General features: G+C 40.2%; 2 protein-coding genes and 1 long non-coding RNA gene across 4 annotated transcripts; 2 read left to right on the top strand and 1 right to left on the bottom strand.

The window, feature by feature from the left end:
• Positions 1 to 41,749: 41,749 nt before the first annotated feature.
• On the bottom strand, positions 41,750 to 158,856 carry shoc1 (shortage in chiasmata 1). The gene is made up of 16 exons (XM_072591310.1): positions 158,752 to 158,856; positions 151,909 to 151,998; positions 149,564 to 149,693; positions 138,083 to 138,173; positions 136,521 to 136,717; positions 133,765 to 134,041; positions 111,331 to 111,433; positions 106,484 to 106,637; positions 77,644 to 77,773; positions 62,464 to 62,558; positions 61,859 to 62,101; positions 58,259 to 58,573; positions 50,465 to 50,584; positions 49,640 to 49,813; positions 44,899 to 45,006; positions 41,750 to 41,940 (listed from the first exon to the last, which is right to left on the bottom strand). The coding sequence occupies exons 2-16, from the start codon at positions 151,954 to 151,956 to the stop codon at positions 41,750 to 41,752; spliced, it is 2,376 nt and encodes a 791-aa protein (XP_072447411.1). The 5' UTR covers positions 151,957 to 151,998; positions 158,752 to 158,856.
• A 669-nt stretch (positions 158,857 to 159,525) lies between these two features.
• On the top strand, positions 159,526 to 175,538 carry LOC140493504 (uncharacterized). Its single transcript, XR_011963696.1, has 3 exons — positions 159,526 to 159,781; positions 171,432 to 171,589; positions 175,183 to 175,538. It is a non-coding gene; the product is annotated as an uncharacterized lncRNA (long non-coding RNA).
• Positions 175,539 to 188,471: 12,933 nt separating this feature from the next.
• ugcg (UDP-glucose ceramide glucosyltransferase) lies at positions 188,472 to 228,250 on the top strand. Of its 2 annotated transcripts, none has more exons than XM_072588101.1 (9): positions 188,472 to 188,704; positions 208,645 to 208,786; positions 210,527 to 210,629; positions 213,070 to 213,171; positions 213,877 to 213,989; positions 217,050 to 217,228; positions 218,368 to 218,454; positions 221,829 to 222,018; positions 225,227 to 228,250. In XM_072588101.1, the coding sequence occupies exons 1-9, from the start codon at positions 188,607 to 188,609 to the stop codon at positions 225,395 to 225,397; spliced, it is 1,185 nt and encodes a 394-aa protein (XP_072444202.1). In that variant the 5' UTR covers positions 188,472 to 188,606; the 3' UTR covers positions 225,398 to 228,250. The 2 variants fall into 2 exon arrangements, with proteins under 2 accessions (XP_072444202.1, XP_072444203.1); XM_072588102.1 differs by having other exon boundaries at positions 225,264 to 225,371.
• Positions 228,251 to 257,314: the final 29,064 nt, after the last annotated feature.

Here is a 257,314-nt window from a genome sequence, read left to right as displayed (position 1 = left end):
ACTCCCCTCCTGTTTTTTTCCTGTTGCATCCAGGCAGTGCTTTAAGTTTAACTGTTCAATTGTTCAAATTAGAATCTCCTTCAATGTGTTAAGGGTGGAAGGTGAAGCTAAGGCTAAATAAAAAGATGTCTGCCGTGACATGTAGACTTTAAAAATAAGACTTTTAAGACTGAACTGTGAAAAATAAAGTTCTGTTGCAACAGAATAGAATGCGTCAGATCATATTTAAAAAGAACAAAACAGTAGTGTCAGGAGGTTTTAATTTTACACTTCTGACCAGCACTGACTTCCTTGTATGAGTCATGCTATGCATCTGCATTGATATCAGCAAACAAAAGAAACCAATCACATGATCATGCAAAGGCATGACAAATATTGTTCAGCTTGTCTAAATGCAAGGATGATATTTGCATTTCACTCAGTTACTATTTTCCTAACTACAGATTACTATTTCTCACATACTTGGATAGATTTGATATTTTTAAATCCACCTTCTGTGAAATACACTTATTTCTCAGTGCAAAAGCATCTTTCTGTAGCTATTTACACTAAACCTTATCCATCCTTTCATCGTCATTCTTTAACATCTTCATCTAATCAAGACAGTCAAGTTGTCTTTCCAAATCTCGAACCAGTTTCAATAGCTGTATGGAGTGCAATCGAGGGAAATACAACTATATCAGAGGTAACTTGTATCAGAGATCCTATCTCTAATTCTAACTCTTTTAAAATGCTGCAAGCCATTTTCATGTGCAAATGTTGCTCCTTCTGGGAGGGTGCGTTTATTTTAAGAGCTAGCTGTAGTTTTTGTTCTGATGGGGAGTGGAAATAAGGTTAGTTTAACTGTAGCATCCTAGCTGCAGCTCAGCATGTATTGCTCTTAATGAGTATATCACACTGCAGCTATTTTGCATGCTGCAATATCACAAAACTGAACTGAATGGCTTATTCATTTCTTAGGCCGTGTAAGGAAGAAATATAATTAGGATTCCAGGGTAACTCCTTGCTGCTTTCCAAATGGTATAAATACTGTTACTGTATACTTGAGCCACTAAATCAAGAAGCCAGAAACTCTTCATCTGACGGATTGCCTAACCGGTTTTCCTGCACTCCTCAGGCCTAAACTGTGAGTTCAGAAGCAAAGTGCAGTAGATATAGAGCTACATCATTTTTTGTCCAGACAGGATCCATGCGTTCAGTTACTGGGCATCTGAGCTGTGGGTTTGGCCTTGAATCTGCAAATATTTAATCAGAGACGAATAATAGATGTGCGTGGGTCTAATGTTTGTGAAATTGTTGATGCATTCAGTGGCCAAAGACATCAGTGATAGGATAAGAAAACTTGCCTCCCTCTTTTTGGTTTTAGGGTAGTCACAGAAGTATTACGATAAATGGGTCTGGGTGGGTTTCTCTTTGGTGTGGACTAGTTGGGCCGAAGGGCCTGTTTCCACACTGTAGGGAATCTAATCTAATCTTAAAAAGATTGCTGGTACACTTTGCCAATCAGTGCTGTCTAAATAGGATATCCTGTAGAGTTAAGATGGAGTTTACAATGTACTGTATCTCCAACCTTTTTTTTGTGGTCAGCCAGTCATTACAACCATAGTCCAATGACTCTTCATCACAGCGTGCCTAACACTGCTAGAACCATACATCCATTGTCACTTTTCCCTTTCAGTTTTTTTGTCGACAACGTAGTCTCACTATTTCAATGTTATATAGGCAATGAAAGGCATTGAATCTAACATAATAGTGCTCTGAAATTATAATGGTAGGGGATTTTAACTTTCCACACATAGATTGAAACTTACCAAAGTGTTAAGAGCTTGGATGGAGAGAAATTAAAGACTGTATAAGAAAATATTCAGTATGTGGCTGTACTTACTGGAGAGAGTGCAAAACTGGACTTTCTCTTGGAAAATAAGGCAGGGCAAGTCTGGAGGTGTCAGTGGGGGAGTACTTTGGGGCAAGTGATCATAACTCTATCAGACTTAAAATAGCTATGGAAAAGAATAGACATGATCTAGAAGTTAAAGTTATCAGTTGGAGTAAGGTCAATTTTGATGGTATTAGGAGCTTTCAAAAGCTGATTTGGGGCAGATTATTTCCAAGTAGAGGGCCGAATGTAAATTGGGAGGTGTTCAAAAATGAGATGACGAGAGTTTAGAGAAAGTATAATCCTGTTGGTGTGTGTAGGACAAGGCTGATAGGTGTAAGGAATGCTGGATGACTAGAAAAATGGACGTGCTTTGGACAATAAAAAGAAGGCGGCGTATATCAAGTGTAGATAGCTGGGATTGTGAATCCCTAAAGATGTATAAAGGCAGTAAGACTATACTTAAGAGGGAAATCAGGAGGGCAAAAGAGGGACATGAGAGATTTGACATAAAGGCTTAAGATGAATCCGAAGACATTCTACAAATACATTAAGGACAAAACAGGGAGCGATTAGGGTCCCTTAGACGTCCTCATTGATTTTTATGTATGGAACCACAGGAGATGGGTGTTACACTAAGCAAGTATTCAGCATCAGTGTTTACTGGGAGAAGGTCATGGAAGCTAGGGTATTTGAAGGAATAAATAGCTATGTCTTAAAAAGTATCCATATAACAGAAAAGGAAGTGCAGGAGGTCTTAAAACACAAAGGTAAATAAATCACTGGGACCTGATCAAGAACTCTGTGGGAAGCTAGGGAAAAGATTGCTGGGACCTTTGCTGAGATGTTTGTATCATCAATAACACAGGAGAGGTGCCAGAACACTGGAGGGTGTCTAACGTGGTGTCATTATATAAAAAAGTGGTAATGAAAAGCCAGGGAACTATCAGCCATTGAGGCTGACATCGGTGTTAGGTAAGTTTTTGGTGAGGATTCTGAGGGATAGGATTTACATAGATTTGGAAAGGCAAGAACTGATTAGAGGTAGTCAACATGGCTTTTTGTGTGTGGGAAATCACATCTCACTAACTTGATTTGAGTTTTTTGATGAGTTGGTAAGATTAAAGACAGAACAGTAGACATTGTCTTGCTGAAGTCCATATAGACATTCGACAAGGTTCCTTATGTTAGACTGGCTAGCAATGGAATCCATGGAGAGTTAGCCAATTGGATATAAAATTGGCCTGAAGGTAGAGGAGGGGTAGTAGATGGTTATTTTTGCAGACTAAAGGCCTGTGACAACAATCATGCTCGGTCCATTGCTTTTTGTCATTTGTATAAATGATTTGGATGTGAATGTAGCAGGTATGGTCAGTAAGTTTACAAAACTGGTGTAATGGACAGTGAAAAAGGTTATCTTAGAGGACAAAGTGAGCTTGATCAGATGGGCCAATAGACCAAGGAGTGATGGATGGAGTTTAATTTAAATAAATGTGAAGTGTTGCATTTTGGAACGGCAAACCAGGACAGGACTTATACACTTAATGGTAGGACCCTGGGGAGTGTTGCAGAACAAAAAAAAGTCCTAGGGGTGCAGGTGCATAATTCTTGAAAATCACAGGTAGACAGGGTGGTAAGGGTGTTTGCCTTCATTGATCAGTGTGTTGATTGTAAAAGTTTGGATGTCATGTTGCAGCTATTCATAATATTGGTTAGGGCACTTTTGAAATATGGTGTTCAAATCTGGTCTTCCTCCTGAAGAAAATATATGATTAAACTTGAAATGGTTCAGAAAAGATTTAGAAGAAAAGACAAGGCTGTCACTAGGATTGAAGAGTTTGAGCCATAGGGAGAGGTAGAATAGACTGGGTTTTTTTTCCTCTGGAGCATCGGAGGCTGAGGGGTGACCTTATATAGGTTTATAAAATCATGAGGGGCATGGATCTGGTGAACAGCCAAGATCTTTTTCTCAGGGTAGGGAAGTCCAAAACTAAAGAGCATAGGTTTAGGGTGATACGGGAAAGATTTAAAAAAGACATAAGGGGCAACTTTTCACACAGAGGGAGGTGTCTATATGGAATGAACTACCAAAGAAAGTGGTGGAGGTGGGTACAATTACAACATTTTAAAAGGCAGCTGGGTGTGTAAATGTATAGGAGAAAGTGAGGACTGCAGATGCTGGAGATCAGAGCTGAAAATGTGTTGCTGGAAAAGCACAGCAGGTCAGGCAGCATCCAAGGAGCAGGAGAATCGACGTTTTGGGCATGAGCCCTTCTTCAGGAATTCCTGAAGAAGGGCTCATGCCCGAAACGTCGATTCTCCTGCTCCTTGGATGCTGCCTGACCTGCTGCGCTTTTCCAGCAACACATTTTCACTGTGTAAATGTATAGGAAGGGTTTAGAGGGATCTGGGTCAGGTGCTGGCAAATGGAACTAGATAATTTCAGATATCTGGTCTGCACAGACAAGCTGGACCAAAGGGTCTGTTTCTGTGCTGTATAACTCTATGAATGATGCCACACTATAATCCCAATACAAAAATGCTGGAAACATCCAGCAGATTCAGCATGATCTGTGAACAGAAATAGATTAATGTTTTGGTTTGACCCCACTTGAAAGTATTCTGATAAGTGATCAATCTGAAATCTCAACCATATATTCCTTGCTGTACAGATTATGCCTGACCTGTTGAGTGTTTACTACATTATATTTAAAATCTCCAGCCTTGATAGTATTTTGCAAATTCTCAAGTAAATTATATCTCTTCCTAGGCAAAAACAAAATATATTCAAAATAATAGCAAATTAGCTTGATGGTGCATTGGGTGTGTAGTTTTGTGATCTGAAAGAATCAGAGCCAAGTTTGTAATTTTCAAGCAATCCCTTTGATTGATATTCTTAACAATATCTTTAACCTTGCAGGATATCCTACTTATATAGAAACTGGGTAATAAGGAAAGTTGTTTTGAATGAAATTTTCTTTCAATATTAAAATGCCGAAAGAAAACTACATTTGGAATGAGCTTTATAGGGAAAGTGTACCTACTCAATGGCTAAGGAACAATAGCAGCAATAATTCATAAATGTTAAAATTCCTTGTGACCATTGCTGCGTATTTTATTTGCACAACTTCAAAATGGTAAAGCAGAAAGTTAAACTGGATCTCCGACGAATACCATGAATGTCAATGATAATTAAAATAATTCAGCATTCGTATGAATGACAATCTAATATTTTAATGCTTAATACACAATAGAATACATTGGGCTAGTTAGATCTGTTAGTATTTAACTTCATACAGTATAACTATTGAGGAAAAAAGAATTTTGAAGAAAAACTGAACAACACTCAAACTGTTTCAAAAGAATACGAGGCGGGTCTGCCCATCAATTCTTCCAGGAACCTTTTCGTAGGCGAGTCGTCGTTTCTTTGCTTCTGGTAAAATTTCGTATCTTGGTTCTAATAATTGAATAAAGCAAGGTTATGAAAAGATGCTGGGGCTCTGAAATTATGCTTAAACTATTTAAAGATTTAGTTACCTCTGTAGTTGGGTGTTATTCCAATGAAATTTTAAAATAGTACTGCGATTAAAAATAATTCCATATAGTGTAACAGAAGATCTGAGCATTTTGGAAGAAGCTGCCTTTCTAAGTAACATGTTTGCAAGGGAGTGCAATAAATGGGTACGCAAGATATGCAATGCTATAATGCAATATTGTTTAACACATTTCATTCAATCTTGTGTCAAAATGAACACTTTGTGCAGGACAGTATAGAAAGCCCTAATACTTTACTATGTGCAAGGAAATTGAGAGACTGGCCTGTTCATGTTCCTAGTCATTACTCTCAATTCCATATTTTTTGTTATCTCATGTGAATACTAAAAGAACTCAAATCACTTTCCTCTTGATTGTGATCATGTTGATAAAAAAGCAATCAGGAGAATTTTACATTTGAGTTGCAAGTGGATCACATCAGCTATTTTTATTGGTAAATGGAAGCACATTCCATTTGTTATACTGCTCCCTCTGCTACCCATTTGATGGGGGAGGTGTAAATAAGGTTTGTTCAATAATAGCTACCTGCAGCTGGGCACGTGCTAATCTTATTCAGTGCAATACACAACAGGCAGAATTTTTTAAAAATATCATTCACGGTATGTAGGCATTTATTATTCAGAGGACAGTTAGGAGTCAACCATGTACGCTAGACTAGGTAAGGATAGCAGGTGATGTTTCCCCTCCCTCCTAAATGATTTTTAAGACTATCAACAGTGGTTGCATTGTTACCATTATTGAAAGATTTTTTTCCCCCAAGTCTTAATGTCCAATATAAAGTTGGAAATAAGACAGTAAAATCAATACTTTGCAATCAACATGATTACATTTACTTGAACAGACTAACTCAATGGCCACTACATACTGAGGTTTTGATCAGAACTTTAAATGAAGTATATATCTTGACTAGTTTTTTCCAGCAGTAATATATATACCTTGAGTAAATACAGTCAGTGGAACCTTCCTGCATGTAATGTGTTGACCAACAAGACAACTTACTCAACATGACTTCTGTGTCTGTTTGTCTTTTTCTTAAATACATTTTATTCATAAAATTTATAAACATAGATTACAGCACCATTCAAAGTTAAGTTTGAATATAAATCAAAACAAACCAGTGTCTTCCAATTCTGTATATTTTGAGTTTGTATGACATGGTTATGGGCAATGCTGAATAACTGGAACTTAAAAATGTGTTGCTGGAAAAGCACAGCAGGTCAGGCAGCATCAAAGGAGCAGGAGAATCGACGTTTTGGGAATGAGCCCTCCTTCAGGAAACTGGAAGACCAACAAGCTACAGGGAGACTGAAGCGTGTGTTTTTCATCAAGTTTGTGATCTTCCAGCCTGTGGAGCAGAGTCCTGTGTTTGTGGAGCTGTTCAAGATGAACATTGACAAAAAGCACTACCTTTGTTTTAAACTTACTTTGCAAAGGCACATTCCAAATGTGTGTGGAAAATAGTCTTTTACCTACCAGCTACCTTGAGCAGGTTTTGAGATTTGTGGCTCAGATTGAGGTTCTGGATACAAGTTTGCTCACTGAGATTTTCAGAAATGTTGTCACCATACTAGGTAACATCATCAGTGAGCTTCCAGTGAAGCACTGGTGTTATGTCCTAATTTCTATTTAAGCGTCTAGATTTCCTTGGGTTGGTGATGTCATTTTCTGTGTCCATATCATTTCCTGTTCTTTTCCTCAGAGGGTGGTAGATGGGGTCCAAGTCAATGTGTTTGTTGTTAGAGTTCCGGTTGGAATGCCATGCTTCTAGGAATTCTCATGTGTATCTCTGTTTGGCGTGTCCTAGGATAGATGTGTTGTCCCAGTCAAAGTGGTGTCCTTCCTCAACTGTACATAAGGATACTGTACATAAGCGATAGTGGGTCATGTCTTTTTGTGGCCAGTTGATGTACATGTATCCTCGTGGTTAGTTTTCTGCCTGATTGTCCAATGTAGTGTTTGTTACAGTTCTTGCAAGGTATTTTGTAAATGATGTTCGTTTTATTTGTTGTCTGTATAGGGTCTTATAAATTCATTAGCTGCTATTATAGTGTGTTAGTAGGTTTCTGGGCTACCATGATGCCAAGAGTAGTCTGGCAGTCATTTCCAAGATGTCTTTGATGTAGGAGAGAATGGCTAGGGCTTCTGGGTGCGTTTTGTCTGCTTGTTTGGATTTGTTGCTGAGAAATCAATGGACTGTGTTCATTGGGTACCTATTCTTTTTGAATACGCTGTATAGGTGATTTTCCTATGCTCTTCTTAATTCCTCTGTGCTGCAGTGTGGGGTGGCTCATTGTTCTCATGCAGCTTCGTTTGTGGGTGTTGGGATGATTGCTTCTGTAGTTCAGTATTTGGTCTGTATACATTGTTTTGCTGTAAATGCTGGTTTCAAGTTCTCCATTGACTGTTTGCTCTACTGTGACATCTAGGAATGGCAGTTTGTTCTTGTTTTCCTCCTCCTTTGTGAATTTTATGCCAGTAAGGATACTATTAATGGCCTTGAAGGTTTCCTCTAATTTGTTTCATTTAGTAATGACAAAGGTGTCATCCACGTAGTGGACCCAAAGTTTGGGTTGGATGGTTGGCAGAGCTTTTTGTTCAAGTCTCTGCATTACTGCCTCTGCTAAAAACCCTGATATTGGAGAATCCCGTGGATGTTCTGTTGGTTCGTCTGTAGGTTTTGTTATTGAAAGTGAAGTGGGTGGTAAGGCATAGGTCCACTCACTTGATGGTATCCTTTGCTGATGAAGTTGGACGTGTTTGGTGCATGTGTCTTTGGTTCTTCTAATAGTGTAGTCAGTGTTTCTTTGGCCAGGTTGCTGTTGATGGATGTGAACAGGGCTGTTATGTCAAAGGAGACCATTATTTCATCCTCTTCTATCTTGTTAGATAGAAGAGGATGAAATAATGGTCTCCTTTGAAGTAATAGCCCAGTTCACATTTCGGAAATGACTGCCAGACCACTCAGACCTCTTGGCATTATGGTAGCCCACACTAAAACAGCAGCTAATGAACTTAAAGGGCCCTATATAGACAACAAGCAAAACACATGTCATTTACAAAATACCTTGCAAGAACTGTGACAAATAGGCAGAAAACTAGCCACAAAAAGACATGACCTACTATCACTAGTATCCTTACATACAGATTAGGAAGGACACCACTTTGAATGGGACAACACATCCATCCTAGGACAAGCCAAACAGATGCACACAAGGTATCCTAGAAGCATGGCATTTCAACTGGAAGTCTATCAACAAACACATTGATTTGGACCCCATCTACTGCCTTCTGAGGAAAAGAACAGGAAATGACATCATTAACATAGGAAATGACATCACCAACTTAAGGAAACCTAAACACACAAATTGAAAGCAGGACATAACACCAGTGCTTCACTGGAGGTTCACTAATGATGCTACCTAGTACAGTGATGAAATGTCTGAAAATGAACCTTCCAGCTCAGCGAGCAAACTTACATCCAGAGCTAGCCTGAGGTTAACATGCAGAGGCAAAGAGACTCAAGATATGTAGGAAGGATCTGAAATCGAGGGCCTTCTCACCACCAGTTAAGTTATATTTTAATGCTTATTTGCAGGTAATGTGGCATTTTACCAAAATTTTAATGACAACAATGATTTTCTAACAAGACCTACAATCTCTTTTTCCTGTAAGTCTTTGATTGAAATTGCAGATCACCATGTCAGACTAATAATCCAAAGTTGTCTTTTATGTAAATGTATGCCTACAGGACAGTGATATGAGCTGAATGGAACATTCTATGGTTACAAGGCCAGAAACTTCTTTCACAACACCAGCAACAGGTAGAACCTGATCATGTAGTGGAACTTGGTGCTTATTTTTCTGAGTGTCTACGCACAACTTGATGTTGCCAGACACAAATGTGGTCATTAGGATGAGGGATACGTTGAGTGCATTTTCTCCCAACGTTACCTGGAGTTTTGTTCTTCATGTTTTTGTGGATGTGATCCATTTTCAATCTCTCTATAAAGCGAAAAATGGTTTGGGTGACTGCCAGGAGTCAGATTTCAGCTAGATGGACACAGCAACATCAACTGAAATCCTCACCTGATGATGCGGTTCTGACCTACCATGGAGAGGAGATATTACTCACTCCCATTGGCCCAGTTTTGTTTTACCATGTCTATGTGCTCATCCTAGATATTAGCACATGCCTAACCCCTTTGAACTAATCTCCAAGAAGCTTCAGGTAATCTGACCAGACACTTAAGCAGGCAAAGGATCAATCAACCTTTGTGTTATTGAATTATACCTGCCAAATAAATTATGTACCACACGTTCTCATGGGGAACAAAAGAAACTTGGGAAGTGTAGCTGCTGGATTTATAACTTGGAGATCCTAACCTGCAAAGTTAGAATTCTGAAAAATTACTGCACAGCAATGTGGCTTAACCCTATGTTCAGAAACACTCTCTACTACAGTAGTAATCCATCTAATTTGTTCACAAAACAGCTTTGTGACCTCTCTGATGCAACATTTGAAATGCAAATATATATTTGCAAAGCACGGATACCACTGTTCACAAGAACAGAAGTAGTCAGTTCAACCTGTCAAGCTTGCCTCATTTTTCAATACAATTGTGATTGATCAAACACTGCCATGTCTTTTACTCAGCCCATCCCCATAATCCTCTATACCATCAGTAATCAGAAATCTGTCAACCTCCACCTTGAATCAAAGACTGAACTTCCTCAGTCTTCTTTGGTAGAGAATTAAGAAGGTTCACAACTATCAGAGGAAACGAATTCTCATCTCAGAGCTGTGTTCTCTGGCTTCAGTCTCCCCAAACAGGGGAAATACCTTTTCTGTAGCAAACCTGTTTATCTCTTTAAATATTTTATAGATTTCGTTGAGACCACCACTCATTCTTCATAACTCTGGAGAACACAGGCTCAGTTTACACAATATCTCTCCATAGGTCAGTCTCACCATCCTGGGAAAGCCACAATTAGGTGTGACATTAAAATCTATGGAATGAATCAAAAGCTAACCTACTGAGAAGCTCAGTAGTTTTACTTAAGAACTGCAGTGCTCTGTCATGATAATGATTTTAAAAAATGGATTATTTATTTTCACATTCCTTATTTTAATACCTACATACTTCTTCAGTTCCATGAGAATGGAAGGCATTAGAAGATTTATCTATCCTGAGACTAATTAGTCTCTCCATTACCATTTATTTTTATTGTGAATAAAATAAGTTCCCCCCCTTGATTTATTTTTAGTTCTCCTTTAACCACTGGTATTTTAACTTCTCCCTCTACTGTAAAAACTGATGCAAAGTATTTGTTTAATAACTAGTCATCTTAAACATCATGACCTATCTCTGAGGTCACATTTCCCTCAGCTACGCCCTGACTTTTGATATATTAAATATATTCATAAGCACCTGTACTATATAAGTAGATTTATACAGCTCTATCCATGTTCATATCACAGATAATTATCCAGTAGCCTTATTCATGGAAAGTCAAATGGTTCACTGTTTCATAAGAGGAAAACTATACCATGTAACACAGTACATAACACTTTTTTACAGAAGCGTTATGTGTCCTTTTAGGTATCTTAATTTTTCAAAATAAATACTCAGGGTACATGGAGATTAGACTGACTTTTTAAATATTGAGAGTCAAAAATACTTACTAATCCTTAAGTAAATGTAAACTCAACTAAGAGAGGATTTAACTGTCATTTATTTCAGCCTGAAGAACTTTGCAGGTTATTGCCACTTTCTGTCTTGTGTTGAAAGCTGGCAGCATACCCTGTCTCTTTAAAGAAGTCACGGTTAACTGTGAAGGAGAGTTTTTCCCTTCCATTCTCCTGACATTTTAAAAATGGAAGACCTCTCATGAAGCGTCATGAGTTACTCATGCTCCCACTACCTCCCTGGAGGGCTGTCTTGACCTCCTACACCATGGACTCCAATGCAGCCTGCCAAACCTATGGGCCTGCTCTCTGCTCTGGTACACCATGTTCCTTCCTCCAGGTCCACCAATCTTCTCCAAGTAGCCTCAACTACAGCCAAAATGAAATAAGATTTTCAATCTGGCTTTAAGCAAAGCCTGCAAAGTTTAGGTGGTGATAAACTGACATCGGGTCATAGAGCTGTACAACATGGAAACAGACCCTTCAGTCCAACACGTCCATGCAAACCAGATATCCCAACCCAATCTAGTCCCACCTGCCAGCACCCAGCCCATAGCCCTTCAAACCCTTCCTATTCATGTACCTTTTAAATGTTGCAATTGTACTAGCCCCCACCACTTGCTCTGGCAGCCCATTCCACACACACACACCACCCCCTCTGCATGGAAAAGGTTGCCCCCTTAGGTCTCTTTTATATCATTCCCCTCTCACCCTAAACCTATGCCCTCTAGTTCTGGACTCCCCCACCCTAGGGAAAAGACCTTTGTTATTTATCCTCTCCATGACCCTCATGATTTTATAAACGTCTATAAGGTCACCCCTCCGCCTCCGATGCGCCAGTGCTATCCTATTCAACCTCTCCCTATAGCTCAAATCCTCCAACCCTGGCAGCGTCCTTAGAATCTTTTTCTGAAGCACTTCACATTTCACACAACATTTTTCCCATAGGAAGGAGACCAGAATTGCATGCAATATTCCAAAAGCGACCTTAACCAATGTCCTATACAGCCCCAGCATGACCTCCCAATTCCTGTACTCATAACTCTGACCAATAAAGGAAAGCATACCAAATGCCTTCTTCACTATCCTATCTACCTGCGACTCTACTTTCAAGGAGTTATGAACCTGCACTCCAAGGTCTCTTTGTTCAGCAACACTCCGCAGGACATTACCATTAAGTGTACAAGTCCTGCTAAAATTTGCTTTCCTAAAATGCAGCACCTCGCATTTATCTGGATTAAACTCCATCTGCCACTCCTCAGCACATTGGCTCATCTGATCAAGATCCTTTGTAATCTGAGGTAACCTTCTTCGCTGTCCCCTACACCTCCAATTTTGGTGTCATCTGCAAACTTACTATACCTCAAGCTCACATCCAAATCATGAACTTGAGCTCTTGCTGAGGGATGCAGCTGATTAGCAGCAAGTTCAATGCTGCACACCAAATGAGCATTCATGCATTTCTGGTCATGTTCAACAATCATCTTAAGTTCCTTATATGAATTTTTCAAAGCAATCCTAAGTAAAACACTGAAGGCCTGGCCTTTGATAGCTTTGGAGGTGATTCTGAGCTATGATTACATTGTGATGGATTTGCTGAGGTTTAGTAATGTGAGGGAGGTCTTTTAGTTTGTGTCGTCATTGTGAAAGGGGAAGTTAAGGGTTTGACCAAGCAATGGAAGAGGAACCTGAGGCTTGGTTGAATTAGAGGGGAGTAAATGTGGAGCCTTGTTTATGAATCATTATATGCATGTCAGCAAGCTGAGGGTTATGGGCCTGGCAGTGCTGGTTGTTTTGTTTCCAAGAGATGGCTGCAAACACTGAACTGTTTTGTGATTGGTTCCTGCAACAGCCCAAATCTGCCTATCCCAGTTATGTTGAATTGGCAGTCTGAAGACTTATTTAGGGAGATTGTTATAGCCTCAATCGACTGAGGATAAATGACAGAAAATGGGCAAAATTAAATTGCAATATAAGGACACACATTCAATAGGATAGATAATTTTACCTTCAAAGTCAACATCAAGGTTACCAACTGTCATATAAGGAATTAAATGCAGTACTTACCTGGTGAAGTTGCTGAATAGGTATAAAATGTTGCTGTATCAGGTAAATATTCTTCTATACATGATGCAGGTGAACTTCTCCACTCATTCACTTTAGTCTCGGTACATTGCCTCTTGTTTCCTTTTCTCTGAAAAAATTCATAATTGAAGGTTTGCCCTTCTACAATTCCATTGCAAAAATCAGTTGTTTTAGAAGGAAAATAGGTTCTGTTACAAATTTCAGACTTGTCTGTATCCAAATACTCAATCTCTGAGTTATAAACTGAAAAATTAGGATTAACATACAGCATTCGTTCATGATTTTCTCCAATAGCTTTATTATGTTGGTGACAGAATGGTTCATTCAGTTGGTAAAATGAATCATCCAAATGTTTTCCAGATAAGACTGGGTAAGCTTGATAAGGAGACATGTGGTGATGATTCTTGACATTCTGCATTGCTGTAATGTTACTGGCCTCATCTTTCAACCCATAATGAAGTACACTAATGTCATGCCGAGGAACGAAGCCATACTGTGCACTGCTGCTTGATTTTACACCCAGCCTTTCTTTTGCTTTTTTTGGATACTTATGTTCTGCAGTGTATATGTGCTCACTCATGGAAAACTTGTCCAGAGAAGACATTGTGCTCTTTTCAAAATAAATGTCAGGTTCCCCAAGATCTGAATTTTTCTTTAAGACTAGATGACTCGGTTGATCAAATAATTTATGTTCTACTTGATGAGAATTTACAAATGGGACAGCACATCCAGAGCCTGTTCTGCCCTGACACTGCACTTCAACACTGTAATCCGAACTTTCAAAATTGTGAGGTAGACCATTTTTCTTATAATCTGTCATTTGCTTCACTTTTGAATGCAAGTGATTCTTCAACTGATAGCAAGGTGAAAGGATAGCAGCCCTGGATTGAAAAATTGGTCTGAAATTCTGAATTTGAGTCTTGGAGAACACATTCCCAGTCTCCCATAGATCCCTTGGTTCACAAGTATTAATCATTTCCAAACCTTCTGATTCTTCAGGTCTCTCTGAGTGAACATTCTTTAGTATATCATAACCTGAGTGAAGCTGATGGTCAACCATTCCAGACATAGATGGTGTAAAACTTAACACAACTTTGTTAGAAGGTGATTCCTTTTGTGATTTTCTTGATTCTTGTGATGAGCCAAGCCTGTGCAATGCAGTGATCTCACTGAAAAGCTAGATCAACAGTTTTCATTACAAATGTACAAGTGAGCGTCAAGAAAAATAACATATAAATGAGCATCAAGAAAAATGAATATCTTAAATTACAAAATTGATCTGAATGGTGATTCCAATGATTTGTGTAGTTTTCTTTAAATGTTCCCTTGGCATTTCCTTTATAGTACAGTGCTTTTTTTTAGCAATTAAAATCACAAAGAAAAGTAAAAAAAAATTGCTATCACAGCTTATGTAATTCACAATGTTCTGATTTCATTTTTTTATTTCTTCACAGGATTTGGCTGTCACTGGCAAGGCCAGCAATGATCTCCCATCCCAGTACAACTGAAAGGTTTACTGGGCTATTTCAGAGGGCTGCTAAGATAATACTGTGGCCCATGAGTCACATATAGGCCAGGCCTGATAAAAATTTTCCCTCCTACATTATATGGATTAAGTGGCTACATTTTTAAGGAATGCTGATAATTTCAGCTCTACTGATATTAATTTTTTTTAATGAAAGATTTGTTTAATGAACTGAAAAAAATCCCAAGGTGGGGATTTTCATTTCCAGATAACTAATCCAGATATCTGAATGAATTGACCAGAATTATAACCATGATGCTAATGTTTCCCTTATCATTTATTTTGGGATGATTTTCTGTCAAACAGAAAATGAAGGTGTAGTTAAAAGGCTACCATGGATGATATTAACACAAGTTACTATATTCCAACACCATTTAATGTATCAGAAAAATACTTCAAATGGAAATAACATAAACATAAATTTTACCATTTATTAAGGGTACAATACTTAATTTATATAAAATTTCAAATTGTCACTGGTGCCGCCACTGGTGTTGCAAAACTCACAATATTAGGTTTAAAAATGCATTTTCAGATTAAAAGAAATATGGTCAAGATATTTTCCCTGTTACTTTGTTCAATAGTTTTTAGAACACTGGCAATAATTTTTTGGAGGTCTTGACTTTAGTAGTTATCTATTTGGAGGCTACTTTGGAAAGGCTTGAAATTTTTGAAAGGTAATCTCATAAGAAAAAGAAGCAGGTGTATGCCATGTAGCCCCTTTAGATTGTTCTGCCATTCAATAAGATCATGGCTGATCTGACTTTGGCCTCAACTCCACTTTGCTGCCTGTTCCCCTTGACTTCCATAGAGTGAAAATTGAGTACAACCCAGTCTTGAATATATTCAATGGCTAAGCTGCTACTGCTCTCTGAGGTTGTGAATTCCAAAGATTAAAATCAAAATATTGTAGATGATGGAGATCTGAAATAAAAACGGAAACTACCTGATGAGCTTAGCAGGTTTGGCAACATCATTTAACATTTTGAGTCCGATCTGACTTTTCCTCAGAACTTAAGGGAGCTGGATAATGTCATTTTTTAAATTTGTTGACCAAGGGGAGGAGGAGTGAGTGTAACAGATAGGTAGGGTGCTCAGAGGTAAAGACAAAGAGAGTGCTAATAGTAGTAGAAGTTAAAAATCACACAACACCAGGTTATAGTCCAACAGGTTTATTTGGAAGCACTAGCTTTCGAAGCGCTGCTCCTTCAACAGGTAGTTGTGGAGTTTTAAGATCATGCTCACAGAATTTATAGCCAAAGAAGTACCTTTCCTTGTTCCTTCGGTTTCTGCACTTCTCTCTCTGCCTTTACAGCCCTCACAAAATCAATTTCTTTGACTACATTTTTGCCAACCCCTCCAAGTACTTTTTAGTTTTTCCACTCTGAGTCTATTTTTTTCTAAAACTTCTGTTTTGGGATGCTTTTCTACATTTAAATACATTATATAAAGTCAAGTTATTGCTGCTTAGTCAATTCTATGCAAAGATTATAAGCGCATAATTAAAGACAGATTCAATACCTGCCAAGATCCCTGGAGTAGAGAGGTCACATGAGATAGAAAGGTTGATGGGGTGACAGTGAAAATAGCTTAAGGAATTTATATGGTTATGTTTAGAGAGAACATATGGGCAATACATTGAGGATGAAGAGAGCAAAGGGATCTGATAGTGGTTGGAACCAAAGATGAGAAGAGATTTAATGCTTCAAATAATTTTTAAAACGAACAAATTAGAAAAAGGAAAAAAATTAGCTATCTTTCTCTCTATCTAATTCCTTGAGTATTTCATTCTTCCTCTGCTTCATCAATGTTAGAGATTAGAATTCCTGTGTAACACATGTAAACCATGAGTATTGGTCTTTCCTATTAATGCGCAGGTGATAATCAATTCAACTGGCATTTTTTGGTAACAAGTAATATTAAATGAAGAATGACACAGCACTAAACCATTGTTCTGACATTATTAGATCTCAAATCTGTACAATATGGTTTATTTTATTATATCCTTCACAATATGGGCGGCACCGTGGCACAGTGGTTACCACTGCTGCCTCACAGCACCAGAGACCTGGGTTCAATTCCTGTCTCAGGCAATTGTCTGTGTGGAGTTTGCACATTCTCCCTGTGTCTGCGTGGGTTTCCTCTGGGTGCTCCGGTTTCCTCCCACAGTCCAAACATGTGCAGGTTAGGTGAACTGGCCATGCTAAATTGCCTGTAGTGTTAGGTGAAGGGGTAAATGTAGGGGAATGGGTCTGGGTGGGTTGCTCTTCGGCGGGTCGGTGTGGACTTGTTGGGCTGAAGATCCTGTTTCCACACTGTAAGTAATCTAATCTAATATTTATCTGACTAATTAGCATATCAGTAGGTTATTTAAATCTAAATAATGTCTTACCTTCAGAGCTTTTCCTGGAACCTCAGGAAGGATTTCCTGCAATTCATTAAAAGTCGCTGACAGAAGCCACTCCATTGATGGAGATCTTCTGAGCATTAACTGGGCAACCAATGAATTTAAACTGGGAAAATCAAGTAGCTGCTTTTCATCCTAGAATAAAATAAATGTGTTTCAGACATATATGATAAATCAAATGATTCACAAACATAAATTACGTACCAAATGCTCATATGCAAAATCAAAATACAACACTTGTAGATACTTATTTGTGATTCAAGAGCAAGCATGTCCTGAGAGCTAAAGTAATCAAGGAATATGGGGAAAGGCAGGATATCGAATTAATGTAAAAGATCAACCATCATTGAATAGCACAGCAACATGAAAGAGACTGAATGGCTTGCTGCTGCTCCTATTTCTTACATTCTTATGAAGGTACATGGGCTTTCAAAAGGCATTTGTTAAAATACAAAGTCAAAAAGTGTGGTGCTGTAAAAGCACAGGTGGTCAGACAGCAACCGAGGAGCAGGAGAGTTAATGCTTCAAGCACAAGCTCTTCATGACATTCCTGATGAAGAGCCTATGCTGGTCCTCAGATGCTGCCTGACTGGCTGTGCCTTTCCAGCACCACACTTTTTGACTCTGATCTCCAGCATCTGCGGTCCTCACTTTCTCCCATTTATTCAGCCATGGCAGTTAAGGGCAATGGCAGGGTGGACATGAAACTTGCTAAGAAGCAGAAAATAGAGGTAGATGTCTTTGTCCACTTGCAGCTCATTGAGGATGAATAATAGCAAGAGGATTGTAAATGAAAGTTCCATTTTGCTGCTGTATCATCACACAAACAAGTTAATGGAAATTCTAGGTTATTATAAATTTTCAGCACTGATAGACAAATATACCTCCCTCTTCCCCACAACCTGTTTGAAAGGAGTGTGTATACTCCATTAATATTTTCCCCAGACAATGGACATGGGATTGTCCAAAATGAGGTTAGCATTTGATGCATTTGTGTTTCTTTATTTTTTGGATTTCTTGGTTTCTCTCAGTTAAATGCAATTTACAAAATGTTCAGTAAAATTGAAAAGATTAACCAGTGACAAATAGTGTAAGCTTTCTTTGTGACAATAGTTAAATTAATATTGGTATTAATTACCAATTGGTGGATTTTCAGATGAGCAAAGAGCCACTTTCACAGGAAGGAGTAAACATGCATCTTCTACTGGCTATCCAGTGTGATGAAAATTGTAAAAAGTGGTATAAACAAGTATAAAGATATAAGCATCACAAACAAGTGGTAAATTTGAAGTACATCAATAATGATTGCCCCCAGATGCCTACAATAAAACTATATAATATGATTGAACGATAATGCAAAATATGAACCTCAGTTGGAAGAGTAGAAAGCCAAGATCTGTCAAGCCATGTGAATGGATCCTGATTGCTTGAAAGCAAAGTGATATCTGCTATTTGGCGAACTACTTGCGTTGTCTCTGTAATTCCTGGTGCAAGTACAACCTAAAAGTATGGTGAGGACAAAACTGTTATAATTATAAATAACTGTATTAAACATTTTTAGGTCTGTTTTTGAATGCTTTGGAATTAATTACTGCAGATTGTCAAATTATTGAGGCACACAACTTACATTTAAATATGATTTGGAGATGCCGGTGTTGGACTGGTGTGTACAAAGTTAAAAATCACACAACACCAGGTTATAGTCCAACAGGTTGAATTGGAAGCACACTAGCTTTCGGAGCAATGAAGGAGTGTCGCTCCGAAAGCTAGTGTGCTTCCAATTAAACCTGTTGGACTATAACCTGGTGTTGTGTGATTTTTAACTTTATATTTAAATATTTATGATACAATGGGAAAAACTGATTACAACATGTGAATTCACATTTTTTCTATTGAACAAGTGAAAGAAGATTGCCTGCAATATAAACCCTTTTATATTGTTGTAATTTCTAATTTTGGCATGATTTGGTACAGCAAAAAGTGCTGAAAATTCCACTTGAGTTCAGAGGACTTGGTTGAAACAATTAATAATTGTGAGAGATATTTATCTTGCTGTCACAGTTAGTTGTCCTTTTCACCCACACTTAATTTTGATTATTGTTCTGTTTTATAGTGCAAATGTACTATATTTCTCAGCTTGCCTGAAGTAAGAAGGCAAATTCTAATTGGCCTCTGAAACAGCTGGTGATTTGGGTGGCATATGTCCTCAAATTGGTATTTGCATTTGAGTGCCAACCTGCTGAACGGAGCTGAGCACAGGTTGAATTTGTAAAACCAGTTAGTTACTGGAACAGTTTTTTTTAAGTTAGATTCCCTACAGTCTTAATAAAACCCTTCAGCCTAACAAGTCCACCCCAACCTTCCGAAGAGTAACCCACCCAGACCCATTCCTCTACCCTATACTTACCCCTGACTAATGCACCTAACACATGAGCAATTTAGCATGACCAATTCATCTGACCTGCACATCTTTGGATTGTGGGAGGAAACCCGAGCAATTAGAGAAAATCCATGCAGACACAGGGAGAACATGCAAACTCCACACAGGCAAGGCACCTGAGGTGGGAAGTGAACCCGGATCCCTAAGTCTCTGAGGCAGCAGTGCTGACTGCTGAGCCACTGCGTCACCCCATTCTCACAGTTGACACACACTCCATTCAGTGGCACTTGAGTTCAGACAGTAAATTTAAACAGAGCTCAGCAATTGCTGACTTTTTGAGAAGCTGTTAAAAATATAAAAATTGCAGTGTTGTAATATCTTAATGCTTACAAAGCTAGATGTACGAGAAATAAAAGTGTGACATTTGGTTTCTTCTTTCACCAACTGGCTATTAGGAATATAACACCAGAAGCTTCCTGTTACTGGAAAACCTAGATCCACAGAGTAAAATGTAAGACAGCAGACAAAAATGATTTTAAATTAACAATCCACTTTCCAGAAATAGATTGGTAGCCTCCCATCCCACCCCATCTAACCCTGTCCTACCTCCGTTTTTACTAGAAATTGGTGGGTCAAAGAGAGTCGAATGTTGACATTGTGTGTCTAAGTTATGGACTGCAGCTCACCACACCTTCTCAAAGGCAGTTAGGGATAGGCAATAAATGCTGGCTCAGCTCACATCCTGTGAGTGAATTAAAAAACTACCACTCATCACAAACTAATCCATTTTTATGTGGCCAACCTTATATCATCACTGATTCTTGTAATACAATCTTTTGATGATCCACCCTAATTCCCCAGATGCGTTTCCCATTCATTCACCCTAAGTCAATTTGTTTATCCATGGAAACCCTGGAAAATTAGTGATAGTGCCAGTGTACCAGTTTTCTCAAGTTTCTGTAGCTCTCCTTCCAAAGACTTAGTGAACAAAGGCAATAATCTGTGAGGACCTTTTCACAGTATTTGATGCAATTGCTTTTGTTGCTGTAGCAAGCTTTTAAAAAGTAAGATTCCTAAACTATCTCAATGAAATAAAACAGACATAAATTTGAGGTATGTTTACCAATGAGAACAAATTATCATAAATTAATTGCTGGAACTATATTAGGAAAGTAAGTTCCCAGTTCAAATAAAGATACATCCTTAAAGGAAAAATTATGTTTATAATTAGTTACCTTACTTGGTGTAACCCTACCAGTTGGTCATCTAGCACTTTACAATGTTCTGCTTTTTAAAAAAAAATTTACAAGAGTAAATAAAAATTCACTATTGATCATTATCTGTATTTGTACCTTTACTTCAATTTTCTCTGATTTCATCACAAAAGGCACTAAAGCTGCATAGATCAAGGAAAGACTGTGAAAAATCTTTTCATTAAAACAATATCTGAAAAAGAAACAGGACAGGACAAATTAGTGCAAAAATTCAAGTAACTCTGTAGGTGTTATGACGATGTGGGTGTACTTTGAGAGCTAAAAGCAGCAGAAGTACTGGACACAGAACCAAGTGTTCTCAATAAGGCAACAATGTAACACTTGCTGAAACAACTCTATTAGCTCGGCGCTTGGAGACAAAAAAAATTCAAATTCAGCCAATCAATTTAAACTATACCCCGAAAAATATCAAACTCCAATCCAGTTTGAATTTAGTATATTTGACAATCTTAAAAGCCAACTGTTACGACACAGGATAAACTCTCCTGCTTAATTTAAAACCAGCAACACAGAAAAGATTTATCCCGTGCAGTAATCTGTAAACATTTGAGTGGCCATGGACTATTTAAAGTAAAAATAAAGAAATAAATTTGTTAAAGTATAACAGGGAATGGTTAACTAACAACCGTTTACCATTCCTTACTCTAACTTATGTTACCTTCCCTTTATAATACTGTCCGATAAAATTCCCAATTAATATTTACAAAACCACACTTCTTGTCTCAAAACCAGGCAGCTTTCGTTCTTCTATTTGGATCTTCTTAAGTCTTTTCTTTTTCTTAGGAATTTCTTTGTCACAGGTTACTGATTGAAAAGGTACCTTTTTAAGAGATCTATTTTTCAGGCAGTCTGTTTACGTGCTGGGCCTGTCAGTTCTCCTCTCAATTGTTCAATTTTTCCCAGTCATGTACCCCCAAAGCATTGGATTGTGTCATTGGATTTTAAGATTGTCAATATACTCAATTCAAACTGGATTGGAGTTTGATAATTTTTGGGGTATAATTTAAATCGATTGCCAAATTCCAGGCAACAAGGTAATCGAGGTTTTGAGCAAATGTTACATTGTTGCCTTATTGAGAACATTTGGTGCTGTGTCTGGTGCTTCTGCTGCTTTTAACTCTCTTAAAGTACACCCACATCTTCATAACATAGGTTACTTCGTAAGTTTTTCTGATATGGGAAGCTGGAAGAGCGATTTTTAGATTAGATTCCCTACAGTATGGAAACAGGCCATTTGGCCCAGCAAGTCCACACCAATCCTCTGATGAGAAAGACGCATTCCCCTCCCTTATATTTAACTCTGACTAATGCACCTAACAATGGGCAATTTAGCATGGCTAATTCACCTGGCCTGCACATCTTTGGATTGTGGGAGGAAACTGGAACACCTGAAGTAAACCTGCGCAGTCATGGGGAGAATGTGCAAACTCCACACAGACAGTCTCCCAAGGCATGAATCGAACCCAAGTCCCTGGCACTGTGAGGTAGCAGTGCGAACCACTGAGGCCAATAAATAATTCCATTATATAATTATGGCAAGCATTTTGGAACAACTTCATGCTGCAAAAAGTGCACAATCTTGCTATTGTCGTAACCAAATGTTAAAAATTAAAATTCGTTCTAAAATAAGTGCTTCTTTTCCTGATTTTGAGAATATTGCCATTTGTGTGGAAAACAAATGGATAACAGTCAACTTGGTGAACTACTATGTTTACTTACTGTGTGTTTAGGCTTTCTTTAGGATAAAAAATAAGCCAGCAACAGCTGTACTGTAGTGCCAGTGTTGTTAATCTTTGAACAATAAAATCTGATGCTTTTTCAGTAGTTAGCTCCTTGATATCCTAATAAGTATGAAAAAAATTACTACTTGATCATTATTTTAATGCAAAGGAGCTACACATTTTATTTACATTCCACAACTTATTGTGCCTCCTGATTTAGCGTTGTCTGGAAACTTGGATATATTGTACAACTCTTTAACCACATTCAACACAATACTTTCTGTCTCATGCTTCACAACCAATTGCGACTCAAGTCTGAAGATTTCTTCCAATTCCAATCATTTCTTATTCTACAACTCTTAGAACCAAAACTTTATCGAGTGCCTCTTGGACATCCATATAGACAACATCCTGAGATAAGTCTAACCCTTCATTCTGCACGTGTTAAAATCTTCTGACATTCCATACTTGATTATAGTTGTGGGGTAGCCGCTAGAAACAACCTGTGTTGCTGAACAAAGAGACCTTGGAGTACAGGTTCATAGCTCCTTGAAAGTGGAGTCACAGGTAGATAGGATAGTGAAGAAGGCATTTGGTATGCTTTCTTTTATTGGTCAGAGTATTGAGTACAGGAGTTGGGAGGTCATGTTGCGGCTGTACAGGACATTGGTTGGGCCACTTGAAATATTGCATGCAATTCTGGTCTCCTTCCTATCGGAAAGATGTTGTGAAACTTGAAAGGGTTCAGAACAGATTTACAAGGATGTTGCCAGGGTTGGAGGATTTGAGCTATAGGGAGAGGCTGAACAGGCTGGGGCTATTTTCCCTGGAGTGTTGGAGGCTGAGGGGTGACCTTATAGAGATTTACAAAATTATGAGGGGCATGGATAGGATAAATAGACAACGTCTTTTCCCTGGGGTCGGGGAGTCCAGAACTAGAGGGCATAGGTTTAGGGTGAGAGGGGAAAGATATAAAAGAGACCTAAGGGGCAACTTTTTCATGCAGAGGGTGGCACATGTATGGAATAAGCTGCCAGAGGAAGTGGTGGGGGCTGGTACAATTGCAACATTTAAGAGGCATTTGGATGGGTATATGAATAGGAAGGGTTTGGAGGGATATGGGCTGGGTGCTGGCAGGTGGGAATAGATTGTGTTGGGATATCTGGTCGGCAAGGGCAGGTTGGACCGAAGGGTCTGTTTCCATGCTGTACATCTCTATGACTCTAAATCTGTAGTTTAATGGTTTTTCTTCCTCATGTTTCATAAATAATGGATTGGCATTCACTTTCAAAAAAAATCTATAGGTGTGTTGTCGGTTTGTAGTACATTATTATTGTTTGGAAACTTGATTTCTAAAGTAGAATTAATGAGTTTTGGTTCTGGTTCTGTGATTGTGCCTTTTTTAAAGTTTAGAAATTCCTTTTATAGCATTGGTTCAAAACGGCTGTTCCAAGAAAGCATATGATATAGCTAAATAACTAGCAAACCACCTGGTTAGATATTGTAAGCTTTTATAATTTACAGAAACAGAGGTCAGAAATCAGAAGGCAGTTCAATATAAAAGTAAAAATACATTCCAGCAGCCATGCTGTTCAAAAGCTTAAAGCAATCAAAATCAGGGAAAAGTCAGTGAATTACTGTCTGCACATCCAAAGGAAAGATGGAGAGAATCACATGTGATGAATATGCAGAAAGTCATCAAAAGGAAATACTTGTGAACTCACCAGTTGAGTCAGAAATTTTAATGTGAACATTGGAGTGATTCTTCAGTGGAGTTGGCTATGAATGGTTCTTTGTTCCTCTGGTATTTCATCACTTTTATGAAAACTGATGCAGAAGAATGAATTATCTATCCTGAGCTGAGAGTGTAGAGTCTGTAAAATTCCTGACTGCACAAATTTAACCCGGGAAGAAGTGCTCAGGAAGTCTGGAATCATGATGGGTGACCTTTTAAAGAATTTGGAACTGTTGGTTCCCGATGCAGCTTGGATGAACACTGGCATAGTGCACCAGCACTTTGTTGAAAATGACGACTCATGCCAACTAATGGCCCCCACCTCCCTCCAAGGCCTCCAGGCCAACTTATGATCCTCTAGTTAAAGCAACAGCCATTTCTAGTCCCTAAGTCAACTGAGGGTCTGAAATAACTCGACAGAGGCTATCACCAAGTCACACTTTATTTCCTATATATAGCACTTGACACTGGTTCTCTGATAATTTCTCAAAGAACAGAATCTCTGACACTCCTATTTATATCTTTCAGCCAGGGCTCCCTGATTGGACTAGATTAACAGCCCAATCAGGGAACTCATATTATACGAGGTCCATCTGGTTGACCTCGTGATGATCACTACATCCCACCTAAGGAGACATAGGCCTGTTCTTTTTCTTGTAACCTATCCTGAGGCATTTTTGCACTGGGTCCAGTTCTTCCACGTCAGTGTCATATACGGGCAGCATATACCAGACCATAGCCTGCCTCTTGTGCCCATAGCAACTTTGAAGAAATTCATCCTCTTCTTCAGGCAATAAAGGATTGCAGCTGCAACATCTGCCATGTCCATATCAGACTTTGAGATTTGTTTGACACTAGACAGAGGGGAAGAACCTGAGGGTTCCAACAGCCTTTCTGGGGCTGGGTATGTTTTGCTCCTGCCCTGTTTTGAATTTGCAGCTTCCATGTTGTTCACATGCTTGTTTAGGATTGCCTCACCTACTCGAATTTTGTACATCATAGAACAAGACTTTGTGTTGACCATACAGAGCCATTTTGTGGTTTCGGTACTAAACTTCATCCCCTGAAGTAAACTGTCTCTCCGGCTTAGAGGAGTTTTGTGTTCTGCATTTGCTTTCCTAATGCCATTTCACCCCCTCCTCCGCCCGGAGATCTTGGAAGTTCAGAATTAATATGTTGCAGAGTTGTCTCTCCATTAGCTACTCTGCTGGCGCTATCACTGTAGTTGCATGAAGGGTGGTTTGATAATTAAATAGAAACTAGGACTGTTAGGTATTGAATGAAGCTTTGGACTATTTTTTTAAGGCTGCCTTCAAAGTTTGGACTGCTTTTTCTGCCAGACTACTGGATGATGGAAGGCATGGAGCTGTCCTTATATACCAAAGCCATTTCACTTTAGGAAATACCTGAATTCCCCTGCTGGTAAATGATGGCTGGTTATCTGTGACCAACACTTCAGGGAGCACATATATTGCAAAATATGTTTACAGCTTTTCTATCGTTGTCCCTTTATTTGATGAATGAACTCTAAGCATGTCCTGCTACTTTGACTGGGCATCCACAGTGACTAAGATTGTTGAGCCCATGAAAGGACCTGCATAGTCATCATGTAACTGAGTCCAGGGTCTATCCAGCCATTCCCACCAATTGGAGGAGAGCTGCTGGCGATAATTTTTGTCCTTGTTGGCACTTTGGCCACTGTCCCACCAATGCAGTTATTTCTGCATCCAATCCTAGCCACCAGACATAGGTTCTCTCCAACATCTTCGTTCTGGAAATCCCTGGATGGCCCTGGTGGAGTTCAGGGTAAAAACAATGACTGCAGATGCTGGAAACCAGAGTTTAGATTAGAGTGGTGCTGGAAAAGCACAGCAGTTCAGGCAGCATCCGAGGAGCAGTAAAATCAACGTTCTGGGCAAAAGCCCTTCATCAGGAATACAGGCAGGGTGCCTGAAGGGTGGATAGATAAATGAGAGGAGGGTGGGGGTGGAGAGAAAGTAGCATAGAGTACAATAGGTGAGTGGGGGAGGGGATGAAGGTGATAGGTCAGGGAGGAGGGTGGGGTGGATAGGTGAAAAGGAAGATAGGCAGGTAAGACAAGTCATGGGGACAGTGCTGAGCTGGAAGTTTGGAGCTGGGGTGAGGTGGGGGAAGGGGAAATGAGGAAACTGGTGAAGTCCACATTGATGCGCTGGGGTTGAAGTGTTCCGAAGTGGAAGATGAGGCGTTCTTCCTCCAGGCGTCGGGTGGTGAAGGAGGCCCAAGACCTCCATGTTGTTGGCTGAGTGGGAGGGGGAGTTGAAATGTTGGGCCACAGGGCAGTGTGGTTGATTGGTGCGGGTGTCCCAGAGATGTTCCCTAAAGTGCTCTGCTAGTAGGAGTCCAGTCTCCCCAATGTAGAGGAGTCTGCATCGGGAGCAACGGATACAATAAATGATATTGGTGGATGTGCAGGTAAAACTTTGATGGATGTTTCCTCATTTCCCCTTCACCCACTTCACCCCAGGTCCAAACTTCTAGCTCAGCACTGTCCCCATGACTTGTCTTACCTGCCTATCTTCTTTTCCATCTATCCACTCTACCCTCCTCCCTGATCTATCACCTTCATCCCCTCACCTATTGTACTCTATGCTACTTTTTCCCCACCCGCACCCTCCTCTCATTTATCTTTCCACCCTTCAGGCACTCTGCCTGTATTCCTGATGAAGGGCTTTTGCCCGAAAAGTCGATTTTAATGCTCCTCGGATGCTGCCTGAACTGCTGTGTTTTTCCAGCACCACTCTAATCTAAACCCTGGTGGAGTTCAGCCAGTATCTGGCAGTGACCTTTGCTTGGGACAATCACTCTTGCTCCCCATAAACAATATGCCATCCTTCATTGGGATCTGGTCTGTCTGGATCCAAAATGGTTTCAATTCTGGTTGTGACAGCCGTTTGGTTTCCACCATCACCACCAACTGATTTTTGTGTGTGAAGTCAGATATTGTCAGCTGTGACTGTCAGTGTTTCCATAAAATTTAAAATCATTAGGGACTCTTCAAGTGGCAGTACCAACAGTAATATGTCTGCCAGTGGGAGGCGGCTCTTCAAAGAATGTTGTTGCATATTTTATTACTTCTTTTGTATTCCTGCTTTTTTTTAACATAGCTCTTTCAGTTTACAGAACGTCTGTTTTATCTCGACTTAGGAAAATCAATTCCTTCATGTCATTAAGCTAAATGATAGCTTTGTTCTAAAATTGGTTTATTTAATGTTGACAAGTGATATAATTTTTCTTCTTACCTGGATTATTATAGCAGTGCGTTCATCAACTGTAATAATGGCATAGTGATCTGCACCTCCAAATGAGCCTAGCATTTCGTTAGTGGTTCTCTCCAAAAGAGCTATATTGTACCTACAGTATGAAACAATTATACTAATAACAGATCTTTATATCCGGGTAACTTTATGTTACTGATTACAGACATTTGGATGTGATATGTTAGATTTCAAATTCCAAAGCTACTGCATATGTCACTGCCAAATATTAGTGCTTGTAGCCTCTTGCCATTGATGTAGGATTGGTATGGTGTGGGCATATATGAAACTTTACTTTGAAACAGACCAATTTTACGCTGACTTTAGTATCAACATTTGACCATGTTATAACAGTTCCCAAGGAGAGATCAGAGTGGTGCTGGAAAAGCACAGCAGGTCAGGCAGCATCCGAGGAGCAGGAAAATCGACATTTCCAGCAAAAGCCCTTCATCAGGAATGAAGGCAGGGAGCCTCCAGAGTGGAGAGATAAATGGGGGGGGGGGGGGGGGGGGGCTGGGGAGAAGGTAGCACAGAGTACAATAGGTGAATGGGGGTGGGGATGGAGGTGATAGGTCAGAGGGGAGGGTGGAGCTGATAGGTGAGAAGGGAGATTGGCAGGTAGGACAGGTCAGGAGGACAGTGCTAAGCTGGTAGGTTGGAACTGAGGTAAGGTGGGAGGAGGGGAAATGAGGAAACTGGTGAAGTCCACATTGATGCCCCGGGGTTGAAGTGTTCTGAGGCGGAAGTTGAGGCATTCTGATGAAGAGCTTTTACCCGAAATGTCGATTTTCCTGCTCTTCGGATGCTGCCTGACCTGGTGTGCTTTTCCAGCACCACTCTGATAAGACAACAGACAATAGACAATAGGTGCAGGAGGAGGCCATTCAGCCCTTCGAGCCTGCACCGCCATTCAATATGATCATGGCTGATCATTCTTAATCAGTATCCTCTTCCTGCCTTATCTCCATAACCCTTGATTCCACTATCTTTGAGAGCTCTATCCAACTCTTTCTTAAATGAATCCAGAGACTGGGCCTCCAGTGCCCTCTGGGGCAGAGCATTCCACACAGCCACCACTCTCTGGGTGAAGAAGTTTCTCCTCATCTCTGTCCTAAATGGTCTACCCTGTATTTTTAAGCTGTGTCCTCTGGTTCAGCACTCTCCCATCAGCGGAAACATGTTTCCTGCTGCCAGAGTGTCCAATCCTTTCATAATCTTATATGTCTCAATCAGATTCCCTCTCAGTCTTCTAAACTCAAGGGTATACAAGCCCAGTCGCTTCAGTCTTTCAGTGTAAGAGTTTCAGATCTAAACTCTGTTTCCAGCATCTGCAGTCCTCACTTTTGCCTAGTTTCTCAAGGAACCAGGAGAGGCAACTGAGGCACTCTTCACCTGTCCTTTTATCAAAGATATGGATAAAGCAATGTGAAATTGTAAGGATGTCCAGACTTAAGCCAGACAGTAAATAAATAATCCACACAAATTGTCAATACACGTAATTACATTTCTCTTGATTATTGCTAAAAACCCAAGAACATACTAATTTTCTCAGCGTCTGAAACAGCATCATTTACAATAAAATGATCAATACTACTGTAATATTTCTGATTATTCAGAAGGAATCATTAACCAAAACTAACATTCTTTGTTTTCTTTCTTTATTTAAATTAGGATGCTAAACAATTAAATTCGTAGAAATATCAGGTAATTAGATAAAACAATATCCCCATGATAGTTCTTGCACACCACTCCAGTGGCTGACCATTGAGACGAATACAAGAGACAGGAGCAGAAATAGGCCATACAGCTCCTCGGGCCTGTTCCAGCAGTCAATAAACTACAGCTGATCAGCTGTTTCAACTAAACTTTCCTGCCATATCCTCACATCCCACGATTCTTTCAGTTCCAGATAATTCATAAATCTTAGTCTTAAATATGGTCAATAACAGAGCAGCGCAGCTCTCTACAGTAGATATATTTGGAGACTCACAGCCCTCTGAATATATAAATTATTCACACTTTACGCATAAAAAACTGGCCCTGGGGACAATGATCTCTAATTCTAGACTCTTCAATCAGTGAAACAGCCTCTCAGTATCTACTTCACCTAAAACTTTGAGAAATTTTGATGACATGATTCCGCTCTCCCATCCCCTTGCGCTCCAACACCCCTGCCCATGCACCCAGTCTTATAAACCTGAGAAAATGTAGGCTCATGCTACTCAATCTCTCCTTGTAGGTCATTCCACTCATTCCAGGAATTAATCTTGTGAACCTATATGCGCTCTAATGCAATCTTATCCTTCATTGGGTAAGGTGATCAAAGCTGTACACAATGCTCAAGGTATAGTTGAATTGAATTGAATTGAATTTATTGTCATGTGTACCAAGGCACAGTGAAAAGCTTTGTCTTGCGAGCAATACAGGCAGATCATATTTTAAAGTCGCATAGATAGTAAATAATAGGTAAACAGCGGCAAAAACAAAAACACAAGTACAGACAAATGTTAAGAGTTTGTGAGTCCATTCAGTATTCTAACAGTATGGTAGAAACTGTTGCGAAACCGGCTTGTGCGTGTGTTCAGGCTTCTGTACCTTCTCCCCAATGGTAGAGATTGTAGAAAAACATTGCCAGGGTGGGATGGATCTTTGAGAATGCTGGCAGTCTTTCCTTGACAGCAGGCCTGGTGGATGGATTCTATAGATGGGAGGTTGGCCTTTGTGATTATCCGGGCCGAGTTCACCACTTAATTATTTTCTTGGATTGTAAGAATAGAAAAGCTGAACATTTTTTTTTAAAAACTGAGAAACTAATAAACAATGATATTCAGAGGCATTTGGAAGTCCCTTAACAAAAATCATAGATTTAACAGGCATAGCAATCAATTAGGAAGGTAAATGAGATGTTGACATGTATTGCTAGCACAATAACCGTCTCCAATCTTGAATGGTACAGTTGCCATTTCAGGTAATGATACAGAATGCTCTTGATGGCGCACCTATAAAAGTTTAGATCAGAGTGGTACTGGAAAAGCACAGAAGGTCAGGCAGCATCCGAGGAGCAGGAAAATTGACGTTTCAGGCAAAAGCCCTCCATCAGGATTCCTGATGAAGGGCTTTTGCCTGAAACATTGATTTTCCTGCTCCTCGGATGCTGCCTGACCTGCTGTGCTTTTCCAGCACCACTCTGATCTAAACTCTGGTTTCCAGCATCTGCAGTCCTCAAGGGTATTCACTGTCATGCCAAATTTCTCAGCTGCCTCAGGAAGAAGTGACGTTGTTGGGCCTTTGTAACCAGTGCATGCACATGAAGAGTCCAAGAAAGCTTGTTGTGGATGACCACTCCCAGGAGCTTGACAGTCTCCACTCATTCCATCTCTGGGCTGTTAATGTGTAGGGGGGCATGAGTAACATCCTGCTGATAGTCAATAATGAGTTCCTTGGTATTGCTGGCATTGAGAGCAGATTGTTCTCAGTGCACCATTTTTCCAGGTCTTCCACCTCCCATCTGTAGTCTGTTTCATTGCCATCTGAGATTCAACCGACTATGGTGGTGTCATCAGCGAACTTGTAAATGGCATTAGTCTGATATTTGGCGACACAGTCATGGGTATATAGTGAGTACAGTATGCAACTCTGGGTTGCTCCAGTGTTGAGTGTTAGTGACGATGGGGCTTTCAACAAAGCCCCATACAATTGCAGGAAGGCTTCCTTACTTTTATTCTCCAATGCGCTAGCAATACATGTCAACATCTCATTTACCTTCCTAATTGATTGCTATTCCTGTTAAATCTATGATTTTTGTTAAGGGACTTCCAAATGCCTCTGAATATCATTGTTTATTAGTTTCTCAGTTTTTAAAAAAATGTTCAGCTTTTCTATTCTTACAATCCAAGAAAATAATGAACACTTCTCCACAATATACTACCTTCCTGTACAGTCCCTTAACAATCCTTTTTTTTTAATAGCCTCCTTCCATCTCTCTCACAGCTTACTTTCCCACCCAGCTTTGTGTTGGTGTCAAATGTTGATATATTACACTCAGTCCCCAAAACTAAGTCATCAATCAGATTATAAATAGTTGAGCCCCAACTATTGATTATTAAAGTGCATCTCCAGTTACATCCAATCATTCAGAAAATTATTTGTTTATTCCCATTTGGTTTTCTCTCTAAAAACAAACCTATGTGCCCTATTCTTTTATATTAATCTCTGGTGTGGCCCTTAACTAAATGCCGTTTGAAAGCACAAGTATAATAAATCTATTGGTCCCCTTTATACTCATTAACCATGCAAGTTGGCCCCTTAAAAATCACTAATGCACTTGACAAACATGAAAGGCTTTCTTAAAATCATCTTATGGTTTTCCAAGCGAACTGTCATCTTGTCCCTGTAAATAGCTTCTAGCATTTCCCTATTATGGATGTCAGGTTAACTGGCCTATGGTTTCTAACTTCCTCCTTTATTGAACAGCTGAATTACATTTCTAGTCACCAATTCATAAAGACTGTTCTAGAATCTAGGAAATTCTGGAAGATCAAAATCATTGCGGGGACAAAAAAATACTAAGTGCTACCTTGATTCTAGAAGTTGAAGCATAGTTGGAATATTCAACAAGCCTTCAGACATCAAAAAAATGTATGGAATCTCCAGCTCCATCAACAGAAACTCAGACTTAATTGTTAGCATATCTCCTGAAGAATAAAAAGCAACTGTTACTCAAACCATTTCTTTTGACAAAACTGGCACTATCGTCTCAGTTGGAGATGCATCTATAAGTACTGAAAATACTAAATACACCTGAAGGTAGCAAAACAGAATCAGGAATCTTGATTTTAAACCTTGCAAAAGCCAACTACTTGCACAGAGTTAAAAAAAATGGGCCTAATTTTTCAGATCAATGGCCTTTTGTCAGCTGGAAAAAGTTACTATACTTTAAAGGAATACAGAGGTGGTGAAAGGGGCAACAGGAAAGGACAAAAAGAGAGGATTCTAATATTGTGGAGGATCAGTGGGATCAAATGCAAAGGCAAAAACTGGAATATAAATGAAGGAGGTAAGGAAATAAATGGAGGAAATAAATGAGAAAAGCAGAATCATTACCAACAATTGCCTACCAAAATAAAGACAAGAAAAACAAAAGACAAAAAAATGGGGATTGTTCATGTATTAATACAAAAGTAGTTTCTAAATTATTTATCATAGTCTTAAAACACTTTCTCTGCCTTGCCGATAGGAGGGGCAATGAACTGTAGTTAAGTGATATGGCAATTTCAAAATTTTTAAAATGATTCCAGATTCCAGGAACTGTCTGGATACAATTTAGGCCACTGAGCTGAAAACACAATAAATTTTCTCCCTCAGGAGAACAGAACTCATTTACTGACAGCAGTAAGGGTGAAATTTCTATAACCACTCATTTCAATAAGTAATCTTGATTTATAAAAATATGTACATATAGCATAGAAATCTAATAAATTTGAATTTGAAACAGATCAAATCAATACAAAATTGGTTTAATACAAGTTCAAGCAAACATATAAATCAATTTTATTTCATACTTGGAATAATAATAATAATGTTCAGATATTATTACCTGTTTCTGAACCTTTTGGAAGTCTGATTTTAAATATCATATAATTTATATTATGCTGTGTGCAGAGTTCAGCCCAGCACGAATTCTCCATGTAATCGTATTCGACCACCAAAGAGAACTCAATCCAAGGGAAATCCGCTCCAATGTGATGACTGTAGACAACCAAACTTTTATGTCTTTCCAGGCTAGTATTGGATGATGATGAAAATCACAAAATGACAAAACAGCATGAATGAGCAATGTGAAGTTACACATTTATTGCCATTGTCACAGACAAACTTATAGTGGAACTGGGTTTGAGACTTTTATAGATATCTGCATTACTAATAGCTCTAATCAACTTAGAATCATAAGCAATATTTAGCTACTGTAAAGATCCTTACTTTATAATCATATTTGTATTATGAACCTGATTATCTAAATCTTTGGGGGGAAAATATCCTCCAGATGCAGAATAACATAATGCCTCTATAAGCACAAATTCTAATTAGCTTCTAATCCCAAAATAACTTATTCAAAATTATATACTTTTCCAGGTTTTTTTTTAAACTTTTGCTTGAACACAAATTGGTGTATCTGAATTCTTTGCTTGCATTGTCCTGTAAGGCAGAGCTAAGAGAACTCTACCCACTTGAAATGAAGGAATCCACGGGTGTGAGCTGTCAACTTCAAATGAAATGAAACCACTACAAATCCATCCCTGAATAAGTGGCATCATATAAGTATATTTTCTGATTGGCACTGATTTCATACAAACACTTCACAAATATTCAATCGTATTTTTGATACTTTTTTTTCCAAAGTTATTCCCATGAATTGCTTTGAAATATCTGTTCAGCATTTGTCAGGGAATAGCACTAAGCAGGATATATACCCCAAAATTTCATCTGCAATGAAAGGATAACACCATGGGAAGATTGTACTTATTCCATTATTTATTTTAATCCATTTGCATTTAATTTTGTTTAGTGTTGACTTTGATAGATTAGATTTTTGTTTGTGGGGGAAGGGGCAGAGTATGATTCACAGAGGAGGGAAACCTGAACCCAGCGGAGTCTTTGAACTCAGTGCTGAGTATGGGAGTCACAAACTGATTGAACAGATGTAGATGCTCTTCAAGGATAAATAAGATCTATTTACATATCATGACGTGAATCTATTGATCTTTAAACAAGAAGGCAACAGAATTAATGAGAATTTAAAAAGAAACTCCGCTGGGCAGCTTTGTCAAACAGGGTGCTTGTTGTGGATTAAAAAAAAACTTTAGCATCTGTTAGTACAGTTTTGTTGAAGGTCTTTGCGGACAGTTCCTAGGGTTGGTATTATTATTATTATTATTATTATTAATAATAATAATAATGTCATCATGAATGCTTGGTTGAGTTTCAAAAGCTACAATTATCCCCTTAGGCTGTCCCAAATGCATTTGATTGATATTTTAAAGAGGCTATTAAAGGATATTTGATAAAGGTTATATTTCGAGTGGGGTTTGGATAGAAAATTCTTTGTCTTTATAAAAGATTAACCAGTTGAGGACATTTAAAACTGTGAATGGGTTCATCAATGGGAGTCTTGTTATCAAATGCACGGAATTGAGAACTATATTGTCTCTATATTTATTTTGTCAATTTCCACTTGGGCCTAAAGTCTGCCTGTGTTGGATTCTAGATGACTTCTCACAATGGTTAGGAGAGGGCAAGGGGGAGGTGGTTTAAAGGCGGGCAGGAGATGAGAGGACTGAGGGCTAGAGAGTCTAAAAGCTTTTAAAACAACTAGGAGGATATCTCAGAGAAGTGAGGTTGACCTTCTAACCAACCCACCTCAGTTCTTACCTGCCCCAGTGGATGTCTACAACCTACTCCTCTGAAACAAACATTGAGTTTAATAAGTCCTTTAAATTGAAGGAGGTCAGCTAAATTAGGAAATATCCCAACTCAACAAAATTCAACCTACATTTATGGAATCATGTGATTACACACTGCTTACAACAATCTTTGGTAATTTTCTTATGTATTACTGTATAAGTTGAGAAACAAAAGTTTAAAGTTTGACTTTACCAACCAGTTTAAAACTTCCTGCCGACTTAAAGTCACATTTTTCTTTGGATAAGCTGCAGCTGGACTGAAATCTACAAAATATAAATGTGACACATTTAGAGATGAGCAAACACATTAGCACTGAGAGACATCAGACTGAACTTTGAAAAATTTTGGGTTCTTCACAGAATATTTTCATAGAATAGTGAGTTATCATATCCAATTCTCTGCTGCTCACTTCATTACTTATACAACTCCTCTACAAAGCATGATGGTTTCCTTGTGTTCACTATCACCAAGGGTGCTTACTGTTATTGGGACCTTCTAGGATTCCCGCTGTAGGTGCCCAGCTGTGCACCAGGGTAAACACTGCCAACTATGAATAGCCCTTTGGAGTTTCCACAGTGGTAGGAAAATGCAAAAAGAAAAGCTTCTGAGGACATTTTAATAAGATATTCAGAAGCTACTGTGAATGGCTGAAGTTTTTTTAATATCTAAATTTAGAAGCATAAAAAAACTATATGCATTAAGGGAGGCTTTTCTTTTAACATTTCAAGAGTTAATTGTGATTTATTTTTTCCAATTGGACTTTTTTTGTAAATGAGCTTTTTGGAGGCCTTCAGTGAATGGCTGAAGTTTTTAATTCTAAATTTAAAAGTTTAAACCAATCTATACGTATTTTAAAGGGAACAACAGGGTGTGACTGTAAGTGAGGCAGGTAGGGGGATTCTGAGTTCAAGAGTGGAGGAGCCTCAGCCCTTGACATTGTCCAACAGGTCTGAGATTTTTGCTCCCTGTATGGATGAGGAAAAGGGCTGTGGACAGGATGAGCCAGCTGACCATGGCACCATGGTGCATTCAAGAGTGGGGAGCAAAAAGACAGTTAGTTGTTATGGGAATTCTATAATTAGGGCGACAGATAGTATCCTTTGTGAGCTGGATTGAGAGTCCTGCATAGTGTGTTGCCTGCCCAGTCCCCGACTGGCTTGAAAGGATATTGGAGTGGGAGGGAGAGGATCCAGTTGTTGTAGTCCACGTTGGCACAAACAACATAGCCAAGACTAGGAAGGACGACCTGTTAGGGGAGAATCAAGCAGTCAGAAGGAAATTGTAGAACAGGCCCACGAGGGTCATAATCTCCGGATTACTGCCCGAGTCACGTGCTAATTGATATAGGGGTAAGAAAATTAGGGAAGTAAAAACATGGTTAAGAGATTGTTGTGGGAAAGAGCGATTCCATTTCATGGGACATTGGTATCAGTTTTGGAACCGGGGCGATCTGTACCGATGGGATGGTCTCCATCTGAATTGATTGGGAACCAGTGTTCTACCGAAAAGGATAAATAGGGTGGTCACTAGGGTAGAATTAAAGGGGGTCAATTTAGAACATAAATGAGGAGACATTTCTTCAGCCAGAGAGTGGTGGGCCGGTGGAAGTCATTGCCACGGAGCACAGTGGAGGCCGGGATGTTAAATGTCTTCAAGGCAGAGATTGATAAATTCCTAATCTCACAAGGAATAAAGGGCTATGGGTGGAGTGCTGGTAAGTGACATTAAAATGCCTACCAGCCATGATTGAATTGCGGATTGGATTCGATGGGCCGAATGCCCTTACTTCTACTCCTATGTCTTATGGTGTTATGGTAATTTTTTTAACATTGCAAGAGTTGTTTTTTTGAAAAGCTGATCAGTTTTTTAAAATAAGGAGCTGTGTTTTTGTTTCAGGGAGTCCTATATGTGGTTGGCTCTGGAGAAGATTTTTTTCTTTGAGAAAATTATTGAAGAGGTATCGTTTTAATTCAGCTAAGTGGTTATTTTATTTAACACCTATATGTTTGACTTTTTTGCATTTTAACATTACTTTCTGTACGTAATGAAATCTACTCTATTTTGTATATGAGGTATTATTGAAAGTTCCTTTTCTCAGGCTTAATGTTATTAAGGGCCTATAAGAGGTACAGAGTGAGATGGATAGTAAATTTAGAGAAGTGGTAACACAGCAAGTTAGTAAGTTGGTGAATGACAGCAAAATTGGTGGCACAGAAAACCTTGAAGAAGATTTTCTAAGAATACAAAAGAATCTTGATCAAATGGGTCAATGGACTGGAAAAATGGCAGATGTAGTTCAATCTGACAAATGAGAGGTTCTGCATTTTATACAACAAACAAGCGTATATAATAAATGGTAGGGCCTTGGGTAGCATTGTAGAACAGAGGGACCAAGGGGTTCAGGCAGATAGTTCTTTAAAGTCACATTTAGACAGGGTGGTTAAAAAGGCATCTAGCATGCTTGCCTTCATTGCACAGTCCTTTGAGTATAGGAGTTGGAATGCCGTGTTGAGGATGTACAGGACATTGGTGAGGCCTCTTCTGGAATACTGTGTCCGAATCTAGTCACCCGGTTGAGGAAGAATGTTATTAAACTGGAGAGGGTTCAGAAGAGATTTACCAGAATGTTGCTGGGTATGGAAGGTTGGGGTTATAAAGTAAGACTGGTAGGGTGGGATCTTTTTCATTGGAATGTAGAAGGTTGAGAGGTGAACGTATAGATGTTTATAAAATAATGAAGGGCATAGATAGGGTTAATGGTAGTTGTTTTTTTCCAAGGATGGGGGATTTCAAGACAAGGGGCACATTTTTAAGGTGAGAGGAGAGAGACTTTAAAAAGACATAAGGGGCAAAGTTTTTACGCAGAGGATGGTTCATGTGTAGAATGAACTTCCTGAGAAAGTGGCAGATGCGGGTACAATTACAACATTTAAAAGATAGATACAGGAATAGGAAAGGTTTGAAGGATATGGGCCAGGAGCAGGCAGGTGAGACTAGCTTAGTTTGGGATTATGTTCAGCATGAACTGGTTAGACCGAAGGGTTTGTTTCCATTCTGTATGACTCTATGATTCTAAAGGTGTAAACTTTGGACAAAGTTCAACACCTAATGCATCCTAGACAATTGCTTTTTCAGTCCCCTCAGGTGTTGAGGTGATGCGCAACCTATTTAGCAATGTACTTATTCATGGAAGGGACAATGTGGGTACAACTACAATATTTAGAAGGCATTTGGTTAAGTACATGAATAGGAAAGTTTGGGGGGTTATGGGCCGGGATCAAGCAGGTGGGACTACCTTAGATTGGGATTATGTTCGCCAGACACTGGTTGGGCCAAAGGGTCTGTTTCTGTGCTATATGATTCTATGACTCTATATAGGTGGCAAGCATGACACTTCATTTGACATAGAAGAATATAAGCATCATGGCAGCTTCTAAGGTTTCTTATACAGATTTCAAGATGTGGAACTGATGATCACAGATCATAAATGCATGTACATTGACCAAATGGAACCATTTTCTATTGATTAAGTGATGTATGATGTAGTGCTCTCAATGTGACCTATGTAGAGTCTATAGTGCCTTCACTTGGAAGAAGTCAGCTATGTTCGCAAAACCTACTGACCGGGCTGCATCACTGACCTCATCACAAGGAACCAAGATTGTGAGTTGAGGATTTAGAAATTTCATGAAAATCCCCAGTGGATCCTTGGAAACAGCCAGTTGCATAAAAATTCAGCGCAGCTTTCAGTTTGAAAGCTACAGAGCCCTTCAACTGACATGCCCTGCTCCTGCAGGTGACACAGTTCTGTGACTGAATCCCAGGACCCATTCAGTGGCAGCAATGCGCCTCACTCATCTGGGGGAAAGTACATTGAGGCCCCATGATGGTTCCTTCAGCTGTGACCTCATGTGGAGTCCATTTAATATCTGAAGGTTGCTGTTGGTCCTGGTCTTGCTGACAAATTTGTTCCTCCTCAATTTATCTGCATTGTGCAGCAGTCACAATAACAATAATATTGTTGTGACTGGATCCATTGGTCACAAATCCAATAAATCTACAAGAGAAATATCAGAACTAAACAGTTATTTAGGAATGTGACAACAATCAGCACACACAAATGAGAATTCAGCATACAGTGTGACAATGGAAACCTGGGTCATAGTATGCCTTCACTTGCACCTTTGACAAACTAGACCTTATTCCAATATATGAGGTACAAGCCATGTTGTGTAAATAACATAGGTGCGGTAGGGTTACTGAGACCTGGTCCTCCTCACCACCACCACCATCCTCACCTCTAACATCACCCAAGAAACATAACATTGCATATAATAGCATGTTGTAATTTAATTACAAGTCAGTATGAGGGAGAAACAGTGGTGCAGCCTATGAGACATTGGAATGTATTTTGAAATTGTGATTTGCAGATGACCATTTATAAATCACCTCTGATGACTTCAGCTCCACAGAGATTACTATAATTAATCTGTAATGTTCAATGACATGGTTGAAGTAGCTTGACTGAACAGGGCCCATTCCCCTGTAATGACAAGAACCCCTGACCCTGAATGTGGTTGAAGCACATTCGGCATGTTTGGCACATACGACATGGGTTGTAAGTGTGAGATTGATGTCGCATGCTGCTGAATACAGCAACATGTCAGCTCTATATTGTTGTAAAATCATTACTGACAAACATGGCAGGTTTCCTGACTTTGTATCTGTGCTAAAAGGGAAAGCAAAATAGAACTACAATGGATCTGTAAGGTCTGAAATAGGGAGCAGTGTGCAAAAGGCAATGCAAGGCAGAGATGCTGCGAGCATCCAAGTAGGTATGAAGTGAGTGAATACTAAAACAGCAAAATAACTGCCGTGAGATGCACCCTGTTCTGTTGCATGAGATGGGTGCTAACCCTACATGTAAAGTGGCCTGACAGCAGCATTGCAATGAAAAGTAAATTGCAAGTGGTGAGCTGAATTATATGTGAATTGGACATGTTCCATGATGATCTGGTGAGACTAGTACACTTCCAGTTAAAATCTGGGCAATGAGGAGGGGAATTGCAGGCAGTCATGTTGTAGCTGTACAATCATGTTGCAGCTGCACCTACTAATTTCTCTCCACTGCCTGGGAGAAATAGCAAACTGCATATAACTGAGGTGAGAACAGGTAACACTCGGATGTTAATGCATGTAAATAGGCCCCTCACTGTTCACTATCAAGATTAAAAGCAGTTAAAATCTTGTGTTGAAAAATCAGTTTCATTTCCTTGAAGTCAAGAATCTCAATTTTCTCAACTGATTCACTATTACCCACATCATTTAGGGGCTGAGAAGATTCTGCTCATTACATTTTTCTGAGGACTGCCGCTAATTTGCACCTCATGGAATGTCGCACTTTACAGAAATTATAAGATGCACATCACTGAATAGAACAGGATTTTTTCAGAACAGATGTTCATTTTCTGAAAACTATTCATCGATTGCAGAGTAGCCTGGTTATCATTCTGATAAAAATCCTGCTAACTCGTCCAAAGTTTCGTCATTCAGCTTCCCTGGTTTCCTATGCTTGCTCTTCCCAAACTAGAGTTTAGTCCTAGGTTTAATTGTGATCTAAAAATAAGATTTGGTAGCACACAGGTCAAATCAATGCTGAGCTACCCATTTTCTTATAGCGGCTGTTTGATTAGTACATCCTTTGGGCATTGAATTTGAAACTAACCCAAAATGTTTTGAAGACTTCCTGTTGGTCAGAAGGTCTGTAAATAAAGAATACAAATTTATGATCTTTGTCAAAAGCAGGAGAGATGAGAATTTCTTTTATGCACTAAAATAAAAAGAACTGAAATTCACTGCTTGAAAGGGTAATGGAAGCAGATTCATCCTTAACTTTCAAAAGGGAGTTGGATAAATCTGTGAAAATTTGTGTAAAAATTCAGGTTTATAGGAAAAGAATTTAATATATCTTTCAAGGAGTCAGCATAGACAAGACAGACTGAAAAGTTGACTTCTAAGATATAGGATTCCAAAAGGTTTCCATAAGTAAACATTATTTATACATGAATAAAACTTCAGTAATAATCTAATAGACCAAACCCATGTCTCACCTTTTACCTTGGTGAGGCTGTTTATAAGTGTACCTCTAACACAATCTGAATCCATCCTGATGATGATTAATACCTATTCAAGAAAAGTTAAATTTAAATTGGTTCTGTACTTCAAATAATTTCAGGTGTATCACAAAAATACTTTTAGTAAAATAAAAATTGTTGTCGTGAAAGAAAACTTTTCCTAATTTGAAGGCGCAGCCAGTAATAGTTTTTATATTTAATCCAACTATGCACAAATCAAAATGTAGCTGCAACTTAATACATTTATTGCCATTAATTGCATTAACATTCTCAACCGAAAGTCGAAACTCTACAAATGACACTGGCTATAAATGGATGGATTTTAATTTCATCTAAAAGCAGATATTGCTTCAGCTCCAATCTTCTTAATTCCTGATGTTATAATGATTAGTGTATGCCTAGGTGAAATTATTAATATTGAGTGACATGTCATATGCTTTTACGCATTTCTGTACAATATTTGAGCAGTGTTTATGTAAAAGTTGCCTCACTACTATTTATATTGAAAGACATATTTGCATAACTTACATTCAGAATAAATAAATAATGAAGAAATAATGCAAAGCTGTTCTAACTTACTATAATTTATAATAAAGCATAGTGTCTAAAATGGTTCAAACCTTCTGTTCCCTTATGTGAGTATTTTGTATCCACATTAAAATCTGATCCTCAAGTTCAGTTACTTTGGGATTGCTTTCTTGTTTACTCTGACTGACATACTGAACAATTCGAAGCTTTTTCCAAACATCATCTAAACATGAACCCAAAGTGGTTACATAAATATCCTTGGTTTTGAATAAGTATGCTAAAAATGGAATAAGTAAAGTTATTAGAAAGAAGAAGACTTTTGAAAAATCAACAGCATGATCTTTTACAAAACATCTAAGTTTTAAAGACGAGTAAGATATAAAACAAAAACACAACTCTCCAACATTTACAACTGTTTGTTTAAAATTATTAACATTTCAAAAAATTTTGAAAAACAATATTTTGTATTCAAGTCAATTTGCAGAAAATAACAAGAATATTATTGCTTTTTGATGGGAAATTTTGAAATAGGGCATAAATTATAAATATTGTAAACTCATTGAGAATAAAGCTCTTATTTATATGACAAAACATAAGATTCCAAGAATGGCAAATATACTTGATTTTTATGCGAACAGACTATGTGAGCACATTTTTTTTAAAGAGTCCACTTTTGTAATACACATAGATACATAGAACAATGCAGCACAGGAACAGGCCCTTTGATTCATCACATCTGTGCTAAACATAATGTCATTATAAATGAATCTCACCTGCTTGCAGATTTTCTGTATCCCTGTATTCCCTGTCTGCTCATGTGTCTCTATAAATGCCTCTTACACTTTGATAACATATCTGCTACTACCACCTCCCCAAACAGCATGTTCCAGGCAGCTACCATCCTATGTGTAAAAAGTTTGCCTCACACATCTCCTTTAAACTTGCCCCTCTCACCTTAAACCTATGGCCCCTAGTATTTGACATTTTCGCCCTGGGAAAAAGACTCCAACTATCCAAACAATCCATGCCTCTCATAATTTTATATACCTCTTTCAGGTCGCTCTTCAGCCTCCGATGCTCTAGTGAAAACAATCCATGTTTGTCAAACCTCTTCTCTTAAGTAATACACTCCAATCCAGGCATCATCCTTGTAAAACTTTTTTGCACTCTCTCCAAAGCCTCTACATCCTTCCTAAAGTGTGGCAACCAGAATTGCATACAATACTCCAAATATGGTCACACTAGAGTGTTATACCGATGCATCATGACTTGCCAACTTTTCCACTCAGTGTGTGGACTGATAGAGGCAAGCATGCCGTCTGCCTTCTTTCCTACCTTATCCATGTATGTTACCACTTTCAGGGAGATGTAGATTTGGACCCCAAGATGCCTCAGTATATCAATGCTCTTAAGGGTCCTGTAATTTAGTCTATACTTCCCTCTTGCATTTGACCTCCCAAAATGCATCATCACCTCACACTTGTCTGGATTAAACTCCATTGTCTGCCCAACTTTCCAGTTGATCTATATCCTGTTGTATTCTTTGATAACCTTTCTCCACCAATTATTGTGTCATCCGAAAATTTCCTAATCAGACCACCTACATTTTCATTCATATCATTTATATATATTACAAAGAACAGAGGTTGCAGCACTGATCCTTGTAGAACACCAGTGGTCAGACCTCCAGTCAGAAAAACACCCCTCCTCAACTTTCAATCTTCTGGGCCAACATACCATGAGGAACCTTGTCAAATGCTTTAGAAAAGTCCACGTTGACAACATCCATTGCTGTAGCCACGGTGGCACAGTGGTTAGCACTGCTGCCTCACAGCGCCAGAGACCCAGGTTCAATTCCCGCCTCAGGCGACTGACTGTGTGGAGTTTGCACGTTCTCCCCGTGTCTGCGTGGGTTTCCTCCGGGTGCTCCGGTTTCCTCCCACAGTCCAAAGATGTGCAGGTCAGGTGAATTGGTCATGCTAAATTGCCTGTAGTGTTAGGTAAGGGGTAGATATAGGGGTATGGGTGGGTTACGCTTCGGTGGGGCGGTGTGGACTTGTTGGGCCGAAGGGCCTGTTTCCACACTGTAAGTAATCTAAACTCAATCAAATTTGGAGACAAGACCTCTCCGGCATAGGGCCATTCTGACCATCCGAATAAGTCTATTTTTTTCTAAAAGCAAGTAAAATCCTGTTACTAAGAATCTTCTCCAATACTTTCCCGACCACTGATGTTAATCTCACTGGTCTATAATTTTCTTTTTCCTTCTTAAATAAAAGAACAACATTGACTATTTCCTGTCTAAAGACGATATAAAAATCTTTGACAAAGCCCCATTAATCTCCCCTCGTGCCTCCTTCAGTATCCTGGGGTAGGTCCCATCAGGCGTGAGAATTTATGTAACTTAATGTTTTTCTCGACACCCAACCTTTCCTCCTTCTTAATATTGACACGCCGTAGAATATCAACTGACCTTTCTGTAATCTTGCTTTCTCCTTGGTGAATACTGATGCGAAATAATCATTAAGGACCTTACCCACTTTCTCAGGTGCCATGCATAAATTCCCTCCATTGTCCATGATTGGGCCTACCCTTTCCCTAGTTACCCTCTTGCATCTAATATACATATAAAATGTTGGGATTATTCTTAATCATACTTTCCAAGATATTTCATAGCCCCCTCTAGCCTTCTCAGTTTCTTGTTTAAGTTCTTTTCTGCTTCCTTAATACTCCTCAAGGGCCTTGTTTATTTCTTAAACCTTTCAGAGGAATAAAACATTCTTACAGACAAAGCATTGTAGAAAACATGAAAAGTTACCAGCTGAAATGGAAATTAGCATTCAGGAAGGTTCTTTTCTCTCAGTCATTGACAGGATAGCTAGTTGGAATATTTTGAAACAAACAATGGTCACCTTCCTTCTCTTAAAGTGTACTTGTTTATGGCTATTTCACATTAATGGATGCTGGTGAAAGTTAAGTGAGCCCCCACCCTGCCCCAACCCTGTTAAAATACCAGCCAGTGTTTTATAATATCTAACTAATTTAAATTTCTTTAGTTATTTATAGCTTAATCAGTTTGCTCATGATAAAAACAAATTAAAACTTGAAAAAATATACATTCATACATGCTAGTCTTCTTCACAACTTTTTTTTGCAGAATTAATTATTCTTGTCTTAATTTATATTTTTAATCTTGACCTAGTTACAGAAACCCATTTGTTGTTGTTCTTCATACCTATAGCAGTATCAAGGTCACACATCAACAGAAGATCTCGAATCGTCACCAATAGATGAAGCAGCGCTGCGTGCTTGTATAATTGAATTTCAATTTCATCATGCTTGCCTACAAAAAAAGAGAGAGCTATTTTATGTATTATAAGGTCTAATATTTAGATTTTGGATTGAACACCATTCCTTGCATTTTACATGTTTCCAGATTATATGTTGCCCGGTCTAACGTATCCTCTCGAAACAACAAATGCTGGAGATCACAACAGGTCAGGCAGCATCCATGGAGAGACAGCATTTGCTGCTTTCAATACAGATTCCAGCATCTGCAATAACATGTTTCTACTAATGTATCCTCGTATAATTTGACTGAAATTTTGTGATACAACTTTAAAAGATTTAGTACTGTCTTTGAATTTTAGTATATAACTATTATTGCATTGAGACTTATTAATACCTGCAAAGCTAGCAAACACACATGCTACAACAACATTTCAGCTAGCAGTAAGGAAAACAGAGCTTTGCAAACATGCTGTCTTGACCATAGGTCAGAACAATGAAGTACTGTGGTCATTTTTAATTTGTAATTTCAAAATGTGTTATTTAAAAGAGGATCATGCATCCTGAAATGGCTGTGGGTATAAACTAAGTGTCTGACCGGATAGTGAGATCAATGTCAAAAAAATTTCAAACAGATGGACTGTGATTTATTTTTGTGAGTTTAGATGAATGGTGTGCAGGAGGGGAAGGAATCGCATGGAAATCTATTAAATTCTAACAGGACTCCACAGGGTAAATGCAGAAAAAATGTTCCCAATAACCAGAGAGCTTGCAACCAGGGATAACATTATAAGGATATGAGGCAGACCATTTAGTACTAAGATTAGGAGATAATTCTTCACCCAGAGAGTGGTGAGTCTGTGAAATTCTCTGCCACGGAAAGCAGTTGAGGCCAAAACATTAAATATTTTCAAGAAGAAGATGGATATAGTTTATAGGGTTAAGGAGATCAAAGGATATGGCGAGAAATGGGGTACTGAGTTGGATGAAGGACTTTTGCCCAAAACGTTGATTTTCCTGCTCCTCAGATGCTGCCTGACCTGCTGTCCTTTTCCAGCACCACTCTAATCTTGACTCTGATCTCCAGCATCTGCAATACTCACTTTCGTCTACTGAGTTGGATGATCAGCCATTATCATATTGAATGGTGGTGCAGGCTCAACAGGCTAAATGGTCTATTCTTGCTCCTATTTCTTACATTTTTATATCTCATGACTACAAAGCTAATGAGGGGCTGGTGAACTGCTGATCAATGATAAGCCATTCCTGCTGATTGTATCCCAAACTGCAGACACATTTTATGTTTTCCCTTTGAAGATTACACAGGATAAGCATTAAAATGTTGGTGTCAACTCTACTGGAGTGTACTTGTGGGACTGAACACTCCCTTGTGTACTACTCTGTGTTCAAACATTAGCATACTGTGAAGATTACAGTCAGAGAACTATTCCTTAGTTATCCCTGTGTTGCAGGTAAAGGAAGTCTCTTGCTCTGAGTGCTGCAGACCAGTTAAATAGGACACAAGACAACAAAAGGATACTCTGTCACCCTCAATCCTGAAATTCAAACACAATTGAAAGGAATCAGAATTACAGAATCTCAACCAATCTGCAAAATTAAGGATTGTGAAGCCGACTGTTCAACAATCATGTCAATTCTACTCGTAATCCCAACTGTAACAGTCACAATTATCTGGTCTTTGTGCAGTACTCACCACAACTCCTAAAGCACCCCTTCAAATCTGCAATTTCTACCAACTAGGATATAGGCAGCAGATGCACGTGAGCATCACCATCTGCAAGTTACCCTCCAATCCACATACCTACCTGACTTGGAACTATATTGCCATTCCTTCACTGTCACTGGGTCAAAATCTCAGATCTACCTTCCTAAAATACTGTGGCTATCCAAACTCAAGTTTCATGAAGGCAGGTTACCACCACTTTCTCAAGGCAAAATGTAATTCGGCAACAAATGCTGGCCTACCTAATGATGCCCAGATCCCATGAATTGAATAAATTAAAGTGCATATCTTATACTAAGTTAAATCACAGTTCTCTTAAGGGATAATCTGTAACCTTAATTTTATTTTTTCAACATTCATACAGTTATTAAATGTAATTGCTGGTGATATTTAAGCTATCCTCATGACATTAATTTTGATAGCCCAAAATAAAATATACCAAAGGGAAAGACACTGACCCAGGAAAGGTGGTCACCTTTTATAAAGTAAACCATTTGAATTTTAAACAAAAGACCTATAATTCTCAAGTAAAATAAACATGTAGCTACTGTTACTACTTAGAATATATTATAAAAATAAATGGAAATTAACTGTCAAATAACTTTGGAAGGATGACTGACTTTCGCAGATCATCCTCTGAACTGACTACTGTGGAAATCTAGGTTATTCAAACAATTCTATCTAGATTAGAGTGGTGCTGGATAAGCACAGCAGTTCAGGCAGCATCCAAGGAGCAGGTTTTATCTGGCTGACTTCATAATGTTTGGCCAATTATTGAGGGAAAGTTTTACTAATTTATTCAGAGAAGGACTGTTAACTGTACACCAGGATAGTCAGTAAACTGAACAGAAAGGCAACTTGCTAATCTGATAGTGCCCAATGTTCAAGAAATACTTAATGCAAAGCAATTGTATAGTTATTCATATGTAGAAACCAAATTTCAAAATTTCAAGAAATTATCAATGTTTTGTGGTGTTAGACATGTATGGTTCACTTATGAATATATCTCATCGCATACTCCTGACTTACCAATATTTTACCAATAGAGATGATAATCAAAAATACCCTTGAATTGGTTTAATTCCCTTAACTACTCAAGTATTATGTCTGGGAAAGTAACTAATGTAGTTGTGGTCATTAATTCCACACATCCTCTTTGTTAATTGCGTCCTCTTTCAACATACAATGGTGTTTTCCCATAATGAACGAAATATGGTATAACAGAAAATTTAGAATAATGTTTTACACATGGGTGTTTGGAATGGGGATTCTTTGAGAATTAACTTTTAGGAAGACTGCAGTGTAATGCATTAAGCTAATTAACCTTTAAAAATCGCTTCTGAAATGCTGTTGAACCTGGAAATTAAACTTCATAAATGGTATTTAATGCCAGTGGGGGATCTTTGTGGAAAGTTTCTTTTGGGAAGCCAGTTAAGTAGTGTGACAGGCTCTATCCAGGATCAAGGATAATTGGAGTTGAAGTCATGTACCTTCAATAGCTGCCAGCTAATTATTTACCTAGTTTTATCTGTCCAATGTTTTTCTGTGTTTGTATGAGATTTTCATCCCAGTACTGGAATCTTCATGACTTCTTAACATTCTTTAAGTTGCTAATTGTTAGTGTTAATTAATTTGAAATCCCAGACAGATACTCCATATTGTTAGCTCCTGGGTGAGGCAAGATGAATCAGCTGTCTTTCTTTATTCACCTGTTTCCTTGGTTGGTCACAAAGGTTAATTTAAAAAGGATCCTTACCTTTTGGGTGCCTCTCTCCTAGCCCAAGTGAATTTATATTTTTAAAGAAATCAAACTCACCAGGCTTATTCAGTTAACAGACTGAGTTTACTGGTTACTAAATATTAAAATAATTAATAATGCAACACATTTCATATTGATTAAGAATGGGAAGTGAGTCCAAAAGAAAGATAAAAGTGGAAAGACATATAGTAAGTCTCTCTTCATTTTGTGAAGAGAACATAGTGGAGTATTAATAGTTGAACAATTGATTTGGGGATTTTTGGCTTTTGCAGGTTAGTTGAAATTTCACTGTTCTGTTTCCTTCAGACCAGAGCTTGGTTGAGCAAGACAGTTCCTTTTGTCCTGTTTCCTTCTGACTGGTCTACTGGCTAATTGGCTTCTAGCATTCAGAACAAGAGAATCCTTTTACCTGTAATGCAAGGGTAACTAGTTGGACGTTCTTTGATTGTGACTTTCATAGCTCTCAAATGCTGGAATCCAGACCAGTACACATAGGTGTCTCAGGTCAGGATCACATCTTTTTTCAATAGCATACTTTCTTCCACAAGCACATACAGACCAGTAGTACTTGGTTTTTAACCCCTTCTTAATTGTACATTCCTGAAAGGGTAAAACAAAAACAAAATCTTCAACAAGTACCTTTCTGTTGATAGTGGGTGAGCTGGCAAGCCCCTTCACTATCTCATCCTGTTACATCTTGCTTTCTCTCACTCTGTTTAAAGTTTCTCTGACATTCTATTGGTGTGACGTTCCATGGATCCTACACAGGATTTTGGCAGACAGCACTGAATTTACATCTGCAGTCTTTTATTTGCCTCTTTGAATATATATATTATTTGCAAATAAAGGTTAAAATGTCCATAGTACTTCAGCTTTCTGATCTGTTGTCATTACAACATATTTTTAGATAAATGAATGAATGGCTGGTTTCTTCTTGGGAATAAAACACTTTGTTTGGAAGGGGAGTGCATTTTTTATTGAATCCAAATACAGGCATGTATTTATTTTAAAACTTATGACATACTACGTCATTCAAGATGCATAATTGAAAGCAATGCATTACAAAACATCAACAATTACAAGACACAATAGGTTTTTCTTATTTATTTATTTATTTATTGCCTTGGATAAATCTTTGGTAGCTTTACATATTTTTTTTACTGGAGAGAAAGGAATAAGACTGACCTTGTTTAGCACTATCACTCACTACCTTTTCTTGATGCTTTAGGAAAAACCTAGTGTGGTCAAAAGAAAGTGTAGTAAATGTTTCTGCAGATATATGAATAGCAAAGCCCTTCAACTGTTTGAGAACAGGGATTGCTGTGGACTCCAACAAATAGTATGCTTGACGCTGGCTTTCTGCAAACAGAAAAAAAGATTACTAGTGTACAAAATTATGAAATCAAATTGATTAATGCCGTTTTATCCTATAAAATTTATTCTATTCATGAATCCAAAATAATGTTTCACAATGATCTATTATCTTTTTAAACTGAATCCTTTGCATTCAAATACATATTTTACATAAACATTGTACATTTTAATTGACATGATATTTGTGACAGGAAGCATACTGATGATCTGTGATTTTCAGCAACTGACATTTGACTACAAATTATGGCTGCGGCTCAAATGACAGTCATTTCCAAGTTACACTGGCAGCTACATCCATACAAAGTAACTCAGCAGTAAAACAAATCACAGAGCTATTTTTTTTGTCAAGAGACAACAAATGGAAATACCCACTTTTTTTCCTAAATTGTAAACTATTTCCACAATAATAGATAAAGGTAAATTCACCTTTGTCTCAACTGAGAGAGAAAACTGATGGTGGTTCAGCCTAATGGTCAGCACACCTCAGGTCAGGAGAGAGGTTAAGAACAGTCTTTCATGATAACCTCAGACAGTGCAGAAATTAAACCCATGCTGTTGGTGTCACTCTGCATCGCAAACAAACTGTCCATCAACTGAGCTAAGTGACCCCCTAAAGGTCAAAGAAAATTTGAATACCTGATGCTTCAATATTTATTAAAGTTCTGTTTTGATCTTGTTGGTCATTTTCCTGCACGGAAACTATTTTTGGCATTTCCAATTTACTGCTCACTTCAATTTTGGTAATACTTTCATCGACTGAAATATAAAAACAAGACATTTAACGACTGACATTTCTAAAAATTAATAAATCTTATCAATGACAAATTGGAAAGAGAAACTGCAAAAACAAAAACATGACACAAGATGCTGAAATGTCCAATTTTAATACAAAAAATTTCTAAAAGAATTTAAATTTTGATACCATGGAGGAGGTGGCAACAAAAAAAAAACCTGCAGATGCTGGAATCCAAGGTAGACAAGCAGGAGAATAGAAGAACACAGCAATCCAGGCAGCATCAGGTGGGGGAGAAGTCAATGTTTCAAGTGTAACTTTTCTTCAGGACTCGGGATGGATGTAAGGAGTGAAGCAGATAAAGGGGATGGGTGGGGGAGGATTTGGGTGGGGAGCGTGGTGAGGTAGGGACAAGTGAACACAGGTAGAGGATACAACCTGGTTGGTAGATGAAAGGAATGAATCCAGTTGGTAGCTAGAAGGAAGAGTCAATCAGAGGAATGGAAGGGAGGGAGTAGGCCTGGAAAGGGATTTGGGGGTGGGGGTGGGAAAGGAAGTTATTTGAAGTTGGAGAACTCAATGTACGCCCACCCCCAGCCATGGAGGAGGTGGCAGTCTAGTGCTATCACTAGATTATTAATCCAGAAACTCAGTTAATGTTCTGAGGACCTGGTATGAATTCAAACACTGCAGGAATTTGAATTCATTTTTTAATAAATCTGGAATTAAGAATCTACTGAGGACCAAGAAATCATTGTCAGAAAAACCCATCTGGCTCACTAACACCCTTTAGGGAAGAAAATCTGCTATTGTCACCTGGTATGCCTTACATATGATTCCAGACCCACAGCATTGTGGTTAACTTGTAATTGCCCTCTGAAATGGCATAGCAAGCCATTCAGTTATAGCAATTGCCTCAAATAAAGAAATGAAACCAGACGGACTACCTGGCATTGACTCAGGCACTGGAGAAGACAATGCCAGAAACAGTCTTATCAACCCTGTAAAGTCCTCATTACTAACATCTGCAGCTGTGCCAAAATTGGGAGAACTGTCTCACTCAGAATCGTACCTTACAGACACTGTCCCAGACACCACCAACATCATCCCTGGATATGTCCTGTCCCTCCAGCAGATAGACTTGGCAGAGGTGGTGGCACAGTAGTGTACAGTCAGGAGAGAGTTGCCTTGGTGTCCTCAACATTGACTCTGGATCCCTTGAAGTCTTGTGGCTTTAGTTTAAACATGGGCAAAGAAACATCCTGCTGATTACCAAATATGTCCTCCCTCAACTGATGAATCAGTACTCCTCCATATTGAAAAACAGATGGAGGAAGTGCTGAGGTTTGTAAAGATGGAAATGTACTCTGGGTGGGGGACTTCACCACCAAGAGTGGCTCAGCAGTAACACAACTGATCGAGCTGGTCAGATCCTAAAGAGATCTGGGTCTTGATGTGAAAACCCACCTGATTTACTGATGCCCTTCTGGCTGACACATGGCTCCAGACCTAGAGTAATGTGGTTGACTCTAAAGCTATTCACAACAATTATTGATTGCGCAACAATTGCTAGACTTGCTAGTAATGTGACACCATGAAAGAATTAAAACAACTTTTGACGACCTATTCATACTCAATTATATGTGCTGCTAGATTGGGTCAGCTCATAGCTTGACATATCCGTACTCAACCACTACCATCAAACCAGGAGATCAAACATGGTTCAAAGGAGAGTGCAGGAGGGCATAACAGGAGCAGCACCACGCAGGCCTAAAAATGAGGTGTCACTCTGGTGAAGCTACTAAACAACCTACAGCGCATGGACTGCAGTGGTTCAAGAAGGCAGCTCACTATCTCATTCTCAAGGAAAATTGTGGATTGGCAATAAATGCTGACCAGCCAGAGACACTCATATGCCATGACTGAATAAAATACAACACAGCTTATAGTCCATATAAGCTATAAAAAACAAGTTTAGGACCTAGGCATCTGAAAGAATTGTCCCCAAGTGTGCAGCACATAAAATTGAGTATGAATAGGTGGTCAAAAGTTGTTTTAATTCTTTCATGGTGTCATATTACTAGCAAGTCTAGCAATTGTTGCGCAATCAATAATTGTTGTGAATAGCTTTAGAGTCAACCACATTACTCTAGGTCTGGAGCCATGTGTCAGCCAGAAGGGCATCAGTAAATCAGGTGGGTTTTCACATCAATAACTTCATGATCACTATAACTGAAAGTAGTTTTCAATTCCAAAATTATTAATTGAATCTAAATTTCAACAGCTGTCATGGTGGATTCAAACCCATGTCCCTTAGAGCATTAGCCTGGGCCTCTGGATTACTAATCCAGTGACATTACAACTGCACAACTATTTCCCATGTGTGGAAAGTGCAGAGATGTCTAAGAATGTTAGAGCTGGCAGAAGTTAGAGGTAAAGGAGGTGTTAAGCAAAACTCTTTAGTGCAAAAAATTTCTTCTCACCCGGAGTGTAGTGAATGTCTGGAATGCTCCATCACAGAGTTGTAAAGGCTTGATTGCTGAAACTATTTAAAGACGAGGTTGATAGATTTTTGAAATGTTGTGGACATTGGACTGATACCAGTGAATATATTAACTAAGAGCTCATTTATATTGATAATGCTTTGGGAGTTTGTGGATAATTGCTAAAGTTGAAGACTGAATGAAGTTGAATGAACAGATTGGAAGGAAAACCCAATTTATAAGCAGAACATCTTGCCTTCATGTTAATTTTAAGGTGATGCAAATGAGGTGATAAACAGTGAGAAGTGCTGGTGTTCCAGAGCTAGCAGAGTGTGCAGTTAATGAAGAATGAACAGATGCATGACAGAGGGCCATGTCTCTTTCCACATCAAAGACCTATGTGCCATTTGATGTCTCAAATACATGCAGGATCTTCATAAATATTCATAATGGCTATTTTTAACTACTTTTCATGGGATGTGCACATTGCTAGCAAAGCCAACATTTACTGAACATCCCTAACTGCCCTTGAGAATACAATGGTAAGCCACTTCTTTGCTAAAGTGCTATTAGCAAGCAAATATCAAGATTGCTACCTATTGTCAATAAAGGAATAGCAATATATTTCCAAGTCAGAACAGTTGGTAATTTGAGGGGGAACTTGGAAAAAAATCTTAATGTGTTGTTGCAAATTCATCTGGTTGATGGTACACAATCATTTCTCATGTGCGAATGTATACAATGTCAATTGAATGGGCGGCTTTGTGGCTCTTAAAGTTGCACCCTTCCAGGCAAGTGAAGGGTATTCCATTCCAGTTGTGAAGAGAGACTCCTCTTTGAAGCATTCATCCTGTTTCCCTCCACAGATGAGACCTGGTCTGCTTAGTATTTCCAGATTTTTTTAATTTCTGATTTCCAACATTCCCAGTATTTTGCTTTTGTATTCCATATACGTTAGATTTTATGGCTGGTGATAAGGCTTTCGGAACCTAGGAGTTGAATTTATTTCCAGAGTACTCATCCCTTGACCTGATCTTGCAGCTATACTATTTATAAGTCATCCGGTTAATTTGATTTGGATTGATTTATTACTGTTGTGTGTACCAACGTACAGCAAGAAATATTTATCTTACCTGCTTTACAGGCACATCACATTGTACAAGTGCATCAGGGTAACAGAACAGAATGCGGATACATTGTTACTGCTGCTGAGAAGGTGCAGAGAGGGAGACATTAACACTAAGCTTCTAGATAACTCCCAGGATATTGATGATCCTATTGAACATCAGGGTAGTCAGACCTCCTCTTTTTGGAGATGATGATTTTCTGACACTTGCACGTTAGGAATCCTACTTGCCATGAAGCACCCAGGATTCCAGATTCAAAATGGTAACTTTGTTTCTCTCTCTACAGGCATTGCCAAACCTTTCTCCAGTATTCTCAGTGTTTTTTTCCTGAGGAATTCCTGCTGAGATTATTTACATTCAACAACCACCATCATCTTCCTATTTGCTAGGTATTGCTTCAGTTATTGGATAGCTTTCACTGAGACTCATTTCACTTAATTTCTCAATTTCACAAGAGTGCCTTGATGCCACACTTGGTCAAATGGTGCCTAGAAGTCAAGGGGTCAAATATTAGAAATCTTGTCCATGTTTGGACTAAGGATGTAATGTGAATGTTTCTGACGGAATTCAAACTGAGCAAGGATCATGTTATTGGCAACTGGCACACATATGGTATCCTCATACAGCCAATAATGCTCAATAAAATTGTTGTGCAATTGTTGGTGCTGCTATATATGGCCCAAAACGTTCAGTCTACAGATCATCAGAAACTGGACAGAGAACCTAACGTGCATATTCAGAATCCTCAGAAGTCCTGACACATTAACTTTCATAGGAATTATCCATAAAATGTGAACTCCTAATGGGCAATTCCCATGTTTCTCTGAACCCTTTGTTAAAGTACCTGAGTGTGATTCAAACAGTTCTATGCTATTTTATGATAATTATCCAGAAAATGTTACAGAGAAAAAACCTGGTCTAACCCCGGAATAATTCCAGAACTGACCTCTAATCATTCACAAGCTCTCCTCTTGAGTCCCTGAATGTACTCCTGTCAACTCAATGTGATTAATTCTCTGACCAGATCTGACAACCTAATTTGATCCTCCTGATTATCCCCTCACCTGACTCCTACTGACCACCTTCATCCTCAACCATCTGACTACTCCACTGACCAAACCTGACTAGCACCCTTAAGGAACCGGCTACCTCCATTAGCCAATCCAATTACCCCAACACGTTTACCAATTTATCCAACATAAAGCTAGGAAAGTGATTGGTGGGCAAGTTGCTGAGATCGGAGTCAAGATTAGAGTGGTGCTAATCTCCAGCATCTGTAGTACTCACTTTCACCTTTTTACCTTGCTGAGATATTTGTATCATCAATAGTCACAGGTGACATGCCGGAAGACTTGAGGTTGGCTAATGCGGTGCCATTATTTATGAAAGGTGGTAAGGACAAGCAAGGGAATTATAGACCAGTGAGCCTGACAGCGATGTTGGGTAAGTTATTGGAGGGAATCTTGAGGGACAGGACTTACATAAAGACTGATTAGAGATAGTCAACATGGCTTTGTGCATGGGAAATCATGTCTCACTAACTTGATTGAGTTCTTTGAAGAAGTAACTGAAGAGGATTGATGAGGGCAGAATGATGGACTTGATCTATATAGACTTCAGTAAGGCATTCGACAAGGTTCCCCATTGGAGACGAATTAGCAAGCTTAGATCACATGGAATACAGGAAGAACTAGCCATTTGGGTACAGAATTGGCGCAAAGGTAGAAAACAGAGGGTGGTGGTGGATGGCTGCTTTTCAGACTGGAGGCCTATGACCAGTGGTGTGCCACAAGATCACTGCTGGGTCCACTGCTATTCATCATTTAATAAATGATTTAGATATGAACATTGAAGGTACAGTTAGTAAGTTTTCAGATGACACCAGAATTGGAGGTGTAGTGGACAGCTAAGAAGGTTACCTCAGAGTACAACAGGATCTTGATCAGATGGGCCAATGGGCCGAGGAGTGACAGATGGAGTTTAATTTAGATATATGTTAGGTGCTGCATTTTGGAAAGGCAAATCAGGGTAGGGCATACACACTTAATGGTAAGGTCCTGGGGAGTGTTGCTGAACAAAGAGATCTTGGAGTGCAGGTCCATTGTTCCTTGAAAGTGGAGTCATGGGTGGATAGGATAGTGAAGAAGGCGCTTGGTATGCTTTCCTTTATTGGTCACAGCATTAAGTATAGCAGTTGGGAGGTCATAGTGCTGCTGTACAGAACATTGATTAGGCCACTTTTGGAACATTGTGTGCAATTCTGGTCTCCCTCCTATAGGGAGGATAATGTGAAATTTGAAAGAGTTCAGAAAAGATTTGCAAGGATGTTGCCAGGGTTGGAAGTTTTGAGCTATAAGCTGAATAGGCTGGGGCTGTTTTCCCGGGAGTGTCAGAGGCTGAGGGGTGACCTTATAGAGGCTTATCAAATCACGATGGGCATGCATAGGGTAAATAGACAAGGTCTTTTCCCTGGGATAGCACAGTGCAGAACTAGAGGGTATAGGTTTAGGGTGAGAGGGGAAATATTTAAAAGGGATCTAAGGGGCAACTTTTTCATGCAAAGTGTGGTGCGTGTGTGGAATGAGCTTCCAGGGGAAATCGTGGAGGCTAGTACAATTATAACATTTAAAAGGCATCTGAGTGGGTGTATGAATAGGATGGGTTTAGAGGCATATGGGCCAAGTGCTGGCAAAGGGGACTACATTAGCTAAGGATATCTAGTCAGCATGGACGAGTTGGACCGAAGGGTCTGTTTCCGTGGTGAACATCTCCATGATTCTATCTAACCTAACACCTATCACACCTAACTTTCATCCTAACAACACTATTGTACTCAAGTACCCCCACTGCCTATGTGCCATGATTCTCCACATGCCAATCTATTCACCCACTCCCTCTGCCACCTTACCAACCTGTCATCCAACCATTTACTACCCTATTCACGTATCAATTTATCTTTTCATTTCAATCGCCCATCCCACTTACTCAACTCTTCTACGTACCTGAATATTCTACACTCCACCCATTCATTCATTGAACCAATATTAATTCATTTATTATTTCATTAACAGTCACCCATTCATTGAGATTCACTCATTGGCTAACATTCATGTTGGACTTTTAAACTTAAAAAACAGCTAGTGCTTAAAATGTGGATGTGGCTTGTTATCTCGTAAATCTATTACGATCTGAAGGAACATTCTGAGCAGTGCTACGCATTTCTTAGCAAGCCTGATCTGAAAGACCTGGCAAGAAATGTGGAGCAATGTTGACACTGAGAAATAGTTGAGTGAAGCAGCAATCCAACAAAGATTTCCACTCCTTGTAAAGTCTGGGCTCATTTTCCAGGTGAACCATAGCTCCAAATATGTCCTTATTACGATACCCGATGAGCGATTGCATAAATGTTACTTGAGAGATAGTAAGACCTACAGAACAATGATAGTACTTTGTTCAGACTCTTTTACCTTTCTGCATCATTGAGTGATGATAACAATAACATTAGTAGTTGAAAGTCAGATCATGAAAAGATTTCACTACACTCATATAGATGTACCTAACTTCCCCTTAGAACTACCAAAACAGCACAGTTATCACATAGCAATGGGTCATCAACTCAACAGACTAAACAGCCTACAGAATCCCACTGACTGCTCAAATTTTCCAACCTTTCATGACAAAGCTCATTACTGTAACCACGGAAAATGCTATTTTGTCTGGCACCTCAAGTGAAAGACTAATGAAAGACTTGAGTGCCACATTAGGAGACTAATCTATAGAATATTCCTGTAAAGAATTTCCTTCAAAAAATGTTCAGTACTCTTGAAGTAAGTTCCAGATTAGTTTCTTTATTTGGAGCTGGACTTTAATAGTTTGGTAAATTATTACGACCGCGACTAACAGGAAAATAAAAATCCCTGCTGGCAACTATTCCAAAATAAAAACTAAATTCAACTTAATTTTTCAACTGTGGCCAGTTACATGTAAAATCAATGCAACACTATTCACTATACTTTGACTTCAGTGCTTAAATTGTAGAATTAACTACTTATTTATTAAAATGGAAGAAAACCAAACACAAAATTACCAGGATATGTCGGATTTTCATTGTCACTTTTTGTCTGACAATCAGGTGCTGAAACCTGCTTGGACCGAAGCATAATGAAGTTGCTGAGAGGATCACTGTCATCTTGGTAAGCTTTCATCATGGTGTTGTAGCCATCCACAGAATCAATGGAGGCCTTGTGGGAAATGGTCGGTAAATTTTGTGATTGTAAAGTTAATGTTTTATATCCGATACTTATGCTTTCATGTGTACTGGAATATGTTGCCTCTTTGTTTTCAGGGTACATTTCAATAGAAACTTTAGTTGCATTAATTAACGCAGTATTATCTGTACATTCTGTGGAACAAAGTAGGAGATATTTGTTACTGCTGCAGCTTTTAAATTTAACAGTTCAACTTAAAATGTACAGCATCTAAATTTATAATTTACCCTTACTATAAGATGTTTGAGTTATTTAACAATAGCTCCAATAGGAGCAGTATGATGGTTCAGTGGTTCGCACTGCTGCCTCACAGCATGAGAGTTCAATTCTACCCTCAGGCAACTGTCTGTGTGGAGTTTGCACATTCATCCCATGTCTTCATGGGTTTCCTCCAGGGGCTCCGGATTCCTCCCTCTTTCGAAAGATAAGCTGGTTAGATGGATTGGCCATGCTAAATTGCAATCAGGTTAAGTGGTTAAGTGTAGGTTAAGTGGATTAGGTCTCGAAAAGGGTAAGGGAGGGGAAGGTAGGTTTTGGTCTGGGTGGCATGCTCTTTGGAGGGCTGTCGCAGACTCAATGAGCCAAATTACTTGTTTCCACACTGTAGGGATTCTATGATTCTATGGAATGTCAGTGTTGATTTAGATACATTTAGACTACAAACTCAGTATTTGAGCAACAGTTTCAGTTTCTCATCAGTTCTCAATTCATGCAATTTAACTACAGAGTTAAGAATCTACCTGACCTGAGATGAGACAGCAAATCATGGTCATTCCTTAATTTCAAATTTGAGTTTGCATTTACTCCATTACTGAAGGGCCCACTTTATGCTGATGTTCCAATAGTTGTTAACATTTGAAACGTTGTTAACATTTCAAGCTTGATCACATTTACTCAAGATGTAAATAATAAAAGCACTTGATCAACACCCTCCACCCGATCAATATATATTCTTTAAAGCAATGAAAAGCTTACAACCCCTTCCCATGCTGAATATAGTTTCTACATGTTAAAATGCACCATTACAACTATTTTAATATGGTTGGTGGAGTACTTGTGTTACTGATTCCTCAAGTGTGGGTTTGACTTACCCGGCAGATACGACATAACTTATGTTTCAAGATAATTTTATACAACAACAATATACAGTGGAACACATATCACTTCAGCTGTAGAAACCATAACAGTCTAGGCAGCTAAGAACAGAAAGAGTCCTTGAGGAATATTGGAAGAGTAGGACAAGTCTTAAACGAGGAATCAAACGGGCTAAAAGGGGTCATGAAATAGCTTTAGCGAGCAGAATTAAGGAGAATCCCAAAGCATTTTATTCTTATATAAGAAGCAAGCAGGTAACTAGAGAAAGGATTGGTCCACTAAAGGATAATGAAGGAAGGCTGTGTGTCGAACCTGAGAGAATGGGTGAGATTCTGAATGACTACTTTGCATCAGTGTTCACTGAGGAGAGGAACATGATGAATCTTGAGATTAGAGATAGAAGCTTGATTAGTCTGGATCACATTGACATAAGTAGGGAAGATGTGTTGGGTAGGCTAGAGGTTATTAAGGTGAGTAAATCCCCTGGATCGGATGGGATCTCTCCCAGGTTGCTGAGGGAGGCGAGAGAGGAAATAGCTGGGGTCCTGACAGATATCTTTGTGGCATCCTTAAATGTAGGTGAAGTGCCGGAGGACTGGAAGGTTGCTCATGTTGTCCCCCTATACAAGAAAGGAAGTAGGGATATTCCGGGTAACTACAGACCAGTGAGCTTGACATCGATAGTGGGAAAGTTGCTGGAGTGGGTAATAAGGGATAAGATCTATTTATATTTTGAAAAGGATGGGCTTATCAGTGATAGGCAACATGGTTTGTTGGGGGAGATCATGCCTTACCAACTTAATAGAGTTTTTTGAGGAAGTGACCAAGTTGATAGATGAAGGAAGGGCTGTTGACGTCACATACATGGATTTTAATAAGGGGTTTGATAAGGTTCTCCACAGTAGACTAATGGAGAAAGTGAAGTCATATGGTGTGCAGGGTGTTCTGTCTAGGTGGATAAAGAACTGGTTGAGCAACAGGAGACAGAGAATAGTAGTTGAAGGGAGTTTCTTGAAATGGAGAAAGGTGACCAGTGGTGTTCCACAGGGGTCAGTGTTGGGGCTACAGTTGTTTGTGATATACATAAATGATCTGGAAGAGGGCAATGTTGGTATGATCAGCAAGTGTGCAGATGACACAAAGATTGGTGGAGCAGCAGAAAGCATAAGGGACTGCCAAAGAATACAGGAGGATATAGATAGACTGGAGAGTTGGGCAGAAAAGTGGCAGATGGAGTTCAATCCAGACAAATGTGAGGTGATGCATTTAGGCAAGGCTAATTCTAGAGTGAATTATACAATGAACAGAAGAGCCTTGGGAAAAGTTGATGGGCAGAGAGATCTGGGAGTGCAGGTCCATTGTACCCTGAAGGTTGCTGCACAGGTGGATAGAGTGGTGAGGAAGACATATAGCATGCTTGCCTTCATTGGACGGGGTATTGAGTATAAGAGCTGGCAAGTCATGTTAAAATTGTACAAGACATTCATTCGGCCACATTTCGAATACTGTGTACAGTTCTGGGTGCCACATTACCAAAAGGATGTGGACACTTTGGAGAGGGTGCAGAGAAGCTTTACTAGGATGTTGAAAATGTGTTGCTGGAAAAGCGCAGCAGGTCAGGCAGCATCCAAGGAGCAGGAGAATCGACGTTTCGGGCATGAGCCTTTCTTCAGGAATGAGGAGAGTGTGCCTGGTACGGAAGGTGTTAGCTATGAAGAAAGGTTGAATAGGTTAGGTTTGTTTTCATTAGAAAAAAGGAGATTGAGGGGGGACCTGATTGAGGTTTACAAAATCATGAAGGGTATAGACAGCATGGATAGAGACAACTTTTTTCCCAGGGTGAAAGATTCAATAACGAGAGGTCATGCTTTCAAGGTGAGAGGTGGAAAGTTTAAGGGGGATACATGCCGCAAGGACTTCACACAGAGGGTTGTGGGCGTCTAGAATGCATTACCAGCAGAGGTGGTACAGGCAGGCACGGTAGATTCATTTAAGATGCGTCTGGACAGATGCATGAGTAGGTGGGGAGCAGAGGGATACAGTTTCTTAGGAATTGGGCGACAGGTTTAGACAGTAGATTTGGATCGGCTCAGGTTTGAAAGGCCGAAGGGCATGTTCCTGTCTGTCAACTTTCTTTGTTCAGTATAGTTTAATGTGTAAAGTTGCTGGATTCAATAAATCCAAGCAATGACAAATCAAGTAAAATGATCTTAAGACATAACAGAAGTTTTACTAAAATGCTACATTAATGCAGTTCTTTCTTATTTCACCAAATTCAATGTGTATATTTCCAATGATCTAAGGAATATAATGAATTAACGTACTCTCCAGCTGAACCATGGGGACTGGTGAAAATTCTTCCAATTTTGCAGTCAGCATTTCTTTTACTTCATCATGGCCCAAGTGCAGTTGTTCCACTATGTCTCTCAGAATTGAAGTTACTTTCATATATTCTCCCCATAAACTTTTCACTGGAGTGGTCATTAGGTCCTCAGGAGAGACATTTAGCAGCTCAATCAGCTCAGAGACTGGTTTATGCTGGAAAGCATTTTTCTGTATTTGAGGTTCTACAAGAACAAAAGAATTATTGGTATCACATTTATGAAGGAAAAAGGATCAATAACAAAGTATTTCATAAAAGAATGCAACTTATGGTTTCAGTCAAATTGGATTTTTTAGGGAATTCTTTTGTTTCCCAGTTTCAGAAAACTGAATTTCCTTAAATTTGCACATTGTTAGTTTCAAAGTGCCTCACACCTCTTAAGTACCTTAGGAGGTTATTCTATATTAAAGGTGTTATATTCATTTCCGCTCACTATTGTTCTTGTTTGTCCAAATCATATACTTTAAAAATGGCAAGTATTCTCAAATTTGAATGTTAATGTATCATATAACAATGCATCAATAAATATTAATTTTTAAACTTCACCTCCCAACCTCAGGGATGAAACAGATCCGTAGAAACTTTCTGACTGCCATATCCGAAATTCCAGGAAATCTTTGGCTGCTCCTGATAGAACTGTACTGTAAAGAAAATAAGTATGCTTTTGTCTAGGTAGTGTCTTGATAGTTCTTGAGTTGTTATTTTATTCACATTTGGAGAAGAATGAACATATAACAGATAGTCAGTTTGGCTTTATTCAGGGGTGGTCTTGTCTCACAAATCCGATTCAGTTTTTGGAGGAAGAGATGAACGTGATTGATGAGGATATGGCAATGGATTTGTCTAAATGGACTTTATCAGCACATTCGATAAGGTCCTTCATAGTACGCTGGTCTAAAAGATTAAGGTGCATGGAATCCATGGTGAGTTGCTAAGTTGGATACAAAGTTAGCTTGGTCATAGAAGACAGGATATTTTTCTGACTGGAGGTCTGTGACCACTGGTGTTCTGCAAGGATCAGTGCTGGAACCTCTGCTGTTTGTAATATACATAAATAATTTGAATGAAAATGTAGATGGTCTGATTAGGAAGTTTGCAGAGAACATAAAAATTGGAGGAGTTGTGGATAGTGAAGAAAGTTATCAAAGAATACAGCAGGATACAGATCAGTTGAAAAGTTGGGCAGAGAAATGGCAAATGGAGTTTAATTCAGACAACAGTGAGGTGATGGATTTGGGAGGTCAAATGCGAGAGGAAAGTATACAGTAAATGGCAGACCCTTAGGAGCATTGATATACAGAGGGATCTTGTGATCCAAGTCCATATCTCCCTGAAAGTGGCAATTTTTTTTGGTAAATATTTTTATTGAAATAAAGATTTTTGTGTTTTCTTTTTACAATATACAAAATTAATACAAAATAGTGTATCCACTTTACAATATAGTAACAACACCAATATAAAATGAAGAAAACTAACTACTAATCTACTCTACAGACTACCACAACACAAAGTAAAATATAAGAAAGAAGACTCTATATTAAAAAAAAACACAGTATCATACATTACTAACAATCACCAAGAGAAAATAAATAAATAAATGTATACAAACACATTCAAAATAAAGTTATATCAAATCATAACAATACCCGTATTTATATGGGATTCTTCCTGCTGGGGGCCCCCGAACCAACCAACATTGTCCTCAAAGCAAAGGCCCTAAACTGTATGGCCGATACATCTGCATTGGTGTAGTTCAAAAAGGGCCGCCATGTTCTATAAAATAATTCAGTTTTTTAGTGCGACATATTCGTAAGGAAGTCCACGGGGATATATTCCATAACTCTCCTGTGCCAATTCGAAAAAACTGGGGAAATTTCGGATACCCAACTTATTAAAATGCTCTTCCTCGCACAAAAGGAAAGGAGTGAATAGCTTCTTCCCATTCGCATCTAGAGAAGGGAAGTTTGGAAAACCCAAAAGAGGAGACACTGGGTCCAACCCAATCTCCATTCCCAAAATCTTTGCCAAGGCATTCGCTATGCTGTCCCAATATCTACGAATCTTATGGCATGTCCACAAACAATTAGTGAGAGTAACAACTTCTATTTTACATTTAGGGCACATTGGGGATGCTCCTGCCTTGAACTTTGCAAGTTGCTCTGGTGCCATATGAGCCCTATGAAGTATCTATGGATAGCCTGAGTTCTATTACAGATAGAGATCTTCCTAGCATTTTCCCAGATATCCTCCCACATCTCCAAGTAGATTTCCATCCCTAATTCTTGATTGCAGGTTTTACATAACCGTTCCATGTCCTTCGGTACCTTATTACCTAGGAAGTGGTACAGAGTACTGACCGAGGGCGCACCCCTCGGCCGAAGCACTCTTCTTTCCATATCTAATTGTATGGATTAGTCATCAATGTGGTCTTTTTTTGTATGAAATCTCATACTTGAAAATATCGAGAAAGGTCCTTGCTGGGCAAACCGAACATCTAACGCAACTGTTTGAAGGACATCATGACCTCCCCATCGAACAGATCTCCCAAACAGGAGGTACCTCTGGGCTCCCAAATTTTAAATCCAGCATCAGTCAGCCCTGGCTGAAATCCCAACATTCTCACTATTGAGGTAAAAGGGGAGATTTTTTTGTAAATTACCCTCAACCTGTCATGTCATCCTCCAAGTTTTGATTGTATTTAATACAATTGGATTTTTACAATGATCTGCAATAACTCTCACCTTATCCATAAATAGTAGATTGATGAGGGGACATTTTGCTTGGGCGGCCTCAATATCCAACCAGATTGATTGTGGATCACAGGAGACCCAATCAGCCACATATGATAACAGAGTACTTAGTTGGTACCTCCTGAAGTCCGGAAAATTCAAACCTCCCCTTACTTGTGGGAGCTGCAACTTAACTAATTTAATAAGGGGCCATCTATGACTCCAAATAAAGGAGCTGAGCCAACCATAGAGCTTAGGCAGCACCTCTCTCGGCAACATCAAGGGGAGCATTCTCATAGGGCATGATAGGCGAGGTAGAATATTCATCTTGACCAAAGTTATTCTTCCTAACCAGGATAATCGGGAGATCTTCCCAGCATTGGAGGTCCTGCCTTATTTTCTCTATAAAGTGTGTATAATTAGCTTTATATAGCTGACCAAATATCAGGGTAATAAAAATACCTAAATAAAGAAACCCTCCCAGTGCCCACCGAAAGGGGAAAAGAGATCCATCTGGAAAATTGGATATGCTGGTAAAACCTCCTAGCAGCATAGCCTCTGATTTCATAAAATTAATTTAGCAACCTGAGAACATACCAAATAAGTTAACCACTTGAATTAAGCATGGCACAGATGTCAATGGGTCATTTAAGAAAAGAAGGATGTCGTTAACATAGAGAGTGATTTTATGCTTACCCGATCCTACCTCCAGGGCCGTTATATTAGGGTCAGTTTGTATAGCTTCCAATAGCAGCTCAATCACTAGCGTAAATAGTAGTGGTGAGAGAGGGCATCCTTGACAACAACCTCTGCCAACACTAAAGCTATCTGATCTTACGCCGTTGGTAATCACTGATGCTTTTGGGTCATTATATAATACTGCAACCCGTTTAGTAAAGACCTCTCCAATACCAAACCATTCCAAAGTATAAAAGAGATATGGCCATTCTACCCAATCAAATGCCTTCTCTGCATCTAGAGAAATGACTAATCCCGGTATCGTTCCCTGCTGGCAGACTTGTACCATGTTTAACACTCTTCTAATGTTATAAGTTGACCTGCGACCCTTATTAAACCCCATCTGATCTTTTATAATGAATGGTAAAACCCTCTCCAATCTTAATGACAACATTTTAAAGTCCACATTCAATAAGGATATAGGTCTGTATGAAGTACAGTCATCTGGGGCTTTTCCTTTCTGAAGAATGAGAGCGATATTTGCTTCTCTCAGAGAAGACGGGAGGCTAACCTGACTGTGTGAATAATTATACATATCTATGAGTGGTCTGGCCAATTCGTCTATGAATTCTTTATAGAACTTAGCCTGGAATCTGTCTTGTCCAGGCGCTTTACCACTCTGGAGCTGCCTCATCGCCTCCTGGACTTCCTGGGTTATCAGGAGGGTGTTCAAAAGTGACAACTGCTCCGAGTTTAGGCCCGAGAGGACCAGGTTTTTAAAAAAAGACTCCATCTTCCTCGTTCTATCCTCACAGCCCTCCGACTTGTACAATTTGAAATAGAACTTTCTAAAGGCTGCATTGATCTTTTTAGGATCACAAGTCAAGGTACCAGCACCCTCCCTAATAGATGTAATGGATTGGGGAGCATTTTTCTTTCTAGCAAGGTATGCTAGGTATCTGTCCAGCTTATCGCCGTATTCAAATAATCTCTGCTTCGCAAATAGTATCTCCCTCTTTGCTGTTTGAGTAAGTGCGGTATTCAAAGTTGCCCTGAGAGCTGTAATCCGCTGTAGTCTAGTAATGGATGGCCTATTGGCATACGCTGTCTCAGCTGCCTAATGGCGAGCCTCAAGCAGACGCTGTTGTTCTCCCTTTTGTCTTTTCTGGGTTGCAGAATATGAGATAATCAAGTCACACGCATACGCTTTAGCAGTCTCCCACACACCGATGGGTTACTGGCTGTGCCTGAACTGATATTCCAGAAAGTTTTAAATTCTTGTGAGAAATATTCTATGAACTTACTATCCTTCAATAGGAAAGGGTCCATACACCAGTGTCGGGAACCCAACTTGTCATCTCTAGTCTTAACCTCCATATACACTGCTGTTATATTACCTATTTTACAAAACAATATCGAATTCAGAAAGGTCGAGGGAACAAAAAAAAATATTGATTCTAGTATGACACGTGTGGGTTGGAGTAAAAAGTAAAATCTCTACCCTCAGAGTGAAGACACTTCCACACATCTACCAGTCCCAACACCCTAATCAGATCACCCAGCTGCCTAGATCGCAGAGATATACCCGTGGAGCTCCTAGGTATCCTGTCCTCTTCAGGGTCAATAATACAATTAAGATCTCCCCCTATAATTGTGTGACGCACCCCAAGAGCCATCAACTTGGAGAACGCATCTGTTACAAATTTAAAGGGATGTGCCAGGAGACAATAAACATTCAAAACCCCGTATTCCTCTCCATATATTAGGGCTTTAAGTAATATAGGAGAAAGTGAGGACTGCAGATGCTGGAGATCAGAGCTGAAAATGTGTTGCTGGAAAAGCGCAGCAGGTCAGGCAGCATCCAAGGAGCAGGAGAATTGATGTTTCGGGCACAAGCCCTTCTTCAGGAATGAGGAAAGTGGCTGTGGTAGCGAGTCTGTTTGAAAATGTGGCTGAAGAGCTTCTGGGCAGAGGAGGTGACCTGGGGTGTGCAGTGAGAGAGAGACTCACTGAAATCCTTGTAGAGGGAGGAAGAGAGCTTCTTCAAGGAAGGCATCCTTGTAAGCGGATTCGCAGTAGGGTAAAATCTTCTAGGAGAAAGTGAGGACTGCAGATGCTGGAGATCAGAGCTGAAAATGTGTTGCTGGAAAAGCACAGCAGGTCAGGCAGCATCCAAGGAGCAGGAGAAACGACATTTCGGGCATGAGCCCTTCTTCAGGAATGAGGAAAGTCTTTCCTCATTCCTGAAGAAGGGCTCATGCCCGAAACGTCGTTTCTCCTGCTCCTTGGATGCTGCCTGACCTGCTGCGCTTTTCCAGCAACACATTTTCAGCTTTAAGTAATATATACTGTCTAGACTCAACTTTCATCTGGCTTAGCATTTGGAAGGGAAGATTCTTCTGGATAGGAATGACCACTCCCCTGCTTTTTGAACTAAAAGCTGAAAAGAACACCTGGCCAAATCCACCCTGCTGCAGCTTTGAATGCTCCTTACCAAGTAGATGTGTCTCCTGTAGAAGAGCTACATCAACCCTCTCTTTTTTATGATTTGATAATATCTTTTTCCTTTTAATTGATGAGTGGCTCCCCTTGACATTCCAGGTGCACCATTTAAACAAGTGACTAGCCATGATTGTTCAAGCAAGTCTGAGACCCTCCCAGGAGGAAGAATCCCACTCAAAGGGCATTGATTAGAGACCATAAACAATTCACATATAAAAACAACCTTTAAAACAACTAAATCAAAACAGCTAAGAACTACTCCTAAAAAAAACATAAGACATAATTAAAAGGAGACATTCCCCCTTGTCCACAGGAGGTACACCTACCTTCCAGTAATCCCACCATAACACCTCCCAACTAGAGCCATGCTCTCGGCCCAGACATTACAAAGTAAGATAAACAAATGCCAATATCTTATAATACGAGAGTTAAAAGTGGGCAACCAAACCAATCCCTTCATATTATTACCTAGGCACTCTTAACAAAATAGCAACATAAAATAAACTATATAAAATTACAATTCCAGCAAATATTAAGGAACAAAAAACAACCCAGAAACATTCCCCAACAATCAGATAAACCGAGCGAGTTATAGATAAGAGTCAGAAGAAAGAACCCCGTCCCCTGAGGAAGGATGGAGAAGAGAAACGGGGAAAGAGGAGGAGAAAAAACAAAAGGGGGCAAAATAAAGTAATTTTCCATATAGTTCAAGTTCATCAGTCTATTTGAGAGCATCCAAAAATTCTTTTTCTTTTTCTGGCAATCCGAAGTTATACCCAGATGCTCCATGACTGAAGCGCAGTGTTGCCGGGTATCGCATGGAATGTTGAATATTTAAATCCGTCAGATGCTTCTTTACCTCGTCAAACACCTTCCTCTTGCGAACCACAACCAGAGAGAAATCCTGGAACAGCATTATTTTGGATCCCTTGTATACCATGACTTGGGGATCCTTCCCCAATACTCTGGAGGCCTCCAGCAGCATTTGTTTTTCCTTGTCGAGTAGGACCGGGGGCGCTAGTCCGACCCGGGCCTGTGCACAGTAACCCGGTGGGCCTGCTCAACCCACACCCGGCCCAGCTCAGACTCCAGCTTCAACAGCTGTGAGAGCCATTGCTCCAAAAAAATCAACAAGCTGGCCTTCCTCCTCCCATTCAGGAAGGCCCAGCAACCGAATATTTTTCCGACGACCTAGATTTTCGAGGTCATCGATATGTTCTTCTGAGGCTCGGGCTCAGCGGTACAGAGCCCAGACCTGTCCCACAGAGGATTCAGCAGTGGTCTCAGAGGCCACGGCACGTTGGTCCGCCCCTCCAACATGCTGCTTGAATTTCTTGATCTCTCGGTCATGCTTCTGGCAGCATGACCGAAATCAACTCCCACCTGGACCAGGTCTCTTCAATCGATGTGTCAATCTTCTCTCGGAGCTTAACAAAGTCCAAGATCAGGTTCGCCTCAGCAGATAAGTCCCCCAGGGTGGCCGCAGATGCCTCTGTTGTTGCGGGGGTGGGAGAGAAGTCCATGCCTGTTGCGAACTTGGTGAACCTTTACCTTTGGTCATTTTAAAATGTACCAAACTGCTAAACTTTGATGCAGAATAGCCAAAGCTGCTGGGAAAAGGTTATTTTAAGTAGTTTAGAAAGTGAGGGAAGGGTAGGCCATTTTGCCTGGGTCCTGTGCAGAGATCAGCAGATTCTGACCTAGTAGGTTGCCGCCATGTTGAATCTCTGAAAGTGGCAATTTAAGTGGTTAAGGTGGCAAAGAAAGCATATGGCATGCTTGCCTTCATCAGTGCAGGTACTGAGAATAAAAGTTGACAAGTCACGTTGCATCTGTAACAAGACATTAGTCAGGCCACATTTAGAATATTATGTGCAGTTCTGGTTGCCATACTATGGGAAGGATGTGGAGGCTTTGGAAAGAGTGGAAAAGAAGTTTACTAGAATGTTACCTGGATTGCAGTGTGTTAGCTATAAGGAAAGGTTGGATATGGTGGACAGTCAGTCTTTTTCCCAAGGTGGAAATGTCAAATACTAGGGAGCATTGGTTTAAGGTGAGGGGGGAAATTTTAATGGAGGTATGTGAAGAAAGTTTTTTTTTGTTTACACAGAGGGTGGTAGGTTTCTGAAACACACTGGTAGTAGCAGATTCATTACCAAAGTTTAAGACGCATTTCAACAGACACATGAACAGGCAGGGAATAGAGGGATACTGACCATGTGCAGGCAGATGGAATTAGTTTAGAATGGTGTTATGGTCAACACAGACATGGTGGGCTGAAGGGCCTGTTCCTCTGCTGTACTATGAATTATGCCAAATAATACTGTACAAATGGATACAAGTGTGATCACACCAGTTGTCAAAAAAATCCACAATTAACTATTAAAATATTTGTCAGAAAGCTTTTGTTATTAGAAATCTAGTCAATGTAGCATTGTCCATGAGTAAGAAAACAAATCTGCATTCCCTGACTGCAGTTCAGCCTCCACAAAAAATAGGCTAGGTACATCATTGCAGTCAGGCAGTAAGGGAAGAAAAAAATCATCTGGCTGCTTAAAAAAACCCCTCGAATGCTAACTTCAATCCCTCTCACTGCACAAATCCAGGTTCACGCCAAGTGATAAATTTAATCTTTCATTGGAGGAGAATGCGCCAAGATCCTCAATAGCATAAAGATGACAAAACATAAAAGGGTAGAATTTCACTTTATTTACTTGGGTAATGAACTGGCAGTGTGGATCTTATACCTTTCACAGAACCTGCCTGATTTTCATTGAAGTGAATCAAACCTTTCGAGTTTAGCATTTCAGAGCTGTGCATTGACCATTCCATAAAAGATAAACTAGATATCACTGACACTGTCGAAAGTCGTACTGAAGTCCTACATATCTTTAACCAAGAGGTATGTAGCCAGGCAAGCTCCAACAAGAATGAAGTACAATCATTGGGATGCAATGCATCTCCCTAACAGATGACAGTGCATCCAGGATAGCAAAATCAGTGACACAATAAATGGATTTCCTTGAGTAGGAACTCTTTCTCGATTGTTATTGATGTGTTGTACTTCTTAGCATTAGAATGAGTTCTCCATCCATATTTGGATATTGTGATTTTGAAGTACTGCTCCACAGGGCATTGATAATATCTTTATTTAAATACAGCTCAGAAAAATGGAAAGGCACATGCTAAAGTGGTGAATAGGCAAACTAAATTTGATTGTCATTCAAAGCACATTGCTAAAAGTTATTTTTCAGGTCAATATCTTAAATGAGTCTTCAAGTAATTTGATCAATCAAACATGGTTGTTCAGGTTTGTTGACCATAATCGACTCCTCTGATACAGGCACTTCAGGTTACACTTTTAAGTTAACACAAAGGTAAACTGACACACAACTTGCATGGCAGCTGCAGCCAGTATAAGTTAAAACTTCTTCATAGGGTGCCCGCGTTCTCCTTTCTACATTGGTAGCTCCCACCTCTAATAGTGAAGCTGCCAATTTCTCACAACTTGGGGCTTGAGGAACCTACCTGCAATCATTAATTGCATAACAGACATGAACCATGGCCACTAATTGACTTGCTGGTTTTAAGTCAAAAAATGTGGTGCTGAAAAAGTACAGCAGGTCAGGCAGATTGTGAGGAATAATGGAGTCGACATTTTGGGCATAAGCCCTTCATCAAGAATGTGGGGCCGGGTGGAAGGGGGTCTGAGAGTTAACTAGGAAGGGGGTGGGGCTGGAGGGAAGGTAGCTTGGAAGACAATAGGTAGATGCAGGTGGGGTGGTGGTGATAAGTCAGAGGGGAGGGTGGAGCAGATAGGTAGGAAGGAAGAAGGACAGGTGGGATAGTTAAAAAGAGTGATGCCAGGTTGGAGGGCTGGATCTGGAATGAGGTGGGTAGAGGGGAGATGAGGAAGCTGGTGAAATCGATGTTGATGCCGTGTAATGGAGGGTACCAATGTGGAAGATGAGGCGTTCTTCCTCCAGGCATCTGGTGGCGAGGTTTTGGCGGTGGAGGACTTGCATATCCTTGGCGAAGTGGGAAGGGGAGTTAAAGTGGTCAGCCACAGAGCTGTGGGGTTGTTTGGTGTATATCCCAGAGATGTTCTCTGAAACGTTCCATGAGTTGGCGCCCTGTCTCCCTAATGTAGAGACCACATTGAGAGTAATGAACACAGTAGATGAGGTGTTTAGATGTGCAGAAAAATCTCTGCCAGATGTGGAAAGATCCTTTGGGGCCTTGGATGGTGGTGATGGGGGAGGTGTGGGTGCAGGTTTTAACCTCTTGCAATGGTAAGGGAAAGTGCCGGGAGTGGAGGGTGGGTTGGTGGGGGATGTGGACCTAACAAGGGAGTCACAGAGGGAATGGTCTCTGTGGAATGCTAATAGGGGTGGGGAGGGAAATATATCTCTGGTGGTGGGGTCTGACTGTAGGTGGTAGAAATGGCAGAGGATGTTGCGTTGTATCTGGAGATTGGTTGAGTGGCAGGTGAGGACCAGGGGAGTTCTACCCTTGTTGCAGTTGGGGGTTGGGGTTCAAGGGCAGAGGTGCGGGAAGTGAAGGAGATGCGCTGGAGGGGATTGTTGATCGCATGGGAGGGGAAACTGCGGTTTTTGAAGTAGACCATCTCTGATGTTCTGAAGTGGAATTGCTCTTCCTGGGAGCAGATACGACAGAGGCGGCGGAATTGGGAGTAAGGGATAGCATTTTTACAGGACAGGGGGTGGGAAGAGGTGTAGTCCAAGTAGCTATGGGTGTCTGTGGGTTTGAAATAGATGTCTGTGTTGAGTCAGTCACTGGAAATGGAGATGAGGAGCTCCAGGAAGGGGAGGGAGGTGTACAAGATGGTCCAGGTGGAATTGAGGTCAGAGTGGAAGGTGTTTGTGAAATTAATGAACTGTTCAACCTCCTCATGGGAGCATGAGGTAGCACCATACAGTCATCAATGTAGCGGAGGAAAACGTGGGGAATAGTGCCGGTGTAACTATGGAAGATGATCTGTCCACATATCCGACAAAAAGGCAGGCATTGCTGGGGCCCACACAGGTGCCCATGGCTACCCCTTTGGTCTTAAGGAAATGGGAGGATTCAAAAGAGAAATTGTTGAGGGTGAGGACCAGTTCAGCCAATCGAATGATTGAGTTGGTGGAGGGATACTCACTGGGTCGGCAGGAGAGGAAGATCGAATTCCAGGAGCAGCAATTACTGTTTCATATGCTGTTGCATTGTTTTGGAACTTTGGAAAAAAAAGGCAAAACAACACCAGTTTTAAAAGGGAGAAGGACAGACAAAGGAAGCGCATGGTGAGGACAGTGCAGGAGAGAGAGAGAGAAAGAGAGAAAACCTGCACAGTTACTGCCTTTGCTGTTTTGAATTCATGGATCTCTGGGCATTGGAGTGCATCTGGGAAAATTATCAAACAATGAATTTCACAACTAATCTTGGAGGAATCTGTTTGGGCGAAGTTCACAACACAGAATCAGATAAGTTAATCGCTGTTTTAAGTGTGTCCAATAGAAAGGCTGCAATAGTGAGTAGTGTGGGTTCTTTCTTGATTATGTGTTTTTGGAGAAATGCCTCTTGATTAAACTTAAAATATAAGCCGTAACTATTAATTTAACCTGGGGCAGTGTTTTGTAGAGGAATAAGACTGTGATATTTTCTGGTCTGTAGATTGTGAAGGAGCAAAAATTGCCTTTAGTACACTGATATGTACTTCTTGTCAGATGTGGGAGTTTAGAGAGAGTTTAAGGGTTATTGCGGATTATATCTGCCATAAATGCTGTTGGATGCGAATCTTATCGGATCGAATGGATTGGTTGGAGCGACAGTTAGAAGCAATGAGGAATTTGCAACAGCAACAGTATGTGACGGATGGCAGTTATAGGAAGGGGGGAAAGTCTCAGGTACAGTCATATAGATGGGTTAACTCCAGGAAGGATAAGAGAGATAGGCACGTGGGACAGGAGTCTTTTGTGGATATACCCATTTCAAACAGGTATGCTGTTTTGGAAAATGTAGATTACTTTATATGATTAGATTATTTACAGTGTAGAAACAGGCTCTTCAGCCCAACAAGTCCACACTAACCTGCCAAAGCGCAACCCACCCAGACCCATTACCCTACATTTACCCCCTCACCGAACACTACGGGCAATTTAGCATGGCCAATTCACCTGATCTGCACATTTTTGGACTGTGGGAGGAAACCGGAGCACGCAGAGGAAACCCACGCAGACACGGGGAGAATGTGCAAACTCCACACAGTCGCCTGAGGCAGGAATTGAACCCGGGTCTCTAGCACTGTGAAGCAGCAGTGCTAACTGTGCCACCGTACCACCCATGTAGGAGGTGATGGACTCTCAGGGGAACGTACCATGAGATTGGTATTGAGACTGGTGGGACCCAGGGCGATAGTGAGGAAAGAGATCAATCTGAGACTGGTACAGTTGAGAACAGAAGCGAGTCAAACAGTCAGGGCAGGCAGGGTCAAGGTAGGACTAATAAATTAAACTACATTTATTTCAATGCAAGGGGCCTAATAGGGAAGGCAGATGGACTCAGGGCATGGTTAGGAACATGGGACTGGGATATCATCGCAATTACAGAAACATGGCTCAGGGATGGGCAGGACTGGCAGATTAATGTTCCAGGATACAAATGCTAGAGGAAGGATAGAAAGGGAGGCAAGAGAGGAGGGGGAGTAGCATTCTTGATAAGGAATATTCCCGGAAATACATCCAGGGAGGTTATTTGGGTGGAACTGAGAAATAACAAAGGGATGATCACCTTATTGGGATTGTATTATAGACCCCCCAATAGTCAGAAGGAAATTGAGAAACAAACTTGTAAGGAGATCTCAGCTATCTGTAACAATAATAGGGTGGTTATGGTAGGGGATTTTAACTTACCAAATATAGACAGGGACTGCCATAGTGTTAAAGGTTTAGATGGAGAGGAATTTCTTCAATGTGTACAAAACAATTTTCTGATTCAGCATGTGGATGTACCTACTAGAGAAGGTGCAAAACTTGACCTACTCTTGGGAAATAAGGCAGGGCAGGTGACTGAGGTGTCAGTGGGGGAGCACTTTGGGGCCAGCGACCATAATTCTATTCATTTTAAAATAGTGATGGAAAAGGATAGACCAGATCTAAAAGTTGAAGTTCTAAATTGGAGAAAGGCCAATTTTGACAGTATTAGGCAAGAACTTTCGAAAGTTGATTGGGGGCAGATGTTCGCAGGTAAAGGGTCGGCTGAAAAATGGAAAGCCTTCAGAAATGAGATAACAAGAATCCAGAAAAAGTATATTCCTGTCAGGGTGAAAGGAAAGGCTGGTAGGTATAGGGAATGATGGATGACTCAAGAAATTGAGGGTTTGGTTAAGAAAAAGAAGGAAGCATATGTAAGGTATAGACAAGATAGATCAAGTGAATCCTTAGAAGAGTATAAAGGCAGTAGGAGTATACTTAAGAGGGAAATCAGGAGGGCAAAAAGGGGACATGAGATAGCTTTGGCAAATAGAATTAAAGAGAATCCAAAGGGTTTTTACAAATATGTTAAGGACAAAAGGGTAACTAGGGAGAAAATAAGGTCCCTTAAAAATCAGCAAAGGCAGCCTTTGTGTGGGGCCACAGAAAATGGGGGAGATACTAAATGAATATTTTGCATCAGTATTCACTGTGGAAAAGGATATGGAAGGTATAAATTGCAGGGAAATAGATGGTGACATCTTGAAAAATGTCCAGATTACAGAGGAAGAAATGCTGGATGTCTTGAAACGGTTAAAGGTGGATAAATCCCCAGGACCTGATCAGGTGTACCCAAGAACTCTGTGGGAAGCTAGAGAAGTGATTGCTGAGCCTCTTGCTGAGATATTTGTATCATCGATAGTTACAGGTGAGGTGCCAGAAGACTGGAGATTGGCTAACGTGGTGCCATTGTTTAAGAAGGGCGGTAAGGTCAAGCCAGGGAACTATAGACCAGTGAGCCTGACCTCGGTGGTGGGCACGTTGTTGGAGGGAATCCTGAGGGACAGGATGTACATGTAATTGGAAAGGCAAGGACTGATTAGGGATAGTCAACATGGCTTTATGTGTGGGAAATCATGTCTCATAAACTTGTTTAAGTTTTTTGAAGAAGTAACAAAGAGGATTGATGAGGGCAGAGCAGTAGATGTGATCTGGATGGACCTCAGTAAGGCATTCGACAAGGCTCCCCATGGGAGATTGATTAGCAAGGCTAGATCTCATGGAATACAGGGAGAATTAGTCATTTGGATACAGAACTGGCTCAAAGGTAGAAGACAGAGGGTGGTGATGAGGGTTGTTTTTCAGACTGGAGGCCTGTGACCAGTGGAGTGCCACAAGGATCGGTGCTGGGTCCTCTACTTTTTGCCATTTATATAAACGATTTGGATGCGAGCATAAGAGGTACAGTTAGTAAGTTTGCAGATGACACCAAAATTGCAGGTGTAGTGGACAGCAAAGAGGGTTACCTCAGATTACAACAGGAACTGGACCAGATGGGCCAATGGGCTGAGAAGTGGCAGATGGAGTTTAATTCAGATAAATGCGAGGTGCTGCATTTTGGGAAAGCAAATCTTAGCAGGACTTATACACTTAATGGTAAGGTCCTCAGGAGTGTTGCTGAACAAAGAGATCTTGGAGTGCAGGTTCATAGCTCCTTGAAAGTAGAGTCACAAATAGATAGAATAGTGAAGAAGGCATTTGGGATGCTTTCCTTTATTGGTCAGAGTATTGAGTACAGGAGTTGGGATGTCATGTTGTGGCTGTACAGAACATTGATTAGGCCACTGTTGGAATATTGCGTGCAATTCTGGTCTCCTTCCCATCGAAAAAATGTTGTGAAACTTGAAAGGGTTCAGAAAAGACTTACAAGGATATTGCCAGGGTTGGAGGATTTGAGCTATAGGGAGAGGCTGAACAGGCTGGGGCTGTTTTCCCTCGAGCATTGGAGGCTGATGGGTGACCTTAAAGAGGTTTACAAAGTTATGAGGGGCATGGATAGGGTAAATAGGCAAAGTCTTTTCTTTGGAATCAGGGATTCCAGAACTAGAGAGCATAGGCTTAGGGTGAGAGGGGAAAGATATAAAAGAGACCTAAGGGGCAACTTTTTCACGCAGAGGGTGGTACGTGTATGAAATGAGCTGCCAGATGAAGTGATGGAGGCTAGTACAATTGCAACATTTAAGAGGCATTTGGATGGGTATATGAACAGGAAGGGTTTGGAGGGATATGGGCCGGGTGCTGGCAGGTGGGACTAGATTGAGTTGGGATATCTGGTTGACATGGACGGATTGGACTGAAGGGTCTGTTTCCATGATGTAAATTTCTATGACTCTATGACTCTAAATGGAGGCTTGGAGGCATTCGCCAAGGCAGTTGGACGTGTACAGGGACTGGATGGTGAAGATGAGACTCCAAAGGATCCTTCCACATCTGGCAGAGATTTGGGTTGTCACTTGCTCAAACAAAAGTCAAGTGGATGAGAACGTAAACAGAGATAAAGCTCAAAGTGAATCTGTAGATGTATGGTCAACATAAAGGATTTTTTTTAAAACAGGAACATGGTCCCCGGATGCTGGGACTTTAGAAATACCCCATATGCATTTGAAAAATTGATGATTCAACCTAGTCTGTAAATTAAAATTAAGAGTTTCAATGAAAATACTGGCATTAAAATGTTGAAATGTTTATTGCAATTTAGTTGTGAAAACTTTTAATATGCTTCAATGAAAAAGTGCTGGTTCAGAACATTATGTGGGATTAGCAGTTGAAAAATACTTTATACCTACTTTAACTTCTGTGGAGAAAGTTCCTCTGTATGGAGTTCTTTGGTTGATAAACTTATTTCCATACAATCTGATGAATATGGAGGAGTCAATGGAGTTTCTATTTCCGTGTTTTTGAAAAATTCACAGCAAACTGAAAATATAATTAATGTCGATTCAGTCACTTATTTGTAACTTAAATGGTATTATCTATTTTGTCAATACAGTTAATAAGTATTCTTCCCTCTTCAACTCCTGAATTGATGGCTGATGCTGAGGTATGATCCCACAAACAATTACACTATTTTGGTGCTTCACCCAGTTGTCAATTCTTTGCATATAAGCCTGCACCATGAGCACTGACAATCTACAGGGGAGACCATTACTGCAAAACTTTGGGCTGTCCCTACCCAAAATCACTATGCAAACACATCTCCAGCTCAGTTCAGAATCCAGAACAGCATTTGAACAACATACCCACAATTTGAATATCATGTTGAAGTTAATAACTCTAAATAAAATATTAAAGTTACTTAAAGGTCTAGATTTGTTCATTATCAAATTAATAATAAACTACTGTAAGATAACTGATACTGTAAGGTGCACTACAGGTATTGAGTAAAACAAAGATTCATCCCTGAAGTTCCACAGAACTGAAATTTAAAATAAAAATACATTCCGGTGTTAGAAGGAAAGGGAATCTTTTTGGCTGTGTGTAAATGTAACTTCAAAGTTAGGGACTAAGCAACAGGATACAGACTGAAATTGGAAGTCTTGTAATAGAGAAAAAGTATCAGAAAGCCTTGTTGTCAGAACAGCTGGGATCACTGATTAACAGACATAACAGTCATGAAGGCTGTTAGAGTTTGCAAAGTCTTGGTCATAAAATAAGCATTCATAAAAGCAACAGAACTCTGCCAATCAGGTTCTGCCAACTCCATCTTTGCATCAAGTCTAACCATGTGATTGTTAATTGTTTTAATTCAGCTATTGAAGTTTGGTCCCATAACTGAACTCGACTAATGTAGAATTTGAGATTTAAAGCCACACTTTTCTTCACCACTAATGTAATGCAAAGGGGAGAGACACAGGGAGAAAAAGAAAGAGAAAAAAGCACATATGATTTGAGCAATTTTTATAGCAATAACACAATGGCATATATAGATCTATTTTGGGCAACAGTTTAAAGCAATCAATTCCACAAAACAGATGGTACAGTAAATAACATATGGGCCCAAATCTTCTGACTTAGGTCAGAATCCCTATTCCTGACCAAGATTAGACAAAGGGTCCTTATTTACCTTCTCAGAAATATTCTAGATGGACCTTTAATGTTACATCAGATTGAACTTTTTAAATACAGCAATATCTGCCATGTTCTAATAAATAATCGCAGTTTAAAAGTTCCAAACCATAAATGAGCTAGTGAGAAAAGGTAAGTGTGTCAGGTCAGTGGGTGAGTGAGTAAGGTGGAAAATGAGTAGACCAGTGGGTAGAGTGGTATGGTAAAATTTCATGATGTATATTGTCATTATCTGAAAACATGGATAAGTGGACAAAACCAAGTATAGCTTTAAGTTTGAATTATACTTTTACATTGTGTGAGTTAGGAAGGGAAGAATTTAATTTTAGATTCATTTTTGCATTCTGCAAATGGAGGTGGAAAGTCTGAAGTTTAGTTTACATGCTTTTATTAATTGGAGACAAAAGCTATGGTGCTGATTTTTAAACTGAATTGACAGTAATTAGCATTGTAGATCAGACGGGTGTTAGGGATTGCTTGTGGGATCATCATTTATCCAGTGATGCTCCACTGAAAGGTGTTCTCGTGATGGCTATAGTGAAGTGCAAGTCAGTTTAAAATAATACCATATTATCCACAGCTCTCACAAGAAAATCAGATTATTACAGCAGCAGCAGTAGCTGCAGTCCTGTCCAATCCCAGATTATTGTCGCAGATATTCCTCCATTTTGTTAATCTTTCTCCGTGGCCATCTGGAAGAGGACTTCAAGTACATTTCACTTTCTTCAAATGCTACTCGAAAATAATCCCCAATTGGGAGAAGCAAACAATTCACTCTTTTGCCAGCTTTCTGCATTTAATAACTTTGAAATTGTTCGATTTATGCTCTTCTAAACCATTCCCATACTTGTGACCGTTCCAAATGCAGTACTGTAAATATCTACTGCAGTGCTAAGGAATTGATATAACACAAATTCTTTTTAATCTGGGGGATTATAGCAGCTAAATTTTCATTGGTCTAATAAATATAGGAACTCATGATGGTCACTTTGATCAATCACTGTAAAGCCCTGTACTCCTTTACCAAAATGTTTTTTGCTGTTCCTTTATTCATGGGACGAGAGTAGCTGAATTTTATTTAGCCTAATCTACTCAGGAGGTCATGGTGATCATTTTAGGGTATCACACTCCATATCAGAAAGCCACAGAAGGGCCTCACACAAAATATGCCAAACACACAGACACAGGCACACACATTTATACTAGATTGAGATGATTACTTCAGTGCCTTAGTAAAAGAGAGACAAGAAAAAAGTACTGTGGTCTAAAAATAAGATGTCCTATGACACAGGTAGTCGGAGACATCAGTTTGGGGAGACAGACATCCACAATTTCAACAAGTGTGAAAGTTTCTTTCAGAGAGAAAAAGGCCTGTAGCAGCACCAGTGTAGTTTAGCAGTCTCCAGAACAGTCACAGCAGAACAAAAGAAGTCCTGCATGGTTTAAATGTTAGTAAGGGAAAAGCTGCAGACACAAAAGGCTTTGCTGAGGAGTTTAAGGAACTCATTTAAGAAATGTGAGCTGTATTAACATTTTGCTTAAGGGTCTTTACATATTGACTAAAACAAAGCAGAGTGAAACAGATGTTTGCTTACAAGAAACCAAATGCAAACATGTTAACTGAAGAAGGACTTTGAAGTGGAAACAGGGAGAACTTTCATGGAGGTTTAAGTATCCATAAAGTTGCTGTTTAGGGTAAAAGGATTGACTTTTTATTTTTGAATGTGCAATAAAACAGTTCCAATTTGTCCTTCTATACTGTAATAATTTGTGTGTCTTTTTTACTTTCCTATGTAATAAATTTTGATATTCACTTTGATAGAAGACAGCATGAATATATATTCATCCTCCTAAACTTGTAATCCTTCCTGCCCTCTGTGCTTCCTAATGACTCAGTGGATACACCTTAATACTTCTTCTGCTGACACTTCTGTACTAACTGCTCCTTGATCCATTTCTATCACATTCAATCTCTCATTTTGCCTCATCACAGGAACAAATAGTTCACATATAGTTCAGGCACAAGAACATCCTACAAAGAAAAGTCCTGGAGATAGACAGAGGAGATCACGACCACTTATGTGGGAAAAGACCTCCACAGACAACCAGACCAATGTGCTTCTTATCAACAGTGCTAACTCATCCTTAACTTATAAAAGCTTTTAGCCTCTAACACAACTAATTCCATATCTGCTGTTATGAAGACACTAGTGAGGCCCAGTGAACCTCCTAGCAGAGTACAGTGCTGGAGTTCTTCAATTCCACCTCCATTTCTAAAGAGGAAACTATTGAACACTCAAAGTATGAACCAGCAAGACTTTCACCTGAACCCTCTACGAACTTAGAGACTTTCAGCTCTAAATTAGATTTGGGACCACAATCTGGTGAACTCCTCACTGGTATATCTCTGCAGCTGATCAAGGAAGAAGCACTTCAAATCTACATTTGGTCCTCACTTCCAAATAATTGATATGTGTTGTGAACAGCTGGTACCCAGCTATAGATCTTTGTGATACTCCACTAGTCACAGACTATCAATGTGATAGTCATACTGTTATTCATACTGTTTTATGACCAATTCTCAATAAGACTATATCAATTAGTTGAAAAACCAAAAATTACAGATGCTGGAAATCAGAAACAAAAATAGAAATTGCTCGAAAAACTCAGCAAGTCTGGCAGCATGTGTGGAGAGAAAGCAGAATTAACATTTCAGGTCCAGTAACGATTCTTCAGAATAGAGTGACAACAAAAGTAATGACAGTGAACAAGGAAAGAGATTAGGACAGAAATCCTGTCGGAGACAGGAGTAAAACTTCAAGGGAAGCATACCTTGAAGAGCTGTGGCAGTGAATTAAAAATTGAACAAAAAAAAACCCCAAAAGAATTGGATGCTAGAAATCAGAAACAAAAACTGCTCTGAAGAAGGGTCACTGGACCCAAAATGTTAATTCTGCTTTCTCTCTGCAGATGCTGCCACACCTACTAGGCTTTCCAGCATTTTCAGTTTTCATTTCAACTAGTTGTGAAGTGCAATTTTTCCTTTTGTATGTAATAAACTTTGGTATTTTCAGTTAAAAATACATTGGCAGCCTCCTGTGTATATGTTCGGTGACTGATGACCATGATAAACAAATTACAAAAATAAAACTTCAAGCCAGTAATACTACCAGCTGGAACAGTGGAGAAAGGGGTAAGGTGCCAGGCAAGACGGGAATAAGATCACATGTAAGTTGGTGACATTGTAGATTGACAGGTGAGCCAAGGGGCAAATAGATGAGGAGTATACTGGCAGGTTGGTAGAGGGATACAGGTGGCAATTAAATGATTGAGAGGATACAAGGAGTCGGGTTATCAGGATTGTCAAATGGTGGGTGGATGGGTTGGCTGCTGGGGAGATTAGGTGTCTGGGGGTGTTCGGAGGAAAAGGCGATTGTCTGTTTATAGTGAGCAAGAAGTTCAAGCAGGTTTTGATTCCTCAATTAATTGACTACTTAACTAATTTTTAATTCCTCTATTTTTTCATGGCTAATTATTCAGGAAGTAAGCTGGAACCCTCTGAAGTCGATAATTCCAACTCCAAATCAATATTAGGGACTTTTATAGACAGTCCCAGAAGCCAAGTAATTACCGAGCAGACGGTTAAATTGTCTGGATAACTACTGCATAGCTAGTGCAGCAGGGCCTTTGAGAAGTCCTGATATGCAGTTTTTAGCATATTCTCTGTTTCTAATATCCATAGACCAGAAATTGAGGGCCATTATGAATTTAATGCAAAAGCACTGTACTATTTTTTCCATCAACTTTAAAATTGTGAGAAGGACAAAACAGGTTGCTCATTTGCTTTTATCAATTTTTCACTGCAGAAAAATCAACTTAATCTTCCTCTTTTAACTTATACTCTATTCCTTAGCAATGTAACCTCATAGACACATAGATGTTTACAGGCCAAAAGATTAAGGGGAGTTGAGGATTATCAGATCAGACTGAAAAGGTCATTTGGACCTTTGTGTACACTGGCCAACAAAGATCTGACTACACAAATCCCATTTTTTCTAGCTCTTGCCCCTTAGCCCTGGAGGTTATGGCAATGCAGGTGAAAAAAATCCAAATATTGCCTCAATGTTTGAGTTTCTGACTCAACCACTTGTTCAGGTAGTGAGATCTACGGTCCCCAACACCCTTTGGGTGAAAAGATTTCTCCTCAGTTCTCCTTGTAGCCTTCTATATCTTATCTAAAAATTATGTCCCATGGTTATTGACCCCTCTCCTGATGGAAAAGGTGCCTTCCTATCCACTGTATCCATAACCCTCATAACCTTACAAACTTCTTTCAGGTCCCTTCTCAATTTTTGCTACTCCAAGGAAAACAACCCCAGGCTATGCAATCATTCCTCACAGCCCAGACCTTCCAGCTAAGCTGCATCCAGGTAAATCTCCATTACAACTCTTCAGGACAATCATATCCTTCCTATGATGTGACGATCAATAATGCATGCTGTACTCCAGTGTGGCCTAATAGCATTTTATACAATTCCAGAATAACCTCTCTGCTCTTCTATTCTCTGCCTCAGCTAATTAATGCAAGTATCCACCTTATCTATTTGCCCATCTACCTTTCAGGATCTATGGATGTGCATAGCAATGATCTTGATCTTCAGTACTTTCCAGGATCTTATCATTTACAGCTTAATCCCTTGACTGTTAGCCCTCTCTTACACTTCTTCAGGTTGAATTCTATTTGCTGCTACACTGCCCACCTGATCAGTCTATTGATATCCATCTACAATTTATGGCTCTCCTCTCACCATCTACCATCTTATAGATATCCATTTCATTCATTCATAAACTTCTTGATCAAAACAAACATTTGTGCCAAATCATTACTGTACAACACAAACAACAAGGGCCCCAGCACCAGGTCATGCAGAACCCCACTGGAAACACACTTCTAAACATACAAACATTTCTTTAACATCACAATGTGCCTTCTGTTTCTCTGCCAATTTTGGATCTAACATGTCACTTTGCATGGGGTCCTATGGGTTCCTACATACTTGACGAGTCTACCTTATCCAAAGCTTTGCTAAAGATCATGTCGATCAAATCAAATGCACTATCCTGATCAATAGTACTAGTTACCTCCTCAAAAAATTAAATCAAATTTGTCAAACATGACTTTGACTTAACAAATTCATGTCTCTCCAATGAAAATATAATCTTGTCTCTCTGAATTCTTTCGAATAATTTCCCCATCACCGAGGCTAGTCTGACTGTTGTGTAATTTCCTGTTTTATCCTTTCCTTTCTACTATAATAATGAGACGAGGTTATCCACCCATTTCTTCAGAATAGGCAAACACTAAGCTGATTATAATTCATCCACAATATCTCAGAATCTGAGATGTCCTAGATGTTCCTCCTATTGCAGCAGAGTAGCTTCAAATGAAATATAGCAGAAACTTTGATAGCTGAGCAGGAGCAGCTGCAAGGAACTTCTTGACTAAGATTTTGATTTTGATCAACATGTTATATTAAACTCCCTAATTTGGCACTTTGCTCTCATATTATTTATTTTGCATTTATCTGCATTGAACAATATCTGCCACCTACTGGTCATTTGGCCCTCACAACTCAAGCATTTTGCTATGTGTGATTGGAGTTCTTCCAAGCTGTTTAACTTCTATGTATTCCAGAGGAGGTTGGAATATTCTTTGAGATGCTACCTCAATTTTGCATTATTCCTAAATTAGAACATGAAGGCCCATTATTACCAGTTTTACAGTTTTGGATCATAATAGTATCATAGATCATTTCAGTTCTGATAAATCAAATAACTTTAACTCCATACACCTTTGAGAATGACTATCCCTGTATCGAGGTTTAGCCACGATTTTGGTAACAGAAAAGTGATGAACAAACACTGCTTTGGCATTGCTTTTAATTACTGGTTTTGAAAGAGGTCAAGATAGACTAGGGTTGTTTTCCTTGGAAGTGAAGGTTGAAAGGGGACTTGATAGATTTTTAAAAGATTATAAGGGGCAGATTAAGATTAGATAGGGTGGATATGGAGGCACTTTTTCCATTAATAGAAGTCAAAACAAGGGGTCATAGATTTAAGGTAAGAGATAGGAGACTATGAAGAGGGTTGAGAAAGAATTCTTTTCTATCCAATCAATGGTGGGAGTTTAGAACTCACTGCCTGAAAAGGTGATTAAGTCAGAAACTCGTTTAACATATAACATTTTGGGGAGTGTGACCATAAATGTGTACGTTCGGGGTCCCGGGGGAGTTCAATTTCAATATCATTAGACAGGATCTAGGAGCAACTACTTGCAGGGAAGTCTACATTTGGAATCAGGAGTCTTTTAAAAGTAGTATAGTGGGAATTCAGGGCAAATATGTTCCTCTAAGAGTGAAGGACCAGGGCAGCAAATCCAAGGAACCCTAGGCAAGGGATAGAGAGTTTCATAAAGGAAAAGACGGAAGCATATGTTAGGTACAGAGCAGTAAAAACAGTGAAGGCCCCTCAAAAGTATAGAGAGTGTAGGAGTCACTTAAAAAAAGAAGTTAGGAGGTCAAAGAAGAGCCATGAAATATCTTTAGTAGATAGGATCAATGACAACCCTAAGATGTTTTAAGTATATTAATTGTAAGAATACTATGGAAAGAGTGGAGTGCTATTAGAGACAAAAGGGGCAATTTGTGCATGGAGCCACTGGATGTGAGTGAGGACTTAATATTTGTTGTCTGTATTCACAAACAAGAAAGGCAGTGTAGCTGGGATTTTAGTTGGACGGTGAGGTTCTATAACAAGATCAATAGGAGGAGGTATTAGACTTTTTAGCAGGCATAAAGGTGCATAAATCCCCATTGCCTAATGAGATGTATCCCAGACTATTACAGGAGACAAGGGACGAGATTGCTGGAGCTCTGACGGACAAATTTAATATTTTGCTGGCCACAGGTAAAGCACCGGATGACTGGAGGATAGCTATTATGGTGGCTTTGTTCAAGAGAAGCAGTGATAGGCCAGGTAATTACAAATTAGTTAGTTTGATGTTAGTGTAGGAAAATTATTGAAAAAAGTTTTGAGGGACAGGATTAATCAACAATTGAAAAGGCAGGGACTGATCAAGGAGAATCAGTACAGATCTGTTAGAGGGAGATCCTGTCTGATTAATTCAGTTGGGGTTTGGAAAGGTGACTAAATATTACTGATGAGGGTAGTGCAGTTGATGTGGTGCATGGACTTCATTAAGGCCTTTGACAAGGTCCTATAGAGAAGGCTGATCCAATCGGCAAATTGGCAAGCTGGATCCAAAATTTGCCTGCAAATAGGAGGCAACGGGCAATGGTGAAGGGTTGTTTTTGTGATTGACAACCTGTGACCAGCAGTCTACCACAGGGATTGGGGCTGGGAACCTTGCGGTTTATGTATGCTAACAATTTGGATGTGAACATTAAAGGTAACTTAGTAAGCTTGCAGATGACATGAAAATTGGCAGTGCTGTTGTTAGTGAGGAGGATAATCGCAGGCTACAGTCCGATATTGATGAGCTGGTAAATTGAGTACAGAAATAGCCAATGGAATTTAATCCTGAGAAGTACATGGTGATGCATTTTGGAAAGGAAGGATAAGCACAATGATTGGTGGGTTGCTAGGGTACCTACAGTACAAAGGTCCCTTGCTGTATAAGTCCATAGATTCCTGAAGGTCTGAAAATGTGTTGCTGGAAAAGCACAGCAGGTCAGGCAGCATCCAAGGAACAGGAGAATCGATGTTTTGGGCATAAGGCCTTCTGAAGCTCTGATCTCCAGCACCTGCAGTCCTCACTTTCTCCTCGAAGATTCCTGAAGGTGTCAGCACAAGTAGGCAGAATGGTGAAGAAGGTATAAGGGTTGCTGGCCTTCATTAGCTAGTGTACAGGATACAGGAGCAAGAAAGTCTTGTTACAATTTAATAAAACATTGGTTAGGCCACAAATGGAATATTGTATGCAGTTCTGGTCACCACACAATCAGAAGGAATGGAGAGGATGCAGAGGAGATTCACCAGGAAATTACTTGTGGTGAGAAGTCTCAGTTATGGGCAGAGACTGCAAAGGCTGGTTCTGAAGTACTTTAGAAGAAAGTACTTAAATAGAGTTAATCTTCATTGGCTGGGGTCTCAAACACAGTTCCAGGACTTCTGCAAGGTCTCCACTTCGGGCATACCGCAGCTAGGAGCCCCCACTCCAGGCACTGCCGAGCTCAAGGACTTACTGCCACTGAAAGAGTCCATGCTCCAGGCTTACTACAGCCAACAGTCCCACTCTGCCATCACTGCAGCCAATGCCCCATCATAATTTGTATGTTCATATGACTCCATCATAAGATCAAAAGTAGTGATGTTCACAATGTTCATTACCATTCATGACTCTTCTGACATCGAAGTAGTCTATGTCCATATGCAGCAAGAGCTGGAGGACATCCAAGCTTGGATTGATTAGTGGTAAATAATGTATGCACCACACAAATGCCAGACAATGACCATCGCCAACAAGAAATAATCTAACCATTGTCCCTTTATGTAATATGGGATTTCCAGCACTAAATCCCCCATCATCAATATTCAGAGGATACTATTTACCAAAAACTGAACTGGATCTGCTGTATAAATACTGTGTTAAAACAGCAGGTCAGAGACTAGGAATACTAAGATGAATAGCACCTATCTGCACTCCTCAAAGCCTGTCCACCACTGGAAAAGCACATATCAGGAGTGTGATGGAATACTCTCCACTGGCCTGGATAAGTACTGCTCAATACTCAAAAGTTTGGCAAGGCAAAGCAGCTGACTTGATTGGCACCTCATCTACCACCTCTGATATTCACTCCTTTCACTACCAAAACACATTGGCAGCAGAGTATTACCATTTATAAGACATACGGTAGGACCTTAAGGCTCCTCTGAAAGCAGCTTCCAAACCAGCAACTCTGCCGCATTTAAGAACAAAGACAGCAGATACACAGGAACATTATTATCTGCAAGTTCACCCCAAACCACACACCATCCTGACTCAAAATTATAATGCTGTTCTTCCATAGTTGATGGATTCATAATCTGGAACTCCCTTCCAAACTGCACTTTAAGTGTCCTTCCAACCTAAGCCACTGCAACAGTTGAATAAGACAGATTACCACCACCTTATCCAGGGCAATATTTACTGGCCTAGCTAGCAAAGGCCAAGCCAATGGGTAAATTTAAAAAATAAGTTAAGATTGGGAAGGTGAGAATGAAAGTGTGGTGTGTGGACATACCCCCAAGCTCCTGATACCCCTTTGCAAATTTTGTGGGTATGAGAGGCCATGGGTATCGGGTACAGTGCATAGGTTAACATGGATAAGTCATGGAGGTTGAGGTGGTGGAAGCAGAAGGGAGTGTTTTTTAGTCCCCTTCATGTTTGTTGCCATCATTTCCAGGACTACAGGCCAAAAATTAGAAAAGGGCTGAGTCTAGTCAGATCTTTGTTACTCAGTGTGGATTGAATGGCCTCTTCTGTGCTGTAAACACCTGAGTCAATAAGTAACTCATCAAAAACAAAAAAAAAAGAAGTTGCTGGAAAAGCTCAGTGGGTCTGGCATCATCTGTGAACAGAAATCAAAGTTAACGTTTCGGGTCCTGTGACCCTTCCTCAGAATTCGGCATTCCTCTAAGAGAACGTACTACATTAGTATCATCCTTACAGCACTTTGCACAACAAACACCACTGCATGTGGTTCAGTCAAATGGTCATATCTCAAATTCTTAAGGGAGAATCCTTAATCAAATTAAAAGGATATGCAGTCGGTTAGGGTGTGTGACCACAGTCAGACATGACAGTGTCTGATCTCAGTCCAAGGGCTTTGACAACATCAGTTGGCCTCTTGGAGATTCTGCCTCACTACAGTCAATGGTGTGGGCCAGAGTCAACTCCTGCAGGTCCAGTACAACCAGTCCAGGGATTTTCAGTAAATCAGTTATGGAGTTGACAGAGTTCAGTCAGGGGTCTGGTTAGTCATCAGTTGGGACTGGCCTTTGAAGTGAGTCAGAGGCAGGTGGCATGGTCAGTCCTGGGGTCTCTCACTGAAAGTCAGGGATTGGAGACAGCATGCTGGAATTTATAAGGGACAATAAATGTGACAATGAGAATCTCAACAAGTAAGGGTAGACAACAATAGGACACAGGTTACTTTGGGTGCAGTGGATTGCTAAATGATTATCTCCAGCACCCTGGTTTCAATAGGGAGACAATGCATCATGATGGTTGGCATGGGTAAACTGTCAGGCCAGGACTCACAGGGTAATGTTTGGAGGGGGGGGGGGAATACTTAAATAGAATAGTTAGGTGGGGTTTACAAGGAGTTAAAGGGAGAACAAAACATGAAAACTAGGTAGGGTTCCCTAGATGACCAGATTACCCTGGATTACTTTGCAAGTGCAACCTGTAATGCCCTCTACGCTCATTCATATTACAAATGTGCAAACAGAGAAGGAAACTGACTGCGACCAGACGCAGAGTGAGCAAATTGTTTTTTCACTGAGCAGGCAGACTCTACCTGTGAGGAGTTGGGGGCTCTTCAAGAGTAAACCCTTAAAAAAGCACTAATACAGTACAGATAAAAGACATTTGTAATCATAAGTCCCTGCATGTGAAACAACTATGTGGATACAAACAAAAGCAATTACTGTGGGTGCTAGAAATCTGAAATAAAAACACAAAATTTTGGAGAAACTCAGCAGGTCTGACAACATCTGTGGAGATAGAATCAGAGTTTATGTTTTGAGTCCATTTCTGAAGAAGTCAAACTGCATTTGAATCATTAACTCAGTTTCTCCACAGATACTGTCTCACCTGCTAAGTTTCTCCATGATCTCCTGTTATTATGTGGGATAGAAATTATAGCCGCAAGTGCACTTGATCATTGGTCATTACAAATTGATCATCGTCATTTCTGTAAAGCAGAAGTAATCACAGGCAACTGCTAAAGTGTCACCTGTGGGACACAATTCACAAAGACAATCCAAGATCTCAGAGGCTGCACAAAGGCCAGCAGCTGATTTTCCCTCATCTTGAACCACCTTGTTTGAGTGATGCAAAGGGTGGGGATAGGAAAGGAAGGTTTCAATAGTTTGAAGAGTATAATTTGTGCTAATTATGGCTTTCAAAAAGTCCATTAGGTAAAAGGTCTGTGTAAATGATCCTCCTTGTCCAAATCTTCCATGTTCTACTGTATTCAGGACTATGCTAAGCTGTCAATTGTGTGTGATGCAAATGCTGACCACTCACATTACTAAGAATCTGGTCTGTTTCTGATATTTGCCACAAAAACTCATTAGAACCATGACCACTGGATCCAGATACAGAAGGGGTTATCATCACAATGGCCACAGTGCAAAGGTGAAGAGATACTGAAAACAAACAGATGTGCCAGCAAGCCCAGAACCAGTAGCAACTTCTAGCAGCTGCTAAGCAACCTCTATATGAAGAAATCGCTCCTGAAGGTGTCTTCAGGATGTGAATGTAGTACTGGAGTACCAGAGTCGATCATCATATCGTTGTTTACTCCAGATGAGCGAGATGCATTGTGACCGCAGACTACAGACGTCCAGGTACATTATCGCTCAACTATGTCATCTGCTAGTCCAGGACCTGTGACCTAAAGGGATGAGTAGCTATTCTATCCTGGTGGCCATCAAAGTGAAAACTGTGCTAAATTTTCATGCAACTGGCTACTTCCAAGGATCTAGGGTCTTGTGGGATCTTCCAATCCTCAATCCACTAACATATTAGGTTGTTAACAATGCAATTTGTACACAAAACACCACTTTATCTAATTTTCCTGAGACAAGGTCAGTGCTGCAAGCTAGCAGTAGGTTTTGCCAATATAGCTGGACTTACCAGTTGCAGGCCACTATACACTGTACACAAATTATGTTGAGTGTGCCATATGGCTGACTTCATCAACATTCCATCAATGCACAAGTCACCTGTGATCATCAGTACCACTTTTCAGAAGCAGGTACAAGGTACCATGGGAGCTGCCAAGATACCTATATCCTTGAGAACTTTCATGGGGTTTCTGTTTTGTTTCAAGGGCCAGATGTCTTACCAGGTGGTTACTAGGGGACAAGGGCTAACCCCTGAAACCATGTCTGATGATTCCGTTATGTAATCCAACTGAAGTCCATGGTGAAGCAGATGATAAACTTCCTGTGATGAGGTTTCAATGCTTGAAGCAGTCTGAGGAGGCAGTACGGTACAGTCCAAACAAACTGTGCTGCATAAGTGTTGCACACTGTCCTGCACAACTGAAGTCGGCAAAGAAATGATGTGATGCTAAAGAGCTGGCAGAACAGCAGCAGTCTTCTGAAGAAGATAAGGTCATTGCATAGGAAAAACATAACCTTCAGCATTATCGGGTAGTGTAATGTCAGATACAGCAAGCTGGATAAGACTTAACTGATACCCAATTTCAATAGATGTGACTTATGCAAAGTGATCATGCATTGACTGCAAATTTGTTGTTGCTGAAAAGTGCAAGCAGTTCATGTTTGTTTTCAGCAGAAGATGTAGTTCTTCTGGTTTGTATTTTTCTTCTTCTTCAACAAAAGTAAACATTTTCAAATGTTGAAGGCAGTTTACCTTAAAAGACATCTCCACTCACAGTCAAAAGTCAAACTAAAAGACTCCTCTCAGCTATGGGTATTTCCCTATGGCTTAAAAAGCATGTAATGCTCTCACATTAAACAAAGGAAAAAGTGTTTTTTCTATTTATTCATTTGTGGGATGTGGGTGTCACTGGCTGGCAAGTATTTATAGCCAGTCCCTAGATGCCCTTGAGAAGGTGGTGGTGAGCTGCCACCTTGAACTGCTGCAGTCCTTCTGTTGCGTGTTACCCACAATGCCATTAGGGAGAGAATTCCAGGATTTTGACCCAATAACATTGAAGAAATGGATGACATATTTCCAAATCAGAATGGTCAGTGGCTTGGAGGGTAACTTGAAGGTGGTGGTGTTCCTATATATTTGTTGCCCTTATCCTTCCAGATGGAAGTGGTCGTGGGTGTGGAAGATGCTGTCTGAGGATCTTTGGTGAATTTCTGCAGTGCAGTGTGTGGATAATACACATTGCTGCTGCTGTACATCAGTGGTGGAGGGTGTGGGTGTTTGTGGATGTAGTGCCAATCAAGGCGGGCTTCTTTGGCTGGGATGGTGTGAAGCTGATTGAATGTTGTTGTGGCTGCACTCGTCTAGGCAAGTTGGGAGTATTCCATCACACTCCAGATTCGTGCCTTGTAGATGGTGGACAGAACTTTGGGGAATCAGGAGGTGTGTTCCTCACCACAGTATTCCTAGCATCTGACTTGCCGTTGTAGCCATTGTGTTTATGTGATAAAACCACTTGAGTTTCTGGTGAATGAAAACCCCCAGAATGTTGATGTTCTGATCCCAACTGATATCCTTACTGGATAACTCAGATCCCAGTAAGGAATCCAGGCTAATAGATCATATTCTTAGGATCTGCTTTGGCTTGAAAAAAGTGGTCTCTCTTTGAAATATAAACATGCAATGTCTCAGACCTTGCTCTAATAATAAAACAGAAGATGTAACAAAAGAAACTAAGATAAAATAGAATAATGTAACCTACCCACTTTGCAATTGTATTCTAAGATTTTTTTGTAAATATATTTATTAGCAAGAAATATTTTTGTAAAATCAAAAAAGTTAAAAGTTATTGAAAATATAACAAATACCAGTATAATAGAGAAAACTGCAAATTACAATATAACTAGTGTCTACTAACTACTAACCTACCCTATAATACAAAACAAAACCCAACACAAATTCCCAGCTCGGCGAACAGAACCACAACAACGAGCACCCGAGCTACAAATCTTCTCACAAACTTTGAACACCCAACACTGTTTAAAACAACACTAATAAATAAGTAAGTGACTAATAAAACAAAAACAAACAAAAGAACACACAAAAACACAAAATAGTAATGCTTGGCACAAAGCTCCCAAATAAAAGAATGGGAGTGTTGTATATATACCTGTATTAACTCAGTAGACCCCCCACCAGGGCCCAGGGCTCACCAAACCTAACCATCCTTGTTAAACAGACGCGTTAGTTAAGATAGCAGACAAATCTGTGTCCAAATAACTCAAAAAGGGCTGCTAAGTGGTATAGACATGACAGAACGAGTGAATCCTTAGAAGAGTATAAAGGCAGTAGGAGTATGCTTAAGAGAGAAATCAGGAGGGCAAAAAGGGGACATGAGATAGCTTTGGCAAACAGAGTTAAGGAGAATCCAAAGGGTTCTTACAAATACATTAAGGACAAAAGGGTAACTAGGGAGAGAATATGGCCCCTCAAAGATCAGCAAGGTGGCCTTTGTGTAGAGCTGCAGGAGATGGGGCAGATACTAAATGAGTATTTTGCATCAGTATTTACTGTGGAAAAGGATATGGAGAATATAGAACATAGGGAAATAGATGTTGACATCTTGAAAAATGTCCAAATTACAGAGGAGGAAGTGCTGGATGTCTTGAAATGCATAAAAGTGGATAAATCCCCAGGACCTGATCAGGTGTACCCGAGAACTCTGTGGGAAGCTAGTGAGTGATTGCTGGGCCTCTTGCTGAGATATTTGTATCATCGATAGTCACTGGTGAAGTGCCGGAAGATTGGAGGTTGGCTAACATGGTGCCACTGTTTAAGAAGGGTGGTAAGGACAAGCCAGGGAACTATAGACCGGTGAGCCTGACCTCGGTGGTGGGCAAGTTGTTGGAGGGAATCCTGAGGGACAGGATGTACATGTATTTGGAAAGGCAAGGACTGATTAGGGATTCCTGAAGAAGGGCTTATGCCCAAAACGTCGATTCTCCTGTTCCTTGGATGCTGCCTGACCTGCTGCGCTTTTCCAGCAACACATTTTCAGCTCTGATTAGGGATAGTCAACATGGCTTTATGCATGAGAAATCATGTCTCATAAACTTGATTGGGTTGTTTGAAGAAGTAATAAAGAGGATTGATGAGGGCAGAGCGGTAGATGTGATCTATATGGACTTCAGTAAGGCGTTCGACAAGGTTCCCCATGGGAGATTGGTGAGCAAGGTTAGAACTCATGGAATGAAGGGAGAACTCAACAGTTGTATACAGAATTGGTGCAAAGGTATAAAAGTGGATAAATCCCCAGGACAGAGGGTGGTGGTGGTGGCCTGTGACCAGTGGAGTGCCACAAGGATCGGTGCTGGGTCCACTACTTTTCATCATTTATATAAATGATTTGGATGTGAGCATAAGAGGTACAGTTAGTAAGTTTGCTGATGACACCAAAATTGGAGGTGTACTGGACAGCGATGAAGGTTACCTCAAATTACAACAGGATCTCGATCAGATGGGTCAATGGGCTGAGAGGTGGCAGATGGAATTTAATTCAGATAAATGTGAGGTGCTGCATTTTGGTAAAGTAAATCTTAGCAGGACGTATAAACTTAATGGTAAGGTCCTAGGGAGTGTTGCTGAACAAAGAGACCTTGGAGTGCAGGTTCATAGCTCCTTGAAAGTGGAGTCACAGGTAGATAGGATAATGAAGAAGGCATTTGGTATGCTTTTTTTTATTGGTCAGAGTATTAAGTCCAGAAGTTGGGAGGTCATGTCATGGCTGTACAGGACATTGGTTAGGCCACTGTTGGAATATTGTGTGCAATTCTGGTCTCCTTCCTATCGGAAAGGTGTTGTGAAACTTGAAAGGGTTCAGAAAAGATTTACAAGGATGTTGCCAGGGTTGGAGGATTTGAGCTGTAGGGTGAGGTTGAATAGGCGAGGGCTGTTTTCCCTGGAGCTTTGGAGGCTGAGGGGTGACCTTATAGAGGTTTATAAAATCATGCGGTGCATGGATAGGATAAATAGACAGTCTTTTCCCTGGGGTGGAGGAATCCAGAACTAGAGGACATAAGTTTAGGGTGAGAGGGGAAAGATATAAAAGAGACCTAAGAGGCAACTATTTCACTCAGAGGGTGCTAAGTGTCTGGAATGAGCTGCCAGAAGAAGTGGTGGAGGCTGGTACAATTGCAATAGTTAAAAGGCATCTGGATGAGTATATGAATAGGATGAGTTTGGAGGGATTATGGGCCAGGTGCTGGCAGGTGGGACTACACTGGGCTGGGATAGCTGGTCGGCATGGACGAGTTGGACTGACGGATCTGTTTCCATGCTGTACATCTCTATGACTCTGTGTTATAAAAAAAGTCTATTGTGTGGCGCACCATGTTTGCAATAAACTCCAAGAGAATGCTCTCCATAATTAATTTCAGCCATCCCAGCAAGCCTGTAGGTTCTTAGACACCCAATTCCATCGAATATTCTTCCATGCACAGTAAGTAAGAATATTAAGTAGTTCCTACCCATGCTCATCTAAAGACGATAAATTTGGTAGACCTAGGAGGAGAGATATCAGGTCTACTTTAACTTCAGTCCTCAATCCCCTCGCTATCTCTCCTGCCACAGCGCTTCAATAAACACGGAGCCTGTGGCATGCCCAGAAGCAATGGGTAAGAGTACCAACACTTATTTTACATTTGGGGCACATTGAAGATGCTCCTTTTTAAAACTTGGCCTGACAGTCCGGTGTCAGATGAACCCTGTGCAGAACTTTTAACTGAATAGCACTTGTTCTCCCATTTGTCCTCCCATGTTTCAGAAGAGATCTCCACTCCTAGCTCTTGCTCCCAGACCTCACATAACTGGTTAATATCCTGCCAGGCCCTGCCTCCCAGCAGGTGATAGAGGGCACTAGCCAAGAGAGTGCTTGTGGAACGTAGCAGCAACCTCTCTATATCGGGCTTATAGGGCTTAGTGAGAAGCGTAGTCTTCTTCCAAATGAAATCCTTAACCTGAAAACAACAGAAAAGATCTCTGCTGGGTAGCCTGTATTTGCAACTCAATTGCTTGAAATACATCATAACTTCCCCCTCAAACAAGTCTGCCAAACTGGAAACTCTTCTCACTGCCCATAGTTTGAACCCCAAGTCTATCATCCTTGGTCAGAACCCTGGCATACCAACTATGGGCATAAGTGGCGAAGTCTTGGATCAGTAATGCTCACTCTGACGCATTGCCCTCCATGCCTTGACCATACTAATAACAATGAAGTTCCAGCAGTGGTCCATAACTGTCCTTATCTTATCCATCTACAACTGATTAATAAAAGGGCACTTTGCCTGGGAGGCCTCGATATCCAGCCATATTGAGTTAAGATTGTTATCTACCCAATCGCAGACAAAGGACAGCAGGGAACTCAATTGATACCTCCTGATGTCTGGGAAATCAACTCCTCCCAATCCTTGAGGCAACTGCACTTTAGTAAGTTTGAAGAGGGGCCACCCATGATGCCAGACAAAGGAACTAAACCAACTTGTAAATTTCCACAGCGTTGACCTAGGGAACATTATAGGGAGCATACGCATGGGATAAAGCAAACAAGGAAGGACATTCATCTTAATGAAGCCTATTCAGCCCAACCTTGAAATTGGAAGAGCCTCCCATCTCTGGAGATCTCACCTAATATTGTCGAGTAAGTGAGCAAAGTTAGTCTGAAATAAACGTGGGGGTAATAAAAATGCTTGGCTTTTGGAACCCGGCCCGTGACCACTTAAAAGTGAACCTAAGACCACCTTCAACCACTGGCACTTCCTTGAGGTTCCCCAAAAGCATTGCCTCCAATTTTGCAAAGTTGATCTTATATCTTGAAATAGCCCCAAACGAATTAATGCATTGTATCTGATGGGGCACAGAGATCATCGGATTGGATAAAAACAGATGGATATCATTCACATATAGTGTAATCTCGTGTACCCTCGATCGCACTTCCAGAGCAGTTACGTGGACATTCTGACGAATGGCTTCTACCAGCGCCTCTATCACCAATTTAAACAACAATGGCGAAAGGGGGGCAGCCTTAGTGACTACCTCTACCAATCCTAAAGTTCCCAGACTTCACCTGGTTGACGACGACCACAGCCAGAGGGTGGCGATATAAAACTTCCACCCACCTAGCAAAGACCCCACCCAACCCAAACAGCTCTAAGACATAAAAGAGGTATGGCCATTCCACTCGGTCAAATGTTTTCTCTGCATCTAAGGAAATCACAAACCCCTGAATTGATTGTTGCTGACATACTTGGACCATATTCAGCAACTTTCTAATATTATTAGAAGACCTACAGCCCCTTATAAAACCTGTCTGGTCCTCTTTGACAATATGGGACAACACTTTCTCCAATCTCAGTGCCAGGATCTTAGACAGAATCTTGAAATCTGAATTTAATAGAGAGATGGGCCTGTATGAGGCACAATCCTCAGGAACCTTCTCCTTCTTAAGAATGAGGGAAATATTAGCTACTGTCAAAGATGGTGGTAAGCATTCATGTATAGAGGAGTGATTGTACATCTCCAATATTGGCCTTGACAGAATCCCTATAAACTTCTTACAAAACTCACCCAGGAGACCATCAGGGCCAGGTGCTTTCCCACTCTGAAGTTGCCTAGCTGCCTCCTGTGTTTCCTGAACTGTCAAGAGGGCATTAAGGAGAGAGGCCTGTTCCAAGGTTACCACTGGGAGGTCCAGGTTCTTAAAAAAGGCTTCCATTTTAGCTCACCTGTCCTCACAACGTTCAGACCAATACAATTCAGAGTAAAAACTCTGAAAAGCCTCATTAATCCTTTTGACATCAAATGTAAGGTACCCGGCGCTGTCTCAGCTTGCAGTAATGGATTGGGGAGCACACTTTTTCTAAGTCAGTTACAGTAAATACTTCCCTTGCCTAACCCCATACTCAAACATCCTTTGTCTAGCGAAAGCAAGTTCTTTCTTTGCGGTTTGTGTAAGTATTGAATTAAGGCAGCCCGGAGGGCCGTAATCCGCTGTAGCTTTGTCATCGAAGGCCGTGCAAAATGTGCCGTTTTGGTGGCTTTCAACTGCGTCTCAAGTAGACCTCGCTGTTCCCCCTTCTATCATTTCTGGCTAGCTAAATAGGAAATAGCTAATCCCCGAGGAAAGACCTTAGCAGTCTCCCATAGCATAGACGGATTACTTGCCTGAGTTGATAGTCAAGAACTCCTGAAACTCCTTCAAAATGTATTCCACAAAGTTGGAATCCTTAAGGAGAAAAGGATCCAGACGCCAGTGCCGCAAACCTAGTCCCTCACTCTTGGCCTTAACCTCCAAATATACCGCAGGGTGATCAGAGATAGCTTTATTCACAATTTTACAACTCGATTGAATCCAGAAGGGTTGAGGGAGCCAGAAAAGGATCAATCCTCATGTGACATTTATGTGAGTTTGAAAAAAAAGGTGAAGTCCCTACCAGTAGAGTGAAGACATCTCCAAATATCCACCAGCCCCAAATCCTTGCATAAGTCAGCCACCTGCTTGGCCTGTGAAGAAACAGTTGGGGGCCCACTAGGCATCCTGTCCACTGTTGGATCCAAAAGCCAATTAAAATCCCTCCCTATAATAATGTGCCGGGTTCTAAAGGCACTCAACTTAGAAAAGGCACTAACCAAACATTTGAGAGGATGCCGGAGGACAGTAGACATTTAAAATGCCATATTCTTCCCCATGTATCAGGGCCTTAAGTATTACAAACCGTCACTGCTCATCCTTCACCTGCTCTAATAATGTGAATGAAAGATTTTTCTGGATAAGTACCGCCATTCCCCTACTTTTAGTAGTAAAGAATGAAAAGAATACCCGGTCATAACCCCCTGTTTGTTAGCTTCAGGTGTTTCCCATCATCAAGATGGGTTTCCTGCAACAGAGTGATATCAACCCTTTCCCTCTTAAGGTTAGAAAGTACTTTTTTTGCTTTTAACAGGCGAATGACTTCCCTTGCTGTTCCAGGTGCACCATTTAACAAGACACTTAGCCATATCCCCTTTCAGAGACCCTTAAACCCCTGGGAGGAAGAACCCCTGCTTACAATGCGCAAAGCACAAGTAAATGGAGAGTCATAGAGTTGCAGAATTTTGTAAACAAAAACTACCTTAATCATAACTGCAAACAACTACCGCTACCAAAAAACTACAAAGAAAACCAACTATAAAACCTTGAACAGGAGAGTCTCCCCCCTGCCCATAGGGGGAACTCACCCGACCCATCCCCTCCATCACAGCTCCTTCAAGCCCAGACTGTGCCCCAGCCTAAGGCAAAAAAAAACCTAAACAAGGAGATGATCAAAAGACAAAGTCAGGATAAGTACTCTGCCCATTCCTGGCTCCATGTCACCCCTACTTGTGACTAAAAGAGAAAGAGAACAAAAAAAAGGGAGACAACAAAGGGCATCCACAAAATTTCCCATGATAAAATCCATTTATAAAATTATAATAGGAACAACATATTACAAGTTTTTTTTTATTATTGGGGAAAGAGCAAATAAAAAGAGGGAAAAAGGGAAAACTCAGGGAAAGAAGAAAAAGAAGACGAACATTAACTGTACTCTTCAGACCAGTCGGTCTATTTTAAAGTGTCTGCAAAGTTCTTAGCTTTATCCATTGAGTCAAACATATAAACTGAGTCCTAATGGCTGAAACAGAGCACTGTAGGGTACCTCATGGAGTATTGAATGCCCAGGTTCCTCAGCCTCTTGAGGGACATCCTCTTTTGAATTACAGCTGCCGAGAAATCCTGGAAAAACATGCTTTTTGACCCCTTGTGCAGCAGTGCCTGTCGGTTTTTACCCAGTGATCTCGAGGCTTCTTTCACTTTTTGCTTGTCCTTGTATGTGTGGAAGTGCACTAGGACTGGGCGGGGGCACTGTACCGGCCCAAACCTGTGCACCGTGATCTAATAGGCCCTTTCAATCTGCAGCCAGCTGGACTCAATTTGAAGGCCCAGGAACTGCGGCAGCCAATTTCCAAAGAAGCTGACTGGCTGCCCACCTTCCTCACCCTCCAGGAGCCCAACAATCCGAAGATTCGTCCTCCGACCTCGATTTTCAAGATCGTCAACCTGGTCTCGTAAGGCTCACACCTCCTGCTCCAGTACTTGGATCTAACTGGTTGAGGACTCAGTCGCCACTTCTGAGGCCTTGGTTCGACCCTCCACCTGCTCCCCAAGCCACTGGAGCACCAGTTCATGCTTCTGTAGCATGGACACGATGGGTTGGACCTAGGTACCTCCTCACGGATCTTCTCAATCACAGCCCCAACCTTCGAGATAAGTCTCATTATCACTGCCACCAATTCCTGTGAGTCTGTCAGGTCCAGCGGGGGTTCAGAAGAGGCTGCTGCTACGAGCTCTGGTGTGCCTGGTGCTGCAGGAACTGTTCTCACTGCTGCTGTTTGCTCGCTCCTTTTCCTTTTGGCATCCTTCCCACTCCCAAATATTAATGAATATGTGTTCTGTAAGGTTTTAAACTAATAATTCCTCCACATAAGTTGGCCAGGGATGGCAAAAAAACACCAATACGCCTTGGCTGTTAAGCAGAGCCATCCACAGCAGTTCTACAGAATCGCCGCCAACTTGCCGAGTCGCAAAGATTTTTAAATATACAGCTGAAGTATAGACACCATTTTATCAGTTGAAAAGAAACAAACAGAATTTATATAGTATCTAAACACACCTCTGGTACAGGATCCTTTCATATAATATTCACACTATTGTTCTGATGTTGGATAGAGTAATTGTAAATTGGAAGGTAGGAAGAATTTGGCATATAGAAAATTATAAAATGCTGGGGCAGGGGGAAGCATTGTATGGTCCCTTTAAAAGACGGTGCTTTTTCTGTGCTTAGAGATTTAAAATGCAAGTATATAGAAAGCCCGAACTGGAAAATTTGTATCGAAAGGCTGTACAGTTAGCAGACCAAGTAATTTCAACCAAGACAATTGTCTTCTGAATTTAGCTATTCAATTTGCACCAGGCCCTTACATACCAAAACCTAATAAATTTAAATCTGATGGTTTTAACAACATACGATCAATCCTATTGTAAGATATAATGAAATGTCATCAAGGGTATAAAAGATGGAGGTAGTTGGAGAAAGAGCCAGAGAGCTAACAGCCATCCACCAGAGCTAACAGCCGTCAGCTCTCAAGAAGGAATCACTGGCTCTCACAGTCATTTATGTATAGGAGAAAGCACCATCTAAACAATAATGGTACCAATGACAGAAGAAACAAAGGAGGTGTTCCTGACAGAAGAAACAATGGAGAAGACACAGAAAATTCCAGAAGACACGTAGCCAGGCTGTAATTTTGAAAGATTAGATTCTATTTTGTTATGAGTGGGACTTGTATTTATTGGAATAGCATACCATTAGAATCTTTTCATCATGGAATAGTTCGTAGTTGAGAGGGGGGGATTTATTCAGTTTGTTATAATTTAGTTAATTTGTTCAGTGTTAGTGTTAGACAAATAAATAGTTACTTGTTTATTTTAAAGTGAGTATCAGAGATTTATTTTATTTAACCACTAGAAGTTGTTGAGAAGCAGGTTATACCGCTGTACGTTCTTTCCATAGATTATAGGGCAAGACGCTTCTCTTTGGGTGTTTTGGTTGTAACACTACCATCTCTGTATCTAACACTTTGATTTGACTTCAACTTTTACACTAGAACTCCTGATAGCTTCAGGAAGAAGCAAACACCAACTCTTCAACCTAAGGTAACCTCGTTCATTATATATCCTTTTCTTCTTAGAACATTTCTCTATGAATCAGTACTATTCCAAAGACTTTACCAAGCTTCCCAGTTCAAAGTCAAAAGTGAAACTAAAAGACTCCCTCAGTCTTTTCCTATGGCTTAAAAAAGGCAAATTCCATAACTTATTTACAAAGCTGATATGGATGATACTTCATTGCAAACAGAATCTCCATTATTTATCATGCTGGATTGCAACACAATCTAAATAAACAAAAGTTGATTAGTACTATACAAAGCATATTCACTCTAAAGCCAGGTCTCACAACTACTTTCAAAAGAAATCACCATGGCTAAGGAAATGCTTATAAGTTAATAATTAACTTCAGAAACATAGAACATTCAATTGTTATTAACTCAAAAATCAGAAATCCAAATTCACAACAAATAAGATTAAAAATTATACATATAAATCTTACAACCTACAATCACACTTGTGGGCATTAGGAAAATAGTAACACTCCATTCGACAGGATTCTAATTTGTTATGGAATTAGAGATTGATTCTAAAAGCTGGTATTACAATGTTACTTGATCAGACAGGTGATGAAGTAAATTGGAAATATATTTATAAATGTGAGATTCTGTTTGCAATGAAGTATCATCCATGTCAGCTTTGTGCGCACAGAAGCATTTTTGTTTCCCTCCTACTATATGTACTGTGAAGGGCTATTCAGCACTGGCATAATGCCACAGAGGTGTGGCACACACAGAATGAGGTAAGCAGCATTAAACAGTATGATAATTCTCACAAGAACTCACAGAGAGCAACCTTCCTTGAAACTCTCCAAAATTGACTTAGCTGTCTAGATTTCTACTATGTAACTAGACAAAAATCAAACATCAAATATCATGCATTTGGCTAAATCTTACGTTTCTTGACTATGTGCAAGTGTTGTTGAGTTTTTATTGCAGGATTCTTGCCATAAGGGCCAGCACGATTTCTAGGCATATTTTATATTACTCACCTCATTAATTACCAATCCCGTTATGCCATCCCTCAGTCAATTCTATCGCCAGACCAACTGGTCACTCACTGATATCTACTGAAAGATTGGCATCCCTTGCACCCATGTTATTCTTAAAAGCTTGATTTGCACCCACACAAGTACGTCAGTCTAGAGATGTCCCAGATGGTTGTCGACATTTGCTGTGTACACAACTGACAAGGGGAAACTGACATTCTGCTGAATGGGGCAGCGAAGATGCTAGACTTTTTCATCCCCAGAGGATCAGCAGAGATACCACGACACTAGACCATACAGCCTGGTGAGTTTTCACCCGATTCAGTGCAGCCTTCTAGGTATGGAGGAATACACAGCAGTAGTGAAGGAAGGTCACTGACCTTCTCCACTCACCAGCATAAGTATCACCATCTTCTCTTTAATACTTCACACTCATGATATCTCTGTTCATGTACTTACTTTGCATCAAGGTTCATGCTCTACCACTCTCACTACTGCTGCAACACCTTTCCTAAAATCACTCTCACCCGCCAAACCACTGACAGCAATAACCTTCATGGCCTCTGCCTACTCACTCACTTGTGACATCTCCCCACCGCACAAAAATTAACAATTGCAAAATCCACTTTCATCTCCCATAATACCTGCATTTTTCTCATTCCAGGATAAAACAGCCCATGATAGAACAGAAAAACTCAAGACAGCTGGTGGCTGCCCAGTATTTGGCTCCTCACCCCTTATGTGGAAAGAATCCTGACGTGGACAGGTGGACAGACTGAATGATTGACCAGTTCCTAGTTTGTGGACTGGTTCAGAATCTGTTCTTTAATTACTGTTGGGACCTACTGATCGAGGGCTTATCCCCCTCAATGGTTGAGTCCTGCTAACAACCGTAATCAATTTCCAGGTTTTGCGTCTGAGGTAAACAGCAGAACGGAAGTTATGTGAGCCTAATATTTCTGGCTAAGGGTGCAAACTGACTGAAGGCAAGACAAGGTAAGGCGGGGATGATGTAAAGCAGCCAAGCAGGCTCAGAGTGAGTGAGTGTTAGGACAACAAATGAAAAGCCAGAAATGGTCCAGTCAATGAGCTGGATGCGTGTCCCAGAGCACAATATGCCCTTCTGGCAGCATTGCAATGATATTGTATCCCAAACTGAGGCACTGAAGTGCAGAAGCATACTGTAAGTAGATCAGAGATGTACCATGGTGGAGGAATTTCCGCCACCTACAAACAGACCCTACCACCAAGGATATATTTCCCTCCCCACCCCTATCTGCGTTCTGCAGAGACCATTCCCTCCGCGACTCCCTTGTTAGGTCCATGTCCCCCACCAACCCACTCTCCACTCCCAGCAACTTCCCTTGCCACCGCAACAAATGCAAAACCTGCACCCACACCTCCCCCTCACCTCCATCCAAGGCCCCAAAGGTCCTTCCACATCCCACAGAGATTTACCTGGACTTCCACACACATCATCTACTGTTTCTGTTTCTCTTGATGTGGTCTCCTTTACATTGGGGAGACAGGATACCAACCTGTGGAACATTTCAGAGAACATCACATGCACCAATCAACCCCACTGTCCTGTGGCCAAACACTTCAACTCCCCCTCCCACTCCACCAAGGACTTGAAGGTCCTTGGCCTCTTCCACTGCCAAACTCTAGCCACCTGACACCTGGAGGAAGAACGCCTCACCTTCTGCCTTGGCACCCTCACCAGTTTCATTTCCCCTGCCCCCACCTTATCGCAGGTCCAACCCTCGAACTCAACACTGCCCTCTTGAACTGTCCTACGTATCCTGACCACCCTCCTCTCCAATCTATTGCCATCACCCCCCATCTTCATCTATCTATTGCATTCCCAGCTATCTTGCCCTCAGCCTCATCCCCTCCCATTTATCTCTCAGCCCCCTGGGACCTCGCGCCCCTCATTCCTGATGAACAGCTTATGCTCAAAACATTGACGCTCCTGCTCCTCGGATGCTGCTTGACTGGCTGCGTTTTTCCAACACCATATTTTTTGACTCTGACCTCCAGCATCTGCAATCCTCACATTCTCCATGGGTTCTGTGTGGCCAGTACAGCATGACCTGAGATATTGTTGCCTGGTGTCCAGAATAAATCCCTTCAGAACAAGTGGTAAGCTGAAGTGACTAGGTACCCACTCTAATTTCTACGTCAAGAATTCTTGATGTCTAACTTTAATGCTGCATTTATTAAGATAGGAATCTTTATATTAATGAAGCATTAATAAGCTGTCTAACAAGCTATAATCCCCCCATAACTGGCAACTTGTTAGCGAGAAACACAGCAAATGCATAAAAGATGCAATGAGATACTCCTTAATAGATCACACTGGACTCCTCACAATTCTGCCACAAATGTCACCATCACTCAGACCTCTATAAAATTCCATTCATACAATCTCACAACACTAGTTAAGCCAGAGTCTCTAGCCTGTAGGTGAAAAAAATTCTGCCAACACTGCGCTGATAAGCTTGAAACAGAAATCTGAGATGTAGTTGATTGCTAATAACCCTTTATGTTCAGTGATCAGAATTACAAGAAGAGCTGTCAACACACTAGACAAAATACTAGCTGTTGCAAGTTAATTTATCAGTTTCTGTTTCCTATGCAACACATCAGTTTTGGATAGAATGGTTTATGGGGAGAAACTTTGTTGGGGAGAAACTGAAGACCCAGTTATCTGTGTTCAATAGTGGGCTTCAATATTCTAGAAATATAACCTTGTATGAGTAATGATAAGGGAAAAATTGGAGGACAAATTCTACCATGTTTCTAACGCAATTATTTGTTATAATTTTTATTTTCAGTAAGTTGTCTTACGTGCATAGTTCTCAAAGTTTAATCAGGTTCTTAACTTGAAGACACTATACAGAAAATCTAGGCAATGTTATCGAAAAAGCCTCAGCAATAATGCTTCTAAAATAACAAACTAAGAAGGCAAATAAAATTCAAGATGTAAGCCTTATTCCTCATCTTTGAAAAAGACAAATTTTAATTTTTTATTTACCATGAAAGCATAAATTAATCTTTTGCGATAGCTTAGCAATTTATAAATTACATGAAATCAATCTGTCTGAAAATCCTAAAATATTTTCAATATAAAAAGTAATCTAATCTAATAAAAATTGACAGTTTTACCTAAGAAACAGTGCAAGACAACATTACCTGGTTCACTAACTTCTACTGTAGAAACATTAACATCTTCATTCAACGAAAAACCAATTTGGCCAAATTCAAATTTCTCTAATTCCAAAATAAATTTAACTTTAAAATCTACAATGAGAAAAAGAAACATTTTAAGGTCATACCTGGGTTAGGCAGCTTTATCATGAATTCCACTGGACTGAAGTTCAGCACTGTGCATATTTTGCAGATCTTCTAGTCAGCATCAGATAAGGAGCATTAGACACTGACTGCGATTTAATCTGCCCATTTACCATTTTACTTTGGAGCCTATGCATCTTTTAATGTTGGATGCAGTGATGAACAGATTTTGATAGTTTAAATTTCCCACCTATGTTCCACAAGTGTGTGCATGTTAGAAGCTCTTCAGGGTCCTAACATGCATCAGTAAAGTAAATTGAGTTGGAGGCCTCTCCCTACATTGGAAGAGTTCGACTAATATTAAAATTGCATTGGAATCCAAGGAGCATTATGGAATGTTGCTTAATATAGATCAATCAGGCTCCCATTTGACGTGGGCTGAAGTACTGATGGAGTGCGTCAAAATTGAGAGAGCCTCAATGGTGGGACTGGGGCAATAAACACTATGGCCAGTAGTCATTGCAAATCTAGCCATTAACAAGACTCAAATTGAATGCCAAAATAACTTACCATCATCTATAACTATTTTATGTGAATCAATACTCATTATATCTTCTGTTGTCAGTGGCAAAAGGTCTTTGATTTCCGAAAGTGGCAATGTGCGTTTAATCCAATTTAAATCTATCGTACTGCTCATATTCAGTTCAACAGGCAGCATTAAAGACTGTCAAAAAGAAATATTTAATTTATTAGTATTTTCTTCCTTTCACTATTAATCAATTGCTTCAATGATTCATATACCCACAGGGCACTTCTCAATCTCTTATTTTTTATGATGTTGACTGATCAGAAATATTATGTGTCAGTAATTAAGAATAACATGCACTGTATGTTGAACAATTTCTTCTACTAAAAATTTATCAACAGATTTCTTTTTTTTAAAGTTTGCTCTTTCAAATTGCTGTACAATTGTAGACCTATCATTAAAAAGGTGATCTACTATTTAGAGATATTGCACCTCTAGAAACAAATGTTAAATTAAACCTGAATATCAATGTTGGGCAAATCATGTGGTACATTTTCATTTAGAGTCATAGAGGTGTACAGCACGGAAACAGACCCTTTGGTCGAACTCATCCATGCCGACCAGATATTCCAACCCAATCTAGTCCCACCTGCCAGCACACGACTCATATCCTTCCAAACCCTTCCTATTCATATACCCATCCAGATGCCTTTTAAGTGGTGCAATTGTACCAGCCTCCACCACTTCCTCTGGTTCTATTCACTGTTTCAGTCCAAACAGTGTGCCAGCCATTACTGCTGTGCACAATACTTATTCTGATTTTTAAAAAGGCCCAAGAACGTAGATAACGTTAACTAAAATTCATTCTGTATTCACAGGTAGAATGATATCTTCAATGGGCTGCTTTTTTCTGCAAATTCTATTTGTGGGAGAGTAGAAAGGTTTCTTTCTCGATTTATATTCTGGCTTTAGTCAATAATAAAACATCCTAAAGATCTTCCCACAAGCATAAAGAAAATTGAACGTCAAAAAAAATTGCAATAACGGAGTTAACTAAAGACTTGTTAAAAGAAGTGAATTTGGGGAATGACTCTTAAAGGAGAGAATAATGTGGAGCCTGGGGACCTTAAAGAAAAGTTGACAAGCATGTGGCAAAGTGAGAAGTGGGGTTTATTTGCTTAACAAGCCAGTTAGAGGAAAAGAGTTCAGGAAGTATGTTTGGCTGGAAAAAATGTTTGAGATGAAGAAGGCATAGTTGATTCAAGTCTGATGAATGCTTAGCTGAAGGAAATAGTGCCTCATTCAAGCCTGGATGTTGGACAAGCATTCTGACAACACAGGGATAGTGAATAAGTCAAGAAAACCTACAGTTGGATGTTAATGACACAGATATGCAGCCTGATGCCCATATGTGCAAATTCAATGACCAAGCGGCAGCCTGCAAATACATAACAGGAGGGAGTCATGGCACTTTACCATATTAGATCAATCATCAAAAAAGACACTGCTGGAGGTACTCTGGCCTCAAACAGATCATTACGACTGCAGCATAGTAAATGTAATCCTACTGAGCTGTGCAGCTAAAGAGGCCAGGCATTGAAAGGACATAGTGTGGTCAAAGGCAACTAATAGATTGAGGAAGATGAGGAGGGATAACTTATCATGGTCAAAGTCATAGAGGATGCCGCCGGAGACTTTAGTTAATACTGTTTCAATGCTATGGTAGGGCAAAAATCTTGGAGAGGTTCAAACACGGAGGCATGGGAAAGATGAGCATGAATTAGAGAGGTGATAATGCTTTCAAGGACCTCATTGCAATCTAAACTAAAAAAAATTGTATATAGCTAATAAACAGTAGCTTTTTAAGATAGTAAAGTTTCTCAAGGTTGGGATAATATTAATGAAGTGTTGTTTTCCATGTTTATCACATGAATTTAATGTCTTGGCAGTAGTAACGCTGAAATTAGAGAAGGCAATGATTCTTTGTCTTTGGAAAAGTATAAACATAGAAGTTTAAAGGACAGAAGAAAGCCATGTTTCATTAAAATTGTCAGTTCTTCACTAATTCTAAATTGCTCAGCTCTCACCCAATATCCATAACTTATGAATCCTGCTACAACATTTCCTATGGAGCTGCTGTGATTTGATTCTGGTTATTGATATCACCTGAGCAGCTGGGCTGGGGGCAGGGCAATGTACCCAGATAGTTTTCCCAATTCCTCCTCACAATTACTAGGTAATAAGGAAGAGAAGCAGATGTTAAAATGACCAGAAGACCAATATGAAAATTAGTTATGTAACTTCTGACTTTTAATGAATGCCATGAAAGATCCACTTGTTAAGCAAATAAACCATTTGTTGCAAGATCATTGATCAGCATCACAGATTAGCAAATAAACTGTTTTGCAGCCCTAACAAGATACAAGCAGCACTTAGCTAGCCTTGCTACCTCACACCGCCAAGGACCTGGATTCGATTCCAGCCTTGTGTGTCTGACTGCGTGAAATTTGTACATTTTCCCCAGTGGGTTTCCTCCAGGTGCTCCAGTTTCCTCCCACAGGCCAAAGATGTGCATGTTAGGTGGATTGGCCATGCTAAATTGCCCATAATGTCCAGAGATATATAGGCTAGGTGAATTAGCCATGGGAAATGCAGGGATAGGATTACAGGAATAGGATGGGCTGGGGGTGAGGTGCTCTTTGTAGGTATGGTGTGGACTCAAAAGGCCAAATGGCTTGTTTCTACAATGTAGGGATTCTAAATTTTTTCACTATTACAAAGTGCATTGTTCAATTTTCTGCAGAGTCTCCCCTAATCAAGAGAGGGCAGCAATGCATTAGAGTTTGTCATATAGAACTCAGCCAGAACTAAACCTTTAGCCTGAAAGAAAGTGCTACAGGGCACGTGTTAACCTAAAAATGTATAGGGAAGTTGAGTTTGAAAGGGGGAAGGCATGGTTTAGGTATTAGGGATTAAACACTCAACTCAAACTTCCATCCAACTAACTAGATTGGAGGCAGTGTGTTTAAATATGAAAATGTAGGTACGACATTGGCATTCAGCCTTTCAGCTTTAACTACTGTCACCAGGTTTCATCATAGAACCAAACAACCACATACTGGCATGGACTTGGCAATCCAGCGAATACTGCTGCATTGCCACCTGGATCCAGTTTATCTAAATGGAAAATTCCATGTGACTGGGTGCTCAGACCCACTTATTTTCCAATACAGGGGCAAAATGTAATGCCCTCCTCTGTGGGAAGTTTTGAGGAAGCAGGAATATTTACTTAGGTAGGAGGATGTGGACACTGCTAACTTCCATCTCTGCCCAAGCCTAAGCCAGGAAGATTTAGGCCAGGAAGGTTAGTTGAATGGACAGATGCATGGCAGATGCAGTTTAATGTGGATAACTGTATGGTTATCCACTTTGGTGGCAAGAACAGGAAGGCAGATTACTACCTAAATGGAGTCAAGTTAGGTAAAGGGGCAGTACAAAGAGATCTGGGTGTTCTTGTACACCAGTCAATGAAGGCAAGCATGCAGGTACAGCAGGTAGTGAAGAAAGCTAATAGCATGCTGGCCTTCATAACAAGAGGGATTGAATATAGAAGCAAAGAGGTTCTTCTGCAGCTGTACAGGGCCCTGGTGAGACCGTACCTGGAATATTGTGTGCAGGTCTGGTCTCCAAATTTGAGGAAAGACATTCTGGCTATTGAGGGAGTGCAGCATAGGTTCACGAGGTCAATTCCTGGAATGGCAGGACTATCTTATGTTGAAAGATTGGAGCGACTGGGCTTGTATACCCTTGAATTTAGAAGACTGAGAGGGGATCTGATTGAGAAGTATAAGACTATTAAAGCATTGGACACTCTGGAGGCAGGAAAGAGGTTTCCGCTGATGGGTGAGTCCCGAACCAGAGGACACAGCTTAAAAATAAGGGGTAGGCCATTTAGGACAGAGATGAGGAGAAACTTCTTCACCCAGAGAGTGGTGGGTGTGTGGAATGTTCTGCCCCAGAAAGCAGTGGAGGCCCAGTCTCTGTATTCGTTTATGAAAGAGTTGGAGAGAGCTCTCAAGGATAGTGGAATCAAGGGTTATGGAGATAAGGCAGGAACAGGTTACTGATTGAGGATGATCAGCCATGATCATAATGAATGGTGGTGCAAGCTCGAAGGGCAGAATGGCCTACTCCTGCACCTATTGTCTATTTATGGATAACATTGCTGTCCTCCTGTCATTTGAAACACTTAAGAATGTAATTGATGCCTGATTAAGGATGTCATCTTGCAGTGATGGTAGATTACATTAGATTAGATTACTTACAGTGTGGAAACAGGCCCTTCGGCCCAACAAATCCACACCGACCCTCCGAAGAGCAACCCACCCAGACCCATTCCCTTACACATACCCCTTCACCTAAAACTATGGGCAATTCAGCATGGCCAATTCACCTAACCTGCACATTTTTGGACTGTGGGAGGAAACCGGAGCACCCGGAGAAAACCCACGTAGACACTGGGAGAATGTGCAAACTCCACACAGACAGTTGCCTGAGACGGGAATTGAACTCGGGTCTCTGGCGCTGTGAGGCAGCAGTGCTAACCACTGTGCCGCCCACTAACAACAACAAGAAAAAGCCTGAAAAAGGGAGAAAGATGTATAAACAGAATGAAAGAGAAAGAGACAAAGAAAGATAGTACTATTGAAAATGATAGAACTTTCATTGTTTCCTCCCTTTTGTGCTTATGCTCAAAAATATAATCAAAATTATTAAATAATAGGTCAACTGTTAAAAGTATTACACATGTCAAGTATACTAGTGTCACTAGTAATAATAAAACTACAACACCAACCAGAAGCAAATTCCTATCCATTACACTTCTGAATACCTCATCATCCAGCTGTGAAAATTGTTTGTATTCTTCTTCAATCAAGAACATTTCATTTGTATTTTCATTAAAATCCTTCTCTGAGGGATAGAGCATGTAGGATCTGAAAGAGTTCAAAATGTGGACAAAAGAAGCAAATGCCAGAAAAAAATCATTTCAAGTGGTATGGCATTTTCCACTTAACATTAAAGATCCAAGAGAGAAATATTTTATAAGAATTTGGAATGTAATGTAAACCATTGTCATATATCAAAAAAAAGCTATGAATGAAGAACTATCAAAACATTATATTTTATTTTCAAGCTCGGAGTGATTTAGCAGTTAAGATAACTCGTACAACTTAGTCGTTAAAAGGATAGAAATTCTGATTCACTAAGATCAGACACAGATTTGTAAATTACAAGTTATGTTATGTTTGGATACCATTAACTTATTTAAAATAATGGCAGCAACACCGGAACAAAAATATATCATTACTATTATAAGTGTTTGTCAAATGGAAATTCTACACAAAATGGGACCATGGACTATCGATCCTAACACAAGCACCACTTCAAGCATAATCTTCAAAATCCATGGGTGGTTCCTGGTGTCAAATATTCTTGGTAGGCAGCACACCCATACTGGTACACGTGGTAACTACCAAAGCGGATGAGGTGTGTTATTATTGTGATAGAAGCCCAGTGTTCATAAATCCAACAAAATCAGACAACTTTCATCTTGATAAATGAGTGGAAACCCTGAAATAATCTTGTTTATTTAGAGGATCGGCCTAAAAGCCAAAACTTCACCCAGAAATGGTTATTACTTCTGTCAGCTGCAAGGCTGGTGCAACTTCTTTATCCTCTATGTTTTCTTTGTGTACCAGCTGCAAAGGACTAATAATTCTCATTCCCTTCTGATGCAAGAAATCTTATTTGGGTTGAATGGAGATTCAACTTTGAATTTTAATGGTTAAGGGGATGAGAGCATGAGGTGAAATCCCAAAAAAATGGCATTAGTTCAGAAGTCCAAATTATCCTGCCCACTTCTGGGTTTGACCTCGGTGAGTTTAGAGACAATGGGGATCTCTCATACAGCTGTTAAGAAACTAATTAACATATTCAAAGACATTATTATCTATTATTTTAATCCTGTATTCTGGCTTTAACATTCAGTCCATGCATATCATGAGTTCTCCACATCTCAACTGGATCTATGAGTAAACATATATTGTGGAGTAAGTGAGGACTGCAGATGCTAGAGATCAGAGCCAAAAAGTGTGGTGCTGGAAAAACACAGCTGGTCAGGCAGTATCTGAGGAGCAGAAGAGTTAAGGAAGATGTTGTGGAGTGATTGTTTAATATAATCAATCAATGTGCTTACTGCAAAGGTGCAATCAGCAAATTCGTGAGTAACCACTATCGAACACTTGTGCTTATCGGATTACTTCTGCTAACCTAAATGCACCACTTTGAGTCTCATTTGCAATTGTTTGGAGATACTTTCAAGTGCCTTGGAGTATACTCAACTTCAACTTAACTTTCTTGCTGTCAGCTCTCACTGCAGCATGGGAGTAATATTTTCAACAGTTAGACCTCCAAAGAGGAGCAACAAGATCTGCTATGCTACCCCAGAGCAGTAGCAGCAAAACAACGGCACTGACACTAGCAGTAGATGGTCACATGCAGTCTGTAGGATGGAGAGAATGGAATGAGAGCTCCAGGTTGAAGGAAACAAGGACAGCATCCTAGTCACAGGGTAAGCTTCTTGAACATGACAGATCAACTGTGCCTCAGAAGGCAAAGTTTGAGTGAGAAATTGTGGCAGCAGCCTCCTGGAATCAAATCTCCTTCAAAGGGGCCAGGTGACCATGCAGTGCTGGTGGCTATCAAAATCATGACTATCCTGAATTTCTTGCCCTCTGTTCTTCCAGCAACCAGATGGTGATATCTCCTAGATGACAAAGTCTGCTCCTCTTAACTGCATCACCTATGTCAGTAATGCCTTGTTTACCACCTCCCCCCACCCCCCCAAAAGACTGACAAATATCAATATTGCTACAAATGAGTGGGTAGATAGGTACCAGATGAATTTCAATGCAGAGAAATGAGAGTTGATACACTTTGGTTGGAAGAACACTATACGAAAATACGTGATAGAATTCTAAATGGGGTGCAGCAGCAGAGGGATCTGGGTTCATGTGTTGCACAAATCATTGAAGGTAGGAGGACAGGTGGAGAGAGCAGTAAATAAAACATACAACATTTCTTGCTTTATTAATAGGGGCAGATTGCAAGAGCAAGCAAGTGATGTTGAACTTGTACAAGATATTTGTTAGACCTAAGCGGAAGTATTGTGTACAGTGTTGGGCACCACATTAAAGGAAGAATGCAAATGCATTGGAAAGAATGCAGAAGGGATTTACTAAATTAGTTCCCGGTGTGAGAAAATTCAGCTATGAAGAAAGATTGAAGAAGTTAGGATTGTTCTCTCTGGAAAGAAATGTGAGGATATTTGATTGAGGTTTTCAAAATCATGAGCAGGCTAGACACAGTAGATTGGATGAAGCTGTTTCTGCTTGTGGAAGAAATAAGAACAAGAAGGCATAGATATAAAGTAATGCGCAAATGAAGCAAGGGTGGTGAGAAAAAAACCTTTTCCAAACAGTGAGCTATTGGAAATGTGATGGAGGCAGGTTCAATTAAGGCATTAAAGTGGATGTTGGATTTTTTTTATGGTAATGGTGTGCAGGGATATGGGGAAAGGCAGGAGATTGGCACTAGACAATACAGCCTAACTCAATAATTGGATTGGTGCACACACATGGGTCTGATAGCCTCCTTCTGCACTGTGATAGTTCCATGATTCTGTAAATTCGAAATTTATAAGCAGTTACTATCAACTATAACCACAAGTTAAAATCACGGTCACTTGAATTCCTGTAGAATTTGCAAACATCTACTAATAAATGCTTTGTTTTAAACATTGAGGTTTGAAGTTTTACCTATATAGGCACGTGCCACATTGCACACATTATTCAACTTTTAGACTTCAGTTGAAGTAAAGTTAGACAATCGAAGGTGTAAATTGGATCAAACATATAGATATGATTTATTTAGAATTTTAAAACCATAAATCTGTATTTTTTATGTCTATGTTTACTCTTAATGCATCTACAGGGGTGCACTCATTGCATGTTCATGCCCTGCCATTAAAAGACAATGTTTTTGAATAGTTTGTGACCTGATTTTTAATGGATCTACTGGGACAAAATATAAAATTATTAAGGCACACATTAGATACACAGGCTTTCCACAATAGGGCAAGTAGGATGGTGAGATGAGCTATGAAGGGCAAGAAGAATGGGGCTACCAGAGAAGGGAAATTTGGAAAGCCTAAAAGGAGAGACACTAGGTCCAAACCAATCTCCATTCCCAAAATCTTTGCCAAGGCATTCACTACACTGTCTCAATATCTATGAATCTTATGGCATGTCCACAGACAATGAGTGAGAGTACCAACTTCTATTTTGCACTTAGGGCACATTGGAGACACTCCTGCCTTGAACTTTGCAAGCTGCTCTGGTGCCATGAGCCCTATGAAGTATCTTCAATTGAATAGCCTGAGTTATATTACAGATAGAGATCTTCCTTGCATTTTCCCAGATATATTTACTTCAAAATTAAATGAATACTATTGGTCTTTTTATGATCCTAAATTTTTCAGTTTCAGTAATTAGAATATTATAGAATTATGATATTCAACTTCATATGCATAAGCAAGATGTTTATGTAACTTTCTGATATGATGTCTTGATCATCTTGCTTTAAGTGTATAGCACAGCTGCACCTGAAATATTGTGCAGTTTTTGGTCTCCTTAACCTAGGAAGGATATGCTCACCACAAATAGTGTACAAAGGAGACCAGACTGATTCCAATATTCAGAACATTTGCAGCTAGTCATTGAGTATCTCCAAGTTCAAGATTCAATGATTTCTAAAGACTAGTGACATCAAAGAATACGGGGATAGTGCAAGAAAATTGTGGTAAGGAAGGTGATCTACCATGATCTAGAATGGCAAAGCAAGTTTGAGCAGCTGAATAGTCTGATCCTGTTTCTATGACCCATGATCCGTTTGGAGTACAAGATCAAGTGTGTAAGACAAAACATAGGGGTTCTGTGGGAATTAGCCCAGCCGAAGAAAATTAAATACAGAAAAAATGTAAGGTGATGACCTTTGAGAGGACTAATATAGAAAGACAGTAGGATTTTGAAAAGTGTAGAGGAGCAGACAGACCTTGTGTATAATTGCTGAAAGATGGCAAGGAAAGCAAGATGATAAGACAGTTAATAAGCATGTGGGTAACTTGGTTTATAAATAGAGAAATAGAATGTTCAAGAAAAAGGATCTTGTTAACACTTCATAAATCACAGGACAGGCCTCAGCTTGAGTATTGTGGATAATACCGGGCCTTAGAAAAGATACAACAGAGGCTTTTGAGGATGTTATCATAAATAATGGATTTCAGTTGTGAGGAGACTGTGCTCGTTGAACTCCAGAATGTTAAGAGGTGACCTATTGGGGGATTCAAGATGGCGGCGACCCAGTAGGTCTGAGTCTGCTGAGCACTGCCCAAGACCCAGGCAAAGTGGGGTACCTATCCTCCCCTCACTTTTTAAACTACTATAAATAGCTTTTTCCCAGCAGCTACAGTCATTCTGCATAAAATTTAAGCAGTTTGAAGCACTTTAAAATGACCAAAGGCAAAGGACCATGGAGTTCGCAACAGACAGGGCCCCCATGTGATACCCGGCAACGCTGTGCTTCAGCCACGGAGGATCTCTGGATAACTTCGGATTGCTGGAAAAAGTAACAGAATTTTTGGATGTTCTCAAGTAGATTGATGGGCTTGAACTATATGGATAGTGACTTTATCTTACCCCCCTTCCGTTTTTTTCTCCTCCTCTTTCCCTCTTTCTGTTTTCCATCCTTCCTCACAGGAGTTCTTTCTTCTTACTCTTATCTATAACTCGCTTGTTTTATCCGATTGTTGGGGGACGTTTCTAAGTTGTTTTTTTGTTCCTTAATATTTGCTGGGATTGTATTTTTATTTATTTTATTTTGTGTTGCTGCTTTTTAAGAGTGCCTAGGTAATAACATGGAAGAGGTGGGTTCATTGCACACTTTTAACTCTTGTATTATGATATTGGCATTTGTTTATCTTACTTTGTAATGTCTGGGCCGAGGGCATGGCTCTAGCTGGGAGCTATTATGGTGGGATTACTGGAAGGTAGGAGTACCTCCTGTGGACAAGGAGGAAAGTCTCCTTTTAATTATATCTTATGTTATTTTTATATGTGAATTGTTTATGGTCTCTACTCAATGCCTTTTGAGTGGGGTCCTTCCTCCTGGGCAGTCTCAATCTTGCTTGAACGATCATGGTTAGTCATTTGTTTAAATAGTGCACCTGGAATGTCAAGAGGAGCCATTCATCAATTAAAAGGAAAAAGATATTATCAAGTCATAAAAAAGAGAGGGTTGATGTAGCCCTTCTACAGGAGACACATCTACTTGATAAGGAGCATTCGAAGCTGCAGCAGGGTGGATTTGGTGAGGTGTTCTTTTCATCTTTTAGCTCAAAAAGCAGGGGAGTGGCCATTCTTATCCGGAAGAATCTTCCCTTCCAAATGCTAAGCCAGATAAAAGATGAGTCCAGAAGGGTATGTATTACTTAAAGCCCTAACATATGGAGAGGAATACGGGATTTTGAATGTTTATTGCGCCCCCCCCCCCCACCCCCCCGGCATATCCTTTTAAATTTGTAACAGATGCGCCCTCCAAGTTGATGGCTCTCGGGGTGCATCACACAATTATAGGGGGAGATTTTAAGTGTTTTATCGACACCGAGGTGGACAGGATACCTAGGAGCTCCATGGGTGTATCTTTGAGATTTAGGCAGTTGCCTGATCTGAATAGGGAGTTGGGGCTGGTAGATGTATGGAGATGTCTTCACCCTGAGGGTAGAGATTTTACTTTTTATTCTAACCCACTCAAGTGCCATACCAGAATTGATATGTTTTTTGCCCCTTTGACCTTTCTGAATTTGATATTCTCTTGTAAAATAGGTGAGATAGCTATTTCTGACCATGCAGCAGTGTACATGGAGGTTAAGACTAGCAATGACGAGATAGGTTCCCAACACTGGGGTATGGACCCTTTCCTGTTGAAGGATAATAAGCTCATAGAATATTTCTCGCAGGAATTTAAAACTTTTTGGGAAATCAGTTCAGGCACGGCCGGTAACCCATCGGTGATGTGAGAGATTGCTGAGACATATGCACGTGGCTTGCTATTCTCAAATTCTGCAACTCAGGAAAGACAAAAGGGAGAACAACAGCGTCAGCTCGAGGCTTGCCTGAAGGCAGCTGAGACAGCGTATGCCAATTACTAAACTAAAGCGGATTGTAGCTCTCAGGGCAACATTGAATACCACACTTATTCAAATAACAAAGAAGGAGATACTATTTGCGAAACAGAGATTACTTGAATATAGCAATAAGCCAGGCAGGTATTTAGCAAACCTTGCCAGAAAAAAAAGGCTCCCCAAACAATTACGTCTATTAGAGACGATGCTGGTACCCTGAATTATGATCCTAAAAAGATTAATGCAGTCATTAGAAAATTCTATTTCGAATTGTACAAGTCGGAGGTCCATGAGGACAGAACGAGGAAGGTGTAATTTTTTTAAAAATCTGGCCCTCTCAGGCCCAACCTCGGAGCAGGTGGCGCTTTTGCATGTCCCCCTGACAACCCAGGAAGTCCAGGAGGCGGTGAGGCAGCTCCAGAGTGATAAAGCACCCACACCAGACAGATTCCAGGCTGAGTTCTACAAAGAATTCATAGACATATTGGCCAGACCACTTATTCACACTGTCAAGGTAGCCTCCCACCTTCTCTGAGAGAAGCAAATATCTCTCTCATTCTTAAGATAGGAAAAGCCCCAGATGACTGTACATCATGCAGACCTATATCCTTATTGAATGTGGACTTTAAAATTTTATCAAAAATGTTGGTATTAAGATTGAAGAGGTTTTACCAATCATTATAAAAGAGGATCAGACGGGGGGAGGAGAAATGAGGAAACTGGTGAAGTCCACATTGATGCCCTGGGATTGAAGTGTTCTGAGGCAGAAGATGAGGCATTCACCCCAGTTCCAAACTTCCAGCTCAGCACCATTCTCATGACCTGTCCTACCTGCCAATTTCCCTTCCCACCTATCCGCTCCACCCTCCCCTCTGACCTATCACATTCATTTCCACCTCCATCCACCCATTGTACTCTTTGCTACCTTCCACCACCCTCTTCAACCATGTGGGAAGGGAAATTGCGATCTCTAAAGAAGGAGGCCATCTGGTGTGTTCTGTGATGGAACTGCTCCTCCTGGGAGCAGATACGGCGGAGGCGGAGGAATTGGGAATACGGGATAGCATTTTTGAAGGAGGTGGGATGGGAAGAGTGTAATCCAGGTAGCTGTGGGAGTCAGTGGATTTGTAAAAAAATGTCAGTGTTAAGTCGGTTGTCATTAATGGAGATGGAGACGTCCAGGAAGAGGAGGGATGTGTCAGAGATGGTCAGAGATCCCATTTACCTTCACTTGGTCCAAGTCAACTGGCATTTCAAGTACTCATCCAGATGCTTAAATGTTGTGACAGTATCTGCTTCTACCACCCTATCCTGTAACAAGACCCATGTTTCTACCACTTTCAGGGTGAAAAATACTTTTTTCCAATCTCCTCTAAACCACGTGCCCATCACCTTAATCTTCTGCCTTCTAGTCTTAGACATACCTGTCACAGGGAAAAGATTGTCACGATCTACTCTGTCTATGTCTCTCAATTTTATATAGCCAAATCAAATAACCCCCCCCACCCCACCCTCAGCCTCCTCTGCTCCAACAAAAACTAAACCAAGCCATTCCAGTCTCTCCTCATAACTGAGACTATTAGTCCTTGGGAACAACCTGGTGAACCTTCTCTGCACCCTCTCCAGTGCAATCACATCCTTCTGATAAAGTGGCAACCAGAACCGCGTACAGTGTTTCAGCTCTGGCCTAACCAAAGTTTTATAAAGTTGTAACAAGACTTCCTTCTCTTATGTTCTACATCCTTACTAAGGAAGACACGCACCCTGTATGCCTTCTTCATCACCCTATCTGCAAGTGCTGACACCTTTAGGGATCAAAATCAACGAGGTAAAAACAATGACTGCAGATGCTGGAAACCAGATTCTGGATTAGTGGTGCTGGAAGAGCACAGCAGTTCAGGCAGCATCCAAGAGCTTCGAAATCGACGTTTCGGGCAAAAGCCCTTCATCAGGAATAAAGGCAGTGAGCCTGAAGCGTGGAGAGATAAGCTAGAGGAGGGTGGGGATGGGGAGAAAGTAGCATAGAGTACAATGGGTGAGTGGGGGAAGAGGATGAAGGTGATAGGTCAAGGAGGAGAGGGTGGAGTGGATAGGTGGAAAAGAAGATAGGCAGGTAGGACAAGTCCGGACAAGTTATGGGGACAGTTACTGAGCTGGAATCTCTGGACTTATACACGAAATCCCTTTGTTTCTCAGTGCTCCCTAGGGACGTACCATTCATTGTCTATGTCTTTCCCTTATTAGACTTCCCAAAATGCATCGCCCCACGCTCCTCAGGATTAAATTCTACCAGCCAATGCTCTGCTCAATTTATCAGCTGATCAATATCAGATTGTAGCCTAAGACCACCCTCCTCATTGTCCATCAATTTTCAATGTCATCTGCAAGCTTACTAATTATCTCCTCTCTGTTCACATCCAAGTCATTAATGTACACAGTTTAGACCTTTAGTCAGGGCACAGTTGGAATGCAGTCAGTTCTTCTATAATGTAATGGTTACATTTTTGTGTAGCCCCCCTTGATATAAAATAATCCTGCTTTAGAAACAGTGCTTAAAGTGTTGTCACTGTAATCGCGTTACAGCCAGCACACATTTTAAAAGTTCATGCTTTAGAAACAGTGTCCCTAATTCATTAATCGTGATACAGCAAATGTTCATTGATGAAACGCACATCATAACAGAATGACCTGTATAGTGTACAGTTCGGGTCACCAAAGGATGTAGAGGCTTTGGAGAGAGTATGGAAATGGCTTACCAGGATGTTGCCTGGTTTGGAGGATGTTAACTGGAAGGTCAGATTGGACAAACGTGGTTTGTTTTCACTTGAATATCAAAGGACGAGGGGCAACCTGATAGAAGTTTACCAGATTTTGAAAGGCAGAATGGATAGTCAAAGTCTTTCTCCCAGGGTTGAAATGTCAATTAATAGATTACATTGGTTTAAGGTAAAAGGGGCTGAGTTTAAAGGAGATGCAAAAAGAGGCAGAAATTTTACACAGATGGTGCTAAGTGCCTGGAATGCACTGCCAGAAGCAGTCATGGAGGTGGGTACAATAGTAACACTTAAGAGGCATCCTCACAGATATACGAATGGGTAGGCAACAGAAAGATATGGACAAGAGGCTTTTAGTTTAAAAAGGCATTATATGCTGTAGTTGTGGGTATGTTTGCCGAACTGGGAAGTTGGAAAGGCCTCATGTGTTGGCACAGTCATGGTGGGCTGTAGGGCATGTTTCAGTCCTGTATTGTTCTTTGTTCTCTTTGTATAACAAATAGCAAGGGGCCCAGCACTGATCTCTGTAGTAAACTGCTAGTCACAGGCTTCCAATCACAAAGATAAAAGTGTCTATCATTACCCTTTGCCTCCTATTTGCAAGCCAACTTTGGATCCAGATTGCCAACTTGCCTTGGATTCCATGGGATTGTACCTTTTGGATTAGCTTTCCATGTGGGACCTTGTCAAAGGCCTTACTGATGTCCATGTAAACCATGCTAACTGCACTACCCTCAATATATTTAGTCACCTTTTCAAAAACCTCACCTAAATTATCCAGACAGGGTCTCCCTCTAATAAAGTTGATCTGACTATCCTGATCAATCCTTGTCTTTCCAATTATTAACTAATGCTGTCCTTCAGAATTTGTTTCAATAATTTCCCTACCACTGATGTCAGGCTGACTGGTCTATAATTACCTGGCCTATCCATGCTGCCCTTCTTAAACTAAGGATCCATATTATCTATCCTCCACTCATCTGGCACTTCACTTATTGCCAGCAAAGTACTAAGTCTTTTGCCAGGGCCCCAGCAAACTCTTTGCTTGCCTTCCATTGTGGGCTGGGATACATCTCATCAGGATTTATGCACTTTTATACCCACTAAAACATGTAAAACCTCCTCCCTGTTAATCTTAACATGTTCTAGAACCTCGCTATGCCAAATGAAATCCCTGGCTACTATGTCTTTCTTCTCTACGAACACACATGAGACGTAGTTAACTAAGACGTCGTCTACATCCACTATCACCACACACAAATTACCCCTTTGTTCTCTCATAGTTTCCACTCTTTCCCTAGTAATCCTCTTACTCTTAATATACTTTTAAAATGCCTTGAGGTTTTCCTTGATCCCACATGCCAAAGCTGGCCCCTCTGTGCCCTCCCGATTTCCTTTTTAAACAACCCCCTCAAACTCTCAACTTTTGAAGGACCCTCCCTATTTTTGATACGATGTACCTGACATATGTTTCCTTCTTTTTCTTTTTCAAAGTCTTGATATCCCTTGACATCCAGGGTTCCCTGGACTTGCTGCCCTTGCCCTTCACTCCAGGAGGAACACAAAAGCTTGAATTCTTTTTGTACTTTACAGAGAGTTATAAAAGCATGAGGGGCATGGATAGGGTAAATAGACAAGGTCTTTTCCCTGGGGTGGGGGAGTCCAGAACTAGAGGGCATAGGTTTAGGGTGAAAAGAGAAAAATTTAAAAGAGATCTAAGGAGCAACATTTTCACGCCAAGGGTGGTGCATGTATGGAATGAGCTGCCAGAGGAAGTGGTGAAGACTGGTACAATTACAACATTTAAAAGACATCTAGATGGGTATATGAATAGGAAGGATTTAGAGGAATTAGGTTAAACCCTCCCCAGCAGCATGAGCAAGCTTCCAAGCAAAGATATTGAACCCATTCCAGTTCAGGTGCAACCCATCCACTTCTACAGGTCCCACCTACCAAGAAGCTGTTCCAATGATCCAGAAATCTAAAGTTCTCCTTCCTATACCACTCTTTAGCCATGTATTCATCTAACCTATGTTCCTAAACCTATACTCATGAGCACATGGCACTGGAAGTAATCTGAAGATTACAACTTTATTAATCTTCCTCTTTAATCTACTAACTAGGTCTATAAAATTCTTGTTGCGGGACCTCATTTCTTTTTTTCGACCATGTCTTCGTCCTGACAGGTCCACGACTGCTGGCTGTTCACTCTCTCTCTTCAGAATGGCCTTAGACATCCCTGACCCTGGCACAAGGGAGGCAACATACCATTCGAAGAATCTTGTTTACTGCACAGAACTGCCTGTCAGTTCTCCATACAACACAGAGTCCCCTATATCACGAAAGCTCTACCAGTCTTTTTTCACCTTTGCTATGCAGCAGAGCCAACTGTTGCCACTTTCCCCTGAGAGACCAGCTCCAACAAACAGTATTCAATGTGGTAGGATTTCAGGTGAATGGTCACAGAAGGCCCTGCACTGTCTGCCCACTCTTATTAGTCTTCCTTGTGGTCACCCAACACTTTTCTGCATGTGTAGCGTTTAGTTATGGTGTGACCAGCTCACTGAACGTGCTATCCATGATGTCTTCAGCGTCATGGATGCTCCATAATGAATTCATCACAAATCCAGCCGCTCCATGTGATTAATCAGGAGCTTCAGCTGCACTCACTTCCTGCATACATGGTCACCATGGACAATGGAAATGTCCCCGATTTTCCACATATTTCAGGAGGAGCATTCCACAGTGCTGACGTCTCTTGTCACTGTGAATAATATCAACTACAAATAATAATCTAGAAAATAATTACTCAATCTTACCTGATACTCACCAAAATCAAATTTCTCACTCTATCTATCAATTCCTCACAAATTGCAAACCATACAAATAAAGACTTTAAATTCAATCTTCCTCCCAGTATGACTCTCAGTCCCTAAAGCTGGTTCCCAAGCAGCCAATCCTCTTGCCTTACTTCACTTTATGAACCCTGACATCACCTTAGGAGCTCTGCTTCTGGATTCAGTGATGGTTCCATCCACTGGTCCAAGTGAGCTCAATCTGAGGCCCATTCTTCAGGTTTTTATCCAGAAGTTCTGCTGCCACTGTTACCCCTAAGTTCTGTGTTTGCCTCCACATTTGAATCAAGACTGTAATAAGATCAGCAGCTGATCGGCCCTAGCGGAATCCAAAGTGTGCGTGGATTACCAATTGCTGCCGGATAGCTTGTTGACAGCACCTTCTAGCACTCAGCTGAAAGTGAGAGTAGATCCAGAGGGCGGTAATTGGCCATATTGGCTTTCTACTACTTTTTCTGCACAGGACACACCTAAACAATCTTCCACATTGGGAATAGATGCCAATACTGTAACTGTACTGGAACATCTTGGTTAGGAACACTGCTGCAGCACAAGCGCTAATACTACTGCCAGGATGTTGTCAGGGTCCATAGCCTTTGCAATATTTAATGCCTTACCTGTTTCTTTAAATCACATGGATTGAACCGGATTGATTGATGACTGGCACCTGTTGTGCCGCAGACCTCAACAGAAGGCCGGGATGGATTCTCTGGATTGCACATCTAGCTAAAGACAGATGCAGATACTTCAGCCTAGTCATTTTTACTAATGTGATAGACTCCCCAACATTTAGCATGGGGATGTGTGTGGAGCCTCCACCTCTTGTTAAATTAATTGTCCACCAAAATCCACAACTGGATGTGGTAAGACTATAGAACTTAGATCAGATCCATTGACTGTGGGATGACATAGACCTACTGCATGTTGTTTCCACTCTTTCGCATGGAAGTATTTATGTGTTGTCCTTCTTCACCAGGTTAACACCTCTCTTTTTTTTAGGTATGTCGGCTGGAGCCCTTGGATGGTAACTAGGGTTGATCTCCTGGCTGGAGGATAATGAAAGAGCAGGAAACATGCCAGGAGGCTTCAAGTTGTGGTTGAATATAGATCTGTTACTATTAGTGGCTAATAATCGCTTATGAATGCTCATTCTTGAGTTGCTAAATGCATTGGAAATACATCTTGTTTAGCAGGATACTAATGCCAAACAACACAATGGAGGGTATCCCCTATGTGAAAACAGGATTTGATCTCCACAGGGACCAACCTGTAATCACTCCTACTGTCATGGATGGACGCATCTGCCACAAATAGATTGATAAGGACAGGGTCAAGTGGATTCTTCCCTTTGTTGGTTTCTTCATTATTACTGAAGACCCAGTCTACAGGCTATGTCCACTGGAGCTCAGCCAGCTGGGTCAGCAGTGGTACTACTTGGTGATGAGCATTGAGCTTTCTAATCTAGAGCACATTCTGCGCCCTAGGCATCCTCAATGTTGTAAATAGTGTTCAACATGAAGGAGTACTGATTCATCAGGCAATGCCATGAGGGCTGTTAGCTGGCAATCACACCATTTTTTTGACCATGTTTGACCTGGTGTCATAAAATTTCTGGAGTCATTTTTGAGAATTCCAAGGGCAACTCCTTCCTGATTGAATACCATTGTGTCAGGATTTCTGGTGATGGTTGTGACCAAGACAGTGTCTTTAAAGTATGATTCTATGAAAATGACTATGCCTGTGCGACCACTCTCCCAAGGACATTGTGAATGAGATGGATTTAAAAGCACAATCAATGGTAACATGATCACTAATAGGTTAACTGTTAATTCCAGATTTTACGAAATTCAAATTTCAAAATTTCCTCTGATGGGATTTGAATCTATGTCTCCAGAACACAAAACTGGGGTTTTGGATTACTAACCTAGTGACACTACCAATACACCATTGCTCCCCTTGAGGTACTGTATTGTCAGCCCTTCATGGTTGTTGATTCAAAGTCCTGGAATTCCCTTGCCAACAATATTATAAGTGCCCCCTCCATCCTAAGAACTGTAGCAGTTCCAAAAGGTAACTGACCACCAGCTTTTCAAGAGCAATTAGGGATGTGCAATAAATGCTGGCTAGCCAGCAAATCCCACATCCCATGAACAAATACAAAAAAGTAACCAAGTACATAGGAAATAAATAGTCTATTTCTTAAATGCGGCAGATTAGACTCTACTGAGAAAAGCATTCCCATTCATAAATACACATTTTGACATTCTCCAGACACTTATAGAGTAATTGAGTCATACAGATGTACAGCATGGAAACAGACCCTTCAGTCCAACCTGTCCACGCCGACCAGATATCCCAACCCAATCTAGTCCCACCTGCCAGCACCCGGCCCATATCCCTCCAAACCCTTCCTATTCATATACCCATCCAAATGCCTCTTAAATGTTGCAATTGTACCAGCCTCCACCACTTCCTCTGGCAGCTTATTCCATACATGTGCCACCCTCTGCGTGAAAAAGTTGCCCCTTAGGGCTCTTTTATATCTATCCCCTCTCACCCTAAACCTATGCCCTCTAGTTCTGGACTCCCTGATCCCAGGGAAAAGACTTTGTCTATTTGTCCTATCCATGCCCCTCATAATTTTGTAAACCTCTTTAGGGTCACCCCTCAGCCTCCGACACTCCAGGGAAAATAGCCCCAGCCTGTTCAGCCTTTCCCTATAGCTCAAATCCTCCAACCCTGGCAACTTCTTTGTAAATCTTTTCTGAACCCTTTCAAGCTTCACAACATATTTCCGATAGGAAGGAGACCAGAATTGCATGCAATATTTCAACAGTGGCCTAACCAATGTCCTGGACAGCTGCAACATGACCTCCCAACTCCTGTACTCAATACTCTGACCAATAAAGGAAAGCATACCAATGGCCTTCTTCACTACCCTATCTACCTGCGACTCCACTTTCAAGGAGCTATGAACCTGTACTCCAAGGTCTCTTTGTTCAACAACACTCCCTAGGACCTTACCATTAAATGTTTAAGTCCTGCTAAGATTTGCTTTCCCAAAATGCAGCACCTCGCATTTATCTGAATTAAACTCCATCTGACACTTCTCAGTCCATTGGCCCATCTGGTCCAGATCCTGTTGTAATCTAAGGAACCCTCTACACTGTCCACTACACCTCCAATTTTGGTGTCATCTGCAAACTTACTAACTGTACCTCTTATGCTCGCATCCAAATCATTTATGTAAATGACAGAAAGTAGAGGACCCAGCACCGATCCTTGTGGCACTCCACTGGTCACAGGACTCCAGTCTGAAAAACAACCCTCCACCACCACACTCTATCTTCCAATTTTGAGCCAGTTCTGTATCCAAATGGCTAGTTCTCCATATATTCCATGAGATCTAACCCTGCTAATCAGTCCCCTATGGGGGACCTTGTCGAACGCCTTACTGAAGTCCATATAGATCACATCTACTGCTCTGCCCTCATCAAGCTTCATTGTTACTTCTTCAAAAAAACTCAATCAAGTTTGTGAGACATGATTTCCCACACATAAAGCCATGTTGACTATCCCTAATCAGTCCTTGCCTTTCCAAATAAATGTCCATCTGTCCCCCAGGATTCCCTCCAACAACCGAGATCAGGCTCACTGGTCTATAGTTCCCTGGCTTGTCCTTACCGACCTTCTTAAACAGTGGCACCACATTTGCCAACCTCCAGTCTTCGGACACTTCACCTGTGACTATCGATGATATAAATATCTCAGCAAGAGGCCCAGCAATCACCTCTCTAGCTTCCCACAGAGTTCTCAGGTACACCTGATCAGGTCCTGGGGATTTATCCACCTTTGGCCGTTTCAAGACATCCAGCACTTCCTCCTCTGTAATCCGGACATTTTGCAAGATGTCACCATCTATTTCCCTACTGTCTATATCTTCCATATCCTTTTCCACAGTAAATACTGATGCAAAATATTCATTTAGTATTTCCCCCATTTTCTGCGGCTCCACATAAAGGCTGCCTTGCTGATCTTTGAGGGTCCTATTCACTCCCTAGTTACCCTTTTGTCCTTAACATATTTGTAAAAACCCTTTGGATTCTCCTTAATTCTATTTGCCAAAGCTATCTCATGTCCCCTTTTTGCCCTCCTGATTTCCCTCTTAAGTATACTCCTACTTCCTTTATACTCTAAGGATTCACTCGATCTATCCTGTCTAAACCTGACATATGCTTCCTTCTTTTTCTTAACCAACCATCAATTTCTTTAGTCATCCAGCATTCCCTATACCTACCAGCCTTCCCTTTCACCCTGACAGGAATATACTTTTTCTGGATTCTTGTTATCTCATTTCTGAAGGCTTCCTATTTTCCATCCGTCCCTTTACCCGCAAACATCTGCCTCCAATCAACTTTCGAAAGTTCTTGCCTAATACCATCAAAATTGGCCTTTCTCCAATTTAAAACTTCAACTTTTAGATCTGGTCTATCCTTTTCCATTACGATTTTAAAACGAATAGAATTATGGTCGCTGGCCCCAAAGTGCTCACCCACTGACACCTCAATCACCTGCCCTGCCTTATTTCCCTAGTGTAGGTCATGTTTTGCACCTTCTCTAGTAGGTACATCCACATACTGAATCAGAAAATTGTCTTGTACGCACTTAAGAAATTCCTCTCCATCTAAACCTTTAACACTATGGCAGTCCCAGTCGATGTTTGGAAAGTTAAAATCCCCTTCCATAACTACCCTATTATTCTTACAGATAGCAGAGATCTCTTTACAAGTTTGTTTCTCAATTTCCCTCTGACTGTTGGGGGGTCTATAATACAATCCCAATAAGGTGATCATCCCTTTCTTATTTCTCAGTTCCACCCAAATAACTTCCCTGGATATATTTCTGGGAATATCTTCCCTTGGCACAGCTGTAATGCTATCCCTTATCAAAAATGTCACTCCCCTTCCTCTCTTGCCTCCCTTTCTATCCTTCCTGTAGCATTTGTATCCTGGAACATTAAGCTGCCAGTCCTGCCCATCCCTGAGCCATGTTTCTGTAATTGCTATGATATCCCAGTCCCATGTTCCTAACCATGCCCTGAGTTCATCTGCCTTCCCTGTTAGGCCCCTTGCATTGAAATAAATGCAGTTTAACTTATTAGTCCTACCTTGTCCCTGCCTGCCCTGACTGTTTGACTCGCTTCTGTTCTCAACTGTACCAGTCTCTCTTTCCTCACCATCTCCCTGGACCCCTACCACACACCACCCCCACCCCCCCCACACAACCGTACTAGTTTAAATCCTCCCAAGCAGTTCTAGCAAATTTCCCTGCCGGTATATTAGTCTCCTTCCAATTTAGGTGCTGTCGGTCCTTCTTGTACAGGTCACTTCTACCCCAAAAGAGGTTCCAATGATCCAAAAATGTGAATCCTTCTCCCATACACCAGCTCCTCAGCCATGCATTCATCTGCTCTATCCTCCTATTCCTGCCCTCACTAGCGCGTAGCACTGGGAGTAATCCAGATATTACTACCCTCGAGAACCTTCTTTTTAAATTTCTGCCTAACTCTCCGTAATCTTCCTTCAGAATCTCAACCTTTTCCCTTCCTATATCATTGGTTCCAATGTGGACAATGACCTCTTGTTGGCCACTCTCCCCCGTGAGAACATTCTGCACCGTCTCTGAGAAATCCTTGATCCGGCACCAGGGAAACAACACACCATTCTGCTTTTTCTTTGCTGGCCACAGAAACATCTGTCTGTACCTCGGACTACAGAATCTCCTAACATAATTGATCTCTTGGAAGCTGACGTACCCCTTGTTGCACTAGAGCCAGTCTCAATACCAGAAACTTGGCTGTTTGTGCTACGTTCCCCTAAGAATCCATCACCCCCTACATTTTCCAAAAGAAGCATACCTGTTTGAAATGGGTATATCCACAAAAGACTCCTGCCATCGGTGCCTACCTCTCTTACCCTTCCTGGAGTTAACCCATCTATGTGACTGTATCTGAGACTTCTCCCCCCTTCCTATAACTGCCATCCATCACATACTGTTGCAAATTCCTCATCGCTTCTATCTGTCTCTCCAACCGATCCACTCGATCTGATAAGATTTGCATCCAACAGCATTTATGGCAGTTGATGGACAGTTCAACACTTGTCAACAAGTCTTAACAAGTTGGAGAGTTCAAAAGGGGTTTATATTCTGTATCACTTATGCACAATGTTCTGCATAATTATCAACCCCAAAGAACACCAGGAAAGAATCACTGATGACCGTTCAAAGCTGTCCTGGAACAATATCCACAGGCATATCCTATTTATCTAAAGGGATATGTTGGCTAATCAAAAGAAATGTACTAACAGCAAGCTTGCTTTTACAAAGTCTAATCCACAGTTTGAGTTACAGATAAAAGGGACTCCAAAAACTGATTTAAATCACCAGCTTCCTCTGTCAGCTATGGTCCACTGCTAATCTTGCCCTTACGCAAGTGAAAGGTTTGGGAGTAGGAATTGGGAAGCCTAATTTCTTCGGGACTTTTCACCATGGCAGAGACACACTCCATCCTGGCAAAACTCAGGGCTAATATTGTGACTGACCATGCTAAGTCCAACATATGTACTCAGAACCTTGAAGGAGTATAGACTCATTTGTGAATAATTCGTAGTCTCTTAGATTATCGTGACTATGTTTCCTTGAGAGGTCAGCTAATCCAAGACCGAAACGTCAAAAGAGTGCAAACAGGGCCCTGTCAGACTTCCTTCCGTGTAGAGAAGATCTACATTGAAATCAGAGCAGCTAGCTTGGCAATTGCAGCTACAAAAGAGAACAAGCACATAATTAGATGAGATGTAGATTCTTCATTCGGAATTAGAGTCATAGAGATGTACAGCACGGAAACAAACACTTAGGTCCAACTCATCCATGCCAACCAGATATCCTAATCTAGTCCCATTTGCCAGCACTTGGCCTGTATCCCTCTTAACCTTTCCTATTCAAATTAAATCTTGTAATTGCCAGCACTTGGCCCATATCCCTCTAAACCCTTCTTATTCAATTTAAATCTTGTAATTGTACCAGCCTCCATCACTCCCTCTGCCAGCTCATTCCACACACACACTGCCCTCTGCGTGAAAACGTTGCCCTTAAGGTCCCTTTTAAATTTTTCCCCTCACCCTAAACCTATGCCCTCTAGTCTGGACTCCCCCATCCCAAGGAAAAGACCTTGTCTATTTACCCTATCAATGCCCCTCATGCTTTTATAAACCTCTATAAAGTCACCCCTCAGCCTCCGACACTCCAGGGAAAACAGCCCCAACCTATTCAGCCTCTTCTTATAGCTCAAACCCCACAACCCTGGCAACATCCTTGTTGATGCAGTTGATCAAATCCAAAGCAAAGTGTAACTGCTAACACAAGGCCTGGGCACAAGAGGGCACCAAAGTCATCAGTAGATACTGTTCCAGATGCTGAACTAAAAGGGCACACAAGTGTGAAGTATGTCTTACCACTGACACAGATGCCATGCCTGTGGGAAGAGAGCCCACTTTAATGTATTACAGGTAGAAGCCTCTGATTCGCCTATAATACAGATTTCCTAGTGTGTAAGTAGATGATTCGCAGCTAGTTGAAAATCCTTTCCCGGGGCATGAGGCCCAACTGACAGAGGACTGCTGGAGCATGAAGCTCCCTGTCAACAAGCACAATACAACATTTGAACTTGATATAAAGTGTAGCTATCTCTATTCTCTCTGATCCAGTATGCAGTACAGAGGCTCAGACCATAGATCCTACAGCCCTCCACAGTCTGCCATCATGGGCTGGCAGAACCTCATTAAAGATCTTGGACTGCCTGATAACAAGGTTTTGTGATTCGCTACAGCTTTCCAAATAAACAGAGAAATCTGCATAGCTTCTTTACTCAGAGGGAGCAGGGAAAAGCCAATCTGACCCAAGGCTCTTAAATGCAACCACTGCCAACAACATCTACACCAGCAGTCGCAGACAATATACTGCCTTTCTGGGAGTAGGTGGACAAACATGCATGTCACTGATCAAATAATCAGAGAAGGAAACCCTGGACCATGTATTGCACTTTGAGGAAAGACTGGGGTAGCAACCAGCAAGACATCACAAACAATGCTGATCAGCTGGAAGAGTTAACTCTGGACCTCATGTAGCTCTGTGGGGATAGTGAGGAGATGGAGGTGACACCAAGAGGCCACAGAAATAGCATACCTCCAAGACAGGCTTCCAGAGAGCCAATAATCAGTCTTTCCATAATAATTTCTACTCAGAGGAGGTACATGGCCAGAATTGACAGGAGCATAAACCAGCTCCACTCCAGATACAGTCCAACTGGTGCCAGAGCCCAAGCAACGCAAGGGACAAATTGAAACAACAGCAGTGCTTCAGCCCAATACTGAAACTAAGACTTTGCTTTCAGACAATGAATTGAGTACAACAAACTCTTAGAAGACCTTCCAACTTTAATATCCAGCTTAGGGATCCTGACAGCAGCAGAAAACTTGGAACCCACTGCAGAACTGGAAGTTTACTCTAGTTTGAACCTAGAGGGTACCAGAGGTGAGACTTCAAAGAGTTTGAGGGAAATTGTGCATATCCCAAACATAACCAAGGAAAACCAGGGAAGAGCCTCCTCACAACTCACTTTGGGGAAGAAGGCTCAGGGAAGCGCAAGCCTTCTATCCTCAATAGAAATTGGAAGAAAAAGGACTCACAGAAACCAGAAAAAAAACTGTAGTTCACCAGTAGACACATCTGGGGAAACCATAACACCAGCAATGTGACAAAAGTTGCCTTCAAGACATCCTTCCTGCGGCAAACTGTATGTCACAAATCGATTCCATTGTGAATGTGTCACATGTACCACAAGTGATCAGAGTTGATACTAAGGTGCTCCTCACTAGACAACTAATACCGTGGTCACACAATACACAGACCTGAAGGATGTCAGCCTTACTCAGCTGAGCAACAATTGAGAGAACAAGACAAATGGTTCATCCTGCCAGTAGGCAGAGTGGATTACAATCTGCTGTATTGAACTTCACCAAAGAAAATGAAATGAATAATATTCATCTTTGCTCCTTGGAGGGAAGTGTGCACTTAATGCCAGTCCTCCATGAGAAGGAATACAGTTAGTGATTGAAGCTTCATCATAAGAAACTTGGCAGGGACAGGAGTGGACATTGGTTAATGAATAGAAATATAAACATATTAGAACACAAATGATGAAAAATGATGAAAACAATGTAAACACTCAGGGACAGAATGAATACTTGGGAGGGTGGTGTAGTGTAAGAGAAGCAACTACCAACAGAGTAGCTAATGACATCACTAGCTGGGGCATTAGGACATGTGATGGGCAGTGTGTAAAATGTCCTGTTGTAATATGGTCATGCAGAAACCTCTCCCTAATATGGAAATATCATACATAGTTCAATAACAGGCTGTGGCTAAAAAGACCTAATCTATGTATATCCCTGAGCATATGTACAACAATTTCAGCTACAGATCTTCAGTTGCCCTTTCAACAAAAAAGTTTTGTTTTTACCTGAAAAACATTTCTTCAGTCAAATGCTCTCCTTTTGAATTTTCAAATGGATCCTTTAAGGAATACATTTTCAATCTGCTACTGAGGTTATGCAATCTCGGTAACTGTTTTTGAAATTCAGATAGGTAATCTCCAAATACCATTTCATCATGCAGAAAAAGATCTATAAGAAAATTAAATGTGATTTATGCACATCATCAATTTTGGACAAAGCTTCAAAACCAGCAAATTGCATTTCTTTTTTGCTATTTGATTACCTACTACGCATGATTGCTCCAGTTTTATAGCACACCATTCAAGCAAATTCAATATTATATATACTAAATCAAAGATATATTACTGAACAACCTTGATTATCCGAACGAGACGGGCAGGGAGTATTTTGTTCAGATAACTGAGAGTTTGGATAACCGATTGTTCAGATAATGAATTGCATTTTTACGGGACCTTGAGATCTTGTTCGGATAATCCGAAATTTGGATAATTGATGTAGATGGAGGATTAGGGAGCAAGAAAATAAAAAGGGGCTACATTGGGACAGCTCCCTGATGCCTGCCTGTCTCTGGGAAAATTTTCTGGGAATAAAATCAGCAGCCTAGTCCACAGTTCGACCTATAACTAGGCAAATGAAGGCCCCAAATAGGGGCTATTACCCAAAGGCAATGGCTGCTCCTGCCAGAATGGTCACCCAGCAATATGCAAACCCTGCCTCTTCTGGATGGTTAGTAGGCTACATTAAATGGCTGCATCAGGAGGTTGCAAGACTTTAAAGGTTCTAAGTGCAGCTAAAGAAATTTCCTGAAGAGTTTATCCTTCCTACCTGAGACTCTTCACTGTACTGCGCCTTCTTTCACTTCTGACTTTCTGAACATCGTCATTATGAGGTAGCCTGCCGGGGTCTATCTTGTGTTTATAACGCCTGATGGGGCTGCTGACTGGACATTGCTCTGGCCCCTCTTTTTGCCTCCATAACCCCAATTTATCTACCATTGTTAAATAGACCGGGCTCCAGACTTCATTGGCTGTCTCTGGAAAGAAGACAACTGACATCCCACCACAGCCACTTCTGGCTTGGTAAGAACAATAGATTTCCTTTCCTAAAGGACATTAGGAGATCAGATGGGTTTTTATGACAATTGATTGTGAGAACATAGTTGCCATTTGGATAACTTTTAATTCCAAATTTCATTGAATTCACACTTAACCATCTGCCATTCTGGAATTCAATTGATGTCCCAAAAAGAGTAGAATGGATTCTATATTACTAGACCTGAGACATAACTCCTACAGCACCACCTCCCCAATATTGCCATTTCTTCACTTGTTGGTTCAAAATTCTAGAACTCCCTACCTCATAGCACTGTGGATATCAAAACATCCCCAGATCTGCAAAGTGGTTCAAGAAGGCAGGTCCAGTGACATTACTGCTATTCCACCTGCTCCCCTGCATATCTGGGGAAGAGCTGCTTTATATAACTACACTACCTATTGATCATGGTCAACTACTCTCCTCACTCGCAAAATCCCCTGAAAACAACATGAATTGCAATTTTTGAGGAGATTTGTAGCTCAGGTTATGGTTCAGGTTCTATTTGTATGTTTTGGTCGGTGGGTGATATCACTTCCAGTTCTTTTTCTGAGAGATTGGTGAATAAGGTCCCAATTGATATGTTTGTTGATGGAGTTCTGGTTTGAATGCCAGAAGTGATATCACCCACCACAACAGACCAAACACAAACAGAAAGCGGGACAGAACACAGCACTTCAAAGGAGGCTCACTGATAATGTTACTAGCATGGTGATGAAATGTCTGAGAACAAACAGAACCATAGAATCCCGACTGAGGAAACAGGCCTTTCAGCCGAACAAGTCCACACCGACCCTCTGAAGAGTAACCCAGCAAGACCCACTCCTCTACCCTATTATCCAATATTTATCCCTGTCTAATGTACCTAACCCACACATCCCTGAACACTATGGGCAATTTAGTCTGGCCAATTCACCTAACCTGCACATCTTTGGATTGTGGAGGAAACCAGAGTACTCAGAGGAAACCTATGCAGACACAGGTACAGAATGTGCAAATTCCACACAACCCAATCTGCCAACTCAGTGAGTAAACTTACAACCTGAACAAGATGAATTTTCAAAGAAATGAAAATTTTATTTAGTAGGCCTATTTTCACTAAAAGGACAACTGCTTTAAGTGCAGACAGTTTTTCTTAAAAGGAAAAATAAAAATCTTTTAAAAAGTCTAATGAAACTAATCCAAAATGGGGTTACGTCATATGCTATTGGAAACTAGTTTGAAAATGGACCCACTGTACACAGGTGCACAGCAATGAGGTTGCATTTCAGATGGTGTTCGTGTAAAATTCCATAATTTGAAGACTTTCAAAATATGCCTAGAGTTCATTCAAACCAGGCAAAAGCCTTTTAAGCAGTGTGCTCACACTCAATACTTATTCTTTTGCTCCCCCAGCTAATAGTGCATTGGATGTTGTGCTGCTGACATTGGTCAAATAATTAACCTCAAGGATTGATTGACTGTGGTTTTGTTTAAATAAAACAGTAAAACATATTGAAAGTTATAAAAGAAACATTACAGCTGACCAACTCACTTCAACATGTGTGTAACTATACACCCAGCCGATCCTATGGGTGTGCAGAGTTGCAATATTATATAGGTACAGCTGTAGGGTCCCTTCATCTGAGCCAGGAGACCCAGCTTTACTTCCCACCTGACTTCAGAGGTGTGTAATGACATCTCTGAACAGCTTGATTCAAAAATATCTACATGCAATTCTTGAGGTCCTGAAAGGTGAAATCTTTTAAAGCCAAGCAGCACTTAAATCTCATCGAGAGTATATTCCCCACTACAAAATGACCTGTCCAAATTTCCACAGCACATTAGGAAAGTTATTTAAAAACAGCAAAAAAATTATCTGGGAAAAATATGCACCTGTAATACTGAAGATTACACAATCCTGAAACTACTTGTTCTTTCCTAATGAAATATATGGTACATCCTAAATCAAGCCTTACAGATTTTAATCATAAATCTATATTACACATCACCCAAACATTAAATTTGTGGAGTTAGGAAACATTTACATCAACCTATGAGGTGTCTGAAGTGAAGAGTAGTGTTAATTGTATACAGATGTGCTCCTATACAGGCTGAAAGTTGGGCTACTGGTTGGAGGTACACAATGTATTTTTGTAAACAAACTCTTGTAAGTGTGGAAGGATTAGGCTCCTGGTTGATCCTTCGTCATCTGGTTATGAGAGATATTAATTTAGAATATCTGGTCGGCATGGACGAGTTGACCAAAGGGCCTGTTTTCATGCTGTATATTTTGATGACTCTAATTATGTTTCCAAAAATAGCACAAAGGAAATATCTTCACTTTTGCCATCAACTTGTACATTTATACTAACAAGTGTTGAAGGGTAAATATATTGCATACTTAGTAGACATACGAAATGCAAATATTACTTAACAAATAGTTCACATTCAAATAATGACATTTTCTTCAATCAACAGGTTTCATTGAATTAATATCAACACATTACCTGGTTCTGTTTGTGATTTCATATCTGTAGGATTAATAATCTCAAATATCTCTTGTTCATCCTTTGCATGGTTTTGAATATCTCTTCTTAAAAGTGTGCTCATATCTTCCAAATCAATTTGAGAGCTCGGGTTTGAACTTGGTACAATCTCTAAACCATCATTGCCAATTTGGCAAGCTATAGAATGAATACATACTCTAAAAAGTTGTAAAACAAGGTGAAAAGAAATAAAGAAGGATATATCCATAAGATGATGGTTATTATGTGCATTATGACAAATAAGATACTCAAAAGTTGAATATCTCCATATATCTTATGCCTATGATTTGTTGCATCATAACACTGTACATCACTGCAGTAGGAATAAATAATACTGGACATATGATGAGTGTAAATGTTCAAGGTCAAGTTCAAACAGGCTTTATATAACACCACAAACCTATCAGAAGCCTTCTCGAATGTGAAAATAATTAATAAATCTCCAGAGTAACACACATTTCTGTTTATTGAATTTCAACCCAATATATTTCCATCAGTATGCTGTTTCCGCCTCATTTCCCAATTGCTATATTCATGCTGCAGTACACTAGTACTAACATTTTTAAAACGGGATTAGAGGCAACACAGTCAGGAACGGGTCACTAAACACCTTGAAGCATGTTATATCGCCATTCAATTAGAGGATGGTTGATCAGATTCTTAACTCCATCTTATTTCCATGTTAGCTTCATATTCTTGCATGACAAAAAGGCAATGTTTAATTGACCTGCCGCATCAAAACTTTGAGAAAAAGAGTACCATATTTCCACTACTTTTTGTGAAAGTAATTGATTTTTGACATAAGCTTAGAATGACCCAGCTCTAATTTTAAGATTATACATCTCTGATTCTGGACTTGCCCAATAGAAATAATTTCTCTATAAATGTTAACTTTAAAAAACAGACTACCCCATAAAATGGTGGGAAGTTCAAGTCCTTGCTTCCTCAGCTCAGAACTCCCAAAATGTTCAGAGCAAAAAAAAGTATAAACAATTCTCTGCAATGAAATTAAACATGGAGCTCTCTCTTGGCTCTGGAGGAGAAAAAGAGTAAGGAGAGAGCAGAAAAGGTAAAAGAGGAAAAGAAAGCATGTGACTATCCACGATTAAACATTTTGGTAGGCATTAATCTATCCCTCCAACTCCACAGGTTTGTGTTTCCAGCAACCCCTACTCCCACAAACAGCCCCACAATCTTAAATCAAAGATATCTTATGGTCCAAGCACAATCCTTCTTTCTCATTTCCTACCCTGTCTCTAACACCCATACTGTCCAGGTTCCTTTTCTTCCCCTCCCCACTGTTTCTTATCACCATCCAGTTTCCTTCATCTTATTCTCTCCCTGCTTTCATATCTCTTTCCTCATCCCTGACACCCATCCTCAATGTGCCCTAATTATGCCTCCACCCTATAATCTTCCTTTACCTTAAGTCTGCACTTGTTCTCAACAAAAGTCAATCCTATTTGTGATTGAGTAGTATTTTTTAAAATTTCAAAATTGTAAAGTAAATGTTTGGGTATTACCGCTCAAGAAAATTTTCTGTACAGATGTGTTTCTTCCATTCAGTCAATACAGAGTCACAACTCATCAGTTTGGATGTAGAAAGCATTGTCCCTGCCACAAATAATTTAGAGACTTACCATTCTCTTTAAAACAAGGAAGATAAAAAGTTACAACATCTGAAATGAAAGTAGAAATATAGTGAAGACTAAATTGAGTAATGAGAAACAGAACAGTTTTCAGCTTTTCTTGTAGTTTGCACTCTGAAAATTAGTAAATGAAACTATTAACCATGTTCTGTAATAACCTTCCCATCAATGCTGCAGATGATCTGACATACTTTAAATATGTACAACAACATTTCAAATGATGGAATAAAATGTTGCAAATTAATGATGATGATAACTTCAGATAATACATTATTAACCAGAATCATGCCAATGAGATAGGTAAAATAAATGACAGGACTAGTAAATGCCATGCATAACCCTCACCATAAGACTCTAAATCACAGGAGTAGAAGTAGGTCATCTGACCCATCGAGACTGTTTTCTGTTCAATGAAATTGAGGCTGATCTGATAAATCTCAAATCTACTTGCCTGCCTTTTCCCCAAAACCTTGATTCATTTACGGATTAAAAATCTGTTTATCCCAGACTTGAATATACTTAAGATCCCAGCTCCTACAGCCTTCTAAAGGGAAGAATTCTACAGACTGACTACCCTCTGAGAGAAACAAATTCCTCCTCATCTCTTAAATGGGTGACCATTACTCTGAGATTATATCATCTGTTCCTAGACTCTCCACATGGGTGAATAATCTCTCCACATCTATTATATCAAGGTCCCTAAAACTCTTATATGTATCAATAAGGTTTCCCCTCATTCTTCTAAACTCCAATGTGTATAAGCCCAATTTACTAAACCTCTCCTCTTAAGAAGATTCCTTCATACCAGGAATCAACCTAGTAAACTTCACTCGTCTGTCTCCAATATCTTTCCTTATATTTTTCCTTAGATAAGAGGACCAAAACCACTCACAGTATTCGAACTGTGGTGTGACTAATGCCATGTATATTTTTAGCAAGATTTTCCTATGTTGTATTCCACTTCCTTTGAAATAAAGGCCAACAGACCATTTGCATTCCCTATTATCTACTGAACGTGGATGCTAGCTTTTTGTGTTGCAGTTATTTCTGCAGTTTCTGCAGTTATTTCCATTCAAATAATATTCAGACCTTCTATTCTTCCTGCCAAAGTGTATAACTTGCACATTGTATTCCATCTGACAAGTTTTTGCCCATTTGCTTAACCTGTTTTATGTTTCTGTAGACTCCATGTAGTCCTCACTCCTTGCCTTCCTATCTATTTTTGTGTCATCTTCAAACTTGACAATTGTATATTCACTTCCATCATCCAAGTCATTAATAATTATAAATAATTGAGGCCATATCACTGATCCCCATAGCAATTCACTAGTTACAGGTTGCCATCCTGAAAATGCCCCTTTATCCCAACTTTTAACTTCTATTATTTAGTCAATCCTCCATCCATGCTAACACACTATCACCATCAATAGTCACAGGTGAGGTGCCGGAAGACTAGAGGTTGGCTAAGACGGTGCCACTGTTTAAGGAGGGTGGTAAGGACAAGCCAGGGAACTATAGACCAGTGAGGCTGACGTCGGTGGTGGGCAAGTTGTTGGAGGGGATCCTGAGGGTCAGGATAGACATTTATTTGGAAAGGCAAGGACTAATTAGGGATAGTCAACTTGGCTTTGTGTTTGGCAAATCATGTCTCACAAACTTGATTGAATTTTTTGAAGAAGTAACAAAGAAGATTAATGAGGGCAGAGCAGTAGATGTGATCTATTTGGACTTCAGTAAGGCGTTCGACAAGGTTCCTCATGGGAGACTGGTTAGCAAGGTTAGATCTCATGGAATACAGGGAGAACTAGCCATTTGGATACAGAACTGGCTCAAAGATAGAAGACAGAGTGTGGTGGTGGAGGGTGTTTTTTCAGACTGGAGGCCTGTGACCAGTGGAGTGCCACAAGGATCGGTGCTGGGTCCTCTACGTCTTGTCATTTACATAAATGAGTTGGATGCGAGCATAAGAGGTTCAATTAGTAAGTTTGCAGATGACACCAAAATTGGAGGTGTAGTGGACAGCGAAGAGGGTTACCTCAGATCACAACAGGATCTTGATCAGATGGGCCGATGGGCTGAAAGTGGCAGATGGAGTTTAATTCAGATAAATGCGAGGTGCTGCATTTTGGGAAAGCAAATCTTAGCAGGACTTATACACTAAATGGTAAGGTCCAAGGGAGTGTTGTTGAACAAAGAGACCTTGGAGTGCAGGTTCATAGCTCCTTGAAAGTGGAGTCGCAGGTAGATAGGATAGTGTAGAAGGCTTTCGGTATGCTTTATTTTATTGAGTACAGGAGTTGGGAGGTCATGTTGCGGCTGTACAGGACATTGGTTAAGCCACTGTTCGAACACTGCGTGCAATTCTGGCCTCCTTCCTATTGGAAAGATGTTGTGAAACTTGAAAGGGTTCAGAAAAGATTTACAAGGATATTGCCAGGGTTGGAGAATTTGAGCTATAGGATGAGGCTCAACAGGCTGGGGCTGTTTTCCCTGGAGCATTGGAGGCTGAGGGGTAACCTTATGGAAGTTTACAAAATTATGAGGGGCGTGGATAGGATAAATAGACAAAGTCTCTTCCCTGGGGTCGGGGAGTCCAGAACTAGAGGGCATAGGTTTAGGGTGAGAGGGGAAAGATATAAAAGAGACCTGAGGGGCAATTGTTTTCACACAGAGGGTGGTACATATATGGAATGAGCTGCCAGAGGAACAATTGCAACATTTAAGAGGCATTTGGATGGGTATATGAATAGGAGGGATATAGGCCGGATGCTGGCAGGTGGGACTAGATTGGGTTGGGATATCTGGTCGGCATGGACGGGTTGAACCGAAGGGTCTGTTTCCATGCTGTACATCTCTATTGCTCTATGTCTCAATATCATCTTTTTAAGTAGCCTTATGAAACCTTATCAAAAACTTTTGACCATTAGTTTCTTCAAAGTCATTTTTCACTAGTGATAGTTAATACATTTATTTCCTCAAAATGCTGACAAAGTCCTCTGCCTAATGTAAATTATTTATTCAACTCTTCTGCCATTTCCTGGTTCTCCAATATTACATTCCCAGCCTCGATTTCTCAGTGGCCTTTGTTCACATTGGCTTCTCTCCTCCTTTTCATATGGTTAAAGATGTTCTTATTGTTCATTCTTACACAACTTGCTAGTTTTCCCTTGTGGGGATATGTAAGAAAATATATCCTACACAACACCATGGAAGCACAAGGCAATGCCTTAGCCGACCAGGCAGCCAGAAATATAGCTTTGCAGTGGAATTGCTCTAGTGGATCAACAAAACCCAAAATACAAATCCTCACAAACAAATTACAGGAGTTAAAGGCCATACAAGAATAATGCTCTCACAAAGAGAAATGGACATGATTGAAGCAGGAATTAAGTTATGCAAGGATGGTGTCGGAGGCAAAGAGATGCAGATAAATCAATTGCACTGCAAGCTTTAATGCCATTCTTGGCACAACAAATCCATTCATGGGGACATCTGGCCCCTTTACAAATGATAGGCAGTAGCAGAAGGTGGAGAAGTCAACATTTCAGCTGTAACCCTTCTTCAGGACTGGGGGGTGGGTGAAAGGGGAGCTGCAGATTAAGGCGGGGGGGGGGGGGTCGAGGTGGGGGAGGCCAGATGGTGAGGTAGGGTTAGGTGAACATAGCTAGAGGATACGACCTGGTTGGTGGATGGGAGGAATTAATCCGGTCGGTAGTTGAAAGGGTCGATCAAGAAGAATGGAAGGGAGCCGTGGGATAGAAAGGGAGGTTATTTGAAATTGGAGAACTTAAATATTGAGTCCTCCGGGCTTATTGCTGCCCAGGCAGAAGATGAGGTGTTGTTCCTCCAATTTGCAGTCCGATTCGCTGTGACAATGGAGATGTCAAGGGTGGTCTGGAGGAAGACAAGGATGGTCATCATCTGGGATGCTTAGGAGTGGAATATCTCCTCGTCCGAGCAGATGCAGCAGAGGCAGTGGAATAGGGAAAACTGGATGGAGTTCTTGCAGGATACTGGGTGGGAGGAGGTTTAGTCCAGGTAGTTACGGGAGTCTGTGGGTTTATAGTAAATGTCCGCCGAGACTGTCACGGTAGATGAAAATGGAGAGGTCAAAAAAAGGGAGGGAAATGTCCAAGACAGACCAAGTCAATTTGAGGGCAGGGTGGAAGCTGTGATAAAGTTGTGAGTGTCCCAGATGTCCACCTATTTTGAACAACATGCTTCCTCCCCACCCCAACCCTGTCATCCAGATAGCCCTCTACCACACCTCTTCCATTCCCCGCTCCACTGGTCTAAATCCTCCCTCCTATAAACACAACAAAGACAGAGACCCTGTGTCCTCACCCACCAGTCTCTGCATCCAACATATCATCCTTAAACACTTGCACCAACTCCAATTAGACCACACCACCAAGAACAGCATCACCTCCCCACCCCTCTTTGCCTTCCGCAAGGACTGTTCCTTTCATCAATCCTTGGTTTGTTCCACTCTCCCCATCAACCCCTCCAAACTCCCAGGTACCCTCCCCTGCAACTGTAAAAGATGCAAAACCTGCCAGTGCACCATCCCCCTCACCTCCATCCAGGGTCCCAAATAGTCCTTCCAGGCGAGTCAGAGGCTCTCCTACCTCTCTTTCAATCTCATTTACTGTATCTGGTGCTTCCAATGTGGTCTTCTCTACAATCAGGGAGACCAAATGTAAACTCAGGGCACGTTTCGCCAAGCATCTCAGCCGGGCCCGCGGGGGCCAATCTGACCTCCCAGTCATCACCTATTTTAATTCCCCTTCCTGCGCCCTTTCTGACATGAACATCCTCATCCTCCTCCATTGCCACAACAAATCAGACTGCGCATTGGAGGAACACCTCCTCTTCTGCCTGGGGAGCCTGCAGACCAGAGGATTCAACACTGAATTTTCCAATTTCAAATAACCTCCTTTTCCATCCCCTGACTCCCTTCCCAGCCCTTCCCCCATCCTTCCATTCCTCTGATTGACCCTTCTTTCCAGCTACCAACTAGATTCATTTATCCCATCGACGTACCAGGTCATATCCTTTACCTATGTTCACCTACCCCCACCTCACCACCCCGCCACACTCCCTCCCCCTGTATCTGCAGCTCTCCTTACATCTACTCCAAGTCCTGAAGAAGCAGGGCTACACCCAAAACATTGACTTCTCCATCTCCTGATGCTGCCTGGCTGCATGAGCCTTTCTTCAAGAATGAGGAGAGTGTGCTTCCAGCCTCCTGCTTGTCTACTTTGGATTCCAGTATCTGCAGTTTTGTTTGCCTTTACAAATGATGGCTAGGTTCCAAAAGAGCTGGCGGGGAAGAAGGTTCAAGGAACATGAACAACTTGTGATAAACCATTGTGTAACATGCCAACACAACAATCCAGGACCAACCACGGTAGTGTCACAACTAAGACCCCTGGCACCTGCCAGATCCTTCCGACATCTGCAGGTAGACTACATATCTCTCCCAAAATATCATGGATATATGAACCTCCTAGTCACTGTTGATAATTTTTCGAGGTGGGTGGAAGCATCTCCAGTTCAGCAAGCCATGGCCAATCATACCATCTAAGTCCTCTGTAAGGAATATTCAGGACTAGTCAGGGAGTCCTGAGTAGTATAGACCCGGATCAAGAGACTCATTTTACAGGTGCAGTGTGCCAGGAAGTGTGCTGAAGACTTCTGAATATTAAGTGGGATTTACACTGTCCTAATCATCCTCAGTAATCGGAGCAGGTGCAATGCACAAATCAGACTGTGAAACAATGTCTAGGTAATTATTATCAAGAAGAATTGCGTTGGCGTTGTGTGTTGTAAGTTATCTTTATTAACTCAATCACCAGCTGGCTATATTCACTAATACCGGGTTCCTGTTCATTCATTCATAACCCTTCACTAACCCGTTATTTACAATACTGAAATTGTGTTGCTGGAAAAGCGCAGCAGGTCAGGCAGCATCCAAGGAGCAGGGAATCAGATTTCTCCAGTTTCCTCATTTCCCCTCCCCCCACCTTGTCTCAGTCAAATCCCTCGAACTCAGCACCGCCTTCCTAACCTGCAATCTTCTTCCTGACCTCTCCGCCCCCACCCCCACTCCGGACTATCACCCTCACCTTGACCTCCTTCCACCTATCGCATTTCCAATGCCCCTCCCCCAAGTCCCTCCTCCCTACCTTTTATCTTAGCCTGCTTGGCACATTCTCCTCATTCCTGAAGAAGGGCTCATGCCCGAAACGTCGATTCTCCTGCTCCTTGGATGCTGCCTGACCTGCTGCGCTTTTCCAGCAACACATTTTCAGCTCTGATCTCCAGCATCTGCAGTCCTCACTTTCTCCTTGTTATTTATAATAACAAGGTTTCATTCATTCACTTATAAAACTGTGATTCTGTAGTATATTTTACTATCATAAGATAAACCAAATTTAAAACAACCCTTTCAAACCCATTACTGCATTTTCACCCTTGCTACAGCAGTGTTTACCTCCCTATTTCTCCCTTTTGTTAGCTTTGACAAAGGGTCAGTTAGACTCGAAATGTCAGCTCTTTTCTCTCCTTACAGATGCTGCCAGACCTGCTGAGATTTTCCAGCATTTTCTCTTTTGGTTTCAGATTCCAGCATCTGCGGATGCTGGAATCTGAAAGCAGAAGAGAAAATGCTGGAAAATCTCAGAGTAATTTGCTTTTATCCAGTGTTTACCTCTGTAGCAATACAGAACAATATCATCCCCACCATCATGTCTCCATGAAACATTATAATATTAATCAGCCCTTATCAACCATCTCCTGGACTTAAACAGATTACTGAATACCAAACGGCTTCCCCAATTAGTATTTACCTATTAAATACCTTTTAACTGGGCCATTATCCTTTAAGAAACTAACTGACAAAACAGCTCTTTCATGAAATTGCATGAATGAAACTCACAACTGCAAATAGTAAACAAATCTACTGCACAGTTACAGTAATCAGTTTAATATTCTTCATTCTTTTATTAAGTACAGGTACAATTTCTAACTTATTTAGAGCATATGGGCCTGGTATTTTTTACTTACATTTACTAACTTAAGAAACAAAAGGACTATCACCTCTTAATTATGCAAGCAGACGACAGACACTCTTAATCCCATCAGAAGTAGCAGCCAGCACTTAACACATGTTTTAACCCATCTCCTTTCTCCTAGGACTGAAGCCCCTCAAACCATTGTGCACTATAGATAAAACAATGTAACATCATAGTAATGGAATTTTACTATATGTAAGAACTGTGTATAAAGGGGCTCTTATAAGAACTGTATTTCAGGATTCTATGGTCACCTCGAACTTGTGTTGTGCTCCTGAATAAAATAAGCTATTTTCGCCACTTACTGATTCCAGTTAGTATTTGAACATGATCCCATAGCCTCAAGCTCTACCCCTGGTCCTTGCAGCATTCAAGCCACCCCAAACAGAACCACAGGTCTAAGTCTTTTTGAGGTGATAACTGGCCGACCCATGTCTTCACCTGGTCAAATAGACCTTAGGACAGCAGATTGTCATCTACTAAGTGAGTTATTGTTAAAGTATTGTCAGGAGCTAACCAATGTTGTCAGTTCTGCTTCCTAACAGGTGTCAGCAGCTTGGGACATCCCTTTGAGGAGGACACAATATAGTCCCCAGATTGTGGGTCCACGTTAAGAAAATACACAAAGAGCCACTGAGTACCAAGAGCGAAGGCCCATTTCAAGTTCTCTTTACAACGGTATTAGCTGTCAAGGTCCAAGGCAAGAAAGCTTGGATTCACGCATTTCACATTAAACAAACCAAGGCTCCGATCCATCTGTTACCTTTGGGAGTCAGAATTATGCTAATCCCCCTTGCAGCGAGAGGACTTATTGTAGGGTGTGAACTCAATGTAAACATCTTTTTGTATATGTCTTATGCTTATACTGAGTGTACCAATGACTCCAACTGCTGGGTTTGTTCTCACATTCCCATATATTCAAATGGCAGTATCCCCCTGAGACCCATTCCTTTTAATATATTTGAAGTGGCAGAATGGGTCATTCGCCAGAACAAATCCCTAATAGCTGGGCTCACATGTCTGCCACATTTTCCACATGATGTGGAGGTGCCGGTTGGACTATAACCTGGTGTTGTATGATTTTTAATATTTTTCGCAGAGAGAGGAATATATTGGGTGGACATTAAAGGCACATGAGACAAGTGGGAATGAGCATTTAAAGGTTGGCATCAACTTCAATTTAATACCTCCCATATCCCACCTTTTGGCTCCATAATACATCAAGGGTAGGAAAACCAGTGCGTTCTAATTGCTTCAGTAGATCTGAGCTGAGGGGTTGGTCTGCAGGTGAGAGTAATTGTACACAATATTTTAATGTCACACCTGACATTTGGCCTCCAGCTAAACTTATTTTTTTATTAATCTCACATCAGAGGAACGTTTGACCACATCTGGTTTTCTGACTATATAATTCTTTGTCCCATACAATGCACATATTCCGTTTGTGAGCACAAGGCACATACCTGGTTGCCCCCTTACATCGACAGTCTCCTGTTGCTTTGTTTTTACAGACCCATTTACGCATCACATTTATGACGTCAATTACATCCATTCTGTAGCACACCAATGTGCCATCACAGAAACAGAACAATTGTTTGCTGTTCTGTTCCCCCGTATGGAACAGCCAAGCAGCCAGAGAAGGATTGCCCTGTGAACCACCTCTTTGCAGAACCGCATAGATCTGAAATGAATCTTAGCCGAGAAAGATGGCACCTTTGCCATCGTAGGTCAGGAATGTTGCAAGCATATCCCTGATAACTCTGAGGAGGTAACTAACTTGGCTGACTATATCCATAAAGAGATGGAAAAACTTAAATAATCCCCATCCTCAACCTTGTGAAGCTGAGCACCAGCTGGTTGGGATCATTGAATATGTCAATAGTGCAGGGTATCGTAGTTTTTCTTTTAATAATTCTTATCTTGTGTATTGCCTTCATGTTGCTTGGATGTTGTATTCTACAAATGCTAAAGCCTAAAGTTTAATATCTTGCAACTTGCCATTGCCCAAAGAACTTTACACACTATTTTTAACTTGCTTTGCTTCTGTGATTCTGTTTGGGAAGAATCAAAAGGAGGAAATAAGGATATAAGAAAACAGTGTGATTGAGCCAATGTCATAAAACAGTTAAAATACAAAAACAGTTTATCTGATTGAGTTAATATTGTAAAACAGTTAAATTTGGTTCTGCTGCTAATGGGGTTACATGACAAACTGAGTGTTGAACAGTTTATCTAAACATGTCCATAAGCTACCACAAACCAAATTTAATCAATGTCATAAAGGCTCAAGTCAAGTGACTTACTGACGGAACGGAATTTTGTAATTGGCTTATTTGTTGCTAAGGTTTGAAAAACGAACTATAATTAAGATAAAGCTATCAGCATCTTAAAAGTTTAAAAATGTAAGTCAAACTTAGAATCAACATTGTTACACATTTATTCGTGGCAACAAGAATATAACTGGCACTGCTTCTTAATAAAACTTTGAACTTTTACCCTGACGACTGGTTATTCTAAAAGAATATCCAACAACTCTCATATTTTATTTCACCTTTATATTTTTGGTCATCTTTTGTTGAGTCTTAAAACTTTCCAATCCTCTAGTGTATCGATAGTCTTTGCCACATGGTATCAAATTGAAATAAAAACATACAAACTTTGGTTAAAAATGGTTGGTTTATCCCCTTCCTTTTTCTTCATCGGGATATTAGTTGCTGTGAGTCATGAACTATTTTCTTAAACACCTACTATTGTTCCTCAACCACCTTTTCTGCTAAACTCTTATCCCAGTCCACTCCAGATATTCTCACGTAATTACCATTATTACTGAACCAAATTCACTCTCAAACTGAATGCTAAATCTTGCCATTTTGACAGGATTTGAATTTCAGAAGGGATTATCTGACCATCAGCTTTAATGAACACGATAATAGAAATATATGATTTGAAAGCTAACATCAAAGTAAGGATGCACATTTAAGAAGGCATTGTTTGGTTTGCTGATTGTTTCAAGTTTTTCCTATTTGGGGGAATAGTGGGCAAATGTTAGATAGAGTAGCCGATTATCAACCCATTGAATGGCATCGTGTTGACTCTGTATTCAAAAAGTCCAGGGTGAGACTTGAACCTCTCAAATTCTGACTCCGTGGCAGGGGCACTACTTACTGAACCACAAAACTTTCATTGCTCTGTTGAAAAAGCATGTAAACTTTTAAACACTAACATCTGGATTTTCTTGGGGGTGAATTGCATTAGGAAGGAGAAGGACACTGCCTCTAATCTTGACACTTCTGATCTTTGGAAGGCGAGGGGTGCAAGGATAGTAACATAAGTCACCCAAATCATTAAACACAGTAAAGCGATTAAGCAACTTTTTAAAGAAAAGACTTTTCATGCTATCAAAATTTTCTTGAAAGCAGACAACTGTTCGGAACTACATAAGGTTGAATAGCTCTCGCCTGTTGGGAACAGTTCAGCAGAATGAGAAAGGTTTTGTTTGGTCTGAATGAATCAAATTTTTGAACAGAATCTGTCGCTGTTTCACAGCAGTGAAATCTGAATGGCACAAACATTTCACTTCCCTAGCCTGAATTCTAGCCAATCATCTGCTGTGGCCAATTTGAAGACGTATGTGCTTTCATTGTCTCAAATCATGCACAGATGGCAGCTACAGCAATGGCTGCCAAGCTGGTTCAGAATGTGGGATGCTTCATTAATTCCTGCTCCCCTCACACCCATAAATATTAACTGAACTTTACTACTGACCCCCTTGCCAATTAACCGGTCATATCTACTAATATCAGAAGCTTGTGAAATTCCTGTTGGGGTGAATTCACAACCCAATGAATCTAACTCCTCAGCCAAATTCCAGTCCTAAATATGCAAACAATGTATGTTTCCTCAAAAAGCGAGCACTTCCCAATTTTTTCTTTTCTATCTAAATTATTTTTCTAATCAACTTGTTCAGAGATGTTATAACACACCACTGAAGCAGGTAAGGCTTGAATCTAGGCCTCCCAATTCAGGGGTACAAACACTACCACTGCAGCACAAGAGGGCCCTAAATATCATGACTTCATCTGTAGATATTTTAACCAACCCATACAAGTATATTTAAAGTGAAAACACCTACACTAGAGGACCCAAAACTAAAATCAATCACACGCAAATAACAGAAGTCACATTAAAATACACAATTAGGCCTTTGAAGTGATGAACAAAAATGCTGACAAGACTAAGTAAAATATCACAGAAAAAAAGGGAAAGATAAGATAGATACCTCGAGTCCATGGCCTCCTGTAAATATCATTACTAAGTCTACCTTGATAACAATAGTTGTCACTTTGATCTAGATGATGAGGTACTGGAAGTAGAAACCAGTTTGCTGTAAGCTTCTTTCTGGTCAAAACCTACACAGGTACCAAAAACATTGTTACCAAAATAATTGCAAGTGTGAACATTAAACTAATTAAGTGACAGAATTAAATCTACTGCTTTTACGTGTATAAAAATCTAACTCACAGGTTGCAATTGTGTAAAAACACTCATTAAAAGGATTTAAAAAAAAAGAATATTAAAGAACATTCCAAAGCACTTAATCAATTCATTACGTAAGAAAGCAACTATGGATGGAATCTTCTGCACGCTCATATCATGCTTCGAAGCGGATAGTGGATATAATCAGCAAGTATGATGGTGTACTTGAAACCTTTGCTGAAAATGTGTTGCTGGAAAAGAGGAGGTCAGGCAGCATCCAAGGAACAGGAGAATCGATGTTTCAGGCATCAGCCCTTCTTCAGGAAACCTGAAGAAGGGCTGATGCCCGAAACGTCGATTCTCCTGTTTTTTGGATGCTGCCTGACTTGCTGCATTTTTCCAGCAATACATTTTCAGCTCTGATCTGCAGTCCTCACTTTCTCCTACTTGAAACCTTTACCTTTCTGACCCTGCCAGAATTAAGTTGAAGTGGAACATCCTGCCCTACCCCAATTGAGACCCTTAAGTCACCAGTTAATGACCATTTAAGGGTTTCATCCCATAGGCACTGGTATTACGTGAGCTGCAGGTGGGCCAGTAGCCATGCACCTTGCATAACAGGTATAATCATATATCCAACTAGTTACTTTCTGGACAGGTTTGTGAGGGTTTTGATTAATCAAAAGCACTCAGTGCAAATCATTGACCTTCCCTACCCTTCCTCACAACTCACAGACTCTACAAAACCCCTCCCAACACTGCCTACCATGAAAATTGGTCAGGTCTTGGACCTGATGTTGTGCCAGTGACAAGCGTGTCTTGTCCTTCTACAGCCAAATGAGTGGACAAATAAAATCCATTTTCTCTACCAGTTAATATGTTTTCCAATTAAACCATTGGGAGGATTTGCATATTTATTTGTTTGCAGTTTTTGTGAAGCAATAGCTTGAGGCATCACTTGAAGTAACATTCCGCATGTAGCCACGTGTGACAGAATGTTTGATTTCATCACTTCATAACATCTCACCATATTCACAGGTAACACAAATACTCTTGAGTCGAAATAGCATTTTTATCACACTTTTCATTTGTTAGACTATACTAAACATTAGAAGGTAAACAAGTAATCACAACCACTAATCATTATCTCATCTAGTCAACTGTACTATATGCCTTCTCCAAGTCAGCTTGCTACAGATGAAGTATCACTGGGCAATACTGATGCCATATAGAAGCAGTGTACAGTCAGTTCTGCTATAATGCAGTAGTTCTGTTCTTGTGCAATCCCATGTTATAAGAAAATCGTGTAATAGCAACACCATTTAAACTAATGGGACCAGAATTGCATTATAACCGAGACACACTTGAAAACTTCGCGCATTAGAAACAATGTCCCCAATTTGTCAATCATGTTGTAGCATATTTGTGTTAACAAAACATGCATTATAGCAGAACAACCTATTTGTGACAGTGAGAGTAGTGGCAACCTACAATAAAGACTACAGCTTTCAGAGATCAACAACAGAGTACAGGAATCTTCTAGACAGGAAAAATCTGAAACAAATATAGGCTTAGTGTATGATTTAGTTTTACACATGTTTTAATAGAATTATGTAAACAATCCCTCAGTAAAATGGATCAAACCAATTTTGACATGATTTCCTCAAAGACCCATCCCACCCCGGTCATATTCTCTTGCATCCTCTTCCACTGGGTGGAAGGTATAACAGTTTGAAAACATGAATGAATAGATTCAAAAACAGCTTCTTCCCTGATGTTCTCAGGCTTTGAATGGATCTCTGCAAGGTCAATTCTGGTTACTCTCTCTCTCTCTCTCTCTCTCTCTCTCTCTCTCTCTCTGCCCTTCTCTGTGGCTGTAGCAATGTATCCTGCACTCTGTTCTGCTACCCTGATGCACTTTACATGGAATAATCTACCTCTACAGTATGCAAAACAATACTACCTTGATAGATGTGACAATAATAAATCAATCAGTTGATTTCATAACTTAATCAGCTCACCTAACAAAACCAAGCACTAAAGACAGTCAATTCATTTTTTTAAGAACAGATTAAAGGTTTGTGTGTACCAATACTTTATAACATGTTTATATCTTAAATACAGAACAGAAATATCCACATGCTTTACCTCATGAAGATAATCTATGGCCTGATATTTAACAGCTGTATACATCATGACACTTCAATCAAAGTTGCCTCATATATTCGCCATATATTTCTGCATTACAGATAGAAAGAAGAACATTTAATTGTGTTAACCCTGGTGAAATACAATTAATATCTGTTGATAAACAAACTGTAGTATTGAATCATAAAATGTTACAGCACAGAAGGAGGCCATTCGGCTCATTGTGCCTGTACTGACTCCCAAAAGAACTAGATTAGAGTGGTGCTGGAAAAGCATAGCAGGTCAGGCAGCATCCGAATAGCAGGAAAATCAACGTTTTGGGCAAAAGCCCTTCATCAGGAATAGACCTGCTGTGCTTCTCCAGCACCACTCTAATCTAGACTCTGATTTCCAGCAGTCCTTGTTTTTACCATCCCAAAAGAACTACTCAGCTAGTTGCAAACTCCAACTCCATCTCAGTAACCCTCTAAATTCATTAAACATATGTCCAGCTCTCTCTGAAAACCTCCTACAGAATACATCTCCACTATTCTCTCAGGCAGTACATTCCAAATCCCAGCAATTCTGAGTGAAGATGTTTCTCTTCATCGCACTCCTATGCCTCTTGCTGACAATTTTGAAATTGGGACCACTAGTTGACTTATCAACTAGTGGAAACAGAATATCCTGTCAAAATTGTTCATAATTTTGAACACACCAGTAAAGGCACCTCTTAATTGTCTCTGCCTCAAGAAGAATATGCCCAATTTCTCTAATCTTTCCTTGTATCTAAAATCCCTCACTGCTGGGATCATTCTAGTAAATCTTCTATCCAGGGCTTTGACATCCTTCCTTAAATATAAGAACATAATACTCCAAATGTGGTCTCTATGTCTCTATTTATAAACCATGGATCCAACAACCCTTCTTAACAACTGTTTCAACTTGCCTGACCATCTGCAGAGGTTCACTTGAACTCCAAGGTCCCTCTGCTTCTATACTCCCCCACTGAGCCTAAATTGTCTCTATGTTTCTTTGACCAAAATGCATTACCACGTATTCATCTGCACTGAAATTCATCCTCCAGGTGTCTGCCCAATTGGCCAACTTTTCAATGTTCCTCTGAAGTTGTTCAGCATCATCGTCACAATTCACAATTTTCCTTAGCTTAGTATTATTTGCAAATTGAGAAACTTTGCCCATCTCCAAATTATTTATATAAATCAAAAAAAGCACAGATCCCAACACCAATACCTGAGGAACACCACTTTCAACTTGTCTCCTGTCTGAGAAATGCCCAGCTATACCTAACCTCTGTTGCCTATCTTTTAACCAACTTCTAATTCATGCCACCAACGACCTATCAATCTCAAACAGTTCTCATTTGCTAACCAAATGTGCCACGTGACACTATATCAAATGCTTTCTGAAAGTCCAAACATATAATATCACTAGAGAGGGTGTTTGGCACAGTTGCCCTCATTGCTCAAACCATTTCGTTTAGGAATTGAGATGTCACAGGATGTTGTATAGGATATTGGTGAGGCCACTTTTGGAGTTCTGTGTACAGTTCTGATCACCTTGTAATAGGATAGATATTATTAAATTGGAGAGGGTGCAAAAAAGACTTACAAGAATGTTACCAGGATTGAAGGGTTTGAGTTATAAGGAGAAGTTGGATAAGTTGAAATGTTTTTCACTGGAGCATAGGAGGTTGAGGGGTGACCTTAATAGAGGTTTGTAAAATCATGAGGGGCACAAAGAAGGTGAATAGCAAAGGTCTTATCCCTAGGATTGGGGAATTCAAAAGACAGCATAACTTTTAAGGTGAGACACGAAAGATCTAAAAAGGGACCTGAGGACATCATTTTCACACAGAGGGATATGAAGTGTTAGATCCAGATCCAGGTATAACACTTAAAATACATTTGGACAGATCCATGAATAGGAAACATTTAGAAGGATATGGGCCAAATGCAGGCAAATGGGATTACTTTAGTGGGAAATTTGGTCGAAATTGGTTGAGTTGGTGCAAAGGGTCTGCTTCCATGCTGTGTAAAATGATTACTATGACTATATCCATAGAATTTCAACCCTATCCACACCATTATCACCTCAGACTGACCTGCCTTTGAAAAGCCATAAGCAAAGAAAAATCAAAGACTGTGGATGCTGGAACTCAAAAACAAAAATGGAAATTGCTGAAAACACTCAGCAAGTCTGGCAGCACCTGTGCAGAGAAAGCAGTGTTAACAGGACCTAGTTCTGAAGAAGAGTCACAAGACCTGAAATGTCAACTCTGGTTTCTCTTGAAAAGCTATGTTGACTGACTAATATTAACTTATTTTTCTCTTAAGTGTATATTTATCTTATCCCATGTTATGGCCTCCACTGGTTTTTCCACAATTGATGTCAACATATTGTGCAAATTTTTCCTGTAATTGTTAGAGTTATTCCATTCCAACTTTGCTATAACATCAGAATTGTTAACTCTGTGTGAAACACTGTAGTAAATACAAATATATCAAGCATGATAGCCTGGGGTTAATTTTTCATGATAAAAGGTTTGCTAGAAAACAAGATAAGAAAAAGACCAAATGGATTTGTTAACTGTGCTGTCAATTGGTTATGAGCCAAAAACAAATGGCTTCCCCAGCCTGCTATGCCTTACCCCTAAATTCCAACCCCTCCCCCCAATCCCCAGCCTCAAAATGTCAAATATCATTATGAGTACTTATAAAACTACTTTCCTTACAGAAATCATTGAAGATAGTTGACGGAGCAATAACATAAAATAACAGAAGAATTGATCATGAGTAAACATGAGGATGTTACATCAATAATAATCCACACATAATTATAGCCAATATGGATTAGAAGGGAAAGATCCCGACTATATCTTGCTCACTTTTTTTGTAGAAGAGATGGTCCAAGTGGACAATAGGAAGCCCTACCATGTAGAACCAGATTTCTAAAAGAACTTGACAGGGTTCCACATAAAGTAGTAATAATTTAGGATAAATGTTAGGAATGACTTAGAAATCAGCTGAAGGATAAACAGAAGAGGCAAAGAAACTGGGATATGGAATTTTAGACCACAAAGCCAACATAACTAGAGCCATACACATTGGGGGAAAGGATAACATTGGGGAATGGAAGAAAGTCTACAGTATGAGGACAGAAAATTGCTGGATTGGGTGCAATGCCACAAGATGGTATAGTGAAATGGTACAGTGTAATGACAATAAAGAATGCCGGAACGATCAGCAGGTCAAACAGTATTTACGTAAAGTAAGAGTTAACATTTGAGGTCGCAAATCTTTCATCAGAATCTGATTTCCAGCATTGCAGTATTTTGTTTAAGTATCAAGGCAAAGTGACGTTCCAGGCAGAGTTGAAGATAGTATTGGAACTTTCACATTTGCAGTTGAAGTGTTTTGTTGAGTGAGGTTCATGGTGCCTGGTTCAGGGTGATCTTTCTCGTGCAACACTTTACTCTGCACATCGTTATTTTTCTAACCAGTCTCTTTAGTGACTTTTAAATAGACAAGGTCTTTTCCCTGGAGTGGGGAAGTCCAGAAATAGAGGGCATAGTTTTAAGGCAAGGGGGGAAAAATTTAAAAGGGATCTAAGGGATAACTTTTTCGTGCAGCAGGTAGTGCCTGTATGGAATGAGCTGCCAGAGGAATTGGTGGAGGCTGATACAATTACAACATTTAAAAGGCATATTTTGGGTATACGAACAGGAAGGATTTACAGGGATATACAGCCAGAGAGGTGAAAACTTTCACCAGAGTTGGGACCTTCTGCTTTCATGCTTCTGCTGCTATATTTCATGCTGGTCTGCAAATCACTTCAGAAACTGTCCTTCACACCATGGTGGTCAACTGTTACTCTCAAATATATGATCCGAAGGAAAACTGACCCTTCACTTTGCAGTCAACAACCTGTAGTTTTTTTGTGGATGGATAGTAGAGAGGAGATTGTAATTTCTCATGCTGACACAGGAGACCACCACTGGACACAGCCAACCTGGTCAGACTGCAGTCCATGTCAGTGCTGCATCATGGGTGAAAAGGAATATACAGCAATTTGAATGAAGGTTAATAATCTTCTGTGCTCCACAAGGATAAGTTCCATCATCTTCTCTCTGCTAACTCACTCTCACAGGGCCAACAATCACTCTAATCTGTGACTGCACATACAGCTCAAGGCTCAAAGACCACAACTCAGTATTCCATCCAACGATTCCCACCCATTTCATCCTCCCAAACTACTAACTTTTCCATCACCCTTCATATTTCTCACTCATTGAGAACACTTCAACCCCTCTCCTATTCATGCATCACCACTAACTGTCTCCCATCCACTTCCATCATACTCAATCCTTCCATTTGTCTCATATAGGAAAAATTGTCCTATACCCCAGACTAATGATTCAATAGCATACCAACTATAACGAACAGACCATATCCATTCGACCTGCAGGATTGACTATGACTCATTCCCTGGACTTCACACACCCAGATCCCCAGACTTACAGAAAAAACTGCCTGACTGAATGTAACCAAACCCTGTAGTTTAATTGGAGAAGCCCCTTGACTGACCATGACAGTGCTCCCGATTAACTACAGTCCATTCTTCAACCTACCAAAGGACTATTCCTGTTTGACATTCACATTACACCACTTACTTGAAGCATATGCAGTGTATTTGCTGTTTAAAATGTTGACACATGTTCCAAGTCTGATATTGATGTAGCACAGTCCTACACAGTAACTATTCAGTGCGCCGCAATATCACAAACTCTCTGCCTCTCCCTCTGCATCAAAAGTAATATAAACCAGAGGCTGACAGCTTGTAACTGAGTATAGTCATACAGCACAGAAACAGACTCTTCGGTACAACTCGTCCATGCCAACCAGGCATCCTAAATTAATCCAATCCCATTTGCCAGCAATTGGCCCATATCCCTCTAAATTCTTCCTATTCATATACCCATCCAGATGCCTATTAAATGTTGTAATTGTATCAGCCTCCACCACTTTCCCTGGCAGTTCACTCCACACAGGCACTACCAGCTGCGTGAAAAAGTTACCCCTTAGGTCCCTTTTAATTCTTTCCCCTCTCACCTTAAACCAATGCCCTCTAGTTCTGGACTCCCCCGCCCAAGGGAAAATACCTTGTCTACTTATGCTATCCATGCCCCTCATGATTTTATAAACCTGTATAAGGTCATCCCTCAGCCTCCAACATGCCAGGGAAAACAGCCCCAGCCTTTTCAGCCTTTCCCTATAGCTCAAACCCTCCAACCTTGGCAACAACCTTGTAAATCTTTTCTGAACCCTTTCAAGTTTTACAACATCCTTCCGATAGGATAGGAGGGAGACCAGGATTGCATACGATATTCCACAAGTGGCCTAACCAATGTCCTGTACAGCTGCAACATGACGTCCCAACTCCTATACTCAATGCTCTGACCACAGTTCAGCACAACATCAAGGGCTGAAGGGCCTGTACTGCGCTGCAATGTTCTATGTTCTATACCAAATGCCTTCTTCACTACCCTATCTACCTGTGACTCCATTTTCAAGGAACTATGAACTTGCACTCCAAGACCTCTTTGTTCAGCAACATTCTCCAGGACCTTACCATTAAGTGTATATGTCCTGCCCTGATTTGTCTTTCCAAAATGCAGCACCTCACATTTATCTAAATTAAACTCCAACTGCCACTCATCGACCCATTGGCCCATCTGATCAATATCCAGTTGTACTCTGAGGTAAGCTTCGTCGCTGTCCACTACACCTCCAATTTTGGTGTCATTTGCAAACTTACTAACTATACCTCCAATGTTCACATCCAAAGCATTTATATAAATGACGAAAAGCAGTGGACCCAGCACCGATCCTTGTAGCATTCCACTGGTCGTGGATCTCCAGTCTGAAAATCAACCCTCCACCACCTCCCTCGGTCCTCTATCTTCCAGCCAGTTCTGTATTCAAATGGCAAGTTTTCCCTGTATTCCATGTGATCTAACCTTGCCAAACCGTCTACCAGGAGAACCTTGTGGAATTTGAAAGGGTTCAGAAAAGATTTACAAAGATGCTGTCAGGCTTGGAAAATTTGAGCTTTAGGGAGAGGCTGAATAGGCTGGGGCTGTTTTCCCTAGAGCTTCGGAGACTGAGGGATGACCTTATAAAATTTATAAAATCAGGAGGGGCATGAATAGGGTAAATAGACAAGGTCTTTTCCTTGGGGTAGGGGAGTCCAAAATGTAGAGGGCATAGGTTTGGGGTGAGAGGAGAACAATTTAAAAGGGGCCACATTTTCATGCAGAGCGTGGTCTGTGTATGGACCAGATGAAATGGTGGAGGCTGGTACAATTACAACATTTAAAAAGCATCTGGATGGGTATATGAATAGGAAGGATTTAGAAGGGTATGGGTCAAGTGCAGGTAAATGGGATTGGATTAATTTAGGATATTAAATCAGCATGGACGAGTTGGACCGAAGGATCTGTTTCAGTGCTGTATATCTCTTTGGCTAAATCAATCCTATGTTTGACATCAATCGGATTTTTGTTTGGAAAGCAGAGCTACAGGTAACAGTGAATTTTGCAGAACGAAAAGTTTATATCTTGAGGCAAAGTGTGACGATTCCAAGCAAAAATCCGATCAATTTTTCCACTGAGGACGGTCGAGTCAAATGTTTCAATTTTTGTGGTGCTCAAAACTACGATCGTTGCACTTGCCTGGCGAAGAGTTGTTTCCTCTCCCCCAAAGTACATAAACTACCTTAAACTTAAATTATACTCGAAGTTCTTGAATTCGCTCTGACCGCTCACTATGTGCATATTCCTACCCTATACAGGTGATTTTATGCCTCCTTATTTGTTTTCATTGGGAGAGTAGGGCCCACAGGAACTGCTGGAGACCGCTACCTCTACACGGTTTGAGGCGCTTCTCCGCCGTCCCCATAGCAACCCTTCTGTCCTTCGTCGCGCGTGTTTGACCGTTATTTTAAAATCAGGCGGGCGTTCTAAGCTCCGGAACCGGAAGTTCGAAACCAGATTGTGATCCATTCTTTCAACCTTGGCACTTGCCCCTTGCTGGCATTAACTATTATTCTTCACAGAAAGTAGATGTCATATCTGCTGAATTCTATACTTAGTACAAGAATGCACTAGTAGCTTTTAACACACACCCATCAAGTCAGACAGCATAACCAGAGTTAACGCTTCAGATAGATTAGCTTTCATCAAGACTGAACAGATGCAGAGATGTAAAAGTTTCGAGGAGGAGGAGGAGAGAGGAACTAAGGAGCAGGTCTGAGGACATTAAATAACAAAAAAAAATTGTAATGCAATCGCCAAAAAACGCATGATTTGGAGATGCCGGTGTTGGACTGGGGTGTACAAAGTTAAAAATCACACAACACCAGGTTATAGTCCAACAGCTTTAATTGGAAGCCAAAAAACGTTAACAGTGAAGAAACAAAAATGGCCAAATATGAATTGGTGTATATGAACCATCTGAATGCAACTGGAAGGGATAAAGAAGTGAAGGGAGTGAAAGAGGCACATAGAATACATGTTCATTTTCAATCTGCGATAGTTTTGTTTTGCTGAGCAAAGTTATTAAGAGTTATGGGCCAAAATCAGGCATATGGATTTAGGCCACAGATTAGTCATTGCCTAACTGAATGGTGAATTAGGTTCAAAAGAGCTGAATAGCCAGCTCCTGTTCTAAGATAGCGACAGAGGTTATGATCTAATGTTTTTGAGCTCACTGTTGTGTCCAGAAAACTGTAGAGTATAAGACAAAAGATAAGGAGCTGTTCTTCGAACTTGTATTGAACTTCGCAGAATCTCTAGCAAGCTATGAACAGAAAGGTAAGAGTAAGGCAGAGAATTAATGTGACAAGCAACCAGAAGCTTGTAATTGTACATGGGAACTAAATGGAGGTGTTTTGCAAAGCAGTCACCTAGTCTGTGGGTGTTTACCTCTCCAATGTAGAACAGACCACATTACAGAATTTTAATTTGCAAAAACAAAAATTCACTTAGGAGTATCTGGGACCTTGGACAGTGAAAAGTGAGGAGGTGAAAGGGATTTTAATGTTCTTCCTTTGTTTGCATTGAAAATGAGAGGTTAATATAAGATAGATAAGTTGCAGATGGAGTTTAATGCGGAGAAGTGTGAGGTGATTCACTTAGGAAGGAGTAAAAGGAATGCAGAGTATCGCGCTAATGGTAAAATTCTTGGTAGTATAGATGAGCAGAGAAATCTCGGTGTCCAGGTACATAGATCCTTGAAAGTTGCCACCCAGGTTGATTGGGTTGTTAAGAAGGCATATGGTGCGTTAGCTTTTATTGGTAGAGGGATTGAGGTTTGGAACCATGAGGTCATGCTGCAGCTGTACAAAACTCTGCAGTATTGCATACAGTTCTGCTCAGCACATTATTGTGGCAGCATAAGGATGTGAAAGCTTTGGAAAGGGTTCAGAGGAGATTTACTAGAGTATTGCCTGGTAACAAGGGAAGGTCTTATGAGGAAAGGCTGAGGACTTGAGACTGTTTTTGTTAGAAGAAAGTTGAGAGGTAACTTAATTGAGACATATAAGATGATTAGATAGGTTGAACAGTGAGAGTCTTTTTCCTAGGATGGCAATGGCAAGCACGAGGGGGCATAGCTTTAAGTTGAGGGGTGATAGATATAGGACAGATGTCAGAGGTAGTTTCTTTACTCAGAGAATAGTAGGAGCATGGATCATACTGCCTGCAACAGTAATAGACTCGGCAACTTTAAGAGCATTTAAATGGTCATTGCATAGGCATATGGACAAGAAAGGAATGGTGTAGGTTAGATGGGCTTCAGATTGGTTTTACAGGTCGGCGCAACATTGAGGGTCGAAGGGCCTCTACTCCGCTGTCATGTTCTATGTTTATGAGGAATGAATGAGAAGTGGAAATAGGTATCGTGAAGCGAATAGGCTCCATAGACAACTGAAAAAGAGTGGGAAGGGGAAGATGTATTTGGTGGTTGCTGGCGAATGTTGTCATCTATATGAATGCTGCTGATGTGGAGGCTGCAGACAATGAAACCTTTAATGGGTTTTCAGCAGAGGGGAAGAACAGAGTAATGTGAAATGGATTGGACACTAAGATCTTATCAGCCATGCTGACTGGGAATCCTAAATTGAGAAAAAAGGCTACCTTTGGAACTGCTTGCAGTTTGGTGTGGTGCTTGCATCCTTGCAAAGGAGACAGAAACTGAAGAATGGAATCTATCCAGAAAGCAGGGTTTGACAAAATTTAGATTACATAAAGTCTACACTTGTTGGTCTAAAATTGTGACTCAGCCTCTTTCAGTTTTGTACCATTTTTACTAAATACTCCTTTTGGGTTGGCGTTCAGAAAGTTGAATAAGGAAAGAAGTAACACAGTAGAAACTACACTTTCATTTGGTACTTGTGATTTCTAAAACAGAAAAGGTATGATATTAACATTAATTTACAAAGGAACTGTGCCATCATTTGTGAGAAGCAAATTTGCAGAGTTAATTCTCTAATGAAGCTGCTAATGCTGTATGTCTTGTATAAGCATAACACCAATTCAGTAAAAAATTTGTGAGTCTTTTGACACAGACTAACTCTGGCAAGTTTGCAATGAAAGTGCTGCTAATTAGGCTAGGATCCAGACACCAACTGCTGGCCTTACTTTCGTGGTTCCATGGTGCCTGCCATGGACAAAATTAGGAAATGAGGGTTAAAATGGGACTGGAGCCAAGGATTTCCAACAGGTTGCTTCTTGACGATTCTTAGAAAGGTTTGGCTTAGTATTCATTGTGATGCCAAACTGATGGATGGAACTCAGAAGTCCTTTTAAAAAATGTATATGTTCTTTAAAGGTAGCACCTTTACAAAGTAAACCATTTCTGATGTTGGGCATCACCAGCATTCTTTCCTAAACCAAATATTTATGCTTGGTAATTTGCCTTCTGATTCGTGGGTATCCACTACTCCATTGTAAAGCTAACAACTCCATCTTATGAATTTTGGTAGTGCGAATGGCAAAGGGTAGAAGATTCTCTGCATTTTGCACCTCAATACACTGCCATCCTTCTCCCCGGCATGCAAGTATAACAGCAGTCTGTGTGTATGAATAATGGAATGAGGTAACAATGTAAATAATAATAATGAAATTATTGATACAGGCTTAAATAATAAAACAAAAAGCACAAAGGAAGTTGGTCACAGTTATCGCAGATCAGTAATCTCAGTCCCAAGACATATTGCAGGATTTCCTCTGAATCGTGTCCTAGCCCCAATCAGCTGCAGCATCAATGACCTCCTTTCCATCATTAGGGTCAGAAAGCGGATGTTATTGATGATTACACAATGTTCAGTAACATTCATGACTTTTCAGATATTGAAGCAGTTCATTTTAGTATACCACAAGTCCTGGCCAACATCCAGGCTTGAACTGATAAGTTGCAAGTAATGTCTGCACTGCACAACTACCAAGTAATGACCAAATCAGATGAAAATCAAACCATCAACCTTTGACGCTCAGTGAAGTTACATCACTGAATCCTCCATTATCAACATCCTAGGGGTTACCATTGATCAGAAACTGAACTGGGTCACTCATCTAAATTTTATGGCTACAAGACCAGGTGAGAGACTAGACATTTTCCAGCAACTAACTTCACCTCCAGTGTCTTCAATACCAATCCACTACCTACAAGTCATAAGTCAGGATTGTAATTGAATTCTGTCCGCTGGCCTGAATGTGTGCATCTCTAACAACACTGCAGAAGTTGACATCATCCATGTTAAAGCAGCTGTTAGATTTTCACCCCAACCACTACTTTCAACATTTGTTGCCTTCTTACCAACGCACTGTAACAGCAGTGTATGCTATCCAGAAGATGTAGTGCAGTCACTTACCAAGGGTCCTCTGATAGCACCTTCCAACTCTGCAACCTCTATCACCAAAAAGGACAAGGAAGCAGATATATATGAACACAACTGTCTGCAAGTTCTACTCCAAACTACTCATCATCTGGACTTTGAAGTATTTTGCTAATGCTTCATTGTCATTGCATCAAATATCTTCAGTCTCCCTTCTTAACAGCTCTGTGGACATCCCTATACTCCGAGGGCGGCAGCAGCTCAAGAAGATAGCTTACCATCACTACCTTCTTCAAGATAATTAGGAATGAGCAATAAATGCTAGCCTAACCAGTTATACTCATTTCCAATGAAAAAAAAACAAGCAGAGCAAAATAGTTACTTACAAAAACAACTCTTATTGGTCGTCAAATCTTGCACTTGTATCAATGAAGTTGCAACATTTAGTCAATACATGATGGGCATTGGTGCACTGAATAAACTGAAACATTTTCAAGTATGATTTGCTCATGATATCCTCACCCAATTCACAAAGATTTTATATCCTCCGGATGTAGGTTTGCTTGCTGTGCAGGAAGGTTCATTTTCAGACGTTTCGTTACCATACTAGGTAACATCTTCAGTGAGCCTCCGGACGAAGCTAAACTCAGAGAGTGGATTCAAGCAACAGTAGAGCCACTTTCTGCCATGTTAAAAAAAACATGAGCAGGAAATGCAAATCCTGGAACGAAGATTGGAGGCAGTGAAGGAAAGGACTGCAGCATCGGAGACCCTGGCTGAGGTCTCAGGAGGAACGACCCAAACGCTGGAAGACCAGATTCGTTTCCTTCAGGATCAAGTCGATAATATAGAAAATAAAAATAGAAGAAAAAACTTACGGATCTGGGCCTCCTGGAAAGTGAAGAAGGCGAAGATCTTGCTGGCTTCCTGCAGGGATGGACCCCGAAGTTTCTGCAGCTAGAGTTGGAGTCGGATCTGGTCGGTGTTGAGCAGGCCTACTGGATCACAACACACAGGTCCAGGCTGAAACAGCGCCCCTGTGTGGTCCTAGTGCAGCTCCTGTTTCATAAAGAAAAACAGTTAATAGTGGAAGCAGCAAGAAGATTGGGAAAGAATTCACAAGTTTTAATATAAAGGTTCAAAGATTATTTTTTTTTCAAGATTTTTCAGGAGCCCTGGTCAAGAGGAGAAGAACATTTGATGATGTTAAAAAAGAATTAAGGAACTTAAACATCCAATACTCCATGAAGTATCCAACCGTTTTACATCTCACCCATGTGGAAACTTTGACTCCACTGAAAAGGCGAAGGACTTTGTGAAATCTCTGAATTGAAGGACCTGAGTTGGGATGGGAGGGGAGGGGTCATGATTGTGAACATTGGTTTGGGGCCTTTTTAATTATCCCCCTTTCTATTTCCCTTTCCCCCTCTCACTCTTCCTCTTTTTTTGTGATTATTAGTTGTACATGTATGGTTTTGTTGTAAATTTGTTAAGTGGGAACTATTTTATAAATCCATCAGCCAGGTAGTATCTAGGATTTTTTTTAATACTATCTCTTTGATTTTGCATTTGGTGTGACTATATTTGTGACTAAGATGTGTGGGGGCGAATGGGTAGCCACTGTTTCAGAAAGTAAATAACAAATCTTAACTCCCTCAGCAAGAGGGGATTAAGATGGTAATAGGGATTGGGTAGGGTGCCCTCTATAGGCAGAGGGGAAGATCCCGAGCGAATGGGGTATTATTTGGGTATTTGTTTCAGTTAAACGTAGTGTTTATTTTCTTAGATGTAGTTGTTTCTATAGGAATAGTTCTTAAATTTTATAGAATTAGTATCTTTGTAACTCGTCACGCTTCAGATAAGTTCCTTCCTCCTGGGAAACCAAGGGCTGTCCTAGATGACCATGGTTAGTGATTTGTTCAGATGGTGCATCTGGAATATAAAAGGGAGTCATTCTCCTGTTAAAAGAAAGAAGGTCTTGTCGAGCCTCAGGACGGAAAGGGTGGATATTGCCCTGCTGCAAGAGATGCACCTGACAAGGAACATTTGAAATGATAGCAGGGGAGTGATGATAAGGTGTTTTTCTCATCCTTCAGTTCTAAGAGTAATGGGTAGCTATACTGATCAGAAGGAACTTCCCCTTCCAAGCAAAGGAGCAGATTAAGGATGATCATGGAAGGTTTATTATTTTGAAAGCCCTAATATGTAGAGAAGAAGATGGTGTTCTGAATGTATATTGTCCCCCGGCACACCCTCTTAAATTTCTGATCGATGCAGTGGCTAAATTAATGAATCTTGGGGTTTGTCGTATGATTATTGGAGGAGATTTTAACCGCCTTATAGATCCAGAGTTTGACAGGGTGCCAAAGGGCCTGGCAGGTACGCCAGTGCAGTCTAAACAGTTGATGGACATATGTGATGAGTTCGGATTAGTGGATGTGTGAAGGTATTCCACCCTAACTGAAGAGATTTCATGTTCTATTCCAACCCACACAAATGTCATACACAAATTGATATATTTTTTATGCCATCTGATGGTCTGGACAAAATGTTTGTATGTAAAATAATGAATATAGCTGTTTCGGATCATGCGCCAGTATACTTAGATATTAAAGTCAAGAGCGGTGGAGCAAATACACGTCACTGGCACATGGATTCATTTTTGTTAGGGGATAGTAAATTTATTGAATATGTTATAAGGGAATTCATGACCTTTTGGGATATTAATTCAGGTACAGCTAGTAATCCGGCAATACTTTGGGAAACTACTAAGGCATATTTACAAGGTCTGATCCAAACAATTAAGTCATATGGTAGTTTTTCTGGTTATAGCATCAATTTCACAAAATCAGAAGCCATGCCAGTAGGGAGCTTAGTGGAGATGCCTAACTTAAAGGATAAAATGCAATTCCTGTTTAGGTAGTCATCAAAAGGTTTTCTGTATTTGGGAATTTTTATTATCCCTTCCTGCTGTATACGTCTAACTTTGTACAATTACTAGCGAGGATAAAACAGGATTTGCAGCAATGGGAGGGATTACCATTATCATGGTTGGGCCGAATAGCTCTGATTAAGATGAATGTCCTTTCCCGACTGCTATATTCCATGAGAATGCTCCCATTACTGTTATCTAGACAAGTATTACTGAGGATTAATGGTTGGCTAGGGTCCATTATTTGGTGTCATAGACATCCTCTAATTAAATTCACTAAATTACAGCTTTTGCAAGCTGAAGGAGGGATCGATCTTCCAGATTTGAAGAAATATCAAATAAGTGCTTTGTTAACATATGTTGGTGACTGGGTATGGGGGAATTCAGAATCGATATGACTTGATATTGAAGCCTTGGGAGATTTGTTCGAGGGAGAGGTCCTGATGTCATTCAGTCAGTTAAGTCAGAAATATGGATTATCCAATAAAGACCTTTTCCGATACTTCCAGATAAGGGACTATATACAGAGGAAGACCACACTCCTGGCCCAATGTTATAAATCAGATGTGGAGAAAAGGGTACTTTGGTGTACGGGTACTCTTTCACTTAGTACTTCATATCATTTACAGAAAAGCCGTGCTCTGGGGGATATGGAAGGACTCTGTAAGACGTGGAACCAAGACAGGACATTTCACCGGAGATATGGAAAGATATCTGGGGGAATGTAAGGAAAATTTCAGTATGTAACAGAGCACAAGCTATGCAATTGAAGATCTTACACAGGGCTCATATGGCACCAGAAAGGCTAGCTAAGTTTAAAAGAGGAGTGTCACCAGAATGTCCCAAATGTAAAGTTAATATAGATACTCTCACACATTGTTATTGGTCATGTTGCAAGATCCAAAGATATTGGAGTGCTATAGTAAGGGAGTTAAAGGACATTCTGGGGACTGAAATTAACATGAATCCAGTAATTCTTCTTTTGGGGCTGCCAAACTTGCCCTCTCTGGGAGAACATGGGAAGAAACTGTAATATCCTTGCCCATTGCGCGAGGAAGAACATTTTACTAAATTGGACGTCAGAAAAATCACCAGGTCTTATGGGGTGGCAGAGGCTGGTGATGGAGCATCTCCTCCAAGATTACCTCACAAATATGGTACACCACAAAACAGAACAGTTTTGTAGGACGTGGTGGTCCTTTTAAAATTATATTGAAACTGACATGTCGGCAATATTAATCAGGCCCGTGGTATAGCCGTGGGAACCTTTATGGGTGCCCGTGGGAGCCCGGGAGGAGGAGACTGGAAGGAAAAGAATATGGATACTGTAGGGGTACTCCCAGGGATGGGAGCCTCAGTGGAGGTGTGATGAGTAAGAGAATAAAGTAGTAAGACATTATCTAATTTAAGTAACTTGAATGTAATTTAAGCTAGTATTTATTAAATATGTTTGTAGTTTAATTTTAGTTAAGTAGATTTTGTGGTGCTTATATCTTCCTACACCTTCAGAGTTCATCCTATTACTTTTAGTTCCTGTTCTGATCATAGCAGTAACTTGAATTTTCTCACTCTGTTATCTCTCAGTAAACAATATCATTTAACTTCATCCCACTCAAAAGTTTCATTCTCAGTGTCTGACCCCTTCACTCCCATTCTGTTAAGGACTAATAGGAGATGGTGGGATAATTCCTCTATTTTTCCACCTTTTAATTCATTATAGAAGTTTTAAGAAGTCCAGTGATACAAGACAGATTTTCTTGTAAATTTAAAAAAAGATAGAATAAAGGATTATTTCTCAAACCCAAATATAATGAGTCCAGAACTAGAGGGCATAGGTTTAGGATGAGAGGATAAAAATTTTAAAGGGACCTAAGGGACAACATTTTCACACAGAGTGGTGTGTGTATGGAATGAGCTACCAGAGGAAATGGTGGAGGCAGGTACAATTACAACATTTAAAAGGCATCTGGATGGGTATATGAATAGGAAGGGTTTAGAGGGATATGGGCCAAGTGCCGGCAAATGGGACTAGGTTAGCTTAGGATATCTGGTTGGCATGAACGAGTTGGACTGAAGGATCTGTTTCTGTGCTGTACATCTCTATGACTCTATAACAGCAACTACTCATTAATTCACAAATGATACAGAAGGAAAGGTCATGAGAAAAAGAACTGGCATGTGCTTAGGATTTTAGAAAAGTCCCAAAGAAATCATTAATATGCTTAACAAAAAATTGCAAAGAACTGTGGACACTGGAAATCGGAAACGAAAACGAATTGCTGGAAAAAAATTAGCTGTCTGGCAGCATCTGTGGAGAGAAATCAAAGTTAACATTTTAGGTCCAGTGACCTCTTCAGAATCCTTGAAAGTGGAATTGCAAATAGACAGGGTAGTGAACAAGACATTTGGTAGACTTACCTTTATTGGTCAGTGCATTGAATATAGGAGTTGGGATGTAATGTTGCGGCTGTACAGTACGTAAGTTAAGCCACTTTTGGAATACTGCGTTTAATTCTGGTCTCCCTGCTAGACAAAAGATGTTAAACTTGAAAGGGTTCAAAAATGATTTACAAGGATGTTTCCAAGGTTGAGTTATAAAGAAAAGCTAGGGCTATTTTCCCTGGAGTGTCGCAGGCTGAGGGGTGACTTTAAAGAAGAGTATAAAGTCGTCATGGGCGTGGAACAGCCAAAGTTTTATCCCAGGGAAAGGGAGTCCAAAACTAGAAGGTATAGATTTAAAGTGAGAGGCAAAAGATTTGAAAGTGATCTATGGGACAACCTTTTTATGCAACTTGCATGTGTATGTATGCAATAAGCTGTCAAAGAAACTGGTACAATTACAACCTTTGAAAGACCCAAAACATAAACTCTGCTGGACCTACTGAGTTTTTTTAGCAATTTGTGTTCTGTTTGTCAAGAACGTGCTTATCATTCTGCTGGAAACATTGTTGGCCTGGTGTTTTCCTTCTGGTTCATTGAAACACTTGAGTTTGGAAGTTTCGTGTAATGAATTCACTCTGGCTTACCTCTTGCAATAGTAGGTTTCTGACAGGTATTAAGTCTTTTTCAACCAAACCAAATTTTACAAACATATGAATTAGGAACAGGAGTAGGCTTTTCCATCCATGCAACCAGCTCCAAAATCTTGGTTCCCTGGTGGTAACATCTTGACCAATCAGAGCAAACTTGCCACCCAAACAGCACATCTTTCTCATGAAATATAAATAAGAAATTTTATATTCTTGTGATTGTGTTCTAATGTGTGCAAGACAAAAAAAATCAATGACATGTCTCTTTACAGCAATATAAGACATCAGTTGGATTTTATTCATACTACTGTTCTCAATTTTGGATCTCTCACAGCATGTCATTGAATAGCCATAGAAAATGTTTGGTGGAGGGCCACTTGAATAATTCGTAACGGATTATATCTACCATGGTAGACTTGTAGAGCTGAAGCCCATTACTGAGGAAGAGGGCATACTTTGAAGAAATTAGATTAGTATATTTAAAAAGAGGAAAATGTTAACATATGCATGCTCTGTTACAATTATATAATTGAGATCGAACTGCAATATTTATTTGGGAGTTTTGAGTGAGAAACAGCAGTCATTTTTCAACCTGGCCAACCCTGTCTAGAAGAGATCTTGGCAAAACATGACTAGAAAAATAGATTTGAATTTTTAGAAATATTTTTAATGACCATGAAGAAACAATGCCACAAGGAAAGTAGAGGCTCTCCCTGCTAATCACAGGAATCATGTAATAGATATATAAAATTAATGTGTATCAAAAATTATATGAGATGGCATTGTTCTTCTCTGCCCCCAAAAAAATGTTGAAAAGAAAGGCTGCCACATAGACATTTATCAACCTGATGGCCATTAATAGGCTGGATATTGAATTTACACTCCTCACAGATAGGAGGTCTCATCTCAACTCATCACCTAACAGAACCTAGGAGAAAGTGAGGACTGCAGATGCTGGAGATCAAAGTCAAAAGGTGTGGCAGTGGAAAAACACAGCCAGTCAGGCAGCATCCGAGGAGGAGGAGCGTCGATGTTTCAAGCATAAGCTCTTCATCAGGAATGCAGGGGGCCCCTTATTCCTGATGAAGAGCTTATTTTGAAACGTCAACTCTCCTGCTGCTCAGATGCTGCCTAACCAGCTGTGCTTTTCTAGCACTACATTTTTTGATGCCTATCCGAACCTGGCCATTTAGACACACCAGTAGCACAACTGAGCGGTGGACCCTACTGGTTCTTTTTCTAATAAAAAAAATATTTTTAGGAAATGGGCATCACTGACTAGGCCAGCTTTTATTAGCCATTCCTAATTGCCCAGAGAGCAGTTAAGAGTCAACCACATTACTGATGTGTGCAGTCAAATGTAGGCCAAACCAGATCAGGATGGCCAATTTCCTTCCTTAAAGGATTTTAGTGAACCAGATGGAATTTTACAACAATCAATTGATACTAATTATATCGTCGCCATTAGGCTTGTTTTTACTTCTAAGTCTGAAGTTCCTACAACATAAACATGGGGCTCTGGATTACTAGTCCAGTGACATTACCACTGTGCCACCACCTTCCCTGCAGCTTGAGTAGGTGTTCAGCTATGGACTGAAACTTTGTTAGTGTTTGGGGATTAAGGAGGGCTGGGTGGAAGCCAAGTTTTGCAGGACCATTGTAGATATCATGCATGGATAGTTAGCAGGAAGGTCACTATAGGATTTCACATGAACCCCCACCGCTGCCCCGCCATCTGTTGTATAAGGTGATGGCTCTGAAGAGGCTAATATTTATCTTACATTGGTTCCACCCATACAACTGATGTCATAGATCGTCTTTGGGTGGAGACAAGGAGTTCTAGATTTCAGAAAAGACTTCGATCCTCAAAAGGAAACAATTAGCTAAAGCGAATGTAGGATCATTAAAGGCAGAGTCAGGAAAATGTGTGTCATGGGGAATAGAGAAATGGCAGAGAAGCAAATTACTTACTTTTTTAAACTACAAGTTTGATGGAGTGAAAGTCACTGTGGGGTAAAGCAGTTTGTCTCACTGTCTTTGCAAAGTCACCACATAAATTGCCTTTGCTGATCCAACAGCAAGTATCACATCTTATTTCCATCCTATCTTACCTCATGCTGCTCCCAAAAGAACTTGCCACTCACCAACATCCACCATAAGATCAGCTTGTGACTGTGCCATCTTCAAGAACCTGAACCAGACCTGGATGAGTTTTGCATAGGGACCTGAAGGGCCTGATTAAAGGATTTGTTCTTGAGTGCTGTCCTGTTCCCAGAGGAGATCATGCCATTGATGCCTGGTCAGAGATCATTACTGGGTCAGTGCCCTTCCAGGGTTGAAGGAAACTGTGCTGAAAGAAAATAATTGGCATTTTCCCTGTTGCCAGGGTAAGTATCATACTATGCTCTCTGCTATCTCACACTGACACTGCCTCTGCTCCTTCATTCACCCCCACCTGACTTTTGCTCTGACACCCCCTTGCGTGCAACAGCTTCACTCATTCTCTTCCCACATCCCATCATCCTCCCACACTACGAACCCTATATGTTTTCCACACTGCCTCCTCACTCCCTCTGAACATACCAACTCCTTTCCCCTTATGCATCAGCACTAATAGTCATGCCATCCACTTGTGTCTAACATTTGCCCCCTTTATGTCATAACAGGAGATGACATTCTACAAGAGGGTGGAGTGAAGGTGAACTAGTGAGGGGATTCTGGATGGCAGAATTCTTAACCCCCACAAGGAAAGAATACTCACCATGCATAGAGGATTGGGACAAGTCCTGCAGGAATACAAAGACATCTCTGTCCTAGCAACTGTGTAAGTACCACTTACTTGTAGTAACTCAGACTAACCTTTACTAGACTATAGTGTGCTGCATTAAGCACTGCCTCTAACTAGACACCTGCTCGGCTCATGGCAGGAGAAGACCCTGTGTCCCGATTATAAGTGGCTTCATGGAAATACTCAGGGATGGCCAAGATTGGCAGGCAGGTATTGCAGATACTGTAGCACTCCTCGCTCTGAAGCAACTGTTTGGCTGCCTCCATTGACAGGTTGGCGGCTACAGTAGAGAAACAAGACCAGAAACCTCAGGGGGCCAGGATTAGTCCTCAAGAGTAAAACCATTGGAGAGGAGGAAGCAAGCACTGGTCATAGTGCAGGTAACCCCACTTTCTTATGGAGACAGGACAGTGCCAGGAGGCACTTAGCCAGAGGAGCCACATACAGGTCCCTCAACAGTGTACACACTGCAGAATGATGAGATTTCTCTATCTCCATCCTATCTGTTCCTCTCAAGTCTTTAAGAGGTTCAAGCTGGGAAGGGTCACAAGACCAACATTTCTTGAGACTATGCAAGGCAAGTTATTGAAGGTTAACATACAGTTGCAGTAAGATATTTGGAAAGCAAATGGAATGTTAGCCTTTATTGAAAAATATTTGAGTAAACATATAGTGAAGGTTTGCTTCAATATATAGGAGTTTGGTTGGAGCCCACCTGGAGTACTGTGTGCAGTTTTAGGTTCCTTATCTCAAGAAAGATATTATTGCCATAGAAGCTGTACAACGAAGGTTCAACAGACTTATTCCCAGATAGAGGGACTATCCCATGCAGAAAGATTGGGCAAACCGGGCCTATATTTTCAAGAATTTCGAAGAATGAGACATGATTTTATAGAAATCTATAAAATATTTAAAGGTATAGGAATGATAGATCCTTGGCTGGTGAGTCGAAAACCAGGAGATGCAATTTAAAAATAAGGGTGATGCCACTTAGGTTCAAGATAAGAAGAATTTTTTTTTACCAAGAGGGTTGTGAACCTTTCAAATTCTTTACCACAGAGGGAATGGAATCTCAGTTTTTGAGTACGTTTAAGATAGAGATTGATAGATTGCCAGTCACAATGGGGATGGGGTGAGCAAAACATATTTGAAATATTCCATCAGCCATGATTGCAGGCTCAATGGGCAGAGTGGCCTACTGCTTTTCCTACATTCCTAAGGTGATACAAGACTCCCTGAGTTACTTCACTGGACTGTCATCTTTGAAAATGTGCTCAAGCCTCTGGAATGTGAATTATACTCCGAGCCTTCTGACTCAGAGATGAGTGTGTAATATACCTGATAAGGCATGATAAAGATGTCATCATTACTTTTTGGTATAACCTATGTTCAAGCAGTCCCCTCCTTGTCAATGAATTGCATAAGGGGAAATCGTGTATTCGCTCATTCAATAATTATGCTTGTTAAGTAGGAAGTATATTTGGTTTCTAGGTGGTTTCAGTTGAGATGATATTATTTCTAATGTAACTCAAAGATATTCATTGTTTGAGGCCGCAAGGAGCAGGAAGTTATTTTTGGAAATGTTTGTCTAATTAACAGCAACTCAGTTCGTTTCAACAATAATTAAAGAAAGAGCAGACATGTAAATCACAGCACTAAACATGTTAACCTGAAATTGAACAAAGTGACATTGCATTTGTATAGCACCTTTAATATAGTAAAACAACCAAAAGCACATTACAGGAACATTACAAAATGTGATAACAAGCCATATTAGGGAATACGACACGTGATCAAAAGCTTGATCAAAAGAATAAGTTTGAAGAAACGTCTTAAAGTTAAATCTAAGTAGTTATACTGACGTTCCATACGAGTTAAGTATTACTAGGCTGTTAAATGCTATTCACCAAATCTGAGAACAATTTCCTAGTCAAAATATAAATGGAATCCCTACAATGTGGAAACAGGCCCTTCAGCATAACAAGTCCACACCAACCATCCAAAAAGTAACCCACCCTGACCCATTCCCCTACCCTCTATTTACCCCTGATCAATGTACCTAACCTACACATCCCTGAACACTATGGGCAACTTAGCATGACCAATCCACCAAATCTACACATCTTTGGATTGTGGGAGGAAATTTATGCAGGCACAGGGAGAATGTGCAAACTCCACACAGTCACCCAAGGCTGGAATTGAACCTGGGTCCCTACACTGTGAGGCAGCAGTGCTAACCACTGAGCCACTGTGACGCCCTATAATTAGTCTACTTGACACAACGAAATCAAAGGCCACATCCAACAAACTTCTTGTGTGCCTACTGATCTTAACAGATATCAAAGGCTTGACATTCTAGAAGTTTGGTTCCACTGGTGAACTCTACCCATGAGAAAGCATCTTTTCCCCCCACATCTTCCCAACTTCCTAATCAGTATTTACCCCCTCAACCAAATCACAGAAACAGATCTTCTAGTTTGATTAGATTAGATTCCCTACAGTATAGAAACAGGTCCTCAGCCCAACAAGTCCTCATTGACCCTCCGAAGAGCGACCCTCCGAAGAACAACCCATCCAGACCCATTCGCCTACATTTGCCCCTGACTAACGCACCTAACACTACAGGCAATTTAGCATGGTAGTTATCACATTACTGCTTATAGGAGCATATTATGCGCACAATGTTTGTTGAGTTTCCCCACATTTTGTCAGTGATTATACTTCAAAATAACTTAATTGGCATACACTCTAGGACATGTTTGGGTGTGAGAGGTGCTGCATAAATCCAAGACTTTTATTTTATCAAGGTGCCAAGTGGATCAAATTTTGCAAAATTTCACTTTGATTCCATTGACTTCATTGTGCTGGGATATAGAATGAGCTGCTGCTTCACTATTATCTAAATTATACATACATAAAAAATTGAAAGCAACTCCATCCAACAGTTACACATCTACCCAGTCAGTTTCTAAAATAAATCATCAGCATCTACAGTTTAAACAAGCAAAAAAAAATTAGAAACTGAAGTGAAATGAGAAACATTTTACTTTAAAATTTTATACTTATTCATAGAAACAGAGAATCCCTACAGTGTGAAAACAGGCCTTTCAGCCCATCAAGTCCAACTGATCTTCGGAAGAGTATCCCACACAGACCTAACCCCCTTATCCTATCCCTATAACCCTCATTCCCTATGGCTAATTCACATAACCTGCACACATCCCTGGACACTAAGAGCAATTTAGCATGACCAATCCACCTAACCTGCACATTTTTGGACTGATGGAAGAAACCCATGCCGACACAGTTGTAAAAACTGTATTTTTCTGTACTTTTGATTGTGGACTAAAATGGGGGAAAGATTGTTTTAAAAATCAAGGATTGTGAAAACGATTACTGCACTTTTTAAAAGCAGGTTGGAGACATGCATTGGAAGTGCTGTTTATTCAAGCAGGAAGGGAAGATTTAATTACAAATGAGCTAAAACCAGCAAGTGTGTACAAAGTGAGATTTGCCCAGAAACAAGTAGCTTATAGGTCCATGGAGTGATAATCATTTGTCGCCGATCTATCTGCCAGCAATGATTGGCTCCGACGTAGCTGAATAACTTGTGGTTATGAATAAAATAGGTGGAAGCCTTCGGATCTCCTGAGGGAATGGTGCTAAAGTTATCTCTGCAGCAAAAAGCACATAAAGACTGAAGAAATCCAGACTATTTCCCTTCAGTAGTTGCTGTGAGCTGTTGCTTTTAACAACTATGTTCATCACTTTATAAATTATGAACCAATCGCTCTAAGCATCCTGCATGCAAGTAAAAGTATCTGGAAAAGAGAGAGATTGCCTAACAAACCCTGACAAAAGGATCATCTCAGTGAATCCTGAGGACCAGGATTGTTGAACTGCCTTCCTGATTTTTCCTTCCACTCAGAGGACCAATTTCTTTGTCTCTTCCTGTGTCTGTCTGCTTGTGTGTGTAAGGGGAGTTTTATAAGGGGATTAATGTTTTAACTAGTAGATTTACATGCTGATGGTTCATAGTTGTTTACCTGTAATTTGAATCTGTTTATTTGCAATAAAAAGTTATTCTTGTTACGTAAAGATGCTGGATCATGTTTTCTGTCAAACTCGGTCTGAAAAGGCAAGGAAATTGGGGAATTTTGCATACTGTTATATCTTTAGTTGCAGTGATGACTTTGAGAACAATAGGACTGGATTTCCACTGTCCTATCCAGATGAGGGATGTAAGTGGCAGGGAATGGGACCTGATTTTAACCACTTGTAAATGTTTCAGGCCTCCTGTGTCAGCATCAAGCCCAGGTATAGCAGTGACAGATGCCAAGTAAAGCTCCTTCTACACTTCCCCAACAACATAGATCTGTTTCATTCTTAGCACCAGTACTTCCATTCCACTCAGCACATTATAGCCTCTTCAACTATGATTGCCATTTAGTAAATTTATGCACAAGGTCAACATTCACTGCTGGCATGATGGCTAAAATTTGATTCACATAGGACGTTCCCAGCCAGCAGGCAGAGGACGTTATAAACCTTTGACCATGCACAATTTAACTCAAAACCTAAAGCACTGCATCATTCAGTTCCCAAAGGGGCTAAAAATACTCTTAATTCTTTAAAACTGCAAATTGATGAAGCAGGCATTGTGACTAAAGAGGTAATTTTAAAGAGCTTTTCAAAATTTTGATGGATTTTTAATAAAAAGAAACTTCTCATAGAAAAGCCAGAAAACAAAGTATTGAGGTAATTGGAAACAGAATCAAAGGGAAGATGCAGAAAAAAACATAATTATGTTCTGGAATGCACTGCCTGAAAGAATAGTGAAAACCAATTTAATATGAACTTTAAAAGGAGATTGAATTAATACTTGAAAAAGAAATATTGGCGTTCTATGGGGAAAGTGGGATTGGTTGGATGGCTCTTTCAATAGCTGAATGGCCTCCTGTGCTGCAAGATTCCAGGAGTTCAAAATCCATAACTTGATGTAATTGAGAGATTTGTATGCACATTCTAAGATAAGATTACGGTACATAACCTGATACACAATTAAAAGTTAGAATGATAGAGTTTCAGACTGAAATGCATTGGATAAAGAAAATTAATTCAATACATTGTCTTGTCCTGATTAGATAATTAGATTATAAAATCAGAAATAGAAAGTAGAGTCCAAACCACAATAAGTTAGTCATTGCTGAATGAACAAATGCATAAATAAATCATAAACTTTTTTATAGCTATGTATAGTGATACTGGTGTGTGCACTGTTATTTTCTGATGGCAGCAGGATATTAATAGCATACATGCAATAATGAATGGCTGTTCAGAGAGAGAGATGTACTTTCAATGATCATGGGACATAGGACTAAGAAGCAGGAGTAGGCTATTTGGCACCAGAGACTGTTTCACTATTTGATGATTATGTCAATCTGGCTGTGACCTCAATGCCATTTTCCTGCCTATGACCTTTGACAAGCTCAATCAAAATCTACCTAATTCACTCTTAAATTTATTCAGTCTTCCGTTTGGGGAAAAGAATTCCACAGACTTTAATGACATTGAGAGGAATGTTTTGATTGAATGCTTGAACCTGGCAGATTCTCAGGGCTCTAATTTGTACTTTACTTTGAAAAAAGTTGATTTAATAACTTTTCTCATATCCTTGTTCCAACTCATTAATACAATTTGTTTAAAACTTGTACTTATGGGTTTTATGTAAAACTCCTTCCTATATGAAGTGGTGAGAATTTACTGACCAGTCGATGGACTCACTGCTGGACGAAGTGAAGGCAAGAACACACACCTGGATTGAGATTGTTAATCACTGTTCCCAGAAGCAACTGATGACAGTCATTTGAAAAGAAATTGTAGAAAGGACCAATGCTTTGTATAGAACCCACAGGACCTGTAGCAAATTTAAGAAAAAGATTTCAGCCCTGAAGAAATCTGTCAAAGTTAGCGAAGAGTTATGATCATTGGTCATACAAAGTGAGAATGGTGTCTGCCAGGCTTCATGAGTTGTGTGTCTTCAGATGACTTAGCTAGCGAATCCTGGAGCTACAGGTCTTTGGGCAGTTTAAAACAATACCATTCTACCACATCCAAGAAAAATCATCTGTACCTAGATTGTAACTGTCTCATGCTGGAAAATGCCAATCAGTAGTATTAGGCTTTCTAGTGTTGCCAAAATTTGGGCAAGTGATGCGATTTGGGATGTATAGCATAATTATAAATTGTTAATGACATTAAGTATAATTATCAGTTTCTAATGAATTTATGGAAAGAACATGTAACCTTAAGTTGTAGCAAATAAAATACAAAGTTATGCAAATACATTCTAAGTATTTTAGTAACTTCTACCCTTGGGTTTCTAGCACAAGATGATTCTTGCACAGTGTGCTCATTGAAAATAATTCAGAATCACGATCTGTTTTGAACATCTGTGATATTATATAAGTTGAAAAAGTCAGAACTGTGTTGGAATACTGTTGCCTTGGTGGCTGCAGCACTCATAACACTCCAGAAACTCCAGAATCATCCATGGCAAAGCAGTCCAGTTAATCAGCACTACTATCCACTACCTCAAGCATTCATCCCTTCCATCATTTCTGCTCAGTGACAACAGTGCATACCATTCACAGGATATACAGCAGCAACTTGCCAAGGCTTCTTTAACAGAACCCTCTAAACCTGTGAGCTCCATTGCCTAGAAGAACAAGGGTAGAAAGATAGGGTAAACAAAGGGAATTTTAATGTGCAAGTCTAAAACTAGAACCATAAGGTAAAACTAGAAATAGAAGGTAATCACCAATAAATCCACGAAGGAATTCAGAAACTTCTTTATCCAGAGAATGGTTAGAATGCAGAATTTCCTACTATCTGAAGAGTTTGAGGCAATAACTTAGATATGTAAGGGAAAGCAGGTACTTGAGCACACATAGTAAGACCTGGGCACCATGTAGACTTGAATTGATAAGCATCCATAAGACGCAAACGCTACGTTATGACCAACTCCTATAGGATGGAGTCTAACCATCTCCCCTTGATATTCAGTGAATGACATTGCTTAATTTTCCATTGTCAGTTTCCAAGCCTGGCAATGGCCTCAGTGTTACACCAAGAAAGACCGCAACCACGAATTCAGGTTGGGTAGAGCTGAGGAATACAAGGGACAGAAAACTGTGTTGGAAGTTCCCTAAGAGCAGTTGCAGCATTAGACAAAGTATGATCTAAAAAAATCAGAAACGTATATGGCAAAGGTAATGTAGATTAGAGTGGTGCTGGAAAAGCACAGCAGGTCAGGCAGCATCCGAGGAGCAGGAAAATCGACGTTTCGGGCAAAAGCCCTTCATCAGGAATGGAGGCAGGGAACCTCCAGGGTGGAGAGATAAATGGGGGTGGGGGAAGAGGGATGCAATGGAGCCAGGGAGAAGGTAGCAAAGAGTGCTATAGGTGAATGGGGATGGGGATGAAGGTGATAAGTCAGAGGGGAGGGTGGAGCGGATAGGTCGGAAAGGAGATTGGCATGGAAGGTGGGGGGAGGGGAAATGAGGAAACTGGTGAAGTCCACATTGATGCCCTGGGGTTGATGTGTTCCGAAAGATGAGGCATTCACCCCAGTTCCAAACTTCCAGCTCAGCACCATCCTCATGACCTATCCTACCTGCCAATCTCCCTTCCCACCTATCAGCTCCACCCTCCCCTCTGACCTATCACCTTCATCCCCACCTCCATGCATCCATTGTATTCTTTGCTACCTTCCCCCACCTTCCTCTCTGACCTATCACCTCCATCCCCACCCCCATTCACCTATTGCACTCTTTGCTACCTTCTCCCCGGCTCCACTTCTCCCTCCATCACCATTTATCTCTCCACCCTGAAGGCTCCCTGCCTCCATTCCTGATGGAGGGCTTTTGCTCGAAATGTCAATTTTCCTGCTCCACGGATGCTGCCAGACCTGTTGTGCTTTTCTAGCACCACTCTAATCTAGACTCTGGTTTCCAGCATCTGCAGTCCTCACTTTTGTCACAAAGGTAATGTAGTAAACTTGGAGAAGTTTATTCTTCATATAGACTGGGAAATCAAATTTCCAATTATAATGTGAAGAGCAAGTTCAAGATACTTTTCTAAATGCAAATATGAAAGAACCAATTAAGGAATAGACTATTTAAAACCCAGAAATGTGCAATGTCATAGGATCAATTATTCATCTTGTAGTAGAAAGGCCTCTAGGAAAGAATGATCACAAAATGATTTAATTTTATGTTGGTTTTGCAAGTGACTTAGCTAAGTACAAAACCAGGATCTTAAATCTGAACAAATTATTTAGCTGTGGGAAGTGAGTTGGCTAAGGTAGATTGGAAACTAACTTAAAAGTTGATGGCAGACAAGCAACATTAACACAAGTCACAAAAGTGTGCCCTGTGTTGTGTGGCATCATGTTTGATAAGAAATACCAACATGCAGTTGATCCATTACCAGCAATCAAAATTCATGGGTAACTTAGTACAGGTACACCTGTTATCTGCAAATGTATTGCTGACAGCTTGAGAAAAACAGCAATAATTAATGATGCCTTCTTCCTATGAATTAGTCCCTTGACGTTTATTGGGAATAGGCTGTGATGGTGTTTATACTTCCTGCTGCCTGACCTGCTGCGCTTTTCCAGCAACACATTTTCAGCTCTGATCTCCAGCATCTGCAGTCCTCACTTTCTCCCCAATTCAAAGTCAACATTGGCTGATGTCCTTTGATTGATACCCCCTCCTTTAAGACCATCCTTAATTCTAGCAGCTTTGATTTGTCCAAATCCCCTTACCTTTTTTTCTTTCACTTGGTGCAGTTTTTTTCCTCGCATTTCTTTCTGGTCCTTGATATTTTCCTGACAATGTTTTATTAATGCAAATTCAGTTACAGAAGTTTGGTATCTTAATTAGTAGCAAAATTTCAATAACTTTTGTTACTTTGTTGCTCTTTGCCTGAGTACTAATTATGACTTTAATGGAGTTTATGTGCAGAAAGGATGAAAGGATAAATCTGTGTGGGAAAATATGATCATGTATGGTTAATAAAATGAAAATGGGTGCTCCTAAATGAATGGACGAGATGAAATTACTGACTTGGTATTTGATTCTATTTTTAAAGTATTAGCATCTTTCCTCCAGCTTAAGGACAGTAATCCATCTCTACACACTGCATGTTACATGGGTGTGTACAGAGAAATATCGAAGTTCAGTAAAATGAAGGAGACCATTCAGTCCAACATGTTTGTGCCAGCCAAGAAAATGTCATCTATCTTAATCACACTTTATAGCTTTTGGCCCACAGTTCTGTAGGCAATGATGCATGTGGCTCAGTGATTAGCACTGCTGCCTTATAGTACCAGGGACCTGGGTTCAGTTCCAGCCTTGGGTGACTGTGTGGAGGTTGTACTTTCTCTCTGTGTCTGTGTGGGTTTCCTCAGGTGCTCTGGTTTCCTCCCACAGTCCAGAGATGTACAGATAAGGTGAATTGGCCATGCTAAATTATTAGATGCATTAGTCAGAGGGAAATGGGTCTGGGTAGATTATTCTTTAGGGTGGCTCAGTGGTTAGCACTGCTGCCTCACAGCACCAGGGTCCCAGGTTTGATTCCAGCCTCGGGCAGACTGTCTGTTTGTACATTCTCCCCGTGTCTGCGTGGGTTTCCTCTGGGTGTTCCGGTTTTCTCCCACAGTCCAAAGATGTGCAGGTCAGGTGGATTGGCCATGCTAAATTGCCCATAGTGTTAGGTGCATTAGTCAGAGGGAAATGGGTCCGGATGGGTTACTCTTCGGAGGTTCGGTGTGGACTTGTTGGGCCAAAGGGCCTGTTTCCACACTGTAGGGAATCTAATCAAATGCATATCTAAGTTATTTTTAAACTACAATTATGGTCTTTGCCTCCACCAGTCTGAATGACACCCTCCAGTCAAAGAAGAGTCTCAACTCCTTTCTAATCCTTCTACCAATTAAACCTATTATAACTGCTGAAATAACTGCAATTAGGCCAGTATTCCATCACGAAGTCACCCTTTATTTACATGTGCATAGCACATGGACAAACCAGCTCAGAACCAGTACAAAGTGAGGACTGCAGATGCTGGAATTCAGAGTTGAGAGTGTGGTGCTGGAAAAGCACAGCAGGTCAAGCAGCATCCGAGGAGCAGGAGAATCGACATTTTGGAAAAATTCATGATGAAGGGCTTATGTCTGAAATGTCAATTCTCCTGCTCCTCGGATGCTGCCTGACCTGCTGTGCTTTTCCAGCACCACAATCCAAAGCTCAGAACCAATCCCTAGAATGAGGAGTCTCTCTGAATCTCCTGTTTTTATTTCTCTTCTTTCTTTTTCTTTTTTTGTATGTGTGCAGGTGTGAGACACACTGAAAGACACAAGGTGTACAAATCTTTATTCAATTTCCACCACGAGGAAGAAAAGAAACATCCAAGTGGCCAGTGACAAGCAGTGCCCTTCTCACCAAAGGGCAATGCTGCGTGATCAAAGAGTGAAGAGGAGGGCAGGGATTAAATCAAAATAGAGTTGGATGGGAAAATAATACACGCTGTCCCTGCAGCGCCCACCTCTCCCTGAACAGCTCAAGAGTGTTGGTGGATACCGTGTGTTCTTTCTCCAGACACCTGGGCTCTAACATATCCGCAAAATCTCCTGTTTATTCTTTTTTTAGGTGTGAGACACAGTGAAACTCCTGTTTATTTTTTTCTGTCTGACCCATCTCAGACACTTTTAACACTCCTTTTTTGTCTTTTTTTCCTTAAACCCCCATACTACCGCCTATCTGCTGTAGTGCTTATTTTCTCCCAGCACCTGTATTGTGTTTGTGCAGGTGTGAGACACAGTGAAACTCCTGCTTATCTTTTTAAATTATTTTTTAAGAAAAGAAACACCCAAGTGGCCAGTCACAAGCCCTTCACATCAAAGGGCAATGCTATGTGATCAAACGGTGAAGGGGAGGGCAGGGGTTAAATCAAGATAGAGTTGGACGGGGAAATAATACACTCCACTCCTTGTGGTGCCAACCTCTCCCTGAACAGCTCAAGGGTGCTGGTGGACACAGTGTGCTCTTTCTCTAGAGACACCCGGGCTCTAACATAACTGTGAAATCTCCTGTTTAATTTTTTTTGACACTGATCCAGCTCCCTCAGAGCCAGTTCACAATGTGAATAGGATATCTGATACTCCTGTTCTTTTTTATGTTTTTTCTTTTTTTTTTCTTTTTTTGTGTTTTTTCCCTCTTTACCCCCACACTACCTCCTAACTGCGGTAGTGGTTATTTTTCCCCCGCACCCATGTATGTGTGTGCAGGTGTGACACACAGTGAAAGACACAAGGTTTATGAATCTTTATTCAGTTTTCACCACCAGGAAGAAAAAGAAACACCCAAGTGGCCAGTGACAAGCAGTGCTCTTCACATCAAAGTGCAATGCTGCGTGATCAAACAGTGAAGGGGAGGGCAGGGATTAAATTAAAACAGAGTTGGACTGAAATAATACACTCCACTCCTTGCGGTGCCCACCTCTCCCTGAACAGCTCAAGGATGCTGGTGAACACCATGTGCTCTTTCTCCAGAGACACCCGGTCTCTAACATAACCGCGAAATCTCCTTTTTAAAATTTTATTAAACATTCACAGTTTACAAAACAATTAACATTTACAGAGAAACAGCAATTTTACAAGGGAATGGAATGGTAAAGCCAAGCCCCAAATCCTGACATTCAACCGGTTTTCAGGGAATTGAGGACAAACCTCACATCCCAGTTTCAATCATTACAAACAGTAACAATGACATTTGTACATATAAGACAGTCCAATTACGTAAGAAACAGTGCATGTCCTGTTTAATTTTTAAAAATGTTTTCATTACTCCCCCACACTACCATCTAACTGTGGTAGTGCTTATTTTTTTCCCCAGCACCCATGTTGTATTTGTGCAGATGTGAGACACACTGAAAGACACAAGGTGCGCAAATCTTTATTCAATTTCCACCACCAGGAAGAAAAGAAACATCCAAGTGGCCAGTGACAAGCAGTGCCCTTCAAATCAAAGGGCAACGATGTGTAATCAAAGAGTGAAGGGGAGGGCAGGGATTAAATCAAAACAGAGTTGGACAGAAATAATATACTCCACTCCTTGCTGTGCCCACCTCTCCCTGAATAGCTCAAGGATGCTGGTGGACATCGTGTGCCCTTTCTTCAGAGACACCCAGGCTCTAACATAACCACAAAATCTCTGGGTTTTTTTATTTTATTAAACATTCACAGTTTACAAAACAATTAACATTTACAGCTGTATACAGAGAAACAGCAATTTTACAAGGGAGAGGAATGGCAAAGCCAAGCCCCAAATCCTGACATTCAACCGGTTTTCAGGGAATTGAGGACAAACCTCAAATCCCAGTTTCAATCATTAGAAACAGTAACAATGACATTTGTACATATATGACAATCCAATTATGTAAGAAACAGTGCCTCTCCTATTTATATCTGTCAACCAGAGCTCCCTGATTGGCTCAGGTTAACAGCCCCTATGAAGGATCTCATAGTCTAGGAGACCCAACATGGCCCTGCCTCCAATTACTACAGTCCCCTTGCTTATTGACCTCTCTGTCAAGGGCAATAGTTCTTTCCTATTCACTCTGCTTAGGTTCCTTATAATTTTGTACACTTCAATTGAAACTTTTCTGAGTATATGCTCTTTCAAAGAAAACAACTCCAATCCATCATCCAAAATTCTGTATTCCTCACAACATCAATATTAATCCTGACTGAAGAAAGGCACTGGATTTGAAAGGCTAATTCTATTTACTCTCCACAAATGCTGCTAGACCTGTGGAGTTCATCTAGCAATTTCTGCTTTTTTTCAGATTTGCAGCATTTTTAGTTCTAAGATTTATATTTTTCTGATTAATCTGTATTCTTTCTTGTGTAATCAGACCCATTCTATAATGTGAATTGTGTATGCAGCACTCTAGCTGCAGATTAACTAATGTTTTATATAGTTATTGCTAGCTGTGAAATGCTTCTATTTACTGAGGTGTAAGCAGATGGTTTCTCTTCTATATTGTGTTGCGAGTAGTTCTTATGCAGCTGCATCAGCCCAAGGAGTCTACCAAAAGGTTGACCATCAGATGTACATTATGCTGTCACTTGTGTGTGGGATTTGGCATAACTCAAGAAATATCAGATGCAACTGCTATCCATTAAGTCTCTTTGGTGTTGTGATGTTACCAGTTGCTATGGTCACAAATTTACCAAGGGGCCCATGAGATATAGTCTGCGCAGGCCAATGTCAAGCTGGAAATGGCTGTGATCCTCTTGGGATAAAAAAAATTAATTTGCACGCCCAGAAGCTAGTTATTTTGATAAGAAGATCTACTTGGCTTACAGATGAGCTAAATTCCTTCCTGTTTTAAGCCTTGATTCTGTTGCTCAAAGGCTGATTTCTCTACAAGTTGATCAAGAAACTGACTACTTTGCTGAATGATAGATTCCTTAATCCTAAGAGGCTGATCCCATAATGCTAAGTAACAGAACCCTTTGCTAATGATATCCTGATCTTATTCGAACAGCTGATTACCCTTAAGCAGCTAAACCTTAAATGTTGAGATGATTCCTTTGATCAGCTTTTTTTTTGCTAAGATAGCTCTATTTTACAGGGAAACAGTTCCTTTTTAAGTACAATACTCAGGTAGGTCTGGCAGCATTTGTGAAGAAGTGAGTAAAGATTTCACAGCTGATGCCAGAAATGTTTTTTTTTACAATGCTTACTAAATTTCAGACTTCCCGCATCTTTAATATTTTACTTTTATTTTCATTTATCTAAGTAAACCTGAGATCTCCATTCTTTTGCTAATGGCAATTATAATTCACAGAATCACTGTTTTAATTGGTGAGGAATGAAGATTGAGTATTCCCTCAGCTTCCCCCTCCATTTGTTTTGTAAATAGGAACAGAAGCAAAATGCTGCAGATGCTGGAAACCTGAATTAACGAAAAAAATCCGAGGTCAGGTGATGTCTGTGGAGGAGGAAACAGTTGTTCAAGTCAATGATCTTCTGTGAGCACAGGAACAAGAAATGTAGGTTTTAAACAAGTGGAATTTGGTAAAAGAAAATCTAAAGCGGGGATGTATTGATGACTTGGGAAAGAGGATTTAAATGGCAAAAGAAGGCTATGTGGTGCAAGGCCAAAGCAAATGGTAATATAACAGGTAAAGGAAACAGAATATGTCTCTAGAAGGTGAACAGCAGAATAATTAACAGATGCTAATTGAAACCAAATAAAAATTAATAAAACTGGAAAATGTTGGAAAAAGTCAAGTCGGTCTGGCAGCATCTTTGGAGAAAGAAACAGAATTAATATTGGGTGCAATATGACATCTCTATGCACAGATTCTTCCAGACCTGCTAGGTTTCTCTAGCACTTAGAGTCATAGAGCTGTCCAGCACAGAAATAGACCCTCCGGTCCAATCGTCCATGCCAACCAGATATCCTAATCGAGTCCCATTTGCCAGCTCTTGGCCTGTATCCCTCTAAACCCTTCATATTCATATACTCATCCAGATGCCTTTTAAAATGCTGTAATTGTATCAGCCTCCACCACTTCCTCTGGGAGCTCATTCCATACATGCACCACCCTCTGTGTGAAAAAGTTGCCAGTTAGGTCCCTTTTATATCTTTGCCCTCACACCCTAAACCGATGCCCTCTAGTTCTGGACTCACCAACCCCAGGAAATAGACTTTGTTTATTTATACTATCCATGCCCCTCATGATTTTATAAACCTCTAGAAGGTCACCCCTCAGTCTCTGACACTCCAGGGAAAACAGTGCCAGCCTATTAAACCTCTCCCTATAGCTCAAATTCTCCAACCTGCCAATTCCTTATAAATATTTTCTGAACCCTTTCAAATTTCACAAGATTTTCGAATAGGAAGGAGACCAGAATTGCATGCAATATTCCAAAAGTAGCCTAACTAATGTCCTGTAAAGCTGCAACATGATCTCCCAACTCCTATACTCAATGCTCTGACCAATAAAGGAAAGCATACCAAATGCCTTCTTCACTCTCCTATCTACCTGTGACTCTACTTTCAAGGAACTATGAACCTGCACTCTAAGGTCTCTTTGTTCGGCAACACTCTCCAGGACCTTACTTACCGTTAAGTGTATAAGTTCTGCTCTGATTTGTTTTTCCAAAGTGCAGCACCTCGCATTTATCTAAATTAAATTCCATCTACCACTCCTCAGCCCATTTGCCCACTGATCAAGATCCCATTGTACTCTGAGGTAACCTTCTTCATGGTCAACCACACCTCCAATTTTAGTGTCATCTGCAAACTTACTAACCAGACCTTCTATGTTCACATCCATTCATATAAATGACAAAAAGTAGTGGACCCAGCAGCGATCCTTGTAGTACACCACTGGTCACAGGCCTCCAGAAATAAAAACAACCCTCCACCATTACCCTTTGTCTTCTACCTTTAAGTCACTTAGTTTCCACATTTTCAGCATTCATAATACTTTTTACCAAAGATAAAGAAGACTTTAGGAACTCTAGTGGCACATTGGTAGTATCTATACCTCTGAACAATGAGGCTTGAGTTCAAGTCCCACCAGTTCCAGAGGTGTGTAACAACATTTGAGTAGATTGATTAGAAAATATCTAAAAGATTTAAACAGAAGCTTTTCAAGAAAAGTGAAACAATATGCAGAATTTCCAACATTTTATGGTTTTTTTATCCTTAGAGACATTACATTTCTTCAGTGGACAATTGACCATCAGATGGATAAGGTCTGGTTCTGCCATCAGGTGTGGCAACTTTAACGTGTCTTCAGGGACAGGGTTTGTGAGGACCCCTTCTCATGTGATGGGATCAACAGGGTCTCCCTGAGTGGGACTACCTCAAAAATGTGGGCTTTGTGTTGTTTCCTTGGGGTTACGTCTGTCAGAGTGACTTAGATATGGGGTTTATACAAATCCCTCAGAAAATGAGGTCTATGTTGGGCAGGGACTGTTAGAGACACCCTTAGAGGGTGAGATCTGAGAGGAACTTCCTCAGTGGTGATGTGTGAAAAATTTCCTAGGAGGACAGAGTCTCTGAGGCAAACACTCAGGAGGTAGAGTCTGAAGGAACCCTCAGGAGGTTGGAATCTGTGCAAATCTGCCTCTGTCAGTGAGGGACTCCCTTAGGAGGGAGAGTCTGTGAAGGACCCCTTTGGGGTTGGGGGGTTGGTGAGAGGATCTTCCTCAAGGCATGGCATCTTTAAGAACTTTGTAGTCTGTGGAAGAGAGACTCATTGGAAGGCAGGTTTGTTAAGGATGCACTCAGGGGCAGGTTCTGTGAGGTGCACACTCTGGGGTAGGGTCTGCAAAGGGCTCCCACATGTGTGGTCTTTGTGGGACTCCCACCTGCGCAGGGCCTGTAAAGGGACTCCTGCAGAAGGTGGAGTCGATGGGGGCCTTTGGGATTAGGTCCGTGATGGGTCCCCTCAGGAATTGGATTCTGAGGGACCCCTTGGAGGGGGCAGAGACTGAAAGGTACTCCTTTGAGGGACAGGACTGTGAGGGTCCCCTTAGGGGAATGCAGGGTCTGTGAGGGCCTCCATCATGGAGTGGAGTCTGAGGCACACATTCCAGGGCAGGATCTGTGAATGTTAGAGTCTGTGTGGGACTCCCTCAGGAGCTGGTGTCTGTGAAGGATCCTCTCAAGGGGGTAAGATCTGTAAGGGAGTCCCTCAGAAGCTGGTTATCTGACAGATATGGGGAACTCGGAGCGGCAGATGGTAGGGTTGGGGGGGGAGGGCGGAGTCTGGGCTCGGGGGCCTGTGGGGGGAGGGGCTGACCGGACCGAAGGGGCGGATCCGGTGACTGAGTCAGAGCCGCACTGGGACTGAGAGGAGGCTGTGTGTGAGACCGGGGAGAGGAACTGCTCAGAGTGAATCAGTGAGTTAGAGTGAGAGTGAGAGAGAGAGAGAGTGGGCCGGCCGGTGGGGTACAGTGGAATGGCGGTGCTGGAACTCGCTCTGCAGGGTCTCTCCATTTTCGGCCTGATCCTGTTTGTCATCCTGTGGTTGATGCACTTCATGTCCATCGTCTACGGGTAAGAGGAGGGGGATTGGGATGGGATGGGATTGTTTGTTTGTGGGGAGGGTATCCTTACCTCTCACCATTTGCTGGAAGGTTAGAGATAATTTAACTGTTGAGGATCGGGCGCGAGTCCGGCCTCGGCCGCTTAGCTTTTGTAATGAAATATTGAACTTTATTTTTGGTGTCAGACTTAGTCGGGGCCTAGTGCGCATCTAGGTAACTTTGGGCCTTGTATTTATTTTAATATCAACACCCCCCCCCCCCCTCACTCCAACCCACCCGCTTTGGGTGGGAATCGATTTTGTTTAATTTAATTATAAACTATTTTTTCCTTATAGTCGATCTGTCCGTTTTGATATGAAGCAAATCATCGGTTGTCCTTGGTTGTTTGTTACAAAAAAAGCCCATTCTCTTCGGCTGTTTTTTTTTGCTTAAAATATTTCGAAATCTTTTCTTTTAATTACTTAAGCATATCCATGCTTGAAATAGACAAATATAGGTATGTTTTCTTGTGCTCTTCTCAATTAGACTTTTTTTCGAAGTAGGCCAGTCCAAATCTATCACCTGTGTTTAAATGTTTCAGAATATTTAAAAAATGTAACTTAGTTGCAGTATGGGTTAAAATGAACTTGATTAAAACCTTTTAGTAACAAAAGTATTGTCGAGATGATACTGTGCGAAACCCTTTTAGCCTAAAAGAGATACTGCCCGGTGTCATAATCTGTATTAAAATACGTCTTTGCGTGTAGTAATATTATGATGGGAATGATGCAAACTCTTCACCCTCCCCCACCCTCACCTCATCGTAAGCAGTTTTAGCTTTGTTTATTTCCATCATCGTCCGTGCTTTTTAGGAAACAATATTGATCCTTTTCTTGTTTTGTCAGTAATTGACAAACATCGTTTTAATAAGTATTGATGAACGATGGTGTGTTCATGTGGCCCAAAATGATACAAATCAGGAAATCCTTTACTCTGTTGGCTATGGAAACGTCATGTCTAGCACCCTCTGCTTCTCAACGTGTAATTTTTTTTAACTCTCCCAATCTGTGTATCAGAAAGGGATCTTTATCTTGGGTGAAACAATCAGTCTGTAAACATGAACAAAAACAGAAGTTGTTGGAAAGTCTCAGCAGGTCTGGCAGCATCTGTGCAGAGAAATCAAAGTTAATGTTTCTGGAAGGGTCTCCAGACCAGAAACGTTGCCTTTGATTTCTCTGCAGATACTGTCAGACTTGCTGAGCTTTTCCAGCAACTTTTTTTTGCTTCTGATTTACAGCATCTGCAGTTCTTTTGGTTTTTAGTCTAACCCTAAGTGTTTCTTCTTTAACACAAGGAAAATTGCATAGAGTTTCAGCTTCTGATTTTGTTATCAAATAAACTGTATTGGAAGTAAGTTTGTGGATATTGAGCTCAACAGCAATCGACCACAATTGAATAACTTGATTTTTTTATATGCAGATAGTTGAGAGCTCATGAGAATGAGGAATGTTTTTTTTTTAAAAAAAGGAGTTGTTGCCCATTAGCAGGGATGGAATTTCACTGGAAAGGGGAATATATAGAAACTTCAACTCATTGCCCAATCATGTCTCCTTCCCACTGTTCTACTGTTCTTAATATGCTGGAATTTGCCTCATATACATTACAGATAATATTTAGGACAATCTAGTACAAAACAAGACATGTGGCAGTCGAAATGTCACAACAACCCCTTTAACAATCTCAGGTTCCCTTAGGGCAAGAGAAACTGCAGTTACTTTTTATTCTTCACTGGCAAGGCTACCAAAAGCCCACTCTGTATCTCATAGTCTGCCCTCGAAGCTTGTGCATGGCTTTTGCTTTCTTGCAGAACTGTCACTGACGTTTCAGCCCCACTAATAGAGGAACGGTGATAGAATTGCAGTAGTGACTTTTGAGTGGTGTAATTTGTATGCAAATGTGTTAATATTGTGAAAGTACTGCTACTGTTATATTTTGTTCATGGTTTTTTTTTATTGAAGTACGCTATACCACATGCCAACTGATGCTATAAATTTTGGACAAATGAAATGTTAACTCTTTTCTGTTATCAAATAGGCTTTCTCAGCACCTCATTTTGTTTTTTTTTGAAAAAATTCTTTGCTCATAAAACACCTAAAAGCACAATTCAAATTAGATACTATAGAAGTGCAATAATATTCCAATTTTCTCCATTGACTATGTTACACTCTTGGGTATCTCAGTACAGTTGCAATATATGTTACAATTTTTATATCCATTCAATGCCAAGCATGAAGCCTGAAGGATTCTCTGTGTGTTATTTGCCATATGATGCATAATGGCTGAAAGCTCTCGGTCAGTGGCCTTTTGGCACTGTGGCTTTACAGTGGCACATCTCTATACTCCTTTCATATGCTCCTGTGTAATCTTTGTCAATTGTGATTTTGTACTAGTCATGTGAATTCAGCTGATCCTTAATCATTTGTTAGTCCACATAACTGTGGCTGTAGTGCACTAAATCATTAATTTGAAGGGAATTTGCTGTAAGTATTTAACCTTCTAAACTAAAGTTGAATGAATAGCTTTGTAAAGTTGCTTTGAGATCAGACATTTTGCAGCCTATGTGACTAAATACATAATTTAATGTGTCATGTCAGGTCGGCAAATTGTAGACAACTTTGCTTGGAGATTTCGGAGCAAGGTTTACCAACCAAATATAGTTCAGAATTGCTTTTAGGGATTAAAAATGGACATTGCACTTGCTGAATGGTTCCTGTTTTAGAAACTCTGTACCTGAGTTGCAGAATGTCTCCAAGGTTTCTGCAGCTGAAAGTCCCTCCTCTCTCAAGTCCTTAATTTCATTTGCAATATCTCATAAATTATACTACCCAGGGTAAAGAGGGATAAGACTTCAGCCACACTCCTGCAGTTCCATTCGTACTTTTGGATCTTCCATGTTGCTTGTTAAATGATGTAAAATTATTAATGTGGGAAGTAGGAATTGGATTTTCCTTTTTTTTACAAGCAACACAGGGATTCGCTTCCTCTGTTTTGTGAAAACTAGAGCAACTCTAATACTTTTTATACTGGACTACTGCTTATCATCTGGGCACAATCCATGCTGTTGACATTGCAACATGTATGCTTCCTCTCCCCTGAGGTACAATTGCTCCATTGCCCTCCTGAGACCAGGCACAACTTTTAATTGAAGGCAGATGGAAGTTTAACTCCCTTGAAGACTGAATTTTGTGTTCATTTCTAACTGCATGTACTTGTTTTTACACGTAGATTTAAATTACAAGATTTGATTTTTTTCAAAACGGTTTCACATTTGAAAATCTCTGATCATTCAAAATATACATAAAAAGCAAGTTCCAAATCCTGATGGTTCTTGATTTAATCATGTGCAATCCTTTATGAAATATGCTTTTGTATAGTGATTGTCTGTCAGGCTGTTTCCCACGCTTCAAAGACCATAAACAATGCTGTTTAAGTTTGCTTATTAAAATCAACAGTACAAATTCATGGTATTGGTTCTGAGTTGTCTTGTAATATAACTAAACAGAGAAGAGGTAAAATGATTCAACCAGAGAGTTACCTGGAAATAGTAAAATGAGCTTTATCCCATCTATAATTTTTCTCACTTCAGCGAAGTGTTGCTCACTTATGACTCATGACAATTTAATTCTATGGTGGTAGCTATCTCCAAGGATTCAATGTAGCTATATTCCTCCTTATTTGCAGTTTTTCATTTTCACTGTGTGATTTCTAATGGTTTTTCTCTGGTATTAGATGTCTTTAAATAAGGTATACTTCTGGGTGGTTGGCTCATGTTGAAGTCATCAGGAAGTCCTGCATTCTCACCTTGTTGCTCAATTGAAGTGTGGTAGCCGTCAGATTAAACTCTGACAGCTGCCTTTGATCCTGGAAGTATGTGATGTACCTTCTGATTTGCATTTTGCATCAAGTACTTGAGTCACACTGGATGTCACACCTGGAGACAGCTGTAAACAATTTATTTGTCTATATCCAGTTACAGGTATTTACCTCCAAATTGAAAATAGTTATCCATTCATACACTCAGAATGACATTGAACGGTTGAGAAGGAAACCTCTGGCCCATCATATTAGCGTGCTTACAATTAACTAGATATCCATGTTGCGCATTTATTTGTAACACATTTGTTTTTTTTTACATTTTTTAAAAGCTGTCTCCTTTCTCCCCAATTAATATTTCTTTGATACTTTGTTGACTGTTTTAAAAGCAAAAGTCTCATAATCAGCTGAAACTGCTGTTTGTTACTTTATCATCTCCAAATATTTGGAGACCAGCAGGAAGTGGCTAACCAATCAAAACTAAATTAAGTGGTTTAGAACAATGCCAATCAAACAATCAGGAGATGATCATGACGGTTCTGAGTTTTTCCTTACACTGGAGCAACTCTAATGCAGGCTGCATATGTGAAATTCTTGCTCCACTATCAAAGAAGTCTTGATGTTCTGGTTTCTAGTCTTCCTTGTAGTTTGATTTCAGAGTGCCTTTTGCATTTGTGAGCTGCAGTCAAGGCTGAAAGGCCTCACCAATGCTTTATAATGGAATGGAAAGACACTTGCACTTCAATGAATGCTAGCTGTCCGTGCTTGCTGTCCATGTAACAGTTCTGTCCTTTTCTAAATTGCCATGTGCAAGATCATGGAAATTAACTAATAATGTCCTTGATTTTAATCACTTCGACCTTGGATACTTTGCAATCAGCTGTCAAGTTCTTAGCTCTAAAAATCAGAAGAATGAGAAATTATCTCTTTGAAATATGTAAAATTCTTATGGACCTTTATAGAATAGATGAGAGGCTGTTTACTGGGAATCTAAAATTAAATGTTCCAGTCTTGGAATGAGAGTTTGACCATTTAGTACTGAAATGAGAAATTCCTTCACTCTTGGCAGTTGGCAGTTTTGTAATTCTCTATTCCAGAGAACTGTGGGCATTCAATTGTTGAGTACATTCAAAACATATGTTTTGGGATTTAAGGGATATGTGGCTGGTGCAGAAAGGTGGAGTCAGTCATACAGCATGGAAACAGACCATTCGGTTCAACTACGCTGACCATGTTCCCAACTGAAACTAGCCCCACTTGCCTGTGCCTGGCCCATGTCCCTGCAAGTCTTTCCCTTTCATGTACTTATCCAAATGTTTTTAAATGTTGTAACTATGCATGCATCCACCACTTCCTCAGCCAGTTCATTCCACACACTAACCACTCTCTGTATTAAAAAAGAAGTTTCCCCTCATGTTACTTTTAAATCTTTCTCCTCTCACCTGAAAAAATGTCCTTGGTTTTGAACTCCCCACCTTAAGAAAAAGACTTTTGCAATTCACCTTGTCTATGCCTCTCATGATTTTATAAATCTCCATAACACTATCCCTCAATTTCCTAAGCTTCAGTGAAAAAGGTCCCAACCTATCGAGCCTATTTTTATAACTTAAGCCATCCATTCCCAGCAACGTCCTGGTAGAGGTCATTCTGCTATAATGTGTGTTTCATTAATGCAAATTTGCTATAACACAATCAATGAATTGGAGACACTGCTTCTAAAAATGCAAACATTTAAAATGTAATTACATTGCCAACATTTTAAGCATTGTTTCTAAAGCACTATTTTCCCATAACACGGGGTTGCACAAGAACGCAGTCATTGCATTATAGAAGAACTACCTGTAAATCTTTTCTGATTCCTCCTGAGTTTAATAATATCCTTCCTATAATAGGGTATAGACCATACTTCAGAAGAGGACTCACCAATGTCCTGTGCAACCTCAACATGACTTTCCAAGCTCTCTACTCAAAGGTTCCAGCAATGAAGGCAAGCATGCTAAATGCCTTCTTAACCACCTTATCTATCTGTGATGCTAATTTCAAAAAATTATATACCCGAATCCCTAGATGTCTGTGTTCTCCAACACTACCTAGGTCCCTATCATTAATTGTATAAGTACTGCCCTTGTTTGTTTTATCAAAATGCAATACCTCACATTTATCCAAATTAAACTCCATTGCAGCAGCGGGAGTGGTGAGACCTTGCACCAGGGTGCTGCCGGGAAGGTAAACTTTCCTGTTAAATACTTCATGAATAGGCGGAGCAAACACTCCACAGAAGTGGACACAGACACAGGAACTTCTGGGTACGTGAACTGATATATTCAGGCTGTGACTGAACCCACGACACGACACGTGTACTGTTTCCCATCTGTTGTCGTCCTCTAACCAAAAAAAGTTAGGTCAGGTCTTTTTTATTTATTCAATCTCTCTTGGCAATTTAGAGCAGATGGGGATGGAGGTCAGGGCAGTTGCATGCTCCTCTTGCAAGATGAGCGAGGTAAGGGTCAGTACTCGCATCCCTACTGATTTCGCCTGCGAGAAGTGCACCAAACTCCAGCTCCTCACAGTCCACGTTAGGGAACTGGAGCTGGATGAACTTTGGAAGATTCGTGAGGCTGAGTGGGTGTTAGAGAGGAGTTATAGGGAAGACATCACACCTAGGTTACACACACACACACACACACACACACACACACACACACACACACACACACACCAGTAAGTGTACTGCTTTGGATACTATTGGGGGGTATGACCTACCAAGGCTTCCCACAAGTGACCAGGTCTGTGGCACTAAACCTGGCTCTGGCTCAAAGGAAGAGGGAGAATAGGATAGTGATAAGAGATTCAATGGTGAGAGGAACAGACAGGAGATTCTGTGGTTGTGAGTGAGACTCCCAGATGGTATGTTGCCCTCTGGGTGCCAGGATCACGAATGCCTCTGATCTCGTCTACAGGATCCTTAACGGGGTGGAAGAGCAGCCAGAAGTCATGGTACACATCAGTATCAATGACTTAGCTCGGAAAAGGGATAAGGATCTGAGAAGAAAATATAGGGGGTTAGGTTGGAAGCTAAAAGGCAGGACGAGCAGAGTAGTAATCTCAGGATTGCTACCAATGCCATGGGCTAGTAAGGCTATGAGCAAGTGCAGATGAACAAGTGACTGCAGGGCTGGTGTAGGAGGGAGGGCTTCAGGTATGGGACAACTTCTGGGGAAGGTGGGACTTGTACAAAAAGGATGGGCTGCACCTGAACCGGAAGGGCAGCAATATCCTGGGCGGGAGATTTGCAGGAACTCTTTGGGAGGGTTTAAACTAGTTTGGCAGGGCAGGGTGGGAACTGGAGCTACAGATCTGATGATGGAGTAGCTAGTGAACAGCCAGATACAGCGTGCAGAGAATCTGTGAGGAGGAACTAACTGTTAATAGGGCAAAGATGCAGTGAGTGTGGTGGATTGAAATGTGTCTATTTTAATGCAATAAGTATCAGGAATAAGGATGATTAACTTAGAGCATGGATCAGTACTTGGAACAATAATGTTGTGGCCATTACAGAGATTTGGATATCACAGGGGCCAGAATGGTTGTTGGATGTTCCAGAATTTAGATGTTTTAAAAGGAATGGGGGAGTGGCATTGCTAGTAAGGGATAGTATCACAGCTGCAGAAAAGGAGGTCATCAAGGAGGCTTTGTTTACAGAGTCGGTATGGGTGGATGTCAGAAACAGGAAAGGAAAGGAGCAGTCATTTTATTTGGCGTTCTCTATAGATCCCCCAATAACAACAGAGGAGCACATTGGGAGGATTTTGGAAAGGTGCAAAAGTAACAGGCTTGTTGTCATGGGTGACTTTAACTTCCCTAATGTTGATTGGAAACTCCTTAGTCCGGAGTTTAGATGGAGTAATTTTTGTCAGGTGTGTCCAGGAAGAATTCCTGACGCTCTATGTAGATTGACTAGAGGGGAGGCCATATTGGATTTGGTGCTTGGCAACAAGCCAGGGCAGATGTCAAACCACTCTGTGATAGTGATCACAACTCCTTGACCTTTACTATAGTCATGAAGAGGAATAGGAGCAGATGGCAAATTATTTAAATGGGGTGGGAGGGAGGGGGAATTACAACGCAATTAGGCAGGAACTGGGGCGCCTAAATTGGGAACTGATGTTCACAGAGAAATGCATGACAGAAATGTGGAGGTTGTTTAGGGGGCACTTGCTGATAGTGTCACAAACCAATCCAGCACTGAGGCAAGGAAAGGATAGTAGTGTGAAGGAACCTTGAGTGACAAGGGATGTGGTATGTCTAGTCAAGAGGAGGAAGGAAGCTTACTTAAGGCTGAGGAGATAAGGAACAGACAAAGCTCTAGAATGTTACAAGGTAGCCAGGAAGGAACTGAAGATGCATCTATTATCAGTCATAGAGATGTACAGCATGGAAACAGACCCTTCGGTCCAACCCGTCCATGCCGACCAGATATCCCAACCCAATCTAGTCCCACCTGCCAGCATCCGGCCCATATCCCTCCAAACTCTTCCTATTAATATACCGACCCAAATGCTTCTTAAATGTTGCAATTGCACTAGCCTCCTCCACTTCCTTTGGCAGCTCATTCCATACACATACCACTCTCTGTGTGAAACAGTTGCCCCTTAGGTCTCTTTTATATCTTTTCCCTCTCACCCTAAACCTATGCCCTCTATTTCTGGACTCCCCCAACCCAGGGAAAAGAATTTGCCTATTTACCCTATCCGTGCCCCTCATAATTTTGTAAACCTCTATAAGGTCCCCCGTCAGCCTCCAACGCTCCAGGGAAAAAGCCCCAGCCTGTTCAGCCTCTCCCTATAGCTCAAATCCTCCAACCCTGGCAACATCCTTGTAAATCTTTTCTGAACCCTTTCAAGTTTCACAACATCCTTTTGATAGGAAGGAGATCAGAATTGCAAGCGTAATGCTGAGAGATGCTGAGATTGTCTTGTCGGTGATTGTGAATTAAATATATTAAAAATAACTTACAGGAGTCCCTGATTTATGAACGTTTGACTTCCACTTGCTCATACTTAACACAATCCGATGCAGGGGTGTAATTTTAAATATCCAACGCATAAAACATTTCCTGAACTTATAAAAAGCTGCTTTATATTGTAATGCACTGTGTTCTGACTGTGTGCAAATCAACTTGTAAACTGATTTGCAATGGGAATGGAATCCATTCACAACTGGGGTACTACATGTCCAGGGAGTAAGATGAAGGTTTGAAATTGCCCAGCTGGAATCCCACATCAACGTGTTAGTCAAAAAAGCGCAACAATGCCTCTACTTCTTTAGGAAGCTAAAGACATTTCACATGTCCACAAAGACAGTCGCAAATTTTTATCGATGCATCACAGCTTGTAGGGCAACAGCTCTTTGCAAAATTGCAAAAACTACAGGGACCCCTGAACACAGCCCAATCCATCACACAATTCAGCTTTCCATCGATTGACTCCATCCACACTTCCCACTGACTAATCAAAGACCCCTCCCACCCTGGTTGTACTCTCTTCCAACCTCTTCCATTAGGCAGAAGATAAGCATTTTAATACACATACGAACAGATTCAAGAACAGCTTCTTCCCTGCTTTTATCAGACTTTGAACAGACTTCTCAAATATTAATGTTTATCTCTCTCTCTGCACCTTCTCTGCAGCTGTAATACTGTATTTTGCACTCTGTACCATACAAAGTGCATCAGGGTAGAACAATCTGCCTGTATAGCACGCAGAACAACACATTTCACTATATCTCAGTATATGCAGTAATAATAAATCAAAACTCAAACTCCAAATGAGGCTGGAAAATTGTAGTGAGAAATTTGGGGGATTGATGGGGAAATGCAGAGAACATGGTTGTAGACTTAGTCTTGATTAACTCTAGAGAACTAGATGAACTTTTGTGGCAAAGGAATCTGTGGATGTTCAATGGCATGCTGTTTTATTTCATTTTTGGATTTAGTCTCCAAATATCCGTTGGTAATCAGCCTGTCCCTATAATTGTGATACTGTGTATGAATATCTGAGCATGTGCTATAAGGTTGTATCCTAACTGATCAGTAGAAATACTGTACAAAAAATTATTAAAAATCAAATGTGTTATAAATGTTTGCCTGGTTTTGAGACTTTTTAGGTTCCAGGCTTTGTGTCTGCATGGAACTTCAAGCTAGAGTTTTGTTTGAAAAAAAACATTATTTCAATACATTGTTTAATGACCTTCACAGAATTATGATCGGATAATTACAATTGCACAAGCTATGTTTTAACTTGACTAAATATTTGTAGAAAATCTGTCTGGCACTTTATATTCGTCTATATAGCAATGGGACTGTTTGTGTAATACTGCTTTGATATATTGTTTTATGCAAAGTTGGTGGAATGTTGCCCAAAACCAAATATTGTATACTCAGGAAAATCTGTCTGTTTCCATGCTGTACAACTGTGACTCTATACCACTGTGACTATAAAGTACATCTTGTCCCACTGGCAGGATAGATGCATCAGAGATGGCGGGTGACATAGTGATATTCAGTGAGGAGTCTTCAACATTAAATCATGGTACTAGGTCAGCCATAAGGAAGGAAACTTGCTGATTACCACTTACAGACTCCCCTTTCAGCTGCTGGATCAGTACCCCTCTATGCTGAACACTGCTTGGAGGAAGCACTAATGGTGCCTAGACCACATCCTATGTCCTGGATGGGAGATTTTAATGTTCATCATGTCTCTGTGTTAAGTTTTTTCCAGAGATTCTTACACACTTGATGCAACTGTGACACATCAACTTCTGTGAACAAGCTACCAAATTTATTAAGCACCATGTAGTACAAGCTTTCTGGAGGAACCTTTTAACACACACCTCACAGAGCTTACTGGGTCATGGCAAAAGCTCTCTCTGAACAAAGGAAACAGTCTTTCCTTGCTACAAAACTCTCAACATCACAGTTAATACTGCCCACAAGACAACCCTCAGCCATCCCCTCATAGTCGCATGCCACTCAAGATACAATGCAGTGACCACTCCACCTCCAGAAACAGTGTAATGCAAATCATCCCTTAATGGTCAAGTCTGTTGCAAATCGATTTTTGTAACTATAGGGGAGTAGTCAAATTCCAACTGTAATGTTCTTATTCAGTTCTGGATGAAAATGTAAATCATTCCTGAATGGCAAGGGAATGGCTGTGTAAACCTCCCACATTCCACCTACAAGACGAAGACACACCACCAAACCCCCGGGGCATTCAATTTCTTGCAGGTCAGTAGAGCAAATTAACTCTTTAATATCTCATTGGTAGCACTAGTATGACTGAACTGGCCAAATCCTAAAAGTCATGGCTGCTAGACTGATTCTGCTGCAGATGGTGAAGAATCCAGACACAGGATGACACCTAATTGACTTTGTATTCACCAATCTGTTGGTTGCAGATTCATCTGTTCATGACAGTATCTGTTCATGACAGTGCTCATCCTTGTGGAGACAATGTCTTGTCTTCGCAATGAAGATATCTTCTCTGTGCTATCAAGCAGCATTTGATGAACAATATCTTGCTCAGTGGCAGTCAGTTTGGTTCCAAAAGGGCCGCTCAATTACAATGACCTCATTACAGCCTTGGCCTCAAAATGGACAAAAGAACTGAATTTCAAAAATGTGAGAATGCTTGCCTTTGACATAAAGGCAGCATTTGACTAAGAATGGCATCAAGGAGCCCTGGAAAACTGGAGTCAATGGAAATCGAGGGGAGGTCGGTGGTGGGAGGACAATATTTGTTATGACCCTCATCTTTGCTCCAGTAAGTTCAAGCAGCATGTGCTGAAATGATGGATAGCTGGCTAGCTATTGTCAAATATATCTAGATAATCTAAAGCTCAGTCTTTGCCTGCTTTCCATTATCAGAAGCGCTCAGTATTCCAGACTTGTCAAATTTTAACTCTGGTTCTTTTCTCTCCTGCAAGCCATCTTCTTCTGTACCTCTCCCAATCTCCTCTCGCAAGATGAACATTGACTTCTTTATCACAAAGACCAACATTCCGTTCAACAGGGATGTCTTTGCTGCAGCTGTGCGTGTTTTTCTATTCTCAGTCACTTCCCCCTCCTCTTTAATTCATCCATTTTCCAATAACCAGTTGTTAATCACTTCCTCCTCCCACTTCCTCCTCCCACCCATTTCTCTTCTCTCCCCCCCCCCCCCCCCCCCCTTTTACAGTTCTACTCCAAAACAACTCCTGCTTGGTCCAGCTAGTTGCATCAGCGCTCACCTTATTGCATGCCTGTCTGTCCAGGCATCCACAGTATCAGCTGTAGTGACTTTTCATTCTATACAGTTACCTTTGGTGATACCACACAAGAGGCTTTTCTTGATCCCATTTGTTTCTCATGTATAAGCAACTATTGATAACGTGATCCAAAATACATTCAGATTCTGCATGTATGTTGATGTCTAACTCTACCTCACTGCCTCTCTTGATCCTTGGTTAGTGGTGCTGGAAGAGCACAGCAGTTCAGGCAGCATCCAACGAGCAGCATCTGCAGTCATTGTTTTTACCTCTCTTGATCCTTGTACTGTTTCGAAATGCTTGTCTGGCATCCAGTACTGGAGGAGTAAAAAATGTTTTGGGAAGATCAAAGCTATTCTTCCATCTCAACAGCAAACTGTGTTCTTCTCCCTGCCACATGTCTAAGGCCAAACAGACTGTTAGCAATTTTGGTATCATATTTGATTCTGAAATAACCTTCTAACCACAGCATTACTAAGGCCACATATTCTCACCTCCATAAGGTTGTTTGACTCCAAAGTCACTGAAAGTAAGTGTGCGAAGGTGCAGCAGATGATGAAGAAAGCAAATAGTATGTTGGCCTTCATAGTAAGAGGCTTTGAATGTAAGCGCAGGGATGTGTGCTGCAACCGTACAGGGGAAACCTGGAATATTGTTGTGGAATTTTGGTCCCCATATCTGAGGAAGGATTTTCTGGCTATTGAAGAAGAACAAATCAAGACTGACTCTTGATACTGGTAGGGGAATCAAAACCATGGTCGCACTCTTAAGTATACGGAGTAGGTCACTCTTAAGTATACGGAGTAGGTGATAAGCCTGTGGAATTCTCTACAACAGTAAGCAGCTCAGACCAAAACATTGAATGTTTTCAAGAAGAAGATCAAACGATATGGGAAGAAAGTGGAAACAAGGTATTGAGTTTAATGATCAGTCATGATTATATTGAATGGCAGAACAGGTTTGAAGGGCTGAATGGCTTGCTCTTATTTCCTTGTTTCATCCCTTCTGTGGTGAAGCTCTCATGATGCCTTTAGGAGCATAAGTCCATAAGTACGAGCAGGAATAGGCCATTCAGCTGCTGAAGCCTACTCTATATTTAACAAGATCTGGTTGATCTTCTATCTCAACACGACTATCCTGCCATTGAATGTTCTCCTAGCTTGCCTTTCAGTATATACCTTTCATTAATGTGGATTCATCCAAAGTACTGCAGTTCATGCCCTACTTTGCATTAATTCCTGTTCAACTGGCTTTTTGGCTTACGTTGCCTCTTGCCTCAGCAATGGCACACTTCTAATCCTTATTTTCTTGGCCTCATTCCTTTTCTATCTCTTGGACCTCCTCCATCCTTTCAATCCTCCAAGATGTCTGGTTCGGATCTCCTGCATCCTGAATTTGATGATTAAATAATTACTATTTAATTATAGCAATTGAGTCAAGGTCCCCGCGTTCTTGAATTCCCTCCCTAAAACTCTGCCTCATTCCTCCTTTTAAGACCATCCTTAAAACCAATCTCTTTGACATAGCTTTTGTTTATCTACCTAAGAATCTGTGGCTTGGTGTGAAATTTTGTTTACTAATGTTGGAAGGAAGTATCTTGAAATGTTTTACAATGTAAAGGAACTATATGAATGCACATAGTTTTTTTTTCAGAAAACTAAAACCAATTTAGTTTTCTATGCTTTAGAATGTCCGCATCCCTTCCTCACCTAATGTTTATCTCTTCAATGAGTTCTGTAACAAATCAATTTTCCTTTTTTATAGAGTAGAACTAAGGATGTCTGTCAATGTAAGCATTGACTCATTAGCCTTGGCCAAAATGCTCCTGAAGAACTAGGAACAGCTCTTCAAATGCTTAGCAAAGTATACCTCTGGATCTTTTGGGAATGCTGGCTTATACAGAAGTTGAGGAAAGCTGGTCACTGCTCTGTGAATCCCATTGTCTACCAAAAGAAAATCCTGAATTGTACTTCACAATTTTGGAGAATGGAGGATTTAAATTACAAGTCTGAAAGTGTAGCCCTGATTAGTCCCATTTTGGGATCATATTAAATGTTCACTTTATTGGAGGAAACTTAAGACTTTAGTGTCTGCTTGAGACTAAACAACTGCAACCTTTTTAATTATGCCCTCTGTCTCCTTGCTCAAATCTAAATTGTACCAAACAAATTCTCTGATACAACTAAATGTAAACTGCTGTGAAGATTGTAAGAGTGCCCTTAGATAATTATAGTGGAGAAGTGCAGACTTTTTTTTTGTCTCTGCCTTTGGAAGAAAAAAATGACAGTTTTGCAATCAGGATTCTCTCAAGCAACCATGTTTTCTGTCCACTTGAAGAGTTAACTAATCTTATGTTTTGCAAATCACTAGGTGTTGATTCCCTGCACCGTCTCCCTGCTTGGAGCCTCTACAGAGGCCCACTATGGAAACTGGCAACACAAATATAAATGGATTGAAGTGCCTCATAAACAGTGTGTATGTTTAAACTTGCCTAAAAATAAATCTTTAATATGAACGATGCCGCCTTCTACTTCATTACGCTATTGAACTAAAACATTCTATCCTAATTTTAATAACCATTCATCCTCCTGATAATCAAAAATCTATCTGTTTCTGCCCTAAAATTATTTAAAGATTCTACATCCACTGCCTTTAGAGATGGGAATTTCAGATTCTCAATCTCTGAGAGAAAAAACAAGTTTCTTCATCGGTCTTAAATGAATAACCCCTTATTTTTAAACTTTGGCCCTAGTTCTAGACTGTTCTGCAAGAGAAAATATCCTTTCCAGATCCACGCTGTCAAGTTTCCTCCAGTTTTGTTTATATATTAGCTTGAATGTATGAGCCAAAATTGCTTTTTTTATTGCAGAACAAATTTGAGATAAATCAGCATATAAAATGTCCTACTGCATAAACAAAAGGCAAATTTCATTGGGGTCATTTGAGTTTTATTGAAATATATACCAGTAAATTTGGCTCATTTTATTTTTTTTAAATCCTTTAACTGACTTTGAAGGTTTTTTTAATCATCAGATGTATTAACACAGGTTACGTTTTTTCATTAGTCATAGAGCAATAGAGATGTACAGCATAAAAACAGACCCTTCAGTCCAACCTGTCCATGCTGACCAGATATCCCAACCCAATCTAGTCCCACTTGCCAGCACCCAGCCCATATGCCTCCAAACACTTCCTATTCATATACCCATCCAAATGCTTCTTAAATGTTGCAATTGTACCAGCCTCCACCACATCCTCTGGCAGCTCATTCCATACAAGTACCACCCTCTGCGTGAAAAAGTTGCCCCTTAGGTCTCTTTTATATCTTTCCCCTCTCACCCTAAACCTATGCCCTCTAGTTCTGGACTCCCCGACCCCAGGGAAAAGACTTTGTCTGTTTATCCTATCCATGCCCCTCATAATTTTGTAAACCTCTTTAAGGTCACCCCTCAGCCTCCGCCCCCCCCAGGGAAAACAGCCCTAGCCTGTTCAGCCTCTCCCTGTAGCTCAAATCCTCCAACCCTGGCAACATCCTTGTAAATCTTTTCTAAACCCTTTCAAATTTCACAACATCTTTCCGATAGGAAGGAGACCAGAATTGCACGCAATATTCCAACAGTGGCCTAACTAATGTCTTGTACAGCGCAACATCACCTCCCAACTCCTGTACTCAATACCCTGACCAATAAAGGAAAGCATACCAAACACCACCTTCATTATCCTATCTACTTGTGACTCCACTTTCAAGGAGCTTTGAACCTGCACTCCAAGGTCTCTTTGTTCAGCAACACTCCCTAGGACCCCACCATTAAGTGTACAAGTCCTGCAAAGACTTGCTTTCCCAAAATACAGCACCTCGCATTTATCTGAATTAAACTCCATCTGCCACCTCTCAGCTGATTGGCCCATCTGGTCCAGATCCTTTTGTAATCTGAGGTAACCCTCTTCGCTGTCCACTACACTCCAATTTTGGTGTCATCTGCAAACTTACTAACTGTACCTCTTATGTTTGCATCCAAATCATCTTTGTAAATGACAAAAAGTAGAGGACCCAGCACCGATCCTTGTGGCACTCCACTGGTCACAGGACTCCAGTCTGAAAAACAGCTCTCCACCACCACCCTCTGTCTTCTACCTTTTGAGCCAGTTCTGTATCAAATGGCTAGTTTTCCCTGTATTCCATGAGATCTAACCTTGCTAATCAGTCTCCCATGGGGAACCTTGTCGAACACCTTACTGAAGTCCATACAGATCACATCTACTGCTCAGCCCTCATCAATCTTCTTTGTTACTTCTTCAAAAAACTCAATCAAGTTTGTGAGACATGATTTCCTGCGCACAAAGTCATGTTGACTAACCCTAATCAGTCCTTGCCTTTCCAAATACATGTACATCCTGTCCCTCGGGATTCCCTCCAACAACTTGCCCACCACCCAGGTCAGGCTCACTGGTCTATAGTTCCCTGGCTTGTCTTTACCGCCCTTCTTAAACAGTAGCACCATGTTTGCCAACCTCCAGTCTTCCGGCACCTTACCTGTGACCATCGATGATACAAATATCTCAGCAAGAGGCCCAGCAATCACTTCTCTAGCTTCCCACAGAGTTCTCGGGTACACCTGATCAGGTCCTGGGGATTTATCCACCTTTGGCAGTTTCAAGACATCCAGCTCTTCCTCCTCTGTAATCTGGACATTTTGCAAGATGTGACCACCTATTTCCCTATAGTCTATACGTTCCACATCCTTTTCCACAGTAAATACTGATGCAAAATATTCATTTAGTATCTCCCCCATTTTCTGTGGTTCCATACAAAGGCAGCCTTGCTGATCTTTGAGGGACGTTATTCTCTCCCGAGTTACCCTTTGTCCTTAATATATTTTTAAAAACCCTTTGGATTCTCCTTAATTCTATTTGCCAAAGCTATTTCATGTCCCCATTTTGCCCTCCTGATTTCCCTCTTAAGTATACTCTTACTTCCTTTATACTCTTCTAAGGATTGATTCGATTTATCCTGTCTATACCTGACATGTGCTTCCTTCTTTTTCTTAACCAAACCCTCAATTTCTTTAGTCATCCAGCATTCCCTATACCTACCAGCCTTCCCTTTCACCCTGACAAAAATATACTTTCTCTGGATTCTTGTTATCTCTTTTCTGAAGGCTTCCCATTTTCCAGCCGTCCCTTTACCTGCGAACATCTGCCTCCAATCAGCTTTCAAAAGATCTTGCCTAATACCGTCAAAATTGGCCTTTCTCCAATTTAGAACTTCAACTTTTAGATCTGGTCTATCCTTTTCCATCATTATTTTAAAACGAATAGAATTATGGTTGCTGGCCCCAAAATGCTCCCCCACTGAGACCTCAGTCACCTGCCCTGTCTTATTTCCCAAGAGTAGGTCAAGTTTTGCACCTTCTCTAGTAGGTACATCCACATACTCAATCAGAAAATTGTTTTGTACACATTGAAGAAATTCCTCTCCATCTAAACCTTTAACACTATGGCAGTCCCTGTGTTTGGAAAGTTAAAATCCCCTACCATAACCACCCTATTATTGTTACAGATAGCTGAGATCTCCTTACAAGTTTGTTTCTCAATTTCCCTCTGACTATTGGGGGGTGTAAAACACAATCCTAATAAGGTGATCATCCCTTTATTATTTCTCAGTTCCACCCAAATAACTTCCCTGGATGTATTTCGTGGAATATCCTCCCTCAGCACAGCTGTCATATTATCCCTTATCAAAAATGTCATTCTCCTTCCTCTCTTGCCTCCCTTTCTATCCTTCCTGTAGCATTTGTATCGAGGAACATTAAGCTGCCAGTCCTGCCCATCCCTGAGCCATGTTTCTGAAATTGCTATGATATCCCAGTCCCATGTTCCTAACCATGCCCTGAGTTCATCTGCCTTCACTGTTAGGCCCCATGCATTGAAATAAATGCAGTTTAATTTATTAGTCCTACCTTGTCCCTGCCTGCCTTTACTGTTTGACTCGCTTCTGTTCTCAGCTGTACCCATCTCAGATCGATCTCTCCTCACTATCTCCCTGTGTACCACCCCCCAACCTTACTAGTTTAAATCCTACCAAGCAGTTCTAGCAAATTTCCCTGCCAGTATAATACTTGGCAGACAGGCAGCAATTTGAAAATAGGTCCTTGAATTGGCCTACATTGGTAATTTCCTCTCAGCTCCAAGTGACAATCAACTGGTAAGACTTTAATGGGAGGGCCCTGCAGTTTATTGTCAAGCTGAGAAACCTAGGTGCGCAGATACATAGCACCTTAAAAGGGGCATCACACGGACTGGATGGTGAGGTGTTTGGCACGCTTGCCTTGATAAGAGCATAGAGTGCAGGAGTTGAGACGTCATGTTACAATTGAATGAGACATTGGTAAGATCATAATTGGAGTACTGCATAGAATTCCAGTTATCCTTCTATAGGAAGGATGTTATTAAGCTGGAAAGGTTGCAAAATGTACAAGGATGTTGTGGAGAATGGAAGGTTTGAGTTGTAAGTGTAGGCTAGGACTTTCATTTTCGTGCAGCATAGGAGGTTGAGGGGTAACCTTATAGAGGTTTATGGAATCACAAGGGGCATGGATAAGGTAAATAGCCAAGGTCTTTTCCCCAGGGTTGGGGAGTGTGAAACAAGAGGGCATAGGTTTAAGGTGAGAAGGGAAAATATTTAAAGGGGACTTGAGGGGCAACTTTCTCAAACAGAGTAGTGGAGTGTGTATATGAAACAAGCTGTCAGGAAGTGATGGAGGACAATTACAACATGTAAAAAAAGACGTTTGACAAGTATGTTGATAGGTAAAGTTTAGAGGGATATGGTCCAAACATGGGCAGATGGGACTAATTCAGTTTAGGAGACCTGGTTGGCATGGAGTTCGGCCAAAGGGCCAGTATCCGTGCTATATGATGATATGACTCTTAAGTTTGTTGAAGGCTATCCACTACCCAATGCAGGGAGCTCAGGTTATATTGGTGTTCTACCTCATTACTATTTGTTTCTCTAACAGAGTTAGAAAGCATTCAACAACTGCATAATTCTTTATTGGGATTTCATCATAGAAATATTCCGGTTCTGTATTTTTCTTAATTGCTGTCACTGAATATTAGAGAGCACATACCCAAATGACAAAGATACATTTGTTTATATTATGCAACTTCACTCATGAAAAGCTAATTTACTTCGAATGGATAATTAATGTATTTTTTTTAACAGAAAAAATGGCTTCCTTTTATTATGTGTGTTGCACAAGTATGCTTTTATATATTGGAAATCTGTAAATTTCGATGTTGCTCCATATTTCTGAAAGACTTTCATTCCGTTTTTATGAAGGGTACAGCAGAGATGCTTTGCCTGTTACTCCTGAATTCAAACTGGTATTCATTTCCCATTCTATGCTTTGATAAAAATAGGAAGTTTTGAAAAAAATACTTTGTTTGTTTAGAATAAATATTAAGGTTCTTGGAACATGTTTTTCAAACGAGCAAATGATACTATTTTTCAAATAAATTGGAGAACTAGCATTCCTCATTGACCGATGGTTTGTTATTAGCTATAACTGTTTTACTGATGTTGTAACGTTGCACAGCATGGAATTATACCAACACATTTAGCAAGACAGTTCACGTGTTGAGAGAGGCAGCAGTATTCACTGAGCTGTTTATCTGGTGTCCAGAATAGAAGTGTGTTCCACAATTTTGATTCATTCCTATTCATTCAGCATCTGTGTAAATCATATTTAATGCATAAAATCATTGTAACTGTGATTTTATATCTTTCAGGCGCATTCGACTAAACAAGAAGACAACAGACAAACAACCTTATAGCAAGCTTCCTGGTGTGTCCCTGCTTAAACCCTTGAAAGGAGTGGATCCAAACCTCATAAACAACTTGGAAACTTTCTTTGAGCTTGATTACCCAAAAGTACGTATTAACATTTCATATAGCTCTATTGTTAGCTAATAAACGATAGGATGCTGTAATCATTCTCTAATTGTGTTGATGTTGTCATAATGGTAAGTGACCAAATAGAACTTTTTTTTATATTAAACCAATTATGTTATTTCTGTTCTTGCAATTCACAAGATTTTTGCATTTGAGGAGACCGTTAAGTCCATCATTGTGCATCCAAGATGACACCCACTACCAAATTTATTACAGTATCAATTAATTCATTTATGTTTACCATTCAGCATGTCAAAAACCTCTTAATGTAAATCTTGTAATTTTCTTCTACCAGGTTAAACTTTAGCTAAATCTTAAAACAATTTTCTAGAATTATGTTTTGTACATCACTTGCCACATTGTACGTATAAATGAGATCTGTTTCTGCTTCCTTTGAAAATGACATATTCTCCATTATTTACTTTTGTACATCTACAAGATCCTTCTCAATTTGCATTGCCTTGAGTTCTTGTTGAGCCATGTTGATTAGAACTGAGCACATTGAGTGTAATCCTTTTCACTGTATTCAAATGTCGAATCATAACTTCCACTATGCTTCTATTTTGACTGTATAGTTCAACATTCTGTAAACTTTGTCTGCTATTCTGTAATGATAGAGCAGGTCAATCATTGCATCTGGTTATGATTGAGGTATCAGTGTGCATTGACGAGCAACGAATTTGCCTATGTAAGTGTTTTATCCCAGTTCATTCTATCATTTCTGAGTTGCCTCTTTCAATTCCACTTCTTGTTCTGATATTATCAGCAACTTTGACCAACTTATATTGAATTTCTAAATTGGAAACAGTGGTGGACACCTCATCTGTCCTTACTACTTAGCATTTCCCTGCACCTCATCGCCCTGCAGTTTTCTCGACGCTGTTGATTGATTAACAAGTTATTAATATGAAGAAATGCTGTTAACAATTTTTTGTCCACTGTTATCCCGGTTATGGTATATTGTACCAGAGAAATCTCAAGATGAAGCCTGACTCCATAACTTATATTGAGTCACACGGCATGGAAACAGGCCCTTGGACCAATTCGTCCATGCTGATCAGGTTTCCTAAATGAAGTTTTGTTTGCCTTCATTTGGCCCATATACATCTAAACCTTGCCATATGTTTAATTAATAATTGAAATTACAAGGTCATCCAGATCATTCAGCACTTATGCAGGGTCTGTATTGAACCGACTTCTCAAAGTTCACAAGATTAATGTCACCAGCTTTTCTTCCTCTACCCCTTGAATTATGAAGAAACGCTTCTCCTTTGCCTGACTTCAGATCAGAACGTTGTTCTAAGAATGGTGAAAAAAGACAGAAGTAAACCCATGTCTCACACCTGAATTGAATCCCTTTATAGAGATGAAATGTTTATCTGTGATTCTGTTTTGACTGCTTGAGAGATCCACTATACAGTTTGGATCTTGCAATGGGTTAGCTCATTTGGCTCAATGGCTGGTTTGATGTTGCAGATTGTCGCCAACATTGTGGATCTGGCTCCCACACCAGCTGAGCTATTAAGGTCATGCCCCTCGTTCTGTCGTCTTGTCTGACATGTAGTGACAAATCAGGTTAAACTCCCACCAGTAATCTATCTACGTATTGAGAGAACAGCCCTGTGGACCTTTTGAACTATGCAACTTTACCTGCATTGTTATGCACTGAATGCTTATGACCTCTTTCCTTCCTTTCTCCACCATCCCCACTTCTGCCAGTTTGAAATACTCCTTTGCGTACAAGACCATGATGATCCGGCAATCGATGTCTGTAAGAAATTGCAGGGAAAATACCCAAATGTCGATGCCAGATTATTTATTGGTAAGCAGATTTAATGCATACAATTTTCATTGTATTGACAGAATTTAGTGTTCCTTTCCAGTTAAATGAGAGCACAAATTCTTTGACACTATTCCTCAAACGTCATCAAGTTAAATTTTTCAAAAATTAATAATGGGAAAATTTATGCTTGGGTGTGTATTTGTTTTTAAATAATTTGAATGCCCTTCACATCAATTAAAAATCATTTTAGTGTAGTAAGTTTAATAATATCGCTATGTTCACCATTGTAGAGGTCATTATTACACATCAGTGATGCTACTTTTAATTTCGATATCAACATGATTGAATAAACCTAATAACAGTGGTCATTTAGAGTCCGAGAGTCTGATAAATTGAATTATTGTCACATGTACCAAAGTACAGTGAAAAGCTTTGTCTATGAGCAGTGCAGGCAGATCATACTAAGCAAGGATATACAAATCAAAAAGACTTAGAGGCACACCGATTACATTGCACAAGGCATGCGCTATGCAAGATCAACATTAGCAAGATCGGTATTATTTGAGGATGGAGAGTCCATTCATCAGTCTAATAACGACCCAAAAGAAGTTGTTCCTGAATCTGCTGGTGCATGTGCTCAGGCTCTGTTCTCCTGCCTGACGGAAGAGGTTGTAGAAGATCATTACTAAGGTGAGATCATTACTGAGGTCATTGATGTTGGCAGCCTTTTCGCGGCAGCGAACCTTGTAAATAGAGTCCGTGGATGGAAGGTTGGTTTCCGTGATGGTCTGGATTGTGCTCACGACTTTTGTAGTTTCTTAGGGTAGTGGGCAAAGCAATCGCCATTCCAGGCTGTTCTGTACCCAGACAGTGTGCTTTCAGTGGTGCGTCTGTAAAAGTAGGTGAGGGTCCTTATGAAGAAGAGCTTATGCCCGAAACGTCGATTCTCCTACTCCTTGGATGCTGCCTGGCCTGCTGTGTTTTTCCAGCACCACATATTTAAACTCCTTATGGACACGCCAAATTTCCTGAGCCACTTGAAGAAAAAGCATCATTGTGCCTCTTGGCTGTTGCATGTACATGACAAGTCCAGGAAAGGTTGTCAGTTATAGTCACTCCAAGGAACTTGACGCTGTCCAGTGAAAGCCTGTTCTCCTCCTTTCTTTCTGAAGTCAATGATCCGTTCTTTAGTTTTGCCAATGTCGAGAGAGAAATTGTTCTCATTGCACCATGTCACCAACCCCTTTTATCTCCCTTCTGTATTTTGACTCGTCATTATTGGATATTTGTCCTGCTTATAGTGGTGTCGTGGAATAGAAGTGAACTTGGTGATGGTGTTTGTTTGTAGTTTGGCAACACAGTCATGGGTGTACAGGGAGTACAGTAAGGGGTTGAGGGCACCTCTTGGGGGTGCTCCAGTGTTGATTGTTATTGTGGATGAGGTGCAGTTAACTCTTCTAACTGATTGCAGTCTATGGGTCAGAAAGTTGAGGATCCAGTTGCAGAGGCCAGATCAAAACCAAGGTCTGAGTTTTGAGATCAGTCAGAGGGGATAATCATGTTGAAGGTGGAGCTGTAGTCAGTGAGCTTGAGTCTGATGTAGCTGTCCTTGCCCAGATATTCCAGGGATGAGTGCAGGGTCAGGGATATGGCATCCAGTGTGCACCTGTTACATCAGTAGGCAAATTGTAGGGGATCGAAGCAAACTGGAAGACTGGAGTTTATGTGGGCCATAATCAGTCTCTCAAAATACTTAGTGATTATTGATGTCATGGCCACTGGGCATAGTCATTAAGGCACATTGCATGTGCTTTCTTAGGTACGAGGATGATGATTCCATTATTGTTCTTTAGGCCCTTAAATTAGTGGGAGAAATTTAATTAATAAACACCTGAGGTTGTGGAATTCCATACCATGTGGAGATAAATAGCATAGTTGCATTTAAGAGGAAACTAGATGAACACGTGAATATAAAAATGAGGAGAAGGATATGTTGATAGTGTGAAATAAAGTAAATAGTGGTAAGAATATGGACCATAAATACCATCATTAATCTGAATGGCCTGTTTGTGTTGTGAATGCTTAACCAATTTAACTATAAAAATTGCACTTTTTAAAAAGAAAATCGACATGACATTGTGGAAGATATGCTTGTCTTACTCTTGACCATGTGCTGTGAATGCATTAACAGAAAGATTCCATTCCGATGCTGTTATTTTCCAAAGCAGATTTCAGATAATTTGTAGTATAATTAAAATGAAATATGCAGCCACATCCTATTTTGAAATATTTTCAGATAGGTATAAATAATCTTCCCTGCAGTTGGTTTCTGTTTATTTCCTAGTTAGTTAACCTGTGTATAAATCTCAGCAGGCGATGTATTTCCAGACCAAATTAATGGAAGTGTTTTTAATGGTTAAGTATGTATCTGGTAAATTATTTGTAAAATAGTATTAATAGAAATGGTTGTAACTTCTAGGTGGCAAAAAGGTTGGCATTAATCCCAAGATAAACAATTTAATGCCAGGTTATGAAGTAGCCAAATATGAACTTGTATGGATCTGTGACAGTGGAATTCGAGGTAAGCAGCACTTTGTATTGACTGAGAGATTTCCCTACTTTATTACTGTTTAAAACTTTATGCATAAAGTATCATTGTCAAATGCTTCAAGTCACATATTTTAAATTTTTGCTAACTTTAAATTGAGAGAGGGAGACAGAATAAAAACTGAAAATTGTGCTGATGCTATATATCTATGTGGTTTCTGGTCAGACAGCCTGCATTTACTAATTCAGTTGGGTGAGTTCATCCCTGCTGGCTTGAATATTTGAGCATTTTGGATGTAGTAAAATTAACTTTTAGATTAGATTGCTTACAGTGTGGAAACAGACCCTTCGGCCCACCAAGCCCACACCGACACTCCGAAGAGCAACCCACCCAGACCCATTTACCTCTTCACCTAACACTATGGGTAATTTAGCACAGCCAATTCACCTAACCTGCACATCTTTGACTGTGGGAGGAAACCGGACCACCCGGAGGAAACCCACGCAGACATGGGGAGAATGTGCAAACTCCACACAGACAGTCACCCAAGTGAACCCGAGTCACTGGCGCCGTGAGGCAGCAGTGCTAACCATTGTGCCACCCATAACTTCTTTAAGAAGTTCATTTTTAAGAAGAAAAGAATTTTAAAATGTACAGCTACACTGTTGCTAATGTATTAACAATAATAACCAAGCAGAAATTAATTTTGGAAACTCTTTTCACTTTTCTAATGTTCAGTGAAACCGGACACACTGACAGACATGGCCAACATGATGACTGAGAAAGTGGGCCTGGTGCATGGATTACCATATGTTGCTGACAGGCAGGGATTTGCTGCTACTTTAGAACAAGTAAGAATGGACTACTAAGAAGTGTTTTGTGTTTTATGAACGAATAGCTTATGTTTTATTAATAATTTGAATATAATGGAGAGAGAGCCAGTGCCTTAACATGCTTAAATCATCCAACATCACTAATCCAAAGGATTATGTGAAATAAAGTAAATGCATACATTTATGATGGTAGTATTTGGGAACCACCAATTAAGCAATTTTAATGGTGTTAAAGCTTCATTTCTAACCATTTCATTATTTCCTTTGCAACTTGTAATACTCTATCTTGATACCAATTTCATTTCCATCTGTATCTATTATGTCAGAACCCTGCTTTCTGCTCTATTGAGCTCAATCCCAGTAAATGCTTGACTATCCAGCTTCTGTCTCTAGTCCCAAATTTTATATGCCGGCCTGCCTCCCTTGTATACAAATCTGATATCAAAAATTGTTACCTCATTATGCACATCCTGATTGTGGAACTATTGCATAATAACCAAAAAGTGTATTTTTTTTTTAACTGATCATTTAGTAGTCAGCAGTCTTCTATCTGTGACGGATATGTTTCAAATAAATCCATTTCTGATTACCAAGGAAACCAATCCTTGAGCTGCAAATTCTACCACAAATGCCACGTGAAGCTGCTAAATGTCTTTGTAGATTGTTGATCTCACCATTATCTTTTGTTGCTTAATCACTGATTATTGTGGTAGAGCAGACAAGCCCACAGGAGATGTAATTAATTCCTTTATTCTCAACTAGTGATTTCAGGAGAAGAATAGAACTAGAGAACCATAGATCATATGAACCATCAACTTGGTCTAAAGGATCAGCTTGATTGCATGCAGGTTTTGTAAATCAGCCAAAAGTAGTTTTTTTTTTCCATATGCATGTGTCAAATTCTGTGTTGGGGAACAGATTGTCTGTCACTGTGGTCCTAAGGTAGTAGGTCTTCTAACTATTTCATTAGGGTGCTTTGTAATGTGACCACTAGTGGTGGTTTGATTCCTTATCCCATAATCATATTTTCATGATGCATGTCATCAGGAAGGGCAAGTTACAGGCATAGAAGGGATAGTATGCAAGTCTTTTTAGCGAGAGGAGTTCTCTAATGAATACAAAGAACTTAATTTGAGTCATGATAGATTGAGGAGCTGACTGTATAAGCAAATTGATTCCTTCCACATCTGCGAGGAAGGCAGAGGTCAAACCCAATGAATGAAGAAACCAAGTGGACTGAGCTAGGACGCTGTTCTGTTTCACTTAATTCTTCACTCTGAAACTGTTCGAAGTGGAGCTATCAAACTGTACAATGCAGTGCATGTTCCCATGGAAGAAATAGATAAGACAAAGGAATCTTTGCAGGCAGTCAATTTTATCAAAAATTTTAAGAGTCCTGTTGTGCTAATGTTATCCAATACCTTCCTGAGTTTTAGGAAAGTAAGGTAAAAATGTATACCCTGTTCCTATACTTTCCTTTTAGTTGTCAGTTGGAGAAGACCACATGCCAAGTAGATCTGCAAGTTTGAAAAGGAACTATGTATCTGAGTACACTTGGTGTACAGGAGATGGAGTCTTTGAACTGACTCTAGCAAAGGCCTTCCTGATGATGCTAAGGGATAAGATCACTTTTGTTACAGTTATGTTATCTGTGGCTTGTTCAAAAATCCAAATTGTTTTGAAATGTCCTTCATAACCAAGTATTTTAACTAGACATAGTAAAATGTAGTTGACTCTAAAAAGGCAGTATTTTAGTGTTCCAACAGTTCTGATCTGCCTTTTCACATTCATCTGTAATACCAACCAGAACAACTGCTATCTAGTTTGCACAAACCTAAATTATACCAATTTGTCTTAATTATTTTAGAAATTTGCTACTCTTTTAAATTGGAAGCAATTCAATAGACCTTGATGAAATCTATCAGTTTGTGTTGTCAAAGTATGCTACAGTGTCCTTCAAACTGTGCCCATTCTCTTTTTGTAATTATTAATTTACCACAAGTATATATTCTGGAACACACTAATACATTAGAAGAAACATCTTTTTCCAACATATTCGAAGTACTTTCATTAGCACGTAACTAAAAATATTTTGTGTAATTGGCAGAAACTTAAGGGGCTCATAATGATAAAACTTGTTTTCCCTTGTATATCTTGTACCTAAAATTCCACAGATAATTTCAGACTTCTGATCAGTACATGGAGTTCATGATGAGAGACATGACTATGTTAATTATGCTGAGTGTTGGTTTGTTTGCAGTAATGTGATCTCAAGATCTGTCCTATTTTCTGATCTGACCTGAATTCTGTTTGTGCCAGTTCCTTACTCAAAGAGACATTTAGAGCACAAAGGAGACCATTCTACCCTTTACGCCACACTGGTTGTCAAAGATCTGACTACACTAATATTATTTCCAGCTTTTGGGCCATAGGCCCAGCCATTTTGGTATTATAGGTGAATATCTAAATACTGCCTAAACGTTACAAGAGTTTCTGACTCAACCACCCTTTTAGGTAATGATTTCTGTCTCTGGGTGGAAAAATTCTCCTCTATTCTTTGACCTCTTACCTTCAGTTTATGCCCCCTTAATATTGACCCCAATACTAATGGACAAAGTGCCTTCCTATCCACCCTATTTTTGCTCCTCACTCCAAGGTTAACAAGTCCAGTCTATCCACTCTTCCTTATAGCTCAGACCTACCAGTCCTGGCAGCATCCTGATAAATCTCCTTATCACCCTCGCTAATGTAACCACATCCTTGCCATGCTATGAGCAGAACTGCATACTAGTCTCAGCCTGACAAGCACAATAATTCCTAAGATGATCATGGCAAATCTTTATTATGTATTTCACTGTAAACTAATTAAGGAATAAGTATTAACTCTTGGTATAATTTTCATCACTGAGTGCGGATACACTCTTGAATTAGCTTATATCAGCTAAGTGCAGTTGCAGTGCAAGGTGTTTGTACTGTTTTTAAACTCAGGAAAGCTAACCTAATTTTGGGGACTTTGACTGAGTTTATAGTGCAGTCAAATTTATATTTCTAAACTTGTGCAACTTCATTACATCATAGGTATACTTTGGCACATCACATCCAAGAACATATATATCAGCCAATGTGACTGGCTTCAAATGTGTAACAGGAATGTCCTGTCTGATGAGAAAAGATGTATTAGATCAAGCTGGAGGACTTATTGCTTTTGCTCAGTATATAGCTGAAGATTATTTTATGTCCAAGGCAATCGCAGACAGGTGAGTATTTGGAATTTCATGAGTACACAAATCTCTAAGTTCCAAAAACTTCAAAGTCTTCAGTTAAGAACTATTTCTGGTGTTTAATGGACCTACCCTGATTACTTTCTATTCTAAATTTATTTATAAAAATCTTTTTTTTCTTGGGAACAGTGTTGGCTAATTGAAGAATTAAGCCTCCATGTAGTATGGTACAAATTCTACTGTTTGTTTTTTCTCCTGGTGAGCTGCAAGTTCAACTATGATCCACCAAAACAACAAAGATTCTGTTGAGAAAATAGTATGTCCGCTTCCTTGGCACTGACCCTCCAACAGCGCGGTGCTCTCTTGGCACTGACCTTCCAACATTGCCCAGCGAATAATATCTTTTTGTGGTTATTTGCTGTTGTATTAGCCCAAGTTTGACTTTGTTGGACTTGTTTCTTGTGGTAATGTATGGCCTTCATTCTGAAAGAAAATAAGTTATCAAAAGGCAGGGGATGCTAGAATCTGGTGAATCAAATGATTGTCTAGGAACTAGGAATAGGTATATGCAGATATCCTATTATGCCAATCAATGCCTGGTCTGTTTCCTTATTCCACCTACTCACCTTGGCTCCATATCCCTTGTCTTGAAAACCTGTCAATCTTGGATTTAAAATTGTTAATTTTAGCTCGCATCCACTGTTTTTTATGCAAGGGAGTTCTACACTTCTACCAACCTGACTTCTCTCCTAGATTCCTTCACATCAAACTTGAGATTGTGTCTCATTATGTCCAAGACTTCCCTTTTGAGGGAAACATTTTTCTGCATCTCAAAATCATAACCATCTCCAAATCTGTGGAGGTCAATGTATCCTTCCTCAGTGCTACTTAATAAGACAGTACCCACTGAACTTATTTAGGATCACTGGTCTTCTGAGAAACATATCACCCAATTGAAATCTAAAAGAATTTGTACATTTGTCTTAATTCCTTGATCATCTTGACAGTAGAATATCTTTACAGAAGCCAGTACCTTGATAATTTTGGCACATCATGTTTTTTAATTGCAGCACATCTGGATACAATAATAAGCAGTTGAACTGGTATTAATTTATTCAAAATTTCTTTTATTTTAACAATGTCATCTTGTTTAATTATGTTGACTTCACTTTTAGGGGATGGAAATTTGCTATGGCAAGTCAAGTAGCAATGCAAAATTCCGGCAGTTATTCTATTTCCCTGTTCCAGTCACGAATGATCAGGTGAGGCATTTGTAGGTGCTTAATGTCTAGGCTATTCTGCATTTTAATTGATCTCAAATAATTTGATTTGCATCAGCACTGCTCTTCCACCTTTGTACAGTTACTGTATAAAAAAGGAACTTGCATTTGTGCATCATTGTTAACACAAAAGTCAAGTGTCACTTGCAAAAATGTAATCAAACAAAAGTTAACAAAGATGAAGAGATAATGAACAGAAGCTTTGTCAAAACAATGGTTCTTAAAGGACAGGAGGAAAGCCCAGGAAGGGGATTCGAGGGTTTGGGACCAAGAGGGTTGGAGGCACATCTGTTCAAGAGTGGTTCTAAGAAGGGGAAAATGCAAAAGAGTCGGAGTAAGAGGTCACATAGAACCTTTGGAGACTTGTAAGGTTATAGATGAAGTGACCAAGATATTAGTCATTGACCATGGAAACAGATCCTTTGGACTAACTCGTCCATGCTAACCAGGTTTCCCAAACTAAACTAGTCCCATTTGCTTTGGTTTGGCCCATATCCTTCTAACCTTTTCCTATTCATACACCTGTACAAATGTATTTTAAACATAGTAACCATACCTCCTTCTACCACTTCCTCTGGCTGTTCAATCCACGTGCAAACTACCTTCTATGTGAAAAAAGTTGCCTCATAGTTCCCTTTTTAAATCTTACTCCTCTCACCTTAAATTATGCTATCTAGTTTTAAACCCCCCTACCCTAGGGAAAAGACCTTTGCTATTCACCTTATCTATGTCCCACATGAATTTATAAATCCCTATAAGGTCACCCCTCAAACTTCTAAGCTTTAATGAACAGTGTCCCACCAATCCAGCCTTTCCTTATAACTCAAACCTTCCCATCCCAGTATCATCCTTGTAAATCTTTTCTGCGCACTCTCCAATTTAATAATCATTTCTTTCAATGCATTTAAACTGAGGACAGACACTTAAGTTTTGTGTAACTCAAACAGAAAGTTTGTGAAACTCAGCAGGTCTATCAGCATCTGTAGAGAGAAAACATAGCTAACATTTCAAGTCTAGTGACACTTCTTTAGAACATTCCAGGAATTTCTATTTTTTTGTTTGTTTTCAGATTTCTTGTATGTGTAGTCCTTTGTTTTATTTTAGAGTTTTAGATAAGTTGTGTTGCAGTAGGCAGAGAATGGGATCTGGCCAGGAGAGTCTAGAGAAGTATTGGCAGTAAAAGAGCAGTTGTGGGGGTCAGCAACAAATCGTGCAAGTGCACAGATGGGCATTGTTCAAGATCAGGTTAGCACTACTGTCTCACAGTGCCGGGTCCTGGGTTCAATTCCAGCTTCGGGCAACTCTGTGTGCGGTTTGCACATTCTCCTTGTGTCTGCGTGGGTTTCCTCCAGGTGCTCCAGTTTCCTCCCATAATCCAAAAGATTTGCAGGTCTGATGAACTGGCCATGCTAAATTGCCCATAGTGTTCAGGGATGTGTAGATTAGGTCAGGGGTAAATATAAGTTATAGGAGGGAGAATAGGTTTGGGTAGGATACTATATGAAGAGTTGGTGTGGACTTGTTGGGCCAAAGGGCCTGTTTCAATCACTGTAGGGATTCTGTGATTCTAGATAGCATTGGGCATCAAGAATGTAAATAAAGGTGATTGTTTCAGCCTTCCAGGTGGCTAATTGAATTCATCCACTACTGAATATTCAGAAAGGAATCTGGAAACACAGATGCAATGGATAGGTTGAGAGATGGTAATGGAGTAACTGGGAATGTAGAAGCTGATCCCATGTTCTTGATGTACCAGGTGAAGAGGGAAGGAATGCCTTGGGTAGATTATTGATTCAAACAATAGATGCCACATTGATGCTGTGATCTTGATTGGATAGACATGGAGGAGCAAAATGATTGGAATCCCACTGAGTTTTGGGTAAGATGGTGTGGTCAATCATATCAGATATGGAGAGATTCCTAGAATTAGGGAGGGGTTATACTTAATGGAGGATAGTATTTGAGTTTGGCTGGTGCTGTCACTGCTTGGAAACTTGATTTGAAGTATGCACTTGACGAATAACATAGATTTCAGAGTTGACATATTCCAATAATGTCAGTGAAAAAAAGGTCTGTTGGAGAATGTGGACCATTTGCTGGAGAAGAGGGTTGACAGTAGTTTTCTGAGAAACCTGATCAAAGGAGGATGTCAGTATCAGAGAGTTAATTATTTATGAAATTGGTCAATTTGATTTGAGGAAGAAAATGAATAATCAGTTGATTAGTGGGAGTGGGCTTTATACAGTCATAGCTGGGTTACATTTAACTTGGAGAGAGGCTTGGGAGGGCTCCAGAGGGGTGAAATATCATCTCTGAAAAGATGATTAATTAGAAAGTATCTGGAGAGTGGTTTGGGTCAGCATGAGAAAGGAGGGAGGAGTAGAGAAGCTGAATAATTCAAGAAGCAACATTGGTCTTAGATGGGCCAAATGGGTATGGAAGGGGAAGTGGTTTTGAGATAGAAGTAAGCAGTCTTTCTGATGGTTAAATTGGGTTTGTACTGGTTGACAAAATAGCAAATCTATTTTGAGAGATTTATCCAGAATATAGTAGCTGGTAATTATTTAGCAGAATTGCAAAAGTTGAATAATTCCACTTCTCTTCAAGGTTCCCACAATAGATTAAAGTTGCTTATGAATTGAATTTGGTCAGTTTTTGTGCTGCTCAAGTACTGTGGTATTTGTAAGTAGTGTTAAGTTTAGAATTGGTGGACATAACTGTAAATTAATTGATATGAGTTCAAATTACAATTGTCATTTGAATTCATTTGGTCTGTGCCTGAACCTGTCTCGTCATTGTTGGGATATGGAAGTTTTCATTTCAGTATTATATGAATCTGTTTCCTTTGCAGAGGAGAAAGGTTATGCAGTTACTTTAGCACTATGTAGGCTTTGTTGATCAGCAACATAAGAAAAATGTGCATGTTATATAGGGTCCTTCACAAACTTGACACACTGCAATACCCTTTATAGCCAATGCAATACTTTTGAAGTATAATCACTATTGTAAGATACAAAACAGTGTCTAATTTTCATGTAGCAAGATCCCACAAACAGTAATGTAACAATGACCTTATCACTTTACAGTCATGTTGGTTAATGGATCACTGTTGGTCAGACCATTAGATGCAATGTTCCTGTTCTTAACCACTTTAGTTGACAGAAGGGACCTTGGTTTAATGTCTCATTCAACAATCCTTCAACAGTTGGTACTGCACTGATCAGCAAACCTCAAATTTCTGACTATGATTTTAAAATTGCATCCACTAAGTACTACTTTTAAGTTGAATTATACACAAGTTGAGTGAATTGTTTTAAATGTCATTAATGTCTTTTTTTCCTTTTCTTTAAACTAAGGTGGTCAAAATTGCGTATCAACATGTTGCCTGCTACAATTATATGTGAACCAATCTCTGAGTGCTTTGTTGCAAGTTTGATAATTGGATGGGCTGCTCATCATGTCTTCAAATGGGACATTATGGTATTTTTTATGTGTCATTGCTTGGCATGGTTTATATCTGATTATATCCAGCTCAGAGGCGTCCAGGTATGTGATTAGCTGATTCATATTGATTAAATCAGTTATGCAAAACCTAGTGTAGTATTTCAAACATGTAAGTTAATTACAATTGTTTCAAGCTGTTTATTTAACTATGTATTTACTTTCTTTGTAATGGGAGCTCTATCTTCGCATGCTCTTATCAGGAGACTAATCTGATGTCTTACAAACTTTTTTTGAACTAGTTTAAAAATACAAATGTAACCTGATAGTAGAGAACCAAAAGATTAGCAATAATTAGAAACTGAAAAAAAAAACTATTAGTAAAGTTTTGAAGAAATTCATGGAACTTAGTTGGTAAATTCCATTTCCCTGATCTACATCCTAGTGTTAAAAGAGGTGACTGTAGAGATAGTGGATGTATCAGTGGTAATCTTACTGCAGATTGAAAGATAGTAAATATGACTCCTATATAAGAAAAGGAGAAAAAGAAAACAGAACTGAACGTTTGTTTACTTGACTTCAGAAGTAGGAAGAACTCTTAAAATAAATATTAGTTAAGTGGCTAGGCCAACATTATTACTCATCCCTACTGGCTCCAGAGAAGATGATGGTGAGTCCAATGCCTTGAATCACTGCATCTCTTGGAAGGGTTGGTACACCCAAAATACTTGTTTGGAAGAAAGTTCCAAGATTTTGATCTGATGATGGTGAAGGAGCAATGCTGTTGTTCAGGTCAGGATGCTAAATGGCTGAGTGGCACCTACAGGTATGGATGCAGCCATCCTGTTCTTCTAATTGCTGGAAGTTGAGGTTGCTTTGAAGGATCCTAAATGAGTGGTGCTACAAACTTTTGTAAAGGATCTGATGACTGCATGCTTCAAAGATAGTAATAGGGAAATCATCTTGGAAAAACTTTTGAGTTTTTCAAGAAAATAACAAACAATGGATATGTAGTGTATTTGGATTTTAAGAGGCTTTCAATAAAGTCCCACACAGTATGTTAGCCAACAAATATGGATCACATGGATTGAGTATTGCCTAACAAAAAAAAACAATTTGAATAAATGGATCATTGTCAGGTTCTCAAGCTGTGTCTGAGGTGGGTACCGATAGGACAAACTGAATCAATGATTTGGACGTAGGGACCAAATGAAAAGATTACAAAAACAGAGAAATTGCTGGAAAAACCCAGCTGGTCTGCCAGCATCTGAGCAGAGAAAGCAGAGTTAAAGCTTCAGGTCTGTTTTTTTGTCAATTTTCCAATTGTTTCCAATGGCCAATTCTTTAGTTGATGATACAAACTAAATGGGTATGTTGCTTGTGAAAAGAATGCAAAGGGCTTTGAAGGGGATTGAAGGTCTGAGTGTGCAAGAATATTCCTAAATCCCTAGATGGAATATAATGCGAAATTATCCACTTTGATAAGAAAAACTGATATGTAGATTTTTTTTCTTAAATGGTGAGAGATCAGAAGTGCTCATGCCCAAAGAGAGCTCCTTGTTCATGAGTCACTGAAAGCTAATATGCAGGTGCAGCAAACAATTAGGAAGATGAATGGTAAGTTCACCTTTATTATGAGAGAATTTGATTGATGAGGTCTTGCTGCAATTATATACAGCTTTGAGAGTACGCCTGCATTACTGTTTTGGCCATCTTGTCTAAGAGGGACATATTTGTCTTATAGGGAATGCAGCAAAGACAGTTCCTGGTCTAGTGTGATTTTCTTGAGAGCAGAGCTGGAGGAGACTCGGTATTCTGTAGCGTTAAAAAGTTGAGAATTTATTTCATTTAAACATGCAAAGTTTTTGAAGAGTTTGACAGGGTATCTGTACTGAGGATATTCTCTTAGTAGGGTGTTGTAGATAAGAGGCCTTAAAGTAAGGGGAGTAGTTTTGAGAACCTTTTTCCACGTATGGAGTCAGCTATTACAAGGGGGCATAGCTTTAAATTAAGGGGTGGTAGGTATAGGACAGATGTTAGGGGTAGATTCTTTACTCAGCGAGTCGTGAGTTCATGGAATGCCCTGCCAGTAGCAGTGGTGGACTCTCCCTCTTTATGGGCATTTAAACGGGCATTGGATAGGCATATGGAGGATAGTGGGCTAGTGTAGGTTAGGTGGGCTTGGATCGGCGCAACATCGAGGGCCAAAGGGCCTGTACTGCACTGTATTTTTCTATGTTCTATGTTCTTCCTTCAGAGAATGGTGAATCTTTGGAAATTTCTACCCCAGAAGGCTTAGATGTATTGGTCATTGAGTATGTGACAGAGATCATTAGATTTCTAGAATTTAAAGACATCTAGGGACATAGGAATAGTGTTAGAAAATGTGGTATAAGATCAGTCATGATCTGGTTCAATAGTGGAGTAGGTATAAGGGGGCTGAATGGCATCCTGCTCCCATTTCCCATCTTCCTATCATAGAGAAGTAACTTCAACACTTATTTCCATTAATAGCACCCATCAGTGATGTAATTTTCCTTGTAAAGATCAGAAACTTGCAACCTTTAGGAAACTAATAACAAAAAATGCAACAACATTTTTGAATCAGTTCAGAAGTCTTATTCTGGAGCCAATTCAGAAATCAGATCTTGTGATAAAACCTTTCAGCAAGGAATGGCTTTGTTCCAAAAGCATAAGGAATTTTTTTTCTGTATGCCAACTTGCTGCACAAAAACCAGCTTTGCAGATCATTCCCTCACTGTCTCTCATACACTTTGCTTGTTAATTGTATGGTCAATCATTGGATCTTTGAATTGATCTCCAGTTTATTTAGATAGCCTGGAATGATTGTGTTACCTAGCAAAATTTTATAAAGGTCCAGGATCTAAATTCTTTACCAGCTGATTGCAGGGTCTGTGCTTTTGGCGATTAGACACTTTAACTTGGTTTTACATAGTATTTTTTTGATGTCCAAGTGCTTCTAAAAATAAATATGCGATAAATAGCCAGATCATCTGTTTGTGATTTTACTGAAGTCTATATGTTGGCAAGCACCGTTCCTTCTTAGACCTGTCAGTCATAAAGTTCTTCTCTTAGAAAAATAAAACAAGCTAAGTGATCTGTGCATTTTTCCTGTCAATTTAAGCAGTAATACTCTTTTTAATTTCGCAGCTTGCCTCAATTTCTATTGTTTAAATTAGTCTTGTTAATATAATTAACAACATTGCTGAAATAATCTGTGGCATCTGAATTGAACAATAATTTGTTTCTCTTTTTGCCTTCTCCCCTCACCCACTCTCCACTTCTAATTCAGGGTGGTCCTCTATGTTTCTCGAAACTTGATTATGCAGTAGCTTGGTTTATCAGAGAATCCATGACAATATACATATTCTTGTCTGCCCTCTGGGATCCCACTATAAGGTGGCGGACAGGACGTTACAGACTGCGTTGTGGTGGCACAGCTGAAGAAATCATTGATGTATGAACACTCAATCCAGGCTCTAAATTAAGAAAAGTATTATGTATGATGTTTGTACAAAGACTTTTAAATTGTTCTATCTTCCATAGTTTTTACTTGTGTGTCCTTGTATTGAGTTAAATTATTTGCCTGGCACTTGCAGCTGAAATTTAAAAGCTTGCAGAAAATGGAAAATAAATGAGGCCAAAAAGCATGTTTTTCTATCTCTCTATGCAAAGGAGTAGGTTAGAATTTTATTTTTTAAATATATTTTAACCTAACTGTTAGTTTTAAAAACCAGATACAAGAATATTGTTGCTTTAAACATTATGTTTGAGGTATTGTGTTTGGCAATTCAACAGTACTGCTTACAAAAGGCATGAAAACATCTGTTGGATAATTGTTATTCCATTGCAAACAATGTAAAAAGATCTTTCAAGAGAGGGGGTGACAGACAAACAATGTTTGGCCTCATGGCAATGACCAAAAGTAGTTTTATTATCTGCAACCTCTGGAACAACTTTAGTATTAATCACTGCATGTGTAATAGCATATAGTTCTATCTTTTGGTTGCTTTGAACAGCTAAGTAGCTTTTTAAAGAGAGGATCAAAGCAGCTAAGTGGATGTTACTTCATGCGTTTCAAGACCAAATGAAATTGCACATCCTCTTACAAAAGCAAATTACTGTGGATGCTGGGAAACTGAAAAAGAAGATGCTGGAAAATCTCAGTTAGGTGGCAAGTATGAAGAGTGACAGTTACCATTTCAGGTTAATGATTTTTCACTTGAAGTCTGATGGGAAAGGTTCTCAACCTATGACTTGTTTCTCTGCACAAATGCTGCCTGACCTGCTGAGAGTTTTCAGGATATTCTGTTTTTTGTTATTATTAGTCATCCTCAGATTATAACTTTCAGTATTTTGGAAATGAGGGTGTGAAGTTCAACAGCTTGTAAATATTAATATGTCCTTCAGCATTACTGAATAATGTCTAATAGGTAGGAGGACATGTGTGAGGTTATAGTTGCGATTGCAGCAACTAATTCAGAAACTGCCAAACTCAATCTGTTGATGGTTCATGTTTCGATATTACAATCTTGATCTGATCTTCATTAATTAAAGCTAGTTTGGTATCCATGTGGAAATGCAATAATTTTGCAGAAACGTGGTGCATGCAGTTGAATTTCTACTTTGCCCAGGCTTCGTGTTAATGTTTGTATTCAAAGTGCTGGACTTAGTGAGCTCATTAGTCACAACTTATAACAAATTGCAGTGGTGAACTAGATCTGTTAAAATGGGGTGGAAAGTGCTCTTTGTATGCCTGGGTCTTCAGATTGGACTGTAAGAGAATTTTGTGCCCTGAACTTTGTGCAGCATTTGTATTTTTTTAAATTTGTGGCCATGTAGAAATGCCATGTATATTTCATAGACTGTGACCGTGAAATGTTTGCATTCTGAATAACACTAGCACCTAGACTTTAAACATGTTCTTTTTTTTTAAAAAAAAAGTTGATTTTCTGAAATCACTGCTGGACAGTCAAATCCATAATGTAAGCAATAATGAATTTATTTGAAATTGCATGATGGCAACTAATGCACTTTAAGCTCAGATAATCTGGTTCATCTTGTGACCAGGCAAATCTTGGCTTATAATATTGCCACTAATTTTTTTTGTAAATTGTTCTAAATTCATTGATTCTGTCACAAGTTTGCTGGCCATTACTGAATATTGGGATTGAAATTGGAAAGTTTTGGAAAATATCTGTTGTTCATTTACTCTACTGATTGAGCCACTGCCCTTTCCTTGTTTATTTTGACATTCTACCCTTATGATATCATTTAACTGGTTTGAGGGGTTATCCTGTGTAATCTTTGCACCGCTCAGGCATAACATTTTGTTTGCATAATCTCCCATCATTGGCATGAATCAGGTGAATCCTGAGGAAGTCCTATGTTTTCAAGAACTGTCTAGTTGTGATCCACCAATTTTCAGCTTGCTATTTGAGCTTTGCTGTTAACCATTGTGTGTTATTTGTGATTTTTTATAATTCATTTTTGTTTTATGAATTTTCATTAGTCTGACCAGTACTGAAATGAGAATTCTACTTGCAGCCTGATGCAATGCTGGTTGTTTTCCATGACATTTCAGCTGTGAAGTTTAAAAAAAAATTGGAAGTGGTTGATAATGAATCATTTTCACAAAGTTACAGAACAATGCATGGAACAGCTGAAAATGAAGTGGCACCAAAGCACGATCTCATGATTTTCATACTTTATTGAGCCATTTATGTACTTTTATCAATTGCAGGTACAAAGCACACATAAGTCAGCACCAATTATAGTGTACAGATTTATTCAGGGATCCACTTGTCTATTGCAAAATTCCACTGTTGTATCTTCAGTTGTCAAAACAACTCTGTACTAAACAGATCTCAGTGACTGTGCCTCTCTGTGGGCTTTGGTGTTAAAAATGAGCCTTAATGTTGATTGTATGTTTTGGGATATGTACGTGATGACTACAATCATATGGATTGTATCAGCCTTGTCCTTGTTGGTTTAAATCTGAGACTGCTAAGTGACACTGACCTTGCCATGCACATAGGTAGGCACTGAAATGAAAACTTGCTTTATTTAATTATCAACTTTGTGTTGTGTTCCAGACTCTGCCACTAAATGCTTAAACCGTGAAATTTTGCTTCAGAAGACTATATATACAGAGATGTCAATTGTACATTCAACTTTTTACTGAATAAAACAGATTTGAATGTAGTTGTAACGTGAATAGTTTTTGTATTAGTTATTTGTCACGTATCTTTATGAAGTGGTATAAGAATATAAAGTATGGCATTAATGTTTTAATTGTTATTAAAAAAAAAATCAAGTGGTGACAAACTGTTTTGTGCCTTTTTGTTGGGATCATAAAATTCTTAGTTGTCTTGGTAAATATTTGTGGGAAGGATATTATCCAGAGACCTGGATGAATGCTCTAGAGATATTTGTTCAAATCTTATCACAGCAGCTGAGGAATTTCATTCAGTTTGGTTAAATCAATCAGAACTTTTAAAGTGCTAATTTCAGTAATGGTAGCCATGAAATTACTGGCTTGTCTTAACTGGTCTGGTTCACTAATGACCTTGGAGAAAAAATGTGCTGACCTTGTCTGCTGTGCTTCACCTGAAGCAATGTATTTTACCCCTCCAGCCCTCTGAAATCACTGCGTTGCTAAAAAGGTAGCTTACTTCCAGACTGACCTGATTAGTGACAACAGCATAGTGTTCAATCCCCATCCTGGCTGTGATGGATTTGGACACACCACTTTACCATACCCAAGTGGAGGTTATGGTACTGTGGTCAGACATAAAGCCTTTTTTTTTCCAAATTATATTTATTCAACAGAATGTTGTCCAGTTTTTCCAGGCTATTTCATAGCCAATTATGTAATTTTTTTGATGCATAGCCATTTGTATCTATGGGTCCCACGAAGTGTATTAATGACTAGGATGTCTCAAAATGATTTGCAGCCAGTTAAGGGCTTTTGAGATGTCACTGTAGTAATCTATGAAAAATAACAACCTATTTGCACACAGCAAGCTCCCATAAATATCACAACAGTCTAGATAGGGGTAAGGACATCAGGAATGCACCCTCGTTCTTGAAAATAATGTTGTGGGTATTTTTCACATCTATTCCTCAACAGGACAGTCAGGGTCTCAGTTTGACGAGGCATAACAAAATCAATGTTAAACTTCAGATTTTAACTGAAATGGAGGCATTTTACCAAACTGGTAAGCGAACAAATTATTTTTGTAGATAAAGTTACAGTATAGAACAGCACGCAAGCTGCAAATCAGTACAGATTGAAGTGGAGTTTTTTCTGCTTTATGTAGCCTAGCTTAACTTTATGTTGTGGGTAGAAGTGTTAAGAGATGTTTACATGGGAGGATGAGTGGTATAGCACATCGCAGATAATCAAATCTTTGAACCTGCAATCTTTTGAAAAAAGATGTGAGAGCCAACCATTTGAGCCACAGCTGGCACCTAGAAGATGGATGAGCTCCATCTAAATGTTGCAATGTTCAAGAAAGTATTGAAAGTAAGCTAGGCAGATGTGTAATGTTTTATTTGTGCAAAGTCCATCTTTAACAAAAAGGAAAGGCTCATAGAGTAATGTGAGAGAAACAAAGCTGTAGAAGTGGAAGTTAGAATTTGGTAGCAAAGCAGACATCAGCTAGGATGGCTATTGGATAAATTAAAACACTTGAGCATATTTACATTGCATGCAAAACTTATGTTCATATGTGGAACTTTTTTGAGGTATCCCAAGATGTTACCTCCCACAGTTGAAAGGTATTTAGGTTTAGGGTTAGCCATGGGAAAATGCATGATCATTAGGATAGGGTAGGAGTCTGGGTCTGGGTGGACTCTATGGGCTAAATGGCATGCTTATACACGCTGTGGATTTCTAAGATTCTTTGTTCCCAGGAGTGAATGTCAAACTAAGTTTAACAGGCACACAAAAGTATGAACTTGGAGGTAGTAATTTGGTCCATTTAAACCTGTCTGCTTCACAATACCCAAAATATATCAATCACAAGTCTTAGATATTACCATCCACAGTACAATGAGGTAAAAGATATCAAAGATTCACACTTTGGTAAAGAAATGTCTTCTCTCAGTTATAAATGAACAGTCCCTTTGTTCTAAAATAGTCATAGAGATGTAGAACACAGAAACAGACCCTTCGGTCCAACTTGTTCACGCTGAACAGATATCCTAACCTGATCTAGTCCCATTTGCCAGCGCTTGGCCCATATCCTTCTAAAACACCTTCCATTGGGAGCATTCTTGATACATCCGTGGCTTGAAGGCTTTAAGACTGAATTGTTTTAATGACGTGGCATTTCAAACTCCTAAACTCTGGAATATGGACCCAGTTGCTTGATATGTCATCAGGACAGTCTATTCATGCCAGCAGCCAATTAAGATTCGACACACCAGCTCCTCGCCTAAACCTCACATGGATGTTTAAGTTTAGCATCTGTGAAAACAGCTAAACTGTTGGTTGCTATTCCACGGTGGTGGGCAGATGCATATCACCCTTGAGAGCTGAGGTGTAAAATCTGCCCCAAGTCGAGGAAATATCCACAACCGAGTTAGTGTTAAATATCTGCCTCCAAATGGGTATCTAAAGTTAAAATCATCCACAAAACAGTTCAGTTTGAAGACATTTTGTCACCAATAAAAGAAGTGGTGTTTAATTGGCAAGAGAGACATCTCTATTGGTTTGAGACTGTACCAGGAGGATATCAGATGGTTACCAGGGATGCAGATCAGATTGTGCAATTTCATTATTGAAGTCTTGCTGTCTTATAATTCATAAAAGCCCCTTGAAATTATTTTCACGTTGTTTGAGAGAGATTTTCTTTGGATAGAAAGTTTAACTTATTATTTGGCCCAAATTATAATGCGTAAAATAGTAGCCTGATGGCTACCCTGTAACTACAGATAACTGCCAGCAGCCACAGACAGGATGATGCCACCCACCATTTTCCTTTTTGTCCTCACTAATTGTTTATACCAGAATGAGACCTATATCACACAACATATATTTCATATTCTGTTGCTCTGTAATTAAGAAAAGCTGTATGCACAAATTGTGTCCATTCTTTTCTTTTGAACTCTATGCAACATCATGTTTAATTTCCTTTCCCCTTGCATTGATACCATATGCATCTGAAAGGTCAGAAGAAGGGGCAACATGCTCCCAGGTTGTTGGTCAATGACACTGGAGCAGCCTTCTCAATGCGTTGTGCTGGTTTTTCCAAAATTGAGTAATTTCAAGCGCACATGTTGCATCCAATGGCAATCAAGTTTCCACTGCATTTGATGCTAGAAATATTGATCCAAACATCCCCCCCGATCACAAGCTTCTAGATATTAAAAAATAATTTACTGAGAAGCTAGTGCAATAATAAATGGCTGTGTTCATTTTTAAATTAATTTTCTGTGATTTAAAATCAAATTACTCTTGGGTGGTGCATGATATGTTCTGATAAAAATGCTTTTTTTTGTGTTAAATACATTTTCAACTGTATTAATAAATCGCAATAGGTTAACAACCTCAATGCGGAAAGGATTTTGTTTAATGCGAATGGAAAAATGCTTGACAATTTCATTCTAAAATACTATTCAACTGCATTGGTAAATGGCAAAGCTTTACATTTGTGAGTTTCCAAATTACTTTCAGATGACATTTTATTCTTCATTTCAGAAAACCTGTGGTTAATCAAATCTTAAAACATAACTACACTAAGTGTTTGAATAACTCAATGTGTAGATAGAGAACAGCAGTCAATGTTTCAGATTCATGACATTTTCTCAAAATGGGAAGTTAAAGATACAAGTTAGACATGTAAAAAGAGAGAATAAGTGCTTTTATACATATCTAAAAAAGCAAAGAGTAAATGAGTATCCTCTAGAGGTTGAGAATAGGGAGTTAATAATAGATAATAAAGAATAATAATAATTCGGGAGGCATAGCAGAAAATGGTCCCAAGGCAGAAAAAATATACTTGGGTCACAACAAGGGAATCATAGCTGACAAGGACAGCATAACAGCAAAAGAAAAAGCATACAATGTGATGGAAATTAATGGAAAGCCAAAGGATTGGGAAGTCTTTAAATACAAGCAGAGGATAACTAAAAAAATCAAGTGGATGCTGATGAAATATAAGAGTAAGTTAGCTAGTAATATAAAAGAAGATTGCAAGAGTTTTTTAGATGTATAAAAGGTTAGAGTGAGGCAAGAATAGACATTGGACTGCTGGAAACTGAGGCAGAAGAAGTACAAAGAAGGAGAACCAAGAAATGGCAGAGAAACTGAAAAAGGACTTTGCATCAGTTTTCATTGTAGAAGACACTAGTGGCATATTAGAATTTCAAGAGAGTCAGGGCAGGAGTGAGTGCTGTGACCACCATTAAGGAGAAAGTGCTATAGAGGCTGAAGGTGGATAAATCACCCAGAGCAGATGGACTACACCCTAGTGTTCTGAAGGAGATAGCTGAGGAGATTGTAGAGACATTGATGGTGATTTTTCAAGAATCACTACAGTCAGGGAGGGCCCAAGATGACAGGAAAATAGCTAATGTAACGCTGCTGTTTAAGATCGGAGGGAGGCAAAAGATAGAAAACTATAGGTCAGTTTGCCTGACTTCAGTTGTAGGTGAGATTTTAGAGTCCAGTATTAAGGTTGAGATTATGGAGTACTTGGAAGTGCATGATTTTTAAAAAAGGGTGGAGTCAGCACAGTTCTACAAGGGAAGGTCATATCTGACAAACATGTTAGAAGTCTTTGAGGAGATAATAAGCAACTCAGAAAAAGGAGAGTCAGTGGATGTGATTTATTTGGGTTTCCAAAAAGGTGCCACACTGGAAGCTGCTAAATAAGGTAAAAGTCCATGGTGTTAGGGGCAAGGTACTGGCAGAAGGCAGAGAGTAGAGATTTAGGGTTTTTTTTCAGGATGGCAGCTGGTGACGAGTGGAGTTCTGCTAAAGTTTGCAACTATTCATGTTATAGATTAGTGATCTGGACAAAGGAACTGAAGGCATTGTTACTCAGTTTACAGATAACATAAAGATAGGTTGGGGAACAGATAGTGTTGAGGAAGTAGGGAGGCTGTAGAAGGGCTTGGATGGCCTCAAAGAGTGGACAAAGAAGTGGCATATGGAATACAATGTAAGATTAAACACTTTGATTAGATTAGATTACTTACAGTGTGGAAACAGGCCCTTCGGCCCAACAAGTCCACACCGCCCCGCCGAAGCACAACCCACCCATACCCCTACATCTACCCCTTACCTAACACTACGGGCAATTTAGCATGGCCAACCCACCTGACCCGCACATCTTTGGACTGTGGGAGGAAACCGGAGCACCCGGAGGAAACCCACGCAGACACGGGGAGAACGTGCAAACTCCACACAGTCAGTCGCCTGAGGCGGGAATTGAACCCGGGTCTCTGGCGCTGTGAGGCAGCAGTGCTAACCACTGTGCCACCGTGCCGCCACCGTACTTAAGTAGGAAAAATTGATGCATAGATTATTTTCTAAACAAAATCTTCGAAAATCTGAAGCACAAAGGAACTTAGCAATACTAGTTCAAGCCTGCCCTAAGGTTCACTTGACAGTTAGGAAGTCAAATGTAATGATAACATTCATTTCAAAAGGGCTAGAATACCAGAGTAGAAATGTATCGCTGAGGTTACATAAAGCTCTGGTCAGACTGCATTTGGAAAATTGTGAATAGTTTTTGTCCCTGCAGGTATGGAAGAATGTGCTCGCCTTGGAAGGATCCAGATGAATTTTACAAGAACGTTCCTGGGATAAAATGCTTGTCATATAAGGAGCAGTTGAGAATTTTGTGATTGCACTTAATAATATTTAGAAGGATATGTGGGTGGGGTGGGGTGGGGGGGGGGGGTGGGGGGAGGAGCGGGAATATGGTATTGAAAAATTACAGAATACTGAGAGGCTTTATATACTGGATGTCAAGAAGATGTTTCCACTAGTCGGAGACACTCTGACCTGAGGGCACAGCCTCAAACTGTAGGGACAACCCTGCAGAACTGAGATGAGGAGGAATTTCTTCAGCTAGCAGATGATGAATCTGTGGAACTAATTGCCACAGAAGGCTGTGGAGACCAAGTCATTGAGTGTACTTAAGACAGAGGTAGGAGTATGGGGAGAAGCTAGGATAATGGGGTTGAAAACATATCAGCCACAATCAAATGATGGAGCAGACTTGATGGTTTGAATGGCCTAATTCTACTCCTGTATCTTATGATTTTATGGATTCTCCTTACAGAACTCTCTTCTTTTGTAAGAAGAAGGTCCAGAGTAGCGATCCACATGAGATTGCCAACCCTTTGAAATTTGGCCCAATGTATTTAGGACACTTTCCAAATAATTTTCTATTAGACAGGTAAACAAAAACCTGGTCAAGGAGCTGAGTTTTAAGGAGCATCTTAAATGAGGAGGATGGGAAGAAGTAAAGGTCTATGGAGAGAATTCGGGAGCTTAGGGATAAGCCATGCATACCGAAGCTAGAATAATGAAAACCAGGCCTCTGTAGGTTTGTTACATTTGGAGATTACCATTCCAGATCTTCACCTGACTCACCTCTGCATTCAAATCAGTTCCTTAGTCTTTAAACACCCCAGGACTCCAGGTCATTCTGTGGCAGCTAATATTGGGGCCAGGTGGTGAATTAAGGTCACATTCCTGGTGTTCATTCATTGTTCTGTCATCATCCTCTAACGCATCTTGTACTTGCGTAGAGTGGTTGTTCAAATGAAGAAACCTCAATGAATTGTTTACTAACGCAGCTTATGGTAGTAAACCAGTGAATACAAAATGTGAACATTATCTTGTGGGATGTTAAAATAGTTCCTGTTCCCACTGTAAGAAACAAAGTTCTTCAATTTGTCTCCCTCATCTTGAGATAATTAAAATTCAAGAGTTTTGCTTAAAAAAATCTAGTCCAAAGACACTTTCAAATTATCTGAAACAAGTCCAGTGTAGGGATAGCAGCTTATCTGTGTCGTTCAACTCTTTTATAGATCTGGTGAGAAAATTGGACAGCAGAGAAACTCAGGTCTTTATTTGTTCAATGATTGCTATAGAGATGCTGTAGATGTAGAGAAAAGGAACCATTTCTAAAGGTTCCACATGCCTGGGGAATTTCATGAACTCACCAATCCTGATGGATTATCATGGGATGGTTTATGATGCTTGGGGGATGCGAGTTCAGGTGTAAGAAGAAGAGATAGTGGAGGTGATGTATTTTGCACAATAGCCTGCACTTAGTGCCGGTAGTAAAGCATTTCAGAAGATCTTATTTAGACTAAATTTTATACTGGCCCAAGTGATGAAATGGTAGAACAGGAGACCCAAAATGTGGTCAGCGGTAGGTTCTGAAAAGGAGCTTAAAGGTGGGGATAATGCCATGAGGCGGAGAGGCATAGGGAGGGAATTCCAGAGCTTGAGAACTTAACAGTTGAAGATAGCTACTAGTGCGGAGACACTAAAATCAGGGATCCGGAAGACGGCAGTGAACTTAAAGGTTCGTTCGTCTCAAAAAAGCTGCAGAGATAAATTTATTGTTGTTAAGCATATAAGTTCAAGATTACCAGAAACAATGTCTAACAGGACAACATTGCCACCAAATATTGTTATGTAACACTTCCAGGTACTGAAAGAAAAACAGAGTTGCATTTAAATTAATTAAAATTATTATTATTTACAATTAAGCATAGAATGGAAGAGTAAGGAAGTTATGCTGGAATTGTTTGAAAAATATATGGCAGTTGCATAATGTGGACAATTATAAATCACACAACACCAGGTTATAGTCCAACAGGTTTAATTGGAAGCACACTAGCTAGCTAGCACATTAGCTTCCAAAAGCTAGTGTGCTTCCAATTAAACCTGTTGGACTATAACCTGGTGTGTGATTTTTAACTTTGTACACCCCAGTCCAACACCGTCATCTCCAAATCGTGGACAATTATGGTCTCCATAATGCAGCAAGGATGTGATCACATTAGAGACAGTACAGAGAGATGTATGAGAATGGTGAAAGAACTGGATAATTGTAGCAATGAAGAAAGATTGGATCATTAGGGATGTTTCCTATGCAACAAGGTAGATTTAATTGAGATGTATAAAAATAGAGTGGTTGGAAAGACCTAATTAGCAGAGTGGACATATATGGGACATTGATTAAGAGCAATTGAAAGAATTAGGAGGAAGTAGAATTAAGGAGAATCATTTTCACCCAGTGTGTGGCTGGTGTCTGGAATTCACTATCTGAAAGAGTGTAAAGGACAGAATCATCATCACAGTAACAAGTGGACAAGGATATGCGCTTCAAATTCTGTAACCTACAGAGTTCTAGACAATAAGCAAGAAAGAGGGATTAGCATGACTGACCTTTTTTGGCTTCACTTACACATTGCTTCCACAATTGACCTCCTCCTTAATCCAAAGTTCTATGAGTCTACAGGGCACTTTTCCATAATCCAAAACTAATGAGATATTTTAAAAGAAAATACTTTTGTAGCAAACATAGCAGCTAATTTATATATATAAATGTCCCATTATGACTTCAACAAACAGGTATTTTTTTAATGATGTTGTTTGAGGAACAGATATTGGAAATACTCTCCTGCATTATTGTGATATTGTGCCAAAGGAATAAAATGGAGCTTTTCCAGCAGTTCATGATTCCCTCAGAATGGAACCTGGCATATCAGCCTAGTTTTAATATTTGGAGTGGGGCTTGAAGCTGCAAACTTCTGACTCAGTGGAGCTGAGCTATAGATCATATAGTCCTTATCCTGCTCCTGTGAGACAGAAGAGGGTATATTTCTCCATCAAATACATTAAAATATTGCTATTAATCAGAACATCAAATTCAAGTCTATTACACTGGCTCCGGATATTTCTAAGTGCCATTTTCATCATGTGATGAAAAATTTGTTCTTTTGTGACGCCAGATCACACTACTTATTGTACGTGGTAAAAAAAACTGTCCAGTTGTGTTCAAGGGTGTTGCATTGCAGCATGCAAATAAACATCATTGCACATGAATCTGATAGGTAATGCAAGACTCACTGATAATCTTGATGAAGGGCTAATGCCTGAAATATCAATTCTCCTGCTTCTCAGATGCTGCCTAACCTAATGTGCTTTTCCAGCACCACACTCTCGACATTGATAATCTTGATGCACAATTACATCAATCATTAAGACCAAAACACTGAACAAAAATTACATTGTCATATCACATCAAACTTCTTTTTATGTTTCAGACACTTTTGTGTCTGTTTCGCCAGTCCAACTAAGAAACCACAAGAGTCATACTAAACTGTATTAAGCAATGAGTTCAATAAAGACACAACATTTCAGGTTGTACGTTTGCATCCTGAGCTGGTAGATTTTCTGGTAGATACATCTAACAGCTCAGCAAGCAAACTTAAAACCTGAACCACAAACTGACCTACAAAGCTTCGCAAAAATCACAAGCACAATGTTTGCAAGAATCCCAGAGAGTACTAATATAAGTAGAGAGCAACCAAAGCACTGACCGATATAAATGTATTGAAATTATGGTCAACTTCAAAAACATTGCAGAGTTCTAATATAAAACACAGAAATATTCAGTTCAAAGATTTTTATACAGATTTTTATACAGATTTTCAAAGAACCTATAACCTTTTTTAAAAATCCAGTCATAAAATTCTGCTTTACATTTTATTTTTTCTAGAGATATAGGGACTGATCATTGTCGTCACACACCTTTTGTGGTTGAGCATTCTTGTCACATTTCTTGAAACAAACTCTTAGTGGTAATGGATGAGGAACAATAAAAGCTAAGCATGGAAAATATGACTGAGGAGAAGCCTTATAACAGTGAAAAGGATCAAAAGAAAATCGGTATTGGCAATTGGAGTTTTATTTTGAAAAATGCACAATTTCCAACATCATTCAACCTCCCAGGAGAGTTAACCAACCATGGCAAAAAAAAGTAAAAGGCTGGTACAGGAAATTAGACATCAAAGAGAAAGTTTGCTGTGAAAATTTCTCACTAAATCCAGAATATAGCCATATTAACGTTTCCATGTACATTCATTCAATAAACCCTTCAACACTAAAAATATGAATCATGAATGAAGCTGCTAATACAATATATTTTTAACCTGCATCAAATTTCCCATGCTGTATGACACCCATTTTCATGCCTGCTAGCATATCACTTACAAATTTTAGAAAGACAAATATACTAATTCTTAGTTTCTCAGGGAGACCATTAGAACACATTTCCACACCTCAACTGAACAAGGTCTCACACTATGGTTGACAGGGCTCCATGTCCTATACCACACCACTCACTACAAAATGGAGGCAAGATCCTCCTTGTCCCCACCTTCCACCCCACCAGCCCCTCACATTCATCAAGTTACCCTCTGCTTTTATCATCTTCCATGTAAGTTCCATGGTTCTTTGCTTATAGTCCTGCTACCTACAATCGTGAATGGTGATAGATATTTAAACTACTCACTGGAGGAGGAGGCTCCACAAATTTCCCTATCCTTAATGACAGTTGAGCCCAGTACATTAATGCAAAAAATAAAACTGCAGTATTTGCAGCAATCCTCTGCCAGAACTGCGGAATGATGATCCATCTCAACCTTATTCAGTGGTCCTAGCATCACAGATACCTGTCTTCAGTCAAATCAATCCATTCCATGTGATATAAAGAAATGGTTGGTGGCATTGGATATTGCAAAGGCTATGGAGCCTGACAGCATTCTAGCAATAGTACTAAAGACTTGTGCTCCAGAACTTGACATTCCTCTAGCCAAGCTTTTCCAGTATAGTTCCAAGCTGAAAATGTGTTGCTGGAAAAGCGCAGCAGGTCAGGCAGCATCCAGGGAGCAGGAGAATCGACGTTTCGGGCATGAGCCCTTCTTCCTGAAGAAGGGCTCATGCCCAAAACGTCAATTCTCCTGCTCCTTGGATGCTGCCTGACCTGCTGTGCTTTTCCAGTAACACATTTTCAGCTCTGATCCCCAGCATCTGCAGTCCTCATTTTCTCCCAGTATAGTTACAACACTGGCATCTACCTGACAACATTGAAAATTGCCCAGGTGTGTCCTATATGCAGGATAACTCCAACAGAGCCAATTACCGCCCCATCAGTCTATTCACAATCATCAGTAAAGTGATGGAAGATGTCACCAACAGTGCTATCAAGCAACACCTGCTCAGCAATAACCTGCTCAGTGATATGTAATGTGACAAGTGCATGAATGGTCCATTCACCTTAAAGCAGTGAGAGAGTTACGGAGTAGAAACACATGGCTATAAAGTGTGCATCATGTAGCAAAGTACTGGACAGCCCAGCTACTCAAAGGAAGATGTAGTAAATTACACAAATGGTTGACACTTAACAGTTAAGAATGAAATCATTGCAATTCTATGTCATATTTTGCAACCTCAGGGATCTCCAAAATAATTTTACAGCCACTGACGTTCTTTTAAAATGCAATTACTATTGGAAACCAATTGCATTCACCAAAGTCTCACAAACAGCAATGTGATAATGAGCTGGCAATCAGTTTCAAGTGATGTTGGTTGGGGGTACAAATGTTAGCAAGGACATTGGGGATAGTTTCCTTGCTCTGTTTCAGAATAGTGTTGTGGGATATTTTATATTCACCTGAAGTCCAGACTGATCCTCAGCATAACATTTCATGCAGCCATAGTTCACTCTCAGTATTGCCCTGGGGCTATCAGCCTAGATGAGGTGTCCAAGTCGATGGAGTGACCCTTGAATTTGAATTTGGCATGACTCTTGAAGTATGGCTGAGTAGCAAGAGCAGTACTTACTGATTCAAAGCTGATATTACACATTAATTTTCACTCTAATCATCATTTCAATATCAACCATAATTTAAGAACTTCTATTTTACAATATTTGGGCTCTATACTGACCTATATGTTATGGTAAATTCACAATGTATCCTGTTACAAATTGTCTAAGTGTTCTCTCACTTTGCTTAGTTCTTTTTGGAAAATAAAATACATTCTTAATGATAATGTGTTACGCTCATGTTTAAATGCGGAACAAGAGAAAAGTACTTTGCAGTGCAAATGATTTTACATCTTGTAATTTCTTGAGTGTGCAAAACATTGGAAATGTATCTGTTGCTCTCACCAAAGCCATTATTTCTCTTCTGATAAACATATCTCGTAAAATTGCTACTGTCGTATAGTACACGTAAAACCACACAGAGCACATGTGGATTTTGCTACCATATATAGCAATTATGAATTCTGTTGTGATCTTGACCATTGATCTGGAAAATTTGGTACTACAAAATCTACCCAAACTATGTTCCCATAGATTCCTACCCACCAAATTTTGAAACTTTCTCAGACATCAGATAGATCTACTATTAATAGCTTTGTAATGGCCACATTACAAAGATCAGTAAACATTAACTGTTGGCTGAACTTCAAGGAAGAAAAAGCTAAAGATCAGAAGTGGTTTGTGAACATAGTTGGAAATCGTCTACCACATACTTCCTCAAGGCAATAATCAGCAAATAGATTAATGTAATTCACATGCGACAGGGTGAACCTTGAATCTCAATATTTTTAAGTTTTGCCCAAACAGCCTCACAGAATCACAGAATAGAAAGTGGCTACGCAGCTCATCCTGCCTGTGCCATCTCTTCAAAAATCCTATCCTACTGGTCCAACTCTCCTCTTCTTTCCCTCATAGCCCAGTACATTTTTCATTTTGTCGTTTTCCCTTTTGGAAGTTGTTGTTGAATCTTCTACCCACCTTGAATTTCAGATCATAATCACTTTCTACATACAATCTTTATGTCACCTCCAGTTCTCTTGATTTCAATTAATTCAAAGTCATGCCCTTTGGTTGCTGACCCTTCTGCTACTGGAAACAGTTTCTCCTTATTTACCTAATCAACACCTTTCATGAGCACGTCTATTAAATGTCCTGTTAATTTTCTCAATTCTTAAGTCTGTTTCGCGAGTATTACCAAATAGCTGAAAATGAATTATTTCAAATATTTGAAAACAAAATAAATCTCTAAGTCTTCATAATTTCCAAAAACTCATGATTTTTTTTATTGAGGTATTGGTACTAGAGACCTGGACTGCTTGTATGTTCAAGGGAAATGGGAATCTTAACATAATCCAATAAAACTGGAATAAAAAGCTAGTAACAGTAATGATTACCATGAAACTACTGGATTCTCACATAAATCCATCTGCTCAACAGATGTCCTTTCGGGAAGTAAATCTGCCATCATTATGCTAGTAAGTGTATGATTTCAGGTCCATGGCATTGTTTCTGAAATGGCCAAACAAGCTATTCATTTATACAAGGATGGGCAATGAATTCTGTCCTTGCCAGCAACACTCAGATCCCATGAATTAATTTTTTCTTAAATGCCATCAAAATATCCTTGAAAGACATGGAAGAAATGCAACATATTGTTAAGGATTAGCAGCAACCTTCTCATCTTTTCCTGATGCTGACTGCAAACCACTGCTAAGATAAATTATTAACCAGTTGGGAAAACAGTAACCTGGTTAAATTACTATCTAAATTACTGCTACTCTAGAATTGTTTCACATGAGATCTATTTGAATTCAGGTGAGAGAACATAGTCCTGTACAGTTCCAATTCCTAATGGAAAAACATGACTTGCATTTATATAGAGCTTTCACACCCTCAGGTTGTTCCATTGTTCTTTATGGCCAATGGAAGTAGTCTTTGCAAATTAATGTCCAAAACAGACAGGTAATTTGTGCACAACAAGCGCCCCACAACAACATGATAATGATGAGATAATATCTTCAAATGATCTTGCTTATGGGATAAGTATTGGCTCGGCAAAATTCCAAGTTTTCACTGAAATATGGATGTGGGATACTTTATATCAATATGAACCTTCTCCTACACCTCTGCATCTAACATCAGTGTACACTTTGATTCTTTTTACCTTCTTGGATATTTCTAGCTTCTCTTTAAATGCATTAACACTATTCATCCCAAAAATTCTATGATGCAGCAAATTTCACATTCTCAATACTCTCCGAGTTGATGCTTCTCCTGAATTCCCTCCTGGATTTATTAGTGTCAATCTTATATTTTTGCCCCTTAGTTTTAGATTCCCCCAACAAGTGAAAACATCTTCCTTGAAATTCAGGAATTGAGGGAGATCAGGTATGTTGGAAGCCAAAAGAGTGTCCATGCCTTTCGTATCACTTTAACTATTCCATCACACTCTGGGTTTGCCTCCCACGGTCTTCCCACCCAAACTTACGTTCATCCAAATCTCTGCAGCCCATTTTTAGCTTGTGTTAAATCCACTCCAGTTGTCGCTTCTGCTCACTGACGCACATTTGTTCCTCACCTGGCAAAACCTCAATTTGAAAACTCTCTTCCTTGTTTTCAGATTTCTCCATAGCCTCTATTTTCACTATGTAAGTAACCTCCTCCATCCCTAGAATGCTGCAAGCCCTCTGTACTCATCAAAGTCAATCTCCTTGTGTATCCATGATTTTCAATTCTTCACCATTGGCAGCTGAGCCTTCACTGCCTGGGGCCTGAGTTCTGTAACTCCCTTTCTAAACCACTGCGCCTCTTTCCTCTGCTTTAATGTGCTCCTTAAAAAGCTGAATCTGTGACCAAGCTTTCAGCCTCCTGTCCTAATAGCTCCTCTGTGGCTCAGGTGCTATGCTATGATAAAAGCACCTTATACGTGTAAGTTATTGTTGTGATTACACATTATAGACGAGTTGTCCATTTATTCTAGTGAGATAATTCCAAAAAATGGAAAGAATCACTTTGATGTACTAATGAAAATTTACAGTACAACAAAAGATCTGAAATACAGTTTCAAATCAGCCATAAATTTAATAAGTATTCAAACAGGATGCAGGAACCATTGAGACTGGATTAACAATATTAAAAGAATCATCAAAATCATAATATCAAAGGACTTCTGAATAAACTCGTGGACTGGATAAAGATACACTATTTTGCAGCTATGTTTATCTATGAGGTAGATATTGTCCAGACCATGGTGACAGGGGATTAAACTGAGTTACATGAAGGATCTAACCTTAATGAGGACGATGATAAACTGTTAGTGTTTAAAGTTGATAAGACACTGGCTGTGAATAGAAATAGCAGAGACACTGGCAATTTGGGGTGGTGCGGAGAACTGGAGAATTGCAAACACTATGTCCTCATTTCACAAAAGGGTTGTAAAGATTGAGCCAGCAGTTTACCTTCTGTGCTGGGCAATCCTCGAGAAACTATTATTCGGGATAACTTTTATAGTCGTACACAAAAATATGTGTTAGTTCAACATGGATTCTTTAAGAGAAAATCGTGCTGATGAGGCTAACACTGTTGGTATGCTGCACATGGATTTTCAAAAACAGTCAATACAGTGTCACACAATAGACTTATGAGGAATATTATATGTCATCAAATAAAAGGGACAGTAGCAACAACATAGGTACAAAACTGTCTGAGGGATGAGAAGTAGAAAGTAATAGTTAATAGGTTATTTTATACAGACCTCCTGACGGTTTTCCAAAATCTTCTGCTTTTATTTCAGAATCCCAGCATCAACAATACTTTTGAAAAAGCAATGATTTGAGGTGCAGGTATTGTACTGGGGTGTACAAAGTTAAAAATCACTCAACACCAGGTTATAGTCCAACAGGTTTATTTGGAAGTACCAGCTTTTAGAGCACTAGCTATAAATTCTGTGTCTCACAATCTTGTACTCTACAACTACCTGATGAAGGAGCAGCGCTCTGAAAGCTAGTGCTTCCAAATAAACCTGTTTGACTTTAACCTGGTGTTGTTGATTTTTCACTTTGTACAAGCAAGACATCCATACTTATCTACAAACTTTGACAGTGTTTACATTAACCCAGACATGCAACTTTAAATGACAGGATCGAGAAAACAGTGTTAATATTAACAGCATCACTTCCAAATTCCCTTCCAAGTTGAATACCATCTTCTTTTGGACATAGGTTATCTTTTGTTCATCAGTACTTGCCAAAATCCTGGAATTTTCTAAGTAACACCATCATATGGTTACCCTTATCACAAAGACTGCATTGATTTCAAGAAGTAAAGCTCAAAATAATTAGTGATGGACTTTACCAAAACTTGATCAAATGTCAAGAATAAATTTTTAAAGACTAACCTTTGTATTTTAACGAGCTTTGAGCTACACACTTGGGATTGTGATAAGATGGAAAATCATTTTGCGTTTAGTGAAATGAAGATCAAAAGAAGAGAAATTGAGTTTGATGTACCTTATACTCCTGGCTAAATTGGCATGAATCGATTCTGCTCTATTTAGTTCTATGCTTGATGTATTAAGAGAAAGTATGTGAAGTATTCAATTTCACATGCTTAACCACTAGAACTGCACACGTTATTTACTATATTGTGAAATAACTCCACAGAAGCTGGTATACCATCCCCAAGTCAGCTTTAATTTACACATGCAGAGTACTTGACACTGGTCTAGCTTCCTCAGAGCCAACTCTCAGAGTGAACAGGATATCTCTCACTCCTATATATATCTGTCAGCCAGGGTTCCCTGATGGGACCAGATTAACAGCCCCAGTCAGGGTACTCATATTCTATGAGGTCCACCTGGCTGACCTCATTATACTCATTACATATTGTATCTACAGAACTGGGATCCAAACTAAATGCTTTTACGGGCAGCTAAGTTTCTGGGTCAAACACTAGGTATAATTTGTAACTTTTACAATAAGAGGTAAAAATCACATAGTAAAACAGGCATAAAGAGTTCAATTTATTTGAATTTTATTTATTTTAATTTGGAGTTCAGCTTCAAAAACATTGTTTTCTTTTCAAGTCCAAAGACGTGCTGATTAGGTGGATTGGCTATGCTAAATTACCCACAGTGTTCAGGGATGTACAGCCTAGGTTGATAGTTGTGGATTTACATGGATAGGGTAGGGAAATGGGTCTCGTTGGGATGCTCTTCAGAGGGTGAGTGTGGACTTGATGGGCCAAATGGCCTGCTTCTGTTGGGATTTAATAATTTTATGTTTCTCTTTGCTCAGGCTCTAGGCCCACAGTTCTCTAAGATCCCTGTGTTCTCTCCTCCTCTGGGCGCATCCTGAACCTCAGATTCTCACCAATTGATTAATAGATCAATTAGGTAGGGCTGTGTTCAAATTTGAACATCTAATGTCTGTAAAATACCTGTGAATTGGGGAAGATATTGTGAGAGAACCAAATGTGCCCCCTTTGTAACTTTCAGACCAGCCATCTCCACTATGTACTGCTGTTCAGTCACCTTGACCAGACCCACATGGAGGAAACTAATGAGCTGCACAGATTAACTAAACAGATTAACTAAACAGATTAGTATACATGCACTAATTACTTATTAGCAACAAATTCAATGTTAAAAACCCTTCATATTAGATCAGCTTTACAACACTGGAGATCAGACATGTGTGGTTGATGCGGAAACAAAGAACAATTGGAATGGTAACATTAATACACAAGTATTGCTAACACATAGAGGAAATTTGTGCCCTGCAAGGTAATTCTTTAATAATGCTAGAAAAAGAATTCATTGGATCATTGGATTGATGGCACACATGATATATCTTACTTTTAAGAATCCTGTTATTATCTGGGTTGTTGAATGGGCCAAAACAGATAAACTGGACTATTCTCTTCTAGTTAGTAATAATGAATTACAGATTGCTTTAGAGTTCTCCTGTTTGCTATGTAACTTTGCCAGAAAAGTAACTGGAAACCCAGTTAAGATTATAGAAATACCATTCAAGCTGTGTTTGTGTTATTCTTTGTTAACTATCAGAAAACTCTTATCACCTGCACCAACCACCTACTCCAACCTTCCATGGATATTCAGCCCACTTTGATATCTCAATTTTTCAGTGTTCCTAAACTTCCACGGAATATTTGACATTGGAATCAAAAGATAACAGAGGAATCATTTCCAAGTGCCTTTGCTAATATTTATTCACCACCCAGCATTAGTAAAACGGAGTTGGTCAGAATTGCATTGCTGTGGGTCCGAACTACCTGTGGGTAAATTGGCTGTGATGCTTGAGACAATGTAATGCTCTAAAACTGGTCTTTTGGCTCCAAAGTATTTTGGAACTGTCAGAGGTCAAAGTATAACCATTCTTTCTTGTTGGCATCCCAAGCCTGAGGTTTGAGAAAGAATGAGAATTTCCTAGTTCTCGATCAGATAGTTTTACTCAAATATACTGTCAAAAATGCAAGTTAGCTCGAATAAGCATTCAGTGAAGGTACATGGATGAACAGACCTTTTCTGTCACAATCATCCATCAATGGTACTTTACCACAATTCCTCTCGCCCAGCAGTGCAAATGTGATTGTGCAAAAACAGCTCCATATGTCTGAACACGGCATCTGTATTGCCAAAGAATCAACTTCCAAAACAAGAACCACTTTTCACAAACTAAGGTGGCACCCAATCTCAAGGAGGAAAGAGAAAACCTTTGACAGTCACTCTGGAGGTCTTAGCGCAAAGGAGATGACTTGACATCAGTACATCAGAGGAACAGGCCATAAACTGTACCATGTGGCAGCACCTCACTCAATAAACTGTAACGCAGTGGGAAACCAACCACTTACACTCTGTTGCAGAGAAGTGATGAGAACAAAGCATGAGAGAGAGAGCAGAACTCTGACTCAAAAAGCACCCCTTGTACAGGACAACTCTGTTGTCTCTGACTATAGACCTGAGAGTCCAGGACTGGCCTGTTGAGTCACACAAGGATAAAAGCTAATAGAATGTTATCATTTATCATCAGGGAAACTGAATATATAAGTAGGTAGGGTATACTTCAATTACATAGGACACGGCTAAGAATGCATCTGGAGTGCTGAATATAGTATTAGTCACCTTATTTAAGGAGTGCTCTAAAGTTGGTGAAATCAATTCAGAGAAGATTTACCAGACTAATAATTAGAATGGACAACTTTGCTTTTAGGGAAAGATTGGACAGGCTAGGTTTGTATCCACTGCAGTCTAGACTACCTCTGTTATCTTACTTTTGCAGCAATGTAAACTTCAGGGAGCTGTTGCAAAAAGCAGAGAAAATGTCCAAGGCCAATAAAATCCTTTTGTTCGGTTACATGTTGGTAGCGATTGAACACCGCACCCAAAGTCAAAACTTGAAAAACTCACCCTGCAAGTTGTCAGTGCCAGTGTAAAATATTATTAACGAAGACAAGGAGACAAGGTTTAATTCCTCCCTGCCATAGTTTAGCTGCTTTCAGATTTCACTGAGCACTGAGTTTGTTCATCGGTTATAAAGACTTTCTGTAGATGATACAAAAATTGGATGTGTAGTTGTCAGTGAGGAGCCAGCTGTAACTGTAAAAGATACCAATGGACTGGTTAGGTGCGTTAAAAAGTAGCAAATTCAGTCCGGAGAAATGTAATCACGATAACTCATTTGGAAGGGCAAATAGGCAAGGGAACACACAATAAATGACAAGATTCTCAGAAGTATTGAGGAACACTGAGGTACCTTGGAGTGCTTCTCCACAGATCCGTGAAGGAAATGTAGATAAGACAAAGGAGGCATATGGACATAATTCATTAGCTTAACAAAAAAAATAAGAGTCAGGAGGTTAACAAGAACTTTATAGAATTGTAGTTGGGCCACGTTTAGAGTCCTTGCCTTTCTAGTAGCTGCATTACAGGCAGACTATGAGCACAGTAAGACCATAAGACCATAAGACATAAGAGCAGAAGTAAGGCCATTCGACCCATCGAGTCCACTCCGCCATTCAATCATGGCTGATGGGCATTTCAACTCCACTTACCCGTATTCTCCCCATAGCCCTTAATTCCTTGTGACATCAAGAATTTACCAATCTCTGCCTTGAAGACATTTAGCGTCTCGGCCTCCACTGCACTCTGTGGCAATGAATTCCACAGGCCCACCACTCTCTGGCTGAAGAAATGTCTCCACATTTCTGTTCTGAATTGACCCCCTCTAATTCTAAGGCTGTGTCCATGGGTCCTAGTCTCCTCGCCTAACGGAAACAATTTCCTAGCGTCCACCCTCTCCAAGCCATGTATTATCTGTTTCTATTAGATCTCCCCTTAATCTTCTAAACTCCAATGAATACAATTCCAGGATATTCAGCCGTTCCTCATATGTTAGACCTACCATTCCAGGGATCATCCGTGTGAATCTCTGCTGGACACGTCCAGTGCCAGTATGTCCTTCCTGAGGTGTGGGGACCAAACCTGGACACAGTACTCCAAATGGGGCCTAACCAGAGCTTTATAAAGTCTCAGTAGCACAACAGTGCTTTTATATTCCAAGCCTCTTGAGATAAATGACAACATTGCATCGCTTTCTTAATCACGGACTCAACCTGCATGTTTACCTTTAGAGAATCCTCAACTAGCACTCCCAGATCCCTTTGTACTTTGGCTTTATGAATTTTCTCACCGTTTAGAAAGTAGTCCATGCTTGTATTCTTTTTTCCAAAGTGCAAGACCTCGCATTTGCTCACATTGAATTCCATCAGCCATTTCCACTCTTCCAAACTGTCTAGATCCTTCTGCAGCCTTCCCACTTCCTCAGTACTACCTGCCTGTCCACCTAACATTGCATCATCGGCAAACTTCGCTAGAATGCCCCCAGTCCCTTCATCCAGATCATTAATATATAATGTGAACAGCTGCGGCCCCAACACTGAACCCTGCGGGACACCGCTTGTCATCGGCTGCCATTCCGAAAAAGAACCTTTTATCCCAACTCTCTGCCTTCTGTCAGACAGCCAATCCTCAATCCAAACCAGTAGCTCACCTCGAACACCATGGGCCCTCACCTTGCTCAGCAGCCTCCCGTGTGGCACCTTATCAAAGGCCTTTTGGAAGTCTAGGTAGACCACATCCACTGGGTTTCCCTGGTCTAACCTACTTGTCACCTCTTCAGTAGAGACAGGACAAACAAAATTAAAAAGACGTTGCCAGGAATGGAGCTAGTGAGGAAAGATTGGGATAAATTGATGTTGTTTTGCTACAGAGAAGGCTGAGAGGGAAATTAAGATTTAATAATAATAAAAATATTCCTTAGAAAGTGGTGTGGACTGGAACTCCATGTCTGTAAAGGTGGTAGAGACAGAAACTCTCATTGAATTTAAAAAAAAAGCTTGTGCACTTGAAATGAACTGATAAGTGACATTAGGCTGGATAGCTCTTTATTGGATGGAATACACATGATGGGCTGAATGGTTTTGTTCAGTGAGGAAAATATTCAATGTTTCTGTTCTCTTTTTCTTAAAGTTTGTAATTCCTTCTGCTTTTGTTTAGTGTTTAGTAATGCTTGGGATACTGTTTTGTCTTAAGTATACACTAAATATTCAACAATGCAAAGTTCCTACTTAATGCCCCCTTTGAGTGACATAATTACTCCTCATTTCAGACTTAAATGGGTCACCCCTTATTCTGAAACTGTAACTGTCTAGTCCAGACTTCCTCAGCCAGAATGAACCCGGCAGCTATCATCTCAAGCCCACATTTTACGTGCTTCATATTAATTGCTTTAAATCCTTAAAAACTCTGGCCTCGTCAATTTAATCTGCCCTCATAAATAAATCCCTCAACCCAGGAATCATTGCAGTGAATCTTCATTGCACACCATCTCACGTAAGGAGACCAAAACTGTACATTGTACTCATGAGTGATCTCACTAAGGCTTTCCATAATAGCAGTAATTCGATCCTTTTGTTTTGTAATCCTGTTGTAACAAAGGCTGACACGTCAGCTGCCTTCCTAATGGATTCTTGTTCACGCACGTTAGCTTCGTGTGAACTCTCTGTTTGACTTTTTTTTAACCTTTCCATTCGCCTCTGGTTCTTTAGCTAACTATCAGTCCACACATCACTAAAAGCTGAACCAGTTCTGCTGGTGCCACACTTGTCTCTTTGTCACAAAATTTCAAGATACACATTTCATTCCATGTCATTAGCAGAAAAAAGTAAGGCTGATGTTTAACACAGCACTGCACTATTGGAGATGTTCATTTTTGGATGAAACCTTACACAAAGACTACTCTAGCCTTCTCGAAAGAATGTAAAAGCCTCTAGGGACACAAGTTCAAAGAAGAATGGGCGTTATCCTAGGATTCTCAGTGGTTAGCACTACTGCCTCACAGCGCCAGGGACCTGGGTTCAATTCCAGCCTCAGGCAACTATCTGTGTGGAGTTTATACATTCTCCCCATGTCTGCATGGGTTTCCTCTGGGGATTCCACTTTCCTCCCATAATGCAAAGGTTGGCAGGTTAGGTAATCTGACCATGCCAAAAATTGCCTATAATGTCTAGGAATGTGCAAGCTAGGTGGTTGGCCATGGGAAATGCACCATTATAGCTATAGGGTAGGGGGGATGGGTTTGGGTGGGATGCTGTTTGGAGAGTTGGTGTGGACTCAATGGGCCGAATGGCCTGCTTCCACACTATAGGCATTCTGTGATTCATGGTAAATTGTTATCCCTTCATCAGCATCAACTAAACTGGTCATTTTCACATTATTTGTGGGATCCTGCTATGTACAATTGACAATCTTCAGAAAGGCAAAAGTGAGGGTTGCAGACACTGGAAACCAGAGTTTAGATCAGAATGGTGCTGGAAAAGCACAGCAGGTCAGGCAACTTCCGAGGAGCAGGAAAATCAACGTTTCGGGCAAAAGCCCCTTCACCAGGAATAGAGGCAGGATTTTCCTGCTCCTCAGATGCTGCCTGACCTGCTGTGCTTTTCCAGCACCACTCTGATCTAAAATCTTCAGAAAGTACTGTACTAACTGTAAAATGTTTTGAAATATGCAATGATAGCAAAAAATGCAACATATTGCAAATCTTTCTTTATTTAATTCATCAGAACCATTTGTAGTCCTGCTTGTATGTTCATAGCAGCTTTGTTTAGTGTAGTTCCGACACTGGTACACTTCTGAACCTCTTCTTTTTCTCTGCTGCTCACCTTGAAAGTAGTCCCATGACTAAGAGCAACCTTATGTTGACGCCAAAGAATCTGGGAACTCTGCAGGTGAGTTTCAGTGCTGTCTAGTGGGACTTATTTACTGCACCTGTGGGCTCTCCCTCAGTGACTGCACTGAGCTTGTTATGGTTTGGGATCATCTGAGATTCCACCTGCGATCTTGTTGTCTGCATTGGTTTCTGTTTGATAAGGCTCCTGTCTGTTTTATGACAGTTAATGGTATTGTTTACAGCATTCAGTGTAGTTCAGGCTGTTAATTGACTCACATTAATAGTAAACATTTGTTTTGCCTTCCGTTACATGCTGACAAAACAGGCTTTCTTCACAACGCTCTCTTCTATAATCTCCATGATTGGAACATGCGATCCACCTTCCTTGGTATTAATGTTGCTAACATTCTAGGAGATGGCTGGAGTCTGCAGGAACTGGATATTAACCTCCACTGCACAACTGTGTGGAATCCTGGAGGAAGCAAGTCATCATGCCATGAAATAAAATTGGGCTAATTCTCATTTTCTTTGGATATTTCTGTTCATTAATTCTGAAAAATACTGGTCAAGGCAATGATGGACAGATAATCAAATATCATCCAATGAGGTAAGTAAGACCCTTTTCACTTTCCAATCAGCTATTTACAGGGCAGAACTTCATGATGATTGACTTGCCATGTGGCCAACGGTGGAAGAGTGGTGTTGGTCATGTGACAACCCCTTGAGGACAGAATTCGACCAGAGAACTCACAGCCAAACTTGAGAATGTGTCCCTGTTCTGAACACGTCCAAAATCTTAATTCATGTGCAGAGAGTGTTTGGACTACATTTGTTCTCCTTAGAGACAATGTGGCAGTGCATGGCACCCACTCTCTGGAGAAACTTTTTAGTCGGTGTTTTTTCCTTTACATTGTGACTGCTGATCACACTTAGAAACCTGTAACAGAGCCTGAATATCTGAGGAGCTATTGTCAGCTCTCTTCTGCCCATGTAGAGTTTGTTTATATCTGTTGGTGGGGTGTGGGTTGCTGGGCCACCATTTATTGCCCATCCCTAATTCCCTTTGATAAACTGGTGGTGAGTTGAGTTGCAATGAAATTGTTCATTAAGAGCAATGCATAAAATATCAGCCTGAAATATCTCTAAAATGTTGCAATTTCTCCTCTTCAGGAACATAAAGTACTTTGAGAGATGATGCACTTCTCTCTTGTACTCCATTCCACCCCCCACCACCCGGCACTGTTTACACCAAAAACCTGCAATGGAAAGCAATAGCACTGTCATAGAAGATGCAGCTTTGAAATGTAAGAGAACCAATGATGGACTCAGAAAATTACACGTGCCTCATTTATTTTTCATGCTGAGCTTAGACAGTTGTTTATTGCTGCTTTCTCATTCTACTTCATTACACTTGAACTGTACAGTGCGTACATCAGTTGTTACACCACAGAATCAGATCTTTAACAAGTTCAAGTTACACAATGCAACATGAGAACTTAGGTAAAACACTTCACAAGATTTCAGCATGATCCATTTTACAGTTCACATTTCACTCTGAGAACTTTAGTGTATTGCACTCCACAACCCAGCATGATTACAAGATACGTTCACTTGAGACTCATAAAATTCCACCTTTGATCTCTACATTTCACACATATTACCACAATTCATCAGAATCTGAAGCATTATGGAACATAGATCCAGGATGATGTACTTAGCCCCATCTCAAGATTTCTTAATCATTCTGTCTCTATGGTTATGCGCTTAAACTCTTCATGTTATTGCTATAAACACTGACAAAGACAACATCTCCCCAGTCCCTTACTAGATTGGTGAATGATTTTCACATATTTCTTCAGTTCCATTTCCTTGATATCGGCCTGCTTCACAAGGCATTCCTTCTTGGCTGTTAAATGAAAACTGTATGCTGAACTCACAAATCACCCAAGGCACAGGTTTTGTGAACTCACATTCCTAGACCATGGAACCTTTCATTTCAATTGTTCTATCAATCCCCAAGCAACAATGGAGGTATATGTTGAAGAACCACTTCCTTGTTTTAGGTGATTGAAGATTGATTGGTTACAGCAAAGGAGGAAATCATTCATGTGACATGAGTGTTTCGAACTTTTGCTAAAATAAACCACCTCGTTCTGTGTAATCCATAGCTCTGCAATCTTTTTGTTTTCAGATATAGACCCAATTTTCTATTGAATGCTCTGATTGAATCTGCTTGCAACATGACCTCAAGCAGTTAATTCCAGATTCTAACTATTCACTTCATATATTTAAAATAAATTGTCATATCACCATTACTTTGTTATCAATCACCTTAAATTGGTGGGCTACATTCTTGATCCTTTTACAAGTTAGAACAATTCTTTCCATCTTCTCTGATCCCTCATAGTTTTAAACACTTCTATTACACCTGTTCTAAATTGTTTTATTCCTCAGAAGAATAGCCAACCTTCTCTGATCTATCCTTAAATATTCTCTTCTTCCACTACCAGTGTAAATTGGCAGCAATGTCATAGACTCATAGAGATGTACAGCAGGGAAACATACCCTTCAGTCCAACATGTCCATGCTGACCAGATGTCCTAGATTAATCCAATCCCATTTGGCAGCATTTAGCCCATATCCCTGTAAACCCTCCCTATTCACATAACCATCCAGATGTCTTTTAAATATTGTAATTGTACCAGCCTTCATCACTTCCTCTGGGGGCTCATTCCATACACACTACCACCCTTTGCATGAAAAAGTTGCCCCTTAGGTCTCTTTTATATCTTTCCCCTTTCACCTGTCGGACTTTGGCTCAATCTACCAGCTTACTTTCTTCTATGTGTGAGCCCAGTCCTGCGTGTTCTTTAAATGAAGCAATAGGAGAAGATATTCGGTCTCACACTCTTAATTTATTTTAGCAGTAAATGGATAAAGCATACAGAGCTCTGGGTCTAGACCTTTCTGTCCCTGACAAACTATATAGTGTGTCAGTTCAGAAAATACCACACCCTCTGTCCCTGACCCAGTTTTTTTATATAATAAAAAAACATAATTCAATCACTGAGGTGGGATTATCTTCTGATTGGCTATTGATCTGACTCCATTGCATTCCCGGATGTCCGACCCCACGTGACCTTGTTTTGCCCACGAAACGGAGCACCACGTGACCTCCTTCTGCGCGCGCGCGCATAACGGAGCATCTCCAAAGTCTTCCGAATGCCGAGTATATTTACACTCACAGCCAGCCATATATTTACAAGTAAGTCATATATTTACAAGTCCCCCTTTTGGTCTCATGAAAATGAGACCAACAAACCAGTTTTATACATCACATTCGCTCTCCGATGCATAGTCATCCCTTCTTGCCAGAGCCATAGTTTCCATCTCCATTTGTGACATCTGGTAGGGCGGAGGAGCCTTCCCTTCAATTGCTGTAATGATTACCCTGTTCAACAAAGATCTAATGCAGGGGATACAACAACATCCACACAACACTAACACAGTCATCATACCAACGAGGGACATAAACACAGACACAATTATTCCTTTCCATTTCCCAAACCATGAGTTGAAAATGCCTCCTAGAGGGTTGTCAATACCTGAATGTTCATGCATTTCTTCAGACAAGATTCTTAGTCCTTCCAGGGCTCTATTTACCGAGCCATCAGGTGCCGTATTGTTGGGGATGAATGTACAACATTGATCTCCAAACATAGAGCACACTTCCCCCTTTTCTGCTAACAACATATCTAAGGCCATTCTATTTTGTACTGTCATCAATGAGGTCGCTGCCAATTGTTCAGAGAGTCCCGCCACCGCATCTCTAGTTCTATTGGCTAGCCTGAGTACATTGTAATGTACATAATTAATACGGTCAATGTTTTTATTCGGCGTGACTGGGAATAGAGCACTGATAAGTGGGAGATTCTCAAATCCTGCTGCTATCTGGTCTGTCAATTTATATTCATCCGGTACACCACGGGGAACACCTATTGCATCTATGTAAGTGGTTGAGCCAGATGTGACATCAAACAAATCCCTGCGTGTTCGTACATGCGGATTTATTCCCTTTTGTCATCCTCCTAAGGGTACCCCTAGCCGGACCATTACACAGGTTCCAGACCAATCTGGAGGTAGACTAACATGTAGCGTTCTATCTCCACAGTACCAAAAAAGATCAGCTCTGGCCCAAACCATTAAGCTCGCATTCTGCCAGCCAGTTACATCAATCGTGTCCTGACACCAGTCAGCGGGCATGTCTCCCAAGATTGTATTAGAACTCCGAGTGAAACAAGTGTAATCGTTGGCCCTTGGGGTAAACACTGGAGGTAACGTGGAATTCTTTACAGTTGGGAAAATAACACTTAAGGTAGTACAATTTGGAGGGTCCACCTGCATGGTGAGGGCCATCATGCAGTGACATCCTGCTGGGTCTATATTAGGGAACAATGGGGCTGAGGTAGTAAATAGGGTTGGCCTAGCCGAGGAACACATGATGCAATTACTCATATTCATTGAGGTTGCGGTAGTTGTCATCCAGTCCAACCACGTGTTCCTATCACTATATCCAGTAGCTAGTCTAATAATGTCATCACTCGTAATGTTATTGCAATCTATCACCACAACTCCTGAACTTTGTTCTTACTCCACACTTGTTGTGTTTCCAGTTTTTGGCTGGTGCATAGGAGGATCTACCAAGGTTACCTTTTCTAGTCCCATGGTATCCTTTCCTAATTGATCTACCCCTATTACAAAGTAAAAGCTGTTATCATCGATTTCGCACTGATTCCATACTTCTTTGGGATCAGGGCTAATGGTGAATCCTGTCAGGGTTAACAAAAGTGGATTCTTTTATCTCTGAGGAATGATCGAGTTGCCCCCTAGTGAGGCTCACATGGTCTTGAGCCTTCCATCTATTATCTGAGGATGGTGACTTCTTGGGCGTCCATCTTACCCGAGACCATGTTAGTACATGATGCCATGTCGGGCACCATCTATAGTAATTGATATGCACGCAAAGGTATACATCATACCCTCTCCAGCTTCCTGGATTGTGGCCACAGTCAATTACTTTGCATAAGTCAAACTGGTATGTTATACCATGGCTTTTATCATGTCTGATGTGTACCTGGCTCCCTGCCTCCCTTAAACATTTGTCCACCTCTAGCCCTATTGCTCTTTTGTACCTGGGACTGTCTCCCTCACCTGTGTGTTTGTCCTTCATGGCTAATACCCCTATTAACAGCGGCATAACACTTATACATAAAAGAATAGCAAAAACTCCCAACCTCCACAGGAGAGGGTAATGTGGGCTTCTTACAAAGATAAACATTATGTCCGTTACACAACCTGCCTATATATTTTAAACAAATTCTTCTTGTGTTCCGGTCCTGTCCTCACTTTAGTTCACCAGAAAAACCCTTCCTTCGAGATCTTGAGAACCTCTCCCCCTTTTTTCCAGAACCCTCTTCCTGCAAGAGTTAAAAGTTTAAGACCCTTCTACTCTTTTTCTGTTCTTATTTGTTCTAGAGTTCTCGTTGGCAGTTCCATTGCTGCACACTGACTCCAATGGTACCAGCTTTCTCCTTTCCCCTGTAGTCTGACCGCATGAGATGTCCTCTCCACCACCCTATAAGGTCCTGTCCACCTTGGCTCCGACCATTTCCATTTGATCACTTTCAACAGGACCCAATCCGTGGTAGAAGGCGGCTGGCTCTGTAGGTCCCCCTTTGCCGATCCAACCTGTTTGGAGAAAGCTGACACCAAAGCTGTTAGTTGGTCATAGTAATGTTTGTACCTTAGAGAGGCTCCTCCTCCCTCTAGCATCTGTATTCCAGCTCCTGGTCCCGGGAACTGCTGCCCTGTTTTAGCTCGTACGGGGTAAACCCTGTGATGGAGTTGACTGAACTTCTAATGGACAGTAAAGCTAAGGATAGGGCCTCCACCCAACTTAACTTTGTTTGGGCACATACTTTTCCTATTTTTCCTTTTATGGACTGATTCATTCTTTCCACTTTTCCCTGTGACTGAGGATGGTACACTGTTCCAAACGCATGTTTCAGTCCTAAAGCTTCTTCAACTTCTTGCAGGTATTTGTTCTTGAAATGTGTGCCATTATCTGACCTGACTCTCTTTGGAAACCCATGCATTGGAATGCATTGGTTTATCAAAAATTTGATCACTGTCTTTGCATCTTCCTTTTTCGCAGGTATCGCTACTGGTCAACCAGTGTATGCATCCACTGCTACCAAAAGGTAT

Source organism: Chiloscyllium punctatum, chromosome 2, assembly GCF_047496795.1.
Source record: "Chiloscyllium punctatum isolate Juve2018m chromosome 2, sChiPun1.3, whole genome shotgun sequence".
Classification (NCBI taxonomy): domain Eukaryota; kingdom Metazoa; phylum Chordata; class Chondrichthyes; order Orectolobiformes; family Hemiscylliidae; genus Chiloscyllium; species Chiloscyllium punctatum.
The sequence above is the reverse complement of the archived record's forward strand: the minus strand, read 5'-3'. Positions and strand labels throughout refer to the sequence as shown.

Coding starts and splice junctions, on each gene's coding strand:
- shoc1 (XM_072591310.1), bottom strand. CDS start 151,956: ATGATGTATACAGCTGTTAAATATCAGGCCATAGATTATCTTCATGAG. Junction 149,694..151,908: donor CCATAGATTATCTTCATGAG/GTAAAGCATGTG, acceptor GTACCTGTGTAG/GTTTTGACCAGAAAGAAGCT. Junction 58,574..61,858: donor CCCCATGGTTCAGCTGGAGA/GTACGTTAATTC, acceptor TTTGTTCCACAG/AATGTACAGATAATACTGCG.
- ugcg (XM_072588101.1), top strand. CDS start 188,607: ATGGCGGTGCTGGAACTCGCTCTGCAGGGTCTCTCCATTTTCGGCCTG. Junction 210,630..213,069: donor CGATGCCAGATTATTTATTG/GTAAGCAGATTT, acceptor TGTAACTTCTAG/GTGGCAAAAAGGTTGGCATT. Junction 213,990..217,049: donor TTGCTGCTACTTTAGAACAA/GTAAGAATGGAC, acceptor ATTACATCATAG/GTATACTTTGGCACATCACA.